We start from the raw sequence: 264889 nt of genomic DNA, 5'->3' as shown, positions 1-264889 counted from the left end.
GACTTTGGAATCCGGCCGACCGAAGGGCTGCCTGAGGCAGGACAACCCATATGTGATGACTGCAGATGCATCCTTGAAGGAGATCTAGTAGACAGCTTAAAAACTGAATGGCTGAACATTTGTTGGATATTAAGCATGATAAACCCGCCAATGCTCTTAGTAGACATATACATGATCGTAAAGATCACAAGTTTAAGTTTTTAGTCATTTAACAGATAGTGAAAGATTTACAAGGAATAACCTTAGATATTCACTTGGATATTTGCGAGCTTAAGTGGCAGTTACAAATGAATGCAACCGAATATTCAGGAATTAAAGAAATGACAGCTATTTCATGTGTTTTAAAATTGGAAAACATTTTTGGTTAAACGTTGCTTTTATTCATTAACAAGATATTATATCATTTATTGAGATACATGCTATTTTTTTATCAGGCAATACATTTCCATTTTATTTATATATATATACATATATATATATATATATATATATATATATATATATATATTTGTGCGTTTTTAAATCTTGTGTGAATACTTAATTGACTATTTAATATGCTAATTGTGTTCTTATATATAGGCTGGGTGGGATAACTATTCTTTGTTCTGAGGAAGCCCTTGTAAGAAGGAGGAAAGCGCTCAACAGTGTGAATAAAGTGTGGATTTTTCCATTTGTGCAGAGTCCTGGGTTGTGTGCACCCACACACACACACCCACCCAGCAGCAGTAGTTTCACACACACACACACACACACACACACACACACACACACACACACACACACACACACACACAGCAGCAGTAGTTTCACACACACACACAGCAGCAGTAGTTTCACACACACACACACACCCAGCAGCAGTAGTTTCACACACACCCACAGCAGCAGTAGTTTCACACACACACACACCCAGCAGCAGTAGTTTCACACACACACCCCACCCAGCAGCAGTAGTTTCACACACACACACACACCCAGCAGCAGTAGTTTCACACACACACACACCCAGCAGCAGTAGTTTCACACACACACACACACACACACAGCAGCAGTAGTTTCACACACACACACACACAGCAGTAGTTTCACACACACACAGCAGTAGTTTCACACACACACAGCAGCAGTAGTTTCACACACACAGCAGCAGTAGTTTCACACACACACACACACACACACACACACACACACCCAGCAGCAGTAGTTTCACACACACACACACACACACACACACACACACACACACACACACCCAGCAGCAGTAGTTTCACACACACACACACACACACACACACACACACACACACACACACACACACACACACCCAGCAGCAGTAGTTTCACACACACACACACACACACACACACACACACACACACACACACACACACACACACAGCAGTAGTTTCACACACACACAGCAGCAGTAGTTTCACACACACACACACAGCAGCAGTAGTTTCACACACACACACACACACACACACACACACACAGTAGTTTCACACACACACACACACACACAGCAGCAGTAGTTTCACACACACACACACACACACACACACACCCAGCAGCAGTAGTTTCACACACACACACACACACACACACACACACACACACACACACACACACACACACACACACACACACACACAGCAGCAGTAGTTTCACACACACACACACACACACACACACACACACCCAGCAGTAGTTTCACACACACACACACACACACACACACAGTAGTTTCACACACACACACACACACACACACACACACACCCAGCAGTAGTTTCACACACACACACACACACACACACACCCAGCAGTAGTTTCACACACACACACACCCAGCAGTAGTTTCACACACACACACACACACACACACACACACACACACACACACACACACACCCAGCAGTAGTTTCACACACACACACACACACAGCAGCAGTAGTTTCACACACACACCCAGCAGCAGTAGTTTCACACACACACACACACACACACACACACACACACACACACAGCAGTAGTTTCACACACACACACCCAGCAGTAGTTTCACACACACACACACACACACACACACACACACACACACACACACACACACACACACACACAGCAGCAGTAGTTTCACACACACACACACACACACACACACACACACACACACACACACACACACACACCCAGCAGTAGTTTCACACACACACACACACACACACACACACACACACACACACACACACACACACACACACACACACAGCAGCAGTAGTTTCACACACACACACACACACACACACACACACACACACACACACACACACACACACACACACACACACCCAGCAGCAGTAGTTTCACACACACACACACACACACACAGCAGTAGTTTCACACACACACACACACACACACAGCAGTAGTTTCACACACACACACACACAGCAGCAGTAGTTTCACACACACACACACCCAGCAGCAGTAGTTTCACACACACACACACCACCCAGCAGCAGTAGTTTCACACACACATCCCTCCATCCACCCAGCAGCAGTAGTTGCCACACACATCCCTCCATCCACCCAGCAGCAGTAGTTGCCACACACATCCCTCCATCCACCCAGCAGCAGTAGTTTCACACACACACCCCCACCCAGCAGCAGTAGTTTCACACACACCCCCACCCAGCAGCAGTAGTTTCACACACACACACCACCCAGCAGCAGTAGTTTCACACACACACACACACACCCAGCAGCAGTAGTTTCACACACACACACACCCCCACCCAGCAGCAGTAGTTTCACACACACACCACCCAGCAGCAGTAGTTTCACACACACACCCCACCCAGCAGCAGTAGTTTCACACACACATCCCTCCATCCACCCAGCAGCAGTAGTTTCCACACACATCCCTCCATCCACCCAGCAGCAGTAGTTTCACACACACACACACACCCACCCAGCAGCAGTAGTTTCACACACACACACACACAGCAGCAGTAGTTTCACACACACACACACACAGCAGCAGTAGTTTCACACACACACACACACCCAGCAGCAGTAGTTTCACACACACCACCCAGCAGCAGTAGTTTCACACACACACACACCCACCCAGCAGCAGTAGTTTCACACACACATCCACCCAGCAGCAGTAGTTTCCACACACATCCACCCAGCAGCAGTAGTTTCCACACACATCCATCCATCCACCCAGCAGCAGTAGTTTCCACACACACCCACCCAGCAGCAGTAGTTTCCACACACACACACACACCCAGCAGCAGTAGTTTCCACACACACACACACACACACACACACACACACACACACACACACACACACACACACACACACCCTCAGCAGCAGTAGTTTCACAACCACCCCACCTCCCAGCAGTTTCAATGAGCAGCATCTCCTTAGCAGAAAACAAAACATAACTAGGAGACACATCTCCTTACAGGCAGAACTGTATACAGCAGCAAATACATATGAGAAGCATCTCCTCGGCGTAAAATGAGCAGCACAAACATAATACATGCAGAAATTCACATCCAAATGAGAAGCAAGCATCTCCTCCAGCAGTAACAGTAACAGACCCTCGGCATAAAATGAGCAACACTAACGGACAGCAGTAAAAGCATAATATTTATGGAAAATCAGCAATTCGGCATGCAAATGAGAAGCATCTCCTACAGCAGTAATGGTCCGGACCCTCAACATAAACATACAAATGAGCAGCATCTGCTTAGCAGCAAAAAAAAAAAACAAAACAAAAAAAAAAAAAAACATAATATTACATAGGTAGGTACTCGGCTATCTGCCCTAGAGCCTATTACATATGGATCAATCTCCTGCAGCTGTAACAGCATACACATTGCACACCTCATTACATGCACAACTCCATAATGGATCCTTGGCATTTCAGAAGAAAAATACAAATGAGCAGATGCTAAAGAAAAAGAAAACATAACATAATACAGCAGTAATGGGCCTACAGCTTACACACACACCTCCCTACATGCCGAACTACATAACGGAAATGGACCCTTGGCATTTTAGAAGATTGCAGCATCTCCTTAGAACCAAAAAATAAAAAAATACATACACAGATTGATCTCCTGCAGCACTAACGGCACACACACCTCCTTACATGTACAACTAGTACTATATAATGGACACTCGGCATTTCAGAATAAAAACATACTTGGGTGGGTGGATTGGAAGTTTTAGTTTATAGTGCAGTCAAACAGTAGTAAACACCCTCTCCAGCCCTCAGTCAAATTCCAACAGGCTGGCAGTCTGCTCACAAAGCTGACATCATCACGTGTGCCCCTGCATGTGATGACATCAGCAAAAAATGCACCAAAAAAACAATTAAAAAAAACCTGGGAAATTAAAGGGGCCACTCGGTAATTCGGGACACCCATTATTTTCACCTCAAACCCAGTAAATAAGAAGGAATTCGGTATGGTTGAGAGGTATGCCAGAGACATTATAAAATGGATGTGCAGGACAGGCATTGAGGCATAAGCTGATACCACCACCATCATGGCAAATATGACAGATGTATTGTTCAGCCTATGAGACAACATAGATGAGGGCATGCAATACCTGGATCAATTGATTAGCATGCTGAAGAAGCATGTAGACATCTTCACTGCTACCACAGGCTCATCTGCTAACATGCACTAGGACGATACCACTCATCTGCCTCCACTGTGGATATGTCCCACAGGACAGGTTGGTCACATTCATGTACTGCTTCTCCACCACACCACATGCCAGTGGTCAGCCATGGCCTCTTGTGCAGACATAGCCTACATGGAATGACCAAGCAGTCACTGTCATCAGTTCACCTTAATCCTTACTGACAGGTGTGGATGCCCATGCCACTCCTACAAGGGATGCACCCATAGCCAAAGGCATTCAAGTTGTGCATCAATACTGACATCCCGCAACACCTGTCACAGCTATACATGCACAGTTAAACAACATCTGCAGGTACTTTGTGAGCAGGAACCCATACTGAGAAAAGTACCTACTATATCTGTATACCATGACTCATCAGGAAGCATCACCCCCTTCCTGCAGATTACACCTATCTTACCACAATCACCTAGCCACATCACTTACTCCCCATTTCAGCAATGTGCCCACTATTGATACCTCTTAATCTGCCTCTCCCCACCTGTGCAAATGATGATAACTGTGCCCTACCATCACTGCGCCCTACCATCACTGCTGTGTTTCATTGGTAGGTATTATCTGCTGCACTGTACAGCATAATCTAGGTACAGTACTGCACACATCAGTTTTAATGCATGTTGAGTCTATTCTAGCCCACAGTTGTGGAGCAGACACCAAATATTTGCCAGTGCTACAATGTACTGCACCTGCCTCTGCCTCTCCTAGTCCTCCCTTACTGTTACTTTCTCCAACAGCTCATCAACCAGTGCTTCCTATAACACTGACTATGGTCAATCTGGCCCTCCAGTGGTAATCACCTGCTCTAACCGTCTGCATAATACCATGCTTTGCAATAGCTTGCAGACAGCAAATACCTTGTTGTGGTCCCCAAAGCATACTGCAGTGTGCTGATAAAAGAAACTAGGAAGTGATCCTTTGATAATTTGAGCATACACTCAATGATGTTGGTGTATGTGACACTGCAGAGTTCTATGGAATCTCAGCCATGCTTTGTAGATTGATTACTAATGTCATAAACCATGGCTGTAGGTGCATTCAGCATCATCAATATGATGTTCACAAGGGAAATCACCCCTCACATATAGCTAGTATTTGTCTGACGTGCCAGAAGTGGGAATTGTCTGGACGGCACTCACACACATTCTAAATAATACACCCTGAACATTACATAACACCTGGCAATTAATGCAGTGGCAACCTGACTGACATACCATTGCCATGTCGACTAGGTGGAGCTTTAATGGTGATGTGGGTGCAATCAGTGGCCCCCAAACCTTAAGTCAATGGGCTATTTCAAAGAATGGTGGTGCTTCTCTCCTCTTCAATCTGTGGGAACCACATATGCCCACCTCATGCTGTAGTATAACATCAATGAACTAATAATTGCCAGGCAGATGCCTGTGATATGCCCACTGTATCCCATGATGGCCACTGGAAGGCCTAGTAGCAAGGACAGACAAAGTTACCCACACCTTACTGCTGTCAGGAGCTGGTATCAAACACAACCTGTAAGATTCCAAATGATAATGGCACATGTCTACAAGCTCTCTCATGGTGTTTCTGTCCACAGCACAGCTTTTGATTATGTCCTTAAAGAGGTGGTGATGGTATGTTAGGAATGGTCAGATCAGTTTGTGACAAGGGAGCAATAAAGCATGCCATCAGTTACACACTGACTATAAGAATGGCACCCAAAATATACGGTCTCGCTAATGCAGGTGCTACTCCTAGCATCTTAGCATGGTCTTATTCTCTGTTCACCAAGAAACGATGGCATACAAATTTGCAAACTGACACACCATGTTGAGCAAGTTTTATACACTTCTGAATCACTCAGTCATGTTGTTCACTCTCATTTGCATTTCTAATTGGTCTTATTACCATAATGCTACTCATGTCCATATCATTATATGTTCATTTGCACACGATGTTGGCTACAGTATTTCACCAGGTAGCACAATGGTGCAGCCTGAGACTCTGATTTGGCCCACCCTGTACATCACCATGCAACACAAATTCAATTAACACATTACGCTGTTTATGAATCACAACTTAAATCATTACTTTTCTGTTTATATATTACAATGACACTGTACACTAAACTCTAAATACTCCAGATGAAGACTATTGCTTACTACTCATAAAATATAACTGTATACTTAGATGTGAAGTTGCTTTTAGTTTACATGCCTGTTTTTTCATAAAAAAAACTAAAAAAGAATGTTTACACTGAGGAAAACTGTTTCATGTGACAAGCAATGCCTTTTCTTCTACTAGCTAAGGTGGAAAACAGCCCCTTAGACACACAGGCCAACCCTTTATTCCAGGGTCTATATCACCATGTCGAATGGTGATATGTTCAAACGCATTATATTCGAAATGCAAAGTCCGAAAGTTTTAAAGTCCAAAGATTCAGAACACTGTTTTTTCTCAGGGAAAAAAATCGGTGGGCCGTCTTTGGGGCTTTGCTATTTCCTCCACTGTAGTGTGGTCTCGGAGTTGGTATATTTAAGTAGGGGGGGTGTCTCGGAGTTGGTATGTATATTTAAGTAGGGGGGTGTGTGTGGGGTGTCCCACTTAAGATTCTTTTAAAGTTGTTTCTTTTTTTTTTTTTTTAATGGATCAGCAATTTATTTTCCCAAGGAAAAAAATTGCTGTTCCATGGGTTCGAAGTTTAGGACTTTACAGTTCGAACATGAAACATTCAAACTTATCACCATTCAACATGGTGATATAAACCCTTTATTCCATACTACAGCTTAACTAAACATGCTGCATACATCTGTCAGGACACAAAGTGGAACTGCCATATTAATTAGATACTTCGGACAGAAGAGAGTTGTTAAGAGAAAAAGTTTTAAAAACATACTGTTATTTGTCTTTTTCCTGTTCTTGCAAAGTGAACATGTTATTTGTTGAGATATGCCTATCAAAGATGGGCCTCATCTGTGAAGAAAATGCAGCATTGCTTATGAACCTGAATGATATCTGTTTTCTGCATTTCAGAATAAAGAGATTTGGTTATAGCTCAGTGAAGCCTGGGATAAGGATGCACGGCCGAGTAAGAGTTAATTTACTGGGGCAGGCTGTGTGCCTGGAAATTTTGAGCTACCGTTGTTGAATTGAACATTTTGTACTTCTTGAACATTCTGTACTAGCTGTGGGTTTGAGGTAATTTGTGATAAACATGTTTTTCCTATATGTTTTTCATAGCCAACTGTCAACGGTCGGAAATGTAACAAAAAGTTGTTTTGCTTGCAGTATAAAAGTTGATGTCAGTAAACAAGTTGATCAGATCAGTCCAGACTGGACATCTTGGCCAACATGCTGTGTAATCTGGTTAGCTGCTAATAAAGGAAAATTCATCACCTGAGGCAGATGCGACTCGTTTGAATTTTTTTCTTCTGACAAGAGTCCTACAGGCAAAAATATTTGCAGAGTGTCTTTATACTTTACACAAGGCTCAGCTATAGAAACATAGATTATAGCACCAGATAAAGATAATTTATCCCACCTAATCTCTAGACTGGCATATCTGTTTAAACCAACAGCTTACTTTACATTTCTGATCACATCTAAGAGCTCATTTATGTTGGGACTCAAATTTTTAAACTTATTTACTGTTTGAATAGTGCTATTTTTTCAGTTACACTGTCCCAATCATTCATCACCTTTTCTGTGAAATAATACTCCCTCTTACTCCTCTGAACAAGGTGCATCTTCAGATGGTGTCCTCTTGTTCTGTGACATCTTTTGTTTTGTTTCTAATATGGCAACCACACGGAACCTATTACCACTTCTGTGGTGCTTAAGTGTTTTTTTCTACCTCCTTTGTTCAAGAATATATATATTTATATTTATTAAAGTTCATGGAGGTTCTCTGTGTAGGTCGTCTGGTGTAGACCATGCACCATTTTCTCATGTTTTACTAAATTACCTTAGGCATAATAACTTTTTGTTGTTTTACCATGCCTCTTTGTACAAGATTTAATAACTTTTTGTTTCTTTTACCATGCCTCTTTGTACACAGCCTAGTATTCCAACAGCCTTTTCTGGTGCTCCCCCTCATAGTGGCTGCATACCTTTAGTTAATCAGATAAGACAAACCCCTGGCCCCTTCCTCATTTGTTAATGCTAACACTTCCACACATGCAAGCATGTAGAGTGTGCATCTCCTTTCTGTTACAATGTCTTTAGTTATTCAGTGAGAGTAATGTATTAGATTTTTCTAGCATGAGTTACAGATGCAAACACATGTCACCTTAGAGATATTAGTAAACATAAAGGTTCTGTCACCAGAATGGCCACCTGAGCTTTTTCTCACTATCTGAGTGAACTTAAAATGTAGTGACATAACAGCAAACTTTTATTCTAGGACACGTATGCCCCTGTATTCTTATCAAGTGAAAACAGTGTGGCTCAATAACTGTCAAAGTTTACAAATATTTACAAATCTGCCTGTCATGATTTCCAAATCAGTCTCCCAGAATAAGGAAAACTGCATATTTTATGTCTTTATCAGTTTTATGTATGCAGAATGTTGATGCTTTTAACAAATAATACAATTTTTAAATAATTGCATGCCCTTGTGATCCTTGCTTAGAGCTTCATGTGAATACTTGACAAATATGCCTTTTTAAAACATAGACCATCTGGTCTAAGAATTTATTTTTTGACCTTGTAACGTTCAGTACCAGTATATACTATCTTACAGACATCCTTGTAAAGATTCATTCCCCCAGCATGAGAAGGTCAGAGCACACTCTATTAACATTCTGAAACCAGACTAAACATTGTATAACGTCATAACATTCCTTAACCCCTTCAGCACTTGAATCTTTCAGTACACTATAATTTGCTAATAAAGATGCGGATGTAAGGCACTTATACAAAACTACAACTTATGTGAAACTACATTTTGTATAATTATGCATCTATTTTACCTTTTGATTTTAACATAAACACATTATAAACATTTTATTTGACTCATTTGTAAAGAAACTGCATGTTAATATGCATTTTGTAAAAAAATAATCATGAGACATGACATTTTCTGTAACATAACCTACAGATGCTAATATCAAACCAAGTTTCTGCTTTGTGTCACAAAATGCTAATTTTTTTTATGAAAAAAATTCAGGCTAACAATTTTGGATGGTAATTCATTTGTCAGCTCACCCCCACAGTGGGAACCAATTATTTAATGTCTGTTATGAATCATCCCTTACCTTATACACAATGACTGCCTCATGCAGGAACACAAAATTGTGACCAGAATGTCTGGGAACACACAGGACACAAATGAATGTCTCCTCCTCCTGGCAGAACAACTCCAGTCTCCGTCTGTGCTCCCCACAGCACTGCTCTGTTCTCCCATTTGTAACGCACAGATTCCGCATCTCTTCTTCGTCTTTGCAGTCTGTTTCCTGCACTGAATGCCCCAGCTTCAGTTTCTAGGATCTCTGAACCATATTAACCAGCTTTCAATTCACTCTGGACCTTTTCAATGACAAAGTTTTGTTACACTGTATAAAATCCTATTAATGGAGGCCCTATGGAGCTGGTGTTTACAACAGAGTTTCAGACAAACTGCTACTTGAAACCCACAGACCGCAACCTACAAGCCATTCGAGCTTCATTTCCAGAGCACAGGAAGTGGAATGTGTTGTGAAGTGACCACCTCCATTTAAAGGGGCAATGCAAAATGTAGTTCAGATGTGTTATTTTTCTGAGATGGAATGTCAGTCTCTTACTCAGTTACTTTAACTTTAATGTTCATACCTGGCAAAGTATAACTTAAAAGTGTCAGAAGAAAAATTCAGAGGAGTCACATCTGCCTCAGGTGATGAAAAAGTTCTTTATTAGCAGCTAATCAGATTACACATCATGTTGGCCAAGATGATCTCCTCCTCTGGTCAACTTGTTTACTGACATCAACTTTTATACTGCAAGCAAACAACTTTTTGTTACATTTCTGACCGTTGACAGTTGGCTATGGAAAAACACCTGTGGTAAACATGTTTATCAAAAATGACCTCAAACCAACAGTTAGTGCAGAATGTTCAAGAAGCACAGAATGTTCAGTTCAACAATGGTAGCTCAAATTTTCCAGGACACACAGCCTGCTTCAGTAAATTAACTCTTACTCGGCCGTGCGTCCTTATCCCAGGCTTCACTAAGCTATAACCAAATCTCTTTATTCTGAAAAGCAGAAAACAGATATTATTCAGGTTTATAAGCAATGCTGCATTTTGTTCACAGATGAGGCCCATCTTTGATAGGCATATCCCAACAAATAACATGTTCACTTTGCAAGAAGAGGAAAAAGACAAATAACAGTATGTTTTTAAAACTTTTCTCTTAACATTTCCCTCCTGAAAACACTTTTATTTGTCTTTTTATTTCAGCAATATATGGTAAAAACAAGTTTTTCTTTGCATACATTACTTCATTGGCAAGACAAACTTTTAAACTTCAAAAACATTTGCAAAAAGTCACATTTCAATGTATTCACTTTCACCAGTCTGTTGCAATTGCTGGTACATCGTCTTCGTAACAGCAGTATCAACCAGACTTTGTAGAAGACCTCTGATACAGGGTATACAACAGCAACCACATACCACCACGATAGCCACAGCGACTCCAACGGACACCAAGAAACTGCTGATGAGATGACCCCATTTTCCAAACCACGCTTGTAGAAAGTCTGTAAAGGGATTATTTACCCCAGAGTTCTCTGCCAATTCTTCAGATAACATTTCCAAACCTTTCAAAGCTCGAGTGATACTTCCGCCAGGCGCAATGTTGTTTGGAATGTACGTACAACAGAAAGTCCCAAACATCCTGCAAACTCCTCCTTCTTTGGCGAGGAGCATATCCAACGCAATTCGATTCTGCCATGCCACCTGTGAAGTGGCCTCCAGTTGTTCAGCAATACCTTTTAATGCATCTTTGGTATAGTTCACAAAACGCTGCTGGTTATAGTAAATGTAGTTGATCCAGTCCACATTCTTATTAGGTTGAATCCAGACAAAGATGGATGTAAAACCAGCTGCTATTTGGTTTATTGCTTTGTATTCATCAGGTACGCCTCTTGGTATGCCAGTGTTATCGATGTAGACACCGTTATCGAAGGATTGCTTCGGTGCCTCTCTTTTTCTCCTACTCAACCACTTCGGCTTTATTTCAGGTTCTCTTACGAAATTGCTTGCTGGAACTGGGAAAATGTAGAATGGCAGAATTAACTTTGCAAGTGCACAAGTTCCCTTCCAGGGAATCGTAAGCCTTGATCTGAGTTTGTTGTCTCCACATAACCACCATACGTCTGCTAAACTATGAGTTTGGTTCTCCAGAAATGGATTCTCATTGTCACTCACAGTAACATTGCAATAGTTCTGTCCCATATTGCCATAATTCTTCCCTGTGCCATCTCTGGAAATGCACATATACGAACCTGGATAGGAAATCGCTGCAGGCGGTTTCTCAACTTTGCTTATGACTGGAAAACGCTGACTTTCATTTTTGCATTTATCTTCAGTTTTGTTGAAGAATAATTTCAATAGACAGATTAGGTTACCTTCATCTCGCATCAATGTGACTGTCGCTAGTTGCTGTTTACCTTCAGCACAAGAAATACAGTTCTCACGATGTGCTTCTCTGGTACTATATCTAACCCAAGACAACCATTCATTATGGTGTACGAATCCCGTCTCGAGTAACAATTGTACTTCTTCTGTGAAGGCAAAATCTGCTTTACTTGTAGCATTTTTAAGGCTTTGTACTTTAAGTTGGAGGGTTCCCAAAGGATCAGTTCCAATTGGAAGAGACACTCCGATTCCATAAACTCCTGAATCACTTTCTTGTAGTGGCACAATGGTTATAGTAATTACTTTGGTACCTTGGAAATGCGCAATTTTTATTCTTTGTTGCCTGCTTTTATCTTTCTCTGGTATCACTGCACCACTTGTTTCCCATCCATTCACATCTGTTGACCACCAAATATTTGACCAGGACGTACAGTCTCTATTGCACAAGTATTTTGCATGAGTCAAGAAATCATTATTGTTCCATTTAGAGCAGTCCAAGATTCCTTCACAAAGTTTCACCTTAAACACAGTAGTAACACCTGTTTGCGCTTGCAGCACCACCATTCCTTTTTCTCTTGCAACTGTTCCTTCTCGTATGGACATATTTACTTTCGCCACCAAAATCATCATCATGTAACAGTTCAAGTACCAGTTGAACATGACCATCCTCCCTAAGGACTACCTCGCACCGTTGGTTTCTTCACTGGGTTTGAGACAAACTAACCCCTATTGGGCTAATCCCCCTTTGTAGCCAGACTTTGCACTCAGAGGTCCGGTGGAGTTTGACCAATATCAATGGCAGAAGGAAAAGTCTTGTGTTTTTTACAGTGGGTGATATGAATCCATGAAGTCCTCTCAGTGATCTTTACAGCCATAGGTGTCGAGATAAGTACTTGGTTTGGGCCTTCCCACCTGGGGGATGACCAATTCTTTCTCTTCACAATTCGGATCCACACCCAGTCCCCGGGTGCCACGCTTAACAAGGTTTCATTTATGGAATCTGCAAAGGAGTCATTGGTTACAAGAGACTTGACATTTAGCAGCTTCTTCATATAATCCGCTAGATCCTCACCCCCCTCACGTTCCGCTGGCAACAATCCTTGCCACTGCGGGACGTAATATGGTCTCCCAAACAAAAGTTCAAATGGTGTAAGTCCTTTGTAGGAGGGTGAGATTCACATATACAGGAGTGCCAAAGGAAGGCACGCAGTCCATGATCTATGTGTTTCTGCCATCAGTTTGCGGACCTTATCCTTCAAGACACCATTGTGTCTTTCCACCAGTCCAGCTGACTGCGGATGGTAAGCACAATGGTACTTGAGATCAATTTGAAACACTTGACCCAACTTCTGAACAATCTGGTTAACAAAATGAGACCCATTATCACTGTAAATGCGTCTTGGTAAACCAAATCGGGGAATTATTTCTGTAGTCAAAAGTTTTGCTACTGTTTGTGCATTCGGGTGCTTTACTGGAAAAGCTTCTACCCATTTAGAAAAAGCATCAATAATGACTAAACAGAACCTTTTTCCCTCTGAAGGTGTCAATTCAATAAAGTCCATACAGAGTGTGTGGAATGGATATGGAGGGGTGGGGAATGCCTGCTGAGACTTTTTAACTCCCCCCTGAGCATGATACTTTGCACATAATAAACAAGATAAACAGAATTGCTTTGCATAAGTTGAAAACCCCTTACACCAAAACACCTTAGACACTATTTGAATCATTGTCTGTACTCCTACATGGGCAGGTCCATGGCTAACCAATGCCGCATACCTAAAAAGGTTTGAGGGTAATACCATTTTGCCATCTGATGCCATATACAACCCATCCTGTTGAGTGACACCATATTTTACCCAACGACATTTTTCCTTCTGTGTTGTCAATGTTTGCATTATTTTTAGTGTCTCTAAGTCTAAGAGGTGTCCGGGCTCTAAATCATTGTCATGTAAAAGTAAATCATTTTCTTGAGCTGCCTTTTTTGCAGCCATATCAGCAAGTGCATTTCCCCTGGAGACAGGATCTTTTCTGTTGGTATGTGCGGAACATTTATATATCGCTATCTGAAGTGGTAGTTACACTACATCTAACAACTGTAAAATTAAATCTCTGTGATTTATTGGTTTGCCTGTCACAGTAACCATTCCCCTATTCTTCCATTGTTGAGCGAAAACATGTACAGCGGAGAAAGCATATTGACTATCTGTATAAATTGTCACTTTTTTACCCTCCCCTAAGGTACAAGCTCGAGTCAAAGCCACCAACTCAGCTGCTTGTGCAGAATAAATGTTTGACAATCTTTTTGCCTCCAAAACTTCAGTTTCTGTGGTGACAGCATACCCTACTAGTGTTTTTCCTACAGTGTCCTTCTTTGCTGATCTGTCTACAAACAAAACGAGATCAGAATCTACCAATGGAATATCCGTTAAATCTGGTCGAGGAAGCACTTTGTCATGAATGCTCTCTAAACAAACGTGTGGAGTACCTCCTTCTGGAGTTGGCAAAAGTGTCGCCGGATTAATAGTAGTACATCTTGCTATGGTCATATGAGGCTGTGTCAGCAGTACTGTCATACATGACAAATGTCGACTAGGAGATAAAAATGTTAGCCTATCTTGCAAAAGTATAGTAGCTACTGAATGTGGAACCCACAATTGTAATGGGTGAAACAAAACTAATGATGCTGAGGCTTGTACTGCCATGGCGGCTGCCACTACAGCTTGAACACAATGCGGCAATGCCCTTGCAACAGGATCTAATCTGGAGGAGTAGAAAGCTATCGGTCTCTGTTTATCCCCATGTACTTGTACCAACACCGAAGTCATATATCCTCCTTTACAATCAACCATTTGTACAAACGGCTTAGAATAGTTCGGAAAACCCCAAACAGAGGATCCTGCTATCAATTGCTTAATTCTATTAAATGCCTGTATTGCCGTACTTGTCCAATGTATATTATTCTTAGCCGCCATGGGAGTATCATAGATCAGCACGGTCAATGGCCCTACTTCCTCAGCATAGTTAGGAATCCAACTTCTACAAAAATTAGTCACACCTAAAAAGGACATCATCTCCCGCTTAGTCGTAGGCATAGGTGCTTCAAGAATTGCTTGTTTTCTTTTGTTCTCCAATTGTCTACCTGCCTGTGAAATTAAATAACCCAAGTACTTTACTTGTGCTTTCCACAATTATAACTTCTCTTTATTTACTTTATGTCCTTGCCCAGCTAAAAAACTAAGAAGGGCAAGGGTATCCCTTTTACAACCTTCCTGCGTGGGTGAGGCCAACAAAATATCATCTACATACAACAGAACCTGGCTTCCCTCTGGGGGAACAAACTGAGCTAAATTCGCAGCCATTTCTTGTGCGAATATTGTCGGACTCTCACAATAACCCTGTGGCAATCTGGTGTATGTGTATCTTTTACCTTGAAAAGTGAATGCAAACCAAAATCTATTCTCCTTATGTAGTGGTATGGAGAAAAAAGCATTGCTGATATCTATAACAGAAAAATATCTGTTCTGAGGTAGTAAATCATTAAGTAATGTATAGGGGTCAGGGACCACCGGTGCTCTTGGGATCACAGCTGAATTAACTGCTTGTAAATCCTGAACCAACCTCCATGGCCCATCCGGTTTCTTTACAGGAAACAACGGAGTATTGCAGGGCGAATCTGGGCATTCAACAAGAATTCCTACCTGTTTTAGCTGCTCAATGACTGGCTTAATTCCTTCCTCTGCTTGTTTACTTAGCGGGTATTGGTGCTTATGAGGTCTAAAACCTGACTTTGGAGTTATACAAACTTCACCTGCTGTTTTCATCAGTCCTACATCCCCTTTACCTTTTGACCATAAATCTACAGGCAAGGCACTTAACGCACTATCTTCCTCTTGAGTTAGAAGGATTTGTCATGCCATTTCTGTTTTGTCATCCCTGAGGTGCACACTTGGTTGTGCCCAAGTCACCCAATTTAATCTTTGTACCTGGATCTGTTGATCCTTCAACTGACTTTCGGACATTGTGTCCCAATTCTTTACCTTTTTCGCCAAATCTACCCAATGTGTCCCCACCGCTTTAGTTATTGAAATATGTGGGCTATAACCTGAGTGATATAAAGAACTCATTTCCTTGGTCAAAGTACAGGTCACTACTGTATTACCTTGCGTATCCCAAAACATATAATTCAAAATTATCCTTGCACATTTGTGCTTAAAGAATTCTTTTTCAAATTCTTTATCCAGACCAGGGGCCTTTCTATAGAACATTGTACAATGTAAGTGTGCCGCAACCTGCGGTGACACGCTTCTAGATTTACTTAAAGCTAGGTTGATCAAATCTGTATCAACCCTCCCCGGGCCATTTGAAATCAAGTCCTGGATATACCAGTAAAACAAGTCTTGTACTCCCTGTACCACCAAGCCATCCGTTAACCTTTTCGCCTCAATGCCTTTAGGTGTGGGAATTGCTGCTATTCCAAACAAATGCATCAAATCTCTTCCCAGCAAATTAACTGGACAAACTTTCGATATAATTACCCTACACCTAGCAGTTTGGTTTGTTTGTGGATCTGTGAACAATAGAGGATGAGACAGTGGTTCCTTATAGATTTTCCCTTTTGCCGCTTTCACAAGGACAAACTCATCTGTTTCGCAGTTCGGAGGCAGAACTGCTGGACCCAAAAGTGTACGCGATGCACCTGAATCACATAGAAACTACACTTTCTGTCCCTCAAACAAAAACTCTATCATGGGTTTTTGATCTAGATACATAACAATACCCAAATTTGCCAGGTTTATGACTTCACAGTCAAAATCCCGCCCTTCCTTATGAGTGTTCTGACATTCATCGCAGAGAGTGTCTGCCTCATCATCATCACAATCATTCTCACTTTCTTCTTCTCTACAATAATCACAATAATAATTTGGCGCCTTCCTTTACTATCATATAGTCATGCGGAGCCCTTGTTCATAAGCTGTGGGGGATGTTGCCACTCTTCACAGTTGGCAGTGAAGTGCCCACGTCTACCGCATTTAAAACATTCTCCACGTTTTAACCTTCCCTCATATTCCTCTGAATGTCCACCCAGTTCATTTAACGTGTCCCATTTCGGGCCCCCACATTTTTGTACGCCACCACGGTGCCCTTGCCCCCTTTGGTCCTGTACCAAGAATATACCACCATCATCCCCTACTGCTAACACTTGTACTTTCTTTTTCTTTTTTAAATTGAAATGTCGCTCAGCATGCCATGCATATTCAAAAAAAGGTTGCAGTCTACATGTTCTATGATCTACCATATGCTTAGTTATAAAGCTACTTATCAGAGCCTTACAACCTTTAAGAAAAGCATTTTTCAATTGCTGTTCATACGGATTATCATTGGTCTGATCCTGCGGAATCATCATTCCACAATGGTTATTGAACACTTCTGTCAATCTTACAATATAGTGATCTACAGATTCATCATAATTTTGGATGCACTGATTTATTACTGTCCAATCTGCTCTTGGACGCCACTTATCAGAAATTCTCTTCAACAGATCAGTGACTCGCATGTCTAACACCCCAGAATTATGCTTTAATGTAGTGCCGTCATCTGCCTTACATGTCCAAGCACCACAAACTAAATGCCAATCTGGACCCAGGATTTGTTGCACTACTTGTTCTACTTCTAAACCATTTAGATGATAACTTAAATGCATACCAACTATGTCCTCAGAAAACTTTTGGAAATTAACCTTGGGATGAGGAATACCATCTGTAGCTCGTTTTATATTCTCTCTAGCCCAGGGACGATAAACTAAAATAGTTGGCTCTTGTCCAACATCCCCTGCTTGTGGGTTTGCAACTTGTATTAAGGGAAGAGCTTCTGAGTAGTCAGAAAGTGTAATGGCCCAACGTCCTTGCCCTGCTGGTCCTGACCTTAACTGCATAGGTTGGTCTACCTGTTGCAAAGCAACCTTGGGTACTACGGGAATTTGCGGGTAAATTGGAGGGGTCACAACACTTCCTTGAGCAGCCAATAACCCACCCTGCTGTACAGATCCCACATCTTCAGACTGATATTGAGAGGTTGCGCTGGTACGGCAGCAGCAATTTCACCATACGGTGGGGCAGTTGCCTGCCTTTGTACCGCACAAACTGTATGCTCATCCTCCTTATCTAAAAATAAAGCTACTTTTCCACTTGGCACCAGTGATCCCTTTTGATTTATTTTTTCTTTTTCCTGGCACTGTTTTTCTTTTATAGCTCGTTTATTTGCTTCTTCTAACCATTTTTGTGCTTGGGGAAATCCCAATTGTCTTTGCTTCTTAGTTCTAGTTCCCGCATCTCTTTTCAAATGTCTAACCAATTTTGCACAGGAATTCTTATTCAGTGTACCATAAAAATCATATTTCAACTTTCACTTTTTCAAAAAGTTAACATTATTTTTGTTTAAACCTTTCATATACTTAGCATCAACATTTAAACAGACATCACTCTCACACTTGCAGCAACTCGAACCCATGTTTCCCCTAGATTTCTTACTTTAGGACTGTATCAAAGTTATTTTACAGGGCTTATTATAAAATGGGGCTATCTTAACAGGTGATCCTAACAAAATAATCTTAACAAGTAATCCTACCCACCCTTAACTAAAAATAAAACCCTTGTCGACAAGGTTAAATTAAATTAAAAGAACATTTAGTTTTCATCCTACCTGAACCAGATGAGACTCTGTTTCCCCTTTTCATTTGGAAACTGTCCCTCAGATAGGGATCAGAGAGCGGCCGGCCTCCTTTCAATGACAAATCAGTCGGAGGGCTTTCAGTCGAGGGAATCTTAAGATGAGAAACCCTCACCTGCATAGGTTTTTCGGTCTCTCTGTCGGTTTGATCTGTATCTTCATAGAGGTTTCCGGTCCAAAGGACCAAAATGTCAGAAGAAAAATTCAAACGAGTCACATCTGCCTCAGGTGATGAAAAAGTTCTTTATTAGCAGCTAACCAGATTACACATCATGTTGGCCAAGATGATCTCCTCCTCTGGTCAACTTGTTTACTGACATCAACTTTTATACTGCAAGCAAAACAACTTTTTGTTACATTTCTGACCGTTGACAGTTGGCTATGGAAAAACACCTGTGGTAAACATGTTTATCAAAAATTACCTCAAACCAACAGTTAGTGCAGAATGCTCAAGAAGCACAGAATGTTCAGTTCAACAATGGTAGCTCAAATTTTCCAGGACACAAAGACTGCTTCAGTAAATTAACTCTTACTCGGCCGTGCGTCTTTATCCCAGGCTTTACTAAGCTATAACCAAATCTCTTTATTCTGAAAAGCAGAAAACAGATATTATTCAGGTTTATAAGCAATGCTGCATTTTGTTCACAGATGAGGCCCATCTTTGATTGGCATATCCCAACAAATAACATGTTCACTTTGCAAGAAGAGGAAAAAGACAAATAACAGTATGTTTTTAAAACCTTTCTCTTAACAAAAAGTCAATGAAATTATATTATATAAATTATATATTTTAAGAAATGTTATATATATGATAACAAATAAACTCAATTTTTATCCCAAAACCATACTTCCTTATCATATTTACTCTCTGTATACCAATTAATTTTCCTCTCCTTTATTTATTTTCATTTATTTTGTCTATCAAGTTCAATAATCCCAGTGAGGTAGGAGAAGATCTAAATACCCATTTCTGTTATATTTATTTATGAATTATTTATTTTCCACCAGGTAAGAGAGTTAGTCTATAAACCATTTTTAACCCATAAGCAAGGCTCACTGTGAAACACAGATAACAGAAGTAAGTGCAGGAACATCTTCCTTCTCCAGCTCAATGCCCATAATTAAATCAGGCAAAGAAGGAGAAAAGACAGACTGCATCAATAATCAGAATGCAATTAAAATGCTATGTCAGTGAGAAAAGTTTTGAAGCACAGGTTGTAGTGAAAGTCTAGGAGCACAGCACTAACAAAGTGTATGCTTTAACTAAGACTCAAACCTAGACCCTCCAGATCATTGGTCCAGCTGTTCTAATCATTCAGCTACCAAAGCAACTGGTTTTCTCATGAAAATGGTCAGTGGACCAGCCAATTTACCTGGTCAAATAAAGAAATAGCTAGCTAGATAGATAGATAGATTAAAAGGTATTTTCAGTGTACACATTGAACAGTTTGTGTGTGGATCACCTAGGGAATGTGGGAGAGATGAATGCTTCAGGCTATCATTTGTGCTTCAGTAGTTTGCCTGAGAATATGAGTCTAGTTGACAGACTGGGAATGTAACTCAGATGACAAGTGATGTCTAAAAAGACTGACCTATGTTTACCAAGAAGGAAACAATACCTAGCACTGCATTTAGGCATAACAGAATCCATGGCTAGTAACCTACACAGTTGCAGCAGGTTCTACAGGCAAAGGGGGATATCACTGGTTCCAGTAATGGGTGAGGTACTTGGGTTAAATGATTCCAATATAATCAAGTTGGATGTGCACTGCTTAAATGTTAGTAGAGACGGTAGAAACAAAATCACCTGAGGGAGATAATAGTCACACCACCACAGTAGTGATGGGTTATCTGTGACTGCAGTTGCTCCAGATTGTCACAAGGACAGGACCACTTTCTGGTAATGGTTAAGGACACTATTGCTAAGAATGATACATCAGCGTAATTATGTTAAGCCTGAAGTTGTGGACAGGAGATTTACTTTCATGGGAAGCTCACTCCAGTAAAGATCATAGGATGGACACCTTTTCAGCTGCCATTGAACTGGGTTTATTTGGACTGGGAAGGATGTAAGGAGATAAGCTGGTGGCAGTTTTTATGATACCCCTACAGATATCCTGATAAGAAATTAATTTTATGATTCAGCTTTGTATATTCAGTTACATGTAACCAAACATAGAGATTAACATGCAGGCAAAGGTATCTCTGGGGACACCTAGCAAGTACACACAAGTATGAAGGATAATGAGGTGGTTGCTTCAGGAATACATGGAGTAATAGTAGCAAGCCTTAATCAAACTAAATGTGTCAAAGGGTGCCAAACTTATTGTGAAAGGAGCTACTTCAGAGAAAGGGATAGTTGGTAGTAATAAGCATAAATATGAGTCGCAGTTGTCAAATGATACTAGACATCCTACTGAAAAAAATCTAGGGAGGATTATAAAGAAGGAGAAAGGAGTTATGACAGGTATATCTCTCAGATTTTACCTTACAAAACCTGAGTGAAGTAGCCAAGCAAGTTAGTGACTCAGGTTAGAGGAAGTCTGTATCTAAAAACAAGGGGATATTGTACATAGAATGGACTTCTGAATGGGGGTTGCATGGGGAAGTAACACAGTAGGTGGCAGTACCAAGACCCTACTGTTAGGCACTTCTAGCCATAAACTGTGAGATGCCTTGTTCGGGCCATATAGGTATGAAATATACCAAAAAAAAAGAAAAAAGGTTTTTGCAAAATTTGTATGGGCCAGACATTGCAAAAATACCAAATAGGTGGAGATGCAGATGAAAAATGTAAGACCATTCTGTGGCCCTAGCCTGGTACTGAAGAACCATTTCAAAAGGTAGGCATGGATGTTGTGTGGCTTCTTAATACACCAATTTCTTCAGTAAGAGGTATATCTTGATGGTGCTGGATTTTGTTGGTAGGCACCCTTAGGCAGTGACCTTGTCCTCTATTAAGACAAAAAAGATGGAAACGCAGGGTTAAAAATGTTCATCTGGGTCAGTTTTCATAGGAGATACTGATGGGTATATTAAACCTATTTGTGAAAAAGCTGTGGGGCAAACCATTAAAAACTTTCTCTTTATTCCTAAAATGATACTGTGAGAATTTAGACCATTTTAAGCTGGAATATGACAAGTACTTGCTTATTTCCTCTTTCCATACTGTAATGTGCCCCAAGAATCCACAGTTATTTTTTTTTAAATCTGTGTTATCTATAATCAAAGGGTAAAGGGAGCCTTTTGAATGAATTCTTGATTAGTGTGAGAGTGAAGGCGATTTTCACAGAGAGCTTGATGTGGAGGATGCAGTGAATATCCTGACTAAGCTTAGGAAGCTTATGGGGCTGCCACAGGAGCACTTAGCCTGAGTATGACAGTAAGAATAGATTCAATATGCTACGAGACTAACAGCACAAGAATACAGAGCTGGACAAAAGGTAATGGAGGTATTCCTGACTGGTAGAAGGTGCTTGAAGATGTGATAGGACTGAACCTTTTACTGTAGTAAGGAAGGAAGGCAAGTGAAGTTAATTATGTGGCAAAGTGGCTAGGCAGGAAACAGCAACCCAAACATTACCACGGTAACATAATGGGTCTATATTACCAGACTGAACAATAAAAAGAGCAAACGGTCTTTTATCGAACACTAAAAATTGAAAGCACTAAATATCGAAGACATAGAACAGCGATTTTTTTCCCAGGAAAAAAAATCACTGGGCTGTTTTTAGGACTTTGCCATTTCCTCCACTGTGATGTAATCTTGGAGTTGGTATATTTAAGTAGGGGGTCTGGAGGGCAAAGCCCCCCACTTTATTTTGTATTTTGTGTTTGGAATTTTTTTTTTGCGGACCAGTGGGAAAAAAATCACTGTTCTGTGTGCTCGATATTTACTGCTTTAATTTTTAGTGTTCAATAAAAGATCGTTCGCTCTTTTTATCATTTGATCTTGTAATATAGACCCTAACATGACATAGTCTTGCAGTGACACAGAGAATTCGTAAATTGTATTTGCGGTGAGTTACAGGAGGAATCAGAGGGGGATATCATCTTATATTACACCTTCTCAATAAAGCTCAGTCTGACATTCTTCATAAAATACAGTACTGTTACAACAGATATTCTTTACTCAGATTCAGGATATCTGAGCAATGCAAGAGTTTGGAGATATGTACACTGGGAAGTACAACTGTATATGACTCATTATCAATATAAAAGACAAGAATCACACTAGCCACCACCCTTTTATTACCAAAACTATTTTAGTGGTATAATTTCACAGTTAACCTAAACAAAATTTGTATAGCTGAATCTCAGATCATCACATGATAAGACCAAAGTTTTCAGCACAGCCTACAAGCAATGCTTACACACATAATATCCTAAATACATTTTAACAAATATCTATAATAGCAAAATTAAACTCTCACACCTCACTTTTGCACACAACATTCTCTGATTAAAACAATACCCAGCCTAGCTAAATAGATTCCACTTGGATACATATTAAATGAATGCACATCTAGGTGACTGAGCACCTGGTATTGATTTTTCAACATTATGGAGCTCTACATCTTGAAGCATGCATTACTGACAACTATGCTCCCTTTAAATCATCATGTAAATCCAAGCACAATGAAACTGCTATTTCGTCCCAAATGTGAATACCTCTCAATTGTACAGATTTCCACAGCATATCCTGATTTTTGCCTCATATTGTTAGCCTGTTCCTCTATTTTCCTGGAAAATCACTGGGATGATCTCAGGATTGTAGTCCCTAAATAATGACATACATTTGAGTTTCAGACTTCAGCTCCTTCAGAAAATGTATATTAAAACAAATCATATTACTCTAGCAACTTTCTAAAAGTTTATAAGAGCAATATTTAAAATATCTCCCTATTTGTACCCCCATTTTGTCAAGCTTTGTATAGATTTTTTGCATTAAGAGGTTGAGAGGTATGGAAGTGACATAAATCTTCCGAGTTCTTTTCTATCACTATATGAATAGCATTTACCCTTACATGTACTTGTTAAGCTATTCAGTTCACGTTATGTAACTGTGACTAGCTACCAAATTGTATCACACCTTACTCCTCCTGACCACTTTGCACTCCTCCTAGCATTGACTCCTTTTTATATAACAATGTATAATATTGGCATTTATGGCATGGTATTATGCCAATTTCCTGACTCATTCCATTCTTTTTTTTACTCATTTGATTCTTTAGCTTAACATCAAGTTCTTTATAGTAAAGCTTCTGCTTCACATTATTAGCATTTTTAAAAGAAAAGAATTGTTTATCTGCTATTATACCATTTAAGCCTTGAAATGAGCACTAAATGTCCAGTGTCTTTCGTTTTTTCCCAGTTAGGGGTCGCCACAGTGGAACTCTGGTCTGCTAATGATTGGTAGTTGATTTTTACGTGCTGAGTTACCAGCCCTGACACACAACCTTCAACGAAGGTACGCCCATTCACGCATGTCTCCACGCAGAAGACGCTCAAGCTGAGAGTCGAACCGGACAGCGTCTTACTGTGAGGCGACAACGCTACTGCAGCACCACAACCGCAGAGCACTAAATGTCCAGTAGTTTCAATTATACCTTGTATGTCATTAGTATGTTTGTTATAACTAATAATCATCCTGTTCTATTCATCACTTTATTATATATACCAGCAAGAACAATAAAAAACACTTGTATGCAGGTCCTTGTGTCCACAGCAAAGCTACAACGAAATATCCAAGAACAACAGAAGGACACAGGGTAGGCTCTAGATTATAAAACTTTAATCAGGCACAAGCGCTTTCACATCTGCTTCTTCAGGTGCATAAAAACAAATTGAAACCAGTCACACTGTTAAACATAGCTGAATGCATCACATGACAATAATACATCAAATGTCTACATGCACTCCATTACTATAAAATTTTTGTATAACATTTTTTAAAAGCACAAATTATAAAAAATGTAAAATTTTTTATTTACTTTTATGCAATATAAAAACACATCATAAAATGCATATTCTTAACAAATGACAAATTTGTAATCATCTACCTTACCTATGCAGAGGTCTGGCCTTTAAGTTTGGTCTCAATGGTATTTCTTCATGTTGTTTGTTGGTCTCTGAGGCATTGCTAGTGGATTAGATTGAAGTAGTCCCCTGAATTGTTCCATTAAAGGGTCCAAGAGCCCAACCAATGCTAGCATCAAAATGATTAGGTGTACAACCTGGGAAGACATTCTTGTGGTCAATGAAGCAATATTGGTGACATCTCAGTTAGCTTCATGTGATCCGATGTAGTTCCTGCATACTGAGTTATTAATTAATTTATTTATGTATTTAACATTTGTTGACCGGGATAGTCCAACTGAGCTTGCGCCCTTTTTTAGTGGAGGCCCAGGGAGAAAAGCTCCGCAGTACAGTTATGCAAGTAAACATTCATAGGATTGCAGTAAAATACAATAAACACAATAAAAAATTATACAATAAAAAGTTTAAGCAGATGTCCATTACAGTGCGAGTAGGAGATTCCAGCAAAAAGGCATTTTAACTAATTAGCAAGTATTGAGGAAGGTGGTAACATCAAAAGTGGCAGAAAATGCATAACAATTGTCATGGGTAGCCTATTTTGACATTCATAGCAGGATGACATGTTACAGTGTAAGCGCTGAATAGCTTAGTAGAAAGAAGGCTACAAGTAGCAGATTACACAAAGCCAGGAATAGGAAGGGTATGGGCAGCAGTAGGTGATTAGCACTGTGAAAGACAAGAGGTTAGTTTAGAAAGCATAGTTGGAGGAAAGGAAGAAGTAGGAAGGAAAGTGAGGAAGGAGACGATAATGGACGAGAGAGGGAAGGTTTCAATAATGAACTGGAAGGAAATGAAGTAAATATAGCAGAAAACTGTACTCAAGGAAGTCATGATTTTACTAACATTTTATTTGTTAGAACAACATAGATTAATAGATTGTTACTAGGCTAATTACTCAGAGGCCTTTCTAAGCCTAGCCAGGTTTTCCTGAAAGAATAATGATGTCCTGCATCCAAATAGGACACTGAGGGCCAGGCATTTATGAGCCACCTCTGTCCATAAGAGACATGACTGCTAGGCCTGGTGTAAATTTCTTATTCCCCATCCACTGCTCTAGGTTGTGCTTAAACAGATGAACTCAGCTTCATATGGATGGGAAGCCTGTTCCATAGGAGGCACAGTTTCTGGGACACATATCGGACTCTCCAGACAAAATTTAGGTCCCTAGGCATTGTTATTTCTGGTTCTGTTTGACTTGGGAATATGCAGGAGATAAAGAAGTGTGGGGTTTCCAGATGCCTTGTAAGCCATGGAGATCACCTCTCAGCAATCTATAGGAAACATAGTAGAAGGAAAGGGCTTTAAGGTGCTCTGCATAGGGCAGGTTATGACTGATTAGCTCATTTCACAATAACAGAAAACAAGGTATGCAAGAATATAGAATGTGCCTACATCAGCATTTACAATATTTAAAACCTAGGTAACAGTTCCAGTGCCTGCCCTGTGGTATTTAATGGCATAATAAGAGCAGCTACAATGTGGGGATATTTTAATACTGTAGTTAGGGTGAAATGTATGGGTTTGGGAAAGGGGGGTAACTGAGGAGATACAAAAGTCAAGAATGAACAGGATAGTGTCGGGTATAGAGAAGGTAAAATGAGTAGAAAAAACTTGGTGTATCAGTTGATAACGTGAGCAACAGCTTTCCCTGTTTAAGGTACAGTGTAACATATAAATACTTTCTTGAAGGCAGTTTTTAAAGGAATTTGGTTGATGAATTCAGGAAGTTTATAACAGACATTTCCTATCAGACTTGAAAATGCTAAGACCCCATTTTGTTTTCTTGATTAAGGGACTAATGCAAGATAGAATGAATTTGACCTTAGGAATCTTGCTGGAGTGTACAACTGAATCAGTGTTTGGGTAGCTAGGCATCTGTTATGGCTTCAAGAGAATGGTGTGAGTCATTGTCAAAGGAAAAATATACTTTAAAAATGATCAAAACACGGTAGGTTCAGGTTAAGGCACTTTAATCTTGCAGCAAGGAGACAAAAACTTGCTATTACAGAGTTTGTCTAACTAGAAACAGGAAATACTTTCATTTTTATACATTCTCTAACTAGACATGGCCTACCAAGCTGACGTAATAGATTACCAGTCTTTTCATCATCATCTGTTGACCATCATTCCCATGAATTTCTGCTGATTTAACAATTTTTGTGAGAAACTTCCTGAGGAAAACAACATGGCCTTGATTACCATCAGTTAGATACATGTTATGTTACCATTCAAGGTACTATGGCTAATTCAAGCACAATGCTAACAGTTCATTTCTCTAATAATCCTTTGTCTATTTTATCTCTAAGCTTCTGCAGCTGCACATGTTCTCATGCTTCGAACAGAGCTGATTGTTTAAAACCATTACATTTACAGAATATAGTATTGTTCATTCATTCGTTCCTGACCTAGCAGATAAGCACCTGCTTCTCAAGTACATTTCCAAAAGGCATAAACATGAATATTGCTGTGCTAGCAATTACTAGGTCAGAGGGCAAATTGCAAGTTTCAGAAAGCATACTGCAGTTTTCAAAAAGCATCTTTTTCAGTCTCGTATGAAACTCAATTTATATATAACACAGTGCATGTAAAATAGAATGAAAAATGTGTTAATTCTTTTGCTAGGGTGAAGTCAAGAGCCATTCGGTTTTGGAGCACTACAGTTCTCATGGCATTCAATTAATCAGTTATCAGTTCAAGAGCAGAAAAAGTCGCATTACTCATTACTTCGAGAAGTTTAGACAGTTTTCGCAGCTCCCAAATCGATTTAACTGCACCATATGCAGGTAATATGCCTGCCCATGATATGACAGCATCACTCAAGTCCATGTGCACAAGTTTGGTTCCCACATTACGATGGTCTTTCCAGCCTGCTTCAATTTGTCCAACTGGATTCTCAGGTTTCTTAACAGTCTTTTTGGTTACATCTCGGGTATTTCGAATACTTCCCTGAGGCAAAACTGCAGTGTGTCGTATGGCCGGGACCAGGTATCCCAAAAAACAACTGCCAGACCAATTCTCAGGTAACCATTTATATGCCTTTTTACCACACACAAAATAACAGTCCTCTACCTTAGTTGTTACTTTGTTACGAAATGACTGCCCTGCATGAAACATTTTCCTATCTATTACAGATAACTGTTTAAAAAGTATAGGATTACATTGTACCTGATCAAGAGTCTTATGCATAGATTTAAGAAATGAGTTATAATCTGTACTACAAGATCCACCTAAATCATTTGCTTTTGTATAACATTTATACTGTACGGTGACATTACACTTGCTCCATCCCACTTGGATGGTATCATTTTTGTAAAAACATACAATTCCTTTTTGTGTTACAGGCAAATACAGTGCCACCTTATCATGTGCTTTAATAGCAACTGTGTCAAAAAACAGATTTTCCCAGGTCTCATTGACCCCTAGGGGGATAGCAGCCATCAATAAACCCCCGTATGCTGTTGGTATGGCCGTGCAGACCCAGCAGTTCGAAACATCAAAAGTCTCAGCATACACACGTGTAATTGCCTGATAAGTGTTCGGATGCCAGTCTATGTTTGGCTCATTATGTTTAATCAGTTCAACTTTTGTGGCAGGAAAAAGGAGTGGCCACAACAAAAAGAACAATGTGATTAGCATAGCTATCAAAATGATCATACAAGTTTTCTGAGGTTGCTCAATGTCTCTATTCACTCTGTACCTGGCCATTATGTTCTCGTTGTACAACAGTAACAAAGTCTTTGTCCAATTCAAAGTTCATAACCAGTTTACAGTGCGTCAAATGAATCCAGGAAGCTCGCTCCGCCATCTTGACTGCAGTGGGTGTCGACAGTAGTACCTGGTATGGCCCTTCCCACTTCGGAGAACTCCAGTTCTTTTTCTTCACAATCTTCACCCAGACCCAGGTGCCTGGGGCTACTGGTGCTTCCGATTTCGGTTGCTCTTTATCTGAAACAGAATTTAACTGCAAAAGTTTGTTATTCAAAAATCGTCTCATATACCCTGCAAGTGAACTGTCAGCCTCTTGCTCTGCAGACATGAGAGGTTTCCACTGAGGTGTATAATATGCTCTCCCAAACAAAGTTTCAAAAGGAGTCAATCCCTTTGCATTTGGAACAGTTCTCATGCTCAATAGTGCTAGAGGCAAACAGTGCACTCAGTTCTTTTGTGTCTCACTCATCAATTTCCTAAGCTTATTCTTCAACACACCATTATGCCTCTCTACTAATCCTGCAGATTGGGGGTGGTAAGCACAGTGATTTTTTAACGATATTCCGAAATAGCGACTAAGTTGTTGCACTGTTTGGTTCACGAAATGTGTACCGTTATCACTATAAATCTTTTCCGGTATGCCAAATCTGGGTATAATTTCTTTAACAAGGACCTTTGCAACAGTAGCTGCATCCGGATTTTTAATTGGAAAAGCTTCCACCCATTTGGAAAACATATTTATAATGATAAGGCAATACTTTTTATTCTCACATTTATTCAGTTCTATGAAATCCATACAAATAGTATGAAACGGATACGGTGGTGTAGGGAAACTCCCTTGCTTAGGCTTCAATGCCTCTTGTGCATGATGCTTGTTACAAACATGGCATGCTGCACAAAATTTTTTTGTGTAGTTTGTAAATCCATACGTTGTAAACACTCGATTCACTAACTGTACCATCCCCCCTGTTGAGACATGGCTTTGCCCATGGCTCAACAAAGCTGCATATCTAAACAAGTTAGATGGCAGAATTGGTTTCTTTTCCTTGGAGATGTACAGTCCCTTTTCAAGAATTGCTCCTCGTTTTATCCACTTCTGTTTTTCTACATTTGTAGTAAGTGTCTGCATTGTTTTCAACATTTCTAAATCTAAAATCTTAGAGGGTTGTTATTCCTCACTCAAAAGAAAAGTATCAGTCCGCGCATTACCTTTCAAAATTCTATCTTGTTGCTTGATATGAGCTACGCATTTGCAAATAGCTACTTTTTGAGGTAACTGAATAGAGTCTAATAAATCTAAAATAAATTGCGCATGATTAATTGGTTTACCAGTAGATGTTATCATTCCTCTATTTTTCCACTGCTGCGCAAAAACATGTACAGTAGAAAAAGCATACTGACTGTCAGTAAAAATATTCACTTTCTTACCTTCTGCTAAGGTACATGCCCTTGTCAAGGCAATTAATTCTGCTGCTTGTGCAGATAAATTGTGTGGTAAAGATTTTGCTTCTAAAGTTTCAGTATCAGAAATGACTGCATACCCCACTAGAGTCTGTCCTGTAGGACCCCTCCTGCACGAGCCGTCCACATAGTATGTCACCTCGGCATCATCCAAGGGAACATCTGTAAGGTCTTGTCTAGGTAATGTCTTTTGCTCAATCTCCTGCAGACAGCAGTGCAGTTTGCCATCTGCATGGGTTGGGAGCAAGGTTGACGGATTCAAAGTTGTGCATCGTTCAATTGTCATATGAGGTTGGCTCAACAGTATAGTCATACAGGAAAGATGTCTAGCAGGAGAAAGATATGCTACTTTTTCTTGCAGTAAAATAATTGCGACTGCATGAGGCACTCTCAATGTCAGAGGGTGGAATAACACTACTGAGGCCGAAGCCTGCACTGCCATTGCAGCTGCAACTACTGCTTGTACACAGTGAGGCAAGGACCGCGCCTCTGGGTCTAACTGTGATGAATAGTAAGCTATGGGGCGTTGTTTGTCCCCATGTTCCTGTGTCAACACTGATGTCATATAACCTTGCTTACAGTCTACAGTTTGGAAAAATTGCTTATGATAGTTCGGTAATCCTAAAACTAAGGATGATGCTATCAGTTGTTTCAGCTTGCAGAAAGCTGCTTCTGCTTCTGGTGTCCATTGTAATAAATCCTGTGCTGCCATCGGCTTTTTGAATATCAAATTAGTCAGTGGAGCAGATTCCAAAGCATAAATAGGTATCCAACTCCAACAAAAGTTAGTAGTTCCCAGGAAGGACATCATTTTCCTTCTTGGTAGTTGGTCTAGGTGCTTGTAATATTGCTGTTTTTCTATCTTCATCTAATATTCTACCTTCTTTGGATATTACATATCCCAAGTACTTAACTTGTTTTCTCCAAAGTTGTAGTTTGTTCTTGTTTACTTTGTGTCCTTGAGTAGCTAAAAACTGTAATAATGCTATGGTGTCCTCTTTACATTCTTGCTGGGTGGGGGCTGCCAGCAGAATGTAGTCTACATAAAGTAAAATCTGACTACCTTTCGGTGGGATAAATCCCGCCAGGTTGCTTGCCATTTCTTGTGCAAATATTGTTGGACTTTCACAATATCCCTGTGGTAATCTCGTATATGTATACCATTTCCCCTGAAATGTAAATGCAAACCAATGTTGGCTGTCGGGGTGTATCGGTATTGAGAAAAATGCATTACTAATATCTACCACAGAAAAATACTTTTGCTGAGGTTTTAAATCATTCAATAAAGTATGTGGATCTGACACTGTTGGTGCCCTGAGTATAACTGCATTATTTACAGCCTGTAAATCTTGGACCATACGCCATTCCCCGTTTGCTTTCCTAACAGGAAATAAGGGTGTATTACATGGTGAATTGGGAGATTCTATTAAGACTCCTCCCTTAAGTAAGGCTGCTATTATAGGTTTGATCCCTATCTCTGCATCCTTTCTCAAGGGATACTGTCTTTTCTGAGGTCTAAATGCTGATTTTGGCGTAATAGTAACTGGTCCTGCTGTTTGAATAAGCCCTACATCTGATTTCCCTGTTGACCAGAGAGTCTCTGGTATGTTTCGCAAGGCTTTTTCCTCTTCTTCCAATAAGAGTAATACTCAGCTATTCTCACTAGCCTGTGAGTGCACAGCTGGGTGTGTCTGTGTTATCCAATTCAATTTCTGCTTCTGTACTCCTTGTTCGGAGAGTTCTAATTCTGTCTGCTTTTCCCACCTTGTGACTTTTTCTCCTAAGTCTGCCCATTTCAGACTTCTATTTTTAGTTAAGCTAACATGTGGCAATCGATTAGATTTGTAAAGTGCTAAAAATTCCTGGGGCAATTAAGAGCTTATTACACTGTTTCCTTCTGTGTCCTAGTACAAGTTTCGTAACACTAGTCTGTTTGCATGGTTTTGAAACAACTCCTGCTCATATTCTTTATCAGGTCCTGGTCTATTACAGTAATATAGAGTAAAATGCAACAAATGCTGTTTGTCAATGTCGAGGGAGGGGGGATTTACTGATGGCTACGTTCATCAGTTCTTCGGTTACTGCCCCTGGACCAGTCATAACCAAGTCCTGGCTGTACCAATAATATGTCTCACCCTCCGGTCGCACTACAAAAGTATCCATTTTTTGCTACCCTGCATGGTTGGAACTACGGCTATGCCAAATATCTGCATTAAGTCTCTAACCAAAAGATTTACTGGGCATTTTGCAGAAACCACAATTTTACTTTTCTGGGTCATTCCTGAAACGGGGTCTGTTATTGCTATGTCATGGGAGAGTGGCTCCCGATACAGCTGTCCATTAGCTGCTTTTACTAGAATATAATCTGGTGTTTCTGAATCATCCGGTAATTTGGAAGGATGTATCAGGGTCTGTGAAGCCCCTGAGTCACACAAAAATTTGACTTCCCTCCCCTCTACTAGAAGCGTCACTTCCGGTTTTGTGTCTGCTAAGTAAAGCTCTAGGCTCAATAAGGCTAGGTCTAAAATTTCATTTTCTTCAACATCTACAAATTCATATACATCCTCTACCCCTTCTGTCACATCCTCTACCCTTGCTATCACATTTGCACTTGTCTTTTCCCATTTATTTTCATTCAGTGATTCCTGACTATCATATAGTCATTCCTCATCCTCCTTATTTTCTGTAGTCACCTTTTTATTCAGCCTGCAATCCCTTGCTAAGTGTCCTTTTTTCCCGCATTTAAAACATTCACCTCTTTTCTTTCTTTCTTTCTTCAAAATCTTCTGATCGTTTATCAGATTGTTTGTTTCCCTGGGTATTTTTCTTACCCTTTCTCCCAGTTTGTACTACAAATACGTCTGACCCATCTTCTGCTGAAAATACTTGAGTTTTCTTTTTCTTTTTACTATTAAAATGTCTTGCATATTCAAGTAATGGCTGCAATCTACTCGTACGATGATCTACCATGTGCTTCGTAATAAAGCTGCTAATGGGAGTTATACTACCTTTCAAGAATGCATTCTTCAGCTGCTGCTCATATGGGGAATCATGTGTCTGATTTTCTGGTATCTGCATTCCGCAGTGGTTATTAAAACACTCTAATAATCTAGCATAATATCTATCAACCGTTTCACCTTCTTGTTGAATGCACTGATTAATGCAATTCCAATCAGCCCTAGGCTTCCATTTTTCAGATATTCGGTCTGTCAGACCTTTCACTCTGCCATCCAATTCTGCATTAGTATGTGGGAGTGGCTTAAGCTCTGCATCACGGGGATTCCAGTCACCACTGATCATGTGCCAATCTGGACCTACAATTTGTCTAACTACTTTTTCTACTTCTTCTCCATTCAAATGGTAACTTAATCTCATTCCCCTGTAAGTCTTCTAAAAATTTTTGAAAATTCACTTTCGGATGGGGAATTCCCTCTGTGGCTTTCCAGACATCTTCCGGTGTCCACAGTCTATAAACTAAAAGAGTCAGATCCTGTCCTGCCTGTCCTGCCTGAGGATTTGGTACTTCTATGAGTGGACATATTTCTTCCTCACTCATAGCTTGTGATTTTCTATTTATTTCATATAATTCAATCTCCCCTCTCAAGTTGCGTGTTCGAGACCTTGTCTCGATAGGATCCCTGACAAATGGTTTTGATGCTGTAGAAACAGCTGGGTATAGCGGAGGTGGATCAGCTTGTCCACTCACTTCATATTCTGGTAAGGGAAGCGGAGGGGGCGAAGGAGGGGCCGTTGCTATTACCAAGTTATTATCTTCTTTGTCTAAGAACATCGTTTTTGAATTTTTAATCTTTTGTTCCCTGCGATTTGCTTCCTCAAGCCACCTATGTGCCTGAGGAACTCCTAATTGTCGTTGCTTTTTTAATTGACCTTTTGCGTCTGTTTTAAGTTACCTGACAAGTTTAATAAGTGCAAGTTTATCTAAATTACCATCAAATTTATACTTATCAACCCATTTTGTATAGTACTTAACATTGTCGGCATGCTGTAATTGCATATATTTCGCGTCTTCAGTTAGGGGCGGGTCTCAGGATCTTTTCGTGCACTGATTTCCCATTGTTGCCTTAGCTAAGCTGTAAATTGTTATGTAACACTTCTTATCACGTGGTACCACGGTTCTACACCTTTTCACAGTTTATCTAGAATAACTGCCTACCTATTTTGTTTCCCTGATCTATGACAAGACAGTAACCTTTTTTGTCCCTGATCTGCACATGCAAATCTTCCTGACAAAAAAAACAGTTCTGCAACTAGTCCCTGATCTTAAAACAGAAATAAGGTAAATTCCTCCTTACCTGACCCTCCGTGAGTTGATCCACCGGATCATTGACTAAATCCTCCAATCCCAGATCAGAAACAGTGGCTGGCCTCTTTCGAACGACAATTCAGTCAGAGGTCTTTCAAAACAGAAGAGCCGATTTGGCCTCTTCTCCGTACGGATGCATGCCACCGGGCCCAATTCTGACCTAGGCCTAGAGCGAGAGGTACTTTCCGGTCCGAAGGACCAAACTGTCAAAGGAAAAATATACCTTAAAAATGATCAAAACACAGTAGGTTCAGGTTAAGGCACTTTAATCTTGCAGCAAGGAGACAAAAACATGCTATTACAGAGTTTGTCTAACTAGAAACAGGAAATACTTTCATTTTTATACATTCTCTAACTAGACATGGCCTACCAAGCTAACGTAATAGATTACCAGTCTTTTCATCATCATTTGTTGACCATCATTCCCATGAATTTCAGCTGATTTAACAATTTTTGTGAGAAACTTCCTGAGGAAAACAACATGGCCTTGATTACCACCAGTTAGATACATGTTATGTTACCATTCAAGGTACTATGGCTAATTCAAGCACAATGCTAACAGTTCATTTCTCTAATAATCCTTTGTCTATTTTATCTCTAAGCTTCTGCAGCTGCACATGTTCTCATGCTTTGAACAGAGCTGATTGTTTAAAACCATTACATTTACAGAATATAGTATTGTTCATTCATTCGTTCCTGACCTAGCAGATAAGCACCTGCTTCTCAAGTACATTTCCAAAAGGCATAAACATGAATATTGCTGTGCTAGCAATTACTAGGTCAGAGGGCATCTTGCAAGTTTCAGAAAACATACTGCAGTTTTCAAAAAGCATCTTTTTCAGTCTCATATGAAACTCAATTTATATATATCACAGTGCATGTAAAATAGAATGAAAAACGTGTTAATTATTTTGATTATTAATTAGCATTAAGCATACACACATTAATACATATTTTTCTAACAGTCATATTGAGTGGCTTGATAGATGAATTTCTGGCCCAAAGAATTAAACCTGCTTTAGCGGTTGGCAGTGGTGAGTTTTGCAGTGGTGCTTAGCTGCACATTTTCAGTTGTGTTGTGCACTTGCCATGGTTTAGATGAACGTCTTGATTTTAAACTGTTTAGAACAACAGAGGAATAAATCAGTGTCAGTAATAAGTAAAAGCAGGCTGTGTAGATATGTACATGATGAACATGGTTTAGATATGTACATGATGAACATGGTTTAGGTATGTACATGATGAACATGGTTTAGGTATGTACATGATAAACATGGTTTAGATATGTACATGATGAACATGGTTTAGGTATGTACATGATGAACATGGTTTAGGTATGTACATGATGAACATGGTTTAGGTATGTACATGATGAACAATGTTTAGATATGTACATGGTGAACATGGTTTAGGTATGTACATGATGAACATGGTTTAGGTATGTACATGATGAACATGGTTTAGATATGTACATGATGAACATGGTTTAGATATGTACATGATGAACATGATTTTGATATGTACATGAACATGGTTTAGATATGTACATGATGAACATGGTTTAGGTATGTACATGATGAACATGGTTTAGATATGTACATGATGAACATGGTTTGGATATGTACATGATGAACATGGTTTAGGTATGTACATGATGAACATGGTTTAGGTATGTACATGATGAATATGGTTTAAAGCTATATAAAGGCCAAGCTTTGGAGTAGTATAAAGCACAATTTTATTGATATGTTGGACAAATTATAGGTTGTGTTTAATCATAATACCAGTTTGACTGAACTAGTGAGTTCCAGTAGGCAGTTTTTGTTATGGAATTTGGAAGACAGAGGGTCAAAAGAAGACAGAGTTATCTGTGGAAAATAGAATGGACTTAGAGTAATTAGTATTTAGGAGTAGCCCTCAGAACTCAAGCCAATGAGAATTTTGATGTAACTGAGTTGAAGTCTAGAAGTGACCTCGGATATAGATTTTCCAGTGCATAAATGATTTTCAGTTTTCATACCATTAATGGAGTTTTTAAAGGAGTGGATCTAAAACAAATCTCTAGGGTACAAAAATATAGTCTTATTGTGGAAGAGAAAGGGAATCTTTCCAGTAGACTGCTTGGATGTGTTCAGCAAGGTTTCTTGTGAACCAGCTAACAAATTATACAGAGAGGTGACAAAGATGGAGAAAAGGCATGTGAATGTGGTGGCCAACAACAATGAAACCACTGGACAGAGCTACAAATATGGATTTCACCACTGTGAGGCTCATACTCATATAGTTACTGAAGTCAAGAAATGATGCTTCAGTGTCATGGCCAGAGTAGAAGTCATAATGATATATATAAATGATAGTACTGGGGGTAAGGTGTAAAAATAGTTGCTAGTATACACATTGCATTAGTATTTTTGAGGAGGGTGAGAAAGACTGTGGTTAAAAAGTGGCTAGATCTGTGGATGCTCCTTTTTGTGAAGGAAAACACAGAGGAAGACTTAAATTATCAATAACAAATATGTTGCTGACAGTCTCAACCATGAGTCTGTGCACTACAGAAGCTTTATGAATATGACTCTTAAGATGAAAAATAATGGAAATAATCTGGGAATTATCCATGCATTCACCCATTTTCTAAACTGTTAGCCTTGATGAAAGTAGTAGTGGTAACAAATTAAGAAGTGTTGACCACACATCCCTATCCATAACAATAATTTCCAGCTCTTCATGCAGCATACCACTGCATTCCCAGGCAAGCTGAGAGGTATAATCCCTCCAGGGTATCCTGGGTTTATCCTAGAGTATTCTCCCAAGTGGACTGTGGCAAATTCACTTCCCACGGCTACATCCAGGAAACATACTTATTAGATGTCCAAGTGATTTCAGCTGACTCGTCTTAATATGAAGGAGGAGTAGCTGTACATTCAGATCTTCTTGGTTTGCTTAGCTCCACACACTACTGTGTCCAATCGTCACTTTCACTGCAAAGGAGCATTGTATCTGTTACTTATATACAAAATACAACCCTTAGTCACTACCCAAAGTTCATAACCCTCTACAGATGAGAATAGGGACACAGACTGACCTACACTGAGACTTTTCTCCTATGACTCAGGTTTAGTTTCATTACCACAGCCTGGTACAATATATGCAGTACTGCTTTAGCTGCAGCCATCTGATGGTCAGTCTCCTGATCCAAAATCTTCACTTGTGAAAAAGCCTTCAAGATGCTTAAAATAAAAAAAACTCAGGCAGTTGTTGCCTCCTTGTCTGCAGAGAACAAACCATTATTTTCTAAGAGGGAACACAGCATCTGATTTGGAGGTGATGATTTTCATCCCAAATGCTTTGCACTTAGCAGAAGTTTCCATTTATCTGCTCAAGGTCCATTTGCTCAGGTTTTGTTTGAATAGAAATGTTCAACTGTGCATTTGTTTTTTCATATTTGATCAGTACTTGTTGCATTTTTTTAATTATTTTTTCTTTAATGGCTACCAGCCATCAACCCTCTGCCAAACTATTGTCTCATTCTTTCTGGATGAGAGTTGCTCCCAGCCCATTCATTCCCATGGAGTGACAGTCAGTTGTTGAGGTCATCATCTAGATATCTATCAGGAATTTTTTTTTGCCAGCCATAGCCCCTCCACTACATGGTGACAAGCAACTGCAAGACCATTGTGCCCTCCCACTGTGAGAGCAAATTGCAGTACATCTACAGTGATGGCTACATGTCGGAGGTGCACACTACTGTGCACTGACAGTGATGGCTACATGTTGGAGGTACACACTACTGTGCACTGACAGTGATGGCTACATGTTGGAGGTACACACTACTGTACACCTACAGTCATGGCTACATATTGGAGGTGCACACTACTGTGCACTGACAGTGTTGGCTACATGTTGGAGGTACATACCACTGTGCACCAACAGTGAGGCTACATGTTGAAGATTTTGTAGACAATTGCCGATTTTGAGGCCATCTTTGCATCATTTCTCTCCTCCAAGGGGTTTTGATATTAGATAGTCTTGGTTTGCCCCCTCCACTAGAGACATCCGGATCCCCCCACAGGCTCCAAAAGACATCTGAACCACTAATCATAGCTGGGTCACTAGGGCTGCAGTTAGGACTTTATCTCCCAATGCCAGTGGAGTAGACAGTGTGGTGACATGCTTTCTCTCCAATTATGTGCCTTAATCTGTCTCTAAAACCCAAGGTGATGCAGGGATACCTGCACTCTCAAAACCAGAACTTTTTTTGTGTGTGGTGTAATTTCAAAGGTGTGTTTCCATATAAATACTTGTGCTTAGCTGCTGTGTGTATTTGGGGGAATACCTCTGAAGAATTAGGGCAAATAAACTGCATTTTGAAAGAGTTTGAAAGTGTATCTCTCAGAAGTGAAGCACTCCAGTGCATGCTAGAGATAGTCACTTGAGTCTAAGAGGACAACATCCTTTTCAGCAATAAAGATATAATCCTCATCTCTCCAAACTGGTAATTTTATTACCATAAGCTGTATCTCAATATCCTGTGCATGAAAATCACAAAAATAATGCAAAACAATATACTGTATATCCTTGATTGATATATGTGACATAGTGCCAAGAATGTGTACACAATGTTTGCTCCCCAGATACAGGGACCAGATGGCATACAGTAGTGGCCCTGTAAATCTGTACAGTTGTAGTACCTCCCACAAGGCAATCCAGGATACACAGTCATGTGATCACTCTAAGTCCATAACATACATGTAGACAGTATTGGCAGGCTGCCATGATTCTTTCAGTATTTGTTCCTGTCAAAGAGTTCATTCATTGTTCTCCAGCCAGGACAGAATCTATTTTGCTTTTTCTGAATCAGATTCCTAACTATAGGATGCAGTCTCCCTTCCAGAACTCATGCTTCCCAGGCAGGCTGTAAAGTTCAACACACCCTTCTCTGCCCTTTAAAAAATGGGTCCCTCTACTTCATTTTAGCAATCCTGACGTACTATCCTTGCCTTCCATCAACACTGAAAACACACACTGCCTACAGCATTCTAACGATGTCCAGTACCTTCAGCATGTCCAGACAGAGCTCACCCACTCTTGCATTCTTGCTGCAGCATAACTGTTTAACCACTGCAGTGACCTCATCTGCCAAAATGGGTCTATTTACTCCATCTACTTCTAGCACCACAGACATGCACACCCCAGACTTGGATTCAGGAGTTCCTTACAGAAAGTGCTCCTTCTGTTCCTTCTACATCTCAACAATGTGTCCAGTTAAAGTCATCATTTCCCCATCCTTGTTCAGTGCCCTGAGTTATGATACAGTTTGCAATAACCTCTTTAAGTCCACCCAAAAATCATTCTCCATGATTTAAAAATACTCTCACATCATAGCAATGACATCCACTTTATATTTTCATTGCAAATGTATCTTAATTGAAAAATTAACATAAAAAATGATCCCATTAACAGCCAAACAGTGGCTTCAAGTCAATGTGTTTAATGGGAAATGTGGTGTTAGTTTCTGAGGCCTGTATTAAGATGGGGCTTTAACAAATACGATTTTTTGGGAAAGACCACGCCAATACTGTGTTCCACTGCTAATTTTACAACTTGTCTCATGAATACTCCAAACTCTGTATAGCTCAGATATATTGTAAGCTCCTTCCTAAACCTGACCCTTTATAGTTATTACACTTTCCACATCATCATCAGCAAACCTCCTTTTCCAATTTTCTCTATGGAGTCGGGGTGTCATGTCACTTGTTGCCATCTCTCACAATTCAGTGCCGCTCTCCTACCTTCTTTGACATTCATGCCAGACTGTCACAGGTCTTCTCTCATACAATCTATCCACCTCTTTGCTGGATCCCCTCGTTTCTTCTTGCCTTCTTCCTGTCTGTCCCAAATCTTCTACAACAAGTTGTCTGCTGCTTTCCTGGACATGTGCCCATACCACTGTAATCTGTTCTCTTTGAGCTTTTCTGTAACTAAGGTACTTTGGATCTGCTCTTGTGTTCTCATTTCTTTCTCTGTCCAGCAGTGTGCATCCTGCCACATGTCTCAGGCACTCCATCTCCATCACCTCTAGCTTCCTCTTCTGTTCTGCCTTTACTGCCCAGGTTTTTGTACCATACAGTAGTACTGGTCTCACCACTGTTTTATACACCTTACTTTTCAGCCTCTTTGGCATTTGTCTGTCATACACTATCCCTAACACTATGTGCCAGTTGGCTGCAGCCCCCCTGATTTTAGCTTTGACTTCCTCGTTCAGACTTTCCTTCTCCTCAGTCACCACTCCCACATACTTGAAGCTGTTCTGTTCCACTATTTTCACTTCCATCTTAATTTTCAGCACCTTCTGATTTCACAGTTTCACAGCTGTGAATGTCGCCTTTGTTCTTGATTACTGACTCTAGTGTGTTTATTCTCTAGTCATTGGTTTTACACCTTCTCTCCACACTGTTGTGAGTAACCCAATTAGCCATTTCACCCTTATCCCAGCCAGCATCTTTATCATGTCTGCTGTGACCTCATCTGAGCCTACTGCTTTCCTTGACTTCATTTTCCTCAGTGTTATTCATAGGATCATAGGAGGTTCCTAGGTTAATAGCCCTGAGGCTCTTACAAGCCTGGCCAAGAGTTTATCCCCAAAACAGAAACCTCAGACAGTACCTGTTGCCCCATCAGTGACGGACACAGGTGGAACCCGTGGGACAAATTTGTGGTTTCCCATCCACTCATCAAGGTTGCACTTGAAGAGAGTCAGTGAGGTCCTCTATTTGATGTGTATGGGAAGTCTTTTCCAGAGATGGGTCAGCCTCTGGGAGACAAACGTGTCTTTCCAGCAGGTTTTGTTTATGTTAAATATTAGATTCAGGCCTTTCAAGTGGGTAATGCACAAGGAGTAAGACTTATGGATATGGAGCATCTCTAATAGGGCAGGGTCCGTGATTGCCTTGTAGGTGAGACACAGATCACCTCTGAGCAATCTGTACGATACCGAGTAGAGTGATAAGTGATATGAGCCTTTCCACATAGGATAGGTGCTGGAGGCCATGTTTCTCTTTGTGAGGTATTTATGTGGCTTTTCCAGTTGGTGCAGATGTTTGGAGAGGTACATACAAATGGGGCATTATTCTCATTTATTGATCTAATGAGGGAGGAGTTTAGAGAGGTAATAACCTCCTTTTTTCTGGATGCAATCCCTTTACTTATGAGATGAACCAAGTAAAAGGCTTTTCTGACCATTGCCGCTACATAATGTTTGAATGTGAGATTGTTGTCAACCTGAGTACCCAGGTCTCTCACCACAGGTTGCATGCTTAGGGGGTTGTCGTTGATGAGTTATCAGTAGAGGCTGTGTTTTTGCCTTGATTGTATATATGCTACTGTATAGACATTTTCTGTCATTCATGGATTATGTGTTGTCATATAAAGACATGGAACTCTGATTGTATATATGCCTCTGTACAGAAATTCTTTTGTCATTTCTTGTAGTTGTACTGTTATGTTATGAAGCTTTTCTCCCTGGGCCTCCACTGTAAATGGACCTTGTTCCAGTCGGACTTTCCCGGTAAACAAATGTAAAATAAAATAAATAAATAAATAACATAAATTATATTTTTTTTGTGTTTAACTTGTGGCTCTGACTTTGGCACCAGTCATTTGCTGCTGTGAGACCCTCTTGTAGTATGTTGACACCAATTGTGGAGTCATTGACAACACCCAACTTACACTTGTCCAGAAACTTGGTCAGCCACAGGCTTTTTGTCTTTGCCTGGACCTCCGAGAAGTAGATGCCAAACAGTTGCAGAACCAGGACAGATCGCTGGGGAAACATCACTAGTGACAGGTCTGCTATTGGAGGTAGAGGCACCTATTTTGACTTTGTGGCTCCTGTCAGTGAGCCATTTGGCCACCCACCTGATGAGATAGGGATTTATGCCAAATTGTGTTAGCTTTTCAATGTAGCCCAAGTGGGGGATTGTGTCAAAGTCTTTGGCCAAGTCAAGTTAAGCTGTATGTACTGAGTTTCCCTCATCCAGGGCCTTGGTGACAGTCTCAAGGAAGTCAACCAGGTACAACAGGCAAGATCTGCCCTTGATGAATCTGAACTGGGTGTGGTCAAGTGCTTGTAGATTGCCTATGTCCTTGTTTATGAGATCCATAATGGCTTTACAGATCAGACTCATCAAGCTAATGGGGCAATAGTTTCCAGGACCAGTAGTGGCACCACCTTTGTGCAGGGGATGACAATGGCAGTTCTCCACTCTGCTGGAATGAAGCCTGTACTTAGTCTGTGGTTGAATAGGGTGCTCAATGGCAAAGCTAGTTCTTGCTGGAGATGATACAGAATACAGCCTGGGATACTATCAGCTCCCATGAAAGCTGCGTTCTTTGCTTTGGATAGGGCCTTTAACACTTGATCTAGGGAGATGTGAGGTATGGGGCAAGTACTGGGGATGTCAAAATGGCCTTTGAGGGGGACAGGGTGGTGAAGTTTGCACTTAACCTATTTGATAGCGGGTTGGCTAAGTCAACAGGATCAGTGTAAGTGATACCATTAAGTATTAAATTTGAACAAACCTGGGCTTTGCCATGGAGATTTCTGACATAACTGAAGAAGGCTTTGTGGTTTTCCTTTGTTTTGGAAGCTAGTTTTGATTCATAATTGACTTTGGAGGTTTTCACTAGTGATCTAATTTGCTTGTTGAGGCTAAGGAGGGAGTTTTTCCAATTTGGAATTTGTTCCTTTTTACCCTTGGACAACAGTTTCTTTCTTTTGTTGTAAAGCCTATTGACAGAGGATGTCCACCAAACAGGTTTGCATTTCATTAAGGAGCAAGTTTTAGTTCTGTTGGGTATGGTTGAGTCCATGAAGTTGTACTGGTGCTTGTACACTGCACTGGCATATTGTTCAGCATAGTTGTGTGCATCTGCTGAGGGGGCAGTGGTGTGAAGCTACTGATACCCTCCCTTAGGAGGTTGTAGTCAACTTTTGATAAGTTTTTATCATGATTAAGGCTGGGGGGGGGGGTGAGATAGAAACTTTGAATGAGACAGATCGATGATCTGATCTCACCAGGGAAGAACATACTATGAGAGTGGTGCAGCGGTCGCCCATGTTGGTGAGAACCGAGTCTAGAATGTTATCTCCCCTTGTGGGGGATGAAACAAGCTGGTCTAGTGCGTTAGAACTGATGAAGTCAAGGAATCATTAAGTGAGTGCATTATTGCAGGAATAGTCCACCCAGTGTATGGTGGAGTAGCTGAAGTCACCAACGATCAGGGTGTTGGGGGGGGGGTACCTTGATGGAGTCAAGTAGATCCAGGTAGGAGGATTGGGTGTCCTGAGTCATGGAAGGGGGTCTATAGCTGACTATAACTTGGATGGGTGTCTTGCCAACTGTCAGTTACACCAGGAGTAGTTCAAGTGTGTCATGCTAGCAAACCAGTCTAGAGGTGTGCCTTTCCTTAATGAAGTTAGAGACTCCACCACCCTTAGACTTCCCGACCTCATTTTGGGGTTGGGATGTGTGGAATGAGGTATAGCCTGGTAAGACAGGGGTGCTCTCCACAGCCCTAAACCAAGTCTCCTTGACCACACAGACAACTGCATCTTCCAGCGCAAGGAGAGCCTCCATTGAATGCATTTTCAAGTTAAGGCTCCTAGCGTTAACCAGCATGACCTTCAATATGCTTTTTGACAGATCTTTTATGTTGGAAGATTTGTCTTTGGGACACTGCCTAAAAAGGTACAATGGGGAGACAAGAGCCTTGGCCAGGATCCAGAATACCAGGGGTGACAATGGAGGCCATCTCTGGCAAAGAGTTGAGGCCTGTCAACCATGTCATCCCAGGCAGACATGGATCCCCTTAGAATGACACCAGAAACTAAGCCAATTGTTGTAGTAAATTATTTTTTGTTGTTATTGTGGTATCATTCTTGGTGAAGGTAGGATGTTGCTTAGGGCTAAGGTCAAACCTGCCTGGGACACATACTCTGAGAGCACAATCATATCTCTCTTCATATAGTCCAGGGTGGTACGTCTCATGTCATTCACACCAATATGGACAATGACAGAGTCATACTTGTACTTGTTGTGGAGAGACCTAAGTGCATGTGTGATGTGGCAGATTCTGGCACAGGACAGACAACTGACAGGGACCTTTTCCTTGTCGAGCCTAGAGAGGAGGGCATCTTACTTCTTCTAGGATGGGCTCCTCCTCTTCTCTCATTATAGGCTGTGTCTGGGGAAGCACACCTTCTATGGAGTTTCCTTCATTCAGAAGCTTCTGGAAGTATTCCTTCCTTCTGTTTTTGATATCCTGTGGCTTGGTGAGCAGGTTGTTGCTGGCATCCCTTATGAAGGGTTTCTGACTATCTTCTTTATCTTCCTGTTTTTGCTTTGTAACCTGATAGAGTTTCTTTGTGCCAACTACTGAGTCACTTTACAGAAGTTAGTAGAGTGCCTGTCATGCCTTGTTCTTTGCTGAAGGTGTGAAAAGTGACCTTTTGCTTGCTTACATTTATCAATGTGTTTAGTCAGGCATCACACTTTGAATCATGAGCAAATACTTACCAGTTTAAAAGTTTTTCTTTCTTTATTTTTTTTTCCAGTTATTTCTGTGAGAGCATCCAGCAAAGTGATGAATGGATTTTGTGAGAGAAGACCTGCGACAGTCAGGCATGATCATTAGAAGGTAAGAGAGTGACAATGAATCGAGAGAGATAGCGACAGCTGACCCAACAAGCTGACACCATGTAGAAAATGGGAAAAAAAGGGAGATGATGATGATGATGATGATGATTTCTGCTAGCCAGCTGGTTGTGTGAACACTGGCTTTAGGTGATGTTCACTATTGTTGTTGTGACACCCCTACCTCATGTTCAAAATGGGAAAAAGGGTTTAATGCTGATTCCAGTTATGTAATGATTTGCTCAGTACTGAATTCATCCACTGACAGCCCTTTTCAGCCACAGACTTGATCATGAGGGCAAGTATAAATATCTGACAGGTTTTTCTCTCCCATACTGCTTTGCTCTCTGTACATCCATAGTCACACCCCTCATAACAGCACCTCTCTATTCTCGTATCTTCTACTCTTCCCAAATAAAGCCTCACTTCTTCCTATTTTACCTACATTCTTAATCTCTAGCCTTTTTCCCCACCATTCCTTACATTCTGGAGAAGATACAAGAAAACCTAACTCTCTTTCTTCATGGAAAATAGTTCTTTCCTACCTACCTTCTGTTAGCTTTTAGACTCCACCACCACTATCCTTCTATCCTGCTACTTCATTTTCCTTCTTGATCCCTGCTTCCCCACTACTTGGCAGCTATTACATATAGATCTCTTTACTTAATCATGGTACTCTTCAGCTTATCCTCTATTCTTCTCCTGCTACTGGGCCAGCTTTCATCCTACACTGACTCTATAATAGCACTCAACATATCTCCAACTCTGTCCCAGCCACCTATTCATACTTCCTGCCAACATTCTCCAAACATCCTGACAAACCTATTTAATGATGCCCCTCACCTTTACTCCAAATATAGGCTGATTAACTCCATTTCAACTCTTAATAAAATAAAATTAGGTGAAAAAATACTCTTAAAAAAAAGTATCAGTAATTCCACAATATACTAAAATCCTTCTCGGAGGAGACATTCACCTTAAACCTGGCTCCACCTATCACAATGAACATCACGACCATTCCTTTCCACATACTACTCTAACCCTAAAATGGTCAACCCCTAGCACTGGGAATCTAACTTTTGCCATCATAAAGGTTAGAAACATAAGAAATTAAATTGCTGAACTACATACCTGTTTTTTCTGAACCGTAACTGAAACTTGGCTTATGCCCAGGATAAACGACTCTGAAATTATATCTTTCAGCTATAATATCATCCATAATGACCATATAAAGAAGAAAGGTGCTGGTATTGCCTTAATACTTCCCAACAACTACCACATTTCCCCCTACAACAAAGCAATATCAAAATTAAATTCAGCAGACCTTCTTATAACTTTTTTGAAATTAAACAACTATAAACAAGTATGTATTTCTGTTCTTTATATCCCTCCTGGTGACAATACAGCTATTTTGGAAGATATCCTACATTAGATATCCATAACAATTCCACAAGAAATAATATTACTAGATTAAGTAAATATCAGCTGGTTGGACATAAACTAACTCCCCTACATGTACCGTGAGCTTATTTGGTTTCACACAACTAATTAATAACCCCACACATTATAGCAGGTCATCAAATTCCCTATTAGACTGGATCCTAGTATCAGACCCTAGAAAATACACAACCTAAGGTACAATGTCTGACTGGCTCAGTGATCATCTCCCAGTCTATACAACTAGACATCTCACACATCCACTTAAACAGCAAGTTTATAAAACAACACATAACCTTTCCAAGTTTAATCCAGAAATCTCCATTGCTATCCAATCATCTATTAACTGAAACTTTCTAGAAATCCTCACCTTAGATGACGGGTTCATAGTTGGTTATTGGGCTATTGACCAGAAGGTTTTTATAAGCTGGTTCATATGTGTTTACTGAGCTATTGACCAGAAGGTCTTTATAAGCCTAGTTGTGTGGACCCAATATAATAGTAGAGAAACCCAATATAAAGGATCTTGCCTAAACTGAAGACCTTAGTTAGCAATGACTGCCCATATCTAGGAAGATCATAGGTGAAATCTCCAGCAGGAATTTATGGTTTCTAATCCAGTCATCCAGGTTACTTTTAAACACAGTCATAGAGGTTCTTTGCTTGATGTGAAATGGTAGCCTATTCAATAGGGGTGGCAACCTCTAAGAGACATATCTGTCTCTCCAGCAGGTCCTATTTATATTGCAGGCCAGGTTAAAGTCCCTAGAGCAGGTGGCCCTTGTCCCATTTAACTTGCGGATGTGCATCATTTCCATTAGGTTTGAATCTGAGATTGCTCTGCAGGCCACGCACAAGTCTCCTCTGAGTAGTCTGTATGCCACTGAGTACAGTGACAGTGACTTTAGTCTGTCACTGTATCACATGTGCTGGAGACCCTGAATTTTCTTGGTTAGAAATCTCTGAGGCCTCACAAGTTGCTATAGGTGCCTGGTAAGGTACATACCAATGAGGGCATTATATTTAATTATTGGCCTGATGAGGGTCAAGTACAGGCATGCTGCAACCTTGTTTGCTCTTGAGACAATGCCTTTGCTATTGAGGTGTACAACGTAGAATGCCTTCCTTACCACAGTAGACACATGGTGATCAAAGTTTAGGATACATTATTACTTGGGTTATTATTATTTATACAATAGTCTGCAGGGATATCATTTTTACTGAAGGGGATGATAATGCATTTTTAACACTGAGTTGTAAATGAATTCAGTACAACTTTCCTGAATATCCTGAATCGCCTTGCACTTCCTAAAAGGAAGAGACATTTGGCTATCCAGAAAGAGTAAAGGCAAAAACTATACTTTAATAACTATCAGAATTATAGTAATACAACCCTAAAAATTCTAGACAGCCATTAAAGAAATATTGCATCCCGGACATAAATTCAACCCTAGTCACTTTCCAGATAATTTATAACTTGAAACCACAATACAGTTTAACTCTTATTTCATAGCTAGTATGGCATCTATAACAAAGGATTGTCCAACATTTAATCCTAACCCTACCCAGCAGCCACTCCTCACCATATCTACTTTCTTCTTCAAACTTGTGCGCACATACTATATAAAGCTATTCTTAACAAACTCAAACCAAGCTCCACTTCAGCTGATGACCTTCCAAGTGAATGCCTTAAAACAGCAGCTGATAGCATTGCCTACCCTGTCTCAATCCTTATAAATAGGTCAATCCAGGAATCCCATGTTTCCTCCCTCTGCAAAAAGCCACGTTATCTTTCTGCACAAAGGAAGAAATTCAACAGACATTACTAATTCTAGACCTATAACAATCTTATCGCCCCAAAATACTTGAAAAAATGCATTCAAAAACAATTGCTAAACTATCTTCTGCAGGTAGAACTCCTCTCGCCCACACTACATGGCTTCCATTCTACTAACACTCACTTCTAACCTATATAGGTACTGTTAATAAAGCTATAGATAGCAACAAACTAGTATCCTCGTTATTTCTAGACTTGTCTAAAGCCTTTGACACAGTTTATCACATCAAACCTCTACTTCGGATGTCCTCATTAGGTCTGTCTCTCAGCCCTCCTATCAATGGTTTAAACGCTACTTATCTAACAGGTATCAATAAAATGACACTCCACCCTCTCTCTATACCTCCCAGTCACCACTGGTGTACCACAAGGCTCTATCCTTAGTCTTTTCTTCTTTGACATTCTCACCAACACCCTCCACACAACAGGTCTCCCTAATACAGTATGCAGATGACTGCACACACATCTGCACATCTGACAACAATGCACACCTCCAAAAAATGACTCGGGGAAAACTTTAACAACTGAACGTGGCTTTGTAACTCACAACTCATGCTCAACCCTGAAGAAAACAAACTACTCCTTTTTTCCTCCAAATCCCTGTCCCATGAAAAAATAAAATATAAAGTCTTCTCTAAAAAATACAACCACTGAAGTCACTCTTCATAGTAAATTATTAGAGATGATAGTTGATGATGATCTTAAATTTGACCTGCATATGCAAAATTGCATAGGAAAACTCATAAAAACTAGAGATACTTTGACACAACTAAAGCTACACTTGCCACTACTTATCACCTCCCCACACTTCTTTATGGCACTCCTATCCTTACTAACCTGCAGGCATCACAAAAATCAAAACCTGAGCAATGCTCTAACAAAGTTGCTAAATTTGCAGTATATACCAATTTCAGAACCCAGCAGTGTCTAGCACTAAAAAGCCTTAATTTGTTAGAGCTACCCCATCAACTAATATATACACAGCTTCTCACCGCCTATATAATTATCCAGAATCCATTTGTTTGTCCAGCACTAAATAACATTCTACATAACTATGGTCCTAATCAGTCATTATGATCTAATGACCAAAAACTCCTGTCTGTCCACAATCTCTATCCATCAGGTCAATATACTCCCCCTCTCATTCGTCAAAACCATTCTGAAAGACTTCCTAGCCAAACGTTGGCCCTGTTCTTGCTCAACACCAGGATAAACTATATCATGGAAAATGTGGACAGATACCTATTCCTGCCTTAAATCTCCTTATTTCCCCCTCTTAACTTACCTCCTTACTTCCATTACCCCCCCCCCCAGGATTTCTCTCTAAATATACCATAAGCCTCCTTTTCTCTTACTTTGTATTGCAATTCCTTTTTGTATTATACTAACTTAACCTTTCATTTCTCTATAAACAGGCTACAATTTCTCTGTTAAATCATTATCATGTAACTTGTATCTACTCTTAACTAATATTTTCATATTATTAAAATTTGGTATAATTATTTAAATTGTATTTGTTTTTGTATTATTTTTTATGTCTATATAACTATTATTCTTGAAATGTTTTGTAATACTTTGGAGCTTTTCCTTCCCATCCTCCACTGAAAATGGGCTCCTTCCCAGGCAGACTTTCCCAGTAATCAAATGTCAATAAATAAACACTGACAAAAACAGCCTATGAATTGCTAAAACATTTTGTGCTATAGTCTTGAGTTTGACCCCCTTAATGTACATTTGCTATAGTTGTAAACTGTGTGATGCTGAGCAGCTTATTTAATCAGGCATTGCTTCCAGTCATCTAACAACAGTTAAAAGTCAGTGATTGTATCTACAATACTGCAAAGCAGGCACTCCAAGGCTAGATGATGCACCCATCTGGGACATGGGACTGATAAAGTTGTTGGATACAGTCACCACATTTCCTTTGTAATGAACAAAGAAAGACATGCACACATTCTCTGGGAACATGCACGTTTCAAACTCTTATTCCATGATCATAAATATATGCTACATTTAAAAATGTACATATAAAACAGTCCACAGTCTGCCCAATGTACACCAGCTAAGATTTCTCATCCATTTTTGTAAAGACAATTCCAAAAAATAAGAAGGAATATACCCTCCCCCTTGGCAGTTAGTACTCCATCCTTCACCTCCAGTGTCCCTGACACTGCAGCAGACATGTTACAGTTGAATACATTCTAGTGGAATATTTACTTATGCATGTCTCTTGTCTCCAGTGAAATTTAAAGGTAAACACTGAAGGCCAAACTCCAAGTGGTGTTTGTGTTTCTACTTCACATTTTACATACAATGCAATATTCAAAGCAATTTTCATTTTCAGATTTCTTTTCAATAAAAACGTCCCACTGATGACAAGAAAAGCTTCTCATTAATTCATCAGTCTCTCTCTTTCATTCTGAAAAAAAAACGATGGCATTTTGGCACCATCATAGTAAGGGAGGAGGTAGGAGTTTGGACAGCCTTCCCATCAAAAGCTGGCTGCCTCTAAAATCTCATGATTACTATTACTAACCCATATAGAACATTTTGTTTTACTGCTGCTATTCCTTATGCATTTATTCATTTATTTATTTGTGGCTAAAATATGAAAAATTGTATATCACTAGAATGAAATGGACCAATGAAGAAAGACTGGAATTACAGCTATTGGTGGAAGAAGTTTCGAAGAACATAATGAGAATATGGAAAGATTGTGCCATTGTATGGATGAGTAAGGTGAAACATGGAACTGGAGAGTAGTTTGATAAAGAAAAAATGGAAGCGAGACAGTAACTGAAAGAAAGCTTATGAAATGATCTAAAGAAATGTTAATGTTTTAATACAATCAATGATCTGTGTAAATGTCTCTTATGGAAACTATAATGAAATAATGTGAGAATATGGAAATATGTGAAAAACAAAAACAATAACAAGTATAAAGATAAAAAATATGGAAGTATCTCTATGGTACCTACTAAAATACCTGTGATATTTATTGCCTCATTGTCACCCAGTGTCATGTTGCAAAACTAACTAGCAAATGTCAGACAACGTAAGCGCTTTCAGGTTGAAAACCCTTCTTCAGACAACTCACAAGCATTGAAACAATTATTTTAAAATGCTCAGTAACCAATCACAGTCAGTATTGGACCCTTCTCATTTTTAGGGCAGGTTTCATGGGAATAACCCCATTCATCCCTGGGGGCCTATCAGTATTAATTTCTATAATCCACTTAGTTTCATGGTATTCTGTTATGACATGTTTTTATTATAAGAGGGCACCAGCAATGATCTGTATGATTTTTGTAACTTATCTGGAAACTACGACTGATTTTTTGAGATTCAAGGTGACACATTCTGATAGAAGTATAGACTTCCTACATGTTCAGTTAGTTATTAGTATTTTAAAATAATTGTTTTAATGCATGTGAGTTGTCTGAAGAAGGGTTTTCAACCCAAAAGTGCTTATGTTATGTGATTTTAATAAATGATTGCTTTTTACAGCATGGTGGTTCGAATTATTTTTATTCGGTTGCTTTGCTCTTTGGATATTTGAACCTTTAGTGCATAAGGTCCTATTTTTTGTTCTTGGATTTTCTGGTTTTGGTGGGACCCTGCACGCATGGCTGAGAAATACACTGAAGATATAGAGCTGCATTATCGACCTTCAACATCTCATACTGTTCGAGTGAGTACTGAAATGTTAAAACAGTTTACTGCCATGTGGAGAAACCCTCTGTTGAGCTTGAACCTTATGAACTATAATGGCTCTGTATCAGAAGACCCAAATAAGGAAGAAGGTGGTATGCTTTTTTTTTAGATCTCATTACTGTCTTAGAAAGAGATCTATATAAGCTAAAGCCTCTCCAATGGCAGAGACTACACTTCGAGGCATGTTTACACAATAAAATAGTTCCTCAGGGTATGTGTGTGTTATGCATGCCCACTTATGGTGAACAATATCCCACATTGCTAGCGAAGTGGCAACAGCTTAACTTGGAGACAAGCTTCTCCTATATGCGTTTATTGAACAAACTCGTTTTGCCTATACAGAAGGAATTAGTGACATCTGTGGAAACCAGGCAGAGGGAGATGGAGATGAAATTTAAGGAGGAGCACCACCAGGCTAAACTTAATGACCTATATTGTGCCATAACCACCTATGATGCAAAACTACAACGGATAAAATGTAAGAAAATGCAGAGAGATTATCAAGAGTTTTTACAAGGGAATATTTTTAAGTGGCCTAAGGAGGTGAATACCACTCGATCATATACTAACTCCATTACCAGGAGTCACACACATTCGACCTTAATTATGAAAGAAGGGCATGATAACAGGAAGCAATCAGTTCTACAATCTATTGTTACATCATGTGAAGTCATAATTACACCACAGAATGGTGAAGGTGAGACCAGCATGCAATCATCTAGGGCCTCTGGTACTACTCACACTGTTTTACCACTTAATGCAGATGTAAATGCACTAGGAGCTAGACTGAAGGTACAAAACAATTCTTTTCCAGTTCTTTCAGTTCCTGTGAAGAAAAAGACTTATCTGTCGAACCCCCTGTCACACCACCAAGGCATCAAAAGACAGAAGATATCTATATGACTCAAAACAGTGATTTTAACATTTATAATAGCAATGTTTATAATTTATCTAATTCTATTTTATCAGAAGATGAGTTATATGTACTGAACAAGGGTTTAATGTTTGTTTCCAGTACGGGTCAGTGCTTTAGTGATTTAATTATTGAGCTAAAACTGTTTGGGAGAAACTTAGAACTAAAAAAACTTGTTTGATAACAATAATAACATGCAAAGTGCTGAACTCAGGCAACCAAGTACTTTTAACCCTCCGCTGAGTTCAGCGACTGAAATCTTGAAAACTTATGAGAATGATATAATGGAATTCTTAAATGTCAAACAAAAACATGTTTTTTATAACTTGACAGTGGGACAGACGCAGGCATTGAAACCACTGATTGCTAATGAGAATATTAACACCAAGCCAGCTGAGAAGAGAGGGGCAGTGGTTGTGATGAATAGTGAATTTTATAATAATAAGGTATCTGAGATGTTAAATGATGCTATCACATATCAGCACCTGTCACCCTTAGAAGTCACGATGATAATTAATAGAGTTAAGCGTGAATTCTTAAATCTTAAATCTAGTAATCAGATTACAGAAGACATCTTTAAATTTATCTGGGTAGAACATCCTGTGATTCCCATTTCTCAAGTTATCGAAAGATACACAAAGATCTTCAAGACCCATCCCTGTGCCCCATTGTTTCCGGCAGTGGTTTGGTCATGGAACATGCTTCTATATGGGTAGAATCTAAACTTAAGGGTTGTTTGAGTAAAATACCACGAGTGTTGAAAGATATGGCGAACTTCCTTCAATCCTTATATTCATATCTTGACTCAATGGTTGATAATAGCAAGTATCTGTTTGTGACATTAGCTATCAACAGCTTATTTACAGTCTTTCTAAAGAATATGGATTAACAGCTTTAGAAAAGATCTTGAGTAGCGACAGCGATTTAACACCAGCTGAAGTGAACAGGATTATTGTATTATTAAATTGTGTTCAGGCTAATAATCTATTTATGTTTGCTAATGACATTTATCACTAGAACAGGGGGGGTAGCCATTGAAACCCTCTGTGCGAATTTTTATGCCAACCTTGTGTTAGCATACTGGGAAGATCAAGCCATATTTAAAACTACATTTAGATGGCATAAACAACTGAAATATTATGCACATTTTGTTGATGACATGTTTTTATTATGGAAGGGCACCAGCAATGATTTCTATGATTTTGTAACTTATCTGGAAACTACGAATGATTTTTTTGAGATTCAAGGTGACACATTCTGATAGAAGTATAGACTTCCTAGATGTTCGGTTAGTTAAAAACGTTGATAATAAGATTGAAACAATGCTATATAGGAAGGATTACTGGTGCAACACACTCTTACCCTATGATAGTATGCACCCCAGACATCTGTTTGACAATATCATTAGGCTATAGTTTTATAGGACATCTAGATTATGCACTAATGAAAGGTGTTTCAGACAGAAGTCATTTGAGCTCATGAACAATCTTCACGAGAGAGGTTTTAAAGCTGGTAAGACAGATAGAGCCTTTCAAGATTATGTTAGAAAAAGAACAACTAGAGCTATGCCATGGTTCTCTAGAGGCACTAGAAATCATATGAATGATGAAACAGCAACAGGACAACTGTTGAGAGTAACCCTGAAATATAGCAATAATATAGGAGGTATTTGTAACATTATTGGAAAAAATTGGGGCATCTTATACACAAATGATAAATTAAAAACTTTTATCACTCAACAACCTTTGTTTTGTTTCAAAATTAACAAAAATTTAAAGGATTTGTTGTGCATTGAGAGACCTAAGATCAACATCATTCATACTGAATATCAGGGCACCTTCCCCTGTAAGCATTGTAAGGCTTGTCACTATATTAGGAAGAATAATTCCTTTATTCATCCAGTTACGAACAAACAATATTCTTTGACATCATATGCAGACTGTCATACCACTGATGTCATATATTTGCAAAGATTGTTACTCATTTTATGTGAGTAAAACTAATTGTAAGCTAAAGAATAGGATACTACAACATTTATCAGCAATATGTACGGGCAACACCCACAATGCTCTATATTAGCATATAAGCAGCAATAATGGGCATACATTTGATTTTATGGTGTTACAGGTAATTAAGTTGTCTAGAAGAGGGAGTGATATAAGCAGCTTAACAGAATATCATGAAACTAAGTGGATTATAGAAATGAATGCTGATAGGCCCCCAGGGATGAATGGGGTTATTCCCATGAAACCCGCCCATAAAATGAGGAGGGTCCAATATTGACTGTGATTGGTTACTGAGTATTTTAAAATAATTGTTTCAATGCATGTGAGTTATCTGAAGAAGGGTTTTCAACCTAAAAGTGCTTACGTTGTATGAGTTTAATAAATGGTTGCTTTTTACAATGTAGTGATTCGAATTATTTTTATTTCAGTCACTTTGCTCTTTGGATATTCAAACCTTTAGTGCATAAGCTCCTATTTTATGTTCTTGAAGTGTCAGACAAGTGCTACTGTTAGATGCTCTTGCAGGGCAGCCCTTTCCAACTACTGCCTTTTATACCATCCCTAAAAGGTTGCAGCACTTGCTTAGAAGTAGCACCACTGGCTTTTTTGTCACTGTTAAGCTCTCTTACCAGTGATCCTGAACTCACATGGAAAGTCTCACTCTTCCTGGTGCGAGCACTCTTTGCAGTATGTCATTACTAGTTCACACTTCTAATTTTGAACTACATGGGGATTTAGTTTTCTTAGTGGTGACTGGAATGGTGGCTGCCTGTAAGATTAAGAGAATACAGCATGACATGCCCATACATGCTCATAAGCATAAGGCCTCTGACTTCATTCCACTTTATATCACATGCACTGGATTTTTTGCTCTTTTTAATCCATTATTAGCAATATATACCTCTGTTATGATCAGTAGGATTAGCACAGACATCTCTGCAAAGGTCATTCTTTTTTTTTTTTCTTTTTGTGGGTATTAGCATTGCTGTTTTACTTTCCAATTTCCTATAGGATTTTGTGATCCCAAAACTGCTTTCTGTCTTTCCTTTGCATTTCTCAATATATCTATAATTCCAGGATGTACGGAGATTTTTCTTTTATACCTACAAATAATATAACCCCACTGCCATTTGCTGTTAGAAATGCAGTAACACAAATTCTGAACAGTTTTCTCACAGAGCTGCTACATTAGACAGTTTAAGTGTGTGTTGGGAGATTTGTTTGCTCACATGGACACTTAAAGTATACAAGAAACAATGACTGTAGTGAGGGCAAAAGCCAGGGAGAGAAGCAGTCTGAAGACTAGACTGATATATAAGAATACATGTGTAATTATGAAGCAAAACAATTAGAAACATCAATTAAAGTAGGAAAAATCTCAATTTTATGTAAAAATACTGTACTTTACAGCAACCAGGGCCTATTCTGTGAGACCAGAAACTTTCACAGTTAAAAAGAAATTGAGTTTTCATGTAGAATGGTGCATCATGGGAATTTTGGATGTTGTCTATCAGTATGTGATAGTTTATAGTTAAAAGTGCTTGTAATGCCAGAGGGCTCAGTCCTTTTCATTCCTGTAGCCAAAGTTCTAGAATATCAGTCCATCAGATGTTACTACTTAACATGTCAAATGACCTTTTAGAGTGCCTTCTGAGACAGACTACAGACTATCCATGGAATACATTTTTCTAGTGCCTTCTCACATGACTCTTTAAAAAAATCTCAGATCCTTGCAACCATCAAGATATTGCCACATTTGGTTTATGCTAGGACTCCAACACCTGAGCTATGGACCATGCACACCTCAATGTTCACTTATTCTTAAACCCTTCTTGAACATAACTATCTACAAGAAAATTAACTATAGTTTTATATCCTTGAACATTCACTTTCAGGACATCCCCATCAGAGGCCCAGAAAAGCAATGAAAGCAAGGGAATGATAGCTAAACATAACCAAACTAAAAATGACCAAGAGAAAGACCAGTTAATCATAGGATTGTTCAGATAACTGTCATATCATAATCTGAAAAATCCTCTGGGATAAAATTTGGATAGAATTCTAAGTAGCATTCTGTAAAGATCAGTGGGTAGCAGCAGCAAGAAACACAACAAAGGACTGCAAAACAAACTGTCCTGAAGCATGTCCTTCTAAAAGGATGCCTGCTTCTTGGCTGTATGTTATCGGTAAATATATACACTGATGACTAAATGGCTGCAGAGGTCCACAACAGACACAGTTCTGAAGTATGCACAAAATTTGGCTGACAGCAATTACATCTACTTCCACTCTGACTGCACTGGCCAAAGGCATATTAACATTTTGAAAGTAAATATCAAGGCAACAGACATGGTCATGTGAAAAGAGTCTGTTTAGATACAAACTCTCTCTCTCTCTCTGTCTCTGCAGCAAGTAAGATAAATATTTGATGTTTTTTCTGTCTTGCTCTCTAAATGTGTGTACTCTTCAAACACACAACCACAATGAGGGGTAACCACAGCTAGAAAATGGAGAACACATCCTCGGTCATGGAGTTCTGGCAAGAATGTATGCACGGACTGATTGACTGAGCTCTCTGAAGTGGCAAAGGGATTTGCCTGGAAAGACACCCAAGCTCTTCCTAAAAAATAAAGACAGAAAGAAAGAAAACAAGATAACATTTCTGTAAAATGTCTGCCCTAATGATCAAACTACATGGGTACCAGCAGAGAGGCACCTGTAGTACATCATGACCAACCGGGATAAATAAAAAGGCTTTGGACTTAAGTCCCTTAGCTCTCCCCTTTAACTAATTTGTACCTAGCAATAGCTAAACACACACAGAACAGTGGTCCTTCACATTCTTTTAAGTTTAAGGTTTTAGAATGTTTACATGAAGGAGAATGCCTGGGGATTTTAGCAGCTTAACAGAACATCATGAGATCAGCTGGATCATTAGGCTACAAGCTGATAAATATCCAGGTCTCAATGAGCGGGTCCCTTTAGGACCTTTTCTTGAAGCTGGCAATTTATTTAAATGAGTTTTAGCCATGTCTTGATTTATTTATGCAGTCACTGATCTTATTTGCCTAGCTTAATTTGTCATGTGGTTTCTTTTAGGTTTTGCCAATTATATAAAATATAGGTACATATTACGTTATCGAACTTTTAAAATTTCGAACATCATATGGTCAACACCATATGATCGAACTTTTAAAAGTTCGAACATTTCAACGGAGATCTCCGTACAGTGCAGAATGGGAAGATCTCCCTTTCCTACACAGTAGTGCGATCTCAGAGTTGGTATATTTAAAGAGTGGGGGTGTAGGGGGTGCAGGGGGCTTGTCCCTCTGCTTAAAACGGTCAGGTAGGTTTTTTCAGTTGTTTTTTTTTTTTTTTTTTTTTCGATTTTCGAACTTTTAAAAGTTTGATCATATGGTTTCGACCATATGAAGTTCAAACTTTTAAACTTTCGATAATGTAATATACACCAATATATATATATATATATATATATATATATATGTATAGTTTCACTTCATATACTCAAAATGCTGAAATATCGAATTTCAGCATTTTGAGTGCATGAAGTTGAAACTTCAGAATAGCGAAAGTGCATAAATGCGAATGCGACTATGTTGAATCCGTGCTTATGGACTGACACTACATTACGGGAAGTGTTTGTTTGGGATGTTTGTGTTCGGCGTTCCAGGTGCGTGAGTGTATGTGAGCATTTTTGTAATGTGTGTGTGTGTGTGTGTGTGTGTGTGTGTGTGTGTGTTGTGTGTGTGTGAGTTTTTCTTTTTTTCTCTGTTTGTGCAATCTTGGGAGTTAGTTAGTATATTAAGCCCCCTGCTTTTGTTAAGTGTAGGTATGTGTATGTGTGGTGTTTTGTTGTGTTTACATGTTTTTTGTGGTGTAGGTGTTGTGGTAAGTGTGTTGTTTACTGTATGTTGTGTGTTCAGGTTTGTGAGTTCGACTTTGTGGGATTTCGGTGTTGTGATGGTTTCGACTTTATGGACTCGAAATGCTGAAATTCGATATTTTAGCATTTCGAGTATATGAAGTGAAACCATATATATATAAAAGCTATTCTCATTATTGTTTTAATTGGTCTGAAGACGTGCTATAACAAGCATGAAAACACTAACCCAATTAAAGTCTACGTTTTTAGTATTTTTCTGCCGTGGTTAGTCTAGTCTATTTTTGGATACTTGTACCTATGTATGTTTGCTGGATTAGTTTTGTATATTGCCTTGTGTTATTCAAGCATTTAAAAGTTGAAGGCAGCCCATACTCAGCACTTTTGTTTCAGTGTAACTTAATCATGCTACGAAACTTATGATATCCAGTGCTGTGGTTAAGCAGTTTAAATATGAGAAGATTACTTTAACCAATAAGGGAGGAAAATGCTTTATGTGCTCAGCTGAAAAGATTTTTTAAACACTTAAATTTCCTTTGACTCTGAGTTCCAGAGAATTGTTGTCTAACATATGAGCATCCAAGAATGTAATGGTTCATTAATTGACTATCAATATGTGCTAATGAGTTAAAATTTAGTAAATAAATTGAGAACCTACCTGTCCAAATAAGCCCTTATTACTTCACAGGTAATGACAACCACATAGGTTTATTGCAGTTGGATGTATGTAAAAAATAACTACATTGGAAGTTTACTAGCTGAAAGGAGAAATAATTACTGTTAATGGATGCTCAGTACCTAACTGTGCAAATTCCCTTTGTTTGTTCTCAGGCCGTGACAGCCATATGGAAAGCTAGAGGATCTAGATTCAAGTCCCAGACAGTATTTTCATTTCATATTCCATGAAACAAAACAGTTTTGCCCAAGTGAAATGCTATAAAATGGAGTCTATCAAAGCCTGAGGATAAAGTTAGTTAACTACCTGAGCGTTCTTGTTCCAAATTAGTGTGGTTTCTGTTTGTAAGTCTAGATATTTTCGAATATTATGTATATTTAATTAATGTTGCTTTGGCCTTGTTTCTTCAATTACAATATTCATTTTTTTGCTGTTGGCATTGAATGGCTCCATGTGATTATCACTTTTACTTTTCTGTCTGCTTGTACATCTTGGTATTTTATAACCGTATGTCCCACAGTACACAGTGCACTTAACTATCACCAAAGAACATGTTCTTAAGATACTCTTAAAGACCAGGAATACTTCCTTCATTGGATCAGACAATGTATTGGATTTTTTAATAAAGTGGTACTTGCCCTACATGGTAAGATGGATAGCCACCTGTCTTAAGGTGTCCATGTGGGATCTGTCTGGGCCCCCTCCTATTTGGCATCTATTTTTCAGACCTCTAAACTGGTCACAGTGATCTCTTGTTAGTGAGGTAGTGTATCTTGTCAAATCCCCTTTGGATACATTAATTTTGGAGAGTATAATTCAATTTCTGGTGCTTAGAAAAAGGTCTCAAGCTAAGCACCAAGTAAAAAAGCATCACAACCTTCAGGGAGTAGAAATACTCAGCATTCTACTGCACTGAAAACACCCAATGTCTATACAAATCAGTGATCAAAGATCTGGGTACCTGGGCTCATAGCTTTCTCTCCATTAACCATCACTTGGTGACAGTAGTTATGAAATCCTTCTATATTTTGCAACTAATTGCCAAAGGCATCTCCTATAAAACAAAGAACTCACTCTTCCCCTGTATTCTACCCTAATCAGACTTATTAGAGAATAGAATGTACTCTTTGGCATGTATCTGGCTAGGTACATTAAAAACATGGAAGACAACAAAGGCACCTAACAGAAAAAAACAGGGTCAAATGACCCAAATAGATGCTCATGGTCTGGAGGAGCCTGGTGGAAGTGAGTGGCATTGACATACATGTATGCCGTCCTGGGGAAAGGTGGAAATCCTTCATGCAGCATTGTTTGGTCTCACTGAAGATTACAGAGAGGTATGTAGTGAGTCAGCCAGGGACACATGCTCATCTTCTGCCAACCTGCTTCATCAGTAACCTTCTTAGGGGACACTATATTCTGAGGATGGCTTGTATGGTAACATGCACATCTACCATACGGGAAGTCATTGTAGGGCCCTCAGATGTGAGCATGCATGTCAGCTGTCAAGGGAAGGATTGTTAGGATTTACAACAAAAGCCCCTGATGGCTAATTAAATGGCAGTCCCTCTTTGCTGACTGTCACCCTGGTGAAAGGGAATGACTGGCCAATTGGTCAGTGATGGGAAGGGATGATGGTTGGCAGACAGCTGGGGATAAAAAACTAATAAAAAAGAGAAACACAAATTGAACCTGAAAGTATCCCTGTATTTTATTTTTTTTTTTGAAAATGCAACATAATGTTATCTGCAAAGTAAAATTCCAGGAAATTTATACAAAACTGTAGGTTGATAAACAATAACAAATAAAATTGACTTGGGGTAATACTTGTTTGATACCACACAGACAAGTAAGTAAGCACTGTGACAAAGAAACATAGAAAGTGAGTAGAGTTATGGAATATCTGAGGAAAAAAGTTGCCAGGGGAAAAATGTGATTTTGTTATCCATGTTCATAGAAGGTTTGTAATCACCATCTTAGTCCTATCCTGCTAATAAGTGCACCTGTGGAAAACTCATTCTAATATCAGGAACAAGAATGGAAAACTCTGAATAAGGACGAAATACGGTACATAAGACTGCATCAGAAATCACAATTAAGGTAGTCTAAAAGCAGTTTATTTATAGAGTGCTGGGGAAAGAGTTAGAAGGACAAGGACATATATTCACAAGAAAATCAAAACAGTAAAAATGTTACCACTGAGTCAAGTACAAATGAGCTAATCAAAGTTCTTATAACCAAGACAAATTCTAATACTCACGTCCAAATAATTCATAGTGGGTGTCAGGTAGAAAATGAGCAAAATCATCTGATGCCACATCCCTCCAAGGTTGCTAAAGAGCAAACTTATCATGATAATATTAATTAGCAATGGTGTTATCTTACAGTAGTAGAAAACATTTTCCAGAAGATAGGCGTAAAATATGACAGATGAGGCTGGCATTTCACACACATTACTTACTTACATCTCCAAAGATGTGTCCCCCACACTTCGAAATGCACACCTTCGTCAGACAATGTTACAGAAAAGAATAAAAGAAACCATCAGCACTGGAGAAACGGATGTGAGATGGCAGGATAATAAAGAAAGAGGTAACACAACTATGATTGCTTGCATCTTTGAAAGATGTACCCAGGGTGTTTATATACATTAGTATATGAATAACAGCATTCATTTGAAGCTTTATATACGAACTGCAGAAACATAAGGAAAATGCTACATCTCAGTCTTCTGCTGATGATCTCTGACTCCAGCTTGTTCTTTGCTAAGTAAACAAAGTGTGAGAGAAATCTAAGTGCCTTCATCATGGTCTTCTAACATGATTATCTATTTTTGAAATGACCCCTCAAAGACCTACCAAGTACCCATGAAACAAAACATAGTCATCATTCCTAATACATTCTTTTAAAGGGTCTAAATGCATGGTTCTTCCTTTCATAAACATCAACCAGTTTTGTTCTAAATATAAGACAAAACAAAATAAGCAATCCAAAAAATATGCACTAACCCCTTCTCCAGCCTTTCCCTCTGACTGTAAGTTCTCAACTGAGACCGAAATCCTTTAGGAAGTTGGAATCAGGCCTCACCAATAACACCTTCTGTACAACTACTCATACACTGAAACCGTAATCCTTTCAGGGAGAAAAAATCAATAGCAAGGAAATCTCTCAGTCATACAGAGAGAACTCTGTCTCCACTGCTTCATCAAAATGAATGGACACATTTTCACCTCATTTCACCCCTTTTGTAGAATCCTCTTTGCTACTGAAATGTTTTCAAGTAGCCAACAACGATGAAACCAATTTTGCAGTAAAACACTTCTTACTTATTAAGGCTTTCTATATCACATATTATAGCATTTTACAAGAAGATTGACACGATTTATATACATTTTAATTAGCATGTAACTACAACATGTAAGTTAAAAATGTAGTTAATGCTATAAATTGTAAAAAGTGTGTGTTTTTGTGAAGACTGAGATGAAAAGATTTCAACAAAATTTTGAAATGGTACTGGAAGTTAGCACTAGATGCAAAGGGGAAATGGTAGCTTCAATGGATAATTTGCAAACACGCATATTTTCCTGTGTTCCATATAGGTGACTATGTGCTCACCATACCTCTCAAGCCATTAGTGCTAGAAATCTGGATAGAGCCTAAAATGGTTGGGGAACAAAGGTCCAAAATAGACACAAATTTCAAATATTGCTGTTAAAAACTTAGAATGTTGCTAGAATAACAGAACTTGTGTTAGCATGTATTTTCTTTTTTTAAATAATATTTATTGATTTTATAAGCTTGAAAGATTACAATTCAAGAGAAAACAAATTATCCATAAAAGGAAAAAGATAACTATTTACAAGAGTCCACAGCAATAAAAAGTTAATACAAGCCATCAATATTTTTCTTAGCATATTTATTGACTGCATGTGGTAATTGTAACATTATAAGCTTGGCGACATGGTTTGCTGTGATATACTATTACGCTGGTTCAAGAATCATGAACAGAAGTGTTTCCTAGCATTTAGCAAGTGGATTTAGGTGTACTGCCTTAATGCTGTAACTACTAATAGCATAAAACCACATAGGAAAAGCTGTGTAAAATTCACTGAACTGCTGTAAACTACTGCCCTGACTAACAGCTGCAATTGAATATATAGAAATGCAGAAGCTGTGGTACTACTAATATTAATGAACGAATGTATAATACTGTTAGCATGATGTTATGTTAGCTGTATTCCATATAGAATCCATGCACTGACTCTATGTACCTTACCAGGTCTTTCCACCCCCACCTGTCCTTACCTTGAACGGCTCAATCTGTGCTGAAAAGAAACTATCAATCTGAAAACTAAAAGCATTCCTGCACTGTCCCTCGCTAAGGAAAAGGACTGCAAAGTCTATATCTTAAGTGTAACTGTTGTGCTAATAGATTGCTTGGCTGAACTGGATCTATAGCTAGCCTAGGGTCCATAGTAAAAGATAGCTTAATAGTCTTAGGCTCCCTAGTCAGGCTGCTGTAATAAGTAATAAAATAAGCATTCTACAGTGCAAACAGCCTGTATAACAAGTTCCCCCTGCTTACTTCATCTCACAGTTGCTAAAGAAATAACAAATATCTGTACAAAATTCAGGTTAAAAGCTTGCTTACTCCAAACAGTCAGTAAAACTGTCTGGCTAAACTACAAACTTTGTTTAATATAATATTGAGTAAAACACAGATCACTTTCAAAAGAATTGAGTAAAATTGGGTAAATTGCAGCTCACTTTAAAAAGAACTGCGTAAAATCACTGTAAAGTTGTATTCTTTAAGCCTGAGTACTCACAGACCCTGGAAATCCTTGTAGCTTGGTATAGCCCCGAAATTCTTGTAGCTTAGTATAGCCCCACTCTGCTCACCCTTGCTTCGCTCAGGGTCGCTCCACACCCCACCCTGCACCCAAATTCCACCCATCCCCCACTATTGCTAAATTTAAGCCCAATAAACAACTTCCCCCTCCTACAACCTATCACAGATAACCCACACTTCTGTACACCACCCCCATACACCACTCCTTCCTGCCAACAATGCTCTTAATTCTCCACCTACATTCCTTACCAAGTACCAGTACTATCAAGATGAGACCAATTATGTTCCTTTCAGTTATATTGCCTGGGCTATATCTCCTCACCATCTATGAAAACCAGACCTGTCTTGGCTTTCACCACCCCATATCTCATACCATCTTTGCTCCCACCTTGAGTGAATCAGATCAACCCCTAGCTTACTGCAAACCTATCCTCTCCATTTTAATAGCCACCAACTAACTAGACCATGGTCCACCTTCCCCAAAACTAGATATTATAATAAAATAATAAGTAAAGCACTGAAACTAATAATCACTGTACAACTTACTCTGATGAGGGATGGGGACATCCACCCTAACCCTGGACCCACCCTTCCCACAAGCTCCCAGCCCACTATCACCTTCAACATATGGTCAAATTCAAAGTTTCCTAACTCTCTCCTGACATGTCACCTAAACATCAGGAGTATTAACAGCAAAGTCCATAATATTCATACCCTTCTAGCTACCTACTCACCTGATGTGCTATGTCTTACAGAAACCTGGCTAAAACCAGGAACTAAAAATGATGAGGTTATCCCACCAGGGTACAACATACTTAGACTAGACTGTAACACCAGGAAAGGTGGAGGAGTAGCTGTTCTGTTTAAAAAAACAACAGATGTCACACTAGCCCCACAACAACCCCCCTTGTTCAATAATGCAGAAGCCCTAGTTAGCAAACTACAGCTTAACAAAAGTAAATCTATATTCATTGCCTGCATTTATATGCCCCCAGGTAACAATGCAAATACCCTAGAAGACCTCCTCCAATGGCTTTCAAACACATATCCCCATGAAAATATGGCGTTAGAAGATGTTAATATTGACTGGAATAATTGTTCCTCTGAATCTCCCACCACCCATATAAACCTTCACGGTTATACCCAACTTATATCCTCACCTACCAGAATAAATAAATCCAACTACAAAGGCAGTATCCTGGACTGGATTCTTATTAACAATCACCCAGACTTGTATAACACGGGTACCCTCCCAGATGATATGTGACCACCCACTCTATTACATCATTAAGCATAAAGTAGATAACCACCACCAAGTTCTATATAAATCTATCAGAAACAACAAGAACTTTAACCCCACAGACTTTTAGAATGAACTCAGAGCATGCAATTGGGCCATACTTAAAGAACTTCCACTAGATGATGCTGTAGCCTACTTTAATTCTAAATTCCTCTCCATTCTAGATTCTCACGCTCCTATCCGCACCCTCAGAGCCAAAACTAAGACCACCCCCCTGGCTCTCTAAAGTAACCAAAACCAAACTCATAGCAAGAAATAAAGCCTGGGACAAATGTCGCACCTCCAAAGACCCACTTGACCATATTAAATTCTGACAACTAAGGAATGATACCAAGAAAGCCACACTGTTAGACAAAAACAACTTCTATCAACACCTTCAGCAAAAACACCAGAACAAACCTCAAAAATTTTGGGCAGGCATAAACAAACTGCTCCACCCTGGCCAAACCTCCACCCCCACTCCCTCAACTTGCGACCTTAAAACTCCAGAGGAAACTGCTAACATCAGTAACAATTTTTTTATCAAAACCATCCAGTCACTAGCTATCCAACTACCCCCCACCAGGTCCTTTCAAACTCCTCCACAACCACTACCCCACTCCCTTTTGTCTTCCAACCTGTATCGACATCCACCATCCGATCGTTAATTAACAAACTAAAGCCCACTACCCTGGCAGCTGATCTCCTCCCACCAGAATATTTACAAAAAGGGGCAGATGCCTTTGCATACCCTGTCTCAATCATAATAAACTGCACCTTGACTGAAGCCACTATCCCCTCTCTCTGGAAAGTTTCCCATGACATTCCCCTTCCTAAAGGAGGGAATTCTTTAGACCTCTCAAACGTCTGACCAATAGCCATACTATCACCATTGGCCAAGATTATGGAAAAGTACATCCACAATCAATTAATGCACTATCTCACCCAAAATAAACTACTGGCCAAATCTCAGAATGGTTTTAGGCCACACCACAGCACCATATCAGCCATCTCTAACTCTATCAACATCAACAAAAACAATAACAAACTTGCTTCTGCTCTCTTCCTAGATCTCTCTAAGGCCTTTGATATGGTCAGTCACCAACTGCTTCTCCGTACCCTGAAGGAACTGTCACTGAATAGTAGCTCTATTAATTGGTTCCAATCTTTCCTGTTTGATAGACAACAAGCAGTTTTATGTCAGAATACCCTATCCTCATGTCTACCCATTACTCTTGGAGTCCCCTAAGGCTCCATATTAGGACCACTACTCTTCTCAGTCTTTATCAATGACCTACCCACCATCACTCCCAAGGCCACCTGCATCCAATACGTGGACGACTCTACTTTAATATGTACCGCCTCCTCCTTAACTGAGCTTATGACCCTAACCCAGAATACTTTCAATGGTGTAGAAAAATGGTTTGCAAACCATCAGCTTGTATTAAACCCCAACAAAACTAAACTGCTCATCTCTTCCCCTACCTGCAAATCCTCCTCACCATCCTTTACTATAAGTTCCAACAATGGCACAATTATATCCCCAGATACTCACACAAAACTCCTGGACATCACAGTCTATAATGCCCTAAAATATAATACCTATGTCAATCAAACCATCAAATCTGTCAACAAAAAACTGGGCTCCCTATACAGGATCAAACCCTTCCTCACTCCTTTTGCAAGATCCACTATTGCTTGGTCCCATCAACTTTCTACCCTCCTCTATGCCTCCCCCCTCTTCACTAACCTGAACCAAGCCACCCTACCAAACTTGCTAGTTGTTACAACCATATTGCTAGATTTGCTGCAGGTGCTACCTCTAAGACCCACCATTGTATCAACCTAACTCAACTAGGATAGCTGGAGTGGCCCAGTCTTCTCCGATACAACCAACTTGTAATAACCCACAAAGTACTATATCAACCCGAAAAAACAACAGCACTAAATAAGATAATCAAACCATACAGCAACCTGAGGTCACTACGCTCTGCTGACAAACTGCTAGTACAAACAACTAAAAGCATAAATGTGGCTGGGGACTCTCTATTCACCAACTCAGTAGGCAAAACTTGTAATATGCTACCCACCGAACTTACTCAGCAATCCTCCTTACCAGTTCAGAAAAAGCCTCAAACTATACTTCCAACAGCATTGGCAATGTCCCTGCTTAAACCCCAACTAATCACCACCTGCTGTTCCTGCAAACTCTCCCTAAACATTTCAGTCATATACTCTAATAAGTGTATGAATTCTTGATGGGACTTGGCCCATAGCTGCGTGTATTATTGTCTGAGACTGAAGCTGCATGATTTTGATGTTGTCTACTATATTTTATCTAAGTTTATAACCCTACTGAAAACTGTACTTATACTTATCTCTAAATGTTTCTATTGTTCCTAATGTATTTGTACTCTACTTTCTTGAGCTTTTCTCCAGGGCCTCCGCTGAAAATGGACAAATATCCAGTTGGACTTTCAAGGTAAACAAATGTAAAATAAATAAAAATAAATAAATAAATAAATGTTTCTAATAAATCACATAGCTTTTGCCAATATCTTTTCTGATGATTAATATTTGGTGTCCTTATGTTTAAACTTAATAGTTTTTCTTGCAAAGACTTTTAGCTAAAATAATGAAGTTGTTAAAATAAAAAGCAGTTTTACATTTCCAATTCGTTGTTATTTTTCTAGCCAATGACAAAAATCAACGAAAGGAGAGACATCTGTGATCTGAGAACGGTTTCTGGTATTGGAGCATTTAATGAAATGAGTGAATCAGATATATAATATTTATCAGTCCATAATGTCTGGGAAAACTTTATGAATTCCTTCCAAAATGGTATAACCAATTTGCATTTTAATATCATATGAGCCTAATCTGCTTGTGTATCACAATTATATCTCCAACATCGAACTTTCTTTGTTTTATATATTAGTCTAATTTTGCCTAGGGTTAAAAAGGTTCTGTGTATAAATTTCAAATTAAAAATTCTCCGATAAAGAGAGGATGTTGTTTTACAACTTGACTTTAATATGAATATCTTATTTCTTATTATTTGTTGAAAACTCAGATTCATTTATTTTTGTAGAGTAATTCCAAAAGGTTAAATTCAAATTAATAAACTCAGCTTTTATGATTCTATATATTACTGATATATAAAAGTTATTATGAAAAGGAATGCAGTTGATATTGATCAAGAAGTCTAAGATTTTAGGTATAGTTTTTCTTAATAATTCATTATTATCTTAAATTTATCATTCACATATGTAATGCAGCTATGAATATTTATCCAATTATCTTTAGTTAAGGAATATTTTGAGAGAAGAAATTTGGTGCTATATAATTTATTTCCATTTAAAAATTGATGTCAAAATAATAAGTTAATTTCCTGTAATTCTAACATCTTGTTTTTTATTACATGTTTCTAAACATCCTTTAGTGTTAGGTATGGGGAATAGTAGAAAGAGCAAGTTCTTTAGTATATAATTGGTGTCAATAAATGATTTAAATATATTAAGAACATAATCTATCAATGGTATAGATGATGCTATTTTTTTCATTTGTGAAGTAATGTTTTAAGATCCAATAAAATGTATTAATACCAAATAAAGATTGAGGAATTAGGTTGTAGATACTAACGTTCATGTATACATTTCCATGCAGACTGATATGAAGAGTTTAACCATAATGCTATTATGTTTATAATAGTGGATTTTGCATAAAGTTTAATATTTGGTAATACTATTCCTCCATCTCCCTAGCTTTAAGAATGCCAATCAAAAGATATTCTCAGCTTATTTAGGTACCATAGGAATTTTAGTAGTGTTGTGTTTAATTTTTTAATTATTTTTTGTAGGAAGAAATATTAATGCTTGTATATAGAATAAGATTTTTGGTAGTATAATCATCTTTATTAAAGTAAGTCTGTCCTCCATTGCAACAATAATTTGTTCCAGTACTCAGTTTAACTATGTTTATTAGGTTTGAATAATTGGTTTAAGTTGTATTTTTTATTGAGGATGTGACATTGATTCCAAGATAATTAATATGAGTGTTATTCCAATGGAATTCAGTGAAACTTTTTAGGAAATCACTGATTGTTTTATTGATTATTAAAATTTTTGTTTTCCTTTTATTAAAACTTAAACCTGAAATCTTCTCAAAATAATTTAAAGATGAAATAATGTGTGTTAGGGAGGAATCTATGTCTCCAGTAGTTATTAGAATATCATCTGCAAATAATTGTATTTTACAGTAAAATTCCTCATCAATTAGGAATCGTTTGATTTTAACATTAGATCTAATAAAATTTGCAAAAATTCAATAGCTAAAGCAAATAGTAAGGGGGATAAAGGACAACCTTGTTTTGTACCCATTAAAACTTTGAAGATTTGGACATATAAGAACCAATTTTTACAAATGAGTAAGAATTATTGTATACATTTGTAATGAGGTTTATAAATAGTTCGGAAAAGTTATATTCTCTAAGTACTTTATTGAATAAGACCAGCTAATAGAATCAAATGCTCTATTTAAATCTAATTTAATTATTGTTAGCTCTTTTTTCTTTTTATTAGCTAAATCAATTAATGTATTTAATCTGATTATATTATCATGGACTTTTCTACTTAAAATAATACCAGTTTGGTCTTCATTAATTAATTTTGTCATTATATGACTTAGTCTTTTTGCAAGGATAGACATAAATAGTTTATAATCAACATTAAGCAAGGATATGGGTCTGTAAGAGGAATATAGTTTACTATCTTTATCATTTTTTTAAAAATGGAAGCAACAAGAGTGTAATGCCAAGAGGGAGGAATAGACAGAGCAGTTTTACATTTTTCAAATACATTCTGTAAAAGTTTAATAATGTTATCTGGCATAAGTTTATACAATTCAGGGATTAATCCATCAAGTCCAGGAGCTTTATTTGTCCTAATGTTTTTAATTTGGTCTTTTATTTCTTTTAATAAGATAAGTTTATTGATGATTTTTTTTGTTCTTCAGTTAATTTTTGTTGTATATTATTTTTCAAAAAGTCACTTGTAATATAGTCATTATCTAGAGTTGAGGAAGTTTTACTAATATTTTCATAGTGACATCTGAAACTTTCTAATATATCTTTTAAATTGGTTATTTCTCTATCTTTCCTCTTTGGTTTACTTTTATTTCTTTAATATAGTTGACATTTTTTTAGATCTTATGGCTAATTTATGTAGACTTTTGGGATTAACTGAATAAGACAAATTTTCCATTTTTTTTATTGAATTGAGATTAGATATTGCATTTTATCAAGATATTTTTGATTTAGTGATTTTAATTCATGATTAATAGTTGTATAATTTGGTGCCATATTTATTTTTAAATTATCTATTTTAAGCTGTAGAGTTTTATTTCTTTATTCCGGTATACATTCATTTGACTGGCCGGTGGATGGCCTACCGGAAAATGTTCGAAAGCAGTGTGGCAAATTCTCACAGTTGAGAACGTATTACTTGAGAAACACAAAACATCCCCCCTTTTTGACCCATGGTAGCGCTTGTTTAGGTGGTAGAGTGGTCGGAAATGTCACATTTGGATCTATGTATGACATTCTGTCCATTCGGCAAGGAGAAATTTGGGCATTACACTTGGCATTATACCCATTGGAAAAAAGGTAGCTTGCTCAAATTAATGTATTCCCTTTATGCCATTCTTTTTTTTTTTGTTAAGATGCCAACTTTTGATGTTTCCATATAGATAAGCCTTTAGAGAATCCCAATGTCTGTAACTTCTCCATTATCATTTCATTCTATAAACGGATTTACTTCTAGTATAAACCACTGCTTGAAATCTTTTAACTGAGTAATATAAGCTGGGAGTCTAGCATTATTGATTAGGATATCAATTTTGAAAGTAGTAGGGAATAAGATAGCATTATGATCAGATAATGGGCATGATGTTATTAGTACATCATCAATTTTAGAATACAGGCTATTAGAGGTGAACACTTTATCAACAGTAGTTTGGGTACCAAAACAAAATGAATAATGTGTATAATGTGATCAATTAATAGATTTCAATTTATATATATCCTGTAAATTTAAATCATTAATAAAAGTTTTTAAATATTTTGCTGCAGATGATAGGTTAATATTTTGTTTAGTAATATCACTTCTGATAGTACACAATTAAAATCTCCTGTTAATAATAGTATCTAGTAATTTTTTTAACAATTTTGCACCAATTGCAAGTCTCCAGTATGCGTTTATTAATGTGTAGTATTGTTTATTAATTTCTGTAGTTATCAGTGTCAGCATATCATCTGTATCAGTGTATGTATGTATTACTTTAGGTTCAGGTAAAGAACATCTCCAAAGGATCATTGTGCCTCACCTTTTTGACTTAAAATATGAACCAGCTAGTATATTGTAATATTTGAATAGAATTCTATGCATTTCTTCTTTGATTACATGGGTTTCTTTCAAGAATATTATATGAGCTTTGTTTACATTCAGATACTTATTTAAACTGCTTCTTTTCAATTAATTATTTAAACAATTAATATTTAACGATAAACAAATGTAGACATATAGGAAGAAAAAAAGGTTTTGAATATAAATGTCAAAGGCTTATTACTTAATGAATATAGTTAACTACAATGAAACATTGCTGTGGATAATAAAGATGACAGTAACGTTAAAGTTTTAAATCTGAAACAAATCAAACCATTAGTCATGGAATATAACATTCCTGATTGGATAAATAAATCATCCAAACCACTCATCAACCTAACCATATTAATGTAACCAACAAAATCTGAATTAAGCATATGCTGCTGCTTCTAAAAACAAATAATGATTTGTGAATGAGAAAGATTCACTCATTGTAAATAAATAAACATTATCTTAAATTATAATTATGACAGATATTAAATGAATAAAGGAACTGTTCAATCTAAAGTAGTTATATTGAAGTCACCAAGTATTTATTTTTATGATTTGTAAATGTTATTTATTGATCAGATTCTTGATTTACTATACATTCTTTCTTTTGTTATATTTAAATATATTAGTAGATGAGAAATAGAACATGAAGGAACAATATGTGGTGGGAGATAAATGCATCCACAGTCTATCTATAAATGTTTTGTGTATAATTTGATTTGATTATATGTGCTTGATGTCTCACTGGAAGATATTCACATCAGTATAATATTAATTGTGATACTACTTTAATGTGGGAAAGTGTAGAAATTACACTTCTCTTAGAATGAAATATGCAAATGTATTTTATTCGATTATAAGGGTGTTTACGAGTGAATACTAAATGCTTAATGTCATGATATAATTATATTATCTTGTTGGGTTGAATATTGACTTTAATTATAAATTGTAGTGTGGATCTAGATACCCAGGTCCACACCAACAGAATAAGACATCCCCAAAAGGAGCCCCAAGACATCCCCAAGCACACAGGACCCAGGGACATTCACCAAAATAAATATTTCACATCTTCCAGAGCTCCTGAGGTATAATAGTTTATGTCCAGCCAAAGATAACATTAGATCCTGGTTATTAAGTTGCCAAGAATTTTTGTAGATCTTGTTGAAATTAATTCACCCCCAAATGTTTAGGAGACTATAGATCGTATTTACTTTTTCAGCTTTGTCTCTGTCATGAGCAATACGTATATAAATCTGAAATATTTTCTTCTGTCATTCAAAGAGATGTTTGTATCTTTATTTATTTAGCTTCTCTGTTGATGTCTCAGTGAACGTCCCCAAGACCCACCGACCAAGTACTAACTCAAGGGCCCCCAAGAACATCTGGCCATCCAGCATACACCTAAGCACCGTCATCCCTATCATAAAGGTCTTTATTCTTCTCATATCTCATGGAAGTATTAGCATGCATTTTCTGAAGACTCTGAATTCTCAAAATGTCTATCATTATTTAGTCACTTCAGTCCTCTGTGATTTGCCAGACAATCACCAGTTTTATGAGAAACACAGTAAAATATAAGGAAAACATCTGAGCAGTCTGTCAAGATCTGGACATTTTAGAGATACGGTGGTCACTGACTATCAGTGACAGATGGCAAATAACGAAAAGAGGAGGACAACCCTTCGCCTTTACTGAGATGTTCTGAATCTTATTTTCTAAGAATGAATTCAAAACTGGAGTTGAAGCATGTAGAGTGATTAGGTAGTCAGTATTACTTTGCATTCCAAGCTCACCTAAATTTGAGGGTCTCTGCTAGCAAATGTATATATTTAAGTTAGCAGAAAGTAAACACTACAAACAAAATGTTAATATTCAATGTAACTTATTATAAAACAATATGTCAGTGGTGGAGCCTGGCTCCATGTTTTGATTACAATGTAACTTATTACAAAACTATATGTTAGTGGTAGAGCCTGGCTCTATGTCTCAATCACAATGTAACCTATTACAAAACGATATGTTAGTGGTAGAGCCTGGCTCTATGTCTCAATCACAATGTAACCTATTACAAAACAATATGTTAGTGGCAGTACCTGACTCCATGTCTTGATTACAATGTAACCTATTACAAAACAATATGTTAGTGGTAGAGCCTCACTCCATGTCTTGATTACAATGTAATCTATTACAAAACAATATGTTAGTGGGAGAGCCTGACTCCATGTCTTGATTACAATGTAACTTATTACAAGATAGATATTACTGGTAGAGCCTGACTCCATGTCTTGTTGAGTCCCAGTACCTTCCTGTTAGACAACCTTATGTTCCACAACTTGCAGTCTGTACTATAATGGTTTGGGGAAGAAAATGGTTAGCTGATTTAGTATCTCACTCCGTGGTAGAATGAAGATTATAGCTGGGTCACCACAACAGAATGTCAAGTTGTTCAAAGGAAAATTCTTGTCTCTTGGCACACGTGCACATAAAAGCAGTTTAGAGCACTTTACCTTCATAAATGTAATACACATCTCACTTGAGCATTTAGAGAGCAAAGACAGCTATGTAAAGATGCTGTTCATAAACTTCAGCTCTGAATTTAATATGGTGGTACCAATGCAGCTGATAGAAAAACTGGCACATTTAGGAATCAGTAAACATCTCTATAACTAGATCCTGGACTTTCTGATTGAGAGACCACAGAGGGTGTATTCAGGTAAGAATACATCAAAGTGCATCACGATTAACACTGGGGTTCCACAGGGATGTGTTCTCAGACCAGTGTTATTCATCATCCCACCCCACAACTGCTGTGCTAAGCACAAATCCAATCATATAATCACGTTTGCTGATGACACCACAGTCGTGGGGTTCATCACAAGGGAGGATGAAAGGGCAGAGTACAGAGAGGAGGTGGCATCTCTGGTCAGTTGGTGCGAGAGGAACAACCTTCACCTGAATGTAAGCAAGACCAAAGAGATTCACATTGACTTCAGGAAAAGGAGAACAAACCACCCAATGCTCAGGATCAAGGGTGAGAGTGTGAAGAGGGTTAAGAGTATGAAATTCCTGGGTACACGCATATCAGAGGATCTCTCATGGTCAGGAAACACCAGCCAACTGGTCAAGAAAGTGCATCAACACCTCCACTTTTTAAGAAGGCTGAAAAAGGCTAACATTCTTCCTCATATTCTCTCCACCTTCTATAGAGGTGCAATAGAGAGCATCCTCACCTGAAACTTCATAGTGTGGTTTGGAAGCTGCATAGTTACAAAAAGGAAGGCACTACAAACAGTGGTGAGGGTTGCAGAGAGGGTAACAGGTTCCAGTCTTCCATCAATACAAAATCTTCATTCTGCAAGAAGCATCTAAAAGGCCACCAAAATAATACATGACAACATGCATCCTGCACATGGACTGTTTAACCATCTGGCATCGGGCAGGAGATATAGCAGCATCTGCTGCAGGACTACAAGATACAGTAACAGTTTCTACCCTACAGTGATTAGACTTCTGAACTTGGGCACTAGTCCCAGGGGTCTGGACACATAATAAGTAATTTTTACTTATTTGTGCAATATATACTTACGTATATTTCAAGTAAGTGCAATATTTATTTATTATATTCATTGTTGTATTATTTAACTCACTCAAGTACAATATTAGACAAATAACTTATGCATTGCAATCTATAATGTCTTTTGTATCACTTTAAATAGGGTAGTCAATTTAACTCAGGGGAGGGCATTCTTTTTGTATATGAGTGTTGGTAAATGCCTCTGCTCTTTCTTGCATGTATTGGGATAGTATTGTATTTGTTAATTATGTTTATTCCTCTTCTTGTGTGTGTTGTTTCACTTTCCTTTGTAATCTCAAGAATTGAGTTGATGCACGGAATTTCATTTAGGCTACACGTTTGTAGTTCTAAATAACAATAAAGGTTACTTTGACTTTAACCTAGTGGTTCTATAGATTTAGAGTAAGACTTCAAGGCTCACATGCAGAGACAGACATACCTAGGCTAGTAGAGTGTGGTTGGTATAAAAAGCCTGTCTGATGTTCCTAAGACAAAAATATGTTAAATCATAAGGATGCTCATAAGTGTTCTCGATGGCAGATCACCTTGGCCCAAAGGTTGATCTCTGCCTTTTTAGTCATCTCATTAGAAGTGAAGCCATATGCATCAGCGCAGTCACCTCAGGAGAAGTATGCAGCTGTCAAGAAACCTTAATTTACTGCTGTCTTGGGTCACTCGGCAGGAGTGATTGCTGGAGAGACCCAGGAAATCACAACATGGAGAGAAGGTATACTGACAATGTTTAGCTGATGCAGCTGCATGGAATAAGCTCAGCTTCCAACTTTAGAAGACCTCACATTTACCTGGAGCGGTTGAGAATGGGAATTCAGAAGGGTTCTGGTTCAAGATTTCAGTAGCTTAGGTGGTTGCAAGCATCATCGGCCTAAAGTGGTTAGTACTTCTCATGGCAGTTACTTAAATTCTGCTGGTGGCCATCTGAGAAAAGATAAACTCTCTGGTTTGAAAGAAAAGGGAAAAAATTGGTACACTGTGTTGTGGCTACAATGTTCTATCTCCTGCCTCTTTTTCTCCATCAGAAAGGGAGTATAGCTGACAGCATGCTAGGATATTGCATTTTCAAAAAAAATGTAACTCATTGAGGAGGCAATATATTGGGTGCTGGCTGTAAGACACATATTGAACCTTCCAGCAATACAGTTTGTTGTACTGGGTTTCCTACATATCTGCTTGCCTTGTATCTTGCTGGTGCTGTTACACATGCATGGAACTACCTCTGTTATAAAACACTTTCTGGAACATCCGGACATTACCTGGGATGTACTGTGGTACAAAAGGTGTACTTTGTGAGACTTGTGTCCACACCTTCATGACATTTATTTATAGGCAACAAATGCTGCTGAGCTCCACACCCTTCCATAAGTCTTACTGTTACCTACTGTTCATGGTGCTACTTGTATCAAGGGTTCAAGTGCATTTTGATAAGTGCAGTTCTTGTTCTGTGTGCCACTCTTTGACACAGAGTGTGTCCATCAGTAGGGTACATAGTCCATTACATACAGCTAAGTAAAAGGACCTCTGCAGTGAACAGCCACACCAAATATGGTAATCTTTACAGACCCAGAAATAGAACATTCTGGAACAATAGATTCCTGTCCCAAGGAATCCTATACTTATGGAATAAACTTCCAGTACATTTCAAGCAGTGCAGCATATTGGTTGCATTCAAACATATTCTGGATAAATAGCTGGAAAGTCATAAATCCATCATGAGGTATATAGCTAGGTGCTCCAGGATCATGCAGAGTAACTCATTTGACTTTTCTCAGGTTTAGCTGGTGAGGTTTCTCAGTGCTCTTCTTGACCATGCCTGCTATATACCTATGAACTTATCAAGCTGAGGCATGTATCAAGTGTCCTGCTAATATCAATGATCCACATAAACAAGAGCATCTATATGGACAGGAGTAGCAGTTTATGGATAACTGAGTTTCCATATGGCTATTTAGTAGGTGAGTACTTTGCCAGAAAAAAAGAATAATAAAATCACAAGCAGGAAAAGTAATTGCAATAACAGCATGGCCATGTCTAACAAAAATCTTATGTAATACTGCAGGTGATACAGGTTTCCTCTTTAGCCAAAGCTGATGACACACATCTGAAATTCCCACTCTCCAGCAGAAAAGAAAATGTGCGTTATCTGTTGAGAAACATTAAGTCCCATCTTTCAAACCCCTCATTCACGTCTTAGATGTAAGGCTCTCTATGAGTTATATTCCCAAGGTATGGAGAACAGCTGTTGTGATGCCCTTGCATAAAGAATGCCCTCCACTGACCCTCAGAATCACGTCTATTAATCATACTAGAAATATTTCCAAAAATAGTGAGTACATATTAGCTGAAATAGGTGACCTGATATTACTGGTTTGAGTTCTTAGAAAGAGTTAAACAGGCCATAGATAACTGACATATAGTCCATGCTGCCTACATGGACCTTGTCTAGATCATAGACACTACCTCACATGCTGGAATTATTGACACAGTATCCCAATTCAGTATTAACTGTTGCAGCTTGCTGGACAGGTAATTGGCTTTGACAAAAACCCTACCGTTAAAGACAGGGTTACTTGCTCTAGAAAGAAATAGTGTCACCAGTGGTGTTCCACAGGGTTCTAAACTGGGCACCCTTGCCTTTGACATACATGTATGCACATATGCAGAAAGAGAAAATGATGAAGTCTACATCACATGGGATCATCCATTAGCAAATATTCAAAAGATAGATGCTAGAAAACTGGATATAGTGGTCCAAGAAAAGAACACAAAAGTAGCATTAATCATGGAAATCATGGAAATCACCACACCCAGTGACTACAGTGTCCTCTGTACAGACAGACACAAAGTCATAAAATATCAGGATTTCCAAGCAGAAAGAAGAGCAATGTGGAACAAAGATACCCAGATAGTTCCAATCGTAGTAGGAGCAATGGGTATTATAAAACAGAGTCTACAATCATGTATAACTACAGCAAATCAAACTTTTAAACAAAACAACCAAGCAGTTAAAAAGTCTGCAGCACCGGGTTTATTCGCCAATAGATTCTAGAACAAAGCAAGTAAAACTTTAAGTGCTTTTCGTCTGCTCACTCGCAGACTTCTTCAGAAGTTACAAAATTCAATCAATTAAGCATACTTAAGTAGAAGAAGCTATAAAAAGTGCGGGAACCTTTCGCTAATTAAATAATTAAGTAATGAAACTCCTTGACTTGAACCCTGATCTTTGATGTTAAAAAAACTTGATATATACATAAAACATCCTTTATAAAAGGCATATATATATATATATATATATATATATATATATATATATATATATATAAACTATTATACATAAATACTATTATACTTTACAAACAATATCATTAATATATCTAAAGTTGACACATCTAAAAATAAATTTCTGTGAAAAATGTATCTTAAAAGTAAAAAACTATCTTTGTAAGCTTTTAAGCTTTAATGTACTCATAATTGAACAAAATTCATTCAAACCTGGAAAGTTGAACGCATTCAATTTTAACTGCCAAGTTAATTCTAGTTCTTCAAGTTTGAAAGATGCCGGGCCACCCCTGATGTCATTAATAAACTGGTCGATGACCATGAATTCAAAATGATGTTGTGTGTTTAAATGAATATGCTTTGCTAAGGCATTGTCAGTTTTGTTGTGACTAATAGCATAAATGTGCTCATAAATTCTCTCACGGAACCTTCGTTCCATTTTACCCACATAAAAAGCGGAACACACTACACATCTTGCTAAATAGACAATGAATTTAGTGTTACAGTTAAATTTAGATTTTACTTTATATTTCTGTCCATTAATTTCAAAAGTGTTTGTCACATCTATGTGCAATTTTCACACTTAAACGTTCCTGTAATTCTAGCCACCTTCAAAAAATGCCTTTCCAGGAGTGTTTTTAAATTACTCCCCCTCTTGAAAACTATTGAAGGCTTACTGCCAAGCCTTTCAAAAAGCTCATGGTTAGCTCTAAATAAATCCCAGTTTTTATGTACTGTTTTAACAATATACTTACTTTGAACATTAAAGGTTGTTATAAAACTATATTTTAAATGTTGTTCGCTCTGCACTACCTGTTCTATAGGTAGAACTATTGATTCTATTTCTAAACTGGTACTTCCAGTGTTAGATGGTAGTTTTATTGATAATATTGGTTTTAACATTACATTTTCTCTTTTAATAGTTACTTCCTCTATTAAAGAGTCAAGTAAATCTTTGGGGTAGCCTCGATGCATAAACATTTCTTTCAAAAATAAACATTCCCTAACAAAATCCGTATTCAAACTCGAAATACTCGAAGCTCTCACAAGTTAACCTTTGATTACAGATCTTTTTTGGTAGAAGGGATGGCAACTAGAAAAATGCAAAAACATGTTTGAATATGTTTTTTTCCGAAATATTTTAACTGTATAGCTCTTTAGCTCCTTGTTTTTTTCTAACCAAATATCTAAATAAGAAATAGATTCAGAACTAAAACTATGCGTAAATTGAAAATAATCTGTTGAAGAATTAAACTTATTTAATAACTCAATAGCTTTTACTTCATCACCATTGAATAAAACAAAAATATCATCTAAAAATCTGGTGTAATATAATATACACTCAGATATACTTGAGTCATTAAGTAGAAAATTTGTTTCCCAGTGGGCCATGACCAAACTGGCCACACTGGCACCACAAGGTGAACCCATTGCTAGTCCTACTTTCTGTAAGTAGAATCTATTATCAAACATAAAGTAGTTGTTTGCCAAGGTGGGGTCCAACAATTCCATTATCAAAGCTATATCTTTGTTGGTGCTCCATGTTTCCGCATTATAGCTGCAACCCACTCTATATTGACTTGATGAGTAATGCATGTATATAAGTCCTTGACATCAATTGTTAGGAAGTTCGAGTCATTACTGTATTCTAAGTTGTTAACACTAGACAAAAAGGACCAAGAATCCTTACATATTTGTTTTTCTAGACCTACATACTTCTGCAACATGGTGTCAATGACTTTCAAACATGCATATGTAGGAGAACCTCTACTATCTACTAGCGGTCTCATAGGTGGGTTATTCAAATCCTTGTGTATTTTTGGAATTCCAAATAAGGATGGATATTTTGGAAATAAAGTGATCATGTAATTAAGAACTGCTTGGTCTACTCGTCCCTCTATAAACAAATCATTCAGACAGGATTTAATTAAATTATAAGCCCTATTTGCTTCTGATCTGGAACTCTCCAGATAAGTATGACTGCTTAACAAAAGATGCAAACGATTAGTATAATCAACCTGGTCGAATACAAGTCCTCCACCCTTATCAGGTTTACGGACTCGTATATTCTGTGATTGTGTATATTTCACAAGTTCAAATTCATTAATGCATTCATCATCGTTGTTACTGACTTTGTTTTTATAGTTAACTATCTGTCTGAAATCTAACTCACATATTTGTTCGAATGACTGAATAAGAGGATGCAAAGGGGGTTGAACGTACTTGCAATTCTAAATACATTATCATGTGATATATCAACTGAATTGATAAACAATAATTGAAAATTCAATTTCCTTGTAAAAATTTTAAGTTCAAGGATAGATTTAGCTATGTCCATACTTTGCCGTGGGACATGTGTGTGACCTTTGGCCAGAAATTCGACCATATCTGCAGAAATCTCACTAGAAGAAAAATTAAACACCTTAAAAAGCATCATCTTTGTTAGCAATAATCCTGGGTAAGTCAGAAGGTTGTAAGTCAGTATGCCCCGAAACATTGTCAAAAAGCAAGTCGAATGTAGTTACATTGTCAGTGATAGCATCGGCTTTGCTAGCATCGATAGAAAAGGAAGAAACTCTTGGAAAAAGTTGTAAACTGACACCTAAGAGGTCTTCCTTTACAGCTAGTTCCGCTCCTTATTGGAGCTCTGTATGCTCTTGTTCCCTGTGCCGAATCTCTGCTGTTTTGGTTTGGCACCTAGACCACTGTCCTTCCAAAAACCCTGTTGCTGTTGACCATTTTGGTTAAATTGTCTTTTGTTATAGTTGTAGTTTACACATGGGGTATTCTGCAACCTCTCACTCCTACGTATTTCATCTTGGTTAGTGGTGTTTGAACATGAGGTATCAAAGTGGTCTAAATCATCCATCCTTCCTGCATTTTGATTATTGGTAGCTGGTGCATACTCAAAAAAATTGAACAGGCTCTTGTTCGGTCAAAGTGTTTGTATGTTGGTAGTCTGCCCCATCCTGGTTACTACCCTTTTGGCCAGAACACCAAACCTGTGCCTGCGATGGAGATGGCTCTAATGCTGACTACCATGAAGTATGAGGTAACTTTTTTGAATCTCCTGATATTGTTTCTAATTTAAAACTTTTAGATAATCATCTTTTAAAGTTAAAGAAAACACAATTAGAAATTTCCTATTTCAAGGAATGTTTGAAGCAAAAAATAGTGCCGAAAGGCTTGCATAAGGCACAATATCCAACAGGCCTTACAAATGGTTCCCAGTTCCATGTAGAACTTATTCAGTTATTTGACAAACAAGGTTTTGAGCTCATTGAGCTCATGATTAAACATTATTCTTGTTTCGTGGACTCTATTTCCAAAACAATCAGTGAGTTGGACACCAAAGTCCATCAAGATTTGGAATTCGTTAGGTATAAATATGAGTATAATAGGATCTTGGATAGTATCAACTTGCACACGAATAAATTAAAAAGAAATAAAATTAAGAAATTAGAGTGTGACCATAAGGTATATAGTCAAGGCCTTGCCTACCCATCTCCATCGCAGGCACAGGATTGGCGTTCTGGCCAAAAGGGTAGTAACCAGGATGGGGCAGACTACCAACATACAAACACTTTGACCGAACAACAGCCTGTTCACTTTTTTGAGTATGCACCAGCTACCAATAATCAAAATGCAGGAAGGATGGATGATTTAGACCACTTTGATACCTCATGTTCAAACACCACTAACCAAGATGAAATACGTAGGAGTGAGAGGTTGCAGAATGCCCCACGTGTAAACTACAACTATAACAAAAGACAATTTAACCAAAATGGTCAACAGCAACAGGGTTTTTGGAAGGACAGTGGTCTAGGTGCCAAACCAAAACAGCAGAGATTTGGCACAGGGAACAACAGCATACAGAGCTCCAACAAGGAGCGGAACTAGCTGTTAAGGAAGACCTCTTAGGTGTCAGTTTACAACTTTTTCCAAGAGTTTTTTCCTTTTCTATCGATGCTAGCAAAGCCGATGCTATCATTGACAATGTAACTACATTCAACTTGTTTTTTGACAATGTTTCGGGGCATACTGACTTACAACCTACTGAATTACCCAAGATTATTGCTAACAAAGATGACGATTTTAAGGTGTTTAATTTTTCTTCTAGTGAAATTTCTGCATGTATGGTCGAATTTCTGGTCAAAGGTCATACATATGCTCCATGGCAAAGTATGGACATGACTAAATCTAACCTTGAACTTAACATTTTTACAAAGAAATTGAATTTTCAATGATTGTTTATGAATTCAGTTGATACATCAGGGGATAATGTATTTAGAATTGCAAGTACGTTCAACCCCCCCCCCCTTTGCATCCTCTTATTCAGTCATTCGAACAAATATGTGAGTTCGATTTCAGACAGATAGTTAACTATAAGAACAAATTCAGTAACAACGACGATTAATGCATTAATGAGTTTGAACTTGTGAAATATATACAATCACAGAATATACGAGTCTGTAAACCTGATAAGGGTGGAGGACTTGTTGTATTCGACCAGGTTGATTATACTAATCGTATGCATCTTTTGTTAAGTAGTGATACTTATCTGGAGAGTTCCAGATCAGAAGCAAATAGGGCTTATAATTTAATTAAATCCTGTCTGAATGATTTGTTTATAGAGGGACGAGTAGACCAAGCAGTTCTTAATTACATGATAACTTTATTTCCAAAATATCCATCCTTATTTGTAATTCCAAAAATACACAAGGATTTGAATAACCTACCTATAAGACTGCTAGCAGATAGTAGAGGTTCTCCTACATATGCATGTTCGAAAGTCATTGACACCATCTTGCAGAAGTACGTAGGTCTAGAAAAACAAATATGTAAGGATTCTTGGTCCTTTTTGTCTAGTGTTAACAGCTTAGAATACAGTAATGACTCGAACTTCCTAACAATTGATGTCAAGGACTTATATACATGCATTCCTCATCAAGTCAGTATAGAGTGGGTTGCAGCTATAATGCGGAAACATGGAGCACCAAACAAAGATATAGCTTTGATAATGGAATTGTTGGACCTCGCCTTGACAAACAACTACTTTATGTTTGATAATAGATTCTACTTACAGAAAGTAGGACTAACAATGGGTTCATCTTGTGGTGCCAGCATGGCCAGTTTGGTCATGCCCCACTGGGAAACAAATTTTCTACTTAATGACTCAAGTATATCTGAGTGTACATTATATGACATCAGATTTTTAGATGATATTTTTGTTTTATTCAATGGTGATGAAGTAAAAGCTATTGAGTTATTAAATAAGTTTAATTCTTCAACAGATTATTTACAATTTACGCATAGTTTTAGTTCTGAATCTATTTCTTATTTAGATATTTGGTTAGAAAAAAACAAGGAGCTAAAGAGCTATACAGTTAAAATATTTCGGAAAAAAACATATTCAAACACGTTTTTGCATTTTTCAAGTTGCCATCCCTTCTACCAAAAAAGATCTGTAATCAAAGGTCAGCTTGTGAGAGCTTCACATATTTCGAGTTTGAATATGGATTTTGTTAGGGAATGTTTATTTTTGAAAGAAATGTTTATGCATCGAGGCTACCCCAAAGATTTACTTGACTCTTTAATAGAGGAAGTAACTATTAAAAGAGAAAACTTAATGTTAAAACCAATATTATCAATAAAACTGCCATCTAACATTGGAAGTACCAGTTTAGAAATAGAATCAATAGTTCTACCTATAGAACAGGTAGTGCGAGCGAACAACATTTAAAATGTAGTTTTATAACAACCTTTAATGTTCAAAGTAAGTCTATTGTTAAAACAGTACATAAAAACTGGGATTTATTTAGAGCTAACCATGAGCTTTTTGAACGGCTTGGCAGTAAGTCTTCAATAGTTTTCAAGAGGGTGAGTAATTTAAAAACACTCCTGGAAAGGCGTTTTTTGAAGGTGCCTAGAATTACAGGAACATTTAAGTGTGAAAATTGCAATTATTGCAAGTTCATAGATGTGACAAACAATTTTGAAATTAATGGAAAGAAATATAAAGTAAAATCTAAATTTAACTGCAACACTAAATTCATTGTCTATTTATCAAGATGTGTAGTGTGTTTCGCTTTTTATGCGGGTAAAACAGAACGAAGGTTCCGTGAGAGAATTTATGAGCATATTTATGCTATTAGTCACAACAAAACTGACAATGCCTTAGCAAAGCATATTCATTTAAACACACAACATCATTTTAAATTCATGGTCATCGACCAGTTTATTAATGACATCAGGGGTGGCCCGGCATCTTTCAAACTTGAAAAAGTAGAATTAACCTGGCAGTTAAAATTGAATGCGTTCAGCTTTCCAGGTTTGAATGAATTTTGTTCAGTTATGAGTACATTAAAGCTTAAAAGCTTACAAAGATAGTTTTTTACTTTTAATATACATTTTTCACAGAAATTTATTTTTAGATGTGTCAACTTTAGATATATTAATGATATTGTTTGTAAAGCATAATAGTATTTATGTATAATAGTTTATATATATATATATATATATATATATATATATATATATATGCCTTTTATGAAGGATTTTTTATGTATATATCAAGTTTTTTAACATCAAAGATCAGGGTTCAAGTCAAGGTAGTTTCATTAATTAATTATTTAATTAGTGAAAGTTTCCCACACTTTTTATAGCTTCTTCTGCTTAAGTATGCTTAATTGATTGCATTTTGTAACTTCTGAAGAAGTCTGCGAGTGAGCAGACAAAGTTTTACTTGCTTTGTTCTACAATCTATTGGTGAATAAACCCGGTGTTGCAGACTTTTTAACTACTTGGTTGTTTTTGTTTAAGAGTCTACAATCATATTTAGACATCCTATCAATACATGTAACTCCATATAAACTACAAAAGGAGTAATTACTGGTCACATTGCAGGTGCCGCAAAGAGCACTTTTGGCTAACATCAAAGAGTGAAACAATACTAATTTCATGAACTTTAATCATACTTTGACTTAGGAATGGGGTTCATTCATGTCATGGTATTAGAAACCCAAAAGATTTGGAGAAATTAAAAAAGAGAGAAGGAATTACATGCCATAGTGGAGAACTGTAAAAAGGGGAAGAATTTAAATATGGCCTGGATTTACTACAAAAAAAGTATTTGATAGCATCCCACATTCATGGATAAAAGAGTGCTTAAAACTGATTCTCCCTGCACTGATAAAATTACATTACAGTGACCATGAAACAGTGGCAGATCACTTTGTAATTAAGTCATGATGAAAGACAACTTATTATTTCAGGGATAAAAATCTAAAGGGGGATATTCCAGGGTGACTCTCTGTCACCACTGCTATTCCGCCTTGCCTTTAATCCATTAAGATGTCTACTTAACAGCTTAGGTCATGGCTATAATTTGGCTCCTAGAAAACAACAAAGTGCAAAGAGTTCTCATCTTCTCTTTGCCAATGATTCGAAACTGTATAGCTCATCAGATGAGGAACTGATAGCACAACTGCAAGTTGTCAAAATGTTTTCAGATGACATAAGAATGTCACTTGGTCTTGATAAATGTGCAAAAGCAACCTTTAAAGCAAGAAAATTGCAGCACCAAGAAAACATCAGTTTGGGACAAGAATGTGAGATAAAAGAACTTGAGCAAGAGGGAGTGTTGATGCCTAGTTTGGCACAGACAGGGCAGGTTCATAGGTCCTGATCTTGCTTCCCCAGGAGATCTTTGAGACCTCCATTATCAGCCTCTTGCAGGTCTTCCTGGAGCCTATCCTCTAAGAAAGTTGGCAGACTGATGAGGCAGTTCCTTGTGTCCCAGATTCAGATGGGGCTTGTGTCCACTCTGTCCACATCTGCATCCATGAGGATTTCACCTTTCTGACCTTTGTCTCCTTCTTCAATCCATTGTTTGGTTTCAGATTCTTGGGTGCCATTGGTTTTTGGTGCCAAGATGTCTGAGCTCATAGATATTTCCTCTTCACATCCGACTATTTCCTCAACCCACTCAGCTCCTTTTGTTTCGGTTCCAAGCATGTCTCTAAGCTGCAGCATCAAACTCAGTTCAAGGGGAAGGTATTTACTCTGAAACTTTCAGAGCCTTCACTCCCCCTTGGAGCTTTGGCTTTCAACAGCTCAGCTCCAGCTCCCCCTTCAGAGCAGGGGGCTCAAGCTCTCCAGGAGGTTTTGGCTCTGGTGGCTCCAGGGGGACTGCTTTCAATGGTTTGGAGCCATTCAGCTTCTGAAGTGGTGGAGAGCATTCTGTCTGAGCCAGGGAGACTCTCAGTGTTTTTTGCCATGGTACCTCTCCCTCCTCATTCTGGTTTGGTACCCAAGGCCAGCAGTCTGCTGTATGGACAGCTGGTCCCCCAAAAGCCTCCACACTGTCCCCATGGCGGAAACCCAGGCATCTTCTGATACCTCCCCAGAGCATCACACCAAGATGAGTTCCCCAGAAGAGGCTGTGTAAAAGGAGACACACTGATTCCCCTATGAAATCACCACTGACCCAGATTTCAAGGAAGGAGAAGGGTCCCCAAAGTCCCAACCCAATGTCGTCTCCTTTGGTGACATTTTAGAAATTCTGTGCCATGGGATGGTTGAATAGCCCAAAACCCTTCCCTGGAGGAGCCAGTTTTGTGAGAAGCTTTCTGGTCCAGCCCATCTACTACCCGGGTGTCCCCTTCCCAGCTGACCCGCTGATTCAGCTGGTGTCTTCCAGGGCTTAAAAGGAAACAGTTACTGCAGAGCCTATCCCCAAATGAGCAGACAGGAATCGTAGTGCCACCACTGATAAGTTGTTTTGGGCCAAGGGTATTCCCATAGATGTGGCAGCCACCATGAAGGAGTTTGTCCAGGACAGCTCCTCTGTCCATCCCCCAGATAAAGAATCCTGGGCTTTAGAGACACTTGGCAAAATAATTTACAGCTATTTCACATTCACCTTGAGAGCACTAAACTATTTATCTCACTTTACGATCCTACAAAGGGACTTAGTAAAGGATCCATGTCTGCTGAGGATCAGGAAACCTTTCCCTCTAGAAGGGCCACCCTTTAGTCACTAGCCAATGTTTCCATGAGGTTGATTTCCCATGCTGCAGAGGGTACCTCCAAGGCTACTGGTTCAGGCATTGCCATGAGGCATCATTTTTAGATGAGGCTTGAGATTTTACCAAACCTTTCAAACCAGCCTATATTAATGCCCCCTTTGATGGCTCCACCTTATTTGGGGCAACTGTTCATGAGACTCTCTCCCGGAGTGAGAAGAACAGAAAGACCTTATCTGCCATCGGCATATGTTTCTTTACTCCACAAAGGACTTTCCTGGGAGTAAGAAAATGTGGTTTCAGAAGTCACAGGGCCCTTTCCAGGACACTTGGAGAATTTTCCCCTGGGCAGAAGGGGGAATAATCAAAAATGGAATATACCGCCCATGTCGGAGTGGGGATCTGCAAAATCAGAGGTGGTGGGAAACCTTTCAGGATAAGCCATTCCAGCAATCCTGAACAGTTGTCATCCTCTGGAAGCAGTTGGGGGCAATTATTCTTGTACCCAGAAGCCTGGGAGGCCATCACAAGTGACAAATGAGTGCTAAGGATCATATCCAAAAGATACTTCATTCCCTTTCTGGAAATTCACAAGAGAAATCATTACCTCCCCAAAGTTCCACCCAGTCAGAGGGAGGATGTGGCCCATGAATTAAAAAAGCTTTTACAAAAAAAAAGTAATCAAAGAGGTCCCACTTGGTCAAGTTGGATCGGGCTTTTATTCCAGGTTCTTTTTAGTACCCAGAAAGACAGAGGATCTGAGACCTATTTTGGATCTGACCTCTCTGAACAAATTGATAAAGCACAAAAAGTTCAAGATGGTCATAATCCAGTCCATCCTACCTCTACAGAAGGTAGATGAATGGATGTGCTCTGAGAACCTGAAGGACGCGTATTACCATATAAAGATGGATAGATGCTCCACTCATTTTCTATGTTTCAGATTGGGAGCCAGTCAAACAGGTACCTCCCATTTTGTCTCACCACAGCCCACAGAGTGTTCACCAAATGCTTGGTAGTGGTGGCAGTGTATGTCAGGCTACAGCGCTACCAGATTTTAATGTGTCAGGATGACTGGCTTCTGGCTGCTCCAACCAGGCATCTACTCATTCAAGCCAGGGACTACTTACTACAGCTAGCCCCAACTTTAGGAACAACTACATACATGCAGAAATCCCAGTTGGATCTAGTTTAGGTCATAGATTTCATTGGAGCTCATCTGAATACAAGGATGTGCTGTGCTTATCTGACAACAGACAGGGTAATGAACCTAAGAAGTCATTTCAAACAAATTCTAACCATACCTCAACCTCCAGCCAGTTTATTTCTCAGGGTATTGGGTTTGATGGCAGCCACGATAACTCTCCTGCCCATGGCTCATTTCCACATGAGGATATTGCAGTGGACATTAGCAGTTCAATGGTCATTACTCAGAAATTCTCTCAATCTTCCAATAAAATCTGTAACAATTATGCTAGGGATCTCTGCTTTGGCGGTTTCACTCCAAAGACATTACTGAAGGATGTCCATTCATTCTTTCATCCCCAAATGCCACATTGACCATGGACTCCTCCCAGATAGGGTAGGGGAGCATTATGTGGGTCAAACAGTCCATGTGGACATCCAAGGAGACCAAGTTGCATATTAATGTTCTGGAGATGAGAGTGGTTCTTCTGGCATTGCAAGAACTTGACAGCTTTCTTCCTCTGAGGACTATTGCAGTCCAAACAGACAATATGTCAGCAGTTTGGTACATCAACAAAGAGGGAGGTACCAGGTCCTACCCCCTATGTTGGGAGGCTGAGAATTTGGCAGTGGGCGATCTCTACAAACCACTTTCTGATAGCAACTCACATTCCAGGGGAATCCAACATATTAACAGACCGGCTTAGTCGAGTATTACTGATGCCTCACGAGTAGTCTCTGAATCAGTCAACGGCAGAAATGATCTTCCAGAAATTGGGTCATCCTTGCTACAGTCTGTTTGCATTCCCTTTTAACAACAAATGCAGCAGGTATTTTAATTTGATCCCTCCTCACAGACAGTCACCCAGGGATGCTATAGTCCATGCTTGGCCCTCCGGTCTTCTCTAAGCCTTTCCTCCTCTGCCTTGAATTCCCAAGTTCTTACAGAAAGCTCTCAGGTTGCAGAGCAAGGTAATCCTCATTGCCCCCTTTTGGCCTCAACAAACCTGGTTAACCTTCCTTTGGTCTCATCTGGTCTGTCCTCCAATGACGTTGGATCAGGCCCCAGATCTGCTCTCTCACTCATCAGGGCATCCCCATCCAGACATACAGTAGCTGAAGCTAACCGCATGATTTCTCCACTTCCAGTGATGGCAAGATTCCCCAGATTTGCTTGATGTTCGTGGACAGATTTGTTTTTATTTACACAGAACCAAGCCCTTTAGGAAGTCTGATCAGTTGTTCGCATATTTTTCTGTGGCAAAACGAGGTAAATCTATTTCTAAAGTCTCTCTAGAAAGATGGATGAAAGAATGTATTGCCTTTATTTACTCATCCAAAAATGTTCCATTACCAGGAAAAATTAAGGCCCATTCCAGAAGGTCTATGGCAACGTCTCTGACCTTTTGGTCTAGAGTTTCAATTGAGGACATTTGTGCTACATCTACTTGGTCTAATCCACACATGTTTATTACACATTACAAACTGGACATCATATCCAGGAGTAGGATTGCTTTTGGCTCTGCTGTTCTCAGGAATATCCTTCCATGAGGGCAACCCTGGATCTTAGTAGCTGGGACTCTGTCCCACAGGTTAATGAAATGAAGATGACAACATCAGATAAAGTTCTGTTCTTACCATAACGTTCCATCTGTGTTGTTCATCTTCATTTCTATTAACTTTCCCGGCACCCATCTATCCATGTCTTTGGGAAGCCTAGTTGAAGGTTCAAAGGAATCTTTACTCCTTATGTTGAGTTCTTGATGTGACTTAGTTTATAGAGTTGTGTTTTTCTATAGGGTAAATACGTTTATCTGCTATGCCTTTGCTGGGAAACTCAATCTGAGGTACGTTGTGGGAGCAGGGGCATTGTGGGTATAAGGGATGAGCTTAAGTCAGGAAACTCAAGCTGTAGAAAAAGCAGCTAGTCAGTTCTGAGGATCAGACCTGAAATCCAAAGGTTAATAGAAATGAAGATGGTCAACACAGATAGAATGTTATGGTAAGAACATAACTTCTTTTTTCTGTAAATTATGTGACTTTTATTGTTTGTATTAATGAATGTCGTTATACACTTTTTGTGTGGAACTTTTCCTCTCAGCCTTCTGCTGATTTTTTTTTTTAATCAGACTTTCCTGGTCAGCAAAAGAAAATAAATAAATAAAATAATCCAGCAAACATTGCCCTCAAAAGAGCTATATGCATGGCCCAGATGGAGAGATCAGGGAGAAAGGAAGGGAAGAGTTACTGAAACTGAATTTATCATCAAGCCTCTATGGGTACGGATACATGGAGAATTCTGTTTACAAACTTTCACCCAGACAAAACTGATATATATGTAGCATGGAAAAATGTAAAACACAAGATAACAATAAAGGCTAGGTATACAACACTGAGAGTTAAAAACAAAACAGCCCCAAAAAAACTGTCCCTGGCATAGGCACTGGTGCCAGACATGAAAACATACCAGTAAAACTGTCAAAAGGTGGAAGCATTCCTACCACAGGGCTTGGTCCTATTGTCTGTATCAGACTAAACCAGAAGTCCACAAAATATGAAGAGAACTGATATGGCAAACTAGGAGTTAAGAACGAAGTACTTTGCTGCTTCTACTATCTGTGAAAACAAGGACCATCTGGCAGGGCAGAGGACTAAAGCCCTGAGCTGTTAATAAGATGCTTCCTATGCCCAGGGTACAGGGCTTGATTCCTTACACTTTCATTTGCCTACTGTGTAACTCCAAGCAAGTCATTTAACCAGACAGTGCTGCAGGGTTTCCACTGAAAAGGGACAGGTTGTCCAGTGGGCTTACCTGGTCATCAAATAAGTAACACACAAAAATCGCTCTATACATGGTTTATATAGTAGGAGTAAAAATAAAAAGGAAAGGAATGCTAGAAATAGAAAGGCCATCAAAAACATTTATAAAAATATAAGATCTTCACTGGGACAAATCAGCATAAAGTAGTAGTTAGAAAAAAATATTTGCTCAGATACAGAAAGTGGTGACCAAAGAACTTCTACAAGAGAGAGAGAGAGAGAGAGAGAGAGAGAGAGAGAGAGAGAGAGAGAGAAAACAAATAGTCAAAGTAATTAAAATCCTGAATGAAGAATCATGGAATTGAGAAAGAGCAAGATACCTGATATGATACACTATGTATGCAGTGAAAAAAGCAATGTTAATTGATAACAACCACCACAGCTTCAAATATTTTTCAGCATGTATATTGACAGAGCCACCCAGGCATGACAGATTTTATGGTGAACTGAAAAGCAAAATAGAAATGACATGTATTATAATGTAATGTGTTCATTAGTTCAAAAAGGCAGCAAATTATAACTGAGGCAATACATAACAGAAAAATCGCTGTTTGTTTAAAAGACCTTAGTTATAAACATCCCAGCAAAATAATTAACTGGTGCCAAAAAGATTATGAATGGTACACTAACCTAAATGGGATCTGCTATAGTGAGGTAGCTTTGCAGAAAATAGATCTGTAATAATTAATACAACCATTGTAACTTAAAAAGATTTATAGGGATGTATGCAGACACATATAAATAGATATAATAACTTTTATGGATATGAGAATAATATAAACATAAAATGTATTAAAATGGAAGCTGTTTGGGCAGAAAGGCTGCAAAATGAAACTGAGGTAAGGGGCTGAGAAGTGAATTGTTTTGAGGTCTCAGATACAAACAGCTTCTCCATAACATGGGGATAACAATAAATGCCGATGAAATGAAATAAGAGCCAAAGCAGGACTTTAGTGCTGCTGTTATGCCACAGAATAGAATTTCAAAAGCTTCACGTGGAGAATCATCTGAAAACCCAGTTAAGAGTACAAAAATGATAGGCAGAAGAAACAGATGAACAAAGAAATGATCACTAATAAGAAAATAATCTAAGGAAGGCCTAATGGAAATGGATAGCTATGTTATATAGATAACAGAGACTACAGAAAGTGCATAGGGAACAGAATTCAGTCCCGTTAAGTCAGAGCCATATCATGCATCAGAAACAAATAGAATGCATCACTGCCCAGCTAAACTGCTAAGAAATAAAATGTTAACAAGAAAGTGAGCACAGTAATAGTAAAGAGGAGAAAAAGTAGAATGTTTCCATGGCGATGTGGATTAGTGAGAGCTATAAAACAACTAAGAAAGCATCGTTGCTAAAGGAATGTACAAAGGGGACTGGGTCACTGAAACGTGTTAGGCTCAGTAAAACATTACTTAATATAAACAGTTGATATCTGTGTTCTGTAGTCTCTAACAACAAATTAAAAATCACAGCACAACAGAAAACTCAAGTGATGTACAAAGAAATATAAAGGGAACAACAGAAAATAAGCTAGTCACTGATAACCCAAAGAAACTTTTTTTTGAAACTGAAGAAAAAAACAGCGGTAGCGATAGTGGCACCATAAACAGAAGACATAAATACATTCTAGACAGATAACTATGTGGATACTATCGAACACATCTGAATGGACTAAGAGAGAGAAGATAAACAGTAAGAAATCACATAGAGAATGCAATAATTGCCAGTAAGACTGACACAAAGTTAAGAAATTTTCTAAAATAACTCCAAATTCAGACGTTATACCTCATTTCTGTCTTAAAGTGCCAATAGCATTACACCGTGTTTTTGCTTTGAGTAACATTTGTTATAGAGGCAGTGGAACAACCACACGTGTGCTTAAGGAGAGGTGATTTGAAACTAAAAATATGAAAACCTAATAATGGCAGCTCAGGATCATGAACTACAGAGTTTGTTCACAAAATCTGCAGAAAAAGGGGAGGATACTAGCAAATGCAGGTTCCATATAGCTGACCTTCCATGGTAGTTGTGATGCTCATGGTTGAGATTCTGTGTATGTGGATTAGGCCACTGACACTACTTTTCAGTCACAGCCTAGTTTCAGGAAAAAAATGAAAAAGTAAACAGTATGGAGGTGGGTATAATAAAAGTTATAAAAGAAATATACTGTACTTTGAGGTGTAAAAGACAGAAATATGATGTAACTGTAAACATGAAAGAATATTTATTTTTTGTGGTATTAAATGGAGCCTGTTTCTGTCATTTTCATTAATGCAGATCTGCTCGCTAGAATGGAACTGTTTTTGACACAAACACACACACACACACACACACACACACACACACACACACACACACACACACACACACACACACACACACACACACACACACACACACACACACACACACACTGCTTCCTGTCAAAAGATGTATTGCCTTATTTGGAAATTTCTCTATTCTAACCAGCTTGCTTTTAAAAAAGAAAACTATACATATATATATATATATATATATATATATATATATATATATATATGTTTATCGATTTATATATAAAAAGTAATGGATGTAACAAAAGCATCCGTAGTGTATATATATATATATATATATATATATATATATATATATATATATATATATATATTGAGATAGAGATATAACAGAAGTACTTGCAAAAAGCATTAATACATTTAAACTAGTTTAACTATTCTATCTACAAATCTTACAGATAACTATTTCAAAGAGTAAGAATTAAACTGTATATTACATTTGTGCTGTTAACAAAGTTCGATATTAACTAACATTCGTTTGCTAACATCTTAGGAAATACATTTTAGTATAGATGACTTTTAGTATACCAGGTGTTTTTAACATTGTAATGGTTAAAATAAATAAAAAAGTAAAAACTATTTACATCTATTTACACATAGATGCCACAATTATTTCTATATATCCACAAATGAACTATAAAGATGTAAGTGAGATAAGGGAAATAAACATATGAGAATACCTATATGAAGTTAATTAATGTGAGTAATAAAACTGAGTAGGATTGAGTTTTAAGAATGGATACGTTTTGATTGGAAAGCTCTAACCTGCAGGGAATGCTGAAGCAAGACTACTTTCCTCTTTGGAGTGGAGACTGTGGACATTAAACAAGTAAACACTTTAAACAAGTAAGTACATACACTGTAATGGATCTTTACATAACCAACAGTGTAAAGATAATTCCTTTCCTAGAGTCATTCAGCTCAAACCTGTGTTTTCATGCGTTTTAGTGAAAGATGATAAAAACATGGTGGAAATGTAACTGTTCTAATCTCCTTTTAGTAGTGTGAGTAGGATCATTTAGGTGTAGACAGTGTCTTCTCTTATCATCTATGCATTTAACATATACTTTATTTCATATGCTAATATATTCTTATTTATGTGACTTTTTTCAAACTGTATTTGTGAAGAGTGGGTAAAGATAGATGAAGGCTGCCAGCCTAGCCAGATAGAATTTTGCAAATAATTCTGTCATTTGTAAAAATGAATGTAAATTACAGGCTTGTTGTCTTAAATGTAAAGACATAGTGTTACATGTGACAGCAGTACACTCTACTGGCCAAAGTAAAAGCATGTTGTGACCCTTTGATGTAGACAGTGGTGCCGGCCCATCTAGAGTGAGACATCCTGCTCATTGTTTTAAGGCCAGAGTTAATGACCAGAATTGCATGCATAAATTTCCTTTATGGCTTTGCTTCCTGAGCAGGTGTAAAGAATGTAAATGCAGTTTCTGTTAGCCTGGGAACCCCAGGAAAGTGTGAACAAATGATGTAATGGGAATCAGGACTAAAGAGGGAAATTTAAACAGAGAGAATGAGAAGAAATTAAGCATTTTTGTCTTAGACATCCATCTCAGCACTCTGTCTGTGGTCTATATGTAAGTTATTTTAGAATTGTGTTTCTCTGAGAGATAGCTAGGAACTAGAAAGATTAAACTAAGTGTTTTTCTGTATTCATATCAGAACTTTCCTACTGTATTATTTTAAGTATTTCTCTGTGATCTCTGAACTCTTGACTAGCACTGTGTTGTAGAAGTATTGTCTTGTGTCTTTATTATGTTTATTAAATATTTTTAAACTTTTCCTCTGAGGCTGTTTTGTGCAGAGATAATTTAAGCTCTAGAGTACGTTGCATGTATACAGTAATCCTGCACCAAGTCACTCCAATAAGCTTTGACTGTTTAGTCGCACTTACCATTTGGATAATAATATTGCACAGTAATAATTGGACACCCTTTTAAGGGCCTTCAGGTAGCTGGTAAATATTATCTGGGTGGTGGCAGGCTGTACTACTGTATAATCTGGGTAATAGGGGCACAGCTGGAGAACCTGTGCCAGCCTTTCCCAGGAGTGTCTGCATGGTTGCATAAACTCTTATCTCAAAGTGTGTGTGTGTCAGCTACTTGGGCAGGAACACGAAGCACTGGTTTGACAGAGAGGGTGCTGGAGGTTATAGCTTGCCCAGCTAGGCTGAGATCTAGACCCTATAGCTGTGCCAGTGTGGAGTCTTATTGAGACCTGGAGAGCAAGGGAGCAACCAGCCCCAGACTGACTGTGATCTCTGTGTGCTCTTAAGGGAAATTTCACTTTGCTGTGTGCATTTGTTATCCTTTCCCCCTATATGGGATGCCCCTAACTGGTGTTAGTGGTGAGGATTAAGGCTCCTTGATTGCTGAGCCAGGGCACAGGCGTCACAGTATTGTCTAATTAATGTTGTTAGGTATGCTTAATATTTAGATGCAAAAGCATATTTCTGATGATTTTATTTACTAGTACATAAGGGTAATATTAACTGCAGGCATCCACCTTGTGAAGAGTCACTATTCATAATATTAAATTCATAGATTCATAGATTACTACTAGGCTAACTACCCTTGTGGGCCATTTAAAGCCTAGCCAATTACCCCATGTGAGAATCAAACCCTGCACCTCGTGTCTGTAAGGTAAACACCTTAACCGTTATGCCAAATCCCACTCCCATGTGGGGTGCTTGTATTACAGTTGGCTCAATCTGATAATGAACAGTAAAGCAAAGCAAAAGCAAAGCAAAGAAAACTTTATTGTCATTCAACAATACAGAGTACAGCTGAACTAAATTTTGTTCCTCCAAGCTCATGCACAGTAATATAACATCACACACAACATGTAACAGTAAACATTTAAACAACACAACAACAGTTAAGAACCAACCAATCAACAGTATCTAAAGTTCTTATATTCCATAACTGCAACCGCCACTGCCTGCAGTCAAACCGCTGCTACATTCTTGATCATCCGTGTCACCTTTCTAGTCCAGCAAACCTCCTTCCAACCTCTTGACCACAGACTATCTGTCACCTCTACCAGCAGGCCCGACTGGCCTCACTGACCAAAATATACCACAACAACTACCAAGTCCTCCTTTCTGCTGGCACCACAGACCAACATCCAAACTATCTTCTTTCTCCATATTCCTCAGATCAACCACTGTCGTATTCAAGTTCACTTCCAAAAAATGACGAAATTCCCTTTTTCACACTCCATATCGGCTCGATCACTGTTGCAGGTCCAACTTCCACCACTCCAAGCTAATTGTTCTGAAAAACAAGTAAAAAAGACAGTATTCCACACCTCAACACCACCAACATTTTTGCGGCAAGTCCACTCACTAGATAACAAAAAGCGGACTCACCCAATAAAAAAACTCTTCACGAAGAGACAAAAACACAGAAAGTGCATATTGTAGTTGTGCACTTGGTATTGTAGATTAGTCTAGTGAGTAACAGTATTACCATAACAGTGGGAAAGGGTACTGGTACTAGCTCCTTCTTGATAACACTATGGTAAGTGTCTGTTTATACAAAGTAGTTTTGGCCAATTCTCAGTAACTTTTGGCAAGATTACACTGGTAGGAATAGGGCTTAGAATAAAGCAGATGAAATCCTGAGTAGCCAGTGATTACAGTGTTAGGCTTACTGGGTTTGCCAGGTGTCAGTCATAACTGTAGGCAGAAATACATAATTGCAGTGTGTTCTTAAGGCTAATCACCTGTCTTATATTATATGGTTGTAGCAGAGCAAATCATGAGAACATAGCTCTTGGCCAGCACATAATAATTGGTGATATCATTCTACAAGGAGTTAAAAAGGACCTTCAAAACCAGTGCACATGTTTTCACACTGATTTTGTAGGTACAGTTTAACCTGATTGCTGAAGGCACCTTCATACTGTGCATGTAGTTTTATTTCCTATAAACCCCCCCCCATAATGTATCTCCACCACTTTTTTAACTATTTTGTACATTACTATATAGAAATTCTAGTTTCTTCTCAACTTATGCTATTTTCTTTTATTTTTGTGTAAACTATTCTGTCTTTGTATTTTTGAATACAGTATTTTGGGCTTGATCTGAAAAAGACCATTGGAATCAGCCTCATACCAATGGAAACAAATCCAAAGAAACAAGGCAGCAAGGATAAGAATTTGGTAAAGTGTGCTAAGGAGGGAGTTCCAGATATAAGGAGTCTAGATAAGAGTAAGCTGTTTAATATTCAAAAGTTGTATCAAAGTTATTTGTAATAAAATTCAAATATACTTTAGTGAGTAATGACCATTATTGGTAATCACTTCAGCCAGCTAGGTAGTAAGTTCCAGAATCACATCACAGGTAGGCAGTTGGCATATCACCAGAAGACTTCAGCCGCATCACCAGAACTACCAGCAGTCCATGTGAAGTCAAATGCAGGGAAGAGAGAGACTAAAGCCTGTATTTGCTGTATTGTGTTCTATGTAATTATCAACCCTCCAGGTATGAATGCATGCCAAGTCACTACCTAGGTTGATATGGATAACATAGAATTTTGAAGGAAGGAAATACAAAGATGCATTTCATTCACATATTGTAAACTTCTCTTCTAAATATAGCATCTCAAATAAACCATATACAGGGTGAACAGTAGTGAGCCAAGAATAGCAACACGAGTATCACCACAGTCCAGAGAATCATGCGCATATGAATTAACTCTTGAAACTGTACTCTGAATTTGTTCAGAAAGGTAGGAGGCAATCCAGTGAAGGACTACTCTGTTAGTTTTGCACCAGTTTTTCAGCTGGTCAAGCAAGACAGTACAATCCGCCATGTTGAATGCTGACAAGAGATTGAGTAGGACCAGCATAGATCCTGTTTTATAAGAAAATCATTACCTACTTTAAAGAATAGATGTTTATTTGCAAGTTATTTAAATAATTATTTTAGATTTTTGGATGATATCTTGATCATATCAATGGGGAGGGTAGCATTTGTTACACAAAATTTATGAATTCATGAATTTCACTACAGTTTTTTTTTTATTTACACATCAACATGATCTTGAAAGGATAAATTATGTTGATGTTTTTGTAGTGGAAAATAATGAATTATGAAGATTTACTACTAATATATATGTATATATATATATATATATATATATATATATATATATATATATATATATATATTTATATAAACAACTTTCTGGAGTGCATATTTGAGCGTTAACAGTAATCATCAACATTAGACAAAAGGAAAGTATTTTAGATTAGCAAGGATGGTATATGAGATGGATACCTTTCTTGAAGTAGTGGGCAGGTAAAAAAATGTTTTTTGAAAGAGTATGTGAAGAAGTGGTGAATTAATGCAGAAAGGGTATATTTAAGTCTGTATTAGGTAGTTTAGAAATTATTAGCGACAGTAAGAAACAAGGGAGTGAAAAGTATTAGAGGGTTATGATGATTAAATGTACTGGACAAGATGAACATGTGAAAAAGATTATTAACAGGAATTGACAAATTTTAAAAGCATTTTCCAAAGTTCCAAAAGTAGTAGGGACAGACCCATTGTTGTTGTTGTCTTTCGGCTTTTCTCGGTTAGGGGTCGCCACAGCGGAATTCCGGTCCGCTAATGATTGGCAGTAGATTTTCACGAATGCCGAGGTGCCAGCTCAACGTTCAACCTTCAACGAAGGCACGCCCATTTACGCATGTCTTTCGAACGCCCACCCAACTGCGGGGAGGACATGCAGACTCCACACAGAAGGCACTCCCCGCACTCCAGCCGAGAATCGAACGGGAGAACCTCTTGCTGTGAGGCAACAACGCTACCGCTGCACCACCGCGGAAGTCACCCATTACTTATTTTTAATAGGGGATGAAATAATATTTTAGAGGCTGAAAAAATAGAGTAAGAGTAAGGGCACCAAAAATGCGGTGCCTGTAATCAATGTAGCTTTATTCTAGAAGATGAGCAAATGAAGACTGAAGGATACAGGAAGTTATTTATTCAAGGTAAGAATAATCGTGGGACCAATGGTGTTATTTATTTAGCTAAGTGCAGTACAAGTCCTGCAACCTGTTTAGGAAGAACAAAAATTCTATTTAGAAAACACGTGCAAACTATAATGTAAGAAGAGGGGAAATGAGTGATGCCTTAGTGAGACATGCAGTTAAGTGCACTGACTTTAAGAAATATTTGTCTTGCATAGTAGATAAAATAAATAATCCTAGGGGAAGTCTTTGGGAATGTATATTAGAATTAAATAAAGTACGTTGGCAGTTGAGATTGTGGGCAGACCAACCCCAGGAATTAATAATGTCATTTCTATTAAGTCATTAATGTATTTACAATTATGCCAGTTACGATGTAGGGTTTATTAAGTAGAAACATTTGTAAATAAAATTTTCATTTAATAGTTTTATAATAATATGTATGGAAGATTTTAAAGTAGTGGACTAGTATACAATAAGCAAGCAAGAGACTGTGATCTACTGCAATCTTTAATATCCTACCCAATATATTAAAAATGTAGAATTTCTTTGGGTTAAACCATGCAGCTAACAGTGGGGTTACTAATGATTTGGGATTTATAGAGGTTTATCTTGTTTACCATTGAAACAACAACAGTGTTCCTACACTATGAAAGGGGGGGGCTTGGCCTGGAATGTGGACATTGCAACTTGATGCCACAAACTGTGCTGTGCTCAAGATAGAGCAATCATGCATTTCTGAGTGGGGACCCAGACTGAATGTAAGAGGGATATAGTTTAGGGGCATAACCAAATTTTCCTGTTCTAGATATTCATATCCAAAGCAATATTTTGTATCCCATGCTATTTTGTTTTGCAAGCAACCCATTGTTATTTACTTAAATGATTGGCTTATGGCTACTACTTAAATACAACTGCAAGGGGTTAAAAGTTTCTCAGATAACCTAAGAATGACATTTAGACTTGGCAATTGAAATATTGCACTAAAACAACAATTATAGCTGCAAAACTGGTACAGTAAATAGATAAACTGTGGTGTGATTAAGCTATAACCAGGCAGGATCAAGAGGAAGTGTACAAATATCTGGGAATGTTTGAAAAAGAATGATAAGCAATAGAGCAGGAACAAATGAAAACAAAGATTAGTGAGGAATATTATATATGATTGAAGCTAATAATTAAATATGTTTCAACATTTAGAAATAAAGTTCAAATTTCCTGTTTTATCATTTAAATGTATTGTGATCATCTGGCTCCTAAAATGATGAATTGGTTAGATTAGGGTTTCTGCCTTTTCAGACACTGAATGTGAGGGACGGAGTACAATATGGCTAAGAGTATGACTGTGTTTAGCTGTGGCAGTGTCCAAGAGTATGACTGTGTTTAGCTGTGGCAGTGTCCAAAGCTTAAATCAGTAGACGCAAGGCTGATAATATCAGATCAACAGTGGCCTATATATGAAATGGTTCATAAAACCTGTACAAAAAGTGGTAGATACAGTTAAAAGCAAGTAAAGTAGATAAATAAGAACAGATATAATTTATGGCTATGATATACTTGTGAACGAGGGCTTGTGCACTGAAATATACAATGTGGCATGGTTTAATCAGTGGAAATTGTGGAGACACAGCAGTGAACCATTTATACACCGGAGACTCTGCAACATTACAGTGTACCATTATACACTGGAAACTGTACAAATATTGCAATGTGCCTTTATTTAAAATACTTAGGAAACGTGAGCCACAAAGACTTACTGAAATTAAAAAAAAATGGTGATTGGTTAGACTCATCCAGTCCTAACTGTTAAGAAAATTGAAGCATGAAAAATAAATGTTCTGGTTGAAGACAAAATGCAGTAACAACAACAGTTACTGAAATTGCCACACCTTGCACCTGCAGTGACTTACATGAGAGGCAAAAATATTCTAAAATATCATAAAGTTCAAGGAGATGCTAGAACAGTGTGGAATAAGGACACACAGATAGCTAAAATAGTGCCAGGAGCAACCATCCATCCATCCTCAACCCCTTTTTCCCACGTTTTGCACATGGGGTCGGTGTGTCATTTCAACAGTGACAATAACGTAGAGCCAAGGTTTACACCACTGGGTGGCTAGCCTTCCCATGTTAGTTCATCCATACCACACACTCACACAGACACTCACACCAGGAGCAACCCACCTAATAAAAATAATTTCTAATTGTATTTAAGTATGCTGCCAAACAAACTGACATTTAACAGATAAAAAAAAAATGAACTGATCTTACATTTCATCATCTTTAATAGTTGCACTAACCTCCCATCAATACCTTTGCAAATGGAAATATCCTGTCAATACTGATGAATGTTAAGAAATGTTACCTGGTTTTCTCTTAAGTGTCAAATTATTCTTATTACTGCTATGCTTCCCTGATAGAAGATAACACCCACCACTTAGCTTAGAGGATGAAGATACCATTGAAACTCTCATGTAAGATAAGTCAATTTATTTTTAAAGTAAAGGGGATCTTTTGGTGGAACTGGTATAGTGTAATTGCTCTTCCTGACTAAACATATTTTCACTCTGATATATAAAATGTAGATAAAATATAAGAAAATGTCAAAATAAGTAGAACAGGTGATAAAGCATATATAAAATGTGCTAGGTAAGGTTGGATTAAAAGTGCCTAATTTGTACTATCGGGGCTTAACAAACAAGTTCAGGCAGCTGGTGTTGAAATGATTGCATAAATTTATGCATGTGCAAATGAATTTTAAATATATTCTGTTACATTACAGGCAGTAGTATAGCTGCCATCAGTGTACTGAGGCCAGGTATAAATGAAGTGTGGCATAAGCCGCAAATAAATTCAGATATTTTGTTTAAAAGGGCATCAGGTTAAAATCTTGAGATTATGAGAAAGACTGAAGTAATGCCGCCACATCTCCATCAGGGGAACCATGTTCTCAGATAAACCTTTTATTCCCCTAAATAAAACTATATGCATATTTTAGCATATCTTGGTGTTGAGACAATTCCTTTGATTTTTGTTGTGTAAATGCACTATAAATGCATGTGCATGGTGTGAGATAGAGTTTATGTATGGGGGGGGGGGGGGCTCTCCAGAACATTGGAATACTGGCTAGGTTAAGAGATATTAACAGGAAAAATATTAAGTAAAAGTGCCAAAAGTATAATTCATAAATCTGAAAACACCCTGAAAACTTCAAAACTATTCACACAAACTTGTAAGAGAAACAAAAAAACAAACTTTTAAAAATCCAAGAAAGCACGGAAGCCACTGCAAGACATACCAAATGTAATATAAAGTATAAACAGATAAGCACTTCCATCTTTACACAATAAAATGACTTCTTCAGATAAAAAGCCACACAATAACAGAATATTTAAAATACAATCTATGAAGTCACATGACCAGTAATTGTTTTCTTAAAGTTAGTGTGTCATTTGTCTGATGTTATAATAGAAACTAAAACTTCCTAATCCCAGAGCGATCTAAATAAAAAACATCTAGATAAAAACAATTTTTAATAGTCACTACTAAAACTGTCAATACACTTCAAAAATAAACTTATCATTGATAGGTTTTAAGTTTAAGCAAACAAGTAATAGAAGAAAGTTCATTCAAACCTGGGCTGAAGTGTATTCATAGTTTTAGTAATGACTTTTTAAAAATAATTGCTTTTATCTAGATGCTTTTTATTTATATGGCTTTGGCATTAGGCAGCTTTAGTTTCTTTTATATCATTAGTCAAGTGGCACATTGTTCATAGGTGTGTAATAGGCTAATGGCCCTGTAGCCTTTACAGGTCTAGCCCATAGAAGTGTCCTGGCATTGTGCCACCGGACATTAGTTCCCAGTGCCTCTGTTGAGTAGAGCCACTGGAGTGATCCCCGGGGTGAACTTTCTATTACCCATCCACACATCAAGATTTCTCTTGAAGAGGGACAGTGAGGCGCTCTGCTTGACATGTATGGGAAGTCTATTCCAGAGCATTGGCAGTCTATGGGTGAGAAGCCTGTCCCTCCAGCATGTTCTGCTGATTGTGGTAATGAGGTTGAGGTTTCTGGAGCATGTGGTGTGAAGGGATTGGGATTTCTTTAGCTGTAGTATTTCTAACACAGCTGGGTCAGACATGGCTTTGTAAGTTATACAGAGATCGCCTCTAAGAGGGAGATATGAGACAGAGAATAACTGGAGTCTTTTGAGTCTGTCCATGTAGGATATGTGTTTAAGGCCTAGGATCCGCTTTGTACGGTACTTCTGTGGCATCTCCAGCTGGTGCAAGTGTCTAGAGAGGTACATGCCAAATGGTGCATTATACTCAATGATTAGTCTAATGAGGGAAGAGTAGAGAGAGATGATGACCTCTGTCTTTCTGGATGCAAAACCCTTAGTAATGAGATGTGCCACATAGAAGGACTTTCTGACCACAGTGGCAATGTGGTGGTCAAAGGAGAGGTTGCTGCCAACCTGTGTCCCCAGATCTCTTATAATACCTTCAGTGTTAAGTGGGCTCCCATTGATGTTGTAGTTAGTGGGAATGGAGTTTTTACCAAAGTTGATGATGAAGCATTTTTTGGCATTAAGCTTAAGGCCATGCATTTTGACACCAATCATTGGTCTCAGTGAGGCCTTTCTGCAGGATGTCTGCATCACTTGGGGAAGTAATAATGGCTCCCAGCTTGCAGTCATCTGTGAACTTGGTCACCCAGAGCTCCTCTGTGTTGGCCTGGACTTCTGAGAAGTAGATGAACAGGATAGGACCCAGGACCAATCCTTGTGGGACTCCACTTGTGACTGGTTGACAGTCTGACTTGGAGTTCATTACTTTCACGCTGTGTGTTCTGTGAGCCAATTTGCAACCCACCTAGTGGTATAGGGGTTGAGGCCTAGTCTGGTGAATTTATCAATAATTCCTGAGTGAGAAATGGAATCAAAGGTCTTGGCCAGATCGAGGTAGGCTGTATGCACTACCTTACCTTCGTCTGAAGCCCTGGTGACTGACTCAAAGAAATCAAACAGGTTGAGCAGGCATGATCTCCCTTTCACAAAGCCAGACTGAGTGGGGTCCAGAGTTTGGAGATTTCCTATATCTTTGTTAATCATGTCCATGATGATGCACTCCATAGCTTTACGTATCAGACTCATTAGGCTAATAGGGTGATAATTCCCAGGGTCTGTAGTTGCTTCCCCTTTATGGAGAGGGATGACTGTAGCAGTGCGCCATTCTATAGGGACAAAGCCTGAGGTGAGGCTGTGACTGAACAGGGCACACAGATGTGGTGCTAGTTCACTTTGTAGTTCATATAGAACACAGTCAGGGATAGTATCTGGTTCCATGGAAGCTGTATTCTAGGCCTTGGACAATGCAGCTTTAACCTGGGCTACAGTAATGCTGTGTGTCTGGCATTCTTCCGGTATTGTGACTGGTCCTTTAGGGGGGTGAGATGTGTAAAGTTGGCACTGAATCTGTCGGCCAGTATGTTGGCAATATCTGTTGGCTCAGTATAGGAGGTACCATTGTGCAGTAACTCAGAGCACATCTGGGTATTGCCGTGGAGGTTCTTGACATAACTATAAAAGGCTTTGTGATTGTTTTTAGTGTCTGCCGCAATTCTGCCTTGTGACTTTAAGAAAGCAATTACTGGTCATGTGACTTCTTAGAGATGATTTTAAATATTCTGTTCTTATTTTTTTTTAATCTGAAGAAGTTTTTTCTCTAAAGATGAAAGCACTTGTCTGCTTATACTTCAAAAGTCTTGTATTGACATATAACAATAAGTATCTTGTTTTCTTCCTTATTTTTACTAGTTATTGCTTATTCATACCATTTATTGCACTTTTTATTGTCTGATGCCTGCTTTTTACTGTATTTTATTGCTATAAACTAATCTGCACTGTTGTACTACAATTATCTGCCTTACTGGGCCTGTTAAATCACTTTTGTTAATGTCTCACTGTTTGTAAAGCTTTTTTAGCTAGTTTTACTGTGTGAGAGGTATTAACTGGAAATTGTCTCCATTTGTTAAGCATCTGTTTGATTGTTCTGATTTTCCTGCCAAGGAATGTATCCTATAACTGATTGATTTGCAGTTAAAAGCATTCTCTAGAGTCTCCATGCACTTTTTTCTGTTTAAAACTTTCATTTAGTGTCTCACTGCTGTTTTTCTGCTGTAATAAAACATTTCTGTAGTGTTTTCTGCCTAAAATAGTGTAGCTAGTAGATGTAGCATAGCCCAGTTTAAGTTTGCTGCCTCTGGATACGTTTATTTGTTTACAGTGACTATTGTTCTGAGCATATTTTCCAGGCCTTCTTCGATTAGCAGAAGGCATTTTTCACTTTAGTGAGACGATCTTGTTGATTGGCCACAGGCTGGTAAAGGTTGGCTAGTCTAGGGCTTACCATAAGCACTAATTGGTTCTTTTGAGCTTTTTTTCAGTTGTTTCAGGTTATAACCTTCTGGAACTTAAGACCTACCCTTAAGAGTATTTGTGCTTATTCACACTGAGCTGAAAGGAGGAGGGACACTAACCACAACTCTTATCCGTGATATATAACAATAAGTATCCTGTTTTCTTGCTTATTTTTACTAGTTATTGCTTATTCTTACCATTTATTGCACTTTTATTGTCTGCTGCCTGCTTGTTATTGTATTTTATTGCTATAAACTAATATGCACTATTGTACTGCAATTATCTGCCTTGCTTGACCTGTTAAATCACTTTTGTTACTGTCTCACTGTTTGTAAAGCTTTTTTAGCTAGTTTCACTGTGTGAGAGGTATTAACTGAAAATTGTCTCCATTTGTTAAGCATCTGTTTGATTGTTCTGATTTTCCTTCCAAAAAGTGTATCATATAAATGATTTGTTTGCAGTTAAAAGCATTTTCTGGAGTCTTCTTGCTCTTTTTTTTTTTTTAAACTTTAATTTAGTGTCTCTCTGCTGTTTTTCTGTTGGGATAAACATTTCTGTAGTGTTTTCTGCCTAAAATAGTGAGGCTAGTTGCTGTAGCATAGCTCAGTTCAGGTTTGCTGTCTTTGCCTGGTTGTGTGTTTGCAGTGGCTGTTGGTCTGAGCACATTTTCCAGGCCATCTTGAATTAGCAGAAGCCATTCTTGACTTTAGTGAGAGGATCATGTTGATTGGCCACTGTCTGCTAAAAGTTGGCTGATCTAGAGCTTGGAGTAAGCACTTATTGGTTCTTTTGAGCTTTTTTAAGTTATTTTAGGTTTTAACCTTCTGGTACTTAAGCCGTACACTTGAGAGGGTTTGTGCTTATTCACACTGCGCTGAAAGGAGGAGGGCACTAACCACAACTCTGATCGGTGATATATCATAATAAGTATCATGTTTTCTTGCTTATATTTACTAGTTATTGCTTATTCTTACCATTTATTGCACTTTTTATTGTCTGCTGCCTACTTTGTACTGTATTTTATCACTATAAACTAATCCACATTGTTGTACTGCAATTATCTGCCTTACTGGGCCTGATAAATCACTTTGCTTACTGTCTCACTGTTTGTAAAACTTTTTTAGCAAGTTTCACTTTGTGAGAGGTATTAACTGGAAACCTTCTCCATTTATTAAGCATCTGTTTGATTGTTCTGATTTTCCTGCCAAGGAGTGTATCATATAACTGATTTGTTTGCAGTTAAAAGCATTCTCTAGAGTATCCTTGCTCCTTTTTCTGTTTAAAACTTCATTTAGTGTCTCACTGCAGTTTTTCTGCTGTGATAACCATTTCTGTTGTGTTTTCTGCCTAAAATAGTGTAGCTAGTAGCTGTAGCATAGTTTCTCACCCTCCCTACCTATTGTTGTCTTGTTCTTAAACTTGATGGCTTTGAAGTTGCCTGCCCCTACTCTAAATTTGATCTGGGACACTCCTCCCAGTCCAGTCTCATTAGCTCTTTCTACCTAATACAGAGAGAACATTTAGGAAGGCCAACCCCTTTAGTTTTTTAAACTTGAATTATCTTCTGTTCCTTCTTTTTGCCTTTCCACTTTACTAAAAACAAAAAAAAAATGCTATTCAGCTGCTTTTACAGTATTCTTGTTTCCTCCTCCTACTCTATTACATCATCTTGCTTTTTCTGCTACTTGTTCTCTAAAGTATTCAATTACATCTTTTCTGCTGCATTTATTACTGCTTGTTTTTAGCCTGTTTAAAGTGTTATTCTAAGCCTCTTAGTTTTGGTTTAAGCACTTGGGCGTTAGGCCTACCCCTTAGCTCTCCCTGGCCTATCTCCCTCAGATTCTGACAAATATGGATGGACAGTTTCCTATGGGTTGGCCTGCCAGCCTGGTTGCTATTGGCATCCTGAGACAGTGTAGCAACTTCCTCATGTAAATGGACAACCATCTACTACTACCATCTAGGAACACAATTTGTGAGAGATGCAATTATATAAAGAATCTAGAGCCTATGCTCTCTCCCTCATAAGCCCAGTATATCTGGCACTGAGAAGGTTGTCAACACATTCACTACACCTCAAACACCACCCACAACTATGCGATACAGCCCCACATATGTGGAGGTTCTCAACAAAAACTAACCCAAACAAAGGAGACTTCAGAGGCAAAAACACACGCGAAATCCACAACCCTCCACATCACATACAATGCATAGTCCACACACCTGTGTCTTGCAACCACTAAGGCCTAACCATAAACCCAACATATTAGCCATAGGAGACTCCATTGTGAGACACACAGATGCGCTTCTCACCAGGCTGGATAAGGAGAAAGTCACAGTTAGTTGTTTGTCAGTTGCCAGAATCACACATGCATTAAAGAAGCCAAACAATCGGATAAAGGTTGCCTTGTACCAAAAGCAAATACAAATAAATAAAAGAGAACAGAGCAGCCAAATATGGCTAAAAAAACATTAATTTATGAAAATACAAGTGGTAAGTGCTTTTGTGCAAGTACACTGCACTTCGTCAGACCACTAAAATAAAAGCAGACAACACACATTAAAAAGGCAAAAACAATTAAAAACATAATTAGCATTTCAAAGGGCATACCTTTAAAATAGGCTTTAAAGATACACAACCATTTAAACCTGGTGCTCTATGTGCAGTAAGCCTAATAATTCATTTGGATTCAGCCAATTCAAGTTTATTCCTTAAATCTTTCCCCGCTTATCAACATCTATCAGTTGCAAAGCCATAAAAACAAAGTAATGTCCAGGTTTATACAAAGCACTAGTAGGATCCTGCCTAGGTATATAGCCCAAATGCTCCATTATATGCTTTTTAAAAGGGCATTTAGTCTTCCCTATATATAAACATGAATGGTTCCTACATCAGGCCAAATAGACTAGATGTTTGAGCATAGAACTTGGGCTCAAACTTATTCCCAGTATTAGGATGTGTGAAATTTTTATACTCAGATATGTATTCACATGCTTTGCATCCCCTGCAAGCATAAGTACCCTTCCCAACTGACTGCACACAAGATCTACTCTGATTAAAATTATAATATAACTCTCTCTTTAGGTTACATCTATTTTAAAAATAAAAGAGGATGTGAATGCATATCTGAATGCTTGAGGTGGCTTCCCCTATTTTGACTTGGTGGGTTCTATCAGTCAGCCAGTTTGCTACCCATCTAGTAACATATAGATTAAGGCCAAAGTTGAGAGAGTTTGTTTATTATACCTGAGTGGGGAACAATATTGAAGGCTATGGCCAGGTCAAGGTAGGCAGTGTGCACTGTCTTCCCCTCATCCATGGCTTTTGTCTCAAAGAAGTCAACCAAATTTAACAGGCACGACCTCCCCTTGACAAAACCAAACTGTGTGAGATCGAGTGTTTGGAGCTTGCCAATCTCCTTGTTAATGAGGTCCATGGTAATCCTTTCCATGACCTTGCAGATCAGGCTAGTTAGGCTGATGGGTCTATAATTTCCTGGATTGGTGAATGCTCCACCTTTGTGCAAAGGGGTGACTGTGGCTGTCCTCCACTCAGCTGGGATGAAGCCGGTACTCAGGCTTTGTTTGAATAGGGTGCCTAAATGGTGTTGCAAGTTCCTGCCTGAGTTCATGCAGGATGCAGCCTGGGATATTATCGTGTACCATGGAGGCTGTATTTTTTGCCTTTGAGAAGGCAGTGATGACTTGCTCCCTAGAGATAAGGGGAGGAGGAAAATGCTGGGGATGTCCTTATTTACTGATGGGGGGGACAGGAGGGTAAAGTTTTCACTGAACCTGTCTGCCAGCAGGATGGCTATATCTACGGCATTTGTGTATGTGGGGTCCTTGCCCACCAGTTCTGAGCAGACCCGAGTGTTTCCTTTGAGATTGCGGACATATGTGAAGAAGGCCTTATGATTGTCTTTAATAGATGTGACCAGTTTGTACTCAAAGTTTGCTTTGGGGGATTTCACTAGTGCTCTTATTTGTTTGTTCAGGCTAAGGAGAGATTGTTTCCAATTAGGCACCTGCTCATTCTTGGTACTGGACACCAATTTCTTCCTTTTGTTATAGAGTTTATTTATTGCAGATGTCAATCAGATAGGTTTACTTTTCCTTGAGGAGGAGGATTTTGTCCTGTCAGGTAGTCCTGATACCATGCAGCTATATAAATGCTCTTGTAGTACTTTGGTGTAGGTTTGGGCATATGTGCCAGTTCCTATGGAGGGGGGAGGCTGTGAAGATTTTTATACCTTCCCTCAGGAGGTTGTATTCAGCTTTGGAGAATTTTTTTTGTTTGCTCCTAGCTGGAGGGGGGAATTGTGACTTTGAAGGTAACAAACTGTATCCCAGGGATCAGTCTTGGGGCCTCTGTTGTTTGAGATATACTTTTCTGAGATGCAGGCTAAAACAAGTGGGCTATGGCTGACTATGTTTGCAGATGACTGCAAGCTGGGTGCTGTCATCAATTCTCCTAGTGATGTGGACATCCTCCAAGAGAGTCTCACCCAAACAAATGACTTGTGCCAGAAACATGGCCTCAAACTGAATGCCAAAAATGTATCATCATCCCCTTTGTGGTTAGTGGCATCCCCACAAATGATCACATTAATAACAAGGTCCTAAGCACCCAATCAGTCATGAGGAAGTTGGGCACCCAGGTTGATAGCAAACTGATTTTGACCACCATATTGCCTCCATTATACGGAAAGCTTTCTACATGACCCACCTCATTAGGAAGGGTATCTCATCCAGGGACAAAGAGGTCATAACATCCCTGTATTCTTCCCTTATAAGCCCCATTATTGAGTACAACATCATTTCGGCATGTACCTCACAAAGCACATGCAGCAGTTGGAGAGACCGCAGAGTTTCCTCACCAGCAAAATCCAGGGCCTCAAACATCTACCCTACACAGACAGGCTAAAAGCTCTGTCCCTCTACTCAGTCTCATACAGACTCCTCAGAGATGACCTCTGTTTGGCATGCAAAGCAATCTCAGACTCCACATTGATGGGGCTGCTGAATATCCACAAGTCAAGCTCCATTCAAGTAACCCGCATGCACGACTTCAACCTGGTCTGTGACATCGCTAGGACTTGTTGGCGGAACATATTTGTGTCCCAAAGACTCCCCCTTCTGTGGAATATAATCCCTCTCCATGTCAAGCAGAGTACCTCATTAAACCTTTTTAAGCGCAACCTGAATAACTGGATGGGGAAAAGAAAACACACCCTGGGATTCCACCTGTGCCCCTGCTGGACCGGGGCATCAGGTGCTGACTTGTCAGAACATGGGCTAAATTCTTGGCTAGGCTTGTAAGGGCCTCAGGCCCAATAGGCTAGAAACTTCTTATGATCCTATGAATATATGCTGGGTATCCAGGGAATACATACACTAGCTTTTGAGTGCCTGAACATCACAATGAACCTTACTAAATTAGGGATGTACTCTTTGCAAGTGTCCTCAAATCATTGCTGACATTTTGAGAGTTTATGGCCCTTTTACACTTGGTTGCTCTATCAGTTAAATATGTATACAGAATGATATATACAAATTGTGTTACTGGTTGCTCAGCAAAAACAGCTGTATTTTAATGCATTGTTTTCTGCACACATAAATAGTCACTTTATATTTGGGTCCATTGTTTAAAAGAGCTCCAAGTGTTGTAAATAAATAAAACTGAATTTAATACATAAATACTAAACAATTTATTTAATTCTCTAAATCGTATTAGCATCGCTTCATCAGAGGTTCATTTACAGAGAAGGTAAGTTCCTCACAAAAGCAGGGTAATTTGAGAGTATCCAGTCCACTCAAGCAGCATCTTACAAGAGGACATATGAATATGGACTTTAATATCTAGTCCACCCAAGCAGCATGTTCCAGGGGATATATGAATCTGGACCAAAAGTGGAAAACCAGCATATATAATGTGAAAACATGCACTATCTTTCTTGAAAATGTTTAGAGGGCAGGGACTGAAACACAGACTGTGGGGCTGAGAGACAGCCAAATTAACCACAGTGCTTAAAATTTAAACATGGTCCAGCTTAGCCATGTCTGGCCATATACATCTCTACACACCTTTCTGGTAACCTTTCTCTGTAGTCCCTACTGGAAGTTGATGGTCCCTTCATTATGTGGTCTCCAGATGTGTACACAGTGCACTATCTCTTTGCATATGAAGTCTTTACCCCCTTAAGATATTCCCCTAGCATTCTGTTCAGTGCTGAACAACCTGGATCCTTTTCCTACTGTTTTTCCATCTATTCCACTCCCCCAGCTAATACTGTCTACCACAGTTGTTGTTGTCAAGTGTAGTACTTTGCCTTTGTCTACAAAGGATCTAAACTGCTTCCTTTCTTTTGGTTTGCATAACCATTTTTAAATCCTTCCTTAGTCTCTTTCTCATCTCCAACTGCTCTACCTATCTTTGCATCATACTTGTAGGATTTTTTTCCTGTTCTGTGGTCCTTCAGGCATGTCTGAAGCAAACATTCTGTAGACTGAGAGCTGACCCCTGTGGTACTCCTCTAGTCACCCTGACATTTTCTTTCTACCTTCAAGTTTTTCATGTCCGATCATCAGCCACATAGCTGCTCAGTCTTGGACCTGCATGGCAGACTTACAGGGTACCTGTTGGTTACATATATGGGACCAAGTTAAAGAACTTGTGAAGCTCAGGTAGGACATGTCTGTTAGTATTCAGAAAACAGGATCAGGTTTGACAGCTATTTCTGGCCATGAACCCTTGTTGGTTTGTGTGCTAGAGAGGGATATATTTTTGGAATACTACCAGCCTTTCTCTCATGATTCTGTCTGTGACTTTTCCTTCAACAACATTTCCACAGTAATTTCTTGCTCCTTTAAATAATGGTGCCAAACATTCTGCTCTCCAGTCCTTAGGCACTTTTGCATTGCCTAGTAATTAGTTGAAGAGTTAATTGATTTGCCCATATGTGTAAGAATTCCAGAGGTACCTGGGAGGTGACCCATCTAATTCTTGCTCTTTATTCTCTCTAAGTGCAAGTAGTTCCATCTGCAATGCCATCTTGTCTAACCTGGTGTTTGTCCACTCCTTTCCACTGTTTGTCCTGCTCAATATCCAGCATAACACCCTCATACTGACTTTGTGAAGACCAAAGCAACATATTTATTCAGTGCCTCTGCTTCTTCCCTAGTTTTCTGCGAAATTTTCAAATCTTTAAGTCTAATGAAGCACATCCCGCTCTTCTTCTTTTCTGTTATATATCTAGAGACTTTTGATCTGATGTTGTCAGTCTTCATTTTATCCATGACAGATGGGTTCAATTCCTCTATCGGAACCGACTCGGCCATTACTACAGCTTGCGATAGCCAAAAACTCTTCACCTCTACCCAGAATCCCTCTCTTTCAATTACCTCAGATCATGTTTGCCGCTTTCCGAAAATGGTGGAGTCTAGCTACTGCTCTCGAGTGCTATTCGGTTTAGGTAATTTTTTTTTCTTACAGTTTTTGCCTCTTTCTTTTTACACTTAGTGTATTTCTCTACGTATCATTTTGACACTTTCCCCTTTTTTACTTTTGTGTATTTCCCACTATCATTGCTGATAGTTCCCCCCTCTCTCTCATAGTGTTTTTTTTCTACCCTGATGAGCCCTTTTTCCTGTTTTTCCTTCCTTCATAAATATAAAAAATATAAATATAAAAAATATAAGTAAAAATAAATATCCTTTCTGCTGCCACTTTTCCTTTCTTTGTGGAGTGATATTTCTTCAGCTAATTTTTTCTAGCTGCTTTTTCAGCTTTGACATGGCTGAGAACGGTAAGGGCCCATCTGGTTTCAAAAAAATGTCAGAAGTGTGGCCATAAAATTCCTTCATCAGACTTTCATGTGTTATGTGTGTATTGTCTTGGCCCTCACCACTTACTGGAAGACTGCAGCATTTGTCATGTCTTTAGCCACTGGGCTGTTGTGAAAAGGTGTAATAAGCTTATTTTAAAAGGACTTCTCCCTTCAGTCTTTGGTGAAGCCATATCCACTGTAGATAAAGCAAAGACAGATGTTTCATCACCTTCATCCTCTTCTTCTATGGAAAAATCTAAGAAAAGAAGTCTCTCAGTTCCAAAAGCCAATAAATTAAAGACCTCAGTTCTGAAAGTTCCCAAGGACCCAAAGGCCTCTGTTGCTTACCTGTGGTGCCAATGTGCATTCTGGCACTGACTGCAATTTTGAGCCCTTCAACATTTAAGGCCTCAATACAGGAATTGACTACTGCTTCACCTGCTAAGACCACTTTGCCTAGAACTACCTACTCTCTGTCAGTTGATCCCTTTGCTGGCGAGTTCTCAGAAGTATTTTTGCAAAGGCCTAAGTCCCCTTCCATGTTGTCTGTCCGCTTCACCCAAAAGTCTTTCAAAACTGGATATAGAGAGGCCTAGTGAATACAATTTTATGGTCTAGAGGGCTTTCAGGCCCCACTTTGGTACCGACGTCTTCGGGTCTTGGTACTGAAACTTCCTTTTCCACCATTAACTACTCCTCCTCTAGCCTCCTCTGAGGTCTTAGAGTCCTCTGTGCTGGATCTCCTGGTGCTGACTGTACTGGCTCCGAGGTTGTTTACTTTTTCGGAGCTGGTAGTTACCCTGAGTTTTTGATTGTTTCTGAAACAGAGACCTCCTGGAGCTGTGGCTACTCTGCCGGTTCTGGGGGACAGGTCTTGACTCCAGGTTCTTTGGAGCCATCCCTGCTCCTCAGAGATTTGGCTCTAGTTAGTTCAGCTCCGTCTTTAGTCTTGAGGGTCAGTTCATCAGAGAAGGGAGAGACTCCAGTTCCGAGGCAGTTTTTATCGGTTCTGGGCTCCCTTCCCTCTTCAGGGGTCTGGTCTTTGAATCTATGCAGAGTTTCCTTTCTGTTGCAGAGACTTAGTCAGTGCCTTCCCCCTCAAAAAAGGTACCTCCCTATAGTTAAGTTATTCCTCCTGCCTCTCCACTGGGACAGCGAGTACTGAGGTCTCAGGTGTCACAGGAACAGGTACTGTCATCTTTTGATACCTCCCTAGATTATCCCCATGAGGAGGTCCCTCAGAAAAAAGTGTAAGAGGAAGCAATTGGAATCTCCCAGGAATTAGTCACCAAACACACATATTTCGATGAGGGGAAGGGTCCCCATGGTTACCCCATGAAGATGCCTCATTTGGAGACATATTGGAAATTTTAAAACATAGGGGTGGCTGGAAGTCCCAAAACCCTTCCTCTGAGGAATCTGTTTACTTGCAGGCTTTCAGCACCTGCCCATTTACCTCTTGTGGGACACTGCCCACTGATGAACTTATTCAGTTGATTTCTCAGCAGGAGTGGAAGCTCCAAATACCTTCAAGCCCATACTCAAAATACCTAATTAGATACTTCCCACTCCCAAAGATTAACAGTTTTGGGATAAGGAGTTAGCTGTAGATGCTATGGTCATAGCGGCCACCACTAAAACTGAACTTTATGAGGAGAGTTCCTCTGTCCATCTGCCAGTAGGGAGTCTCAGGCCATGGACAGATTTGGGAAGTGGGCCTATGCTTCATTGACCTTTGCCATAAGGTCCTTGAAATTTTAGCACATTTCAACAGACTCCAATGGGATGTGATTAAACAGTTGCCAGACACCCTGGCAGGAGTTGTAGCTGAGGGAGTCCAAGAAAAAGTAGCTTTCCAGTTAGCCACCCTGGAGTCTGTGTCCAACTCATCCATGAGGGGGATCACTCATGTGAAGACAGGTGAAGGCTGCCAGCCTAACCAGATAGAATTTTGTCAATAATTCTGTCATTTGTAAATATTAATATAAGCCATAGGCTTGTGCTCTTAAATGGAAGAGAATGGTGTTAAATGTGGAACTGCAAAAATGGAACAATAGTGCACTCTACTGTAGGAAAACTGACAAGACAAGCATTGTGTAATTCTTTGATCACAAAACCCAGAGCTGAGATGTCTGGATAAAGGAATTCTTGCTTTTGTTTTGAGACTGGAGTTCATTGCCAGAATTTGCATGTATAGTGTTTTTATTGCTCTGGCTTCCAGATGCAAGATCAAAAGGGCAATTAACCTCTGAGTTTCTGTTAGCTTGGGAAAAACAGAAAATTGTTAAGTATGATGTAATGTGAAGCAGCACTTTGTTATCAATTTAAAGAGAGAGAATCGGAGAGCATTTAGCATTTGTCTTGAGAACATCCAACTCACCACACTGCTTTACTCTCTGTGTAAGTTTATTTAAGAACTGTCTCTTCTCCTAGATATAGCTAGGAACTAGGAAGATTAGATTATTTTTTTGTATGATGTCAGAACTTTTCTACTGTATTATTTTAAGCATTTCTCTGTGATCTCTGAACTCATGACTAGCACTGTGTAGTAAGAAGTATTGTCTTGTGCTTTTATTATTTATTATTAAAATTTTTTAAACCTTTCAACTGTGGCTGTTTTATGTAGAGATAATTTAAGCTCTAGAGTACATTGCATGTACATAGTGATACTGTCCAAGTCACTCCAATAAGCTTTGCTGTTCAGTCACTCTTACCATTTGGATAATAATATTGCACAGTAATAATTGGACACCCTTTGTTAAGGGCCTTTTTAGTAGCTGATTAGTGATGGCAGCAGTTGGTACTACTGTACAGCCTGGCAGAAAGGGGGCACAGCTTGGCAATCTGTGGCCAGCATTCCCCAGGAGTGTCTGTGTGTTTGTATATAATTCATATCTCAAAGTGCGTATGTGTCAGCTACTTGGGCAGGGACATGACACACTGGTTGGACAGAGAGGGTGCTGGAGGTTTTACCTTGACCACTAGGCTGACATCTGGACCCTATTGCTGTGCCAGTGGGGAGTCTTATTGGGGATCTGTTCTGAAAGGGAGAAACCAGCCCCAGACTGACTGTGATCTATGTGTGCTCTTAAGGGAAATTGTACTTTGCTGTGTGTGTATTTGTTATCCTCCTCTATGTCAATGCCTCTCACTGGTGTTAGTGGTGAGGATTGAGGCTCCTTGATTGCTGGGCCAGTGCATGGGTGTCACAACTCATACAACCAAAGGGACATTTAGAGCAGTGGGTACAGGCATAGCTATAAGGAGACATGCCTAGATGTGCCCATGTGACTTTGTGGAACCATTTAAGTCTTCTTTTGTCAATGCTCCTTTTGATGGAGCATCTTTATTTGGCCCTAAAGTAAAAGAGACTTTATCCAGGTGTGAGAAGGATGGTAAGACCCTTTCTGCTTTGGGCATATGTTTCTACACCCCCTAAAGGTCCTTCTCTTACAACCAAAGGAGCAGTGGAAAAATGTGGTTCAAGAAATCCCAAGGGTTTAGCCAGGGCACAAGTGGAGGGAATTCCCCCAGGAGCAGAGGGGGGGACCAAAATGGAAGATGCCACCCTCATTGCAGAGGTTGCCCGCAAAGTCAGGGCTTCAGGGATTCCTTCCCAGGCAAGCCCTTTCAGCATTCCTGAAGGGAAGCCAAATTGTCTTCCTCTGGAGGCAGCCGGGAGATGCTTATCCTTGCACCTAAATGCCTGGCTAAACTTAACAAAAGGTTCCTAGGTGCAATGGATCATATCCAGAGGCTATATCATTCCCTTTTCTCAACCTCCCCTGTTCACAAGAAAATCCCCAGTATCCCACCCAATCAGAGGGATTCAGCAGTACAAGAAATCCAGAAACTGCTGGACAAATGAGTCATCCATCAAGTCCCACCAGACCAAGAAGAATCCAGAACCTACTCAAGATTCTTTTTAGTACCAAAAAAGATAGGGGACTAGACACCGACTCTGGATCTCAGTGTACTGAACAAATCTGTTTGGCAAACAAAGTTCTGGATGGTCATGGTACAGTCTATTCTTCCCTTTCTGAAGAAAGACAAGTGGATGTGCTCAGTAGACATTCAGGATGTGTATTACCATATAAAAATGGACAAATTCTCTAGAAGGTTCCTCTTCTTCCATCTGAGAGCCAGTCATTACCAATTCAGAGTACTGCCCTTTGGACTCACCACAGCCCCCAGGATGTTCACCAAATGCATGGCAGTAGTAGCAGCTCACTTGAGACTGCAAGGATTCCGGGTGTTTCCATACTTGGATGACTGGGTCATGACTGCTTCGACCAAGTATCAGTTAATAGTATTCAGAGACTACAATCTAAACAGCTGTGCCCATTTGGGGATTACCGTCAATCTAGAAAAGTCACATTTAACCCAACACAAAATTTAGAATTCATAAGGCAGTACTAAATACTCAAACAATGATAACATCTCTTCCTCTAGAATGACATCAGAGAGTTGTGGTTCAGGTTCAAAAGTTAATTTACAGAAAAAAGGTTCCAGCATGATTAGTTTTGCAAGCTCTAGGATCCATGACAGCTTTTATAACTCTAGTACCATTAGTCAGGTTACATATGAAAATTCTGCAGTGGTCTATCCTTCACCACCCAATGTCAAATCAAATTCTGATCACCAACCATTGCAAAATAGATCTTCTTTGTTGGATGCATTCCAAGTAAATTCTTCACGGTCATCCCTTTGCTTTTCCAGAGCCCACTGCCACAGTGACCACAGATGCCTCCCAGATGGGGTGGAGGGGCATTATCTGGGCAAGACGGTCCAAGGCACTTGGTCCCTATTAGATGCCAACTTGCACATCAATGACCTGGAGATAAGAGCGGTCCCTATTAGATGCCAACTTGCACATCAATGACCTGGAGATGAGCGGTGCTTCTTGAGTTGCAGGCCTTTCAGACAGGTCTTCCTCAGGGGACTATTACAATTCAAACTGTCAGTATGTCATTAATTTGGTACATCAACAAGCAGGGAGGAAGCAAGTCTTACCACCTTTGTCAGAAGTCTCTCATAGTGTGTCAGTGGGCAACCTCATCCAACCACTTTCTGATAGCAATGCACATTCTGGGGAGTTCCAATGTGATTGAAGATAAGCTGAGCAGATGCATCCTTCAGCCTCATGAGTGGTCTCTCAATCCAGTAGTGGTGAAAATGATATTCCATCATTGGGGTCAACTTTGCTTTGACCTGTTTGCCTCTCCCCTAAGCAACAAGTGCAGCAATTACTTCAGCTTGATTCCCTCTCCGGGAAAGTCACCCAGAGATGCTCTCCTCCATGATTGGCCCCTCAATCTACTGTATGCCTTTCCCCTGGTACTTCTAATTCTCAGATTTTACAGATAGCACTCAGGTTGAAGACTACAGTAATCCTTATTGCTCAGTTTTGGCCTCGACAGATTTGGCTCCCCTTTCTTCGGCCTTACTTGATTTGACAACTTTGGATTCTGGACCCAGTGCCAGATCTTCTGTCCCATCCTAATGGCCTTGTTCACCCAAACATTTTGAACCACAAGCTAACTGTGTGGTTCCTCCAATTTCATTAATTGCCAGGCATTCTAATATGTCCTCTCCAGTACATCACATCCTTTTGTCGGCTCATAAGCCTTCTACTAGAAAACTATATTTAAGTAAATTGAAGAGATTTACAATTTGGGCCCATGAAAAAAAAACTGATCCCTTTACTGTTTCAATAGAGCATGTTTAAGAATTCTTAGCATCTCTGTTCAATGCTGGGGCTTCTCCATCCACCATCAAACTACAATTCGCTGCAATTTCTAATTTTCACAGTGGTTTAGAAGAACGTTCCTTAGCCTCTCACAGGTTTTGTAAATTGTTCCTAAGAGGCACAAATTTGTTAAAACCCCTGTTCAAAGATCCATTTCTCCTTGGGACCTGATCTTAGTGATACAGGCAGTAATACATTCCCCCTTTAACCCTTCTACAGAATGCAATCTTAATTTTTTATCTTGGAAGACACTCTTTTTGGTAGCCACTACTTCAGCCAGAAGAACATCAGAAATCCAGGCCTTATCATTTGAACTTCTTTATTTAGTTTTCCATAAGGATAGAGTAAGTTAATGAATGAACCTCTCCTTCCTGCCCAAGATATTATTAATTTACCAGTCTTCTTCACTAATCATTCTAACAAAGGAGAATATGACCTACATTTACTAGATGTGCAATTACATTTCTATCTTTACAGAACAAAAAATATAAGACAATCAAGTCAACTGTTTGTTTCTTTTTCCAGTGCAGAGTTGGGCAAGGCAGTCAACAAGATTGCCTTCTCTAAGTGGCTGAAAGACTGCATTTCATTCATTTATGATAAAAATAAATTAACCTTGTCTAAACCTGTCAGAGCACATTCTACAAGGTCTACAGACACTTCAGCAGTCTTACAATCTAGAGCTTCAATGGATGATATATGTGCAGCAGTTACTTGGGATTCTCTCTATATCTTTATTACTCATTACAAACTGGACTTGGTTTCCAGGGGATGATCATCCTTTGGCTCGATAGTGCTCAAGAATATCCTTCTGTGAGTCCACCCAAATTTTCGGCAGCTGGGGACTCTGTCATCTGTCAAGGATAAAATGAAGGTTGACAACATCAGATAAAGAAGTTAAGTACTCACCATAACATTCCATCTGTGTTGTCCGTCTTCATTTATCCTTGACTTCCCTCCTTTCCATCTCCGACCTTTAAGATTTTTTGGTGGAGTGGATCATATAGCCTTGAATTATTATGATTATTCAAGCACAGCTTTTTTTGGTGGAGCAGATCATGTATCCTTGAATTATTATGATTATTCAAGCACAGTAGATAAGGCTTCCATCTGACTTACTTCCTGTAAATATATATATATATATATATATATATATATATATATATATATATATATATATATATATATATATATATCATACCTCTCATCATGGAAACATCAAATATCTGGACAAAGGCCCATGAAAAACAGGTACAAATCTGTACACTGATTAACATAACATTTGCATACATAATTATGTAACCCCACCCACTTCAGTGGAATTGTGGGGTACCAACTTTCAAGTACAAACTGAACCACCACCAAAATATAGCCCCAGCACAGACCCTGTAGTAGATTATTATTATTTTTTTTTAAATGTGTAGATATTCACTGCACTGGGAAGGGAAATGATGATGAACCTTAGGATTTTGTTTTTGGTGAATTACAGTATGTGGGTTTTGTGGTAAAAGTAGGACATTTAAGAGTAGGCAATATTCTAATCTTAGCAAAAGAATATTACAGTTTGCTAGGACCTCCAAAAGTTATTCTCCATGGCCTACTGATCAGTGGCATAGCTTGAGTTTGTGCCATCTGGGGTTGTCTGAGTTTGCTGGCCCCCTCACAAGATCATGGTCAAATGGGGCCCCTCATACATAGCCCCCACCCCTGCACCCATTCCAGTGTCCCATTACTTGGCTATTTCTCCCCATTCACCATAAACAGTAATGTGCATACTGCTTTACCTCTACGATGATTATCTGGATTTCATTTAATTTTATAGTGCAAAAACTAACAGACATCTGCTAAACAAAGGCATACACAGTCTCACAATGAAAATAGACTTAGCATTAAAACTTCTCTCCACTTGAAACTCACATTCATTAAAAAAGAATTAAAACCCACATTTCAAAGAAAATACATCTGGCCAGTAGAGGATAAAGGATATCTTTGGGCTGTTTTCTAATCATAGGGCCCCTTGCTCATGAAACATACATGTGTTCTTTGATACACTTTCCTGACTGTATTAAATTACATTCCTTGTATAATACAGCACACTTGTTAGAGCACATTTTAAATTTATTGTTTTGAACATTTTTCCAGTAAGGAATGAAATAAAATGCATGAGCCAGTAATGACAAAACTTCACAATTCAAACATTTCCATCATAAAAGTCTACTCAAACCTCCACCAGTATCAGTAAATATGCACAATCTCTGCAGAAGTAAAAGTCATCTAACTACTTCCAGATTAAAGAGATCTGTAAGATATGTAAGTAATGAAAAAAATGCTGCTTGCAAACAACTTAATATTTCATTGTTTCATCTGCAAATAAATTGCCTATGTTACATTAAAAGAATTATAAGGTAATAATATTGCAATAGAGAATGGATAGCAAATTGATAATACGTTCTTAGTTACTAGGTTTCCCTGTCAAAGAGGATATTCTCAGGACTGCAGCATCCACCAATTCCACCCCCTTTAATGGTAAAATGAAGTACAGTATCAGCAATCCATCTACATACTACGGGAGTAGAACCCACAGCCTTTTGTGCTACTAACAACACAAACCAATTTGGCATAAGCAGCACTAAACTTCTCGCTCCCTGAAGAATTATGCAGCACAAGAAATATGGAAAAAGCCAACATTTATTGGGGGGGGGGACAAAACCCCAAAACCAGGGACACATTTTAAACAATACTTGTATAATTTTAGAAAAGTTGCTAGAATAAAATGTTTTGTGTTACCATGCCTTTCCTGAAAGACAGGAAGACTGAAACTTAAATGGCTATCATTATTTAGTGAATTTAGTTCAACTTCTCACTGATTTTCCAGAAAACATGAATTTTAAAAGGAATAGACCAAAAGTATGAGCCAAGCATTCACACACACACACACACACACACACACACACACATGCACGCACGCACGCACGCACACACACACACACACACACACACACACACACACACACACACACACACACACACACACGCACACACACACGCACATGCACACATCAGCCAAAGTACTACTGCAAATGAACACACCTGCCAGCCAAAGTACTAATGCAGGACCTGACCATGAAACACAGAAGAGTAATGCAGCTGTAAATAGTTCTGGCTAATGGCCATAAGCATAGCATATTCTGACTGACAAGTGAAACACAGAGTAATGACCTGACCCCAGAGTAATGACAGCTAACAAGTTACAACACAAAAGCATAACTTAATTTCTAGCTAAAGAAGCATATTCCAACTCACACACAGCACACGCCTGCCCAAGTAATGCAGCTGTAAATAGTTCTGGCTAATGCATGACCATAAGCATATTCTGACTGCTGTTAAAGTGAAACAGAGTAATGACAGCTTCCAACTCACAGCAAAACATATTCTTTTTGGTTAAAACAACAAAAGCATAACTTAATGGCTGTTGCTTCTAAGCGCCATTACAAACACACAAATACTGCTGTTAAAATCATATTCTTTCTGGAAATAAGGATATTCCAACTCACTGCTGTTAAAAGCTTCAATGCGCCGTTAAAGTAACTTAATGTTCCTTGGAAATGTAAGCTATTACACAACAAAACTAAGGCATATTCCAACTCACTGCCATTAAAAACACACAAATACTGCCGTTAACAAAGCAAAAGCATTTAACAAGTGGCCGTTAAAGTAACTTAATGTTCCTGCAGCTCATTCTAAGCTCCCAGCCTGTGTTAAAGACAGCACACTTTCTTACCTGGTGGAGCTGAGCACCGTTAAAGTAACTTAATGTTCCTGGGAAATGTAAGCTATTACACAGTGAAACTAAGGCATATTCCAACTCACTGCCATTAAAAACATACACAAATACTGCCATTAACAAAGCAAAAGCATATTCTTAACATGTGGCTGTTGCTTCTAACCGCCATTAAAGTAACTTAATGTTCCTGCACCTGCTTCTAAGCACCATTAAAGTAAAAGACAGCACAATTTCTTACCTGGAGAGCTGAGCTGACTAGTAGTTGTCCGCTGGTGTGGAATTGAAATGCAGCTGCTTAGGAGGAGCTAGGGAACTGCATGCATGCTATGTGACCCAGAAACAAAGTTCAAGGAACCAATTCTGACAGGCTGGCAGGCTGTTCATGTAGCTGACATCATCGCACATGCCTCTGAATGTGATGACGTCAGTTGAAAAACAAAAAACATTTTTAAAAAGCTTCAAGCTTGATCTGAGGTAATTGAGAGAGAGAGGGATTCTGGGCAGAGGTGAAGCTCAAGAGTTTTTGTCTGGTGTGAGCTGTAGTAATGGCCATGTTGGATCCAATATCGGAACCAAATCCATCTGTCAAGGTTAAATGAGGATAGACAACACAGATGGAACATTCTGGTGAGTATATGTCTTCTTTTTCTCTTTCCTAATCCCTCTTGTTGACTTCCATGTAATATGGGCCTTTACTGCTCTCACCACCTTTGTTGACTTATTGCTACTTTCCTTCCATATGCCTTTTCTACCGCCAAACCTTGTATGCCCTTTCTTTTTCCCAGTCGCTACCCACACACTGTGATCTTCCTATATTGATGTTTTCCTCTTTGATGCTTTCTTTTCCAGAAAATACTTTTCCATAGTCCTGTGTACTCCATCCCTCACCTGTTCCTATAACTTGTGCAAACTCTGATTTCTTTTCTCCATCTCCTAACATGTTTTTGACCCTTTCCCCAACTCAGTAAAATCCAGTCTCATAAAATCTTATTTTCCATTATAGCCCTTTCTCAACCCTCTAAACCATGTGATGGCAAGCTTACTGTCCGTTAAGTGTGCCTTCACATAATTACTCATGGCCACTCTACCCTGGTTAGAACCAAATACAGCATTCTGTTTTTTTTCCCGACACAGTGCTAAAAATGTTGGCTGAACCCCTTATGGTCCAAGATCTCAGTCATCTCCTTCTCCCTCTGTAGCTTAGCGCTCAGAATCCCCAGCCTGTTCCTGGCAACTTCAAATCTCCATGACTACTGTTCTCCTTCTCCTGATCCATTACTTTCTTCTAAACTGAACTCTCAAATCTTCAACCCTTGACGTTTCTGAGGGATGACAACTTTTATCGGGTCTATATTATATCACCGAACTCTTAAAAAAGCGAACGGTGATTAATCGACCCTATGTAAGCGAAAGCTTACAATGTCGAACTGTCAGAACAGCAATTTTTTTCCAAGGGAAAAAAAAAAAAATCGCTGTTCCAACAAAAAAAAAAAAAAAAAAAGAAAACACTTTCACTGCCCCCCCCCCCCCACCCACTTAAATATTCCAATTCCAAGACTGCACTACGGTGCCGGAAATGGCAAAGTAATGAAGCGGCCAAGCAAATTCTTTCCCAGGGAAAGAATTTGCTTAAAAAGCTGCTTCGATATTTTTCCTTTTCAGTCTTTTATGTTCGACCACTGCGTCTTCGGTCTTGTAATAGGAACCCCTTTTATCAGTCCATCAGCTGTCCAGCCTTCCTGTACCTTAACTGCCAGGGTGCATATCCTATGTTCTGACTCACCTGCTCTCTTACCCTAGTCTTATACTTAATGGCTATTCTTCATCTGTTTCTCCCTTCTCTTCTTTTCTTGAATAACCTATACTAAGAATATCCATGCTCCATGACTTATTGTCAATGGCTTATGTTCTGTTATACCAGCAATTTACATTCTTCTCTTTTGTATTACTGCTTACAACTATCCATTTTTTTACCCAGCCTTCTTATATTGAAAAGTTATATGACCCAGACATTCTCTGGCTTGTAAAGCATAGCAAACAAATAAAGCTATAAGCCTATTTCAACTTCATAGTTTCACAGGTTTATACTAGTCTAATAACCATCACGGTCTTTACAGGGCTATCTGTGCAAGCCAACACAGTTTTTTCCCCAGAGTTTCTTGGATGCTTATATGGTGGGGTATGTTAGTAAAGTGGTAACTAAGGGTTATGTGAGGGTTTTGTTAGTTGAGGATTAATTTATTTACTGTTGACCTCTGTCCATCAGAGACATGGGTGCCAGACCAGGGGTGAATTTGCGATTTCTCATGCAATGATCAAGGCTTCTTTTAAAGAGAGTCAGGAATGAACTCTGCTTTACATAGATGGGGAAATTATTCCATAGTGTGGGGATCCTTTGAGACATATTTTGGTCCTTCCAGCAGGTTTCATTTATGTTGCTGATAAAGTTCAGATCCCTGGATCTAGTGTTTCTGGTGCTGTTTGTTTTGCAGATGTGCAAGAGATTCATCAGAGCTGAATCCGAGGATGCCTTATATGCCAGGTATAGATTGCCTGTCAGTACCCTGTAGGAGACTAAGTATAGATATATGGCCTAAAGGCAATCACTGAAGGACAGGGTATTCATATTCTGGATTCTCCTGGTGAAAAATCTTTGAGGGCATTCCAGCTGCTGCAAGTGCCTAGTTAGGTACGTGTCAAATGAGACACTGCACTCAATGATAGGTCTGATAAGGGATGAGTAGAGTGATACTATTATGTATGTCTGCTGTATGAATATCTGTCCCACTCATCTGGGTCTTTGACTTTTTCTCACAGCTTAAGGGTATGATCATTGAAATGTACCTTTCTAATTCACTACAGAACATCACTGTTCTTTTTTGCTAAGCTAGAGTCTGTCAATTGCATAGTGCTAGTCACTATGGCAGGTGTCTCCATCATTCTGCAAGCCCTTAGGTATACTTCATTGTCCACTGGCACAGACAGCAGTTTATGCTTCCTAATTCTTTCCTCCCTTGGCATCTTTCTGCCATTTCCTTAGCTCTCCCTGTTACTACCTACTCTTGAGATACAATACTTTAGATTAAATCTTTAAATTAGGGTCCCATCTGACAGGCTGTTGATAGCAAAGGTGACACTAAAGGATCCTATGGTACATTTTGTTTATTTATTTATATTTTATTTAATGTTTGTTGACTGGGAAAGTTTGACTGGGAACATGTCCTTTTTCAGTGGAGCCTCAGGGGAAAGCCCCAAACAGAATAAAGATAGTTACAAATAACAAATTATACAATACATAAGCTCATACAGTAGGGGTACATATACGGATAACAACATATAAACAGAGATATTCAAGAACAGACAGAACAGTTGACTATACAAGAGAAGGATGGTGGGAAGTAGTTATTTTACTTTGTTTAGAAAGGTATGAGTAACTAAGAGAGAAGTAAACTTATAGTAGGATGTAGTAGTGAAGTTCAGAAAGAAACAGAAAAAGGATGAGGCACAAAGGAATAGACAGGGAATCTAGAGAGAGAGTGTAGGAAAGGAAAATAGATCGGAAAGAGAAACTCCTATCAGGATGAGTGAATAAAGATCAACAGTGACATGTAGTGAAGTAAAGTCTATAAAGATGGCAGGAAAGGGGGGATCAGCTAGATGTAAGGCAGGAGCAGAGGCAATAATTAGATAGGTGACATTTGAGGAGCAATTTGAAATGGAGGTGATTTGATGTGGTAAGTATGTTTTTGGGGATTGAGTTCCATGTTCTGGCGATATGGTTGGAGGAAAGAAAAGAAAAGAGATGGAGAACTTCATGGGTATCATGACCAAATTATCCTATTTGATATAAACACTACCTCATGTCTTCCCTGAAAATAGACCATGCCACACCTAGTAGGAGTAACTTGGTCAACAAAAGTAAATAAACAGATATCTGTAGACTAACCACAAAGGGCAGTTGTGGATGGGTGTTTCACTGCTTTTGCAGCTGTTTATATTCCAGTTTTACTGCTAGAGTCTTAGATTCTGCTTATCATTTATCTGCTTAAAGTCAATTTCAGGGACCTTTCTATTCCCCTGTTCTTTGAGTCTGCCCCCCCCAGCACCAACACATTAAGCTAAAGTTTCTGAAATTCTAACCTACCCGGGGGCCATTGACCTGTAGCTCACAGTCATATGGCTAGAGCTCCAGCACTGGCTTTTTTAATTCAGTCTCTCTCCTTTTTCCTGTTGTAGTTTTAAAAAGTTGTGTCCCTGGCCTCCTTCCCTTTTGGCAATCTGACTTCCAAAGTCCCTTCCCCTTCTCTTTCATTGCTATTGTCTGTTGTGTAAACTATTTAAGTACTTTTCCCACTTATTATTTTCCATAGATCCATAATACTGAGTGCCCACATGGCAAAACAGTATTGCTTATGAATAAACATCTTTTACTACAAATTGTCTCCTGCTCATTTTCACAGAGCTCCCATGTGCTTGGTACCTTTGCCACACTCTGAGAGGGTCCTGAATTAACCCTATTCCATCCTGGGCAGATAAGAGATTTATTTTATTATGTTAAACTTCTTACCTGTTTTTCAGTGTTTCCACTTTGTTTTTGCTTTATATGTTTATTTTGCAGTTTAAATCATTGTAGGTCCCCAGTACTTGAAATCACCTTGTCCAACATTTGAGTTGTTTTGTGGTAGCATGACATTCTCCAGCACTCTTTTTTGGGTGTTTACATTAAGAGGACTGGGATCATCCAGTTAGTGACAGTAGGTGCTGCTCTGCTCGATCTGAGTTGGGAAACACATAAGAAAGCTGTAAGTGTAGTTATTTTGCTGGCCAGAAGGCTTAGAAGCCAGTTTCCTGTGTTTTAAATGCCTGTTTAAATTTGGAGCATGTGTACACCACTGGCTATTGTGCAGGGGTGGTTAGTAGAGTCCTGTACTTACGCACTGAGTAGAACAGCGCAGCTAATTTGCACAATGAAGGGCACTACCCCTTGAATTTACTATTTTAGACCCAGTCTAGTCTCTAGCCACAAAAGCACCCATAGCCAGTCTAATAATAACCCCTTGTGCACCACACTCTTGTAATTCACCTTGACAAGGACCTGACATCATGGATATGCACTTTCTCAATTTCTCTGCAGCCATATTGGTGGATATGGGTATACTGAGACAATGTAACAGTTGTCTAATGCTCACTGGCAGCCATTTAATCTTCAAAGAAACAAATACAGTAGGTGAGAGTTGTATATACACAATGTGTCTGGAGACAAAACTTTTGTGTACAAACACTCATAATAACAATGTGGTTGTCAGAAACACACACACTACACCTACCATGCATAGTACACACTCCACACATAGACGTACTTATGCTGAGGCACTTAAATGCAATCTTTCCAAACCCCAAAGACCTCCCAGACATTCCACCTGCAAAAATTATTCTCAGAAACCCGAAAGCACTCAACAGAAATAACAACTAATACTGCACACACAGCCACACCCAGTAGAGCCTCAACTACCAAGCCAATAATACAAGTCAGTACTCCACCTAGTAGTCATAGGAGACTCCAGTGTGTGATGGACTGATGCCCCACTCACCAGGCTGAACAAGGAGAAAATAATGGTCAGCTGCCTATCAGGGCAGGGATCCATCAAAGTATGCATGCACTGAAGTCATTGCATGATAAGTGCCAGTACTTCAGTCATAGTCCTTGTAGGTGTAAATAACCTGAGATATACCTCCCTGGACTATATGAAGAGAGACATAATGGAGCTCTCGGACTGTATGTCACAGGCTGGTATATGTCTATGGGGAAGCTTTCTACCTTCACCAAGGATGATGTCACAATACAAATCGAAGATGATTGACTTTAGTAATTAGCATAGTTTTTGGTGTCATTCTAGGGGATACCATATTTGTCAGCAAGGGAGGACATGGCTAGCAAACCACTTTGATTTGCCAAAGATGGTCTGAATATGTCCATTCTAGGCTTTGTAATATTGTCTAAAACATTGTCTTCCCCCATATTACCTTTTTTTAGGCAATGCCAACTCAACAAACCTTCCAACATAGCAAATCTACCCAAGGAAATCTAAAGGTGTTACTACTCAGTGCCACAAGTCTAAACAAGAAGTTTTACTCCCTTCAAGCTTCTCCTCACATTGGAGAATGTGGACATCTGTGCAGTTAACAAGACACAGTTGAAAGTCACAGACAGTACCCCAGGAGTGCAATGCTTCACTGCCTTCCACACATTTAGACCAGCAACTGCACAAACAGGTATTAAAGGTGGAGGTGTCTCAATCTACATTTATAAAAAGCATACCTTTAGTTTTGTTAAACAGGATGAGTTCCTTCACATCCAGATTACCATAGACAAAGTCCCATAACGTAGCTCTAGGTCACCCTCTGTGTCCCATAAAACCCATAGCTCTCACTTAGACCTATTGGTGATACTAACCATTCAACCAAATACCATACTTATGGGGGAATTTCATTATCCATGTATAAACTAGTAATTGTAGATGACTCCAAATTTACAGGTTTAGAGATTCCTAGAATTTGTAAACATAAACATCATGGTTTAGTCAGTACATATGCCTAGTAAGAAAAACATATTGATCCTGGCCCTCACAAATATGGGAGAATGCTGCACTTTCCCCAGTTCTGTGTCCTTTCTGGTAAGGTCAGAATACAAAGCAATCTCCTTTGAAATAAGAATCAATTTTGCAACTTTAACAAATCTTGAGAAAGCCAATGCATTCAGCTCCAGCCAGACTGCAAAGTATGATGCTGAGATTGCAAAAGTACAATTTCAATCTTGTCAACAAGAAAGGCAAACTTCTTTATCTGGCTGATACATTATCCAGATCATCCAGAAACACCACTGAACAGAATGAAAATCAAGGTTCTCAATCAATTGATGATTTTGAAGTCATGAAAGTGAGAAATTTTTCTTCCACATATCTTGATGAGCTGAGAGATCACACAACTACAGATCCAGTTTTACAAAGGCTCAACCACTTTATCAATCAAGGATGGCCATCAAAGCAATCTAATTTACGTCAAGAAGTGCAACCTTATTTTCCACACAGAGGTGAGATTTTGTCTGATAAAGGTATCATTATGAAAGGTCTGAAAGTCATTGTTTCAAAGTCCTTGCAACCAGAGTACATTACTCTTTCGAATTGTGGTCACCCAGGACCAAAAGAAGGGTGAGAGAACTAATATTTTGGCCTTCTTTGTCACAAGACATTGAGAGAGCACTTTTATCTTGTTTGGTATGTAATAGTACAAAGCCACATCAACAGAAGGAACCATGTCAGCTAAAACAAATTCCAGAACTACCTTGGTCGACAGTAGCCATAGACATCTTTGAGTGGAATGGTCGACATTATTTGGTGTTAGTAGACTCTCACTCCAGTTGGTTCGAGATTGACTTAATTCCTAACCTAGCATCCAGTACAGTCATCACTAAGATGAAACTTTATTTTGCTGCTATGGTAGTCCGCTACAAAGTTCTTTTTGACAATGGCTCGCAGTTTACAAGCCAACTGTTCAAAACATTTGCTGAAGAATGTGACTTTACTCATGTCACAAGTAGTCCAGAGTACCTGCAGTCAAATGGTTTGGCAGAATGCGCAGTGCAAAGTGCAAAACAGTTACTTGAGAAGTCAAAATGAGCCAATAGTAATGTTTTCCTGATCTCTTGAATCTCAGAAATATTCCTCGTGACAAACATCTTGGTTCACCTGCTCAGAGATTTCTGTTGAGACAAACCAGAACCACAATATCAATCAGTAGTCAATTGTTGGTTCCATGTGTTAAGAGCAACAGATCAGTGAAAGCCAATCTGTTGCAGAAGTGCTTAACCCAGAAGTTCTACTATGATAAGACCAGCAAACCACTCAATCCATTATGAGGGGGAGAAGTGGTAAGGCTGCAAATGTCCAGAGGTTATGACCAGATTGGTGTTATGAAGAATATTGGTCCAGAGCTGAGATCATACATTACAGAATCAGAAGGAACAACTTTTAGGCATAATCGGAAGCATTTACTTTCGGTATCCAAGCCTATACCACAGCATATAGCCTGTGAGAAAGACTCTTTATCTCAGAGTGAGTTGTCCAGTGTTCCAATTCCAGGAGAAGTTCCAGAGGACATTCCTGTTTATATGATGAATATAGTAATGCATGTCTAACTCTGATATTGTTTTGCATAAAGGGCAATCTTTTTAAGAGGGAGGATGTAGATCAATATGTGTGTATATACCTTTAAGAAGTTAGTCAAGGGCTTTCACTAGAATATAAATACTGAGCATGTACGAGCCTGATGGCCATTTTGTAGTTAGCTGTTGAGATATGAACATGTATGTATGTATGTAAGGTCTGTTTGTTAGTTAGTTCATTCGTATTTAATGATGCTGCTTATCCATCCTAATGTGTTTCCATGTATTAAACATCTGAACAAAACCCCAAGCTTTCTTATTTGTGTTAGAGACAAATGAGCAACAAAAACTAACTCAAAAAACAAACCACCCTGATGGAATCCAAAATTAAAGTAGTTATTTATTTTTATTTATTTATTTTTACATTTGTTAACCGGGTTAGTCAGACTGGGCCCAGAGAGCCCTTTTTCAGCAGATACCCAAGGAGAAAAGCTCCAGGAAAATAATTAAAAAAATAAGAAAAACCTAACAATTCAACAAGTTGTAAGATACTTAACTGTGCAAAAACATAGAGAAAAATATACAATATGACTATATACAAGGCAAAAGTACAGTATTTTGAGAATGCAGTAACAATATGTTTGAGAAATTTGGTTAGCATTAAGTTATATACAAGGAATGTAGCAATGCCTAAAAAAAAAAATCAAGGTAACATCATGGCATTGTACAACAAAGATGCATTAAACAACATAGGTACTAACTGCAGAAAGAGTAATATATGTAGACAGTCTAGGTCGATACCAGGCAGATATGTTAATTGAGAGAAGAAGAAAAATTCATTAGGTAATTTCCTGACAAGTACATATCCATGCATGTTGGAAATGAATTTTTAGTTGCTTTTTGAATTCATCACTTTTGGTAGTGGAGCGAAGGGACAATGGAAGTTTGTTCCATGAGTATGCAATTGAATGACTGTAAAGTATTTTTCCAATATTTTTTTTGGCTTGGTCACCTGCAGAAGGTTTTGTTGTATGCTTCAGAGGTCATGACTGGGTGTGAAGGTTTAATTATGGATTTAAGGGCAGGGCAGGAGTTGGAGCTATTTAGGATGCTGTGTGCAATTTGTAGTTGTGATATTAGAAGCATGTGGGGGAGATCAGGCCATCTTACGTTTTCAGGGATAAACAGTGATGGGATTTGTAGCAATTACTGGCTGTGACTCTTGCTGTCATGTTACAGGTGGTTTCTACTTTGGTTAAGAGATTATTTTGAAGGTTAGTAAGTATGGGAACAGCATACAGCAGGGACAGTAGACTAAATGTTTGAGCCAGTATAAATCTAGATTTGTTAGGTATATATTTGTTGTTGCAGTATAGAAGACTAAGTTATGGACTGAATTTTTTGATACAGTTTGAGATACGTAAGTCGAATTTTAATTGGTCGTCTATAGTAACGTCAAGCAATTTGTTGTTTGAGTCAGTGGTGATAACTGTATTATCTAAGGATGAGATGGTGAAGTTGCCTTTAGCTGGACTGAGATTTTGTGGAAGGAAAAGGAGAAGTTTGGTCTTTTGGGGGTTGAGAAGCAGGTTGTTTTCAGTTACCCATTGTTCTACTAGGTGCAGAGATTGTTGAGTGACAGTGTGGAGATTTTGTATATTGTCAGAGGTGTTAATGTTGTTGTTGTGTCTTTTGTCTTTTCCCGGTTAGGGGTCGCCACAGCGGAACTCCGGTCCACTAATGATTGGTAGTTGATTTTTACGTGCCGAGTTACCAGCCCTGACGCACAACCTTCAACGAAGGTACGCCCATTCACGCATGTCTCCACGCAGAAGACGCTCTAGCTGAGAATTGAACTGGACAGTGTCTTACAGTGAAGCGACAATGCTACCGCAGCACCACCACCAATTGTGGAATTGTCTGTGCACTGTATTTAGGTAGAGTGGGGGCAGGAGACATGAAGGTTATTTGTAAATATATTAAAAAGTAGGGGGCCCAGGATAGAACCCTGGGGAACCCCGGTCTTAACAAGATGGAAAGAGGAGAAGGATGTTTCCCATCTGACAGACTGATATCTGTTTGAGAGGTAGCTATTAAACCAGGAGGTAGTGGAGGTAGAGAGTTCTAGGTTGGAAAGTTTGTTTAGGAGGTTGTGATGGGAAACCGTATCAAGTGCTTTGGATAGGTCAAGGAATAGAGCTGATATGAGTTTATCATCATCTCTGGCTTTGGTAATGTTGTGTGTGAAAGATAGGAGAGCAGTGGTAGTATTGTGTGAGGGTCAGAAACTGTGCTGGGTGGGTGTAATCAGGCTTGCATGTAAGAAGTGGTTTAGTATTTGTCTATGCATACATTTTTCCAATATCTTCGATAAGGGGGATAATATGGCAATAGGCCTTTAATTTGAGGCTTCTGCAGAATTTCCTCCCTTGTGGAGGGGTATTATGAAGAATTTTTTCCAGATATCTGTTACTGTATTTTCTTGGATGGATCTACTGTTAAGTATAGATACAGGGTATGCTACGGATTCGGCTGCATATTTGAGAAATAATGGAGGAAGTTTGTCGGCTGACAGAACAGGGTTTGAGTTTGTTAAGAAATGATTTGATGGAGGAAGTTGCTACAGGTGCTAGGAGAACAATGGAAGAGATGAGGTGGGAGGTGGAGTGTTTATATCAAGAGTTTCTGGTTTAGTAAGCTTTTCTATTGTTTAGATGAAAAAGTTGTACAATAAAAGAAAGAATCATACCTAAATAAGGCAGTGTAATACCAAACAAAGTAAAAAACTTTCTCATTGAACAGAATAGACAACTACCAGATCTGATTAAGTCCAACAATGCAAATTTTGAGGTAAAGGTAGATTCCCAGACCAAGGACAACCAGAAGACCTTCTTTAGCTATGTCCAAGACTTCAAAGGCCACACATAACAGTGTGCCAAAATGTTGGTAAATGGAGCCACATTCACAGAGCTGAGAGATACACATTCTGCTCCAGATTTACTCCCAACTCACCCCAGAGGCCCCCCCCAGGAAATACCATCTAACATAATTCGTCCAACTATCAGTAGGGAGCAGGTTTTAGATGAACTCACTAAGGCCAAGAATACAGCTACTATGGACTCTGATAGTTCTTCAGGATGCCTCCTAAATAGCCTGATATATGACCTTTCAAGGCCACTGTTGTTGCTGTTCAAACATACCCTCTGCACAGTCTTCATGCACTGCAAATGGAAGACTGAAACAGTCATCCCTCTGCACAAAGGTGGACCATCGGTGAATTCCAGGAACTACAGACCCATTATTCTGAGTAGTCATATGCAAAGCCATGGAAAGAATTGTTATGGAAATGGTTAACAATAACATAGGAAACCTTAAAGTACTAGACACAAACCAGTTTGGTTTTGTCAAAGGTAAGTCATGCCTACTGACCTGATGGACTTCTTTGAGAATGTCACCAATGCAATGGATGTGGGCAAAATGGTACATACTGCATACCTTAACCTAGTTAAGGCATTTGATACAATACACCACTCAGGCATTGTAAAAAGACTCACAGAATTAGGCATTGACTTGATAAGCCAGAGCCCCTACAAATTAGCCTTGACTTCTAAAAAAATAGATGCTATTGAGAAGCAGACCCAGCACAGAGCCCTGGGGTCTCCAGTGGTGACTGGCCTCTGTGCTGGGTCTGCTTCTCATTGGCATCTATTTTTTAGAAGTCAAGGCTAATTTGAAGGGGCTCTGGCTTATCAAGTTTGCACATGATTGCAAGCTAGAAGCAATCATAGGAACTCCCTAAGATACTAACATTTTACAGAAAGGTCTAAAAAAGACAAATGACTGGCATCAAAGCCACAGCTTAAACCTCCATGCCAAGAAATGCATAAAAATACCTTTAGGGAAGTCAGCCACCCAGGAGAAACGCTCATTGATAAAACACTTCTAAAAGTATACACAGTAATCAAGGATTTGGGGACTGGACAGTAACCTGGTTTTTGACCAACATGTGTCTAAGGTTGTAAGAAAATCATTCTATGTCACTCAACTTATAAGTAAAAGCATTTATTTATTTGACATTTGTTGATCAGGTATGTCTGTCTGAGCCAAAGCCTTTTTTCAGAGGAGGCCCAGGGAGAAAAGCTCCACAGACATTATACAAATCAAATACAAAGCACCGTACTCATAAAATTATACAAAGTATTGAAGACAGTAATATACCTAATAGATAAGCTGCTAGTAAAAGCTCCACAGCCAATATACAAAAAATCAAGTACAAAAAGAAAGTAGGATAAAACAAAATAGTGGTGTTTTAAATTATACAGTGTATATGTAGCCGTAGTAGGGTGTATATCAGAACATCGAACATCCATAATCTCGAATCGCACAACATTGAACACCTAACCTCAAATGCAAATAATACCGAAAGCTCAAAATTCCAAAAATGGAAACCCCTGGACTCCCATAGTTTGCCCTTGCAAAGTTACACACCTTGACATTACTGGGAAATGTGAAATGTGAAGAATGTCTGCTACAAACCACTGTTCAGTAGCAGGGTAAGCAAAACAGATAACATTGAAATGATGCATGTGAATGTATTACCGCCACTGTGGTGCAATCTCAGAGTTGGTATATTTAAGTAGGGTGTGTGTAAGGGGCACAACCCCCCCCCCCAAGTTGGGGGGTGTGGGGGGCTTCGAAATAGTTTGTAGCTTGTTTGTGTATTTGAGTAGTAAATCATGTAAATATTTAGTTTTTTGTACATAGTGTGTATGTAGTGTGGTAATTGTTGTGTGCTACTATGCTGGTTTTGTTTTTAATATTAACTTTCTGTTGAGTGGAGTAGAGTACTCAATGTATATGTTTGTAGGGTACTTGCATTAGGTGGCTGGGTTGTGTTTTGACAGTTAAAGAGGCGTGGTGTTTGGTGTGTTACAGTTAGGATTCAGGTTGCACGGGTGAGCGGCTGGTCAAGTGTTGCTGTTCGTACATTCCGTTTTTGAAATTCTGAGCTTTCGGGGTTGTTTACGTTTAATGTTGTGTGATTAAAAATTTTAGTCTTTCGATGTTCCGATATAAACCCACAGTAGTATAGCTAATAGCCAAGCTGCTATTGAGAGTCTACCTAATTGCAGAGATAAGAATAATTTGTTAAGGAGGTGGTGCACAGGGAAATTCAGGATAAATATTGGTTGTATAAGATATACAGAGCATTAGAGTCAGACATTTGGTGAATCATAACATAGATATAGTAAGTAGTCAGGTGAATTGTAACATAACTATAGTACGTAGTTGGGTAGGTGAGAGAGGGTGTAACTGGTTAGTTATACATAGGGAGATAGGAAATGAGAGACTGGGTAACTCAGAGAGGAGGTTTAGAGATGGTAGGATCAGTCAAGAGAGAGTAGAGAATAGAGGGGGTAACAGTGGTAGGGTAGAAGTCAGCAGAGGTTAGAGTCTGAGGTTGGGTGATTATGGTGGGTTAATGCAGTGACATTTCCATGAGTTAAGTAGGATGTAGCATAACATCTAGATCCAAGGAAGTCACTGTGCCACTGCATTCAGCTATCATCAGATCCATTGAATATAATGTCCCCTTCTTTATATAACTCACCAGGCACATGCAACAACTACAACATCCACAGAGGTTCCTCACAAAAAGACTACAAGGCGTATAAACAATGTCCTATGCAGATCACATTAAAGCTCTACCTCTATACTCTCTTTCCTACAGACTGCTGAGAGGTGATTTATACCTGGCATACAAGGCATCTTTGGATTCCACTCTGATTGACTTTTTGCATATCAGCAAAATGGACAGCACCAGAACTACTAAATCTAAGGATTTAAACTTTGTCACTTAAATAGGACATGTTGAAGGTACAGGTATGTATCTCAGAGAATCTCCATTCTCTGGAATGAGATACCCATCCATCTGAGGCAAAGCCCTTCTCTAACCCTATTCAAGCACAACCTGGACCAGTGGATGGGAAACTGAAAATTCACCCCTGGTCTGACACCTATGTCTCTGATGGACAGAGGCAGTCATTTAATCATGCCCTAACAAACATACACTCCTTAAAATAACCTCTAAGGCACAATAAAACCTGAGATACATTTTTGCATGGCTAGGCTTATAAAGACCCCCAGTGGTTGTTAGCTTACTATAAATCTATGAACCTACAAGTAATTTACATGTGCAGCACTGATGAGGCATGTGTCGTATTAATGTAGCTTTGGTATGCAACTAAAGGAAAAAGCAGAAGCTGTGTTAAATACATGAACTTGTAACAAAATAAAATGCACTAGTGCTTCATCTGCTGAGCACCGTGATGACTATTGCTTATGGCATTATGACACATCAGGTCACAAGGAACGATGACTCACAGAGTGGTGGTGGAGGAGGCTGCTACGGTAAGCTGCCTGCTGGTTTATCATAACATGTCAAACTATGCAGTTACTCATGTAGCTCCAAAGCCTTCCTTTTGAATCACAGTGTCATATAATTACTACGTGAGCTTCCTGGAAGCTGTTACACCTTTGAATTGAGAACATGGCCACTAACATTATGCTTTAGTCTGGTAGAAATAAAGGAGCTACTTATGGCAATAGTAGGATCTCTGTTTTAAATGTGGTAGTGGTATTAGTCCTAACAGTGGTGGGGTGGAGAAGCAGATGGTGTGAGTAATGCAGATGGGATATATATATAAAAGAAAAGTTTGCATAGGGACACTGTGGAGTTTATGGGAGTTCATTTATGTTACTTTCCTTAAAATACCCATTTCTATTTATTTCTTTTATAATTTATTTGTTATATTGGGTTGTTGGTCTGGTGGTACATGGCCCTTTTTAACCATGACCTCAGCCAGTGACAGAAAATATACAATGAAATTGTTTTAATAGCATGAGAAGTAACAGTGTATTTAATACAGATTGAAAACCTAAGGGCAATCAATGGAGAAACGTTTCCCAAGAAAACTTTGCACATATGGATAATAATATATAGTATAAATATAGTCAATTTCTGTGTTGTAGTATACTTTTGAACGATAAGTTTGTATACAGATTAATTTACAGTTTAACACACATGTGACTGTGTTATCATTATGTTTTACAAGTTCTATACCTTTAAATGGAGGCGGGCCCTTCTTCATACACTCTACTTCCTGTGCTCTGAAAAATGAAACTAACAAAAAAAAAAAAAAAAAAAAGAAACAGTTGTAATTGTCGAGGCCTGCAGGACTTTAGTTGTGGGCTAAAAGCAGGGTTTTTTTTTGTTCAGATTGCATGAAACCGCAGTGATTCTGGATCTTGGGTGTCAGTTTTGCAGGCCCTATGGGAACAGGCTGATGCAAAATAACAAAATCCTTCTGTCCTGAATGCCGACAAAACTTCATGCAAAAAATACACAGTGGACTGAGCCCTACTCAAAAACCTAGACACTGAAGCTGGAGCACACAAGGCAGGAAACAGACTGCAAGGAGAAAGAAGAGATGCAAAACCTGTATACTATAAAAGGGATAACGGACCAGGGCTGTGGAGAGCACAGACGGAGACTGAAGTTGTTCTGCCAGGATGATGAGACATTTATCTGTGTCCTTTGTGTTTCCAGACATTCCAACCACCGTCTTGTGTTCCTGCATGAGGCAGTCAGTGTGTATAAGGTAAGAGAAATTTCACAATGAATAACATAAAGTAACAGGTTCTCTGGCATGTATTTTTGTTCTGAATTGTCAACTGTGGATGAGTGTTGTTTGGTTTTAGTTTATTTTTATTTTAATGTATTTATTTATTTGCAGGGGCAGTGACTGGAAGAATATTCATGCTTTTATATGCAGACAGGCAGCACTGTATGAACCATTATTACTCAATATTTTATAGCCACACTGTCAAATCATCAGGAAAAGATGTCTTGGTCTGTGTATAAAAAGAGGGCTGTTTGTAGGGTCATGGCAGCTGAAAGGTATCTTAGATAGTGGGAAAAGTTCAGGGGACTATATTAGAGAAGTAAGCTTCACTAGGTAGATATATTCCAAAATAACAAGGATCTGTAACAGGAAGCTCCTACCTGACACAGTCATGCATTTTTGACAGGTTAATAAGAACGTTCGAAGAGAAATGGACTGTGGACATTGTCCATACCTCACAGCTGTGTAGAATTTTTCATAATATCTGGACTTTTGTCTCACATTTTTAGTCTGTACCTCATAAAATGTGTGATTTTCTGACAGATTATTGAGGATGTGACAGATATTTGAGTTTCAGACTTCATATCCTTCAAAAATGCATGCTAATGGAAAACCTGTTATTCTAGCAATCTCCTGTTTATAAAAGCTATATTTAAATTTGGGACTTTGCACACCTCCCCAATATGTTTGGCTTTGTCCAGAATTCTTATAGGATCACAGGAAGTTACTAGGCTAATGGACCAAGGGCCTTTACAAGCCTAACCATGTTCTACCCATATTTCCACGATCAGCACCTATTGCCCCTGTCCAACATGGACACAGGTAGAACCCCGGCTTTGTTGTACTGTACTGCCTCACCAGATGTGCAGTAACAGGAACTGCCCAAACCCTGCCCAACACCCAGCAACAGATTGACATCACATATTAGTCATGAATAAACAATGTCATGTGTTTCTTGGCCGCACGAATATTCATTTGGGTTTGTTAGCATGCAGGTAAAGGAAGACTTTTGAACTTTGTATTTTAAGATTTCTTCATTCTTTTAAAGTATTGTGACAGTAGAGTAGATGTAAGTACCAATATGTTGCAAAAATGGTTATGTAAAGCAGAGGCTACTGCAAAGCTGGTAATAGGGGCTGAAGTTACACCATTCTGTATTTTAAATGATGGTTCAATAAACTGCTCTGAAAAGCTGCATTGTATTCAAAACATAATTTGCTAATTTTCAGTAAAAGGTCATCATAGGAACAAGTGATCCACTGTTAAGCATGACACCAGCAAGTGCATAGGTTTAAAATGCGAGATTAAAAACTGGCCAGAACAATATGTTTGAGTAATATTTATAACACATTCGACTTTCATAAGTTACAAATATTGCTGTTTTCCCTTACTCTATAGTAATACATGTCAGCACGTACTATAACCAGCAATCCCGGTTGCAGTTCACATCGGCATAATTGTGAGTAGTGTATTCCTTATTATACTTATTTTTCTGTGACCATAGCGTAACTATCTCATTCTAGCACAACTCATTGTTACTTTAAATGGCCAGCACGTACTATAGCTGCTAATTCTGATTACATCTCTCATCAGCATGCATGCCTAATAGTTTTATCTTTAATAATACTGAATTCCTTTGGCCATAGGATAGTTATTTGAAATATAACATAGGCTTTGTTTACCCTCTTCTTCAATGTAGTGAAATCTCTGAGTTGGTATACTGAAGTAGTGGGGGATGTGAGAGGTGCCGTGCTCCCCACAAGGGGGGGGTGCAGAGGGGTTTGCCCCCCTTCAAAAGCAAAGGGAAAATGGTAATATTTTAACTTATGAAAGTCAAAAATGCTACTTTGCACACCTGAGGAATGCAAGCCGCAACCAGAACAGTAGTTGTATTATAAGCTGGCCGTGTAGTCAATGAACATGTTCTGAACAGACTAATACAAACTAGAGGAGGCAGGGAGATGCCATATACAGAGTATGATACAGATGGAGAGTACTGAAGTGGTGTGAGACAGTCACTGGCAACATATAAGTCTTTTACTGGAACAAACCCTATTACTGCAAAATAGCATGTCAAATCCCATGTTTACAGCGCTACAAGAGTGGGAAATGTAGTCGTTCAGATTCCTGATCTCTGTTGAGACGTTTCCCGTTTCCTCGATGTCTGTTAGGCCAATCATTGGGAGTAATGCTCTTTTCTGTATGTACCTGTCCAAACACTTGCTCAACTGGAAAACTACAATGCTTTTTTACTTAAAAAAAATCAAGTGCCTAAATCATAACAACAAAAAATATGCAGAACATCTGAAAGCCTTGTCCCTCTTCTCAGTAACATACAGGCTAGCGAGTGTCAAACTCTGCATTGTGTATAGAGCTTCATGAAGCCTGGTTCTGTTAGAACTGTACATGTTCACAAGTTCAGCAGGAAATGTCTTGCAAGTTAAATTGCAGTCATGTATCACTTAATTACTGAAACTAATCAACAATTAATGTATGCATGATGTCATTGGCAATCCATGCAGATTTGTCAATTATTCATCATTTACATACCACATCACAGGCATTAGGCTTGTCAATCACTCTGGCCACTCCCATTCTTGCACGAACAGCAGGTGAGCCAGTACAGTACAACAAAGCTGAACCCCTGGGGTGAATTTACGGTTACCCATCCAATCATCCAGATTGCATTTGAATAGGGCCAATGAGTTGCTCTGTTTGACATGAAGTCAGAGTCTGTTCCAGAGGTGTGGTAACCTCTGGGAGACAAATCTGTCCCTCCAGCAGGTTCCATTAATGTCACATACCAGGTTAAGGTCTTTACAGTGAGTAATCCATGTACCATTTGACGTCCGGATATGCAGCATTTTCCAATAAAGCAGGGTCAGAGATTGCCTTATATGCAAGGCAGAGATCGCCTCTGAGTAGCCTGTATGAAAAAGAATAAAGTGACAGTGCTTTCAAATGATCCAAAAGGACAGATGCTGAAGACCTTGAATTTCTCTTGTGAGGAACCTTTGTGGTCTCTCCAATTGCTGTAGGTGCTTGGAACGGTACATACCAAAAGGGGCGTTGTACTCAATTATTGGCCTGATGAGGGAAGATAACAGGGAGGTTATAACTTCTTTTTTTCTGGAAGCAGTGCCCTTACTTATGAGATGAACAATATAGAATGCCCTTCTTACCACTGTGGAGACATGGTGATCAAAGGTAAGGTTGCTGTCAACCTGTGTGCTCAGGTTTCTCACCACTGAGTATGCACTTGGGGTGTTGCTATTGGTGTGGTAGTTAGCAGGAACAATGCTCTTACCAAAAGGGATGACGATACATTTTTGCATTGAATTTAAGGCCATGACCTTGACACCAATCATTTGTTTATCTAAGACCCTCTTGTACCAATCATTTGTTTGTCTAAGACCCTCTTGTATGATGACATCATTTGGATATTCTATGACCACCCCCAGTTTGCAGTCATCAGCAAACGTTGTCAGCCACAGTCCTTTAGCTTTTGCTTGTACTTCAGAGAAATAGATTCCGAACAGTAGATGTCCCAGGACTGATCCCTGTGGAATACACTGGTTACAGGTCTGCAGTTGGAGGTGGATTCCCCTATTTTGGCTATATGGGTTCTATCAGTGAGCCAGTTAGTGACACAACTAATGATGTAAGGGTTGATACCTACCTGGGTGAGTTTGTCAATGATACCTGAGTGGGGAATAGTGTGAAAAATCTTGGCTAAGTCTAGGTAGGCTGTATGCACAGATTTCCCATTGTCTAGGGCCTTGGCAACCATCTTGAAGAAGTTCACCAGGTTTAACAGGCATGCTCTCCCTTTGACAAATCCAAACTGAGTAGGGCCAAGTGTTTGAAGATTACCTATATCTTTGTTGATAAGGTCCATGATGATTCGCTGCATGGTCTTGCAGATAAGGCTAGTCAGTCTAATAGGTCTATAGTTCCCGGGGTCAGTGGAAACACCACCTTTTCGCAACAGAATAATGATGGCCGTTTTCCATTCAGCTGGGATGAAACAAGTGCTTAGACTATGATTGAAAGAATACCCAATGGCATTGCTAATTCCTGTTAGAGCCCATGTAGGAAGCAGCCTGGGAGGTTATGGGATCCCATAGATGCTGTGCTGTGTTTTTGGCCTTAGGGTGTTTATGACCTGCTGTTTAGAGATACAAGGTAGGGGACAGGTGGAAGGGATATTAAGGATTCATGTGGCAGGGACAGGGGAGTGAAGTTTTCACAGAACCTTTCAGCCAACAGGTTAGCTATGTCCACAGACTCAGTATATGTGATATCATTAATTACTGGTTTGGCACAAATCTGGGCCTTTCCTTTTAGGAAGTAACTAAAGAATGCTTTATGGTTGTCCTTAGTTGAGGACGCTAATTTGATAGTTTGCTTTGGAAGACTTCACAAGAAGTATTATTTGCTTGTTTAAGCTTAAGAAGGAGTGTTTTCAGTTTAGGGCTTGCTCCGTCTTACTCCTAGACAGCAATTTTGTGCTCTTTTTGTAAAGCCTGTTAATATCAGTTGTCTATCAGGCAGGTTTGCTCTTTATTGAGGAGCTTGTTTCGGTCCTATCAGGTACGGCCAAGTCAATGCAACTATACAGGTGTTTGTATAAAGCATTGGTGTAGAACTCTTCATAATTGGCAGTTCCATCTGAGGGGAGAGGTGCAGTGAAGCTGTTTATACCATTTACCTAAGAGGTTATAATCTGCTGTGGAGACGTTTTTTAGTTTAGTAGCTGATGGGGGGGGGGGGGGGGGGGCAGTCAAATGTGATAGTTACTTCTACTGAGACTGATCTGTGGTCAGATCTTACCTGGAAAGACCACAGTGAGGGTGATTTAGTGGTTCACCCATGTTGGTAAGCACCAGATCCGGGATGTTGGCACCCCTTGTGGAGTTAACAAAGTCAAGGAACTTTTGGGCAGGTGAGTTTGAGGACGAGTAATTTACCCCGTCAGTGGATGGGTAGTTAAAGTCACACAAAACCATGGTGTTCAGATGTACCTTGATAAACCCAAGTAGATCCAAATAGGCAGAGTGAGTGTCCTGATTCATGGACGGGGTCCTGTAGCTGGCAATGACTTGAATAGGTGTCCTAACAACAGTTAATTGCACCTGAAGTATCTCCAGGGAATTATACTGTTTAACCAATCTGGAGGTGTATTTATCTTTAATGAATATTGTTACACCACCTGCTTTAGTTTTCATGCCTTCAGTTTGTGGTCTGAACATGTGGAAGGAGGTATAACCTGGTATGGCTGGAGTGCTGTCCACAGCCTTAAACAAGGTCTGTGTGACTGCACAAATGTCCGCACCTTTGAAGGTGAGGACTGTTTCCAATGAGTGCAGTTTCATGTTAAGGCTCTTAGCATTTAGCAGCATAACCTTGAGGTTGTTTTTAGATGGAATTTTTATGTCAAGAATTTTGTCCTTGAGACACTGGCTAAAAAGGAACTATGGGGGTGGCAAGAACCTTAGCCAGTAGCCGACATTCCAGGGGTGACAGATGAAGACCATCTCTGGCAAAGCATCAAGGTCTGTCGATCATGTCATAGCAGGCTAACAGATACTGGATCCCCTTAGAATGACACCAGAAACTAAGCCAGTTATTGAAGTCAGCCATTTTCTGTTTATATTGAGGCATCATCCTAGGTGAAGGTAAAATGCTACTTAGGGCTAAGGACATATCTTCTTGAAACACACAGTCCGAGAGCTCAGTCATGTCTGTTTTCATATAGTCCATAGAAGTACATCTCAAGTCGTTCACACCAACATGGACTATGACGGAGTCATAATAGTACCTGTTGTTGAGAGACTTGGGTGCATGTGTGATATGGCAGATCTTGACACCTGACAGACAGCTGACCATGACCTTTTCCTTATCCAACATAGCAAGAGGGGACATCTGTGTGTCTCACTAAGAGTTTGAGAGGTATGGGACACCCTGTTTCAGGTTTACTAAGCTACATTTTGTGCTATACAACTGGTTATTGAACAAACTAAGCTTTTGAGTGGGTACTTGGATGATAGAGAGGATAGATCATTGGTTAGGCAGTAGGACATAGTGGATAATAGTAAATGGTTCTCAGGTTTTTGAAAGTATGGTGACAAGCTGGGTACCCCAGTGGTCAGTAGCAGGATGGTACTCTTCAATGTCTTTATATGAGAAGTTGCAGAAGGGCTGAAGGAAAAGTTGATCTTTTTTGCTGATGATGTAAACTAATAAAACAGGGCTTGTCAAACTAAGATATTAAAACACAAGGAGTTACTTGATAATGGGGATTATCAGAAACCTGGCAGGTTAAATTTCTTTAGCATAAATGTGGAATAAATGCATGCGGGAAGGAAGAAAAGAATTGAGAATACAATGGACAGAAAGTAGCATCAGTAAATTTGGTAAGATCTCTGCTTCATAGTTGCATGGTCTGGGATTCTATCCACTGTCTGCATGGAGATGGCATGTTTTGTCTGCGTATGTCTGGGTTTTCGCCTTGGTATTCTAGACTCCTTTAACTGTTTTTTGCTTGCGTGGCTAGATGTCCATGCATTCAGTACTGTATTCTGTTCCTTGCACTCATGGACCAGTTCATGCTTGAAAACGGTCTATGGGCCACTCCTCTTACCCACTGAGCAAATGTTAAATAAAGAATGGGACCCATTGGGTTAATCACATCACATTTATTTTCTTGATAGGCAGATAGGTAGACTAGTTTGAGAACTCTTTTCAGCCATTACCTGGCCAATGAGAGCACACTGGCAGTGTAGGGATACACATTTAGACCAACTACACGAAAGTACAAAATGTGAAGATATCTCTATTTATATTAAAAGCAACCACACCTCAAGGATGATCTGTCACTATGATGCTCTTGAGCTTCCCCACATCCCAATTATCTTAAACGAATCTCCATGCTACAACCTTGTAAGCGATGGCTCCCCCTTTTGTGACCCTGTTACACCGTAATACATATGTTTAATGGAGAGTGTCTCCAGTACGTCTAACACCATACTCATGGGTGACTTTAACTACCTCATTATAAACTGGGAATCATACATGACCCCCAGCATGCAGGCCGAAAGATTCCTGAATTATGTAAATGCAAATGCCTTGGGCCAGTTAGTCTGTATACCCACTAGAGAAGAAAACTTCCATGACCTGGTCCTCACAAATATGGCAGAATGTTGCACCATCCCTAGTTTAATCTCCTCACTAGTCAGGTCAGACCATAAAGCTGTGTCCCTTGAAGCAAAGATAAAACCAGATACAGAGGCTGACTCTTGTGAATTTTAGGAATTATTCTACATCAAACTTCCTACTACTAAGTGACACTCTGGTAAAAATTCAAGCCTCCCCTCCCAAAACCCTGAGAACATTGCTGCCTGTGCAGAATCATTCACACAAGCCCTGTTTAGTCATACTGGCAGCTACATAGAGACAGCTGTACCTATCTGGCTTAAGTACAGTATCATCATGTAAAACAAGCCACCCTGGTAGAACCCCAGCATCAGTAGATTGTATAACAAAAGGAAATTTGTGGCAAAAAATAGGAGATGCAATTTCCAGTGAGGTAAAAAAAATCCCTCCCTCAATTGAAAAAGCAACTTCGGGATAAAAAAATCCACCAAATACAATTTTAAACTTGGCAGCAAAGATTGAATAAATCCACAGGAACAGGATAAATTATGGTAAAAGAAAATCCGTAAATCAAGAAATAATAACAAATACTGCACTGACATGGCTGAGTACTGAAAATTATTTATTCAGAATAAACTAAAATTATAAAAGTAAGCGGTTTTGCGATTATAACATCGCTTCATCAGACTAAAAACTAAATGAAACAGCACTCAATTTAAAATGAAACTAACCAATATATTCTTAGAATTAATTAAGACATACTGAATAAAAGGTACAGTCATAAGAAAAACTGCAAACAAGTTCAAATTACAAAACACAGGAAGTGAAATACTGAATATTACATAACAAGAAAGTATACTATATTATATGCATATATATGATATTATACAGAAATAAAACCTAATGTTTGAGTGGACGAGCTTTCAGAAATGGTTTGAGGCTAGATACCCCATTTAAACCAGGTGGTTTCTCTGCATTAAATAGTAGAATCCATTTCTGTTCTGATACTCCTGTACAATTCACATCATCACCCCCTCTAATTCAGACATCTAATACCTGCAGATCCAAGAACTTAAAATTATGTCCGGGGTCATGCTAAATGATATGCTGTGCTAAAGCATTGGTCTCTTTTTTGTTTCTAATGTCCCTATAATGTTCCAAAATTCTATCTTTCAAAGACCTATTAGTCATGCCTATATAAAAGGCATGACAAACCTGACAGTTACTAAAATAAACGATTTTAGTAGTTTTGTAGTCAGCATAAAAGTCTAACTCGATTTTAAGATTCGCATTTCATTGCTGGAACCTGTGTTCTGAGAGACGGCTTTTCAATCTATCTGGAAATATACAGAGCTAAGTATATATTTTTTTGGTTTTGGAGTTTGTACTGTTAATTGTTGCTTATAGCTTTTCAGATCTCTGCTGAAAGTGTTTTCCCCACCTTCCCTATTTTCTGCTGTGTCTTCAGTTGGTATAACTGATTTTTACAACTTGTGTGTTATCTAACTCAAGGATCATGTGCATAAAATTAAACCTGTTAGTAACAGCCTGCATTTCATTGCTGGAACCTGTGTTCTGAGAGACTGCTTTTCAATCTCTGGAAATATATAGAGCTAAGTATACTTTTTTGGTTTTTAGAGTTTGTACTGTTAATTGTTGCTTATAGTTTTTCAGATCTCTGATGAAAGTGTTTTGTCCCACCCACCCTCCCTATTTCTGGATCATAGTTTAAATTTGGTGGCTTTTGCAGTTGCCCGCCCCACTGTAGATTTGATCTGGGACACTCCCCTAGTCCCATCTCTTTACCACATTCTACCTAATAAACTCCTGCACTTGCTTTTAGTCCTTTTTAATTTAATTGCATTTTTTAAACTGTGTTTGGTCTAATATTGCTACATACTCGTGTGCTAGCTTGCACTGCATTAGATTGTTTTTACTGCTGTTTTAGCTCTTTTCTGTAAAAAAAAACAAAAAAAAACAAATAAAAAATAATAGTGTAAGCCTGTTTCCTACCTTTCCTGTAACTAGTGTAGTCCAGATACAGATTTGCTGTATCCAGGACTGTATGTAAGCTTCTGAGCCCCCCCCCAAGCCTTTCTGTGTTGGAGGAAAGCCTTCTAGCTAGCAATTTGTCTTACAATAACGAGATAATTTTTAGGTAAATTTAATTCTTTTCTTATCTGATTAGCCGAGAGTTTAAGAAGTGTATAAATATCTATTAAAGTTAAATTGATTATTAAAGGGAATTCTTTAAGATCAATTAATTTATTATTTAGTCTCAGGTTAGGGTTTCTATGAAAGGGTTGATAAACCATCATATATTGAGCAAGATCTAATGATTGAAATAAGGTTTGTAGGGACGTTAAATATAGTTTAATGTGATCCATTAACCCATATAGTTTCAAAGTTTAGTTGCCTAAAAAGGGTATGGCTTTAGGATTAATATTCAAGTGTAAAATATATTTATAATTCAGAACTACCCAGGTAGGAATCCATTTAGTGCTAGTTATATTATAATTAGCGATTCTTAGGAGCCTGTTTGAATTTACTATAAAATAGTAAGTTTCAAAATTTGGTAACTCCAGTCCACCTCTATGTTTTGGAGTCATTCATTTTTCATATGAGATCCTTGTTTTCTTCGGCTCCCAAATACATTTAGCTAATTCTTTGTGAATTCATTTAAAAAATGTTTTTGAAATTATTACCTGAGCAGATCTGAAAATATATAATAATCGTGGTAATATATTCATTTTGATAACTGATACCTTTGATAATACTGGTAGTCGTAGATTCTTCCATCTCCCCAAATCAGATATTATTTGATCCCAAACTGTTTCAATATTGGTAACATAAAAATCCTTATCATCTGTAGTGAAGCCAGTACCCAAGTATTTAATATTATCTTTACACATTATTTGTCCCACCAGACTTTCTGATTTGAAAGCATGCATTTGCACTTGTTTCTGTCCTGTAACTCATCTAGTGCAGATACAGATTCTTAGTTTTAGCACTTAAATTTGCTTATTCGTGCTCAGCACTTGTTCAGAACTTGTAAGCACTAAATAAGCTACTAATTACTATAGCACTCAAACCTTCCTCATTACCTAGAGGAAAACAGTTTTTATACTTACTTTTCTCACTTGCTTAGAGAAAAACAGCTCTTTTACTCACTTTCCTCAGTAAGAAGCTGAGATTCCTTATAAGATCCTCCAAAGCTAGCTACGAAAACAAAATTGCCACTAATTCTAAGGACAACCACAAAGCATTCCATAGCTATGTCAAGAATCTTGATGGCAACACCCAGATCTGCTCTGAGTTACAGCACAACGGCACGAACATTACTGAACCATCTGATATTGCCAACATCCTGGGAGATAGGTTCAGTGCTAACTTGCCCCCCCCCCCTCACCCCCTAAAGGGCCCATATCTGTACAGGAAGAATGAAGAGTCCCTGTAATCACAACTACGCAGGTAAAAGCTGCACTCTCTAAAGCCAAAAACACAGCATCCATGGGACCGGACAACATCCCAGGCTGCGTTTTACATGAACTTCAGAACGAACTGGCTCCCCACCTAAGCACCATGTTTAATAATAGCCTCGCATTAGGCTTTGTGCCCACTGAATGGTGCACAGTAACAGTTATCCCACTCCACAAAGGGGGAGCCACCACTGATCCCCGGGAACTATCACCCTATTAGCCTGATGAGCCTGGTCTGCAAGGCCATGGAACGTATCGTCATGGAACTCATAAACAAAGACATTGGTAACCTCCAAACTCTGGATCCCACCCAGTTCGGGTTTGGGAAAGGCAGATCATGCCACCTGAACCTGATCGACTTCTTTGAGGCAGTCACCAAAGCTGTAGAAGAGGGTAAGGTGGTTCACACAGCCTACCTTGACCTCGCCAAGGCTTTCGACACCATCCCGTATTCTGGAATTATAGCTAAACTCACTAAACTGGTATAAATCCCTACGTCACAAGATGGGTTGCTAACTGGCTCACTGACGGAACCCACACTGTAAAAGTTGCAGACTCCAAATCTAACCTCAAACCAGTGACAAGTGGAGTACCACAGGGTTCAGTCCTGGGACCTCTCCTGTTTGGTATCTACTTCTCTGAAGTACAGGATAACACAGAAGGCCTCTGGCTAATGAAGTTCGCAGATGACTGCAAACTAGGAGCCATAGTAAAGTCCCCAAATGATGTGGACATCCTACAGAAGGGCCTTGCTGAGACAGATGCCTGGTGTCAGAGCCATGGCCTCAAGCTCAGTGCCAAAATGTGCAGTGTCATCCCCTTTGGTAAAAACTCTGTACCCATGAACTACCACATAGGCAGCAATCTACTTAACACCAAATGTGTGATAAGAGACCTTGGGACCCAGGTGGACAGTAGTCTTTCCTTTGATAGTCACATCACCACAGTAGTCAGGAAGTCTTTCTACGTGGCACACCTCATCATAAAAGGGTTCTCATCCAGGAAAAAAGAGGTCATTGTTCCCCTCTACTCGACACTCATTAGACCCATTGTAGAGTACAATGCCCCTTTTGGAGTGTACCTCACAAGACATCTGCAGCAGCTGGAAAGACCAGAGAAGTACCTCACAAAGAGGGTTACTGGCCTCAAACAAATGCCGTACACTGACCATCTCAAAAAACTCCAGCTTTACTCCATAGCATATTGCCTTCTCCGAGGTGATCTCTGCCTAACATATAAAGCTATGTCAAACCCAGAGCTGTTGGACATGCTAAACCTAAAGAAATCCCAATCCCTCGGATCTACATGCTCTAGGGACCTAAACCTTGTCACCACAATAAACAGGACATACTGGAGGGATAGATTCCTGTCTCAGAGACTTCCCATACTCTGGAACAGGCTACCCATCTATGTCAAGCAAAGTTCTTCATTAGCACTCTTCAAGAAAAATCTTGATGAGTGGATGGAAAATAGGAAATGCACCACAGGAATTACTTCTGTGTCTCTGCTCGACAGTGGCACAGGAAAATAACTTTCTTGGGTGGCGTAAGCCAGGGAACCTTGTTGGCTAGGCTTACGTAGGCCCTTGGGCTGATAGCCTAGTACCTACCTATGAACATAGGGATGTATATAAACTGAACCTGTAAGAATATACTTACAATGCTGCACAAGACCTACAGGCAAAAGTGCTCTTCCTGTTAGATAGAACAGTTCCATTGTGATGCTGTGATCTATAACACAAATGCTTCTTGAGTGACTTATTGTTTTTAAAAGTAAAGTGTGGTGTAATATCTAGAATGCATTCAGTTCCTCTACCATATATAAAATATTCCAGTTCATTTTTATAATGTTGCAATAATTATTAATGTCACTGGGATAGGGTAAGGGTACCCTCAAGGTATCGGCCATAACAGATAATGATTGTGAACTATGAGGTGCTTCTGAATTACTATAATATGCCTTACCTCTCCTTTCCTTTTCTTGCCAAGCATTGGTGATGCAGGCATCAGTTTCTTTCTCCTTATAACCTCTGTGTACAAAATCATTCTTAAGAGAGTCAAGCGCTAAGCATAGTTGAGAATCATCATTATGTAACCTAATTATTCGATAGAACTGGCCTTTCAACACATTATGTATAACGTGCCTAGGGCGCATACTGTTTTTATACAAAAAGGTATTCTTCCTAGTCGGTTTCCTAAATACACAAGTGCATAAAGTATCAAGTTTTGTTTTGCTGACGTTTACATCTAAGAAATCTATCTCTACAGGGGAATAATTATAGGTAAATCTAAGGAAGCTGGTGATATTATGCATGTAGGTCACAAGCTCTTCCAGTTCTAACTGAGTGCCTTCCCAAAGCAGAAACATATCATCCACGAAACACACGTACCACAAAATATAATCTGAAAAGGCATTATTATAGGTTCATAGGTAGGTACTAGGCTATTGGCCCTAGGGCCTATATAAGCCTAGCCAAAGAGTACCCTGGCTTTTGCCACAAAAGAAAATTATTTTCCTGTGCCCCTGTCAAGCAGAGCCACAGAAGTGATCCCCGGGGTGAAGTTCCTATCTCCATTCCAATCATCAAGATTTTTCTTGAAGAGTGCTAATGAGGAGCTTTGTTTGATATAGATAGGTAGTTTGTTCCAGAGTATGGGAAGTCTCTGAGATAGGAATCTATCCCTCCAGCATGTTCTATTTATTGTGGTGACAAGATTTAGGCCCCTAGAGCATGTAGCTCGGAGGGATTGGGATTTCTTTACGTGGAGCATGTCCAACAGCTCGGGGTTTGACATAGCTTTGTATGGTAGGCAGAGATCGCCTCTGAGTAGGCGATATGCGACAGAGTAAAGCTGGAGTTTTTTCAGACGGTCTGTGTAGGGCATCTGTTTGAGGCTGGTAATCCTCTTTGTGAGGTATTTCTGTGGCCTTTCCAGTTGTTGTAGATGTCTTGGAAGGTACATACCAAAAGGGGCGTTGTACTCTATAATGGGTCTAATGAGTGATGAGTAGAGGGGAACAATGACCTCGTTTTTTCCTGGATGAGAAACCTTTTGTGATGAGGTGTGCCACATAGAAGGATTTCCTGACTACTGTCACAATGTGATTATCAAAGGAGAGACTACTGTCCACCTGTGTCCCAAGGTCTCTTGTCACACTTTCGGTGTTAAGTAAACTACCACCTATGTGGTAGTTCATGGGTTATTAGGCAACAAAAATGTTCTCTCACATTGAACCAGTGCCAGGTTGGTGTAGGTATTGGCACAGGCAGTGCCCATGGTCACACCAACCTTCTGCAGAAAATATTCATTTTCAAAGATAAAAACATTGTTCTCTAATACGATTTCAAGAAGCAAACATAACATATTTACCTTATCATTGGTGAAACATTTCCTTTGGTTCAAAAATTCTCTAATGGTCTCAACACCCCATTCATTAGGAAAAACAGTGAACAGCAATGCTATATCCAGAGTAACAAACATGTAGTCAGTAGATACAGTAGAGACCTTATCAGCCAATCTAGATAGAAATGATTTAGTATCCTTTAACACTGTTACACATTCATCTAATAATGGGTGTAAATTTTTCTCAATAAAGATAGATAGTGGTTTTGTACTCCAGCCTTTGCCTGATACAATTGGCCTCACTGGGGACAGTGTAAGTTCTTATGAATCTTGGGAAGGCCATAAATCGTGGGAATGAGGGGGTGCTCCATATTGAAGTAATTAAATAAACTTTCAGTAATGAAGCTCTTCATTAATAAGGCAAAAATCAAAAAGGAAACCTCTAGAATACCAGTAACATATTTCTAAGAATACAAGAATAAGTATTCTCATCATACAGTAGCCTCCTCATCTGTGCTATATATAAATCATTGTCTAGCACTACAATACTGCCGCCTTTATCAGCTGGTCTAACTTATTTATTTTATTTATTTATTTAATACATTTTGTTGACCAGGAATGTCCAACTGGGCCAGAGGCCCTTTTTCAGCGGAGGCCTGGGTAGAAAAGCTCCACAGAAAATAAAATACAAGTAGATTTTAGATGCACAGATCAAAAATAGAATGCATTTTTACAATATAAAAAAAAATTACATATCCAGAAGAGACATTACGCAAGTATTGCGTGTTTTCTGGTGGATATCCAAGGGGAAGATCTCCCTCGAGGAACAAACACAGATCATCACAAAAATAGAATGCATTTTTACAATATAAAAAAAAAAAATTACGTACCAAGAAGAAACATTACACAAGTATTGCGTGTTTTCTGGTGGAGATCCAAGGGGGAAGATCTCCCTCAAAGAACAAACACAACAGGATGGTGGGAACTGAAAACCTGCTAATAGAAATAGCTCTGTAGAAAATAAACCAGAAGCTAAAGTAAAGCATTGATCACAAGTTGAGAGAGCTAATGGCAAAGGGGGTAGAGGAAATAGAACTAAAGGAAGCCGGAGGAGAGACTGTTTGGAGAGTAGCTACAAGAGAGGAGAGGGGGTTTAACCAGTAGAGTGACAGGAGCATAGCCAGTGGCTGCTAAGGTGGCGTTTTAGTAGTGTTTTGAATTGGTCATGTGAGGGTATGTTCCTTAGGGTTTCTAGGAGGGAGTTCCAGAGTTTGGCTATATTGAGGGAATAGAGGGAGTTGCCGTGTTGGTTGTAGGAGTTGGATACCTTAAGTAAGAGTTTGTTGGAGGATCTTAAAGCTCGATGTTTGGAGTATGGTTGAACTAAGGAGGATATGGCAGGGCAGTTATTGGGATGGTAGATTATTTTGTGGGTTAAGGCTAGATGATTGAAAGACAGAAGGTTTGGTAGCTCTAGCCAGTTTGACACTTAAAGAGATGAGCAGTGATGGGATGTGAGTGGGAGGTTGGTGGCAAATTTTGCAATTTTATGGTAACATGATTCCAGTTTATTGAGGTCTGATTTCTGGAGGTTAGTGAAGACAATGGAACCACAGAGAAGGGTACTTAGGAGGCGTGTGCGTGCAGTGGCAAGCCTGGCATTGGGTGTTAGGAGTTGTTAGGCTCTATATAGATTACCTAATTTGATGTGGACTTTTTTGATGGTTTGGGCAATATGTACATCAAATTTGAGGTATTCATCTATGGTAATACCCAAGAGGTTTATATGGTTAGTGGGGGCAATTTTGGTACCGTTAGCAGTGGTGATGGATAGTGGGATTTGTGAAGTTTTGGATTTTTTATTGTTAAATATTTTAACTTTGGTTTTGTTGGGATTCAAAATGAGTTGGTGTTGTGAGAGGTAGGATTCGATGTCCTGAAAAGCAGATTGCATTCTAATCTGGAGATCTAGGGTGGAGGGAGCAGAACAGATAAGGGTAGAATCATCAGTGTACTGAATTACGGAGGCATGCTGGGTTGCTTTGCAGAAGTTATTGGTGAATATGATAAAGAGGAGTGGAACAAGAATGGAACCTTGGGGGACTCCCACAAAGGTGGGGAGGAGAGGGGAGAGTGATGTGTCCCACACTGTGGCCTGTTGATGGTTAGAAAGATAACTATGGAACCAGGTTAGTGCAGGTGAGCTGAGGCCATAGGTGGATCGTTTATTAAGAAGGAGCTGGTGGGACATGGTGTCAAAGGCTTTAGACATGTCTAGAAATATAGACGTGACCTGTTGTCCTTTGTTCAAGTGTTGGTGGATGGAGTTAGAAAAGGCAAGGAGAGCTGTACTAGTACTGTGCTTTGGCCGGAAACCATGTTGAGATTTGGAAAGTAGGGTATTGATAAGGAAGTAGTTTAAGAGATGCTTGTGGATGCATTTCTCTAGGATTTTTGTGAGGGGGTGAGGATTGCTATGGGGCAGAAGTTAGTTATTTCCTTGGATGGGTCACCTTTATGGAGTGGAATAATATGAGATATTTTCCAAGTGTGAGGGACATACTGTTCATTGATAGAGAGGATGATGAGTATTGAGATGGAATATGCAATTACAGGGGCTGCCACTTTCAGGAATTCATTAGGGAGTTTGTCTGCAGCTGTGCAGCTTGATTTGAGTTTGGACAAGGGAGTTTTTATGTAGTTAAGTTTGTATAGTTGTGAAGGGGAGGGGATTGTGACTGACTATAGTGGTGCTAGGGATAGTAAGTGGCTGAGCTGGTTATTTGTCCAGAAGGGAGGTTACTGCACTGATGAATTGTGTGTTAAATTGGGTAGCTATGGGGTCAGTGTTATTAGTGGAGGATGGGGGGGGGGGGGGGGGTTGACCTTCTATTGAATACATGCTTTTCAATTTAAAAAGAGCTTCATAGTCTCCTGAAGTCATGTTACAAAAATATGGTTCAGTGTCCTTATCAAACATCTCTCTAAACTGTTTTTCACACAAGGTAATAAAGGCCTCTATTGTTAGGTGAGGCATTGGAACAAAAGTACTGTTGTTTTTTAAAAACATTTTCATTTACAGTAGAGTTACCTTGAAAGACTGTTTTTAATGTTAAAGATTGACCAAACAATCTAAGGTCTTTAAGAAGTTCAGCAAGCTCAGTTTTCCTATCTGGAACAAAGGAAAGACCTTTATTCAACAGATAGCTAAGCTGTAGTTAGTTCTGTAGATGAAATATTTAAAACTAAGTCAGTGTTCAGTATCTGCACCATTTTTCTGTTGGTTGCTGAGTCGCCATACTTTGCAGTCTCCCTTTCATCACTAGGCTCCTGCTCCTTTCTTTGATAGGGAAGGGATTTGTTAAGAAAATGGAGCAGCCATCAAGTTCTGTGCTAAAAAATGCTGTGATTGGGTATCCTGCACAAATGGAGCTATTTCGGTGCTTGTGTTGGCGTTAATGCTGTTATTATCTACTTTAAAAGATCCTGTATTTGTGGTAGGCACCAGACCGGCATTTCTGACTTCTTGTAGTGAAGTTCCAGAGGCCTGATTAGTTACACTCACAACTTCCTGGTTCTCCAATATAACAGATTGCATAGCGCCCTCTGGTGTAGCGACAGAGTTGCTGTCATGTTCTCACCTATCAGAGGTAAATTCTGAACTTGTGGTTGTATAATCCTATTCCTTGACCAGGAAAACACTGCTCATTCCGCAAAGCTTGTTAAGTCCCTGTATAATTTCTTCAGCTTAGTAGACTGCAGCCGTTTCTCATAAGCTGAAATGCTATCATGCAAATTATCCATCTTATCATTAATCATATCACTGGGATAATTCGGCACAATGTCATTCTGCTGCCTGAGGATTTCAGCATACCGCTCTTTCTCTCTAGGGAAAAAAAAGTCAGTAAGGAGCTGTATATATTCAGTACTAAATTTAAGGTTGAGTTGTTGCCATCTAGTTTGTAACTCCGGAAAGGTATGGCCATAGCTGGGCATATTTAACACTCAAAGGCCCCTAAGAATCACTTTATGTTTAAGGCAGGCTTCTAAATGTAGACATTGCCACTGTAGGTTGTTGAATAAATAAAAGAAAAGTTTCACCTTCAGCTGTATTGAGTACTGTTTGAGGGGAAAATACAACATCAAACAAGGGGATTCCTGTCAACATTTAAGATCCTGTTAAGGCGGTCACTTCCCATGTTCAGATGATATAGTGGTCTAGTGTCTGGGGTATAGGCCAGCTCAACCTCTGCACCTTCTGCCATGCTCCTCTTCTGAGTAAAAGAAATGAGCAGGAAAGATTGAATAAAACCACAGGAACAGGATAAAGTGCTGTAAAAGAAAATATGTAAACCAAGAAATAATAACAAATACCGCACTGACATGACTGAGTACTGAAAATTATTTATTCAGAATAAAATAAAATGATAAAAGTGACCGCTTTCATGATTATAACATTGCTTCATCAGACTAAAAACTAAATGAAACATTTCTCACATTTTTCTTAAAATAAGCTAGCTGGTTAACCATTACTGCGACAGTGTCTTCTATTAAAACATATACATTTAATTCAGATGCCATAATACATGTACATCTCTCTTCATTTCAGCGGATTGCACTGTTGATACATTTTTAATATAATTAACACATGCAAAGCTCACAAATACATTTTCAGCCCAAGCATCTGTACAAATCAGCTTGATCTACAAATGGCATATAATTATTTATAAAATTCTAGCAAGCTGTGCTGGCAGATGTCTTACATCCACTGCCCTACTTTTCCCTGGCACGGCTTGCAGTACCTCCAATCATCACTGCTCTCCCCCCTCCTTTGAACACTCAAGCTAGTTTTTTAAGTGACCCTTGAGAAATGTAGCTTGAGAGAAATAAGCCAGTCTGGGAATATGATACCCTGTTCTCTGTCAAGAGATTCCATCTGCCTTTGCATTGCTGACCCCACTGCAGTGTTGCCCTGTCATATCATATGCATGCAACCCCAGGAGTCACCATAGTAACTTGGGATTTTGCTGGCTGGCTCCCTGTAGGCATAGCCCCCCCCCCCCTTACTCCTCCTGCCTCCTACTGCAAATACTCAGTACAAAGGCCTCCCTGTCATGGTAGGGTTTCATCATGTTAACATGGTACTTTCTGTGTCCCTGCCTCCTGCCTAGCAGTTCTACCATGTAGTTACCATCACTGACCTTCCTTACTATGTTAAAGGGTCTCTCCCAAGCTGCCTGCAATGTATTGTGTCTGACAGGAATGATTACCATCACCTGCTGCCCCACAGCATACTCTCTCGCTCAAGCATTCCTGTCATACCAGACATTTTTCTGCTGTTTGACTCCTGCCAGGTTCTCCCAGGCCAAGCTCATGAGTTGCCTAGGCCTTATCCTGAGGTTTAGGACCTATTCCACAACAGACTCCTTGTGGGATTCACAGTCACCCTCCCACTTATCACAAATCAAATCTAGAGACCCCTCGCCATATGCCCGTACAGCAACTCAAAGGGCAAAAAACCTGTGGATTCCTGGGGTACCTCTCTGTAAAAAAAACAACAGATGGGGCAAATATTTGTTCCACTCTCTCTTAAACTGGTCTGCAAATGTCCATAGCATGGTTATTAGCATAGTTTAACCTCTCCACAAGACCATTAGTCTGGGGGTGGTAGATGTTTGTCTTTAGGTGCTTCACCCCACAGCTCTCTCATAGACAAGCCACCAAGTCCAACATGAAATTAGCACCCCTGTCAGTCAGTATTTCTCTTGGGGACACCTACCCTGCTAAAAATCTCTAACAAAGTATTTACCACATTCTCTGCCTCAATGGAGGACATAGCCACCACCTGAGGGTATCTGGTAGCATAATCTACTATCACTAGGATATTCTTCTTCCCTGTGAAACTTGGGGTGCTCAGAGGCACCACAATATCCATACCTACCATCTGAAATGTCTCCTATATCACAGGCAAAGGCATCAAAGGAGCTTTGACCTTGTCTCCTGTCTTGACTACTTTTTGGCATTGCACACAGGTCCTGCAGTACCATATTACATCCCTTGGAAATCCCAGGCCAATAACATTTTTGCATAATTTGTCTCTTGGTATGCTTTATGCTCATATGACCTGCAAAGGGGATGTCATGGGCTATGGCTAGAAGTGCAAGGTGGTAGGCTCTGACTACTACCAACTGCAGTATTCCCTCATCTTCTAGCCCGCCCTCAGGAGTCCACTCTGTATACAGTAATCCTTTGTTCCAGTATACAAAACCCCCTTTTCCTTGAGAATCAGGTGCCTCCCTAGTTACCTCCCTCAAGCCTCTTAGCATAGGGTCTGTGAGCTGAGCCTGTCTCAACTCTGTCTTTGTAATTCTTTCCAGCTCCTCTTCCACAAGAAGTATGGCCTCTTCTGACAGCAGTGCCTCAGTGTCAGCCTGAGTGCTACTACTCACGTATGCCCTTGCAGTCACTCTGTCCAAGGGAACATCAGTATCCACCAGCAGCTGTGACTCACCTTCAGTCTCACTGCTACAGGATAGCTCCCCCCTTGAAGTAGACACATTACCAGTCCTGGCTTCAGGTCTGTGGTCTGTCTGCTCCCCCCCAGGCTACCAGACCCACATGCCTGTCTCCAAGCTTGACTGCGTGTCACTGCATGCACACAAGGTACTGCATTAACAAAATCATTCCCTATTAAGACATTTGCAGAGATATCCTCAAACACACCTACTTGCTTGCTTCCTTTTCCACCCTCCCAGTCAAGGTGAACCCTGGCCAAAGACATTTGGAATGGGATCCTTGCTAAAGATGTGACTGGAGTGGACTGCCCAAGCAAGTACTGCTCCACTTTAACCACTGCAGGCTTCACAATGGTTATATCAGAGGCTGTGTCTCTCTTGGTAAATGGAAAACATGACACTGCCAAGATCAGATATAAACTCTGCTGGTAGTTTGGTACCTGTTTTGTCTCCAGACAACTTACCACTGGCATTCTGTTATTCCCAGTCGCTGGCTTCCCAACCTTTTGTTCCCCACCTTGCCTTTGTGGACATCTATATGCTACATGGCCCCACTGATTATATTTAAAACATTTAACCCTTGATCCTGACTGTACCTGAACTAGTAACTTGCCCTGTTACTGGCAAACTCTGCCGGGGCGGTTTAGGCTGATCACCATGGGTTCCCTTTTATCTATGTGCAGCACTGGGCATCCCTGTCCTGTGCAGTGATACCCCACTTAGTAGGTATAAGTCTCCTTTTTCCCCAACTCATCTGCAGAGTCCCATTCCATGTCTGCCAACCAGATTCTCATGTCCTCAGGCAAAGTGCTAAGGGCTTGTTCCCTTACCAAAAGGTCTACCAGCTTTTCAAAAGTGGTGGCCTGACACCGATCACCCACCTAAATAAGTGCTTAATTCAGCAATATAGTCACATACACTTTCATCTGTCTTGCGTCTATGCTCACAAGATCTTCTTCTGTAAGCTTCAGGTGTTAAGTTAAAGCATTCCAATAAACAATTTTTAACTGTATTATAATTTAAGCAGTCAGTATCAGACAATTTAGAAACAGCAGTTACAGCTTTATCATGGAGTAAGGGGTGAGGAACTGTACCCATAGCCCTTGGTCAACATTATACTGTTTGCATATTATTTCAAATAGATGAATAAAACTACCAAAATTATCACCTTCTTGGAACTGAGGAAGAAGTTTGCTGACCTTTATTGCTTCTGGGGTATGGTTACTCCTTTCCCCATTACCTCCACGACCCTGGTGAAGAGTCAGGATTTCCTTTTCATGTTGCATCTGCCTCTCATTTTCTGAAGCTTGCAAATACCACAGTCTCTGTGCTGATTCTGCTTCAGCCTCCGAATGGCGCAGTCTGTCTGCTGATTCTAGTTCCAAATATTTGGCCTCCATTACAGTTCTCTTTAGCTCCAGATGGATTTTTAAGTCTTCTGAGGAAAAGTTGAACTGTCCTGTTTCTGAGAAATGTACATCCACAATGCCATTCTGGTTGTCTTCCTGGATGCTGGTCTGTGATGCAACTGTGATTGACTGCAGTCATTTCCCCTTTAGTCAGGCTGGCATGCACCAGTCCTTGTGCTTGGCACATCTCAGCCAACTGGTTCCTTGTCAGCTTGCCATAATCCTCTGCTGACATCCTTGCCTGCTCTCTTTGACTTACTAAGCTAACAAAAAGTAAATAAATAAAGCTATTGTGATATGACACTCTGAATGTCTACCATGTGGCTGCTGAAAGTACACCTTTCGTTAGTGACACTGCTTACAGGCTACAGGAATTCAATATACGCACCACCGCTCAGCAGTATGTGAGCATGGAATAATCCCACCACTGACAATCAATTAAAAATGTGACTCCCACCACTGCTTCCAGTATGTTATGGGCACCACTATGTGTCATCCCCATGCTGGGCCAGTAATCAAGGATCCTGAATCCTCACCACTGACAGTGGACAGGGACGTGGATTTGGAATAGAAATGGATCCGCTCAGTATTTCCAGATGCAGAACTCTCTGCATCAATTACAATTTCCATTAAGAGGGAACACACTCATCCTGGAGTCTGAATGTCTCTATATCTGTCCCCCTACAGATCACCAATAAGACTCCCCACTGGTACAGCTGTAGGATTAATTCCTCAACCGAGTGTCCAACCCAATTCCTCCAGCACCTTCACTGCAAATCCAGTGCTTTGTGTCCCTGCCCCAAGTAGCTCACACACACACACACACACACACACACACACACACACACACACACACACACACACACACACACACACACACGCACTGACAATTTTAATTTATAGACACACACACACACACCCACACATATATACCTGGGAAAGGCTGGCACAGGTTTACCCACAGTCCCCCCTTCTGCCCCGAGTATAAGGTAGTTGTCACTGCCACCAGACACTCCACAATCAGCTACCCTAAGGCCCTTAACAAAGGGTGTCCAATTATACTGTGCAGTATTAATACTAATACAAATGGCAGTAGTTCAGCAAGATTGCTAGGCCTTCTGAAGTGGCCCGCACAGTGCCACCATATAACCATAAGTACTCTCAAAGGTTAGATACTCTTGTACAAAAACCAGCCATGAAAAAAGTATTAAATACATTTAATAATAAATAATAAAATAACATGAAAATACTGAATATTCACAGTAAACCACAGAGTTCAAATCAAAGATAATATTGAAAACAACATTGATGAACAGACTTGTACAAAAAAAAACAGAAAAACTATTTCTAAACTAAGCTTCACTATATTCCAGACTAAATGACTAAATGTAGGAGAATTTACTGTTCCCTAATAACTTACCTGGGCAAAGCAAGATGAAGTACATAAGTAGTCTTTCTAGTCAGACTCCCAAACATGCTCTATCCTGTGAGATTTCTCTTTGTAATATCTAAATATAATTTCCAAAGAGGGCTGGCAGAATGACCTCATCTGGTCACCTGACTCTAGGTTCTTACATTATTCCCCTTGGAAGCTGAAACAGGGATTGAACATAGATGGCTGCAATTCACATCCAAATGTTTATGGCAGTGCCTGGAGGCCTCCCCTCTTTTCACTGAGCTAACAGGTAATGGCTGCTCACAGACCAACTGTCTCAGGGAGGGTCTACTTAACACTGTGGTGTGCTGTTCAATGATTTAACAGCTCATTTACATTTCACTTATTTTTCTTAAAATAAGCCAGTTGGTTAACCATTGCTGTGCCAGTGTCTTCTATTAAAACATGTACTTTTACTTCAGATGCCATAATACATGCACACTTCTGTTCATTTCAACAGGGTGCACTGTTGATACATTTTAACACAATTAACACAAGCACAGCTCACAAGTACATTTTCAGCACAAGCATCTCTACAAATCAGCTTGATATACAAATGACATATAATTATTTATAAAATTCTTGCTAGTTGTGCTGGCAGAAGTCTTACATCCACTGCCCTACTTCTCCCTGGCATGGCTGGCAGTACCTCCTATAGTCATAACCTCATCGTTCTAAGAACATGGGTATGTGGAGTAATATGGAGACCTCGTGATTCAAAGAACGTGGATATGTAGAGTAATATGGAGACTTCATTCTAAGAACATAGATATGTGTAATAATATGTAGACCTAATCATTCTAAGAACATGGATAGGACAGAAGTAGTTCATAGTAATATCGCTGTATAGGTAGATGGTGAGATTACATGTATGGAATATTGCATGCAGTTGTGGAAACCACCTTATTCTTAAGCCATAGATTGGATGGTAGTACTTCCAAGGAAGGTAACAGAATTATTCATGGTCTGCACTAATGATCATATAAAGAAAGACGGGAAAAGTTTAGCTTGCATGTGGCAACTCACTGGTGAAGAGGATGAGTTCCTGTCTGTGCAGCTGGTGATGAGGTTTGCTTAGGAAGACTAAAACCTGGATGGTTGGTAGGGGTGGAATTAAGATACAAAAGCCTAACTATATCCCTTTGTGGGATTATCTTTTGTCATACTTGTCAGTTCCCTGGTGGATGTAAGAAGCTTTAGGCATGACTGTACACAGCATGTAGGACAGATGAATGCCCTTAACAGGTGCATGTGTATGTGGCAGTATCCAAAGAAAGAACTTGTTTGGAGATAAGTTCTAATTCTATTCTTTCTCAGATTCAATGTGTCTGGGTTGCATTATCAGTTCTCTATATTAATCTTTGGTTTATCTTCAACTCTAAGAGTATGCACAAAGAACCTAGCTCCTGGAATAGAGCTTTGCAATCTTACAGGAATTCTCATATGCCTTTAATTTGACAACTTTATTTTTGCAGTCTTTCTCAGAAATCAGGAAACGTTCTTCACCAGTTTGGGGTTCCAGATACATGTTCAAAACTCTTCTTTGACTCCTGTCTGTAGGATTGGGTTTCTAGGGTTCATGTGGGTCCAACATTATTATCCTCTGGAATGTCAGATTCAGTTTTGGGCCTTATACAGAAACAAACTGCATGGGTGGAGACTGCACTCAGGTCTCCATTTTTCCCTTCTGTCCCAACACAATCTGTACCAACAAATGATTCAGATTTTTCATGGGGAGCAATTTCGATAAGGGTAAAAACGTGCAGCCTATGGGGCAAGTCAGACAGTGTCAAGGGATAGCTAGGATTCATGCTATGATATTTTTTGTTTTCATATGATGTCTCCGGGATCCTTGCAAGTGATAATAGGCAACACAGTGATGTGGCTCTTTAACTATCAGAGGGACATTGCTTCTTTCCCTCTGTGCTGACTGTGATAGCTCCGGAGGTACCACATTCAGCATTTCTAGATCCTCCAAGCATCTTACATTCTGTCAGAGCAATCTGTAATGACAGACAATCTGAGCAGGACCAGGATAGATCCTCACTATTGGAATTTTTTTGAGAGTATTAATGGGATCAATCTGTTTGAGGGAAACACCTAAAGCAGATCTGTTTCCCTCCTTTCAAAATATACACATAACCAGATTCTGTTGTAGGACTCCTTACATGTAGACTGAGGGAACAGATGTATTGCCACCCTTTTCACTGATATAGAGGGTCATTCTCAAGATTCAGAGGGACTCTTCAAAAATCTTAGTGGTAACTCCTCTCATGCCCAAGCAGTAGTGGTTCTCCCTCCTTATGGAGCTGTCCAGGGGCAATTTTTACAATCTTCATCATAGATTTGATCTACTCACAAAAGACTGGGGGGGGGGGTTGATACACCCCAGCATCAAATTATTTCAACTGACTGTTCAATTCTGATACCTATTAAGCAACTTTTTCCTAAGGATGTGCATTAGATACTAAAGGAGACACCAGAACCTGCTAAAATGAAGTCATATATTGGCAAACAGAAAAGATTTTCTAGTTGGTGCCTAGCCAATAACGAGGACGTTAATAGGGATCATTTACCAGTAGTTCTCAAATGTGTGAGCTGCTCTCCTTCTGCCTGTTTTATTCCTTTATTAAGGTTCATCTTGTGCTCCCCTAAGGCAAAGATCTTGCAAGTTGGTTTAATACAGACAAATGACTGGTGCCAAAGCCATGACCTAAAATTCAGTGTCAAAAATGCATTGTAGCACTCTTTGGGAAATTGTCAACCCAAGTTAATTGCTCCATCAATAAAATGCCCCTAAGAGTTGACCTGGTAGTGCAGCATCTGGGAACATATGTAGATGGCAATCTGGCCTTTGACCAACATGTAGCTAAGATATTAAGAAAGTCATTCTATGTCACCCAACTTATAGGCAAGGGTATGGCATCCAGGTCCAAGGACGTTATAATCCCACTGTACTTGGCCCTTATTAGACCTATTATTGAGTACAATGTCCCCTTTGGCATGGATCTAACCAGACACTTGCAACAGTTAAAACACCCACAAAGGTTTCTTCCAGAAGAATTTAGGGCAGGAATACTCTGTCCTGCTCTGATTGCCTAAAGGTTCTGTTTCTGTATTCAGTCTCCTACAGGCTGCTGAGAGGGGATCTTTGCTTGCCTTTCAGGACTTCCTCAGACCCACTCCTAATGGATCTGTTACACATGTGCAAAACAGACAGCACCAGAAACACCAGACCCAGGGATCTGAACTTCACGTATGACATAAACAGAATGTGCTGTAGAGACAGATGTGTCCCAAAGGATCCCCACACTACCCATCCAGGTAACACCAAGTTCATCCCTGACCCTATTCAAATGAAATCTTGACAACTGGATGGGAAATCATGAATTTACTGCCAGTTTGCCCCCCATGTCCCTTATGGACAGAGGCTGTCAATGGGAAAGTATTATCCTAACTAATGCCCTCCCTACAAATCCTTATTTACCTCCCTACTAACATGCCCCTCCCCCACCAGCTATAGAGGCCAGTGACACTCTGGACCAAAATGGCTTGGGGTACATGACTAGTCTTGTAAGGGCCCTAGTTGCCATTAGCCTAGAAACAACCTATGAGCCTATTTTAGTATGCCTGTCCATGACTCCATACTTGTCCTTTTTGTTTCTCAATAAACATTAGTTGAAAGGGGTTTTACTCCCAAGGCCATACAAAAATAAGGTTACTTCTTCATGGGACCTTAACTAAGCTAACCATACCTCCATTTGAACCTGCTTTTGTGGCAGAGTTATGGTTTATTACTTGAAAAAAAATGTTCTTCTCACTGCTCTGACATCTGCAAGAAGAATTTCTAAGTTGCAAGTTGTTATGGTGAGTAAACCCTATCTGGTGTTCCACAAAGACAGGGTTACTTTAAGAACAAATCTGTTATATATGCCCTAGTGGTCTCAGACTTTACTTTGAATCAGGTCATAAGTCACCCAGTGTTTTACCTAGAATGCGAAAACCAAGCAGAAAAAATTCTACATACTCTGGATGGATATAGCTCTGTCAAGGTAGAACCTGAGCTGTCCAGGTCTTTTCAGAAAAGCTGATGAGCTGTTTATTTCTTATGATGAGATTAAGAAAGAACAACCTGTCTCAAAAGAAACTGTTTCTAGAGGACTCTCCTCCGCTACTGCTTTTTGTTATTCTAACCATGGCAACCTGTTCTAGGCAGTATCAAGGCCCATTCTGCGAGATTCTTATCCTCTATGATGGCCTTCTGAAAAGGGGTGCACTCTAGAAGCATTCTAGAGGTAGCTACTTTGTCCTGTGTACATACATTTACACAGCATTACTAACTGGATTCCTTTTCCAGGTCCACAGCTAGCTTTGTATGGACCATTCTAGGGGGATCTTGGATCCTTATTTTTCCTCCTTCCATTTTGGATAAACTTTGGTAATCACCCCAAATAGCCCAAGGCTACTGCAGCAATGGGAATCATGAACATAGTGCAGTTGTACAAAACGCTGACCATTACAGTAACTCTTTGAATTCCACATGGCTGCAGTAGTCACACCCACCCGCCACCCTCCTTTTGTTTTCTATACATAATTGTTTCTTGAGAATATAACATGCTTTTGTGTTTATATCTGATCAGAAGTTCAGGACAAGGTTGCTTCCTTGTTTTTTTTCTTAACTGGCAAGAAGGTCCTGAAGTCATTTCCTTCTGGCTACTGTCTATGATTTGTGTGGACCAATCAGCAGCCAGAGAGAAGGTGTGGGAAGAGGCAATAGCTTTAGCAAGCCAGTTGCCACTTCCTAAGCAGGAAACTGCACAAGTAGCCAAATGCTACGATCAGAAGAAATTATGTGTATTTGATCATTGGAGTCGTAGATCTTGTCTGACAAATAGCCAGTCTCATACATGGTAAAAACCTTTTGCCAGCATTGATGACATAGAAATAGAATGTCTTGACTGTGGTAAAGTGTCCCAAGTTCAACTAGGAGTTCAGTTGGTTGATGGTACTGGCATGGAAGATAAGTGTGCCCATCCTTAGAGAGAGAGGGACAGCGCTGGCCATACAGACTTTTACTATCCCTTGGAAGAGGGAGTGCAGTGCAGAGGGGTAGCCTTGGGACAGGCATTAGGCTTATTAAATCACTGATGAGTATAAGCCTTCATAGCAGGTAGATGGAGTTGGGCTGTTCCAATGCCCTCATTGTGGACATGCTGGCAAGAGCACAAGACACCTTCATGGATGCATGAATTATGCACCCCTTTGGACAGCTCTTACCTTGACTGTTGATCAAATTCTTGGACTTGGAAGAGTGAATGGGTTTGTCTGTTCAAAGAAAGGTTTGATGTTCAGCAGGCAGAGGGGTAAAGACATTTCAGCCCTCACACAAGACACATGACACCAGATCCCTATTTTGTATTCCACACAGAGTATCATATTACATTCTTCAAAAGAAAGAACAAACTTTGTGTTGTGTTTTGGACAGTATCAGTCTTCCAAACGATTTTTACTGTAAAGTTTGATGTAAAGCTTTTCCAGGTTCATAGTTGCTGATAAATAACACTTTACAGCCTTAAGTCAAAAGTAATTTTTGATCCTGGATTGAAAATTCATAGGTTCATAGGTTGGTGCTAGGCTATTAGCCCTAGGGCCTATACAAGCCTAGCCATAACAATTCCCTGGATATTTCTTCCCACAATATTTATTTCTCTGGACCCCTGTCTAGCAGGGTGACTGACATGATCCATGGGGTGAATTTCCTATCTCCCATCCAATCATCAAGGTTCCTTTTGAAGAGGGCCAAGGAAGCGCTCTGCTTAACATGTATGGGCAGTCTTTTCCAGAGTATGGGGAGTCTCTGGGTCAGGAACCTATCCCTCCAGCATGTTTTGTTCATTGTGATGACAAGGTTTAGATCCCTGGAGCATGTGGCTCTGAGGGATTGGGATTTCTTTAAGTGGAGCATGTCCAACAGCTCAGGGTTTGACATGGCCTTGTATGTTAAGCAGAGATCGCCTCTGAGTAGACGATGTGCTACAGAGTATAGCTGGAGTTTTTTTAGGCGGTCAGCATATGGCATCTGCTTTAGGCCTCTGATTCTTTTAGTGAGGTATTTCTGTGGCCTTTCTAGCTGTTGCAGGTGTCTTGTGAGGTACATACCAAATGGGGCATTATACTCTATAATGGGTCTAATGAGGGATGAGTACAGTGGGACAATGTCCTCCCTTTTTCTGGATGAAAAGCCCTTAGTGATGAGCTGTGCCACATAGAAGGATTTCCTGACTGTTGTGGCAATGTGGTTATCGAAAGTGAGACCACTGTCCACCTGTGTCCCTAAGTCTCTCATCACACTTTTGATGTTTAGTGTACTGCCACCTATGTGGTAATTCATGGGTACATGTTTTTTTCCAAAGGGGATACCTATACATTTCTTGGCATTAAGCTTGAGCCCATGGCTCTGGCACCAGGCATCTGTTTCTGTAAGGCCCTTTTGTAGAATATCCACATCATTTGGGGATTCAATAATGGCTCCCAGTTTGCAGTCATCTGTGAACTTTGTTAGCCAGAGTCCCTTAGTGTTGGCCTCTACTTCAGAGAAGTAGATGCCAAACAAGAGTGGTTCCAGGACTGAACCCTGAGGTACTCCACTTGTCACTTATCTGGAGCTGGATTTGGAGTCGGCTACTTTTACAGTGTGGGTTCTGTCAGTAAGCCAGTTGACAACCCATCAAGTGACGTAGGGATTTATAAGCTTAGTAAGTTTATCTATGATTCCAGAGTGGGGGATGGTGTTGAAGGCCTTGGCGAGGTCCAGATAGGCTGTGTGGACTGCCTTACCCTCATCCACAGCTCTGGAGACTGATTCGAAGAAGTCAGACAGATTCAGGAGACAAAATCGGCCCTTCACAAACCCAAACTGGGAGGGGTCCTGTGTTTGAAGGTTGCCAATGTCTTTGTTTATAAGTTCCATGATAATGCATTCCATGCCCTTGCAGATCAGGCTTATCAGACTGATGGGACGGTAGTTCCTGAGATCCAAGGCGGATCCCCCCTTGTGGAGTGGGATAACTGTAGCTGTGCGCCACTCACTGGGCACAAAGCCTGAAGTGAGGCTATTATTAAACATGACACTTAGGTGAGGTGCCAGTTCATTTTGTAGTTCAGTTAGTACACATCCTGGGATGTCATCTGGTCCCATGGATGCTGTATTCTTAGCTTTGGAGAGTGTGGTTTCTACCTGTGTGGCCATGATTACCGGAATTTGGCAATCTTTTAGTATTGAGATGGGCCCTTTAGGGGGTGAGAGGGGGGGGGGGTGAAGTTGACACTAAATCGACCTGCCAGGATATTGGCAATATTCTTGGGATCAGTATATTTAATGCCATTCTGTTGTAGCTCAGAGCAGATTTGAGCATTGCCATTTAGATTCTTGACATAACTATAGAATACCTTGTGGTTGTCTTTGGAATCTTTGACAATTTTATTTTCGTAACTAGCTTTTGAGGATTTTATGAGGGATCTCAGCTTCTTGCTGAGGTTGGTGAGGGAATTTTTTTGCATCCTGGGATTTTCCTCTTTTCTGCAACAGTTTCTTCCTTCTGTTGTAAAGTTTGTTTATAGCAGGGGACCACCAGATTGGCTTCCTTTTTTTGGAGAAGAGAATCTTGGTTCTATTTGGGATGGCACGATTCATGCACGAGTGGATGTGCTTGTACAGTGCCTTAGTGTAGGATTCTGCAGTCAAACTTCCAGATCCAGTCTGCGTGGGTATTGTGAAGTTTGTCACTTCTGACTTCAGTAGCATGAAGTTGGCTTTGGAGAAGTTTTTTACAGAGGTTTCCTTACTGGGGGGTGGGGGTGGGATGTGAATGTCAAGAGTGATTTGCTTATGGTCAGACCTGACCAATGAGGGCGTGACCACTGGTGTGGAGCATCTATCTCCCATGTTGGTAATGACCAGGTCTAGGATATTGGAGCCCCTGGTGGGACAGTGGATTAGTTGATCCAGGGCGTTGGAATTTATGAATTCCAAGAACCATTGGAAAAAAGAGTTGGTACCCAAGTAGCTTTCCCAGTTAATGGCAGGGTAGTTGAAATCACCCAGTATTAGAGTGTTTGGTTGTATCTTAATATTTTCCAGTATGTTTAGAAAGGTGTAGTGAGAGTCTTGGGGCATGGTGGGGAATCTGTAGCAAGCTACAATTTGGATTGCAGTCTTACCTAGTGTTAGTTGCACCTGAAGAATTTCAGATGCATTGTGTTGGACAGCTAGCCTGGAGTTGTGAATATCCTTGGTGAATATGGACACTCCTAATGTTTCGGTCTTGGGTTTGTGGCCAAAAAGTGTGGTAAGAGTTGCAGCCTGGTACTGCAGGGGTGCTCTCTGGAGCCTTGAACCAGGTCTCAGTTACCGCACAGATATCGATGTTCTCCATTTTTAGGAGTGCCTCAAGAGAGTGCATTTTAAGGTTTAGACTTCTAGCATTGAGTAGCAGTACCTTCAGATTTTGCATGCTTGTATCTGTTAACGGTAGTGGTTTTATCCTTTGAACCTAAAAAAAAGCACTATAGGGGTGGCAAGAGCTTTAGCCAGTAACCTTAATCCCAGGGGTGACAGGTGCAGACCATCTCTGGCAAAGCATCGTGGTTTGTTGATCATGTCTTCCCAGGCAGACAGATACTGGATCCCCTTTGAATGACACCAGAAGCTTAGCCAATTGTTGAAATCATTTTGTAATTATACTGTGGTATCCTTCTGGGCGAAGGCAGGATGCTACTCAGGGCTAGGGTCATACCTGCCTGGGTCACATGACCCGAGAGCTCTTCCATGTCTCTTTTCATGTAGTCCAGGGAGGTATGTCTCAAGTCATTCACTCCAACATGGATAATGACAGAGTCATATTTGTACTTGTTGTGGAGTGACTTGAGTGCATGCGTTATGTGGCAGATCCTGGCACCCAACAGGCAACTGACTAATTTTCTCCTTGTTCAGCCTGGTGAGTGGGACATCAGTGTGCCTGACTATAGAGTCACCTATGACTAAAGTGTTGGGTACATTGTCTTGCCTTAGGGGCTGTTGTTGGGTGGCACACTGGTGTTGTGAGCTATGTGTCACTTTGGTTGTGACTGGTGTTTCTTTGCATTTCAGCTTCGGAGGCCCTTGTTGCTTGGGCAGGTTAATGTTTAGGGCCTCCGCATATGTGGGTTTAGTGTTGCTATGTGTGGGTGTTGATGGTGTGGGTTTTGAAGGGCTATGAGTTGCTTGAGGTGTAGTGCAGGTGTTAACCTTCTCCTCTTGACTGTCTAGCACAATCTTGGCCGGAGAGAGCTTTGCTTCCAGTTTGGCTATGTAAGTGCATCTCTCGCAGGTTGTAGTGTTGGGTGGTAGGAGGAGAGGATTGTCTGTGTACATGAGACAGTTTCCGTATTGCCCCAGTATGCCCAGATTCACCAGGTGGACAGGAGAAATCGCCGGAAGCTGACCCTTGGACATGCCTGTTTAGGTGCTTTTTTTTGTAAAGTATAAGAGCTGTTTTCCCTTATCTTTGCAAGGTACTTTGCAATTATAGGCTGTTTAGTGCCTATGATTAATTTCTCCTTATTGACAAGGAGAGCTGAGTGCTTGAATCAGTTTCAGGCTTCCTAGTGCTTTTCAGCAGGTTCTAGAGCAAGTGCTAGTCACAGGGGTTTAGATTTTAGTGCTACTACTGAGAAACCAGCTAGTTTGAAGGGAAAATTTGAAGAGCAGACTTTCTGACACCTGGAATAGTTTAACTGTAGCCTCGCAGTGCTGCACGATGTGTAAAATGTGTAAACACACGAGTTTTTAAGCCAGAAGTTAAAAGGGATAGAAATCAGTCTGAAAAGGTTAATAAAATTACAATGTCAGAGCTGGAAACCACTCCTCTAGTGTTAGGCAGTACAATGCTCACCAGTCCCACTGGTAAGCAGTAGGACTTCCCTCTACCACAGCAAGGTCTGGATAGCTCTGAACACAGAAAATAAAGTCCTGAGACAAGCAAAGCCTGGGATATGGACTGGCTAGGAAAGGTGGGAAACGAGCAAACAAGATAGCATTTTTTTTTTGTTAAAACAGGCTAAACAATGCAATAATACAGTAAATAAACACAGAAAAGGCTAACACACTCGAGTGTGTAGTCCTAAACAGTAAATGCAATTAAAACTCTACAAAATTAGCAATTTAAAACTTTTTAAATGAAGCAAGGCAAGTGTACAACTGAAAAACGATTTAAGAGGCAGTAATACAGCAGAATAAGTAGCTAGTCTACATATACAGAGAAGTCTATATATATACAGAAAAGAAGCTAAAACACACAAAAATTCAGATGCAGTGCAACCTAGAACACTTGAGTTGTAGCAGTATTAAGGCAATTACAGTTGTAATAAATGCTCTAAAATATACTCGATATTTCCAAAATGTTTGAGAAGCACAGTCAGAACAGAAGGAGATTCAGGCAATTTTTTTTTTTCATTGTTGCAAACTTGTGTGCAATTTTGTTACCATGTACTAACTACATCACTTAGCCTCTTGTGCAGGAAATCTGGACAAAGCCAAAAATAATGGGGGAGCAAAGACCCAAAAATAGGGACAGAGTTTAAAAAATTGCTCTTATTAACTTAGAAGATTGTTAAAATAAGTTTTGTATTAGTATGCACTTTCTGAAGAATATGAAGTCTGAAATGTAAACGTTTGTCTTTATTTATTGACCTCAATCTTCGATTTTGCCAGAAATCCACAAATTTTTATGAGGAACAAATCAAAAATATGAGGCAAAAATCTGGATGTCCTGCAAAAATCCGAAATGTTGAGAGTTATGCCTTGTACAATCTTGGTCTGTTTGTTGCTTTACTAAGAAGATTTCTGTAAAGGGCTGAAGTAAGTGTATCTCATAATATAAACATGTGTATTTTGTGTTGGAGACATGGATGGCAGGAAATTCACCTTGAGTGCAAAGCTCAAGAGTCTTGAGATGCCATATCCATGTGAAGAGCACCTGATAATACTTTATGATTATCGAAGATTGATTATAATTCTTTGTAGTTGCAGATTTATCTGGTCTATGTGCTGATGGTTACAGAAATATAAACTAAGCTAAGGTAGGGAAAACAGTCCAAAAGTAATCCAAAGAGTAGCTGGAATAAATGCCAATGAAACTTATAAAATAAGTACTTTAATGAGGTCAATAGAAACAAGCGCTTTCGCTTGGCTAAATACCGAGCTTTCTCAAGTTGAAGTAAGACTACTAATAGCAACATTAAATAATCCCTTCCCAGTCACATGGTTAATTAATTAGCCACAAATTTAAAGCTAATTAACCACAAATTTAAAATACCACAAGTTTAAAGAACAATTTCAACAATACTAAAAGCATATAACTAGATTTTTCTAAAAATGAACATAAATGTAATAAATTTAAAACAATATAAAGCACGTTTCCACAGGTCATAAATGTGACAACTAATAAAGCTTTAAAAGGTTCATAATAAATTAAGATATGTTGGTGTAAAAATGCATCATAATGCTACTCAAAAATCATAAACAGTCATTAATGTACCTTAAACAATATATGTACATGAAAAAACCTATAGGCGTGCCCTTCTAATTTTAAGAACACTGCTAATGTTGATGCTCTCATTCAAACCCGGGGGTCTGCTTGCATCCAACTTAAGTTGCCAGAGGAGCTCTCTGTATTCTAAGCTAGTTTTCCAGTCTCCACCCCTGGCATCAGGGAATACTTGTTCCAGAATTAAAAATCTAAATTCAAAATTGTTACATATGAGGGAATGCTTGTACAAAGCATTTGATTCTTTCTGTTTAAAAATATCATAAAAGTGCTCCTAGATTCTTTTCCTAAGGGGCCTTTCGGTTTTGCCTATGTAGAAACTGGTGCGGGTAATGCAAAACCCTAGATAAAACCACCCCTTTACTCCCACAGTTTATGTAATAATTGTTGCTATTAGTAGTCTTACTTCAACTTGAGAAAGCTCGGTATTTAGCCGAGCGAAAGCGCTTGTTTCTATTGACCTCATTAAAGTACTTATTTTATAAGTTTCATTGGCATTTATTCCAGCTACTCTTTGGATTACTTTTGGATTGTTTTCCCTGCCTTAGCTTGTTTTTCTTGGTTTGGTTCTTTGCTCCTTTTGGCATTTTTGGTTTTAGAAATATAAACTAAATAAACAGCACAATGGGAAGTGGTTTATGTCCTTGTGTATTCCCTGTCTAAGGCAGGCAGTTTGTTTCATGTAGTAAACAGTAGGCAGGAACGGAGTTTAAATGAAGCTTTTTCACATTCTGCTGCTGCGTACTGGACGGCACTGTCAAGATGTGATCTTAACAGCACGAAGCTGGTACTTAACAATGTTGATCAGGTCGAATCTCTGCAATAGCGCTGGACAAGGATGTTATTTAACAGTTATTGGAGTGTAATCATGGCACTTGTGCATTACACATCACCTCTAAATGAAGGACATTTAGTAACACACTGTAAGTAAGCAGAGAAGTACTATAATGTGTTCAGCTGATAATGCATGCCATATCTAAATAAGAATTAAACTGCGTTATAAGTAGTTTACTATTCGTTATTTATGCATTGTGGTTGTGGTGCTGCAGTAGCGTTGTTGCCTCACAGTTAGACGTTGCCCATTCGATTCTCAGTTAGAGCGTCTTCTGTGTGGTGACATGCATGAATGGACGTTCCTTTATTGAAGGTTGTGCGTTAGGCCCGGCAAGCAAGCACGTAAAACTCTACTGCCAATCATTAGCGGACCGGAGTTCCGCTGTGGCGACCCCTAACCGGGAAAAGCCGAAAGACACAAACAAATTTATGCATTCTGTTTTATTTTTTTCACAACTTTAACCGAGAATTACAAATGTAATAGGCCTTGATTTGCTCCTGGTTTAAAAACGTGTTTCAGTAAGGACTGATAAGCTTCCTAAATTACATAGAAAGAAAGATACTAAAACTTATTACAAACTTTCAAGAAGTAAATGCTTAATGTGTTTTTTTTTTTAATGCCTGATGGGCCCTGAATAGTTTTAGGAATGTCATCATTCATATATCGCGTTACTTGAAGACCATCTGTACTGCCTGTTAGATTTTATTAATATAATGCTGAAATTAATTATGTTGTAAATATGCTGAAAGAAAAGGCTTGCTTAAATGCAGAAACAGAGTTTACTAATATGTGATCAGCAGTCATACTAAATGACCATGGCTTGGAAAAGGAATCTGCTGAATGGACATTCTTCCCTTACAGACTCAAACAGGATGTATGCAAGAGCAAAAATGCAAAATCTGCTTTTAAAGAACAATGACATGTTATTCTGCATGGAAAAACAGGATGGCACAAGAACAGATGTTTTTTCTACAAAGATCCAAATAAAATACAGGATGTTCACACTGTCAGAAAAGCTGATCTCTGACAATGTGTTTTCTCAAAAATATGTTTTTCTTCATAAAAAACAGGATATGCTTATCAGCATTGGCACAAGAACATATGCTCATATGTTAAGCTTAGTATTGTTTCTACAGGATAAGCAATTCTCCAAATAGAATACAGAACAATGTGTTTCCTCAAAAATATGTTTTCTACATGGACATCAGGACACTGTTACAGGATATTCACACTGTCAGAAAAGCTGGTCTCTTACAAGACATTGTTAAACAAGGAAGCTTAGTATTGTTTCTACAGGACTAAAACTGTATATAAAGAGCTGTATAAATCCAGCTATTTTAGAGGGATGGTAGGGACACAAGTCCTAAGGTAAATGTTATATCTCTCACATCATCTGTACTATATGAGAAGTAAAGTTGGAACAGTACTTTTAAGCTGTAACGTGTTTCCGTTTGGTTTATTATAAAAAGTTATTGGTTACTGCTCTCTAAAGTTGATGCTGCAAAGTATATTCTCTCATCAGTGTATATTCTGCAAGTTTCTGTATGCAACAGACTGTGAATGCAAATATAACTAGACTTTGAATTTTAGCAGAATCCAGCCAGCAAGACTGAGTGTCTTAAGAACACTTCAGATCCATCCCACAGCAAGAAGCAGCAAGCAGTAAGCAGAGAGAGCTCAAAATATTTTTTCAATGGCGAGGCAGCTGAGTGACTAGCGCCATGTAATTTTTTCACTGCCAAGTTAGATGTATGCATTTAAGTATAAATTAAAGACACTTTGTGTGACTTTTGCTAGTACACTGGGTTCAAAAAAATTAAAAGTACCTGAAATGTAAAGTTAAGTGTAGCTGTCAACAAGTTATTCAGTCAGTCAAACAAGAGTGTTTATTTTATATAAGCTTCTAGAACACATTGCATTTTGACCAAAACCTGACACTGCCTCATTGATTTAACAACATTTTAAAACATATTTACAAGGTAAGAAAAGTGCTGCTGTAATACTTTAAATTTTGAATTAAATGTGGTTCTGACTGTGGGTTTCACTTTTTTTAAATAAGGATGGTGGTAGCTATTATAATGTATGGTTTCGCTGAAATAGTTAAATACCTTGTTCAAGCAAACTGCTGAAATTATAGACATGAAGTGCTGACCCCACTGACGTTGAGCTTTAGGTGTTGATACCTTTGACATTGGGATTAGCCCTAAGGCTCAGGCCTGACTCTGGATCCAGAATCTACCCTGTTACCTTTGAGCATGGCAACATCATCACTGTGATTGGCCTTCCAACTTTAAGTATCCTCCAGACTGAATGGTTTCATCACTCTGTAGGTCAGGCCACTAGGAACTGTTTGAGGTTTCATCTCTTTAGTCCCCACTTTAACTGCAGTCAGCATTGATATCAGTCAGTCAGTGTTGTTTCTGTCACTGTAGGCCATGGTCAAGCATCAGTCCAAGTGCTGATGATGCAGGCTTCCCAGAATTCCCACCCTTGATGCTTACATTCAGTTTTATGGGTGGCCATGGTGGTGCCGCGGTTAGCATTGTCACCTCACAGCAAGAGGTTCTCTGGTTCGATTCTCGGCTGGGGTGCCTTCTGTGCGGAGTCTGCATGTCCTCCCTGTGGTTGCGTGGGTTTCCTCCGGGTGCTCCAGTTTCCTCCCACATCCCAAAGACATGCTGTAGGTGGATTGGACACTCTAAATTAGCCCTAGGCATGAGTGCGTGTGTATACCTTCTGTGGAAGTTTGGGCGCCGGGCTGGCAACTCGACACCATAAAAGCTCCACTGCCAATCATGAGCGGACAGGTGATCCACTGTGGCGACTCCTAACCGGGAAAAGCTGAAAGAAGAAGAAGATGCTTACATTTAGTTTTATCTCTACTTGAGATATACCTGTACCTTTGGCCTTGGCCTTGGCCATGCACCATTCCATCCTGTAGGACAGCGGGATTAATGGGCATCTATAGGATGCATCACTTCAGGCAAGGTCTGCTGTCTTCATCCTCAGATCAGCTGCCTGTAAGGATTGGGAAGAAGGTCAAATGTAGGAGATGTACAGGCTCATCTCGGACATTAATGAGGATGCTCATTCTCTCCAGCCTCACCAGATAACTCCAAGTTTGGGGAAATTTTAGAAATGATCAGGGTAAAGGTGGGATAGTGCTCTGAGCCCCTTCATTCACCCAAGCATATCCTGTAGGATACCTTCCAATCTCCAGAGGTATTCCTCTTTGGCAATTCCCTAGTCAATAAGATAGCTTGACTGCTATAATTTCTGCATGGCAGAACTCTAAAATTGTGGCGCCCATCCCAAAGAGGACTGTCAGGCTTCTCCTGTTCAGTCTTGTTGGTTATAAACTCTTCAGTTTGACTCCATTGTTATGGCACCTGCATTCTAGAAAATTCCAGTTCTGCAGAGTCCCTCTGTTCATCCACCAAGCAAAGAGTCTCATGCTTTGGACAGATTAGGTAAGCATATTTACATATCTTCCATACTCTGTTTGTGGGTTATGCTCCGTTAGACTCACATGCTTTGCTTCCAGGGTGAGAGAGAGAGACATGGTCAGAGAAACAAACCTGTCTCTGGGGGAGGTTCTGGATGGGGACTTGAACTATAACCTTCTGTCTCAGATATCAACTCTACTGAACACTGCACCTCACGTAATGCACTGAATGGTTTTGCTAAGGCGACAGGCACTGGACTAGCAATAAATGACATCATGCCTGGCTCTGTGTCATGGATTTTGGAGATGACACCAAGGCCAAATTCATGAACCCACATTTTGATGGTGCACTGCCATGTGTTCCTTCATTTGAAAATTAACCTGAAAGGTAGCAGAAAAATGTAAAATCTTATAAATGTCAAGGGTAAATTTGAGTTTCCTCAATGCATCTTCATGTGGGTGCAGTGGCATTTGCACCAGTTTTGGTTTCATTGCCAATGGCAATATGATGATAGAGTTTCTGTGAAAGGTTAACTTGGCTGTGGCAATTTCCAGAATGAGCTTCCACTCAAAGACCACAACAAACAGAATAGTCAGACATCCCACTTTCCCTTTTCAGATGTCAGCAGTCTTCTCCCTTTGACTTTTGCCTGAGTACCCCATTCTGTAGGCAATTGGGATGATCTTGTCCTTCCATTTGCCCATGTGGATGGCAGTTATGTGGGACAATTGGGTCAGAAAAATTGTATATAGTGGCTACAAAATCCCATTCTTTTCCATTCACAGGCTGCAGTGTCTTCATTTCCCAGATGTCTCATCCTATCAAAAGAGTACAGTCAAAAGAGAAGTGCTATCCTCTGTAAAATCAAGACATCTAAGTGGTCCTGCCCAATTAGAAAGGGCTACTACTTAAGATTCTTTTCAGTGCCAAAGAAAATAAGGCACCTCAGGCCAATGCTAAATCAGACAGGTTAAACCAATACATACTCAAAGGATCCTTTTGCATGGTCACAAACCAGGTGATCCTTCCATGTCTATCCAAGTGAGAGTGGATGTGTTCTTTGGATCTCCAGGATGCTAATCTTAACATCAGAGTAGCTTAGGAGTCTGTGTGTGATTTAAGGGCAGTCATTCCTAATTCTGTTGCCATTCAGGCTCTCATCAGCTCCTGGAGTATTCATGAAGTGTATGTCCATTGTTTGCAGCAAGCCAGAGTTTTTCAGGGCACCAGGGTGTTTCTGTACTTGGGTGGGTCCTTGTTGCATCAACAATGGGTGTCTGATAGCACCAAGGTACTTTAAATGTATGATTGAAGGATGTGTCCCTGTACTTTAGTTCATAAATACATAACAGTTTAGCAAATCTGCCTTTGTAACAGGCAGTCGTAAAGTATACAACAATGCCTGCATGTCTATCCCCAAATAATAATGGCCAGTAATAGTGTCTGTATTGATGTTTTGCATTCCTTTTGACTTCTGCAACCCACATACTTTGTTTTTTTTAGTTTATGTTTTATTTTTGTCTATCCTTAGGACAAGCTGAAAACATTCTTAACACGTATAGACTCTAAAGTGAAAAACCTGAAATATTTGTGGAACAAAGAAGAGAAGGAAATCCCAGACAAAAAAGTAAGTAAGTAAGGTGCTGATTAATTCAGAATTTGATGAATGCAGAGGAGTAATAGTAAATGCATGGGGGCATCTTTTTGTGAGTTTTGGTTTTTCTTATAGATTCATAGGTAATTATAAAGCTACTAGGATGCTCTTGAGGGCCATTTTTAAGCCTAACCAATTTCCCCCTTTTGTGCTTGAATTAAGTTTTCCCGTTTGGTTAAGAGATTGGCCTTACGAATCCCATGGCTGTTGATGATTATATATCTCCACTAATATGAATAACTGGGATCATAAAATAGATAATATGGGGGGGGGGGGCATGCATGGGATAAAGCATTTAGGAACTGCCTCTGTCCATTAGCAGTCCAGAGGGTAGTCTTGCGGTATATTTTCTGTTTCCCATACATAGTTCCAAGTTGCACTTGAATATAAACAGGGATGAACTTTGTTTTATGAGGGTGGGGAGTCTGTTCCAGGGCAGTGGTATCCTCTTCAAACCTGTCCCTCCAAATTGTTTTGTTGGTGTAGAAGAGGTTTATATCCCTAGACCTGAGTATTTCTGATGTCATTTGACTTGCCTATGTACAGTAAATGCTTCCATATTCAGTTGGAGGATGCCTTGTATGTCAGTCACAGGTCACCTCTTAGCAGTCTGTGGAATACTGAGCACAGTGACAGGGCTTTAAGTTAGTAGGTTCTTGCATTATTTTAGAATTTTACCAAATGTATTTTTTTTTAGTTTATCACTGAGAAGAGTTTGGGAGAAGGTTGTTGGCTTTACTGTACTATTTTTTCATGATGAGATAATGATGAAGAAAAAACATGGAACTGTTCTAAACTCCTAAGGATTTATTTTATTTATTTTATTTGCAGTTTGTTTGCCAGGATAGTCCATTGAGCCACAAGGAGCCCGTTTTCAATGGAGTCCTGGGGAGAAAAGCTCCAGGAAAAATACAAATACATAGCACACATTGCACATATACATTATAGATTATCTCATAGGAATACAAAGTAAATATGATAAGAAAAGGTCAACAATGATAGAATACACCAGTAGAGTTCATTAAACAGCAATAAAAAACACTTTTTTTTAACAAAAGTAGCAACATAGGGTATCTGAAGTAGTTGGTCAAATAGTTCAATAGAGCTGTGGAACTATAGGAGGCAGTGCTGGTGTATTTAATTCTAGGAGAGTAGGAAGTGGCATTAGAAGGATTAGGCAGGATGGGAACAGGAGCACTTCCATTGTGAAGTTAGGTGTGAGTGCAACAAGGTTTTATATGAGGAGAGACTGCTGGTGATGCGGATAGGAGATGGTAGAGAGAATACTGTTATTTCATTTGCCACAATTTCGGGCAACCTTCTTAAGGTTAATTTTTTTAACATATGATCTGTTTGTGAGAACCTGATTTGCACACACATTTTATAAATTATTTAACCATACGATCCCCACAAGCTGTTACAAGATAGTATGGCACAGAGTGCAACGTTTCATTCCAAGTACGGCGCACTCAGGAGTGCAACAATCCCCTTATGCTATACTGTGATGTCAGTACTGGAAAATTAATTCAGCTATCTGATCTGCACCAAAGGCGAGCATGCTACCTGCTACTTCTACTACAGAGCTGGTAGCTAATATTTTGCCAACTATTCTGCCACAGTATATTTCCATTGTGCTGTATAAAAAGAAACATCTTTTATTTTTAAGAGTGCTATTTTATTTATGTATTTATTTATTCATTTACTTGCTTGCTTACGTAACTTTGATTTCCATAGGTCCACACAAGTTGTTTTGCATTCAGATGAATATTCATGAAACCATAAGCTACTCTTTCTCAAAAATATACACCCCAGGTGCATACACCTTTAATGAGCCATACTGAGGTGCAACATTCTTCCAGACCTTTCTAACCTAGATGATCTGTTCTGCACATATGTTTTTCAACCTTTTAAAGACCCCCATGAGCCATTCTTCACAACAGATATAGTCACACACCAAGGACACAGACAAGTCATTCATATTACTGACTTGTGCACAGCTCCACAGACCCACCTGAGCCGTTCGGCACAACAGATGTACTCCTTACCCCATAGTTACAGAGAAGGTGTTATACCATAAACATACCCACAGCCTTACTGACCTACGTGGGCCTTGTTTTATATACCCCAGACCCTCTCAAGTTGTTATGCATCATCTGTTATTTCTTCAGCCAGATAAACCTGTGAGTAATTTTCATAACGTATTCTACAGACTCAGACTCCGATGAGCACTTCTCTGTGACTGCAGAGCTCTATGAGTTATTGTGTGTCTCAGAACTCTTCTTCATCTCCACAGATCCACACACACTATTCCTGTGTTAAGTACTGTATGCATGCATTCTTCATGCCATTAGAATCACCTGCCCACTCTTGTATCACATATCTGGCCTTCATCAGTATAGACCCACTTGAATGATTGTACATTACACATCTGATGGATCTATGTTCTTGGCAACATAAGCTAACATGATCCATTCTGTAGTCCAGATCTATGTACACCGTGATTGTCTAGTCTGACTTTAACCATTTTCCATACCAGACATTCCCCAACACCACAGATCCACATAGATCATTCTACAAAACATGTCCACTCCCAGACATCAGATATAGATTGGACACTGACTGAGTGTGGAGTCTGTAGTTAATGTTACATTGGCCATCACTGAGCAATGTTGTGACTGAATGACAACAAACTTGTTCCAACGCCAGATGGGCTGATTTTCACATTGTTGAATTAAGTTTTGGAGTCAATACCAGCACTTATTTCTCACATTTAAAAACATTTTAGGTGCTGTAAGAAACCTTGTTCTTGCATGTCCTTGTCTTGGGTTATTGCCCAGGCACTATTGATAGTCTTCATCATCAATGTTGCAGTACTGATTCTTGGGTCTTCCTGCCATGCAGAAGCCTGCCACTGGCCCATTTTTCACAGTCTTTATACCATTCTTAGCTGATGAACATCTAAAGACTGACATGTGGACATCAGGTTATAAGAAGGGCATCCATCTGTGCCATTTTCATTTCATTCTAGCTGTGCTGTCCGATATGCTTCTTGTGTTTCAGTATACTGACAGTCTGTCAGTCAGCTCGGCTTTTCCAGAGAAGCTGTACTTCCAGTCAGATAAGTACCCCATTGGGGAAAATTTTCTTCAAAATTAATGTTCAAAAAAAGTCAACAGTTGCTTGAAGTGTGGGAAGCAAATCTCACATAATGATTTTCACTCATTTTTGTCTGTTCTGCTGGGGCCTCAACTAAATTTTTAACTGTCCAGACTAAGCAAAATTCCATGTAAAAAAACTCTAAAACATAAGGTTGAGGTACTAGCCGCTTATAAGGAGTCTACTTCTTTAGCTTCCCCAGTGCCATTGCAATTCACTGCTACAACAGGTCCTCCCCAGACTCCAGCTTTAGGTAGCGTCATTCCATAGCAATGGATGGAAAGACAAGAAGGCCAAGGACCCTGATGTTACCGAGAAGGCTACAACTCTAGGTCTTAATTTGACTGATGTTTCAGGCGAGGCACCTTTGTAACGCCATGATCTGGTGACTCCTAGGTCTGAATCTTCTGGCACAGCCCCTCTGGAGACTGCCATGGTATCTGGCCTACCTGCATATACCACTGTGGCACCTGCATAGGTTGTGTCTGAGGAAGCTCAACAGGCCTCAACTTCTGACGTCTGCACCATGGTCTCGAAGTAGGCATCTTGTCTTTCTTGATGACTGAAGCTATAACTACGGTCAAGATCTGATGACCACAACCTCAGGTCACTAATTTTAAACAGAGACCCAAACCTAAGCAAACCACTTCTTTTTTGTCGCCCTCACCACTATCCAGTTCTTCTTAGACTGAAGCCCAAGACCTCCATAAAATATGACAGGAGTTTATGGCCTTTATGAAATCTAGAGCGAACTCTCATACTCCCACTAGAGAGGCCTCTCTAGCTAAAAGTAGCAAGAAAGTAGTCTTTCAGGAAGAGGAGGAATTGTCTTACTCTGGCCACTTGCCACCGCAAACTTACCTAGACTCATACTCTGACAACACCCTCTCCCATGTGAGAATCTTTCCTTTGGGGATATCCTGCATAGGATTAGAGAGGCTTTCATTTGCAAAAGTAAGCAGTTCCCTCTGGCTCAGACCCACCACAGGGAACTGCTAAGTTTGCCTTCACCCAGACCACTGGCTATTCCTCCTGTTCCCATTGTTTTGGATGATGTCTTTGAAGACATTGCTTTATGCCCTGATTCTCTATCCCCTGTTCCTGGGAAACCAGTCAGGTTTTATTGAGTGCTTGACTCTCACAAGCACCTTTACAAAAACCCAAAGGCTGACCCTTCTTCGGTATCCACCGAATCTACAAAAGGTATACCTAAGGAACCAATCAGACCTCTCCTAACTAATGACAGAATGACAGGGAAAGTAGATTATTAGACAGATCTGGGGAAAAAAGTTTATACCTTTGTCACCCTGGCAATGAGAGCTTTGAATTGTCAGTCCCATATGCTGAAGTACATTGAATCTCTCTAGGATGAAATTCTAGCCAAGATAAAATTCTATCTGTAATATAGTTTATTTAAAAAGATACAGGAGACAGCCAGAGAAGCTTTACAAGTTTCCAAACACTCCATAAAATGTGGCTATGTTGCTTGAGATGCTTCCTACAGAGCAGCTGCCTCAGGTTCTGTCATCCACAGACATGCATGGCTCAGGACCCAGCCCATGTCAGATCAGGTAATGGCTGAACTAATGGATGCCCCATTAGAAAAGGAACTTCTTTTTGGTCCTCCAGCTGAACAAGTTTTTGAGAAGCTGGATAAAAAAGGAAAGCAAATTAAAATAGTGAAAAATTTACCTTTCTCCAGCCTTGAGGTATAGCAGGAATTACCCTTCTAAACCTTGGGCTTTTCCACCTTAACAAGACAAGGGGAAGCCTCCCCTCCCTTATCCCACCCCAAGCCTTTGGCTGGAAGATTCCCCTTACACTTAAACCAGTGATAAACCATTACCAGGCACCAATGGGTCCTCAGTATCATAAAGAAGGGATGTTACATCTAGTTCAGGGACCCCCCCCCCCATTCTTGGGATTGCCAAAACCACCAAAAGAACAAGAAAGCCTCTTGCCACTCATCCTCTGGGCACTGCTTCACCAAGGGACCATCCAGCCAGTTCCTCCCAAGATATGAGGGAAATGGTTTGTATTTAAGGATTCTTCTAGTCTCAAGAAAGGAGAGGACCTGGAAGTCCATCTTGGATCCCACAAAGTTCAACTTGTTTCTCAACATCCCAAATTCAAAATGCTTACTTTGTAAAACTACTGCCCATGATCAACCATAATATCTGCATGGTCACTCTAGAACTAAATGATGCTTAACTCCATGCCCCCATGGCAGAGACACACCTATGATTTGTAGCAACAGGTTCTAACTTTCAGTTCTGTGCTTTGCCATTTGCTCTCTCTACTGTTCCCAGAGTTTTCATGAAGCATCTGGCTCCTCTGATAGCACATTGCAGATCTCTGGGTCTTCATATTTACACCTACTTTGATGACTGTTTCATTCATGGAAAGTCCACATCAGAGACAACTATATGCCTTGTAGATCACAGTAGACTGCTTTCAGAAGGTAGGTTTCAACTTAAATCTTCACAAATCTCAAACTCAGAAGGTAGGTTTCAACTTAAATCTTCACAAATCTCAAACTCTTCTTCAAAAGATTTAGTAACAGAAAGTTTTCTTTCTCCAAAACAAGGTTACTTTCTTGTCAAGCTGTCTAAACAGTCTGCTTCTAAAGCAGCTCATCACTGCAAGAGAAATCCTGAGGACACTGGAGTACATGGTCTCATGATCCCAACTGCAAAGTCACATGTGTCAAAACGTCAGTGGTTCCTGAAAGATTCTTGGAAATAGCATTCTCAACCTTTGTAAACCCTACTGCCTCTCTTTCCGTGCCAGAAAAAGGAACTCATGGTGGAAGAACACCATACAAAGGAACCCAGGGGTGAATTTCTCTTTGCAAGAAGCAGACAAGACCATCACCACAGCCATAGGTGCTGGAACCATAGAGTGAGGGGGAAGGGGCGCCCCCCCCCACACACTTTTGCATGTCATTGCCAAAATTTGCCGACCATCCAACTAAGCACATTTCTGGTCCGAGTCTCTGAGATTGCACCATACACCATTCCTTCCAACTCATTACAAATAAACTCCATCTCCGAGATCGCACTACAACAAAAGTCAGGAAATGTTAAATTTCATGATCCCCCCTGTAGTGCAGTCTCGGAAACTGTAATGCATATGCATTAGCAGCATGCCATTAGTTATACTTAATATATAAGGGGGGCTGAAATGTCTTGATTAACCATATGATGTGCACAAAAGATTCAGAGACATATCTACGTTACGAACATAATCCTTTACAGCATCCAAAATTGTGTAACTTGCTTTTTAGGATTAGAAATCACAGTCTTTCTTGTTACGTGGTTTATAATAAAGCTAACATGCTCATATGAATCTTGGTCATGACGAACACCTAGAGACAGCTTTGGCAGTGTTGAGCTTCCGGATTCTGCAGCCAGAAGGTACCAAGACAGAGAATCGAAGCAAGTTAAAAGCGTCACCTAAATCGGACTCCTGAAAACATCCTTCTCTGATGGAAGCAAACAGCTTCACTATGTATAACCTGGAGGTAGCAGTAGTGCAGCATTACCATGGAGACCCCTGATTTATTTTCAGCTGTTATAAAATTAGACTTCCCCATATTTTCTTAAACATGGCAAAATGCATGCAGAGAGTTTTATGATTGTATTTAAACTAGGAATAGCTTTCCTATGTAGCTGGTGTTGAATGACACAATGTTCAATTTCTTTACAACACATATTGGACCTTTAGCTGATGCATTGGTCTGCCTCCCCCCTGCCTGACTACCTTAATAGTTCAGTCTGGCCTGGGTTCAGTGGTAGGTCACAGGTGCAAAATTGCCAGTTAAAGCCATTGGACTGCATTCTTTCTGTGACCTTACCGGCTCCCGTGCTTTTTATGCTTGGTATAATAATCCAGACCAGACCTATCCTTCCCACCTTCTCAATCAAGATTCAAGAGTGAGTAGTGAACTGAAGGCTGAAACTGAAGTTTGTTTGTGTGTTATAGTTCTTTCTTTTGAAGAAGTCAGAAGACACTTTTAGTAAAAGTGTAAGAGTTTGAACAACTTTGAATTGAAGTCCATTTGCTGTCAGTGCCCTGGGGGTGGTATGTGAAATATATTGCTATCTAGAATTATTGCAGGCAGTTTAGGCTCTGCAGACAGTGTGTTTTATCAATTTTATCTCCTGTTTTTTTTTTTTTTTTTTTTTTTTGTTTGGAAGTTGGACTTTGGTAACTGGGCGGGAAAGGCACTGGGTGAGGGTTTTGGGTCTAATATCTAAGGCAGTGAAGAGGTCTTTGAGGAAAGGAAACTTTTTCATTTCAGTGCTTGTGCATACATAGAAAAGTACTGAAGGGGTCGTGGGGTTTGGGAAAATGTTTAATTTTTGTGCTTGTGCATACATGATGGACAAAGTACATAAGGGATCCTTGGGGGAAAGGATTCATTTAGATGTAATTTTATTTTTACTCTGCTGTCAGTATTTATCTATTTTATCTTCTATTTTTTATTTGGTAACTGGGCAGTAATGGTTTTGTGCTTGTGTATACATGGAAAAGTAATTAAGGGAACCTTGGCGGAAATGATTCATTTTCATTTTGATGTAATTTTATTTTTACTCATACAAACAGACTGCTGAAAAAGTCATTGGGGAAAATGCTTTATTTTTGTGCTTGTGCATATATAGAAAAGTAATTAAGGGAACCTTGAGGGGGAATGATTCATTTTGATGTCATTTGATAGTGCTTTTTCATATATGGACAGACTACTGAATGAAAAGGTTGTTAAGGGAAATGTTTCATTTATGGTGCTTTTGCATTCATGGAGAAACCTGACTGAAGAGGTCATTGGAGAAAGTGTTTCATTTTGGTGGTTGTGCATACGTGGACCAACCTGACTGAAGGGTCATTGGAGAAAATGTTTCATTTTATTGGTTGTGCTTACTTAGACAAAGTAATGAAAGGGTCGTTGTGAAAAATGTTTAAGTTTTGTGCTTGCGCATACATGAACAAAGTATACAAGAGATCCTTGGGGAAATGATTCATTTTGATGTCATTTGGTACTGCTTGTGCATACATGGACAGACGACTGACTGAGAGGGTTGTTAGGGGAAATGCTTCATTTTGGTGCTTGGGCATACATGGACAAACCTGAGAAAATTTTTCATTTTATTGGTTGTACTTTCATAGTCAGTACTATGGTCAGAAATAGATCTGTTGAATTCCTGCTTACAATGCTATTGCAGTTCTGTCTATGCAGGTCAAGTACTGCATCAAGTAATTTTGTCAGCTAATTCCTGTCCACTGATAAGTTGTACAGAAAAAAGTAACATAACTTCAGAACGGAATGCTTGATTTTAACAGCACTGCCATTACTTCTTTAACACATACCAACTCATATCAACACAGGTTGGCTTAACTTCTAATTATGTAAGAAATGTATGTGCAATTATCCTTAATGAAACTTAGCTTGCATCACGCTGACACACATGTTGTTGTTTGTCTTTTCAGCTTTTCCCGGTTAGGAGTCACCCCAGTGGAACTCCGGTCTGCTAATGATTGGCAGTAGATTTTTATGGTGCCGAGTTGTCAGCCCGATGCCCAACCTTCAGCGAAGGTACGCCCATTCACGCATGTCTTTGGAATGCTACTCGACCGCGAGGAGGACATGCAGACTCCACTCAGAAGGCACTCCAGCCGAGAATCGAACATTAAATTCCTTTAAAAAAATTGCCGTTGTTAAATCACTAAGTGCCCCTCTTGCGCTCCGCCTCCCCAGTCTTCAACAGCTTTGGGCACCTATGACCACAGCCACATCAAGCACAGTTTGGGGCGCTCACTTATGTTCTCTGAAAGTGCAGGGTATTTGGTCTCCTCAGCAGGGAAAACTGCATATAAATCAAAAGGCTACTAGCAATGTACCTGGTGATAAAAGCCTTTCAACAGCACTTAAGCCCAGGGGACCCTGAAAATCTGAACAGACAAGACTGCACTGATTTGGTACATAAACAAGCAAGGGAACCCTCTGTCCTACTCTTTGTGCAGCCTGTCTAGGAATATTTGGATGATGACTCAAGAAATATGTCTAATCCTCATGGCTTCTTATATTCCAGGTCAGAACAATACCTTGGCAGACTCTAAGAAAATACTTTCTAGACCCAATGAATAGATGCTGAAGAGAGAGAGATCTTATGGACATAACCATTCAGTGGGGGATCCCCTCAATAGACCTATTCACCTCTCACCACAACAGACCACTGAAGAAGTTCTGCTTCAGAGCTCTAGAGATAGAAGCTTGGAGAATAGATGCAGTCTCCTTCACATGGACAAACTGGTTCCTATATGCTTCCCTGCTCTTACCCCTAATTCCTGGGTTACTGACAAAAGCCAGGGAAGGCAGAGACCCATCATGATCCTAGTGGTCCCCTTCTGGCTAAGGCAACATTAGTTCTCCCTCTTCCTGATACTTGGTGAGAGGAGATTCTGCACTCTACCACAGGACGTAGATCTTCTCAGCCAAGCCAAAGGATCTGTTTTCACCCACATCTAGCCTCCCTCAGGTTAGCAGCCTGGAGGATAGGGTTTTGACACCAATAAATGCACCCTACTCCAAGGCATTCTAAGGAAATCAAGGAAGCCCAATACCAGGAAATCATACCTGGCAAAAACAGAAGATTTTCTACCTGGTGTCACAGCAATAATACTAACCCTTCTCAGACAGACATCAGCTCAGTCTTACAGTGCCTGTCACTCTTCTTTAGACAAGGATTTTCCTATTCCAGCATAAAGGTACATGCATCTGCAGTAGCAGCTTGCCTGCATAGTGCTTCACCTATCTCCCCCCCAACACACACACCTGAAACATTTTCCAAAATAGGTGATTCCCTTAAGACCACCCAGAATAAACTCTATTCTGGCACGGGATCTAAATTTTGTGTTAGAAAAACTAATCTTGTCCCCGTTGAACCTGCTGCCACTGCATGTCTAAAGATACTCACCTGGAAGACCAGTTTTCTTGTAACCGTTATGTCATCTAAGACTTGGAGCTACAAGCCCTCTTGTGTAAAGAACCTTTCACAGTTTGCCACAGGGTTAGGATCATCTTCAGAGCAAACACATCCGTTATGCCTAGGATGGTATCAGAACTGTCTTTAAATCAGGCTCTCTACCTACCAGCCTTCTTCCCAAATCCACAGAACAGAGCAGAGCAACTCCACCACACCCTGTATGTACACAGGCAGATCAGGTACCATCTAGGCAGAACAAAACCCCCTAATAGTGCAGAGCAATTTCTGGTGGCTTTCACAGAGGGTAAACAGGGCAAGTCCATCTCCAAACAAACCATTTCAAAATGGATAGCTATATGAAATAAGTTCTGTTGCTCACACCATGGAAAAGATTTACCTGGGCATGTTAAAGCCCACTCCACCAGACATGGGGCAATTACCACTGCTTTCCGCAAAGAAGTCATCAGAGGAAACCACATGGAACTCACTTCACACTTTTACAAAATACAATAACCTAGGCAGTGTCACCAGGGCTAAAGCAGGTTTCATTACTGTCATCTTGTAAAATGTTATTTCCTAAGGTCATACAGATGAACCATCACTCAACTTTTAGATTTGGGAGTTCTCCCAAGAATCCATATTGCAATATTGACTATGAAGAACATAGTACAGTTGTGTGCCACTCAACATAACTCTAGATATTTGAGTAGATCAGTGTGTTGCAGTACATACTCCCACCCTCCAAACCCTCTGTCTGCTGACAACTTGTCTTCCTTTTGCTGAGTGCAAGGGATATCAGATTCTTTTCTGCAGATAGTCCACTTAATTCCATTGTCCCCTCTCTGCCTCTTATCTTTTTTTCTCCTTCTCACTTAAACTGAGACAAATGGGGAGGTTTTGTTGTCTCCAGGCATCAGACTGCTCATTAACTGCTTAGAAAAAACCTGAATATGGCACCAACAGATATCCTTTTTAAACCCTGATGTCCAGATGTCAATCTTGGGTTGGCTAGGGATGATGTAAAATCTCTGGAAAATGGGCCAGTCATAAGCTTCGGCATGGCAGGAAGATTTAAGAAGCAGTATGCAATGAACATCTACAGTTACAATAAGTAGGACACAACTATACTTTTTCCATACTCTCTTCTACCAAGGTCATGGTCTTCCCAACTGGACTAGTCCCACTTTTCCATTTGCAACTGAACGCTTGTTTCTGAAAGGAAGAAGGCCTGTTGAGAATCATAAGTGTGCTGGGGGACCGTTAATTTACTCGGGGTCGTCTTGGTTTAAAAGTCGTTTGGTAAGATGTTCAAACACATCAGCTGATCGGGGATCTGCCTCCTCTTTTGCTGATCTTGTCTTTCTCCTTTCCAGACTACACATAACTGAATACGTAGTTATCTCACTGCAGTGAGTACTTATTTATTCCAGAGGTCATATTTGCCCTTGGTATGTATCACCCTGCCACTGTTCTAGAGAAAAAAATTATACTAAAATGGTTTTGCTTCTTCCCTAGACAGATGTACTAATGGGCTTAGTCATGATTCTAGGCTCTGGTCAGTAGTATTGCAGGCAGATGTTTTTTCTCTATGGCAGTGGACTGGCCTGTGCTTATTATTTTATGTAAAGAATATGCATAAAAATAACCAATCTTGTAATGCAGATAATCAGTACATCTTTTTGTACATTCCTTGTTTTTAGGAAGACGGTTTTACGTTGGAACTGTACATTAAACAAAAATTTGAAATACTATTCAAGTTTCTCAAAGACAAGGAGCAAAAACTCAACCAACAACTTAAAAATGATGAATCAAACAGTCTGAAAGAAACAGAAGAAAATCATGCATTCATTAAACATGATATTATTGTCTCCCATGAGGGAATGTTTGATTCTAACCTGGAGCTCAAGAATAAAACAAAAGAAAATTGGGAAGAAAAATGTGAGTGTAATGAAAAGAATGTCACCATTCAGGAGACATCCGACGCACACGTGGAATTCAGAAAACAGAAAACTCTTGGTCAGCTAACAGTAAGCATGCATTTTATTTCTGCTTTTGTTTTGGAAAAGTAGAATGAAGTGTAACAGCCTGTTTGAACTAACACTGTACCAAAAATTTATACTGAACAATGTTCTTAACTCGAAATGTTAGTCTTTTTTTATTATGTCATTGTTGATATGTTAGAAATATTGAATATGCAAACGAATTTGCATCTGAGTTGCATATAATTTGTGAATGAAAGATGATGCAGACCATGTAGGTATTCAGTGTTTCAGGCGTGTATTTGTCTTGGATTTATTATGTAGTGCTGAATACCATTTGGAGGCAGGGTATGTCACTGAGACATGACAAATTCAGGATTTGATTGAAACGAAACATGAAACACGGAGTACCTCATGAATTTAAAGTATGTCACTAAGGAGGCAACCCTACCAAGCTTCTCACATGAAGTGGGGGGGGGGGGTGGCAGTGATCTCCAAATTTCAGCTAACAGCTGTTTGGTTGTAAAACCTTATAGAATGTATATTTAGTTGGGAACTCAAAGAGTAGGATCTTGACTTTTACCCTTTTCTTGTAAACACACATAAAAAGTTTAGATTCCTCAAAAATAGATGCATTTGAAAAATCTTAATTCGATCACCTAGGTTTGATAAAAGACAAATACTTTCAAGCCGTTTAATTTCCTGGCAGAGCAGTGTGGCCTTTTTCGTTACTACATGTTAGATTTCTGCCAAATTATGACAGAAGGGTCCTCTAGCTGATGTGATAAAACAGTTTTGTTTATAGAAAGTTGGACGTTGAGGACTTCCAAGTCCTTATCTTGAGCGAGTCTAGAGAGTCTGTCTTTACTGCCCACATCAAATGTGGTGGGCCTTTATGAGTTATTGCAATTGAAGCCCTCCAGTAATGTATCTGAGGCATCTGTGCAACTGTGCGTCTGCTGCTGTATGCATGCAGATTTGTTTTTACTTTGTGAATTTGTTTTAACATTCTTAACATCTCATAAACCAAGTGACCCGAAGTATTAGGGGAGTTAATTAATTTGCTATGCTTTGAAGCAGGATCTTGCACTTCTTATTTGCATATTGACACACCAATATCCTTTGACCTAGTAGTTTTACTTGGTGCCCTGCATAAGTTAACTACATGAACATGCCTCTCTCTCTCTCTCTCTGTTCGTCCAGTATCCCTTAAACCATTGCTTTAAAAATGTATCTTCAGGTAACGGCACATTCTGCACATCTGTCTAGTTAATAACCAAAATAGCGTACTTTCATTTTCAGAATTTTTTGCTGCTAGCAAATTCTGGCTTGTATATATGTATCAATGCATCTGATGCATTTTCAGACTTCATTATATTGGCTTTTAGTAGCCCATAAAAAATACTTTTTTTTTTTTCTATTTATCTTACAAAATCTTTCAAACTCAGTTGTCTTTCTTTTTAAACATTTTGTTGAATAGTTTTGTACTAGAAAACTGAATAAATGCAGAACAGTATTGCTTCTTATAACCACACCCTTGTAAATGGAACTTGAATTTTAGTTGCAGCATATTTTCTTTTTAACCTCGTCACATTCTTGTCTCCATTAGGTTAAAAATGCATTCTTGCCCTGTTTCTCATTTTTCTGTGTTGGTTGGACTAAAATTTCATCTTTAGCTACATTAACTTTCAATTATTAATGTTTCTGCAGTTCATGAAATGTTCAGTTTTTGGCCAAAGTTTTCAGTTCTGTAACAAACGTGTAATATCTGTAAGAACTTTTGCTCATATACAAATACTGTAGAGATGGTAAGTTTGTTCTACGTTTACAGTAATCGGAAACTTCTTTAATTGCTGGTATTTTGCTTTTGTCCTCATCAAGAAAACTACAGCTAAAAGCGTGCAGGATTTCCAGTGACATGTTAAATATGGCATTCTTAACTTTTCAGGTTCGTCGGCTAGTCTACTCAAAATGAAGAATAATAATTTGAATTGCTGGATCCAAAATGTCCAGTTTTCTGTTAAGCTGTCTTGCAGTAAGAAAGCTCAAAATGGTTACAGCTGTGCCATTTTTCTAATTGCAAATTGTATGTTTACACTGCTAAATGTTATTGTTAACAGGAACAGCTGGGCACCAGCAAGAAGACTCCAGGAAATGGATCCAAACACAGCTCACGGCGTTTATTGCACAGAATAAAACAAGAATGTTAAGCGCTTTCATCCATGTATACAGACTTCTTCAGAACAAGTTTACAAACATCACTCACCCTTAAATACATAAATATCCCGCCAATAAACACAATTAATCAATTAATCTCATTTATTAACACAAGTAGTTTATTTAAAAATGCTTTAAAAGTTCTATTATACAACACAATGTTTCTAAAAAGACTTTATCAAGTCAATGACAATTCTAAAATATATATAAACTGCTTCAATATACCATGATATCTTAAATAGACCAATCCTATCCTATCACATTAATGTCTGGCAGTTATTAAGCAATAGTGTCCGATATTATTCCCTTTATATTATAACTTAGTAATCTTATGATAAGTTTTCTTGTCATAGTTATGTTATTGTGTATTGTATATACTGCTTAATTGAAACCATAAAATATGTTCCCATACTTAATATTGTTGGACAATAATGTATTCTTTTTCTTAAAAAGGTTGATTCTTTACCTAAATAACATTTTTAGCTGTAAAATATAAGATATAAACAACTAATGAAGCAAGGGTATTTCCTACATAAATATGAATTTTGTAAATATGGATGTTAATATGTGTTATAAAATAACATATTTACCCGTATTCATCTACTGTATTGGATTATACCCTCACCAAAGGTTTGGTAGGAACCATTTCATTAAGTCCTGGTGGTATGGCTGAATTTAATCTTATCTGCCATCTCACCTCCTTGTCACCCACTATTGCCTTAATATTTCCTCCTCTGGGGTTAGGTCTCACTACTTCCAATATGGCAAATTTAAAACCTGTGCAACCTTGATTATTTATTAGGTGCCTTGATAGTGCATTATTGGTATCTAATTTTCTAATGCAGTATAAATGGTCATAGATTCTATTTTTCAAGTATCTATCAGTTTTCCCTACATAATAATTCATACAAGTATTGCATAGGGCTAAATAGATGAGATGTTGACTCTGACAGTTGCCATGGCAAAACTTGACTTTACTTCTGATATTATTTTTAAGAATAACTGTCGTCTCTTCATAAATGTAGCTGCAATAATTGCAGTTACCACATTTTTTGGTACCTATCTTGTTACTATTGCTGCTCTTGATAGAATTATATTTTAACTCTATTATTCTCTTTATGTTGTTACCTGTTTTGTACACATAGTATGGTTTGCTCGGTATCTTATCCTTTATTGTACCATCACTTAATAATATGTTCCAATTAGTGTTTATAATATCCTTCACTTCGTTACTGTGTGTACCATATTTCAATATACAGGCTTTATTATATTTGTCATCCATCTCTCCCTTGGTCATATTAGTATTTTTCTTCTTAGTTATCTCATTGTTGTCTTTCAGCTTTTCCCGGTTAGGGGTCGCCACAGCGGAACTCCGGTCGGCTAATGATTGGCAGTAGATTTTTACGAACGGTAAGGTGCCAGCTCAACATTCAACCTTCCACGAGGGCACGCTCATTTACGCATGTCTTTCGAACGCCCTTCCAACCGTGGGGAGGACATGCAGACTTCACACAGAAAGCACTCCCCACACTCCAGCCAAGAATCGAATGGGAGAACCCCTTGCTGTGAGGCAACAACACTACCGCTGCACCACCGCGGCTGCATGTCTACACTCCTAAATAGATGTTCTCAAAGACAGACACGTTCCTTCAATTCTGCAGCTGTTTCCTCCTTGCTGTTTTCTTCATTTCTCACAGTAGATATGTTTTATTAAAATGCTATATAAGTAACTTAGACTTTATAGATGAACTTCAAGCCTTCGTATGCTGTTTTATTCAGTGTTTTCTAAAAGAAATGTGTACCATCTGACATGCCACTTCCTTTAACCAGATGTTAACATATTTAAAGCTGTGACCCCCGTATAATCATCACCATCATCATCATCATCTCCATGATGAGTCCTGCAGCAACCCTCCTTTCAGGAGGAATAACAAGCATATTCAGTTTAAAAAAAATGATATTTATTTTCGGATGGATGAGTATCCATGTTTTAGCAACTATTAAGTTGTTAAACAAGGAAGCTTATCCGTCAAAGAGTAAATAAGATTCCTCCTGAAGGGAGGGTTGCTGCAAGACTCACCATGGAGATTACTTCTTTGTAACATCCAGTTTTAGAAGTACTTGTTGACCAGTACTCAAGACAATATGAGGTGCATGTTGGATAAGAGAGACTACCAGAAGTGGATTCCTAGGATCTCAATCACATATAATACAACCAGGGAACACCATTTTACAGCTGGGGCATGCACTCTCATAGTTTTCTGTGTTTTTGAGGAATAATTTCAATGTAGTTTTGTTTTTAGTCTGTGTCTTAAGTTGTAATAAACAAATGATTTTGTGTTATTGCAGAAGTGATTTTGTAGTGTGAAAAAGAGGGCCTATATCACGTTGTCGAACTCTTAAAAATTTGAACGTCATATGGTCAAGACCATATGAACGTTTCAATGGAGATGTCCGTACAGTGCGGAAAGTAAAGATTTCCCTTTTCTGCACTGTAGTGCAATCTCGGAGTTGGTATATTTAAAGAGTGGGGGGTGTGAGGGGTGCTTGGGGGCTTGCCCCCCTGCTTAAAATGTTCAGGTAGGTTTTTTGTTTCGTTTATTTATTTTTCTATTAGATTTTCTAACTTTTAAAAGTTCGATCATATGGCGTCGACCATATGACGTTCGAACTTTTAAAAATGTGATTATCTAATATAGATCCTAAAAAAGAAAGGTATGAGCTGTTATTGTGTCCATGCTTGGAAAATAGTTTGTGTTATTCTCATTAAGAGCTTATTTTGTGCTGTAGTTTGCCTGACCTCAGCTTCAGCACTTTTTAGTTGAGACTCAGCTATGGGACTTCTCCAGCTGTTAACATACATCGTGTTTGCACAGCTGCATTCACTGAGCAGATAAAGGTTGAGAATGTAAGTCATGGTGAGTTGCACTGCAATGTATTGTACTGTGCAAACTGGTGACACTTTTTTTTTTGTTATGTCCTTTTTCTTCACTGAGGTGTGACTATGGAGTTAAGATATATATATATATATATATATATATATATATATATATATATATATATATATATAATATATATACACACACATATGTATGTGTGTGTGTGTATGTATAAAATTCTGGTGAGCATGGTGAGCGTTGGGGCTTGACTCCCCATGGCAAAGAAAAAGTTTTTTATGTTTTATGCTTCCTGCCCGCTTACACTTTCTAGAACCAAAGCTCTTCACCGAAGAGAAGCCAAAGCCCTGGCCACCCATAATAGCAAAAAAAATGCATTTATAACTTCCTACTAATAGTTGCATTAAAGACTTGTTACTGTAATATAAATTAGTATAATTAACTATTAATTCTTAAATTAAAAATATGTTTTTCTTTTCTTTTTTAATTTTATTTTTTGGACCACCATTTAATTTAATTTTTTTTTTATTTTTTATATATTTTTTTTGGGTCTTATTATTTTAATATATTATATTATTATATTTCAATTTCTATATATATGTGACTGTTGAATTATATGTTATTTGTGAAAAATGTGTATTGTATATATTATATTTTTATCCTAAATCTGTATATATGTTATATGTATATTTTTTTTAATGTTCATAATCAATACTTTTAACTGAATACATCTGTTCTGTAGACTGAATAATGCTGTTCATATTCAAAACAATATAATTGTACTGTCTTTTGGAGCTTTTCTTAGTCAAAACAGACTTTAGCCCCAATCAGACTTACTAATTAATAATAATAAATGTAATTAATTAAGTAATTAATTAATAATATAGTGAATTTTGAGACTTCATCATATAGTTTTATATATGCCAGTCATTCATAAGAATGGTTTGGATTCTAAAACAAAACTATATAACCAAGAATGTTAAAATAAGCTGACGTTATAATTGCTAATTTTAACGTCATAAACGAATAATTCAAAATGTAGCGTTATGAATATCAAATTGTAATAATGGGGGGTTTGTGTTTTGTGTTGGTATGGTTGTTGGTTGTGTGGGTGGTGTGTTGATGTAGTGTAGGTGTTGAGGTAAGTTTGTGAGTGTTTTTTTGTGTGGGAGTTAGGGTGTGAGTGAGTGAGGATGTGATGTGTGTGTGAGTGAGCTTTTTTGTTGTGTGTGTGATCTCGAGTTAGTATATATAAGCAGGGGGGTAGGCCCCCATTAGGGGGGTGCAGGGGGCCTGCCCCCCTGCTTATGTGTGTGAGTTGTGTGTGTGTTTTTTTTTGTTTATTTTTATGGTTTTTCAGCTCCCCATTTTTCGTAGTTGCATTTCTTTATTAAGTTGCTTCATAACCATTTATAGTCTGTTTTACTAATAAAAGATGGATTTGCACTATTTTTGTGCAGAGAGCAAGAACACTCATCCAGCTACCTACTTAACTCAGTAAACTACTTGAAACTTCAACAAGACACTGTTATTTCTCCCACCAGAAGGATATCAGAGAGAGGCTGCTAGATATGCTAGCTAAAAGAGATTTTATCTGGACTAATCCTTGTAGCCTTACTAACTTGGGGGATCTATTTTCTGTGTCACAGATGTGTTCTTTAACCCCATAAACCCAACCGAGTCATTCTGAACCACAGATGTACTCCCTTATATATGCTGACAAGCCATGCATATTGTAGTGACTTACAAGAGGCAATCTGAAGTAGTAAAAAAGTAATAGAAAAGGAAAGTTTTATAACTTTTCACCCAGTGTAGGCCTCCCCTTCCCACCCTTGGGGTGTGTGTGTGTGTGTGTGTGTGTGTGTGTGTGTGTGTATAAATAGTTAATCTTTTTTTCCCTCTTTAACCTCGGGTTCTGCATAAAAAAAAAGTAATAGAAAAGGAAAGTTTTATAACTTTTCACCCAGTGTAGGCCTCCCCTTCCCACCCTTGGGGTGTGTGTGTGTGTGTGCTTGGCTAGCTAGCATTGTTAGCTATAGGTATGTCGGAGTCCCAAAAAACAATGTTTTCTAAGTGCACAGAGTGTGGCCATAAGCTGTTTCCAGCCAATGGTCACACTCTGTGTGTGGTTTGTCTACGGGTTCCACATCTCACCTCAGGCTGCAAGGTATGTGCAGCATTCAACCCCCGGGGCCTGCAGGATCACATGACCAAGCTGATTCTGGCTGGTCTTCTACCAGCAGAATCAGCCACCTCTTCTGCATTGCCTTCTTCAGCCACGGCTGTGACTGCTCAAGCTTCCGGGCCTTCTCCCCTGTCCAGGACTCCCACTCTCACTTCCAAACAGGGTGAGAGAGAGGCCAGGAAGGAGAAACACAAGCAAGGAGAGAGAGAGAGAGAGAGAAACAAAAGGAACGAGAGACTGGGAGAGGGGTTGCAAGAGACAAGCATACTCGGATCCGTCACCCCCCCCCCCGCTAAAGTGATCTCTACTCCATGGAAAGTTGTTAGGCTGTCTTCCACTCAGCCCCGTTCTCCATGATTCTCTCTGGAGCCAGAGGAGGAGGCTCAGCTCGCTTTGAGGTCGTCCTCTCATTGGCCCTCACAGCCCGTGTCGGTGGCGTCCTCAAGATCCACAAGGAGCCTCTCTGAAGCTGGCATGGACCACATGATGAGAATGGGAGTATTGCTGGCCCCCCCCCAGCCAGAGCAGGGAGTTTGGCTCCGACATTTGCCCTGATAGCTCCTTCTCCGATCCAGCCTCGGGTTTCGGAGTCCCTGGATCTGAGGTGCCATGGAGTCAGGGGGTCAGCGCCAGTGGTTCCTCCAACCTCAACGCTTGCCATGTCCTCAAGCCTGTCTGATCCCCTGTTGGATTCAAGCTCTCGGAGCTGAGATCTGGGCATCAGATCCGAGGTGATGAGTGCATCGTTGGCCCCATTGTGGTCTTGGCATACCATCCCTACTGGGTCCGACTGTTCCGGCCTCGGCTCCGATCCCCTCGTCAGATCTGATACCCGCCCCACTAGTTTCAGGGAAGCTGGCTCCCCTTTGGCCTTCGACATTGTGGAGAGGGTACTGTCTGGAGGATCGAGACCTCTCACTCTTTCCTCGGAGTCCACCCCTCCTCCCTTGCAGCTGAATTTGTCTTCCATCATCCAGTCCTCCCAGGGACAGCCTGTGTCTGATACACCCCAGATGGTTCCCCTTGAGGAATATAAGACTGTTTGTGAGCCCTCCCCGGAGAGCCCCCCCCCCCCGAGGAGGCTCCTCACAAATGCCAGTGCAAGAGGAGGCACATGGACTTCCCTGAGTCCCTCACTGAGGATAACGACTTGGAGGAAGGAGAAGATTCCCCAAGATCACCCCTGAAGACATCTCCTTTGGAGACATTATGGAAATTCTTCACCAGAAGGGGGGCTGGTCCACCCAAAAGCCTTCCTCGGATGAGTCAGTATTTCTGGAGGCATTCACAGGCCCCTCTACCTCTTGGGTGTCCCCCACGACTGACCCTCTGCTAGACCTCATTACCACCAGAGCTTGGAAGGAACCGGACACTGTAGAGTCAATACCCAAACGGCCAGATAAAGTATTGATCCTCCTGCTGACAAGCCCACTTGGAGTAAGGGTTCCCCTGTTGATGCCATGGTGGTGGCAGCGGCCACCAAAAAGGAACTGGTGCAGGAGAGTTCCTCGATCCATCCTGTGGACAAGGAGTCTAGGGTGATGGATCATCTTGGAAAGCAAACTTTTGCTTCAGCTACCTTTGCTATAAGGGCGCTGAACTACATGGCCCACGTAATTAGACTTCAGTGTGACCTTGTGAAAGAGTACGTGGAGTCTTCCCCTGGAGTCCATTTTGGCCAAGGATAAATGGACATTCTCTGCTCATATGGCCATTCTCGAGTCGGATTCAAATACGTCCATGCGTTTACTCTCTCATGCCACCGAGGGAGCCGCTAGGGCGGCCGGGTCCGGTATGGTCATAAGGTGTCATGCCTGGGTCCGGCTTTGTGATTTTTTGGAACCTTTCAAGGCGTCCTTCACAAATGCCCCTTTTGATGGTTTGACCCTGTTCGGGAAGACCGCCCAAGATACGCTAGTCCAGAGCGAGAAGGACGGGAAAATGCTGTCGGCCATCGGGATCCGCTTCTCCAACCCTCGAAGGTCCTTCTACAGGAACCAGCGAGGGCAGAAGAAGCTGTGGTTCCGGAAGTCTCAGCAGTCCTGGAATGCTCTGGACTCCTTCTCCCCTAGAGGCAGAGGGAGACAAGGTGGACGCCGGCCCAGAGGCAGAGGGGGACCGAAGAACTTGGGTCATGGGAACCTTTTTCCGATTGACCCGCAAAGCAGCCCTGAGGGGTTGCCCGACTGCTCCTCTCTGGAGGCAGTCGGGGGGGGGGGGTTGAGGTACCTAGCCCAGTGGGAGTCCATCACTTCAGATCACTGGGTGCTTTGAATAATATCCAGATGCTATTTCATTCCCTTCATAAACAGTCCCAGACATCCCACCCACTCAAAGGGAGGTGGCAGATTTGGAAATAGAAAAGCTGCTAGACAAAAGAGCAATCCAGCCAGTGCCCCAGACCAGTCCAGATCAGGCATCTATTCCAGGTTCTTTTTGGTGCCAAAAAAGACGGGGGACTTAAGGCCAATCCTAGACCTATCCATGATGAACCTGTCCGTTGCCAAGGAGAAGTTTCAGATGGTCACATTACAGTTCATCCTGCCATTTTTGCAGGAGGAAGACTGGATGTGTTCGGTAGACCTCAAGGATGTGTACTACCATATCCTGATGGACAGGCGATCCAGGAGGTTCCTCCACTTTTGGCTAGGAGCCAGTCACTACCAGTTCAGGGTCCTGCCCTTCGGTTTCACCACATCCCCCAGGGTGTTTACCAAGGTCATGTTAGTTGTAGCGGCCCATCTGAGGCTTCAGGGCATTCAGGTCTTCCCATGCCTGGACGACTGGCTCCTCACTGCCTCCACCAGGCATCAACTTATGCTAGCCAGAAACTTCTTTCTTCAGTTGTTGAATTGGCTGGGTATTACAATAAACCTCAAGCAGTCTTCTCTTCAACCTGTTCAGATTCTATACTTCGTAGGAGCAAGAATAGATTCTGTTCAGGCCAGGATATTTTTGACCCTAGACAGACTTCGGAGCCTGGCCCTTCATCTCTTGGTGCTTTTTCAGATTCCTGCACCCCCAGCAGAGTTAGTCCTGAGAGCCCTAGGGTCCATGGCAGCAGCGATATATCTGATTCCTTGTGCACATCTGCATATGAGAGTGTTACAGTGTACGTTACAAGTTCAGTGGTCTCTACTATATCAGCCTTTAGACTTTCAGATTCCTCTAAGCAAAGTGTGCAAAGCATCTCTCATGTGGTGGCTTTAATCCCAGGATCTGCGAGAAGGACGCCCCTTTGTTACGCCTCTGCCCCAAGCCACGGTGACCACGGATGCCTCCCGCTTAGAGTGGGGGGGCATTGCTCAGGCAGGACTGTCCAAGGCACGTGGACCCCAAGCGAGACTGTTCTGCATATCAATATTCTAGAGATGAGAGAAGTCCTTTTAGCATGGCAGGCCCTTCATACTGCTCTTCCTCTGGGAACTATTGCGATCCAGTCAGACAATATGTCAGTGGTCTGGTACATCAACAAACAGGGGGGAACCAGGTCCTATCCACTTTGTCGAAAGGCCATGAGAGTGTGGGCATGGGCGATCTCAACCAACCGTTTTCTGATAGCAACGCACATCCCGGGTAGGTCAAAAATTTTGGCAGACAAATTGAGCAGGACTATCCTTTCACTTAATGAGTGGTCTCTGAACCCTTATGTAGCGGAACAGATCTTCCTCAAGTGGGGTCAGCCTTGCTACAATCTCTTCAAGTCGCTGTCCAACGCAAAGTGCAGTGAGTTTTTTGCTCTGATTCTCCCGACAGGGGAAGTCCCCAGAGATGCTCTTGTCCATGCTTAGCCACCTGGCCCTTTTTATGCATATCCCCCACTTCCTCTCATGACAAAATTCTTACAGAAAGCTCGTCGGTTGGGGGGCAGGGTAATCCTCATAGCCCCATTCTGGCCTCGTTAAGTCTGGTTCCCTTGCCTACGGTCTCATCTTCTAGCTCCGCCCTGGATATTGGATCCCATTCTGGATATCATTCATCATCCCTCGGGAGTTCCTCCTCCGAATCTGGACATCCTCAAGCTCACAGCCTGGTTGCTCCAGTTCCATTAGTTGCCAGCACTCTCGGTATCTCTTCTCCAGTTAAATCCATTCTGGTAGCGGCACACAAGTCCTCTACCAGGAAAGTGTACAGTAGTAAATGGAAACTTTTTTCCATTTGGGCTTCTCAGAGAAATTTGGATCCTTTTACTGCTCCAGTTCCACTGGTGTTAGACTTTTTTTGTCTCATATGTTCCAGCAGGGGGCCAGCTCTTCCACAGTGAAAGTCCAGCTGGCAGCTATATCCCATTTTCATGTAGGGGAAAATTCAGGTTCTCTGGCTTCTACCAGAATTTTCAAGACCTTTATCAAAGGTACTTTTCTACTGAGACCTCCTATCAAACATCCTTCTCCTCCGTGGGATTTGACCTTGGTTCTTCAGGCCTTAATTGCACCTCCGTTCGAGCCCGCAGCATCAATTGACTTGAAATTCTTGTCATGGAAGACAGCCTTCCTGGTAGCAATCTCTTCAGCCAGGAGTGTGTCGGAGCTTCCAGCCCTAGGTATGAAACCCCCATACCTAGTTTTTCATAAGGCTAGGGTGTCTCTCAGGACTAACCCGTCTTTTCTTCCTAAAGTTGCTTCGGAGTCCAACATTAATCAGTCTGTTAATCTGCCTGTTTTTTTCCCTAATTTTCAAAATAAAGGGCAATACAAACTTCATTTCCTGGATGTTCACAGGCAGTTACGTTTTTACTTACATAGGTCCAAACCTTTCCGTAAATCTGATCAGCTTTTTGTTTCCTTTGCTAAACTCTTTTTAGAGAAACCGGTTTTGAAGGTGACTCTCACTAAATGGATTTCGCTTTGTATTTTACAAGCATATAAAGAACTTTGATTACCAGAACCAGAAGGAGTTCATGCTCATTCTACCCGTTCTATGGCTACTTCTGCTGCATTCTGGTCTAGAGTTTCCCTGGATGACGTTTGTTCAGCAGCTACCTGGGCTTCCTCTCACACTTTTATTACTCATTATAAACTGGATATGGTGTCTAGAGGAAGGGCTTCCATTGGCTCTGCAGTGCTCCGGAATATCCTTCCTTAAGGACCTCCCAAGATTACAGGTAGCTGGCGACTCTGTCCCACAGGTTGATGATCAAATTAAGTTAACTACTTCAGATAAAGAAGTTATGTACTCACCATAACGTTCCATCTGAATAGTTAGACTTCATTTGTCAGCAACTGTCCCCCCCTCCTTCTCCCTGACCTTGGTGGTTTATTTATGCTTTTGGGCTCGATGTCCTGAGTCTGACCAGCCTGGTGTATGTGTTCGTGTCAGGGTTTGGTATCTTAGGTTGTTGTGTGTCATGTGATGGGTGGCAAACTCAATCTGAGGATTGGAAGGAGGTTGCAGTGTAGTATGGGTAAAGGGGAAGAGCTTACAGCTTGGATCTTTAGCTTGGTAAGCTGCCGGCCCAGATCCGAATCGGATCCGGAATCCACAGGTTGCTGACAAATGAAGTCTAACTACTCAGATGGAACGTCATGGTGAGTACATAACTTCTTTTTCTGCATTATATATGCAAATGCAGCAGACCTGTACAAGCTATAGTGAATCCTCTATTTGTTCCTTCATCTCACAAACCTGTTACAGATTAATTGCTTGAAAAACACTGAGCCAGACAAATGTCTGTGTCACAGACCTGTTCCTCTGCACTATACATTTATATTAACCATTTTGTATGTTGCAGGCAACCTTTAGGTTCCTGGATTGGATGTTTCTGATGCTTTTTGTTTTATGGGTTTGTAACAGGATGATTTGGGCTAAACTGGAGGATTTTTATATAGGACAGGCATGGGTCACTTCTCAGCAGCCTGTAGAAGACAGAATAGGAAAATGCTTTGCTGCATGACACTTGTTTTTTATACCATGTATTCTTTTTGTGAGAAATCTCTGAAAATGTCCCAGTTGTTGTGCATGGCTGTGTACATACTGAAGGGGGTAGTCTGCTGAATGGTCTTATAAGAGTAGAATACAACAAAAAAGATGACATGTTTTGATGGGGTGGCTACGGTGGTGCAGCAGTTAGCATTGTCACCTAACAGCAAGAGGTTCAACGGTTCGGATTCTCGGCTACGTTGCCTTTTGTGCAGAGTCTGCTTGTCCTCCCACATCCCAGAGACATGCAGTAGGTGGATTAGACAGTCTGAATTGACCATAGGTGAGAGTGTGTGTGCAAGTGAGTGGTACAAATGAACTACCATGGCAGGGCTTGGCACCCAGCAGTGTAAACTTGGCTAGAGATGATTGTCACTGCTGTAGTGACATCCCGACCCCATGTGCAAAATAGGAAAAGGGGTTGAGGATGGATGGATGGATATCAGAAGTATACTTCAGTCCTATAGACCTTTCAGGTTCTTTGTCACATACATAAAACCTGCACCAATCTGTTCTGGCCTTCTTCATTGCAGACCCTATGTGAATAATTGTGCATTCCAGATGTTTTTAACCACAAAGGTTGAGATGACACGTTCTGTATCTCAGATCTGTTTCTAATTTCCTAGTCTGACATGAACCAATCTGCATCCTCGTGACACAGAATCATGAGACATTATTTGTCCCATGACAGCTCCCAGACTTGACACAGCCCCAACACTGGCCCATTTCAGAATTTATAAATGTTCATCATATTGATCACCACTGCAGTAGCCTTAGCTATATGGGTATATCCTGTCAAGGATATAACATCTGGCAGCTTCCTAAGCTTCAGGGCACCTTCCACATGCCAACTCTGTCAGACAGCTTGAGCTAAGCTGACTAAGACAAGTTTGGGTGTGAAGGCCTTCACAGCTTTACTGCCACTGAAGAGTGCACTCTCCTGAGGCATTAGAGGATTGACTGTCAGCACCTGCTTTCTTTTGTTGGGCAGATTGATTCTCTTTGAGGAAAAAAAAATTTTTCTTAATTTTGTTTTATTATTCCTTTCCTCTTCAGGAAGGTTATTTTAAAGCTAAGAGTGTTGTGTTTTAATGGACTGTCTTGAGACTGTAACATACTTTTAAATGGAGCTGTTGTTTTCATGTTCATTTAAAAGTGGTGTAAAGTAGCTAAAAGCATTTTTTTTCTGTGGTGAAATTGTGTTTAAAACACTATGCCACCCCAACAAAAATTAACTGTGTTTTACTGTGCTTTTCTGTCAGAAAAGTAACATTTGTAGACTGGTAGTGTTTACCAGCAATTCTTGTCTACCCTGGGAAAAGGCACCATTTTCATCATGGCCAGGGAACAAAGTACCAGTCCCATGGTCAGTCCTTCTTTCAGCCACAAAAAGAAAAAATTAAGCAAGCAGCCTTTGCCGCCATTGGAGGCTAGTAATTGGCTCAGACAGAGGTGGGTGACTCTGTTGTGGCCATTATTTGCACGTCAGACCACTCATCTTTTACCCTGGATCACTCTGGTGTAGCACATCTGCAGCTGTTGGGGTCCACTCAGTGGGCAAGGAAGAGCCACTCTTGTCAGTCGTGTGAGTGGGAACACACAGGATTTCTCTGTTGTGTCAGAATGCTGTGTCCATTCCTGAGGAACCTGCTGCTGCCATTAATAACACAGTTGGCCCCATTTTACTTGTCAAAAAGAAATGGAAATCCAAGCTTGCATCATCTACTCCTCAAATTTCTTTAGATAGCAGTAGCTTACTGGGTATGGCTCAGGGTTTAATTCAGTCTGTTTATCTTCTTGTAAAGTAGCTTCTGGTAAAAGAAAGAGGGATCCCTCTTTTCCTGAAGAAATTCAAGATTCTGAATGTGATCAGGAAGATGCAGGGATTGATACTTTTTTCCTTAGATTTCTGATCCGACTCCACTAAGTTTCTGATTCTCCCTCTTGGGTGGGTGGGGGTCTCTTTCTCTGAGACTAAGGTTACCATACGTCCGGGTTTCCCTGGACACGTCCTCTTTTTTGGACTCCTGTCCGGGCATTTTTTGAAAATTTTGTGATTTGTCCAGGTTTTAAAACCTGGACAAATCGCAGAATTTTCAAAAAACAGACTCCCCTATTTTGGAGTCTTTCCTCTGCTTTTTTCTTTTTTCATTGGCTCATATACCAGTATACGAGCCAATCAAAAAACAGAGCTCTGTTCAATGTGGAACTGCTTGATGTTCCGCATTGAACAGAAGCGGGTCCGCTGTGTGCATTTTTGATTGGCTCATATACCAATATATGAGCCAATCAAAAAGCAGAGCTCTGTTTAATGCGGAACAGCTTGATGTTCTGCATTGAACAGAAGAGGGTCCGCTGTGCACGTTTTTGATTGGCTCGTATACCGGTATACGAGCCAATCAAAAAGTGGAGCTCTGTTCAGTGCAGAACTGCTTGATGTTCCGCATTGAAAAAAAGCGGGTCCGCTGTGTGCATTTTTGATTGGCTCATATACCAGTATATGAGCCAATAAAAAAGCAGAGCTCTGTTTAATGTGGAACAGCTTGATGTTCCGCATTGAACAGAAGAGGGTCCACTGTGCACGTTTTTGATTGGCTCGTATACCAGTATACGAGCCAATCAAAAAGTGGAGCTCTGTTCAATGCAGAACTGCTTCATGTTCCGCATTGAACAGAAGAGGGTCTGCTGTGCAAGGTTTTGATTGGCTCGTATACCGGTATACGAGCCAATCAAAAAGCGGAGCTCTGTTCAATGGGGAACTGCTTGATGTTCCGCATTGAACAGAAGAGGGTCCGCTGTGCGAGATTTTGATTGGCTTGTATACCGGTATACGAGCCAGTCAAAAAGCAGAGCTCTGTTCAATGCGGAACTGCTTTATGTTCCGCATTGAACAGAACGGGGTCCGCTGTGCGAGGTTTTGATTGGCTCGTATACCAGCATATGGGCCAATCAAAAATTCCCAAACACAGACCTTTTTTTTTTTTTTTTTTTTGCTCTTCAACCTAAGAGGGGTAGCAGCACATATATTTTTTTGTCCTCTTTTACATACAAACAAATATGGTAACCCTATCAGAGACTATTGCAAGAATGAGCCAGAATGTGCCAGTGTTTTCTGTGGGAGAACATTGAGGTTTCTGAATCCGTCAAAAATGCTATGATTTGTTACAGAAGGATTTTCTTGAACCTACACCCATTCCTCCTGTCCTGTCTGCTTTAGATGATGTATCTGTTAACTGCCTGCAATTTTCCTGATAGTCAGTCAGCTGCCCCTAAGAAGTAAGATAGGATGTATAAATTCCTTGGTCTTTTTATATGCTATTTCGAAACCTGACCCAACAGGTATAGCTTTAATTAATCACACTTCTGCACTTAGTTAATTCTAATCCTACACTTTCTGATAAGGATGGAAAAATTATTGATAGGTATGGGGGAAAAGTGCATACTTGTGCAACTTTGATTTTTCAGAATTTTGAATTGTCAGGATTGATATGTTAAAGTTTGTTCTGACAAACTGGGAAAGTATGAGGAATGTTTCATCTGCAGTTTCTTCTTTTGAAGAAAACTCAGCTTTAAATAACTTAATTTATTTGCTGCACATGTCACTGCTCATTGTTTACAGTGCATGTACGACTCTGTTGATACTTCTTCCAGGGCTGTGACCACTGGTACTGTTTTGAGGAGGTTTGCATGGCTGCATTCTCAGAGATTCCCAGTTGATATTAATAAAGAGATTTTAAATTCTTTTTTTTTTCGATAATCATTTTTATTATTTTTCAAAACCATAATACAATCCACACACTATTTACATTATGTACAAAATTGCTTCCAATGTTTAGCTCCATTTCAAATATTCACATCATACATTAACAATAGATATCGTACTAATCAGGTAGAGAAAAAAAAAAAAAAACGAAAACATCTACCAGAGAAAAATAAAAACAAACTCAAGCCAACAATCTGTATTATTTCTACGTCCTCTATCTAATCTAATATTGTGTTTGTTCTCTTACTGTATGTCCTAAAAGAAAGTGGATAGGAACCTCTAGGCCAATACAATGTTAAAGATTTGCTCCCAAATTTTTATACTATTTATACTTTTCTTGTTGTTACTAATTAATAATTTATGTGCTAAAATATGCTTGATCGCTAACAGCCTGAATTTTTGCCACGATGTCTGGGCTGGGTTCAACCAATTTGTGGCTATATATAATTTCATTAATAAACTGATATTCATAATTACGATCCTCTTTGATTTATCTAAATTCTCCGGTGGGATATGGAGAATCAAAAATTCCCAGGTGAGTGAGTTTTGGTAACCCATTTTTTGTAACTGCAATTACAATTTATAAATGCACTTGCAACTCCAGAACATGTGTAGCAGGTCCGCTGTCTGATCTAAACACTGTGGACATTTGGGTGAGTTTTTCGAATCAAATTTATGAAGAGTGAGACGGGTATAATACGCATTATTAAATATCATCAGTTGAGTAAAGACCAGTTTTTGAAGGGATACTGATTTCAATGTTAAGCTAAACGCCTTTACTATCGTACTATCATCTAGGGATACCAATTTCTCTTTCCAGTATTTCAATAAAAGAATATAATTATTGTATTTCCTCTAAGAGATTTTAAATTCTTCCTTGTGTAGAGATTGTAATTGGCTCCTTTGCTGCAGAGGTGATCAAAAAGTGTGATGAAAGGGGCAAGCTGATCCAGGGAATCTCTAAGATTTTTCAGCCATCCTTTTCCAGGTTTTCCAAGGGACTTTCTATCTCATCATCCAATTTTGGAAAAAAAAAAAATATAGAATAAACAGTCTCAACAAAATGCTGGTAAACAGTAATTTATGAAGAAATGGCAAGACGCATCCAAAAAGAAGTGTTGAACCTCCCAAAACCAAGGACAGTCCAACAAGTCTGAATGACTGTTCGAGACCTTGTGAACCACTCCCACATGGACCCCTTTCCTAGAATCTCCATTTTCCTCTTTGACAACACATTGTTTCAGACAAATGGGTTCTGAAAATCATTCATCCAAGTTACAGATGGCAGTGGGAGAAAATTCTTCCTTTCCATGGGTCATTCCTCATCCTCCTGATCAGACTCTTGTTTCCACCAGTCATGACATGCTGTCCCAAGAAGTGATAAAACCAGCTCCTCCTTTTCAGGTGGGGAAGGGTTTTTATTCAAGGATGCTCCTAGTGCAAAAGAAAAAAAAAATCTTTCTTAAACCTTTTTGTGATGGTGCCCACATTAAAAATGATGTCACTTCACAACCTGTTACCTCTTCTTTGTCTTTCAACTTTTTCTGGTAACACTAGACTTTATCACAACCCTATTCATCCAGACTTTAGACATTTCTTAATGAGATCCAGAAACACAAAAACGTATCAGTTCTCTTCCTTACCCTTTGGACTATCCACTGCACCAAGAGTGTTCACAAAGTGTCTAGCTCCACTTATAGCTCATTGTAGGCTATAGGTTATCCATATTTTTCACATTTAGATGACTTGCTTATCTTTGTAGAGTCTTTTTCAAGGGAACGTTCAAATGTCTTTCTTGAGTCCTTCTCATTGGATTGTGTTCCAGGGATGCCAACATGCAACCTCTGTTGAAAGAGCTTTTCTTCCACAGAAACAAAAATGATTAATATCTAGAACTACTTTTTTTTTCTACTCAGACTTCAGTCACTGCTAGGAAATAGCTCAAGATTTTGGGTCTCATGGCAACTGTGATTCTCATCATTCCCGTGGCAAGACTCCACATGAGAAAGACACAGTGGTTTCTGAAATCACTTTGGTCCCAGCAATAACACCCATTATCTTTTCTCCCAGTGCTAGAGTTTGTCAGAAGAGAAATCTTTTGATGGAGGCAGATATCCTTAAATCCAGGTCTCCCCTTCTTCCTCCCTGCTCCAAAGCAGTCAGCCACCACAGACACTTTGGACTTTGCTTGGGAAACAGTTTCAGGAGGGATAAAAGTGCCAGGGGAGCAGTTTCAGGAGGGGTAAAAGTGCAGGAGTTGAGGGGTACCAAGGACAGAGATATAGCTTCATAGCGCAGTCTCACTCTGCAGGCATCCTACATTCCAGTTTTACAAGACCAGGGGAGATCTTTTCAAGTAGACACTAGATTGGGGGTCTTCCCAGATTTGATCCATCCCTGGGGAGTTCCTCAAGTAGACCTCTTTACCTCTTCATTGACCAATCAACTGCAAGATTCTGTTCCAGGACTCCATGCAAGAAAGCCTGGAAGACAGATGCCTTTTCTTTTTCTTGGACAGGAATGTTCCTGTTTGCTTTTCCACTAATATCCAGGGTACTTCTGAAGATTCAGAAGGAATCCCCAAGGATCATTGTAGTGACTTCCATCTGGCCAGTTAACTGTGATTCTCCCTTTTTTGGAAATGGCCTGGGATAATTACCACAAGCTTACTCACAGACTGGATCTACTGACAAAAGAACGGGAGTGTTTGATACACCCTAACACCTGTCAACTTCAGTTGACTTCCTAGATGATAGGATCTTATTTGTTTTAGGCACTTGTTTACTGAGGACATGCATCAGGTAAAACAGTCTGCTGCTAGAAAATCTTATAGTGAATGGAAAAGGTTTTCTAGTTGGTGCCAGCAACATAACCAGCACCCATTCAGGGCTAATTTTCCTCTGGTTCTACAGTATTTGTATTTGTTGGTATCCTGTGGCCTTTTGTATTCCTCTATCAAGGTTTATTTATCGGCCATTTCAGTATGTCTGCCCATGGAGCCTTCTCTTTCAATGCAGTCTCATGTCAAAATGTCATTGAAAGTGGTTTTGCATAAGGGGCCTCCAAGAAAACTGGTGGCCCTGGCCTGGCATCTTAATTTTGTGTTGGAGAAGCTAACATTTGCTTTATTTACCAGCTAACCTGGCTGACTTGAGGTTCCTAACCTGGAAAATAGTTTTACTGATTGCTGTGACCTCTGCAAGAAGGGTATCTGAATTGCAAGCTCTTATGGTGGGTCAACCCTATCTCATTTTCCATAGGGACAGGGTTTCTTTGAGAAATAATCCTTTTTTTATGTCTAAATTGGTATTTGAGTTTACCATAAGCCAAGCTGTACATTTTACCAGTTTCTTTCCTGAACTTAAAAATGAGACAGAAGGGATACTTCGTACTTGGATGTCCACTGACAATCTGGGTACTTTCTTGACAAAACTAAATCTTTCAGATCTTTGGATCAATTGTTATTTCTTGTGAAGGTAAAAAGGAGCAACTTGTGTCAAAACAGACCATTTGCAAATGGTTGTCTAAAGCTATTAGCTTTTGTTACACTTACCATAACAAAACTATTCCAGTCAGGGTCAAGGCCTACTCTACCAGAGCCTTGGCTTCATCCATGGCTTTTTGGAAAAAGTTGGATTCTAGAAGTATTAAAGAAGCTAATACTTGGTTCTCTGTACATAAGTTTTACAAAGCATTATAAGCTCAGTCTCTTTTCTAGATCCAGATCAAGACTTCCTAGGACCATTTTTCTCGGGCTCCTGGGCTGTTCTTCTACCTCCCAAACATTGTTAAACCGAGGTAATCTAACCATATAGCTAAGACTACTGCACCAGTAATCAATTTGAAGAACATAGTACAGTTGTGCAATTTAAACTTACCGTAACAGTGGATATTCAAATGATTACTGCTGCAGTATGCACTCTCTCCCTCCACCCCCTTGCTTTTTGGTGTGTTTTTTATGCTAGGGTGTGGACATTTATTTTTGTTTTTCCTTGCATTGTCCTTTAAAGGCTCAGCCTCCCTCTCTCTCTCTCTCTCTGCTGGCAGGAAATCTCCGAAAGGCTTTGTGCCCAAACTTGTTTTTTAGTCAGCTTTTCTTGAGCTGTCTGACAGTGTGGGTGCATGGAAGGTGCCCTGAAACTTTGGAAGCTGGCCAGCTGTTATATCTTTGACAGGATGCAACCCAGGGTCTATATTAGTACATCGAATATTTAACAGTTTGAATCACTAAATGTCGACCTTTAGTGATCGAACTGTTAAAACATTGAATGTTCAGAAAAAAAAAATAAAAACAACAACAAAAAAAAACTAAACCCCCCCCCCCCACAGTCCCCGCTACTTAAATATACCAACTCCGAGGCCACACTACATTGAAGTAAATGGAAATCTCCCCTTATGGAGATTTCCATTTACTTGTTCAGTGTTCAGCAGTTTCGCTATTCTCGTATCGGCAGTGTCAGATGCGACATTGTCGGCTTTCAAGAATCTAATATAGACCCTGCAACCCATATAGCTAAGGTTACTGCAGGAGTGATCAGTCAAGCATCTGCCATTATGGTGAGTTTAACTTGCACAACTGTACTTTACTGCTGCATTATTAATCCTTAGAGTAGCATGTGACAGAATGGAAATAGGTAATTTTAATGCTGCATGTACAATTGGAGCTGAGGACATGCTTCCCCTAGGAAGAAGACTTGTACCCATTATAAGTTCCACGGAAGGAAGCTTATTCATTTGGGACACTCTTAGCTCAAAAGCAATAGGGTTTCATGAATAACAAATAATTATATTTATTGTACAGGCATATAGAAGCATTGTTCCTTGTAGTTATTAATCAAATGTAAGAGACCTTTAAATGTGAAATGTACACGAATGTGTAATTTCTAATGATTAACTTTAAATCTAAGCTTAGAACATGCTTTTGCCTTTTCAGCAGTTTTTGACTGTATTATTAATTTTCTCTTAACTTTGTGTAGTGTGATATTTGTAAGTTTGACAGTTACTGGGTTTATTTATTTATTTATTTGTTTGTTTGTTTTCTTGGGGTAGTTTTCATAAATTTGTATAGCAACAGTAAACTTCAGACTGTATTTTTCTGCTGTGCCTTATGACCCTGGTCATAGCTGAAAAATGGATCAGGCACATTAGCTATTCGGGCACCTGTGTCCTTTACTGGCATTTTCTTCTTCCCTTACCAGCTTTGCGTAGCCACATTACAGTGATTCCTGATATATTCTAGGGGTCATATTCCCCTCACTTTTCAGAGAAGAGAACATTCTGCAAATGTTCTCCCTCTTGCAGGAATCAATGGTGCTCCCAGTTCCAGGTAACCAGTGTTGCAGATAGACGCTGTTGCTCTGTGTCACTTATCTGGCATCATCAAAACTGTCACATAGAGCTATTCATTGTTATCTCTTTCTATGTTCATTGTTTTCTAGGAAGATGCCTGTACTTTGGAACATTACATTAAGCAAGAATTTGTAAAACTGCATCAGTTTCTGCAAGACAAAGAGCAGAAACTCCTACAACAGCTTAAGGATGACAAAGCAAGTTTTCTGAAAGAAATGGGGGAAAGCAGTATACCCTCCCTTGTGGCACTGGCTGATAGTAAGTTGGAGCTGAAGAGTAAAGTGATAGAAAAAGAGACTCTGAAGGAGATGGAAATGAAATCTGAATCCACAGAAAATGCTATTGTAGCCACTTGGAAGACATTTCACAGTAACTTGGAGCTGAGACAACAAGGACCTGTTGGCTTGTTAACAGTAAGTATTTTTTTTTATTTATGCTTTTATGCAACTTAATCTGATCAACGGATTTATTCATTATTTGATGTACTTGATTTTGAATGATCAATAAAAATATCAGAAAATGGAATAAACTCTGGCAGCTGAGGCGAAGAAATGTTTGAGATAACATACTAGCAATCTAAAACTGTGCAACGTAATGTTGAGTTATACTTGTTCATTTTTTATTCCGTCTGTACAGCTGTGTCAGAAATAGTGTTAGAACAAAAGAATGTGCCTTTCATGTATCTATAATTTCCAACAGGTAATTGAAAAAACATACATACTACACAAATTCTTTTGTGTTGCTTTTTAATTATGATACTGAACACCAGTTAGATAAAGGACACCCTCACTGAAATATGATAAAATTGTTTTGTGATTGAAAACGTGGAGAAACCTCATGAATTTTGACATATCTCTATTTGGGGCAAGCACCCCAACCCCCTCACTTTTAAGGGGTGTAATTTGTGCAGTTCCTCATTTCAACAGACTTCCCTTACCCTGTTGAGATTTTAAAAATTTCCTGGGAACTTCTTTTTTTGCCACACTGCGTTAACGTTCTACGTTTGAATTTGAATTCTTCAACAGTAATTGCACTAGAAATATCTTAATTTTTGCTTTTTGGCATTGATAAAGACCTTTTTCAAAAACAATTTCAGGACAGCACTACTTTTACCTTTGTCATTACTGTATGTACAGTTGCAGCTAAACTGGGAGGAAGATGTGACTTTGAACTACAAGTCTGCCAACTAAATATTGAAATTTACTAAAATGAAAAGCTTATGTTTGGTGGGGTAAATGTTCATAGATTTTGCATCAATGGCACCAGTTACCATTTTCTGGAGGAGCACTGTTGCTGCCATCGCTTTCTATATTCACAGGCCCTAGACCCCTCCCCCTTAAGACCCCGCCCTTCAGGGGCATTCTTTTCTGTGTAATGCAACTTGATCAAATACAAAGACACAAGATTAAATGGTAGGATTTCTTTCCCTTTCCACCTAATTCACATTTCATAGGTCAATGATGTATTCCTTGTAGTTTATAGTATTTGAACCGCAGTGAATCTGAACTAAATCCAATGCATCCACTGTGTTCAACAAAAAATTAGAATATTTTAAGCTCGCGTTGCATGTTTTTTGAACTGTATTTTGCTTAATTGCTGCTTCAGTTTTGCGTTTTTTTACTGGTGTGACTGTTTTTTTTTTCTGCACCTTAAATTTCTAGTACTTCAGTGTTTCATAGCATAGGCTAGATTCAGGTTTACTGAATCTAGGCTGTTTGGTATTACTTAAGCACTAAAACCACCCATCTACATTAAGAAGGCCCTCCTGCACCCTTGTGGCAGAAGTATGTAGCCCAGGACTCATCTGACTTGGGGATTGCTGGAAAAAGGCTCAGTTCTGGGCTTTCCTATTAGTTAATTTGTGTTAAAACTGTTTCACTTTGCTTGTATTTAATCCCCACATTTGTGCTTAGCTGCACACTGCACTGTGGAGTTTAGCTTTACCATATATAGACAGAAATGCAATTTTCCATTGATATCTGCTAAAGAACCCTAGTTAGCTCCACTGCCTGTGTTTGCGCATCACAGTTGCACATTGCTACCTAGCAAGCAACTCAGTTGCACATTCTGAAATGTTGACACAATCTTCCACCCTTAGCCCTCCACAGAATAACCACATTTGTTAGTCTCAAAATCCCTGGTCTGTCTAGTCCATCCCCACTAGTTACTGCAATACATACCTGCCATGATGGATGGACACTTTCACACCATTTCTCCAGGATTGACATGGGCATCCTGAGGTAATGTAATTGCCTCAGATATATTGACAACCACTTGCTCCTAAAGCAAACAAACACAGCATGTGAGAGATGTAACTCTAACATGAAATTAGAATCAGTCCTCTCACATAACAGTATACAAGATATACAACAGGTTGTTAGTATACACAGCTCTCCTCTCACGCAAGATAAGGTCAAGACACATAACCCCACACATGCGGAGGTACTCACTAAGAGCCTGTGAAAAGACCAGAGACCTCCCAAGCACAAACAACATACATATACTGGTACATGAACAGAATCCACCACTATATGACACACACATCAGTGTCTCAGCAATTAAGCCCCCAAGGCAAAACATCTCAAAACCCAATGTTCTGGTCATAGGCGACTCAGTAGTGAGACACATTGATGTCTTCCTCACTAGGTTGAAAAAGGGGAGAAGGTCACAGTTAGCTGCCTTCCAGGTGGCAGGATTCATCAAATCAGCATGCTCTCAAGTCACTGAACAACAATTACCGTTATGATTCTGTTATAGTAGATGTTGGTGTGAATGACTTGAGAAATACCTCTCTGGCCGAAGAGAGATATGACTGAATTCTCAGATTATGTGTTCCAGACAGGTATGTCCCTAACCCTAAGGATGAGGCAAAACAGACAAAAATGATTGATTTCAATAACTGGCTAAGTTTCTGGTGTCACTTCAGGGGGATCCAGTATCTGTCTGCCTGGGAAGACATGGTCGACAGTCCACAGTGCTTTGCCATAGATGGCCTTCGCCTGTCTCTTCTGAAGGCTTTCAGATACTAGCAAAGATGCTTGCCTCCCCATAGTGCCTTTTTTTAGGCAACATCCAAACAACAAAACTTCTGACATAAAAAAATCAACTAAAGACAAACTGAAGGTCATGCTGCTTAATGCTAGGAGCTTGAACAGTAAACTGCACTCCCTGGAAGCAGTCCTCACTTTGGAAGATGCTTCTGTTTGTGCAGTTACTGAGACTTGGTTCAAGGCCACTGAGAGCAGCCGGCCATACAAAGCTACAATGTCTTTCACACATTCGAACGCCAAAGTGAATGTGAAAGAAACAGAGGTAGAGGTGTATCCATCTTCATTAAATTCAAATACACTTCGAGAGTGGTGAAACAGTACGACTCTCTTGAGCTATTCCAGGTCCAATTAACTGTAGGTAAAATATCTTTTCACATCATATCTAGCTACAGTTCCCCTACTATGAACTAGGAGAAGCATACTGCCTGCCTGGACTTGCTAGATTTGCTCAGTATACAACCAAACACCTTGGTAATGGGAAATTTAAACTATCCTTCCATTGATTGTGTGACTTGTGTGAAATTCAGATGCCCTGGAATAGTTGGTCTGCACCCACAAAAGAGGCTCAAATGTCCTGGACCTAATGCTTATCAATATGGGGGATGTCACTGCACTAACCCCTGTGTGTTGCTATCCCTGGTAAGGTCAGACCATAAATCTGTCTCGTTTCAGGAAACGATCAATCCTGACATCCCCACAGGAGTAAAAAAACTGAAAAATTTCTCCAAAGCAAACCATTGCCTACTAAGCGATGGTATAAAAAGTTTCAAAGCCCCTGCCAACATAGCCAAGAATGACTCCTATGCAAAGGAATACACAAATGCCCTATACCTAAACAAGTGCATTGACCTGGCTATACCCAACAGGAACAAAACCAGGTCTTTGGTCTTTCTGAAAAAAACAAAAAACAAGCCACCCTGTTGGACTATAGGTGGGCTGTAAGTATAAATAAGCTATACAACAAAAGAAAGAAACTGAAGTCTAAGAACAGGAGGGAACTTGCTCAACAGAGGAAGAATACCCTTCACGGCTTGAACAAGCAAATCAAATATCTTAAAAAAAAAAAAAAAAAAAAAAAAAAGTATATATCTTTGAACAGCATGCTAATGTATCAGTTGTGCAGAAGTCTTCCAATTTTACTCCTTCCACATGCTAATAAGTAACCTGTCACCCTTGTGGCTGAAAAAATCATTTTGTAATACCCTGGAAGTGAGCTCAGTTATTTGTAGTGATTTAGGTTTTGCAGTGATATGAAGATGCAGACAATAAATAATTTAGAACTTCTGCTTGAACCAGGGTCCTTTGAAATGCCTTATGAATTGTTACCACCTGCACCACTACAGTAGCTGAAATCTACAGATTTAAGCATAACTAGTTTTGATCATTACATGGTTCTGTAGTTGCGCAAATAATAGCTTGTCGCAGTCATGCAGGAGTGCAGTGTATGTAATGTAGAATTCATACAAACAAAACTGAAAAAGGCCTAAATACGTATGTAAACACTCTCACAGTAGCACCAAGCACACGTCATGGATAGTCTGAAAGACTTCTATTTCAACTTGTTACTATATGTGTGTATTTGCGGTACTGAGTAAACATTATAGTCTGTACAGGTCAAAGTAATCTGCACAGTACTAAACAGACTGACAGCTTGATCTGGTGTGTATATTTAGTAAAACATTAGTATTAAAGCTGTGTGCATTGGCATATGAAAGCCCATACAAAATACTCTGCATGAAAAAGTATGGATTACTGATTAATTTTGAAAATCCCTCAATATGTAAAATCAGACTCTTTGGGATTAGAATCAATCACATCTGCAGTGCAACAAATTCCAGTAATGTGCATATTGATGCTCTCTGTTCCCTGTATAATAACTTAAGAATACTTTGCCTTTAGAAATTTTGTTAGCACTCAGCTAAAATTACCTGCTAGAGCAGCACTGGATTGCTGAGTCCTGATGGCACTTTCACTTTCACCAGCTCAGTCCAGGCTTTATCATCAGTTGTGGTCTGTACTTCTTTAAGGTTATCACAATTCATAGCATTAGCTTCTGCTAGGAACTTGTATAGCAGTCTGATGCAGGACTGTCTCCCTTACGTGGACCTTTTTTGGAGTTCTGAAGCTGGGTCTTCAGAGGCTGTCTGTTTACAAGGACCTTGTTTGGGGGTATAATGTAGGGTGTTCTCTGCTGATCTCTTGCTTGATGCTGACATTGTAGGATTAGATTTATAACTTGAACAACACCTCCTACAGGTCTACATACCTAACAAAACCATTGGCAGACTTCTCTATAATCACTTTGTCACCAATGCATGGAATAAACTGCCCCTATATTTAAGACTGATCACGAACTCAAATTCTTTCAAAACCACATTGAAAGACTCTTGCACTTGCTTCTGCATAGAGCTTAATTAATGCACCTCTCCACTCCACCTTAAATAACAAATTTTCTTCCTATTAATCTACTGTCCACTATTTCCCCTATTTCTTATTTTGTTTCCTAAAACAGGCTATACTGTATAACCTCTGTTCCCACAGTATTGTAATCTACTCCTGAATCTACTCATGCCTTACATCTGTGTGATCTGTACTATGACTATGCATAAGATGACACTGAACTGTGAATACTGTTCTACTGAATTATATTATTATCACCGTGACTACTGTTCTACTGTATTATATTATTATCACCATGACTATATTGTGGCAAAAACTGTATGTGATTACTGTAACACTGTATGTGATCACTGTTACACTTTGTAATTACTGTTACACTGTATGTGTTTACTGTTACACTGTGATTATAGTAATGCTGCACGTGATTACTGTTACACAGTGTTATTACTGTAACACTATATGAGATTAATGTAACACTGATTGCTGTAACACTATATGTGATTACTGTTACACTGTAAGTGATTACTGTAACACTGAATGTGATTACTGTTACACAGTATGTGATTACTGTAATACTGTATGTGATTACTGTAACACTGCATGTGATTACTTTTACACTGTATGTGATTAGTGTTGCACTGTGATTACTGTTACACTGTATGTGATTACTGCTACACTGTATGTGCTTACGGTTACATTGTGATTACTGCTACACTGTATGTGATTATGGTTACACTGTGATTACCGTTACACTGTATGTGATTACTGTTACACTGTGATTACTGTAGCACTGTATGTGATTACTGTTACACTGTATGTGATTACTGTAACACTACTGTTACACTGTGATTACTGTTACACTCTGTGATTACTGTTACACTGTGATTACTGTAACACTGTAAGTGATTACTGTAACACTGTGTTGCACTGTATGTGATTACTGTAACACTGTGATTACTGTTATACTGTGATTATTGTTACACTATATGTGATTACTGTATCACTGTATGTAATTACTGTTACACTGATTACTGTAATACTGTATGTGATTACTGCAACACTGATTACTGTTACACTGTATGTGATTACTGTTACACTGTGATTACTGTTGCACTGTATGTGATTACTGTAACACTGATTACTGTTACACTGTATGTGATTACTGTAACACTGACACTGTTACACTGATTACTGTTACACTGTATGCGATTACTGTAACACTGATTACTGTAACACTGCATGTGACTACTGTTAGACTGTATGTAATTACTGTTGCACTGTGATTACTGTAACACTGTGATTACTGTTACATTGAATGTGATTACGGTTACACTGTGATTACTGTTACACTGTATGTGATTACTGTTACACTGTGATCACTGTTGCACTGTGTGTGATTACTGTTACACTGTGATTACTGTAGCACTGCATGTAATTACTGTTACACTGTATGTGATTACTGCAACACTGATTACTGTTACACTGTATGTGATTACTGTTACACTGTGATTACTGTTAAACTGTATGTGATTAATGTAACACTGATTACTGTAAGTGTATGTGATTACTGTAATACTGTATGTGATCACTGTTGCACTATGTGTGATTACTGTTACACTGTTATTACTATTATACTTATTATGATTGTTTAACTTCTGATATTATACTTTTGGAGTTTTTCTCCTAGGGTCTCCATTGATAAAGGGTATCTGCCCAGTCAGACTGACCTGGTTAACAAATGTCAAAATAAATAAAAAATAAAAAAATTTAAAAGAAACTCAGGTCTTCTGCCTCTGCGTGGGGCCAAATGTTCTTTGGTCTTGATCTCAGGGCTTGTCTGTTTTCGTTGATGTGGTCCTGATGCTTTATTTGGGCTAATTCAGAAGAAAGCTCTTTTGGCACTGGATCTGACATTGATCTTATCTTGGCCTCAATCTGGGTCAGTACCAATTCCCTTGACTGCTGACCTTCTTCTCTGATGTCAATCTCCTTGATACCAAGATCTTTTGGCATCATCCTTTCCTTTGACACTGACACTGCTTCAACACTAGATTTGTCTGTTTTTGGCCACAGTCCCTATTTAGGTTATGTCTTCACTCAATGCCATAGCTTTAGTGCCAAGTTCCAGTTCCTTTGTGACAAGATTTTCATCTTGCGACTGAAATCCTTGACATTCATGCTAATTGTTTAGCAGAAGTTGACTCCTTCAGTTCTGAAAGAAAATTGCCTTATGATTTCAGGACTGACTCTTTTATAGACTTCCTTGGTACCTATATTGTAGCTGGCATACATAGCCATCATTCTGTCACCAGTGCTTAACTGTGTATTATTTCCAAAATAAAAGGCTTATTGCTTGCCCATCCACTTACATGTACTTGAGGACACATGAAGAAATTTGTTTGGCAGAAATTGCCCCTGCCTGGGCAGGACTAGCTTCTAGTTCCTTAGTCCAGCCGGTCATTAGTGGGCTTCTACTTAAAACTACTAACTACTCTCACCAGGCTTGGATTCAGGTTCTAGTTCCTTCAATCCCTGGGTCAAATGTTCATTCTTCCAAGTGGACTCCTGGACATGCTTCAGATCCTGTCATTGTTACTACCTTTGCCAGTTTCCTTTCAGTTTGTATGAATGTGGTTCTTTTGTATATCTGTCTCATTGCCTGCATGCATAGACTCATGTTCTAGCTATGCCCATCTCTGGGTCTGGGTGTCCATTCTCTTTTCCTGTTCTTTCATCCTACTTCTTATTACAGCCTTGGCCATTGTCAGTACGTGGCACTGTTACCATAGGCAATAGTTCAACTTCCTGTCTCCTCTTGTGTACTTTCCTTAGCATTTGTCTATCCTGAAAACAGCTATATTCTCTTTTTCATTATTATTCCAGACACTCTGACCTTTGCTCTTCCAACTCTACCTGTTTCCATTAATCAGAAGGCAGTCTGGATTCAGATTTTGATTTCAAGGGCCTTTAACTGGACTGGCCTTCTGCCTTCTCTGTTTGGCTAGACCCCATTTCATAACCACTGCTCTCCATTAAAAAAGAACAAAGAATTTAATCTAAAATCCACTAACAAGCATTTTGCCCCTTTCTTTTAGAACTACTCAACTTAACTTGACTCAAAATACGTACACCTCCTTTCTATTCTCTTTGCCTCAACTACTACCCAGTAAATCTTTAAAGTTTTGGTATTACTTGTCTCTTCAAAACCTTTGCAACATTGTTTAAAATGTAAAAGTGTCTGTACATTCTTTACTACCAAATGTTTCCTACACAAATCTATGATATGAAGTCTCAAATTTAATTATGTACTCTCTGAGGATATATTTACTGTTTTGGCATGAAGTTACTAATATATGTTAACTTTGCTGATATATGTACTCCTATTGTCTTTACTGTCCTCAGAGCTTTTCTCCCCGAGCCTCCACTGAAAATGGGTTTCTGACCCAGTCGGACTTTCCCAGTCACCAAATATCAATTAAATTAATAAATAAATAAATTCAGCATCCTCTTTACCTCCCACACAGTCTAGTCTTTTAGAATTTGTCAGGTTACTTGGCATGACCTTCTGGAGATTGTATTAAATTGTGACTTAGCTTATTTCCTTCTTGTGGTTCAAGAGGTTTTTTGTAGCTGGTTCACCTTATGAGTGGACTCTTCATAGTGGACTTTGGATGTCCATCCTCCTTGATGTTCTTCCTTAGTGTCATTTGCATTTTCTTTTCTCTGAACTATGCTTTGGGTTAAGCCATCCCTTCTTCTAGGATTCAGTTATACCCTGTTTGGAAGCACCCAAAGGCTGAACCTCTCCTTAAGTCAATCCGTTTGATTTGAGTTTCTCATGCCTTGATAGACATTTGCCATTATCATAGCAGTTTCTCTCTCCTCGTTATACCTTACTTTTCAGTGGCGGTCAGGCTGACTCCATTCCTGTCATGCTGCTAGGTTCTTCTTGGCCGATTACCTTTGGCTCTTTTTTACTGTTTGTTTATAAGATTCCTCTGACGTCTGTGATGGACTCAGAATTCTTTCTTTCCTGGATATTGTTCATTTTTTTCGGCCTAATCTATGGTTTCGTCTTTATTGGTTTACTAGTTGTCACTATCAATTTGGGAGCTGCAGATGCTTATTTAGTACTTCAACCTTCCTGAAAAATAGCTTCATGGAGGCTTCACGGTTTTTTCCCTTTGACTGTTTTTCACTGTGATATCATTTCTTTAAATTCAGACATTTTTATTGTTCTTACCCTAAATGTTGGACACGATTCACTTCTGCTAACAACTTGGCTTCTCTTGACTTTGGTACAAAGTAGACAATATTAGTCTTGGTGAAAGGAGCTGCTGATTCTCTTTTGACACATTAATCTTCAGTATGAGTGCATTTCTCCCCTATGCTTGTGAGATGTGCAAAGATTAGATATCACTAGCCATGACTTGTCATGGAGATTTCATCTCAGAGAAAATCCTTTTTGAACATCCAGCCAGCAATATGTTTACCTGAGATTTTGTCCTACAGTGACTTTAAGTTGGGCAAGTCCTGTTGCATATGAAAGTTATGCATGGTAACGATTGGCCAGTCTTCCTCTATGACTCCTCCCTCCTTTCCTCTGCTTGGTATATGGGGCTGGTTCTTGATTCTTAGAGTTTTTAGTTTCTTATTCTTTTGGCTTCATCCTCTGCTGGCTAAGGGAGATCTGAAGATGGTTACTTGTTCACACTGGATTAGGGTTGTCACCTTTTGTTGTGGCTAAAACCGGAATAAAGCCACACCCCTCACATCATGAGTAACCCTGCCCACCCCACCCCTCTCCCGCCCACATTTCGCCCATTTTGTGATGTCACGATGACATCACATGACGGGGAACGCCCTCTTTTTCTGTTCCTGCTGCCTATTTTCGGCTGATTTACTATGCTTTTCTGTAAAAAAGCATACTAAATCAGTTGATTTACAAACTCCAATTGTCTGTTTCCTTTTTTGAAACAGAATACCGGAGTTAGTACAGTGTTTTCCGGACTACCGGAGAATCAGTTTGATTTCTGGATAGTCTGGAAAAAAAAATGGAGGGGTGGCAACCCTACACCGGATTGTGGGTAAAAGGGAGGAGTTTGGTGGGCTGGAAAAGTTTTAGGTGCCAAGATGACTTCAAATCCTTGATAAAGATAGGCTTTGTCGTAGACATCTGTTATGGTAAGTTTTCATTCTTGGAAGAAGGAGATATTTCCTGTCTAGAATGTTCTTTTTCATAGTATTAGAAATGTCACTAGCTCAACATGTTAATGGTTATATAGTGATTAACCTTATGTAGTATCATTTTCAGACCTTCTAGATTGTCTGTTGTCTAAGATGTTCTTGTCCAAACTATTAACAAAAATACATTATGTATGTTAGAGTAGTTGAAAGACATATGGAAGACGTTTCTTATTTGTCCTGTTCTGAAACATTTTTTGGCACACATGGTGGGATCAGAGAGGATTTAAAACATTTTATAGTGTATAAAGAAATTAGACTGCTTCTATTTTATGGTGTTTTTTATACCTTGTGCAAAAAGAAGGTACAATTAATATTTCATAGTGGTATTCTATAGCAGCTTTCAGGTTTTAACAATAAATTACAACTTGAGATATTTGTTGCTAGACAAGTTTAGGGTGATATAAAGAAGTAATTTATAGATAATGTAATGTGTAAATGTGTGAGTGTGTAAGTGTTTGTGTGTGTGTGTGTGTGTGTGTGTGTGTGTGTGTGTGTGTGTGCGTGTGTGTATGTAATATAGACACACAGCAATACCGTAGTATATTAGTAAATATCAAAATGCAGACACATCAACACTCACTTCTACAACTCAAAATTTATTTTGATGAATAAAACCAGTAACCAAAATTTAACCAGTTGCAAAAGAAAAACAAACAGCCTCCTTTTGCCATTGGTTAACAAAAAAGAAAGAAAAAAAAACATGACTTGTACCTCTAGACAAATTTTGTCTTAATAGCGGTGCTGTTAGGGAAATTGATTTTTGTAAGGTAATATGTATTGTTTTGGGACATTGGCTCATATGAGTAAGGTGGGCCAGGGAAAGCGTGTTTAGTAACATAATATACAGGGGTCTATATTAGATTCTCGAAAGCTTCCAGTGTCGAATCTGACATTGTTGATACGAGAATAGCAAAAGTGCTGGACATCGAACAAGTAAACAGAAATCTCCATAAGGGGAGATTTCCATTTACTTCAATGTAGTGCGGTCTCTGAGTTGGTATATTTAAGTAGCGGGGGGGTGGGAGGTGCAGGGGGGCTTGCCCCCCTGCCTACACCATTTAGTTTTTTTGTTTTTATTTTTTTTCTGAACATTCAGTGTTTTAACAGTTCGATCACTAAAGGTCGACCTTTAATGATTCATTTGAACTGTTAAATATTGGATGTTCTAATATAGACCCAACATACAGGGTTGGAGCTACAAATTGGGAAAGGTTAGTGTAGCATTAGTACATAAGGGAAGTGGTGCGCGGTTGAAGAATATCTTAGCCCAGAGCCAAATGCACTAATTACATATTCCAAAACTGCTAATAGGGGAAATGAGAAAGGACCCAACCTCTAATAAGGGGTTAGTCTGAAGGCATGAAGATCCAGATGAGGTTTTCAGATGTGTGTGTCAGGAGGTCTTCAAAGGTCCCATGGGACTGAAGAGGCTGTTCCAGGAAATAAGATGCAAACCACACTTGTCAAGTCCACTAAAGTGTTATGAAAATGACTCTGGACTTGGTCTGTGTGCTTTCTGTAAGATCTTGGGAATCAGCTGAAACAGTGGAAAGACAAAGGAAACCCAGGGGCTACACCTGTGTGAGTCCATCTGGTGGTGGTTTTCTTGGTGTGCAGTTGGGTAAAACAAGTTGCTGCACTTGGTGTTAGTCAGAGATGCAGAGAGGTTGCAGCAAGGCTTTTCAAATAAAGGCAACAATTTTTGGACCATTCATAAGAGATCAAAAAACAAGAACTGAGCTGGCCTACAAGGGATTCGACTTATGCCAGGGTATGCATCATAGTCAAAAAGCCTCCCTGCACTGCTAATGCATATTAACCCAAGCCTTAAGCCTGCCCTTGCACCTTACCTTAGAAAATACTTTCCGTAACACTATAAACAAGACATCCAGAAAGAGAGAGAAAGACACACACACACACACACACACACACACACACACACACACACACACACACACACACACACACACACACACACACACAAGCACAAAGCTAAATCTGTCCTCTTATTGTACTCCTATTCTGCATATACTTAACACATATACTCCCATCCCGCAATGCCAAAACTATCAGTTTGTCAGAAAGTTTTGGCATTAGTATCCCTAGCCCACAATTACCGTACCCACATGCATTTGATGTTTCTTCATCCAGTGGAACCTCACCTGCATTTCAGTTTCAGTCACTGTTGACAAATAGCTGATTCGACAGAGTGAATAATGTTCATATTGTATGTATGTGCACATACTTATGTAAATAATTTTTATGTATAAGTCTTAGAAAAGAGGGATAGTTATGTGTGCTGAGTATATCTAACAAATAATTTCTCAGCAAAAAGTAATAGTTGTTATATTCCAATGTACAGTTAAAAAACTATATGCAAGTAGTTAACTTCAGTAATGCAAAAATGGTATGGGCTATAAAACTTCCATCTGTTGTAGATATGCTGGAGTTGTCAAGTTGAATTTTTGGGCTCAGGCTAGATAATTAAAGAAAGTCTATCTACTGTACTTGTAATATCTGCTAGAACAAAAATGGATTCTTGTTGACATATTCTTCATCATGTTATAAGTTCCCAGGAGGCTGGTGTTGACATTGCCCATTATTAGTGGGATTCTCTTTTAGTGTCATTGATTGAAATAGATAAGTGTAATTTAGTGCTACTAAAAGATACTTGCGTTATAACTATATTAAAAATATGTCAAAATTAAATTAGCAGGAAATATTTGAAATGATTAAGTTAGTAGGAACCAGATGAAATGAAGTTGAGTTTCACCATCTGAAAGTGCTAAAAGTAGAAATTACAAATTCCATATCTTCATGTAAAACACAGACAAAAATGTAAACAAAGTAAAATTAGTTGATATTAAGTTTTAATATCTTAGAATTTAAACTCTGTTTCCTGTCCATATCACCAAATTAAAGTTATAATGGAGTAAAGAAATTTTCCGTTCTGGGTATGATGATGCTAAAACCAAAATGCATTGCTCCTTTATACCTGCAATGATAGTTTAGGAAAGCAAGGCTTTATCCACTGTGTAATTAAGACTAGGTGGCAACATCCCACTTGTGCCATGTGTCTTTGTCCAATTTGACTGCACTGTCCTCAAATGTCACCAACCACAACAGACGTTAAATTTGTGCATTTAAGTATTTTTTTGCATTTAAAAGGCCACATAAAGTTCAACATCATCCTAATCTGTAATCCTCCCCTACCATTTCTGAAGGTCTATGTCCGTTTCCAAATAAAGACCCCCTTTAATTTATAACCACTCTTGAAACTTTAAACTTCACACTATTCAAGACATCTCTGCTCACTCATACTTAGCAGCACAGTAGCATAATTCCCATGTTCTACATTGTTACAGAGCACACAGGACACATTACCCTAAGTGGAAATTGACACTTCTTTAGACTGATTCCTTTCATTTTCTCCTGACAAAGTCTGAGCTCTGGTCATGCACCACTTGATGACTGCCATATTTGCAGCCTGACTTCTCTAAAGCTGCTCAGGACAAATATGGCGTTTTAACAAACAATTGCAAAAGTCAAAAACCAGTTTTCTAAAAGTCAGGGAAATTTCACAATTGAGATCTCCCAAAAGATGCCAAATTGGTGCTACAGTGGTGTGTGCTGCAAATTATTCCAAGTGACTGCTGTCTTTACTGGCAAGCATTAGAATGTTACACTGAAAAAGCATTTTATTATTAAATCACATAACAAATGCATAGTTCTTAGCAGTTGCATGTAGAAACACATGATGTATTGTATTGCCCACCAATCAGCTCTAAGCATCACCATATTTGTGACTTTATTTCTTCTTTAATAAACTTATTGTTAAAGATGTCTTGCCTTTCAAGATATCCATCTAGTGATGACAGAAAATAAAAATGTAGACTTATTGTTTATGCTGAAAATGGCAGACATTATTTCATGCAACAAGCAATACAAGAAAACTGAAAGAACATGGTGTGTCTTTTTAGATACCAGACACTTTTGAGGATGTTGCCGTCACTTTCTCAAAAGATGAGTGGAAGTTGTTAAGAAAAGAAGATAAGGAACTTCACAGGGAGGTGATGGTACAGAACTTTGAAACTATGACTTCATTAGGTAAGTGCGGTCCAGCTTAAGATGTGAGGTCCTCATTCTAAAATTAGATTCATATGTGTACTATTAAAATCATGTGACAGGATAATTTAGAAATGCAAAATTTGTAGTTGATTGGAGGTGAGGCATCTCTGTCCACTATCATTTCAAATGGTTCGGACATAAAAACTGCAGTTCTAACCCTGTATGATTTCAGGTAAACCTTCATTTTCTCTTGTTTAATCGGTATGTCTGTCATGCATAAAAGCCTTTTGATGATCTCTTCTTTACCCTTCATTCACTTTGTTCTTCCAGGGTTATTCTGTTTATTCACTACTTTTTTAATGAAGTGGTATTCCCTTTCACCTTTTCAGCTCATATTCTATACTTATGCTAGTTTGATCCAGCTGCTTTTGCGTGAAGCAAGGACCACTTCATAACTTTTTTTTATGGTAATATTCCCAAATCCTACCCTCTGGGAAAACTTCCCATATTGTCCCTCTGCACAATGGAGGCAACTCCTTAGAGCTGACCAACTATTGTCCTATAGCCATACTATCACCCTTATCAAAAATTCTAGAAAGAGTTGTCCACTTGCAACTAATGCAACATCTACAAGAAAATAAACTACTGTCCAACTCCCAACATGGCTTCAGACCCTCCCACAGCACAACCACTGCCCTTCTATCCTATACCAATACAGTCAACCACTTTAGAAACCAAGGTCTTTTCGTATCTTCCATCTTCCTCGACTTATCAAAAGCCTTTGACATGGTTAATCACAATCTGCTCCTTAATACTCTATCTAGTCTCAATATTTGCTCCTCCACCATACTCTGGTTCAATAGCTATCTATCAGAACGCCAACAAGCTGTTCTCTGGCAAGAAAAGCTGTCCCCCCTTTTACCAGTTTCCATAGGAGTCCCCCAGGGATCCATCCTTGGCCCACTGCTGTTCTCCCTCTTCACTAACGACATCTCCTCTTCACTGCCCACTGCTGCAGTAGTTCAATATGCTGATGACACCACCATAATATGTGCTGCCCCCAGCATAAAGGAACTACACACCCTCACCCAATTCAACTTTACTCAAGCAGAATCTTGGTTTACTAAAATACAACTTCTTCTCAATCCAAAGAAAACCAAAGAAATCCTATTCACCCCTGGCAGCTCATCCAATTCAAACTATAGCCTCACAATAAACTCAAGAAATAATATTCAAATCACACCAACCAACCACACCAAACTACTAGGTGTACAGATTGATAATCACCTAAAATTTGATATCCATATAGCACAAACCATCAAAAAGGTAAACCAAAAACTGGGTTTCCTCTATAGAAATAAAAAGTTCATGATTAACCAGACCAAAGCCACTATTGCAAGAAGCCACCTCATCTCCATCCTTCTTTATGCTTCCCCTATCTTAACTAACCTTCACCAGACTGAACTTCACAAAATGGAATCATGCTACAACAAAATTGTCAAATTTGCGACAAACTCCTCAAATAGATCCCATCACTGTCTTTCCCTAATGCAACTCAAGTGGCTGGAACTTCCTCAGCTGCTAAGACTTAATCAAGCCACAATTGCACATAAACTCCACTACTACCCTGAAAAAACACCTGCCCTACAACAGCTAATCCAGCCCTACACCACCACTAGAGCCCTAAGATCTAGTAACAAAAATCTCATTCAAGTAATAAGACATAAAAATGAAGCAGGTAAATCTCTCTTTGCCTGCACAACAGCACAAACCTGGAACTCACTCCCAAACATTATAACTAGCACTACTTTTAGCACCCATTTCAAACACCTCTTGAAATTCTATTATTCTAATAGTTGTCTCTGCTCTTGCTACACACCAGGGTAGCAATAACTATGATCAGTTGCAAGAATTCTGCTACACTATAACATTTCCCTTACTTAGCTCTACTGATATCCTTGCATATTCATCAAAACATATCACCAATCTAACAGCAGTAAAAAAAACAACACTGGTTCTGTTCTGTACTATATTCCTTACCTGATAAATGCTCTAATCTGTATCTGAGAATAATATAATACCTAACAGAGGTCCTCTTACTCTCATCCTACCTATACGTATATTTTAGTTATGCCACTATGGGCATTTATTTACTTCTCAGTTATACTAAAGCATAAATGTATTGTGACTGTAAATTTTTTAATGTTTTTGTGAATGTGAAGGAATTAAAAAAAAATATATATTATTAATGTTTTTGTGAATGTGAAATGGAAAAAAAAATGTAATGTTCCTCTGTCCTACTTTAAATTTCATTAATTGCTTTGTATTGTATTAATCTATTATTGTAACATGGAGCTTTTCTCCCCGGGCCTCCGCTGAAAATGGACCTGTGTCCACTCGGACCCTCCCGGTTAACAAAAATAAAATAAAATAAAATAAATAAAATAAAATTCTTTTTCTGTACCCTATGGACTACATGCAATGATCAATCAGTACCTCTTCATGGAATGTAGTCTGTTAATTTGGGGTTTTGATGTAATGCTTATTGGGACATTGTAGCCTGTTTAAACATATTTGTTAAATTCCCCACATAGTGAATGTTTGGCTTCATTAAATGAGTTGCCCAGAATAAAATAATATGATTGCGCAGAACCTAGGAGTGAAACTCAGATCTAAAAGATGCAGCACACTTACAACCTTTTATATAAAAAAAACCCTCTCTACTATCATGTGTATATATCTACACTATTTTGAGCTCATTTTCTTAAATCAGTAGGTGGTGTTTCTGTGTAAAAATATAAAGTTACAACCCTAAGTCTACCCTGCTAAGGGTGTTCCTGATTCGGACTATAGTATGCTACTAATCCGCTTGCTGTTTTGCCATATTGCACCTGTACAAAAGTGTACTTTGTTTATTTGCTGCCAGTGGCGTAACTACGTTAGAAGCGCCCTGAGGCAAACTTTTCCTAGGTGCCCAAACACACCCCCCCCCCGGGAACCCAAGCCATCGAGATGACCGAAGCCAAAGAAATCACATATAGTAGCACAAAAAATGCTTTATAACTTCCTACTAATAGTTGCATTAAAGACTTGTTTTATATCTTAATATTGTATGAAATAACTGAAGCAACTTAAGGTCAACATGTTTTTCTTTTACTGAAGATTTAATTTTAATTGGTGGACCACCAGGGTGGCTTGCTTTTAAATTTATTATATTTTGGTCTATATGGGTCTGACAATTCTATACATCTATATGTGTTTGTCTAATTATAAAACTACTTTGTGAATGTGATGTTATACATGCAATATGAAATTTGTATATACTATATTTTTATCCTATCCTAAATTCTGTACTATATTGAGTGTTTTTTTAATGTTCATAATCAATACTGTAGACTGAATACTGCTGTTCATATTCAAAACAATATAATTGTACTGTCTTTTGGAGCTTTTCTCCACTAAAACGGGCTCCTAGCCCCATCAGACTTTCCCAGTTAACAAATGTAATTAATTAAGTAATTAATTAATAAATAAGTGAATTTTGAGACTTCATCATATAGTTTTATATATATGCACCAAGTCATAATACAGAATGGTTGGATTCTAAAACAAACTATCCTGGACCAGTATCTCAAGCTATAAAGTCGAATGTTAAAATAATCTAACGTTCATAATCGCGAATTTGACGTGTCTAAAATATGTCAAATTCGCGGTTATGAAGTTGCGCTATGTAATGTCCGGGTTTGTGTTTTGTTGGTGCGTGGTGCCGTGTTTGGATGTAGGTGTTATGTCAGGTAAGTGAGTGTTTTGTAAGGGTTTTGAGTGGGAGTTAGGGTGTGTGTGAGGGATTGGAGAATGTGTGTGTGTGAGTGAGCTTTTGTGTTGTGTTTGTGCGATCTCGGAGTTAGTATATATATAAGTAGGGGGCAGCCCACATGGGTGCAGGGGCTTGCCCCCTGCTTATGTGTGTGTGAGTTGTGTATGTGTGTTTTTTTTGTTTATGTTGTGATGTGGTTGTTGTGTTGTATGTTTAGTGTAGTGTGTGCAGTGTTTTCAGTTATGTGGTTTCGCGGTTTTTGTTTGTCAGTGTTTTGTGGATTCGGTTTTATAGTCTCGAGATACTGAAATTCGATATTTCAGCATTTCGAGGTTATAAAGTGAATCCATATATATATATATATATATATATATATATATATATATATATATATATATATATATATATATATGTAATGCAGTAAAACCAAACAAAATACCCAGTGGTGCCTTCCAGATGGCTAGGTGCACTCAGTTCAGCACAAGGAATACAATAACTCTCACACACAAACTTGGCAACTACACAAAACAATGACTCTGTGACAATAATAAAATACCACATCCGGAATGCCATTATACAATGTTGAGTTGACAGCCATAAAGCATAAAATGTAATAAATGTATTAAACAATAACTATGTGCAAATAATACATAACTACATATTGAATGGTACAAAGTGGAAATTCACCAGAAGCGGGGACCAATTAAAAAACATTTAAAAAAATATTCTAGACCATCCTGAGAGGAGTACATGTGTACTCCTTGTCATTGTTGAGTGACTCACTATGGCAGTGAGACTATTATGCTAACTTGCAGCTACAAACTCTGGTGCTGCTTGGCTTCTGAGGAGTGTGGTTACCTATCACACACCAGTATGAGCAGATTCTGTCACTGAAAAGCTTTGCGGGGAAACTCAGTAAATTACTTATGCTTCTGTTATATTTACAGCACATCTATTGTTAACTTACTTGCTTAGTCAAATTAATTCCTGTCTTGAAGCTCTTCTCTTGTTTTGAATAGCTGTTCCATTTCATTGAATTATATTTCAGTGTTTGTAAGGTATGCATATGACAGATTACAAAACATTGGTAATAATAATCTTCCTTCATCAGCTAGCACTTAACAGAACTGTTCCCGTTTGCTTTTTAAATCAGTCAAATCACATTTGATAAAAAAGAGACATCATTCAGTCAACAACAGTAACAGAATTACCTTGGTTGGGTTTAACACCTTCTGGAACTGGATACAACTGCTGGCCACTGATGTAATGTTTTCTCTCAGTCATCCAGAGATCTCGGTTTCAACTTTTGTTAACTGTAGCAGTAACACGTCTCTCGCGCCTACATTTGTTTCCCCTTGTGTGTAAATAAACCAAATGCAAGAGGGATATCACTCTGCAGAGCATGAGTTCCCTCCTAAACCTCATAATCCAGCCAAAAGAAACTAAGCCAGCGACCGTCCGACCATGTCTGAAACCCCGATCGCTCTACACGACGCCCGTGCAACGAAATTCCCGCGAGAGCTGAGAGAGAGCTCTCAGCTCACTCCTCATTGGCCCTGACTGCAAGGGAAGCAGTTTGGAGCTCCTCTGTTCTGTGCAGTAGTTGACCGCACAGATGTCTGGGTATCCTACAGCACAGGTCGCTGGGTACCCGTTTCTTTGCATTCGGACTGCCGATAAAGGCAGTCTGAATGAAATTTTTGTTTCACGGATTTCTTTTCTTGTTTTTTTTTTCTAGGTGGGAGGGCTGCAGACTGGGATTCTTACCACCGAACGATGGACATTTACTAAATAAGCAAAGTACAATCCGTGACAACATCTGTCGGCCCAAAGCGCCCCCTGCTGCTTGGCGCCCTGAGGCAATTGCCTCACTTCGCCTCTTGTAGTTACGCCCCTGTTTGCTGCTAAGGAACAGACTCCCCTGACAACTCTTCTACCTGCCCCCAAAATTGGTCCATTTATTCCACTGTTGCAAAAGCCAGGGTTTTATGAACAAGCACAAGCCTTTTGCGTTTGAATAACCCCATTAACTTATCTGCTGCCAATGAGAGTTGATTGGTAGGGAGCAAGCCAGCTTTGCTGGCCCTGTGGGGCAGCCTACCCTCTCCCTTGGTTCAGCACTCCCCCATCCATGTAATGGATTTTCTGAGCAATGCTATAGGTGCTGTCTGTAGGAAGCATGCTTTCACATGCCAAATTCCCCTTGGCTCACAGTATGGCTAGTGCACTGCAGTCAGGGCTTTATCTAGGAACACCATGGAGTGCTTACCAAAATAAGCATCTTGAGGTAGGACACCTTTCTTTGGATTCCTATTACATGATCGAAGACGCATTCTGTCAAATGCGTCTTGAGCAAACATTAAATGAATGAAAAGGCAAAATAGCGAAGTGGCTTTTAAGCAAGTTCTTTCTCTGGGAAAGAATTCTCTTGGCCACTTCAGTTACTATGCCATTTTTGGCACTGTAGTGCAATCTCAGAGTTGGTATATTTAAGTAGGTGGGCGGAGCACAGCCCCCCCACTTTATGTAATGTTTTAAAGTTTTTTTTTTTTTTTTTTGTTTGGAACAGCGAATTTTTTCCCTTGGAAAAAAATTGCTGTTCTGAGGTTTCGACATTGTAAGCTTTCGCTTACATGGGGTCAATTAATCATCGTTCGCTTTTTTAAGCGTTCGATGATGTAATATAGACCTGCTTTCTTTACCCCCATTTCCTTGGTAACAGAGCTGCCTATACCAAAAATTGTTTCATCCAGGTAAACTTTGATGGGATATTTATTCTTGCCCACAATTACATTAAAAGGAAAGGATAACGTTGAATGCTCTTGAAATAAGTAAAATAAGTAAATAAACTAATAAAAATATTGTAAATGAGTTGAAAACACTGAAATTCTTTGCCAGCAATATTAGTTTTAGAGAGAGTGCTTGTGTTAAAGAGAAAATAAGGTAAGTTCCAATAACAGAAAACTGCCTTATTTGAAAGACTTGTAGTTAGGTGTAGGTAAAAGTAAGAATTCCATGTAAGTCATGTTATTGCCTTATAATATAGATTACTTTTCATTTATCAATGCATACATACTTGATCTTAGATTTTTTTAGAGCAAACTGTTCATAGGTTCATATGTATGTACTTGGCTATCGGCCCAAGGGCCCAAGTAAGCCTAGCCAACAAGGTTCCCTGGCATACACCACCCAAGAAAGTTATTTTCCTTTGCCACTGTCCAGCAGAGACACAGAAGTGATCTCCGGGTGTATTTCCTTTCCCATCCACTCATCAACATTTTTCTTGAAGAGTGCTAACGAGGAACTTTGCTTGATATAGATGGGTAGCTTGTTCCAGAGTATGGGAAGTCTCTGGGATAGGAATCTATGCCTCCAGCATGTCCTGTTTATTGTGGTGACAAGGTTTAGGTCCTTAGAGCGTGTAGCTTGATGGGATTACGATTTCTTTAGGTGTAGCATGTCCAACAGCTCTGGGTTTGACATAGCTTTATATCTTAGGCAGAGTTCACCTCGGAGTAGGCGATATGCTACTCAGTAAAGCTGGAGTTTTTTGAGACGGTCAGTTTAGGGCATCTGTTTGAGGCCAGTAATCCTCTTTGTGAGCTACTTTTGTGACCTTTCCAGCTGCTGCAGATGTCTTGTGAGGTACATTCCAAAAGGGGTGTTGCACTCTATAATAGGTCTAATGCGTGTCGAGTAGAGGGGAACAATGACTTCTTTTTTTCTGGATGACAACCCTTTTGTGATGAGATGTGCCATGTAGAAGGTCTTCCTGACTACTGTGGCAATGTGATTATCAAAGGAGAGACTACTGTCCACCTGGGTCCCAAGGTCTCTTATCACACATTTGGTGTTAAGTAGACAGTTTCCTATGTGGTAGTTCATGGGTACAGAGTTTTTACCAAAGGGGATGACAATGCACTTTTTGGCATTGAGCTTGAGGCCATGGCTCTGACACCAGGCATCTGTCTCAGTGAGGCCCTTCTGTAGGAAGTCCACATCATTTGGGGACTCGACTATGGCTCCTAGTTTACAGTCATCTGCGAACTTTGTTAGCCAGAGGTCTTCTGTATTAGCCTGTACTTCAGAGAAGTAAATACCAAACAGGAGAGGTCCCAGGACTGAACCCTGTGGTACACTTGTTTGAAGTCAGATTTGGAGTCTGCAACTTTTACAATGTGGGTTCTGTCAGTGAGCCAGTTGGCAACCCATCTTGTGACGTAGGGATTTATACCTAGTTTAGTAAGTTTAGCTATAATTCCAGAATGGTAGATGGCGTTGAAAGCCTTGGCTAGGTCAAGATAGGCTGTGTGAACCACCTTACCCTTGTCTACGGCTTTGGTGACTGCTTCAAAGAAGTCAGTCAGTTTCAGGAGGCATGATCTGCCTTTCACAAACCCGAACTGGGTGGGGTCCAGAGTTTGGAGGTTACCAATGTCTTTGTTTATGAGTTTCATGATGATATGTTCCATGGCCTTGCAGACCAGGCTCATCAGGCTAATAGAGCGATAGTTCTCAGGATCAGTGGTGGCTCCCTCTTTGTGGAGTGGGATAACTGTTGCTGTGTGCCATTCAGTGGGCACAAAGCCTGATGTGAAGCTATGATTGAATATGGTGCTTAGGTGGGGAGCCAGTTCGTTCTGAAGTTCATGTAAAATGCAGCTTGGGATGTTGTCCGGTCCCATGGATGCTGTGTTTTTGGCTTTAGAGAGTGCATCTTTTACCTGCATAGTTGTGATTACAGGCACTCTGCATTCTTCCTGTATAGAGATAGGCCCTTTAGGGGGTGAGAGGGGGGTAAAGTTAGCACTGAACCTGTTTGCCAGAATGTTGGCAATATCAGTTGGTTCTGTAATTTTCATGCCGTTGTGCTGTAACTCAGAGCAGATCTGGGTGTAGCCATCGAGATTCTTGACATAGCTGTAGAATGCTTTGTGGTTGTCCTTAGAATCAGTGGCGATTTTTTTTCATAGCTAGCTTTAGAGGATCTTATAAGGGATCTTAGCTTCTTACTGGGGCTGACCAGTGAGCTCTTCCACTCATGGGATTTTACTCTCTTTTGCAACAGTTTCTTCCTTCTGTTGTACAGTTTGTTTATGACAGGGGACCACCAGATTGATTTCCTTTTTTTGGAGGATAGCGTCTTGGTTCTGTTTGGGATAGCATGATCCATGCACTTATGTAAGTGCTTAAAGAGTGCATTTGTGTAAGATTCAGCAGTCATAACTGTATTGTCTATCTGCATTGGTGTCATGAAGTTCACCACTTCTGTCTTAAGAAGCATGAAGTTGGCTTTGGAGAACTTTTTGACCATGGTTTCCTTAATGGAGGGTGGGGGCGGGATGTGGATATCAAGGGTGATTAGCTTATGGTCGGATCGGACCAATGAGGAGTTGACTTCAGGTGTGGAACACCGGTCACTCAAGCTGGTAATGACTAGGTCTAGGATATTGTTGTTCCTGGTGGGGGTGTGGATAAGTTGATCCAGGGCATTGGAATTTATGAATTCCAGAAAGCGTTAAGTGAAGGAGTTGGTACATGAGTAGTTTTCCAAGTTAATGGTGGGGTAGTTCAAATCACCCATTATTAGGGTGTTTGGTTGAGCCCTAATATTTTCCAGTATATCAAGAAAAGAGGAGTGGGAATCCTGGGGCATGGTGGGGGATCTGTAGCAAGCTACAATTTGGATTGCAGTTTTGCCCAGAGTTAGTTGCACTTGCATAACCTCGGATGCATTATGCTGAGCAACTAGACTGGAGGTGTGGATATACTTAATGAATATGGACACACCTCCGCCTTGGGTGTTCTGGTCCAGGTTACATGGCCGAAAAGTGTGGTACGAGTTATAGCCTGATAGTGCAGGGGTACTCTCTGGAGCCTTGAACCAAATCGCAGTCACTGCACAGATATCGATGTTCTCCATTTTAAGGAGTGCCACAAGTGAGTGCATTTTGAGATTTAGACTTCTAGCATTGAGTAGCATTACCGTCAGTTTTTGCTTGCCTGTTCCTGTTACCGTTTTAAATTTGTCAATTTAACCTTGCCTAAAAAAGGCACTATAGGGGCGGCAAGGACCTTAGCCAGTATCCAGAATCCCAGGGGTGACATCTCTGGCAAAGCATCATGGTTTGTTGACCATGTCATCCCAGGCAGACAGATACTGGTTCCCCTTAGAATGACACCAGAAGCTTAAATTGTTGAAGTCAATCATTTTGTCCTTGTACTGCGGTATAATTCTGGGTGATGGCAGAATGCTACTCAGAGCTAGGGTCATACCTGCCTGGGCTACAAGATCGGAGAGCTCTTCCATGTCTCTTTTCATGTAGTCCAGGGAGGTACGTCTCCAGTCATTCACACCAACATGGACAATGACAGAGTCATATTTGTACTTGTTGTGGAGTGACCTGAGTGTGTGGGTTATGTGGCGGATCCTGGCACCTGACAGGCAGCTGACAGTAACCTTCTTCTTGTTTAGCCTAGTGAGTGGGGCGTGTTTGGTACATTGTTTTGCCTTATGGGCTGTGGTTGAGTGGCACACTAAGTCTGTGGGCTATGTGTCATTTGGGTTGTGTTTGGGGGTGGAGGTTACTTGCATTTCTGCTTTGGAGCTCTGTGTTGCTTGAGCAGATTATTATTGAGAGCTTCTGCAAATGTTTTTGTGTTTCTATGTGTGGATTTTTAGTGGTGTAGATCTAGTGCGACTATGTGATGTGTGTGGTGTGGTGCAAGTGTTTACCTTCTCCTCTTGACTGTCAAGTTCAGTCTCGGTTGGATAGAGCTTTACCCCCAGTTTGGCTAGATAAGTGCATCTCTCACAGGTTGTAGTGTTGGGTGGTAGGAGGAGAGGCTTGTCTGTGTACATTAGGCAATTGCTACATTGGCCCAAGATGCCCAGATTCATCAGATAGACAGGGAAGAACACTGGGAGCTGACCCTTGGACATGCCTGAATAAAAAACTATTTCCTCTAGTTAAGTGAAGAAATTGAGTACAAGAGCTGTTTTTCTCTAAGCAAGTGAGGAAAGTAAGTACAAAAACTGCTTTCCATTAGGTAATGAGGAAGGTTGAGTGCTGTCGTAATTTGTAGCTTATTTAGTGTTTACAACAAGTTTTGAACAAGTGCTGAGCACAAATAAGCAAATTTAAGTGCTAAAACTAAGAATCTGAATCTGGACTAGACTAGTTACAGGAAAGAAACATGTGCAAATGTCGGCTTTTAAATCAGAAAGTTGAGAGAGATGGAAAAACTGCCCAAATGGCCAATAAACTACAATTTCTGGGCCAGAAACCACTCCTGTTGTGATAGGCTACCTAGTGCTTACCACTCCCACTGATAAGCTAGAAGCCTTCCCTCCAACACAGAAAGTCTTGGGGGCCTCAGAAGCTTACATACAGATCTGGACTGCACTAGTTACAGGAAAGGTAGGAAACAGGCTTAGAGTTTTTTTTTTTTTTTTTTTTACAGAAAAGCAGCTAAAATAGCACTAAAAACAATTCAAGTGCAGTTCAAGCTAGCACACTTCAGTGTGTAGCAGTATTAAAGCAAATACAGTTTAAATAAATGCAATTTATTGAAAATGTATTCTGAACTGAATTCAATTATTGTTTTATTCAACTCCGAACAGTTAAAAAGTGCTAAAAATTTTTTTTTTAGTAAAGTGGAAAGGGAGAAAGGAGGAGCAGAAGATAATTCAAGCTTAACAAACTAAGTGGGTTGGCCTTCTCAAATGTTCTCTCTGTAATAGTTAAAATGAGCTAATGACACTAGACTGAGGAGAGTGTTCCAGACAAAATTTACAGTAGGGTCAGGCAACTGCAAAGTCACCAAGTATAAGAACAAGATACCAACAGGGAGGGTGGGTGGGAATACAGCACCAATATAAATAATAAGCAAATATATAAATACAGTACAGTACAAATTAAGTTGCAAAAAGTGTACTTATCAGTTTGGAATAGATTCCAACTCTGCTCACAGCCAGGAGATCTATCAGCTTTGCACCAATTCACAGAAATGCAGTCTGTACTGGAATTACAACAGAGAAAATACACCGTACACCTCAGGCAATGACTAACAGCTAGGATGTGGGCTGGCTCAACAACCCACTTCCTGAAACTAGCTTCTGAGATACTCTGAGAAAAAAAAACATAGTGGAAACAACAAAGGACAGAAACAATGTAGCTACTGTATAAATAATAAGCAAATATATAAATACAGTAAGGGGCAAATTAAGTTGCAAAAAGTGTACTTATCAGTTTGGAATAGATTCCAACTCTGCTCACAGCCAGATCATCTATCAACTTTGCACCAATTCACAGAAATGTTTTTTAAAGATGTTCTGGCTAATTTATCGTTTTTCTTTTTGTCCACTTAATCTCCACATTAATTGTTGTGTTCATGACATCCCATCCATTTTGTTTTGTCATTCCCTCCTCACCAACCTTTTTTTTCATCCATATTTCCATGTGAACTCCCCTTCCCACATAGCCACATGCTTAGCTACTAAGGTCTCTAAATGTCCTCTGCACTTGTATACACATGTATTATCGTTTCTTCTCCCAAAAGTTAGCCTCCTCTTAGCTTCTGCCTGGTCTGTCCTGACTTCCTTCAATTACATTTCCTCTCCCTTAGTTTCAGTAAACAGGATCCCTATTTTTTAACGCATTGCCCCTCTCTGTCTGTTTTGCCTTCTTCCCGATAACTGCATATTGCAACTTCATATTTCTGCTTTACCCAACATTCTTTTAAACTCCCTTGGTATTGATAAGTCTGTTTTCTGCAGTGGCTAGCACTGATGGTGTTTACTTACTCTATAGAGTTTCTTTGGTAAATATTTTGTTATATTATGTATGTCTGTACTGTCTTCAAAATGTATGACGATAAATGGGAGTAGAGTGTCTTATTTTTATTCTATCATTTTGTAGAGCTTTTGTCTTTAGTCTTTCAGTGAAAATGGCCTTGTTGAGTTAGACATCTCAAGCAGTAAAACAAACTAAAATAATATAACTACACCTTTTATTTCCATGAGCAGGATACAAAATCCTTCCAGAGACATTATTACTACTATTAAAAGATGATGATGACCTGCAAAAAGGTGACCTGGAGAGGAAGCATACCACAGAACACAAGGATAACATTAAAGATAACTTACAGAGTAAGTGTACTGCTTTTTATGTCACTTGTTTGCATTTATTTGTTACTGATATTGATATTATGTTAAAAAACAGAGGAGCTAATTAGAAAATTAAATGTTGTGATGCAAAGAAGTAAGGAAATTTAGGTGAATGCAAGTAGCTGTTTTAAGCATTAGCTGGTTTATTATACTGGCAGTTGAGCTGATCTTGGAAGCTGGTGGATGTCTGGAAAATACTTGATCCAGCTACTTTTGCATGAAGCAAGGAACATTTAATAGCTCTTTTATGGTAATAACCCCAATTCTTTTTTACCCTATGGACTACATGTGGTGATCAGTCAGTGCCCCTTCATGGAATGGTGTTTTAATTAGGGTCAACTAATTTTTTGTAACTTTACCTTTTTGAACAGCATTGACACCTACTGATTTAAGTAAAAGAGCTAAAATAGTGTAGATATATACGCGTGATAGTAGAGAGTTTTTTTGTATAAAAGGATGTAAGTGTGTTGCATCTTTCAGATTTGAGTTTCATTCCTAGGTTATGCACGATTAAATTATTTTATTCTGGGCAATTCATTTAATGAAGCCGTATTGCACCTGTCCAAAAGGAATGTTTTGAGTAAATCAGTAGGTTTCAATTCTGTGTAAAAATGTAAAGTTACAACCCTTACTCGACCCTGATTAACAGGCTACATTCCATGAAGGGGTACTGATTGATCATCACATGTAGTCTGTAGGGGTTGGGGGTAAAAAGACTTTTTCTACTAGGCAAAATCTGGTAAAAACTCAGGAGTGTTTTGAATATATGTTCATATTGCTGTCGACTGACTAAACAATCTATGATTTCTGTGGAACTTTTCAGAATATATGGGATCACTAACTAATCAAAATTTCCATTAAGTTCTGCTAGACTGGAGGAAGTCTGGTCATCTGACAATAGTATGAGATCACAGCAGTAACTGATATATTGACAATTATAGAACCTCTCAGTTGAATGTACAAAGGGAGAAATTTGACCATGAAGAGGGAACCGACTTTTTTAATGTGTGCTGATCATGTGTCACCCAATTTAGGCTATTGTTTAAGCAACAACTCATGTTCAGATGTGGTTAATGTGGGGTTTACCCACACCTGGTGTGATCTAATCATCAAGGTGAAGCCCAACAAGTCAGAAAAAGCCAGCTATGGATAAACCTACAATGTTCTTCATTTAGTTCAGTGGTGCAGTTGTCCTGACTACTAGGATTTCCAGCACACTATGTCTGGACATCCAGCCTGACGTCAGATTGAGAACTATTCCCCCTCTAGGCATAGTGGTATGTTTTCCTCTGGGACATCAAGATGCCTTCAGTATAAAATGGTTGTCTACATATGCTGTAGTAGATCTTTCGTGTCACAATTTACATCAAATGCATCACAGTGTTGGATTCCATTACCTGGTATGGTTTGGCCTGCTCTGGTGCAAGTATCTCATTGGAGAACATCCTTTTTTCTCTTTTCTAGAGGTTCTGGTGTAGTTTTTGTATTTAAAATATAGTTCTTGTTTTCTGATATTGGTCATATGTCATGACCTACAAACTGTGTGTATTATCAGTGGTAGACAATCCTCTACAAAGATTTTTAAAATCGTGTATTTTGTAAAAGTCTAGAGCAAGAGGTTTTGGATTGTAGGAACTTCAAGTGATTCAAATCTAAAACCTTTAGAAGGAGGCAATATTTTCTTCAACATTTTTGTTTAGACAGGAAGAAGCTCAAGGCATTCACCCAGTCTGCGATGATGTATGTGGGATTTTCCTAAGCCTCATTCCCCCCAGAAAGCAGCATTTCAGGAAAAAGGCAGAAAGGGTGATGGAATCAGGCATCCAGTGTTTTGGGTTGGCTCAAGATTGTTGACTCCAGCAAGGTACTTTTGCAGCCCCCAGATTATACTTCTGTTCTTTGTGAGGCCTCTGATGAAGCACCTTTGAAGGCCATTGGATTAAAGGAGGCTATTACATCCCATTGGCCTAACAAAGAGGAACTGACCTTCCCAGACATTCATCACCAGATGCAAGTTGCAGGAGCACATTTTTTAGTTTCCAAAAGGGAAATGGGATTTCTTCTTGTGGAAGGACATTTTGGTTCATGAAGTTAGGCACTCCTATGTAGAGGCTAAATCTTCCAGAGCAAAGAGCCCATCAAAAAAGACCAAAAAAGTGAAACAAAGATCACTAGGACCAAGCTCTTGCAGACATTTGGATCCTAGATGGTGAGTGGGTCTTTATCTCTTTCACAGCCCCTGGCCCACCCAGAGCAATGGACCACCATGGCAGGAGTTTTCTTACAAGCTGTAAAAAGCCTGAAGCCAGGCACAGATCCATCTGTGTCTCGAGTCCCCTTAGGAGAAAGAAGAGGGGATACTCTCATCCTAAGGTAGAAACTGAATCCGCAGAGAGTGAAGTTGAAGAACTAGATTTCTTCCTTACGATATGATACTAACAAAGATCACTGTATTTCCTCTGCTTCTCCCATACAGGAACTCTTATTTGGGAAAACTCTTGGTAAAATGAAAGGACACATCAGAGGTGTGAAAGAGGTGCTGGGCCTGGATGCTCCTAAATCTTTGGCTATTCTTTGAGTTTTGGGGATTCTTTTGGATACAGTCCTTGCAGCCTCCAAGGAACCAGGCACTCAGACCCCTGCTTCCAAGAAACCAGACAGATTTTCTAGGGTTCAAGAGCCTTATACATGTATTTATAAGAATCCTTTGGCAGATCCAGTTGTTGTGTTTGGTCTCAGAGAAAGGGTCTAAATTGGTTTCTGTTCTCTGGAAACCCCCCCCCCCCCCAATGATAAGGAAAGCAGGATGCTAAACAGCTTTGAGAAGAAGGTTTATGTAACTGCCACCCTGGCCTTCAGTGTCATTAACTTGGCCAAGATTCAAACAGCACTCTTTCAGCTAATGAGAGAAAAGCTAGGTGAGGAGCCTGATGGAAAAATTGGCACAGTTCACTCCCAGACTCCAGTCAAATGGCAAAACACCCTGTGGACAGTGAAGCTGATGCTGCATCCAAGGTGGCAGGTATAGGTTTTGAAATCAGGAGACATGCCTGGCGTAGGCTACAGTGTCTTTCAGAGGGTTTCACAGTACACCTTCTCAATGTACCTTTAGACAAAAAACTGCTCTTTTGAAGCCCTAGCAAGTTTTTTAGGAAAATGGAGGAAAAGGGAAAGTTATATAAGAAATTATACAGTTTTTACCTCCCACCCCCACCTGCCAAGGTGCAACAGAAACTACCCCTGTAAAACAGGTCCTTGCTATCAGAAACAAGGTAAAGGAAAACCTGTGAAGAGTAAAAAGAGCCATTTCAAGAAAAACTGGCACAAATAAAGTAAGGGAATGTGTGGGAGATCTCATAGGTGTCAGCTCCCAGGGAGCAACCAAAACTATACGGACCTTCTTCACCCCATCCAACATCCCAAACTCCCACCCCTGCCTTCATATCCACACAACCCAAAACATGCAGGAAGACTTTCAAGGTGCATCCAAAAATGGAAGACAGTCACACAGGACAGGTGGATCCTACAGATTATTTCCAAGTGTTATAAATCAGAATTTGCAAAAAAAAAAAAAAAAAAAAATGCAAAGATGACAGGGATTCTTTGTGTGTAGAAAACACTCCACTTCTAAATCAGTAAAAAATGCTCAGAAACCAAAAAACACACACAAAGACTCGAAAAACGGTCACCATCCACTCTTTACTGTGCTTCTTACTACTTCGGCATAAAGCCTTCCAGGGAATAATCACAAGGATACTGCTTAGTTAAATACAAATCACTAAAACAATTAGCCAATTAATGAGTCATGGTGATGTAAATGCATTAAAACCAAACAGCTGAATGAAACAATTAATTCTAAGTTACTGCTAGCTAATATTTAGTAATAATACAGGTATATAGGTAACCTCACGAAAACCCAGCAAAATGTGATAGAAAATTAATAAAATAACATTTAAAATATAATGCTTATAACCAAAAAATACATTTCAATTAATACTGTTATTTTATACATACAAATCCAATTCCATATTAAGACCATCAGGCCATAAGATTCCATAATTAATAATGTATCTACTCTCCATTCTAAGAAGAGTGATCACATGATCAACACCTTGTATTACATATGGCTTATTTCATACAGTAAAAAAAATAGATCACTAGTATTTCCATTATGAGCAGAATGAAAATGCTGGGCTATAGGGTTATTAAGCCTCATATTCATAACATCACCTAAGTGTTCCATAATCCTTCTCTTGACCATCCGTCTGGTTTGTCCAATGTACCATTTAATGGCCTGGCAATTGCATCCAATGGCATAAACACCACCACTACTATTGCAATTATAAGACCCTAAGGCTCTAAATTCTTTCCCATTAATCAAACTCCCTGAAATTTACCTAGCCTTGTCACATATCTTACATCTTCCATACCTAAAAGTGCCCACTGTACTTACATTATCAGTGACTTTGCAGATAGCCTTCACATTGAGTAACTCTTTTAAATTGGAAAATCTGCGATATGAAAATATAACCCTACCAGTGAAAAACCTCCCCACCTCGTCATCATGTTGGATGATAGGCCAAAACCTATGTACAAGGGCTTTCAAAGTCTCTGAAAAGGGAGAAAACTTGTTAACAAAAAATATATCTTCCTCAGAAACATTTTTAAAACCTTTATAACCATGACCTTTTTTATGGCCTGATGATCTCAAAGGAATAATATCACTTCTGGCCCTGTCTTCAGCTTTTTTTTCAAAATGTACTTAGTATAACCTCTGCTGGCTAGTTTGGATGCGACTAAGTCAAACTCTCTATCCAAAGTTGTTTTAACATTACCACCAATACGCTTGTATTCTCCAAAAGGTAGAGAATTTAGTAAATGTCCTGGATGCATACTGTCTGCACTTAAGACGTTATTGGCTGCTGTGTCCTTATAAAAAGGTCTAAAAGAGACCTTGCTGTCCTTACCAACAAAAAACTCCAGATCTAAAAATTATATGCTCTCCCTGTGAGTTGTATAAGAAAATGTAATACCACACTGATTCTGATTAACTTCCAACATGAACTGTTCAAATTGACTAATTTCCCCTCTGCATACAAAAAACAAATCATCACTATATCATTTGAAAACTACCACATTCTGAACAAAATATGTATTCATATAAATATATCTGTGCTCAAAAAAAAAAACATGAAAATTATAGCATATGACTGGCCATATGATGCCCTTATTGATATACCTGTTTTTTGTAAAAAAATAAGAATCCTCAAACATGAAAATATTATGAGTCAGTGCAAATTCTAGAAGCTGTAATAAGAAATTAGTTCTAGGTCCTTCCCCCAACAACTTAGTTACAACTTCTAAACCCCACCAATGGAAGATGTTGGTATATAAAGATTTTACATCCACACAATCCCAGAAGTATTCCTTCTTCCATTCCATACCTCCCATAGCATCAGATAGCTCTTCACCATTTTTAATACACGAGGGGACACGATTTAGATGTTCCTTTAACTGTGCATCCAAAAATATCCCCACATTCTGAAGGTACCCCCTCACCCCTGACACTATGGGCCTACCGGGAGGATTCAATAAATCTTTATGTACCTTAGGAATTGCATAAAACCTAGCCATTTTGGGTTGTTTAATATGCAATGTCTTGACATCTTGGGGAAAAAAAAACATAGTCTCTCTCCTTTTTCCAATAAATTTAACAAAGAGCCATTGTAAACATCCAGAAAATTTGTGTGTAACCGTTCATAAACACAATCTTCTTGTAACAAATTCTCCACCATTTGGTTGTATCCAGACCTTGACATAATCACCCAGTTTACCCCCCTTATCAGCCTGTGTAAATGCATAACTATCATTCAAACTGCGTAAATGCCTTAAAGCCTCCTGTTCATTCTTTTCTAAATTATGGGGCTTATAGCTGCCATAAAACTTCCTATATTCTTTCTGTACTTGTTTGCATAAAACCTTTTCAAAAGTTGTTATCGCTGAAGATGTTCTGGGGGGGGGTTAAAGGAATTAACATATGGGACCCTAGGAATTTTAAATTTCCCGTAACCAGTTCTAAATGAAAAACCACCTGTGCCATCATCTACATTATCTTCATATTCGCATTCATCTATAAAAATATCAACTAGTTCATTCTCATGCAATGATAAATTCAGGAGTGTTTCATCATCAACAGAACTGCATGCATCATCATTGGCATGAGATCTACTAAAAAATGCTTTCAGGTACAATTTACGAAAAAAACGCCCTAATTCCAGCATAATGTCAGCCACATTAGGAAAATATGTAGGTACAAATTTTACCCCCCTTCATCAACAATGTACACTGTTGTCAGTTTGTAAATCTGAAAGATTAATCACATTCAAAACATCACCATGACTCACCCTCTTGACCATCATTATACATATTATTTATTACATACCTGTTATTTTCAGAAATATGTGCCACATTTAACAAAGCTGTAACAACTTGAACATCATTGTATTTACGTTGTCCAACATTAAAGTCACTAGTCGTTTTATTTCTTCCTATTCTGCAATCTCTGACCACGTTTACTTCTTACTTGCTGGGGACTGCCATGCTGTATGCTGTTCTGCTGCACTTGTTGTTCACCCCCACGTTTTGTTCACCCCCCCCCCCACGTTTAACTCTTTGAATGATTCCTGCCATTGGTGCTAGTACTTGCCTCCATTGATGAAAATGAACTACGAGATCTTCCAGACACATTTTTTTAAGGTGGACTTGCTTCTACAAGGTTTTCACTGCCATTGGAAGATGAGATTATTTTTATAGTCCTGATTATCTCTTTCCAACTTATTATACTTCCATTCGATGATCAGTCTTTGTGTGTGCTTTTTAGGGATTCCTTGTGTGCCAAAAGGTCAAAGGCATCTGAACGCCCATTCTGGAGAGCTTTCCTGCATTAGGGACTTTAGAGCCAGTACACATAAGAGAACAAAACAAAGGCTTCTACTTAAAAATTTAGTTTGTAGGGAGGAATAAAACTATACACCTTGACTTGCCTCCCCTTTGAGTAAAAGTCTCACCATCAGTCTAGAAGATGAAGAAAGACTGAACTCCCCAGGCTCCTTCATCATGCCCTCATTTATGGAGTTCTGTCACATGATGAAGAAAAGGACTGGCACATAGCTCACAGTGCTTCACCCCTGACAGCTGCAGGATGAAGTTCTTAAACCTCAGACCTGCTTTATGGTCTTTTCCCTGTGGAAATCCTTACGGATGCTCCCAGGTCTGTGTGGGACAGTTCTGACACAGTGGAAGTGAAGCTGGATAAAATTATAGGGGGCATCTGGCAGACTTTGCTCCACCCAGAAATTGGAATATTTGATTGCAGACACCAAAGCTGGATTTGATTGTAAGTGCAGCAGCCATAAACCGGGCTTCCACTGCAAACTATCCATCCACCCATCCATCCATCAGTAAGGAACTTAGGATGAGGTATAGAGCTGGGAAGTGTTTCTTTATAATCTCTGTACTATTCTTGAGGATGCCAAGTTGTCTCACCCATATAGTTTACTTTCAGAAGGATCTCCTTGACTAAATACACCAGGATACCTCTACTTACCAGGCAGCTGTGGGGAGTTTATGAATGTGTGGCAGATGTTTCCTGGTTTCAGCATGCCTTATTGCTTCTGTTACTGTAGCAGCTACCTTAACAAAGAACTGGTTAGCAATATAATGGAAGCGTTGTGATGGAAAAATCACTGTTGAACATTCTAGGGACTGAGCAGTCCCTAGTGCCTGCAGCACAGATCCAACCTGTTATTGAGGTCATCCCACTTCTTACAGATCTATCACCAAGCTAAGTCATGACTTTTGTTTTTCTAGTTAAACTTTATGCCAGACTGGCAACCTTGAGTTCTAACAGAATAAAATTTCAAAGTAGCAGTTCATAAAAAGGATCTTACTAATGTCTGTTGTCAGAAATAAATTTATACTTGTGCAATAAACACTTATAAAGTGGGTGTAATAAAAACATATATTTCACACAGAATGTAGATATTTATGTACGCCGTGTACATCATCATCCGTTAGTGTGTCACTACTCTGCTCATATCGTCATTCTGTGGATGTCGACTGATATTGATCACTGCAGTATGCATATGATGAATCTCTGCAATATTTAGGGGGACAAATCTATGCAAACTGTACATACAGCACCATCACTAATTAATCAGTTAGAAAAAGTAATGGGGCATTTTTAAATTGCCGGCTACTGTGTCACATAGGTTCATAGGTTGGTACTGGGCTATCTGCCCGAAGGCATATATTAGCCCAGCCACATTGTGCGTTATTCACCTCCCCTTTAGTATTTCCCTAGACCCTTATACTAGCAGCTAGTACCCTTGGTCCCTATCTAGTAGTGCTGTTGGTGTGATCCCCGGTGTGAACTTTCTGTTACCCATCCACTCATCAAGGTTCCTCTTGAAGAGTGATAGTAAGGGGCTCTGTCTTATGTAGATCGGGACCCTGTTCCGTAGTATGGGAAGTCTCTGCAAAGGGACACTTTCCCTCCAGCATGTTCTATTCATTGTTGTGTTGAGGTTTATATCCCTAGAGCATGTAGCTCGAGTAGATTTGGTTTTGCTAAGATGGAGCAAGTTCAACAATTCTGGGTTGGACATGGCTCGCTCTGTATGTTAGACAGAGATCGCCTCTGAGAAAGCGGTATGCAAAAGAGAACAGTCTTCGCTTTTTCAGTCGTGCTGCATAGGGCAACTGTTTGAGGCCAGTAATCCTCTTGGTTAGGTACCTTTGTGGTCTCTCCAGCTGCTGGAGATGTCTAGCCAGGTACATTCCAATTGGTACGTAATTTCCTGCTTCCCTTACCAGCCACTGATTGGTAAACAGGCTCTTCATTTTGGGGCACATGAGTCCTTTGGCAAGGAATACATATAAAGAGAAGGAGCACTTGGAGTTGCCAAGGTGCTTTCATCTTTTCTGATCAAAACTGGATAGGACATGGGAAATAATTTAATCGGGTTATTAAAAGGCAGGAAACCTATGTGGGTCATGTGACTAATTGTATTAGCATATCAAAACAATTAATTCTGTAATAAAATAAAACATTAGTTAGGTGGTACAGTTTTATCACCATAGATGTGTTTATTTTGTATTGAGATTTATGGGGGGAAATCAAGAAGCATTTTGAGTTCACTTGGTTGAAGAATTCCAAAACTATTATAATATTGCAGAGCTTCTTAAGTTGATATGCAGTACCTGGGTTTTGTCTGGGGATTGCATTCATTTGTATTGCCTCAAGAAGTATACATTCTAGAAATTGTTTGAATATTTAATTTACAGAAGTTATGACTTGAAAGAAATTCTGTTAATGGAGTAACATTTTAATGTATCTGCTACAAGTTTAATTATGGAGCAGTGCTCTTCTTAAGGTTACATGAAGAAAGTAAACTGGAGGCAATTCGAAATGCATCTCATACAGTCAAACCAGTCTACAAACACGCAGATATGTAATGGCTTGTTGTGTGTGTGTGTGTGTGTGTGTGTGTGTGTGTGTGTGTGTGTGTGTGTGTGTGTGTGAGACAGATATATAAATGGGCTGCTGATCGACAGAGTGAATGACTGACAAATGCTGATAGTCATTCTGTTCATCAAAATTTTTAAGATTTCAAATAAACAGACCATCAAATGTTGGTGAGGTAAGGTAAATGTGGATTTGAGAACATAATGCTGAAACCTTCAGTTAATGAAGGTTTCGGCATCAGTGGCTATGAGTGTTTCTGTGAGTGTAGGCAGGTTATGGCAGTGTTAAATGAGGGCATAGCTGTAGTGTAGGAGTCTGTGTTCGGCCATCACCCACCTGAAAATTGAACAATAAGCATCGAAAGTTCACTCACTGAACTTTCATTTCAACGACAGAGTAAGTAACTACTTGTCCAACACTTCCCCATCTCACACACAGAAGTGTTTCAAACCCATCAAGGTGGGGGGCATTGCCCCCCACATCTCCCTTACTATATATACTAAATTCAAGACCACACTACAGTGGAGATAAGGGGTTTGAAACACTTCCATGTGTGAGACAGGGAAGTGTTGGATGAGTAGTCACTTACCTGTCGATAAAATGAAGGTTCACTGAGTGAACTTTCAACGCTTATTGTTCGATGTTCAGCCGTTTGATGGTTAGGCCATTCGATGGCTGACAATAGACCTGTAGTGTAGTGTATGTGTGCGTTAGTGTGTGTTTGCTTATGTCTGTGTCCAAGCTGTCTAGACTAGCAGCAGTGTTACAGAAAGAGTTTTTGAATAGTAAGTTGCAGAGTTGCAGCTAAGGACAGGGATTGGGTTAGCAGTTATTAGTAAGGTGGACACGAGGCGTGATAACTCTAACCCTACCACTGTCTGTAACCCTCACCATGCAACTTACCTTTCAAAAACCCTTTCCATACCACTGACAATATTTAGACAAATATGATCTAAATATATGCTGGGGTTTTGGTATTCCAATCGCAAAAGGAAACTATACTTCAATTTGTGACTGGTTTTAGTTTTGATGTTTTTTGAGTTTTTCAATATGTTGAATTTTGGAGTGCTGATTGTGATATAAATATATAGAAATAAATACGGTCTATAATAAAATGGTGATTTTTAGTAATTCCCCTTTTCATTATACTGAAAAAACACTCCATTGAACCATACATAAAAAAGAAACTCATAGAAAATGTAAAATCAGTACTTTTTTTTTTTTTTTTTGCAGGGGGCAAGCTCCCTCACACCCCTCCCTGCACTATTTTAATATACCAACTCCGATATTTCAACAGTGGGGTAAAAGTCCCATAACCCACTATGCACGCACTTGCAAATAACGGCTACAGTGCCACAAATAGACAGCAATGTAAGTGAATCTAACAAAAAGATTCACTTACACTGCTGTAACCAAAAGAGATACATGTGGATAAACAACTGCATACATCGATGTACTGCTGGATGTAAAGCAGCAAATGCAGTGTTCAACCATGTCAGTCTCAAGAGTTACAGATGCAGAATTGTAAGTTGATAGTTCAAGAATGAATCAAGAACACTTTTATAATATGCTGTTCTGCCTTATAAAGGGAAGCCTGCTGTCAAACACTTGTGTGCGCACACACACGCGCACACACACACACACACACACACACACACACACACACGCACGCACGCACACACACACACACACACACACACACACACACACACACACACACACACACACACACACACACACACACACACACACACACACACACACACACACACACACTCACACACACACACACACACACACACACACACACACACAGACACACAGACACTCACACACACACACTCACACAGATCATTAGTTAGATGGGATACTTAACCTATTACTGAAAATAATTTATAGCATAAGTAATGTGAATTGAATGGCTGAAGCTCACAAATGCTAATCAGGAATGTTCTAGATTTTCCTTTGATGTCTTCTTGTATTTTCCTTGCATGATGTCACATTGCTGCTTTTAACAAATCTACCTTATGTTTCTGAGTAGAATCCAACAATCCTTTTGGAAGTAGGAGGAATCATGCTATTTAGTATACAAATTTTATGCAACTTGTCTATCCAGATTTTTGATTGAATATACCTACTTTTCAAGAGCCTTTGCCCAAATATTCAGTGTCTGCAATTTGAAAGGTCTAAGGATGGATCATATGAAGATCTAGAGGATTGAGATAAAATACAGCTACTCTTTGAAGCCAAATTCTGACAAAGAATAAGTCAGAACTACTTAGATGTTTTCAGCAATGATGTTATTAATAGCAGAGCAATATCTGTTTATTTTTATAAAATACTAATAAGTAATATGTTTTAGGTATCATAAGCACAGAGTGCAGTGCAAGTTGCAGTCAGCAACCATCACTTGGGACACCTCGCTTACATCACCAGATGGAGAATGTGCTACATGTTCAGTCTGTGAAGGACTCCCATGAGCTTCACCTTGCTCCTGTACCACAGCTCCATTCAGGAAGTAACAGCAGTACTGAAAGTGGCAATCGAGCACCCCAGTTGCATCACCCAAGACAGAAGCTGCAACAGCATGCTGAACCTGTGAAGGCTGACAGTAAGCTTAATATCAATCCTGTACCACAGCTTCACTCTGAACACAACTTTTGCAAGAGCACTGAAAGCGGCAAAAGTCGGAGAGCTTACACAGGAGAGAAACCATATAAATGTGCTGAATGCAGTAAATGTTTCAAACAAAAGAAGCATCTAACATACCATCAGAAAACTCACATTGAGACTAAACCATATAAGTGTACTGAATGTGGTAAGTGCTTCACATATCACAGCAGTCTTCGACGGCATCTTGTAATTCACACCGGCGAAAAGCCGCATAAGTGTACTGAATGCCATAAGTGTTTCACATCTCTCAGTAATCTTCGGCGTCACCATGTAATTCACACAGGCGAGAAACCATATAAATGTATTGAATGTGGTAAATGCTTCTCATCTCCTCGTAACCTTCAACAGCATCTTGCTGTCCATGCAGGCGAAAAAGCATATAAATGTACTGAATGTAGTAAGTGCTTCACACATCTCAGGAGCCTTCAGCAGCATCGCGCTATTCATACAGAAGAGAAGCCATATAAATGTCCTGAATGCAGTAAATGCTTTGCGTGTCCCAGCAATCTTCGCCACCATCGTGTAATTCATACAGGACAAAAACCATATGAATGTGGTGAATGTGGTAAATGTTTCACACAAAAGTCATACCTAAAATACCACCAGAGCTCCCACACAGGAAATAAACCATATAAATGTACTGAATGCAGTAAGTGTTTCTCATTTCTCAGTAGTCTTAAAAATCATAGTGCTGTTCATACGGGCGAGAAGCCATATAAATGTGATGAATGTGGTAAGTGCTTTACGCAGAAGGGACACTTGATGCACCATCAGTACTCACACACAGGTAATAAACCGTATAAATGTGTTAAATGCAATAAGAGCTTTGTATTTTTCAGTAACCTTCGGCAGCATCTTGCCATTCATACAGGAGAGAAACCGTATAAATGTGCTGAATGCAGTAAATGTTTTACACGCCTTGGTAATCTTCGACAGCATCAGACCCTTCACACTCGAGACAAACAGATCAAAGTATATGTTGTACCATTTCTAACAACAAATTAAAAATCTCAGCTCAAGAAAAAAAAAATAGATGTATGCAGATAAATATATAACAATACAAAAGAAGGTTAGTGTTGACACCCAAAACATTTTATGTGAAAATGGCAAAAAAAAAACACTAGCAACACCACCTAAAAAGAAGAAATTACTAAATTACTGAAGAATGTCAACAAACAGTCTATTGATAAATAAAACAGGTAAAAATATAAGAAATTGTAAGAGAGGATTGGAAGTGAAATTAAGTAAGTGTTGGCGAGACTGTTACAAAATTAAGAAGCCCTCCTAATTGGAAATATCAGGTCCAGGTACTTTATGTACCATCTGGATAAAGGTACTAACATTTTGGCTGCATGCTTTAACATTGAGAAAAATTATCTTTCTGCATTTTCTGAAGTGACACTAGACTGGTAAAACAATGGGAGAAACTTTAGTTCTTAAAAGTGAACCTGTAAGCAATCCTAAGAATTATCAACTGATAACTTAAGGTATGTGCACAAACCAATGCAGATGGTACAGTTGTTTACATAAAATGTTAATCGTGGCACAGGAGTAGAAAGGTAATAAAAGGAAATCAGATGGGACCAATGATAAGTCCAACCTAAATAGAGTTATAAGAAAAAACACTGAAAAGGACTTGTATCCACATGGAATCAAAGATAGCTAAATACAGTTATAAGAAAGTCTGCTAAAAAGGTCTGGAACCCAGGTGTGGCATGGATTGTTTAGAGAATAAAAAGAATTTGGCAGAGTTCCACATTACTGGCTTGTAGTATAATTATAGATGTGTAAGATAAAACACGCATTTATAAATTAAATTACAGTTACTATGAAAAAAGTGGTAAAACATTTAAGAGTTGAGTAATGGATAAGGGTAAAGTATTATCACAAGTGTAAGAACCCATTGAGGGATATACCATGGTGATAATTCATCAAAACTGCTGTTTTGCCTTGTTCTCAACCCATTAAGTTACTCATCAGAATAGACTGTGAATCAGCTTAACTTCTGGAAACTGATCTTAGCAAATGACATCTTACTTACTTTTTGTGAATAGCCTAATCCTCTGTCATCCTACACCAATAGTAAAGTGGAAGCAAGAAAAACAGAAGTAGTCAAAGGAAAAAGAACAAAAATAACATTAATCGTTGAAATAGTTACACCTAGAAATTATAGTTTCCTACATAATGGCATTTACAAAGTCACAGAATATCAGGATATGCAAGCAGAAACTAGTACAATGTGGAATAAAGACACAGTACATTGGTAGTAGGAGCAACGTGGCTAAATATGGCTAATGGTATTTTCAGGCTTATATAAATATGCTGTTAATACTTACAAGTATGAAGGATCTGCAAAAGGAGGCAATTTTGGGTGCTTGGCAAACATAAAAGACTGAAACAATACAATTTTTCATGAACTTTAATCATAGCCTAATTCAGAAATGGGGTCCATTCCTGTCATATTAGAAACCGTAAACATTTGGAGAAATTAAAACGTGAGAGAGAAAATGCTTCATGTTTATTAAATGGTATATACAAAACTAGTGCATTGCAAGATTATATATTACACAGTCTGGAGGACGTGTGGACCTCTTCAAAATTGACTATATTTATTGCTCTGCAGTCATGGGATTACATATATATATCAGCAGAACAAACAGACTTGTTTTCTTCATGGTTTAGAACCTTCATTAAGTTGACATTGTTGCACAAACCAGAAGAATCACTTCAGAACTTGATGTGGAAAGAAAAGGACAAGTAGACAAAACAAGGTAGAAGCCAAAGGTGGTGTGTGTGTGTGTGTGTGTGTGTGTGTGTGTGTGTGTGTGTGTGTGTGTGTGTGTGTGTCTGTGTGTGTGTCTGTGTGTCTGTGTGTCTGTGTGTGTGTGTGTGTGTGTGTGTGTGTGTGTCTGTGTGTGTCTGTGTGTGTCTGCTTGTGTCTGCGTGTGTGTGTGTGTGCGTGTGTGTGTGTGTGTGTGTGTGTGTGTGTGTGTGTGTGTGTGTGTACATCAAGACCAGAAGAAAATTAAGGGAAATTGGAATGTCCAGCTGTTGTAGGATTGTAATGGTATTGAGAACTGCAGGAACAGCCACAATTTCTTCAAAATTTAATGTATGACTGGTGTAAGACAGGTGAGTTTAAACTTAAAGATTAAAGGTTAATTATGACAGATGAATATATTGGATTATGTATACAGCTGGCTTACAAAATCTGTAGAAAATGTGGGTAATACATACAGATGTAGGTTCTGCAGTACAGAACTAGAAACAGTCACACATCTTGTTGCTGATTGTGATGTACTTAAGACTTAGGATTTGTATACTGAAAGGTACAATAATGTGGCAGAACTGTTACATTAGAGATTGTATAAACACTACACTATTCAGGTAGCTGAGAATCGCTATAAACATGCACTGTAAGTCATTACTGGAGATGAAGTACTGATTACATGGGATCATCCAATGCCAACAGTTAGTAGAAGCAAGAAAAAAACAGTTATTGTCACTGAAGAATAAAAGGACAAAAGTAAAATTACATATTGAAATAGCTTTATCTAGTGGACTGCAGTGTCTTGTATCCCAAATAACAGGATATGTGAGTAGAAACCAGAGCAGTATGGAATCAAGACAGGCCTATATTGATTTGTCGAAGTTTCAAAACTTTGAAACTGATATGGTCGGCACCATATAATCGAACGTTTTAACAGAAATCTCCATAAGGGAAGATTTCCCTTTACTGCACTGTAGTGCAATCTCGGAGTTGCTATATTTAAGTAGCAGGGGGGCTTGCCCCCCTGCTTGAAACATTTAGGTAAGTTATTTTTTTATTTTTTGTTTTTTACATATTTGAAGTTTTAAAACTTCAATGATATGGTCTCGACCATATTAGATTCAATGTTTTAAAACTTTGATTATGTGAAATAGACATATCAAGACACCCAGAGAGTTCCAACAATAGTAGAAGCAGTTGAGCTAGTGACAAAAGAATTGTTGAATGTACTTAAATATATTTCCAATAGAAGTGGTTCCATATGAATTGTGGAAGGAGGCAATTCTAGGGCCACTGAATGTGCTGAGGAGAGTAGTGTTGGTAACCATCGAAAACTGAAGCGATACTAATTTCACTAACTTTAATAATACTCTGACTTTAGGAATGAAGACCATTTGTCTTGGTTTAGAAACCCTAAACATTTGGAGAAAGAGAGGACCTATAGGAATACATTGAATTGTATTAAGTATTTCATGTGTCACATCAATTTTTGACTACATCAGGACCTTCAGCATTTGGCTTTGATACAAGTGCAAAAGAAGTGAAAAATGATAGGGGAATACATACAAAATCATGCACAAAATGTATAAAAATTGAGGTATAGCCATTGCAAGCTCTGTGTTGCAGAACTATAAACAGTTGTTCGGGTCTATATCATCCTGGAGAACTCTTAAAAGTTCGAACTTCATATGGACGACACCATATGATCGAACTTTTAAAAGTTTGAATGTTTCAATGGAGATCTCCATACAGTGCAGAATGGGAAGATTTCCTTTTCTGCACTGTAGTGTGATCTCGGAATTGGTATATTTAAAGAGCAGGGGATGTGGGGGGGGGGCGCAAACCCCACATGGGGGGGGGGTGCAGGGAGGCTTGCCCCTACTTAAACCATTCAGGTAGGTTTTTTCCTTTGGTTTATTTTTTTTTATTACATTTTCGCAACTTTAAAAGTTCAATCATATGGTGTCGACCATATGACGTTCGAACTTTTAAAAGTTCGATTATGTAATGTAGACACCAGTTATACACCTTGTGTCTATGGTATACTTGGATCTGAAGATTTGTCTACTGAAAGAGGTTTATAATGTGCCAAAGTTGGTACATAGAAAACTGTGCAAAAATTACAGTTGTAGAAGTAGTTGAAGAGCACTGCTGGAAGCATACAAGAATGAACTACAATGTATTAACAAGCAGTCATCTCACAGATCCATTCAGTATCGGTTGTCAAAAGTAGCAGCAAGAAAGCAAGACATTATACCTGAAATAAAAATGTAAAATAGAGAAATACTCAGTAAAATAACTACGCCTGTTGATTACAGTGTTTGGTGTATGTCATGCATTGTTAAACTGCACTATAATTACTTTGAGAAATTGACACACTACTTTAAAATTGTACCATGTCAAATGGTATAGTATTGTTTCAGGTATAATATTTCTGTGTGATTCTTTCTCACTATTGTTGTTTTTCCTTGAGCATAGTCAGTTTCTTGACATATTAAGCTGTGGATGCAGTTCACAAAGAAAACCAATGAGGTTCCTCCTCATCTTGTTGTAGATGATATAAATCTATGTAGGTAATTTTGAATAATCTGGAAATACCACAGCAAATGTTAAAACCTTTTTTCAGGTGGTATAATGTTTGATCTAATTAAATGTGGAAAATCAGATTGGAAACATTTAAAATTAAAAGAAATGCATTGAGGAGGAGTGTGTATGTATCAGGGAATAAAGGAAGGATCAGCATTACAATATCAATAACTGAGAACAAAAATTAGTAAAAAACACTTCAGAATACTGAAGCTATCTCTGTAAAATATTTTGACATTTAGGAACAAAGTTCAGGCTGTAAATCCACCTTGCACTCCTCAATCCATCATGTAGGTGTGATGTGATCAAAGTCCATGAAAAATAAATCTTACAGAAGAGCAAAAGAAGTAATTCATGTTAGCACTTGATATGTCAATGTTAGTTGTACTGTATGTTATTAGTACCAGCATACCTCTCAACTGTCCAGATTTTCACAGACTGTCCAGATTTTTGCCTCATATTTCTGGTCTGTTCCCCATAAAATTTGTGGTTTTCTGGAAAACCACTGTGGATTGAAATCACTAAGTAATTACAGATATTTGTGGTTCAGACTTCATATCCTTCAGAAAATGCATGCCAATGTAAAACCTGTGATTCTATCAACTTTTTAAGTTTATAAAAACAAAATTTAAAATCTGCCCCTATTTTTTTGTCCTTTGTCCCATCATTATTTTTGCTTTTGTCCGGATTTCTTGTGTAAGAGGTTGAGAGATATGAGTACCAGAAGCATTGCCTGAAAAATTGGGAAAGCAAAACCACAAATATGTTTGGAAGGATGTTGTTGTTTTGAGGTCATGTGACTTCAAACTTAGAGTATGTAAAATTGTGGGTACAATGTAACACCTCTTCCACACTGGCAGTAGCAGGAGGTGTGCTCCTTTCGTGAACACGCCCTTGAAAAGCTGCGTTTATGTCTCTGCTTTCACTTTTTGTTCCAGATTGCTTTTATTTTCAGTTCAGAGTTAACTGTAGAACCATGAAAACCTGTATATTGCAATGTTGTGTGTCAGCCAGCTGCAGAGAAGCATCAGTGTTCTCAACACTGATGATATGTACAGGCCTGCAGATGTGGAACAGTATATATTTCTGTTGCAACCCTTACAATTTAAGTTGTAAACCACGTAGGAAACAATCCTAAGAAGACAGCCATTCCCAAAGTTGTAGAATCATCTCATGTGAGAGTCGAACTGTATTCTATGCCAGAAATTGGTTAAGAAATGGATAGCAAAAGAAAGTGCAACAATAAAAAAGTAAAAAGATCAAGATCTAAATAGGAAAAGGAAGTGTATAAAAAAAAAAAATAAAATTATATATAGTATATATATATGGTTTACAATCAAAATCCTGAAGGCTCGAGTCCAAAAGTTGTTAGGGCGAAAGGCAGTTTTCAAAGATGCACAATGCTGAACTGGAATAATATGACTCCATAATAACGAAAGTAAAGCTTGATTCATTATTATGAGTTTGGCACTGTGAACGAAGATCGCAGTACAGAGAGGATCAGGGAATTTACCCCTTTCCTTACTGTGGTGCGATCTCTAAGTTGGTATATATAATTTCCAGATGGTGTGGAGGGTGCAGGTGGTCTTGCCCCCCCCCCCCCCGGCCAAACATAAAAGGACATGCGTACTTTCGAAACCAGAATTCTGGTATGTCAAATGTCGTGTTTACGACGTTCAACATTTAGGCTAGATTTTGTTTTCATTTTCGGAATTTTGGTTCAATGTTTTGAGGGCATATTGTTTTGACTTTGAGAGTTTGATAGTAAATATATATATATATATATATATATATATATATACATATGTATATATACTGAAATTTTGATATCATTACAGTAAATTTGCAGAGCAACTATGTGTTGATGAGAAGACCTTAAACTAAAAGATAAAAAACTAATAACACCACCTCAAAATAACTTCAGACAAAAGAGAAATAAACACGGGCTCTGTAGCATAGAACCCAATTTACATGCCTTCTGTATGTCTTTTATATAGACAACTGTCCAGACTTTGAATCATACAAGTGGTTGAGAATCACTTGAAATATCCTCAAAAATATTTAAAATGAAGAGGAAATTATCATGAGATACAGCACCAAATGGTAAGATAATTAAAGCAGTAAAGCTGTATATTGTAGATGATTTTCAAAAGGACAAAGTAGCAGAAGTTATTTAAATGCAAATTATAGTGATTTTAGTGTCATTATAGAGTGTGAAGAGTTGCAAACAGAATCTAAAGCGATACAGAACAAGAATACCCTGATAATTCAATAGTCTGGAAGTCACGCAGATAAAACAATTTTTAAGCATAAAAAAACTACAGAATGAAGCAGTCCATGGTATGTTCTAGCATCAAATATTGAATCAATATAGATTTCTTGAACTATAAATGTGCGCAGACTTAATAATGTGGTACATTACTGCTGCAGCATTAAAGGGCCAATTCCAAGTCATTCTCTGCTGTGAAGAGTCACACATATCCATATTACTTACATGTTTTCAAATTGTCTTTCTCAGCCTGCTTCACCTCTGCCTTTGTTGGGGGTAGGTGTACTTGAGAAGTTAACAGATTCACAGTACATTTCAGATTATGACTGCACCTAAAACTCTTCAGTCTGCACATGTCATATGCATTAAAGATCTTGTTTATTGCTGCTGTGATTTTTGTGTTCAGACTTTTACCATTACCTGCATTAAAAATCTCCTTGGCTAATTCTGTGATGTTTGTGTTCAGACTGCTGCCATTATCTCACTGAAGATCACTAGTTCTGTGATGTTTGTGTTCAGACCGCTACCATTATCTCACTGAAGATCATTAGTTCTGTGATGTTTGTGTTCAGACCGCTGCCATTATCTCACTGAAGATCATTAGTTCTGTGATGTTTGTGTTCAGACTGCTGCCATTATCTCACTGAAGATCATTAGTTCTGTGATGTTTGTGTTCAGACTGCTGCCATTATCTCACTGAAGATCACTAGTTCTGTGATGTTTGTGTTCAGACCGCTGCCATTATCTCACTGAAGATCACTAGTTCTGTGATGTTTGTGTTCAGACTGCTGCCATTATCTCACTGAAGATCATTAGTTCTGTGATGTTTGTGTTCAGACTGCTGCCATTATCTCACTGAAGATCATTAGTTCTGTGATGTTTGTGTTCAGACCGCTACCATTATCTCACTGAAGATCACTAGTTCTGTGATGTTTGTGTTCAGACCGCTGCCATTATCTCACTGAAGATCACTAGTTCTGTGATGTTTGTGTTCAGACTGCTGCCATTATCTCACTGAAGATCACTAGTTCTGTGATGTTTGTGTTCAGACTGCTGCCATTATCTCACTGAAGATCATTAGTTCTGTGATGTTTGTGTTCAGACTGCTGCCATTATCTCACTGAAGATCACTAGTTCTGTGATGTTTGTGTTCAGACTGCTGCCATTATCTCACTGAAGATCATTAGTTCTGTGATGTTTGTGTTCAGACTGCTGCCATTATCTCACTGAAGATCATTAGTTCTGTGATGTTTGTGTTCAGACTGCTGCCATTATCTCACTGAAGATCACTAGTTCTGTGATGTTTGTGTTCAGACTGCTGCCATTATCTCACTGAAGATCATTAGTTCTGTGATGTTTGTGTTCAGACTGCTGCCATTATCTCACTGAAGATCATTAGTTCTGTGATGTTTGTGTTCAGACTGCTGCCATTATCTCACTGAAGATCATTAGTTCTGTGATGTTTGTGTTCAGACTGCTGCCATTATCTCACTGAAGATCATTAGTTCTGTGATGTTTGTGTTCAGACTGCTGCCATTATCTCACTGAAGATCACTAGTTCTGTGATGTTTGTGTTCAGACCGCTACCATTATCTCACTGAAGATCATTAGTTCTGTGATGTTTGTGTTCAGACCGCTGCCATTATCTCACTGAAGATCACTAGTTCTGTGATGTTTGTGTTCAGACCGCTACCATTATCTCACTGAAGATCATTAGTTCTGTGATGTTTGTGTTCAGACCGCTACCATTATCTCACTGAAGATCACTAGTT

The 264889-nt window shown here is 39.3% G+C and overlaps 2 protein-coding genes across 3 annotated transcripts in view; one reads left to right on the top strand and one right to left on the bottom strand.

Annotated features, from left to right (window-relative positions):
* Positions 1-10385, bottom strand: part of LOC122813894 (zinc finger protein 436-like) — a 181569-nt gene extending 171184 nt beyond the window's left edge. The window contains exon 1 of the mRNA XM_044086436.1: positions 9961-10385. Coding sequence (XP_043942371.1) covers positions 9961-10131 — 171 coding nt within the window. The 5' untranslated portion in view covers positions 10132-10385. The remainder of the gene's footprint in view (positions 1-9960) is intronic.
* Positions 10386-139718: 129333 nt separating this feature from the next.
* On the top strand, positions 139719-258032 carry LOC122813890 (zinc finger protein 85-like). 2 transcript variants are annotated; one of them, XM_044086433.1, is made up of 8 exons: positions 140128-140213; positions 141636-141696; positions 180972-181071; positions 192934-193260; positions 215632-215955; positions 230220-230346; positions 243153-243275; positions 255182-258032. In XM_044086433.1, exons 4-8 carry the CDS (start codon positions 193114-193116, stop codon positions 256495-256497), a joined length of 2037 nt encoding a protein of 678 aa, XP_043942368.1. In that variant the 5' UTR covers positions 140128-140213; positions 141636-141696; positions 180972-181071; positions 192934-193113; the 3' UTR covers positions 256498-258032. The 2 variants fall into 2 exon arrangements, with proteins under 2 accessions (XP_043942367.1, XP_043942368.1); XM_044086432.1 differs by lacking the exon at positions 141636-141696 and having other exon boundaries at positions 139719-140213; positions 180972-181067.
* Positions 258033-264889: the final 6857 nt, after the last annotated feature.

Source organism: Protopterus annectens, chromosome 10.part0 (genome assembly GCF_019279795.1).
Source record: "Protopterus annectens isolate FY-2018-M chromosome 10.part0, PAN1.0, whole genome shotgun sequence".
Lineage (NCBI taxonomy): Eukaryota > Metazoa > Chordata > Ceratodontiformes > Protopteridae > Protopterus > Protopterus annectens.
This window is presented reverse-complemented; position numbering and strand designations above follow the sequence as displayed.

Excerpts from the sequence above, each read along its gene's own strand:
- LOC122813890 (XM_044086432.1), top strand. The coding sequence starts at position 140,043 with ATGCAAAACCTGTATACTATAAAAGGGATAACGGACCAGGGCTGTGGA. Across the intron at positions 140,214-180,971 it reads AGGCAGTCAGTGTGTATAAG|GACAAGCTGAAAACATTCTT; the intron begins GTAAGAGAAATT and ends GTCTATCCTTAG. Across the intron at positions 243,276-255,181 it reads CATTAAAGATAACTTACAGA|GTATCATAAGCACAGAGTGC; the intron begins GTAAGTGTACTG and ends AATATGTTTTAG.